The following is a 288,358-nucleotide window of genomic DNA, read 5'->3' as shown; positions in this document are numbered from 1 at the left end:
ACGCTTTCAACCAGCATTAAATATACATGTACGATGAGCTGCTGCTATAGCCATCAATCTCTCCTCTCCTTATTACTTACTTTATCTTCTTATTGTTGACTTGGCTTTTACTCTGGGTAACATATCAGCACTTTTGGTTTGTGTGTTTTTGAAGCAAGAGGCCTCCAGAGCTCAGTATTTGATCTCTTCTTGTGTTTGACTGGCTCCAGCACTGTCACATCAGTGGAAAGCCCAGTTCCTGGCTCCGAAGAGCGCTCTCAGCCCTTCCTGCCTGGCTGCAACTTATCAGCTTCGTTTGCTTTGAGCTTATTTTATTTATTGAGAGTCAGGAGGGAGCAAAAAGATGATAAGATGCAAAAGGAGACACCGTGAACAGGGAAGTTTAGTGTCTATTTAACAAAGACATACAATGCCACTGTGCAGCAACAGACAGCCTCTCCTTGCCTCAAACAGGAGCAAGCAGTTAAAACAGATATAGACTTCAGCAGATTAAGTAATTTTGGTCCTTTTATGGAAAATGATGAATATTACTTTTGATGCATGCTGGAAGGGGTTAGATATAACTAGATGTGTGGAACACCTACTTCTAAAACATAAACTGGTGTTACTGCTATCTGCTTTCCACAGTTATGATAATTTGCTTTGACTCCAACACTACTCCAAAAAATTATTAGGTAGCCACTACCTAATGGTTTCTAATTATCATCAAGAAAGTTTATAATTATTTTTTGTCATGTCAAACTCCCTGGATTCTTTAAAAAAAGTTTTATATTAGACACGTCTGAGCATCCTAGTAACCTATTTTTTGTTTCAAAATTTAAAAGTTCAGTAGTCAAGTTCTCCCTGAAAAAAAAAGAGAACAAACTTTCCAATGAAAGATGAGAATAAATGAGGAATGAACAGATAGTTAATGTAAATTCCTGTCAAGCACAAAAGACAAGATAGGTAAAAGCAGGAGGCAAGGAAAAGCAAAGGTCTGGTATCGCTGGAGACGCGTCAATGGAAGTTGATGTTTTTATCAGTCACTGTCTTCAGGACAGAGACAGTACAACAGAGTCCATTCCTACTGCAGATTTGGCATTACCAAATTTGTCTATAGGGATGCCTTGCAAGTATACACACAAAAATATGCATTAATATCTGCTTTAATATTAAATAACCAAATTGCAAAGACTTATGTCTGAAACACATTACGCTAACAGAGCACACCCCTGCAATACGGCAGCAAATGTCAGAGCACATTCTCAAACAGTTCATAATCCACCTCTGCACTCCTCAATAGAGACGAAAGCCAGAAAATATAAACTGTTCTGCAAGAATTAGAAACCAGAGGGCTATCTCTTTTTTTTAAAAATCATATTATTAGGAATATTTTCATTTTTTTAATTTCATGCTACTAATCATATCAGGTGATGGACACACTGACAACTCCTTTTGATGAATTTAATTAATACAGTTAAAGAAGGAATAATATATAGCTATCATCATACTTCTATGGTGTATTGTTATTTCTCAGAGAGCAACTGAAAAAAATAACATACTGTAGTCCTGGGTTATTGCACAGAGACTTAAAAAATAAGTCTTCACTCCACATAAGCACTTAACAAACATGCTGTATCTTAACTCTAAAGATTTAGCCTAAGTTAAAGTGCTTATTATTTTTATTTTCTTGCATTTTTTTCATTTATTTGTATATACTGAATGTGTCTGGATGTTTCGTGGGGCTACAAACATTTTGCAATAGTTTTATGCAGCACATACCTCATGCTACCAAAGACTAAAGAGCAATTCTTTGAAATAGATGACCAATTCCTGCTTGGGATCAGAGTGTCAGGGTTCAGCATGGCCAAAAGCAGAACACCAACTCCTCAGAGAAGCCCAAATTAATATTCTTCGGAAAGGGGCCTTTTTAAGCATCGTGTCCCATTCAGAAAATTGAGCTAGAGCCTCAGCAAATGTGGACTAATTTTGTAACAGTCAGTAATACAGGATCTTCAGATCTAGCATCAGATGTCCCAAACAGCCTGTATTTGTTATTAAGATGATTAATTAGAGCAATTTTCCCCAAGGTTTTCTAAGGAATTCCTTGCTTTTCAAATTACATTTGCTACTACAATTTGCAAATAGATGTGTGAGAAATAGTTCTTACCTTTGTGGCAAAAAAATTCCTCAAGCTGTAATGCTTTCACCTTTTCTTTTGAAAATATTTACCTACAATTTACCAAACTTCAGTGTTTTGCAAATAATTATTTACAGTTTGGAAGAAGAACAAAATTCTTAATTATGACTGAATACCTAGAAAAACAGGGTCAAAGTCACACAACCAGGAGGGTAAAACTTCTTGATTCAATTTTTCTCTATGTGTCATCTGTGCAAAGGATTCCATTCCCACCAGAACATCAAAGGTATCCAGTTCCCAAAGGTGTTCGATGATATTGGTCGGGTGGTTGCCTAGAAAGCTATCTGTACGGTTGGAGGAATTTGAACAGGGAACCCTTGATGACAGAAGGTGGATGATGAATATTTACTTCTTGCTTGAGACTTATTAGTCTTCTGCTCTTGATTTCATACTACCCTTACTGCTTCTGCTTAGATGTTCGCTCTGTGCAACACCTCAGGAGGAACCTGTCTCCAGTACTTCCAGGGTACCACAATGTGTAGGTTAAGGCAAGTACCTATTGATGTCTTACACGTCATGAGCCTTCCAAAGGCCCCCATGTCATGGGAAACACACGATGTTTTGAAGAGGTAAGAAAAGAGCTGGAAGAGGGCTGGAGTCCGGAGATGGAGACCTTAGTTTTGCTTCAGAGACAACTGCATTATGTGGCCCTGGAAAACAGAGGTACTGGACACGTCTGAGAAATTATACTGTTTTTTAACCTCAGGGAAAATATCAGAAACTGATACATATTGGAAAGGAGAAAAATCCATTATTTAGCTAGAGAGAGCACTACTAAACCCATACATGAGACTATTGTGTAACTAAAGAGAAAAGATCCTATTAGCATTTCCCTTAACATATGAAAAGCTGAACACTCCTCTGCAGAGATAAGATGTCAAATTATTAAATCAAATTTTAACACTACCTGTGTTTCAAGTGTGGACTTCTCTTCATTCTCCTAGTTTTTCCTTAACCCGAAGAATGCCCATCATTCTTTTTGATAGTCCGGTATTTGCTGGACATGGATGAAAAATGTAAGACCTTTTTCCAGACAATCAGGTATAACCTGAATTCTGCATCCTGTGCTTACAGTCCTAAAATCTGGCATCTCTGCAGTTGCAGTGAGGACACTGGTAACAGTAATAAGTTTTCAGGAGCTGCACCGAGTGAGTTGTTTTGTCCAGACTTGCCTATTGCATGGGATAAGCTCAGTTCTACAAAAGTCAAGTCATTACTGGAACTCCAGGAGTCGGGAGTACTGTGGCAGACTGCTAATTAATTTTGCCTCTGAGACTTTCACTAATAATTGGATCGGAGAGCGACACATGCATTGAAAAGCAAACGTATCCTTGTAAAGCTGTTTGGCCTAAGAATTTTCTTAATATATTAATAGGAATTGGTTTTATTTTGGGAAGGCAGGATAACTCATGTGTTCATGTCCTTTTTTAGACAAAATACAGGCTTTTTTTTTTTAACAAATTGGTTTTTCTACTGCCACCTAAGAAGAAGCTTTTACATTTGATGGCCTAGCTGAACTGTATCAAAATGTGATATTCATGATTGTAAGAGCCATTCCTCTTGGAAAGCACACTGCCACTCCAACCAGCAAAATGAAGGTAACAAAAGGGGAAAAAATAAGAAAGCTGTGGAGAGAAAAAGATAGGAAATGAAAAATAAATTGATCAAAAGAGGTATTGGTAGTTGCTTTCCATACAACAAAACCTGTTCAATTATTGGACTTTCTTCAGAAGCAAACTGAAAAACTTAAAGTACATCTATTTGTTGGCTGTTATGAATGAGACTATATGTTCTATTTTCACCATGATAGCACCCTCAAGTTTCAGTGAATACAAAGTCTCATTGCTTAAATGTAATACGTGTAATAAAAAGCATCCTCAGGTCTCCCGTTCCTTCCTCTACTCTAGTTAAAAAGAGAAGGAAAAAAAAAACCCTTATGGAATAACACTGGCTCAGGGAAATACAGAAAATCCACAGGGCAAGTTTGCAAGTGAAAGCCAATATTTGTCTTTCCAAAGTATACTCTTATTCACCCAATTACATGAGAAGCCTTCAAGATAAACAATTAGTAGATCTCAGGTCACTTTGTAGTGGAACCAACCCTATATTGTTCATGCCCATGCATAGAAAATGTCCACCCCTGCTTACCTGTCACACATCCCCTTCCTATTTCTGTATTTTGCTCAGCATCTTCTTACCAAGCCCTTCCATGATTGCACAGCTTTCAAAGAGGGCTAACAGAGCTTGCAGAGAATATGATAAATTTAGCAGCTCCAAGAAACCCAGTATATAGATAGTTTCAGTAACCTAACTGCACTGCAGAAGAGCCCTAATTTCATCTTCTCTCTCATGCATATAGCTCAGCACTGCTTTTTTTGTACCGTTGACCCAGCAAAGCCTGATACAGACTCGGTAACTGTAAGCCAGGGTCCTCAATGTGCAGTCTTAGTTATCAGCCTCTTCTGATTTACAGGATAGGATTCTCTACTAGAAATCTATTTGAAATCTATGCCCGCTATAGCCTTAATTCCCTAGCAGGCAATGTGAACAGTTATCAGGAAAGCGCAGCTTTTGAAAAGTCCTGGGAACTCCCATATTAGCCTCCAGTTCATGTGTGGATAAAGGACACAAAACATGGGGAAAAAATTAGCTGTCTCCTGTGACTCAAGAGCACAGGTCACATTTGAACTCAAGGCCACCTGACCTTTCATTGCATGCCAGACTCAAGCCTTCAGGCTGGGACACAAAGCCACATCCATGACAAGCCCCAAGCAGCCTGCACGGCACTTTTTAATGTTTCCGTAACGCAGAACGCAGCCCTTTCAGGGAACTTCCCTCTGATCAGCACAGCAGTTCTGAGCCCCACAGTTCTGTTCATTTGCCTTTTTCAAAAATGCTTTTGGTCTCCAAGGGCAGGAGAAAAGGAAGATCAAAGTCAAGCCCCGCTACATAGATCCCAGAAGAGAATTTGCTATAATCCCATGTTCTATCTTTTACCTTGAAGCACAGAGCAAATCAGAAAGGAAAGAAAATTATGGCTTAATAGTGTGTGCAATTAGCAAACAGAGGGAACTAATCCAATAAATTTTTTCCAGGTATCATATAACTTTTTGGAAGACACAGTTAACCCTCTCTACTTCAATCTGCTCATTTGAGACATAGTATTTAATTACTTCTTAAAGCCTTGATGGCAATACATTTCGACAGCTTTGTACCCAGAAGGAGAGTTTCCCTCACGCTCATCCATAAAATCACCACACAGTTCTGAAACTTCTTGCTGGCATATACAAGAGCAGGAGAAATATTTGGGGAGTAATGGGATCAGCAGGTCTGATACTCTCCATTATTTCCCAGATCTCTGCACTATGTTTTGTTGAGTAAAGGGGGCTGTAGTTACTCTTTGTATATCTGAACTCCAGACCAAGAAGAAAGCTTGCTGCAGCACATGATCAATCACAATTATGATTCCCATACAGTCCAAGTTACAGTCTAAGCTTCAGTGTCAATGGAGTAATGCTGACTTGCCGTGTATTTTAGAAGAAAAAAAAAATTTTAAAAGAAGAGGAGTCCAATACTTGAATTTGAAAAGCCTAGATATTTTTGTGCATGCTTTATTCCTCTTCTGTCAATGCTAGAAATTGTTGAAGAGCTGTATTTTCCATTATAAATCTTTTAACATCAAAACAAAATGACACAAAGTACAGAATTGCCATTTATGGGAGCAAAGAGAAAACCAGTCTGAAACTGTCAAATCACTGCATCTTCTGTTTGCAGGCATACCTGCTAAATCAACAGATCTAGGAAAGCTGTTGAGTAAGGCAGCAAAACATTAGTTTTTTCCCTGTTTTTCACTGCATAAGATTCTGCTGGCTTTGTACTTAGAAGGATGCTAAAAAGAGATGTCAGAATTGCATTCAGCATTTTAACTACGACTGTCTTTCCACTCAAGCAAAAAAATATTAGATTAAACTTATTGAAATTGTAGGTAAAAAGTACAAAATTCTTCTTGCCATAGGTCAAGTACAAACAGGAAAAGATTTGAAAGTAAGTCACTATGACGGCTAGAATCATGTTATCTGAGAGAGCCCACACAGAGGAAATGCTGAAATCTAGATGTTCATTTAAATAACAAAAGAAGAAAAGGTTGCAAGTATGACATCAAAATATGCCTGTCATGAACCGGGGTTAATTAGACTGAAGGAAACAGCTTCAGCTCTCCATTGTGCTTGGGCTGACAAAGAGCACAGGCAGCAAAGAGCACCGTAAAAGGAGATGAGTGTGCTCACAGGACAAAAAGGCCTTATATAATGTTTAGGCTGCTGGCAATTTTAAGACAGAGTAGTTCAGAGGAAAGAGAATTTGCTGTGGAAATTTTGAGGCCAGAAGATACTTGCTATTTTAAGACATGGCACTTTATTCCTTTAAAAGTAAGGAGAGAGAGAGAGAGAGAGTGTCAACCATTTGTATTTTCCCCAATATTAATAATAAAAAAATCTAAATTGATACATTTTAAATAAATTATAATAATGTCAGATTAATATGATTTAACCATAATAGTAAGAAAAATAGATCATAGAAATATAGAATCGTTTAGGTTGGAAAAGAACTTTAAGATCATCGAGGCCGACCGTTAACCTAACACTGCCAAGTCCACCACTAAACCATGTCCCTAAGCGTTGTGTCTACACATCTTTCAAATACCTCCAGGGGTGGTGACTCAACCACTTAACTGGGCAGCCTGTTCCTTGACACCCCTTTAGGTAAAAAAAAATTTCCTAATATCCAATCTAAACCTCCCCCAGTGCAACTTGAGGTCATTTCCTCTTGTTGTGTCACTTGTTGCTTGGGAAAAGCGACCAACACTCACCTCACTACAACCTCCTTCCAGGTAGTTGTAGAAAGTGATAAGGTCTCCCCTCAGCCTCCAGTGCTCCAGACTGAACAACCCCAGCTCCCTCAGCTGCTCCTCATAAGACTGGTTCTCTCACCAGCTTCATTTCTCTTCTCTGGACGCACTCCAGCATCTCAACGTCTTTCTTGTTGTGAGGCACCTAAAACTGAACACAATATTCAAGGTGTGGCCCTACCAGTGCTGAGATAAATGTGTATTTACCAACTACAGTTACATTTTTAAACAAAAGTACCATTTTTAATGTTACATTTTCAATGTTACATTTTCACATCACATTTCCATGCATCAAGCTGCAGTCAGAAAAAAAAAGAGTAACCTTTCAGTTATAAAAAAAACTGGCTGAAAGGTCACCCTTTCCCCAAACTGTGGCTAAATAGATTTAATCTCCTCAGTCTAGTACTGCAGCTAGAGTAAAGTGTTTATGATCAATCCAATTAAAATGATAATTTCAGAGGGGCTGGCAGCTCTCCTAAACTGTAAAGAGTTCTAGTTTACTTGAAATCCCATGGCACAAGGTAATAATATGGGATGTTTGCTGTTTTGTCACTGTGGTAATTTTCCATGATATTGCATTGGAACACTTGCACAAATACAACTGCAGATAACACACATAAAAAAATTTTAAATACTAGATTTTAATGTAATTATCACATCCCACTGAAAATACATAACTAAGATCGAAATATCATTGCAGTATAGACCAGTGAGAGCACTGTGTTAATCATAAGGAGCTCTGATTCAAAGCTATTCTCCTTGCCAAACTAAGTGTCTTGTTGGGTCAGACAAGATCACCTAGCCCCTTAGAACAAGTCATTGGAATCACATCATTATTTTTTGCTCTTACAGAGTTTGATAGTGTAGCAGACCCTGAAGCAAAGCTTTGCCTCTAGTTGTAATTATATAAACTTTGCAGCTTTTACCACAAGTCCTCCTGAATGGTTTTGTGATAAGCCATAAGCATAAACCGGTAAGCAATTGTTGTTACAGAGATCTATTAATAGATATTTCTCTTAATAAAAAATAAAAAAGAAAGAAAGAAAGAAAATACTATTCGCATTCAGCACTGATGCACAGGGCATTTTAAGTGATTTTAAAGGCAAACTGTCAACTTGAAATTTCATTTTCTTCTGATTACTTCAGACATACCCAGAAGCTAACAAAAGGGATGAAGATCTGGGGTTTTTTACCATTCCTTCCTCTCCTCAAACTTTCTCTATTCGGCTGGTGAATCTACTTTGCGAATTGGATCATCTTTGCTCAGTTCCATGTTTTGTTGATGGCAAACACCACATCATGGAGCCCTCTGAGGCTGGACACTCCCACAGACACTTTCCCTGGCTATGCAAAAAGCAGCAGAGCAATGGAAGAGTTCAAAGAGATGTCAGTCAGAAAACAAACAGGCATGTACTCAAAGAAAGAGTAAGATGGTAAATGTCATCTTGTTTGTTATTGTTGCTCAAGGTCCACCAAACAAACCTTTCAGAAGTATTACTAAATAAGTGGGAAAGCCTCCCAAAAGACATTAAGAATTTTTCAACATCTTCTTCCAAGTAATAAATGCCGTTTAGAGGTTACTGCATTTGGACTTTAGTGAACTAAAGAAGTAACTGGTTTTGCACTTAATCCTGAAGGTGGTCAAATGACATAACCGCAAATTCATGAACATCCTTTTTAAAGTTAAATCTCTGTTCTGCTTACACCATAGTTTCTGCTGAGTCTGAAGCTTGGCTAGATCTACCTGTCTCAGCCTTCAGCTAAGTAGCTGAGAGCAGTATTGCTGCAAGAAAAAAAAAAACCTCTCAATCTGGACTGCAAAACCCTTCTGAAAAGCAGAGAAAACATTTAGATTGCTGGCTTGCACTGAAATCAGCACTGCTATGGCTGAAACTGCCCAAGCCAACTCAGTGTGATTACACACTCAAAGCTCTCAGCAATATAGTGTTCACGTACCATGGGTCTTGAAATACCTACAAACAGTAGTGACTGCAGAGCTCACTCAATCAGATGGGGGAAAAAAAAAAGGAAAAAAAAAAAAAAGGTAAAGAAATCTGTGCCAATTTGCTGACTGAAGTTGTATGCAGCCAGCACAGCAAGGAAATCACAGAACCTTACATTTTTAATGGCACCAGATATAGAGGTAGTTAAAAAAAGGCTTTTATTTTCTTTTAAAGCTCTTGGAAATCTAACCAAGCAGTTAGTGATGTAAAAGTACAAGGCCCAAAACTAACGGAAGTTACTGTCTGAATCCTTTGTTAAATCCAGTAGGTCTTAAAGTAGGCTCTCATCGGTGACACATTACATTTCACAAATCCTTCAGCTGCTTTGTTTAGCAATGACCTGTTCGAATGTTCAAGAATTGCCTGAGATGTTGTATATGCTCTTGAGTTACAGACATACAGATGGCACCCTGAGTGATACACAAAGTAGAACAAAAGAAAGAATTATTGTTCTGGTAATATACCCAGTCCTTAGTTTAGGACAGATACATTAGGAATACACCTCCTAAAAACACTGCTCTCAGCTTTCAGGAGCCATTTGGCTCAAAAGGTCTCCAAAGGGACTCCAATGTAAGAAACCAACTGCTTCCGATTCTTAGCATTGTTATTTTTTAAGATGCAGGTGCTGGGGAAACTGAAAGAAACACAATCTTTACAAAATATACACCAAAGAATGGGCAACAGCAAAAGGAACAGAGGAAAACTGTGCAAATGGAACAATGTCTTCAGGAAGTCTGAAATATTCTGGAAGTAGTAGTGTAGGCATATTCTTATTTAAACACACCCAAAGCAGCAAATCTACATTCAGCATCTGTCTGAGCAATGACAAGAAAGGAACACTGGAGATGAGACTGTCTGGGGGACAGAAACAAGATGACCATATTTGTTTTGGCACCGAAATTTGGGACATTATGTAGCTAAAGAAACTCAATGTGTTGATGTGACATTTTGTTGGCTGTACTAGTTTCACGGTGATTTGCCTTCATTGTAAATATACATATATATTTTTTTTTAAAGTACCCCTCTCAACTCTCAAAGCAATTAAATGACCACAAAAAGATTTCTGCACATTTATGTCTCTTCATTACAGCAGATCTGCTGCTGTTTCTATTAATACAAATCCTGTATGCTGGTGAGAACACATGGGCTAGCTTCTAATCAGCTGAAAAATTACAGGAGGAAGCAAGATATTCTTAGGCAGATAATAAAATTTAAAGGCTCATGTGGGAGATCTTTTTAATGTATTTTTTTTCTTGCAAAGAAAAAAATTACCCTCTCTTCTGTGCAGCAGGAAGATACAGCTGTAGTTAAAAGCAGGAAGTTAAGAATATCTTGGGGTTTAGACTGGATTTTTTTTTTGGCATTTAAAGAATTTTATCTTTTTTTTTTTTTCCTCCTGAGGTTTCTTTGCTTATTTTTTTTTATTCTAGAATTTATAATTCCTTGAGTTACCATACTTTCAAGTGCTATGCTGGGTATAAGGATAATTATTCTTGTGGCTATTTGGAGTCAAGTGTTCATAAAGCTTTGACTGCTTTGAAATACAATCCATTTCTAATAATGATACATCTTTGCATATCCTTGTTGAAGTGCAATATTTTCCACACAGAAGCATAGAGCCTGAAAATATAATTTCTGAGATTGTTCCCTGTTTTAAAAATACATAAACACCATCATCGTGCCTGTCTTCAGTATAAACCCAGGATTTAGAATGTTTGCCAGCTGGAAGACAGGAAAATACAGGAGTGGAAATGTATTGAAAGGAACTGTGAAGAAAGCTTTGCGAAGATTACCCAGAGAGCTTCCTCAAATCCCAAAGAATCTCAGGAAAAAAAATGAAAACCCAGGCAAAAAAAAAAAATAAAAAATGGTTCATTGGAGTCATGCGGATTTGAGGGATAAGATCCAACTAGCCAACTTGAATGGAGACCAGAATTATCAGAAAAAGTGTTGTCATTGAGTTGAGGACCAAAGACTGCAGTCAGTTCTGCTGGCAGACAAGCAGGAGATAAGAAGATAACCATGAGAAATGAGGGTCAAGGAAGAGAGACAGAAAGATACACTGCCGGCACCAAAACCTATAGAAGGCAGCTACCATTCACCACACTGGTGTGGCTCTGACCTTATAACATGAGAACCAAGAGACTGAAGAGGTATTAAGTGACTTTTTATGGTGTAGGTGGGTTTCTACCAATGATATTCAAAGCCATCAATAAAAATTTAAGAATCAGTGCTTATTTTTTGTTAACAGCAGGCTCAAACCATCTGTAGATAAAACATTTGAGTGAAATAACAAATGAAAAATTTCAGGAGCTACATTTCTGAACCACAGATCATTTATAACTAACCTAGCAACATTATTGTCTCAAGGCAGGCAAAAGGACATCTTTATAAAATATATGGCCAAATACCCGAAAGCTCCTTCAGTTTTATTTCATGCATATGGCCTTTCAGCACTATAATTTATATCTCTACTGCTCACTTGCCCAGATGGGCTTTTACAGTATCCTTCTCATAGCTCTCCAGGTGTTGCAAATAAATAAACCACTTTATTTCAGGGAAATGAGAATAGAGTAGGTACCAGTGAAATTTGCCAACACATGTATTTTAGCAACAGCCATTACAAAAATGTGTTGCAATATTATTATTAAGCATGCCAAGTGATTCTGTATATTTTTCAAATGTCGTGGATGACAAGTAAACCACAAAAAACACTTTCCGTAAACTACTGAAATCAACAGTTGACTGCAGTTAATGATTCTGTCACTGTGTCAAATCCAATAAGGAAACTTTTGGAGTATTAACATTAGAATGATAACTTACCCAGCATGCCCTGTGAGATATACTGTGCCACAACCAAAAAGAAGTACAAAAGATTCAGTGAATTTTTAGAGCAGTAAATGGCCATCCCTTTGTAGAGATTCTGGAAGCAGAAGAGAGTCTAAGTTTGTTGCATGAATTATTTGTTGCAAATAATTTATGACCTCTAGTCTACAGTATATTAATTATTCACACAACTTGTTCAGAATGAAAAAGGATGGAGCAGGTGAGAAATGATCCTGAATCCTCAGCAGTCTGACACAAAGCGAGCTCTGCCCACAATCACAAATTCTTCCAGATTACTGGGAGAATATTAAACACTCCTGTCTTACTATTTGAGACAAAGCACACTTTTAATGTAGGGGCTATTCTGATTACTTGAATGTACTTCTTCATACATGACACTCTTTTTGTCCAAAAGGCCCAAATCCACAGGAATTATTTCAGAGATGCCTAAATCTCCTTGTACATATGCCCCGAGTAACTAAATGAGTTGGTGCTCTTCAAGTTCTTTAGTCCATACTGTAGTTAATAAAATAAATCCATTAGTATTATTCAGATCTGCATGTCCATAGAAATAATTCATTACCATTTTTTGACAGAAAAGGCTTAGCAGTATATTAGCAGGGAGAAACGTAGATCAGAGATGCAACAAAAAATTTAAAATGTTTCACATAAAGCCTACTACGCGTACGGCAATAAAACCAGCCATGGCACCTCAGATCTGTAGATCTCAAATGACTGATCCTGCACATTCAATTAGTTGTTGATAAAAGTGTGGGTTTGGACAGAAACACAAACTTTGAAAGGTTTAGGTAAAATTAATAAATTACACAGAACTGTAAACTTGATCAAAAATTAAAATGTTCAAAAGAAACTCAGAGTGTTCAGAACTATAGGAAGAAAGCAAAAAGATGAGATTCAGCCTTAAAATATGTGACAACATAATTTGCAATGATTAATCTAACACTTACATGCATTGCCATTAGAGACCATAAACAAGGCTAACTGACTTCTGTAATAGACTGGGTCGAATGTTTGCCTCAACATTGTCGAAACATCAAACCACCACTTAAGCAATGGAACATCAGTTCAACCATAGGCCCGTTATCTTGCAAGCCAACTCCTGATCTCTTGCAAGCCAGTCAAACCACAGGACTAGAGACTTCCTGTTTTAAGGACAATGAATATGCAACGAGACAATGATAAAAGGACAGAAACAACCAACATCAGAAAAGGAAACCATCATCAAAAGAACCGTCATCGACGGAACCATCATCGAAGCAACATAGGAACCACCGTTGACGGAACCAACGTTGGAACCAACATTGTATGGAACGTTCTCCCACCAAGTGAACTGGACTGTGGGGACGCTGCAACTCCATGGTGGTAGCTATTGCAATGAAACTCTTTTCCCTCGTTCCTTTCTTTCTCTCTTTCTCTTGCATTTGCAAACTTGTTGTTGGGCAAATAAAGTTACCTGGCGCTTGACTCCATTTTGAGTCTTAATGCTGTTCCTGAGAATACGAGCAAAACCACGCTCCGGTGTGTGTGAGATTGGTCTAGCCACCACTAGCCTCCCAGACTCGTCTGAGGTCGGCTAGAAAGCAAGGGGGCCTTCCTCTCATCCAAAATCGGAGCGTGACACCTTCAAATTCTATCCCTCCATCCTTTTGGAAAGAAAAGTCAAAAACTTAAATGTAAAATGAAATTAGGCATATTCTTTCCTAAATAGGCAGATAATGTTTGGACAGAAAAAGTCAAAGCTGTGAAATGACATTCAAATGTTGAAACTTGAATAAAGCCAAGGTCACCTGAGAAGGTTAATCCCGTACACTGTTCAGGAGTTATTCCTGAGGTTGCACACCCTTGTCATTTATAAAATTATTAATATATCTATTAATACACATCTGTAGGTATATGCTTAAACATAGCGATACAGAGCTACCCATGCCCTCGAATCTTAGGGCTAGATTAGACCTAGCCTCAAACTTGCTGAAGAGCAGCCTTCACGTTCTAAACCTCTGAGAGCAAGTCGGAAGAGAAACTTCAACACAGAATTTTATATCTGAACTCTCTTCTAAAGAGGAGTACCATTATTATTTATATTTCTACAGTGTGAGAAGTGGCAGGGGGTGGTGGTGTTTGGGTTTTTTTTTTTTACATAAAAGCAGAGAAGACTGAAAATAAGCCCTTAGAGACATTATAATCTAAAAGCTCATGGAACAGGGCTTTTTTTTTTTTTTTTTTTTTTTATGGTAGTATGAGAGAACCCGTGTCTTTTTTTTTTTTTTAAGAAAAATAATACTTCTTTTAAGCAATACTAATGCTTAACATCAGGCCAAATGAATATGTGTTTGAATTTAGTGAGTACTCAGTTAATTGTATCATACAATAAAGTGGAGTCTTCTACATTATTATTATCACGCTTGCCATTGTACTTTTACATAACATGTAAACACAAAGAGCTGGCTTAAAAGAAACACATTTTTCCTCCATATAAATGAGCATACATACCAAGATTTTTGAATTTCGACCAAATTAAGAATTATCATCACTATAATTCCTCTATTCTAGTGCCAAAAAACCCCATCACACAATGGTTAGCATAGCAATGTGTCTTAAAATATTACATCTTTTTTTTTTCCCCTTTGTTCTATTTTGCATTCCTGAAAAGAAGTCTGCCCCTGTAGGGTGCTGGTGTATTTGAAAAGAAATGGTAATTCGAGAAGATCGGAAATGAATAGATGATTCAGCAAAGATACCTCCTCACCTCTTTTGCCCATATTACACACTTAATATTCCTTAAAAGAAAAAAAAATAGCCCTGTACTTACAGATGTAACACTGCTGTCTACCAGAATGGAAGTTTCCCCACAGTCTAACAATGACACTACAATTAGGCTACAGCATTTTCTTAAACAAGGTTGTAATTAAATCTGAATGCCTCTAACATCCACTCCTTTTAAAATATACTTAGATACTGTCTATAATTACAAGCAGGTATCCAGCATTTCTCAACTTGTCACAGAGGGCACACAACAAAACTGTGTCTTAATGCATTTAATTTTATCACATCAGCTTGCTACTTTCAAGCCACCTGGTGTTCTGAAAAGATTTCTATGGTTTGGTAGGGAGTCTTTACAAACTCAACACTTGCAAATTGGCCCATTGCTGAAAATACTCTCAGTGATTTAGAGATCATTGCTTAGTTTCAGAGGATGAGAATGGGAAAAGAAATACAGTTATGCTTTCAGAACAGGGATACTTCAATAATTTCTAGCAAATTAGGAATATAATGTATTTAATGTATTTGCACAAGTCCATGGGTCCTGATGAGATCCATCCTCGGGTCCTGAGGGAACTGGCGGATGAAGTTGCCAAGCCACTGGCCATCATATTTGAGAAGTCGTGGCGGTCTGGTGAGGTCCCCGATGACTGGAAGAGGGGGAACATAACCCCAATTTTTAAAAAGGGGAATAAGGAAGACCCAGGTAACTACAGGCCGGTCAGCCTCACCTCTGTGCCTGGCAAGGTCATGGAGCAGATTCTCCTGGAAACCATGCTAAGGCACATGGAGAGCAAGGAGGTGGTTGGTGACAGCCAACGTGGCTTCACCAAGGGCAGATCGTGCCTGACCAATTTGGTGGCCTTCTATGATGGGGTGACGGCATCGGTGGACAAGGGATGAGCAACTGACATCATCTACCTGGACTTGTACAAAGCTTTTGACACTGTCCCTCACGACATCCTTCTCTCTAAACTAGAGAGACATGGGTTTGATGGACGGACCACTCGGTGGATAAGGAGTTGGCTGGATGGCCACACTCAGAGAGTGGTGGTCAATGGCTCAATGTCCATGTGGAGACCGGTCACGAGTGGCGTCCCTCAGGGGTCCGTGCTGGGCCCGGCCCTGTTCAACATCTTTGTCGGCGACATGGACAGTGGGATAGAGTGCACCCTCAGCAAGTTCGCCGACGACACCAAGTTGTGTGGTGCCGTCGACACGCTGGAAGGGAGGGATGCCATCCAGAGGGACCTTGACAGGCTGGAGAGGTGGGCCCGTGCCAACCTCATGAAGTTCAACCAGGCCAAGTGCAAGGTCCTGCACCTGGGTCATGGCAATCCCAGGCACAAATACAGGCTGGACGGGGAATGGATTGAGAGCAGCCCTGAGGAGAAGGACTTGGGAGTGCTGGTGGATGAGAAGCTTAACATGAGCAGGCAATGCGCCCTTGCGGCCCAGAAGGCCAACCACATCCTGGGCTGCATCAAGGGAAGCGTGGCCAGCAGGTCGAGGGAGGTGATTCTCCCCCTCTACTCTGCCCTGGTGAGACCCCACCTGGAGTACTGTGTCCAGTTCTGGAGCCCCCAACACAAGAAGGACATGGACCAGTTGGAGAAGGTCCAGAAGAGGGCCACGAAGATGATAAAAGGGCTGGAGCACCTCTCTTATGAGGACAGGTTGAGAGAGCTGGGGCTGTTCAGCCTGCAGAAGAGGAGGCTCCGGGGAGACCTGATAGCGGTCTTCTAGTACCTCAAGGGGGCCTACAAGAAAGATGGGGAAAGGCTGTTTAGTAGGGCTTGTTGCGATAGGACGAGAGGTAATGGTTTTAAAATAGAGGGGGGTAGATTTAGATTGGAAATTAGGAAAAAATTTTTTACGATGCGAATTATAGAGCACTGGAACAGGTTGCCCAGAAAGGTGGTGGATGCCCCATCCCTGGAAACGTTCAAGGCCAGGCTGGATGAGGCTCTGAGCAACCTGACCTAGTCAGGAATGTCCCTGCTCCTTGCAGGGGGGTTGGACTAGACGACCTTTGAAGGTCCCTTCCAACTCTAACCATTCTATGATTCTATGATTCTATAATTGTTATGGTGCAGTATTGTTCTCATGGAAAGGATGACAACAATATTCAAGCCATCCTAGCTTTGCAAAGCATAAAATAGTCTAATCGCTACCGTTTGGCATAATATCCATTACAACAGTGTTTGTTCACAGTGGAAAGGCAAAATTTTACAGAATCATTTAGGAACGTGACTTCTATTGATTCTCTTAAGTGTCAACGGTCTTTTCACACAAATCCATACTCTCACTCTTTCTGTTAAGCATCCAGATAAGAGAAGTTCACACAAATGATATCACCACAATATGGGCATCCATTGTGAGCTCCCCTTCTTTTTCTATTGAAGGCACTGGTACCAGAAATAAGAGTCAGTGGGCATGCAGAATGAGAACAACTCCTCAGGGGCTGCTGGACGCACTGCATAAGTGCACATGGCCGTGCAGCTGGGCACTGAACTTGATGTAGTCACTGTACGTAAGTGGCATCTTCTCCAGAGCTTCAGGAAAGGTTGTGGGTACACTGCTCCAAAAAGCTTGGGCCAGAACCATGCCAGAAATTAAAGACTTCTGTACTTTCATGAGTATCTCATGCTGTCCTGGTTCTGGCCCAAAGCAATTACTGTGTAGAATACGACAGTGAAAATTATAGACGAACTCTGCACCCTCCCAATAAACCTTACAGTAGGAAGTATTCAAGGAACCATGCTGTGGTGGTTTAGCCTGGATCACCACACAGTTTCTTGCTCACCCTCCCCCTACCCAGCAGGATGGGGGAGAGAAATTGGGAAGAAAGGAAAACTCGCGGGTTGAGATAAAAACAGTTTACTAAAATACTAAAAACTACAAAGCTAACAGAATATAAGGATATTAATATATACAAAATATACAAAATGAACAATGTACAATTTCTCACCACCTGATGACCGAATGACTGACGCAGCCCATCCTGAGCAGCGATCACAGGAACAACACCAAGCAGCAAGCAAAGGGGGGAGAGCAAGCTAGCAAGGTAGAGGGAACGATGCCAGCAAGCAAGAGAGAAAAAAAGGATGCCAAGGGTGCCTGTACAGATACCCGAATTGAATGGATGCCAGAGAAGAATGCCCCCTCCCATGGGCAACCCCCACTTATATACTGAGCATGACGTTTATGGCATGGAATACTCTCTTTGGCCAGTTTGGATCAATTATTCTGTCTGTCTTTCACCCAGCTTCCCACATCTGCACGTTAACGAGACTTTAACGAGACTTGGAAGGCCAGTGTCCTTGGTCTCATTAACAACAACTCGTATCATCACGGTGTTTTTATCAACATTCTTCACACACAAAATCCAAAACACACTGGCTACTGAGAAGAAAATTAACTCCATCCCTGCTGAAACCAGCACACATGCTTTAGGCAAGGCCTGTCTGGTGAAGGCAAGAAAATAGTTTTAACATTTTCTAAATGTCCCTTTCTCTTTTCTAAGTTGTTGTTTCTCCTTGAGACTTACCCAGTCCCAGGGACAGCTTCAGAGTCTTCTTCTACGCTATGTTTATTCAACACAGACACAGTTGCAGCATTGTGTGACTTATCACAATGAAGCCACAAGACTTGCATGTTAAATATTGAGTACCAAATAATCACAACAAGCCATTCATCTGGAAAAGAGTGAAATAAGTAGGAAAAAAAAAACCCACTCAAAAACCAACTGTTAAGCTGTGTGAAAGCATTATCTCATCTCAAAGGACCATCCATAAATAGAAAACTAAATTCATCACTTGTTCCCTGAATTAGTGGCTCAGCTCCAAGAGATAAATTAATCAAATTATTCTGGAAACAAAATAAGAAGAGTCATCTCAAAATTCAGACAGAGGTTCAAGAGACAGTTATGGATTCTCATCTTTACCTCGTTTCCCAGTAATTTCCTGAGTTAAAACTCACGGAAGACAAAGGAAAGAGCCTCTTATTTAAATTAGCCTTGAGACATACTATAAACTTAATATCCAATCTTACGACCAGTTAGCTTCTCATTTCTTTTTATCTTTGTACATCACTGACGCTAATGGTGTTTGAGTGGTATAAAAAAAGGTGCTCAGTGAAATGAGGCTGAGGCTTGAAAGACCATGGCTGGCGTGAGAAGCTGACTGCTAAGCCAGGCATTGGAAGCTGAAGGGAAGACACACATTTGCTAATTAGGCTCAAAATCCATTTAAACACTCACTAGTGCTATGACACCCATAGGAAATGGAAAAGTTTTAGTAAATGGACAAAATGTAACTTTTTTTTTTTTTTAAAGCTCTATTTTTACTCTTTCATCAGAATGTAGCTAACCACAGTTTCAAGTTTACTTGAGCTTGAAAAAAACCATCTTAAACCATCCTTTTCTCCAGGGACAACCCCCTTCCCCACTAGTTATGTTCAATCTTCTCGTTTTACTGTATTGGGGATAAATAGTGGATAAATTGTTTTACAGAAAAATTTGGTTTGGTAGGGAGCTTTGTTTTTTAACCAGTCACTCCACTGGAGGTTAGGAAACTACAGAATACTATCAAGAAAGAGAAGGAAACTAGAATTATCCTGAGTAGAAATATCCCTTTTTAATTATCTCATGTTTCAAACAATAGCATATTTCCATGAACACAAGAAAGCATTCAGACAAAAACAAAAGGAAGGAAATGATTCTCTTCAAGTTACCGTTCATGTAAAGTCATTGATGGCACTGGAGACATAAAAATATAAAACTCAACACCATTGTAGGAGGATTGGTCTGGAAGCTGGCAAACTGAAGGAAACCCTGAATGTTTGGTGCATGTTTTAAGGAAATGCACAGTGCTGAAAAATAAGTGTGATTCTGTCAGGTATGTGATTTGTAGTCACAAAAATAGGAGCTTTGACAGAAGTCTTAGAGGCATTGTTGTTGTTACCATTAGAAGGGATTTCACTCTAAAGGTTAAAAATAACCTGTATACAATAACCAGTTTCCAAAGTAAGTCTCACCAGCACCACATTGTTTTGCAACTTCCTCCCCAAATTTTGTTATTCCAAATGCATACATACATGCAATTCCCCTCTCTATACTACGTGATACCAGCCAGCAACCAAGCAGGGAACAAAAGACGGACTTCTTCCTTCCCTTTCCTCTCCATGTAGATCTCCTGAATAAACTGGCACTTTCACCAGCAGAGCCACTACCATCCACGTTACCCCAAAGGAAGACACGGTGTGTATCCCTGTTTCATGTATACTTCAAGTTTCTTAGTGCAGATGGAGCGGAGCAGCTGGGAGTGTGTGATTCTCTAATCCATCCACCTTAGCTGGTGGCTACATTTTTCTTCCTGAGCATTAAACTGACTTATTTTGGTCTGTCAAGAAAAAAATCTTAGTAATGTACAACATGTGTGTTGAGTCACAACACAGAGCAGCTCTGCATGCTACTGATGGTTATCCAGCGACCTGCTCCTGTCCGTGCCTTTGAAAATTTTTTCGAATGAAACTTCTCTTAAGCAATCACTCTGCCAAATACAAGTTGCCTAGAAGAGCTTGGTTTTTAAAAAAAGGTCAAACAAAATTGCAATGAAACCCCTTGGGACACTTGCAAAAGGTCACTTAAGACAAAGGGGATTCCCAGCTGAATACCGGTTTCGCCAGTGTGTATATCTTGTGCGCTACCTTTTCAGAGAAAAGATTTAATTCATAGCCAAAATTAATGCTTATAATTTTCTGTGCACAATCATCCGTGCACACTATAAAAGAAACAGTCACATCTCACTGTGTGATTTACAGGCTGTTACCCAGGCCTCCACTCTATTCCACAACTGCATTACTTATGATGGCAAATAAAGTTTCAGCGTGATAATGCTTACAGAACTGTTTATATGAAGACCTGGACTCAAAAAAAAAATGTATTTTCAGTTCTGTGCTTCCTGAGTTGGATGAGCGTTTCACAGTGAATAACTTATTTGATTAATTTGGGGCCATCACTGGTTTACAAAATCCCTTTGTGCTAACTTCTGTGGCCACTTTGTTCATTATTTGAAGTTACAGAACAGATGGTTTGTTCACATATATTTTTGCCTAATGATTGCTCATAAACTCTCTGTCCTGGATAGTGCTTTGAATACTTGCTATGCAGGCTCTGTGACTGGATTTTTAACTCGCATAGTGCACGGACCAGATTCCCAACTCACTTGTTTTTTGTGCAAGCTAGCTAAATATTTTCCCAAACCACAGAACATCTCCAAGAAAGTGAGGGTGTAAGTGTCTGGTTTAAAACAAAACAGCTTAAAGATATGTGCAGTTTTCAGTTTCTGAATAGTCTAACTGAAGCTATGAAAATTCAGACATTTATGTATAGATGCTTAAGTACTTGATTGTCTCGAAGCCTATATACAAAGGAACTAATGAAACTGCCTACCAAGCCAAACGAGACTCAACAAAACATTTAGAAAAAGCAAGTAAATGGAATAAAAGATGATCATGAAGTAGGTATATACTGTTTTGTTTCTGCTCACAAAAATTTTACTATGTTTGCCAGGAGAGGAACAAAGCTGGCCCAACAGGATGCCACACTTTTAACTGGAACCATGACAGTTCCCCTAAATGAAGAGGAGACCTTGGAATGAATGGCTCTGTTTAAACCAGGCTAGAATTTGGCCAATTTGGCTGTTGCTGAACCATTTACAAAACCGCTGTAAAAAAAAAACCTATCAAGAATGATTCCTCAATAAGTCCGTATAAGAACAAACAACAGTGATCCAATCAGGCTCACATTTTACTACTAATGATGTGTTTATAGATATTTACCTCTGCAGCAGTTTCAGAGACTGTATCTTGAATTGCTATTAATGCCTTTCTTCACTGATTAATAAAGAGTGCAGCTACTGAGACGTACGGTTTCCACTTGGTTTTATACCAGTGTAACATTGCCATCTACAGGACTCACAGCACAGAAGCTCTGCATTACTTGAAGATAAATTTTGCAATCAAGGAACAGGAACCACTGAACTTAAAAATGTAAGTGTCCAAAATGATCCCTGTTTGATCAGCCTGACAAACTGCTATTTCGAAAATTATCCAGTAATAGTATGGCCCATCAACAAGAGCAGTATGTTAAACTACTGTCTAGCAAGTTATAAAGCTAAGAGATTTCCTTTAATCTAGTTGAATTATGCAGTAGGATGAAAAGAAACAATTATTTAGTACAAAGGGCTTCTGATTTAGTTGCTCATCAGAAATTGACATGTTATGTTTTCATACTGTCATCAAAAATTTTATAATTTTCTATTTCATAGATGATTCACAGGAGGCTTTCTCAGCATTTGTCTTCTCAGCTTTGAACAAGGATTTACGCAACACAGATCGCTATTCACCACACTAGCCCGTGGACATCCCTTCACAAGTACTAGATGCACTGTGCAGAGAGCCAAAAATGCACATATGCAAGTGCTTAATTTTAGGCACCTGCTTAATTTTAACTCTGTTGTTTAATCTCCATGCTAAAGACATAAAATTTGTGATTTTCAAGATGGCATTGATTCATTTAGAGAACTTGATCTCCCACAGTTAACTCTGAAGCTAGTTTCACAACATTTAGCATTCTTCAAATGAAATAAAATGTTTTCATGGCCCAAATGCTGTGTTAGCACCCCAAGAAACACCACAAACAGGGGTGATATGTTATTGAAGAGTACTGAATTAGAGCTGCACTGAAATCTCTTTTAGTGCGACAAGGAAGAAAAACAGAATTAAACAGTGATCAATAAGTACTGGGGAAAATCTAGAGAGGTCATAAGAGGCAACTTGAATGAAATAATCTGATTGAAAGTGCGATCTCGGATGTCAGAAAAAGTGGTTATTGACTTTAATTCAAGGAAGACAGAACGCTGCAAAACATTTTCATTTTTGAGAATCAAAGAAAAGAGTAAATCAGAGGGGAACAGAATCAGCAGCAATAACACAGATAAGAGATCTCAAATTTGAGATGAACACTTTGTCTGTGTGCAGAAGAGTCATAAACTAGAACGTTAGTGCACGAAGATAGCTCTCTAGTTGTAGGGAACCACTAGATGGATTTTTCCTCCTTAATTTGTATCTAAAAAAAAAAAAAAAAAAACCCAGAGCAAGTTGAAAGAAAAAAAAAAATCCCATTGACCCAAGCTGAACATATTTCATTTTTCAGTTCAGTGATCAAACTAGAAAATCAATTACACTCACAACTCTATCTAGACATTCTTAGTCCAGGAGACACATTTCTGGAGCAGAACAAGGAGGAAGGGGTAATTCTGCTGCATGCAGAGGCACATCCCAGTTTCACGTTTCTCTTCTGGCAGCTTCACACTGGTCTAGTTGAGACAAATAGATGACAAAAAAAAAAAAAGCTGATTTATTTCCATTTCAAAACTGACAGTCCCTCACGCTTTAAGGATAGTAACAAGGCTGTTAGCAGGGGGTTGTCAGCATTAAGATGTTAAGACTGTTAAGAGACTTTCCAGATTGAGCTGGTGTCGGTTCATACTTGAAGCCAGCAGCCAAGGTGTGAACAGAAAGCATCTATAACAATGCTGAAGATGATGAGGAGGGCATGAATTTATATGATATCCTGCCACTTATTTTGCCCCTCCTGACTCTGTACTCTTGCAAGCAGCTCGTATAACACTATAGGTTTCAGAGAATGATGCAGAAGAAACTGATCTCTGCTACAGCCAAGAATTGGCAGGCATGTTTGGAGAACATGCCTCTGAACGGTGGAGTCCTGGGAGTTACAGCAAGGATGAGATTCGTCACTACAGCAGCTTTGAGCAGGAGACTGTCAGCAACCACCTTAGTACTGACTGAGAAAGAAGCAAGTGGCTATCAAGACATGAATGATCAGATAACCATGATGGTAGCAGCCTTATTCATCAAGTCTAGAGGATATAGTGCTGGCAGTGTTGTTCTTCCTTGGTGAGGCTCTGCTGTTACTAAACTAAAAATAGAAAAAAAATTTTTGCACTGAAGGTGGTGGAACACTGGCCCAGGTTGCCCAGAGAGGTGGTGGATGCCCCATCCCTGGAAGCATTCAAGGCCAGGTTGGATGAGGCTCTGAGCAACCTGATCTGGTTGGCGATGTCCCTGCTCCTTGCAGGATTTGGACTAGATGACCTTTAAAGGTCCTTTCCAACCCTAACTATTCTATGATTCTAAAAATAGTCACAAATCAGTGCTTTGAGAATGCTTATGGAGTGTTTTCAGGGCCATTTTATTGCCCTGCGTAAAACCTCAAGCCCTTATTACCAGGAATGTTGATAGAAAACAAATTTTATTTTCAAGTTCATGTTGATTATAATACTTAGAACTTACATGCTGCTTAAGAATTACCAGTTGCCTAAAAATTATTTGTGAATGAACTTTCCTCTCAGAGTATATTTCTTGTGGATGATATGTATCAGAATTTTTAAGTTATTTGCAGAATAAAACAAATTTAAAAGTTAATAAATTTGCAACTCTATGCCATTGTTTCATTCTTGCAACATTTTTCATTATGCTATAGAAGCATTAATTATATGCTAAAGGAGGGTTAATAGCCTCTAGTCTTTGGTTTGCACTGTTGTAGGCAGATAAAAATACATACTCAGAGACAGCCTCCTCCTCTGCCTCACCAAAATCTCCCACTTGGAGGAGGTGATTCTCACTGTGCCCTTATGTGGGATGGACATGCACGCTGAAGGGATGCTCAGAGGAACAGGCTCTACACCACACCAGTCCCTACAGCGATGCCCAGGAGTGTGGTTGAAGTCTTCCCTCACACCTTCCCCAAGCTGCCTTCCCTCTTTTGTAATTTTTATAAATGTTTCCAATCTTAATTTTTCAAATGCTACTGAAGGACCATACACTCACACATTCTAGATGCCAAAATGCTTTACAGAAGTTAAGGCAGTGTATGAAGTCAACAGATACAACACAGAGAGGGGGCAGGAAATTCAGAGCTATAAAAAAAAGGCAACTAAGATATTTACACCTTCAAGTCCCTAAGGAAGTTACTAAGGTGGAAAGATGGCCAGAGGTCACACCTGGTAACTGGCACCGGGTTGGTGTTTGTTTGGTGCGCTGGATTTATTTTACACAGCCTTCCTGATGTGCGATGTCCTAAGCACTAGGTACCCATGACCAGTTCAATCCAGCATGTAAGAGGAACTTTTTACCGAAAATCTGTCTTCTCTGACTGTTACTTTATTATCTACCCAACAGATATATTAAGCTACTCAATTAAAACTATCTGTCCTATTGAGGCTAACTGCCATGATTTAGTATAGACTGGATGTTATAAAGTCCATGGAGCTCATGCAATTCTGGTGAATTAGAGGCAGTGAGATGTTCTTGCCAATCTATCGCTGCCTCTGCCCTGATCCCAATTCCATTGCTTGTAAGTTACCACGAGGAAGCAGAATAATGCTTTGACCACTGTAACCTTGGGCAGTTAGGCTGCAATATGGTAAAATTACAGTAGTCAAGGCTGTGATAAATGCCTCTTCTTGAGCAGGCAATGAATAACTCTGCATTACAACTGTGAAATATGTGATATTTTTACAGTTTATATTTTACATAAGCTATGAACTTCTACTGGGCCTTTGGGAAAAACCTGCAAAAGCTTGGTTAGCATTCACACTGCTAATCCCAGAGACAGATTGGACACCATTAAATAGAACAAATATGTTACTGAATAAATAGTTAAGGCTAATGGCTTTCTATGCCAGAGAGGAAATAAATTATACAACATGAGATGTTGTATTAACCATATCACAGAATTGTTAAATAAAATAAGGGACTCAAAAAACTGGTCTAGGAAAATGAGGTAGTATCTAACTGCGTTCATGAAAAGAGAGAGAGGCTAATTAGAAAGAGAAAAAATGTGTTTAAAAGCATTATTTCTATTACAGGGATCAAAGAGACCCTCAGTGACGAGCAAAAGGGCAGCCCTAAAGAGAAACTCTAGGGAGCCTAAAAGCAGGGAGCCAAAGGGAACCTTTATTTTGGTGCCTGTGGGGAGCAGAACCTGCTCTGTAACAGATGGTTCCTTGCCTGCCTTCTGACATCTTTAGCAGTATTAATCTGAGGCATGTTTGAGCTCAACTTTTTTTTATTCTCTGCCTGAGGACCACAATACAACCACATATAAACAGCTTCCATTGGAATAAAGGTTCATCCACACAGACATCCAGGTACACTTTTCTAGCCAGCACACAAGAAACTATCCCGGCATGGGTAAAACACTTGATTTACACCCATTCGGAGACGGTACAGTTTGATAAACAGAATGACAGCTAATGCTCATGCAGGCTGTTTGGATACTCACATGGTCCTACCTTATCATGAACGAACAAGATGTGGTCCTATCACTGAAGGAAACTGGAGCAGCAGATGGGACAGTGGAACAGGTACAACTACAGCTGGAAGGAAGGTGCTACAGCAAAGCCCTATACACTACAGTCTGAAAAATGCACTTTCTTCATTTTGGAAGGCTTATCCATTTTTTCTCTGATAGCAATACATTGTACAACTGCAGAGTTTTCTGTCTAACCAATGTCAATTCTTGACAAATGTTAGTCCCCTCAGCAGTCTTCGTGGTGGGCAATTTCACAATTTTACGTGTAGGAAGTGTGATTCCAGAGACAAAAAAGAGCCATTGTTTCTCTGTGCCAGACAGGAAGAGCTATGCTCAGCCTTAGGCAGGTCTTGTAAGGAAAATTTCCAGAGTTCTTACTACAATCCATCTTCTTCACAACACAGCAACATCTATATTTACAGGACTAATAGTCTGAGAACTTCTCTGGGTACCTGGAGCTGCGACCTGAACTCATCCTGTGGAACAAACAGCCCAGCGTCACTGCTACGGGCCGCTGTGCCAGATATCAGGCTCCACCTGCATTCCCTTGCTCTGCTGCAAATTGCGATCAATGAGAAATTATTCTGAGGTCATATTTCATATTTATGATTTCCTATCCTGCCTCTGAGCTACTTAAGATGAAGTTTATCTAACTAGTTCTACCTCCCTCCTGCTTGATGAGAGTTTAAAATCCATGGCTCAGGAAAGCTCTTAATACTGTCTTACAGCTAACTCACACTCAGCAACAGCTGCACATACCAGGCATTTCAATTAAAGATTCTCATATTTTAATCTCTGAAAACTAACAGCTAACACCCTTTTTGAATAAAAGAGGAAAAAAAAAACTGAACCCTTAGAGGGCCTCCTTAATCCCTGCTGTAACTTGATGCACTTCACATTACATCAGGAAACACACCTGACCTCCGATGATATTATCCGGTACCAAAGTGACTCTGAAGGACCAGCCTTGTTTTGCCAGCCGTTTATGTGACACTGCAAAAAGCCCTTCAATTGCCACGTGTCCTCATCTCAATACAGGGACAATGTCAAGGGCTAAATTTCCAATATGCCAGCACTCTGAGTTGACCAGCTCTATAATATCATATGCGTGAAGGTCAGCAGCAGCTGTCACCTCAGATGTGTATTTTGCACAGAGTTATTTTCTTAGCCAAGAAGAAATTCATTGGAGTATGTTACTAAACTGAGAAAAATAACATGAGAGAATGGGGAGAGGTCATGTAAAAAATGAGGCAATCAGGCCAGAAACCCCGGTTCATTTTGACTGCATTGGCAAGCTTGAGCCAACTTTCAAAACAGCCTTAACGGAGAAGCATTCTTCCTGTTTGAATTGCATGAAGAAGTGGAATTAGCTTTATAAATATAAATCAGTTAAGTATAATGCAATATTTATGCCATGGTATCTGATTTTTTCCCCTTTAGGATTCCATTTAAAAGGGAAATAACAAGAAAACTTAGTGCTCTCAGAAAGAGAATGGGTTTACAATTTGTGCTAATTAATTTTCCTATTGACACAAAACTAAACCCTGCATTTTATTTGATTGCAGCAAGTTTAAAAAAACCAGGCAGATTAAATCAAATAGATTTTTTTCCCTGCAACTGGTAATGCCATAAGGAAAAATCTCTATTTTTTACCAAACATGTCAATTCTCATTCACTCATTCTTCTGCTGCCCAGCATGCACGCCACTGTGCCCAAACCGGTCCTTACTCCCTATCCCAATTCCCCAGACACAAGCGCAAAGGTATATGCAAGAAAAATACTTCCATTTATTTGAAGCTGTGAAAGGCTCCAATCAAGATCAAGAACCCATTATTCTAGGCACTATATAAAAAGAGCAATAGCCTATCCCTGACCTGAAAAGAGGTTCAAAATTTTCCATTAAATCAAATAACATAATGGAAAGTCAGAAGAAAAAAGTTCTATTGCTAGCAAAGTTAGAGAAAAAAATCACCATCCTGTTAATAAGAATGCTACTTGGAATTTGCAAAAAACTCTACCGGCTGGCTAATTCCATATATATTCTTTGAAGAGTCTGTGCCAAACTCATCATTGTTCTAACTTGCTGGGCTTCACTGGTGCTACATCAAAAAGAAAACTGGGTCCACTGAGGTCTATTTTCTATCAGAATTATTCATCAAGGATCTGCAAGGCTGACCTGAAATTTTCTTCCAACTTCAGCTGAATCAAACTCTTTTTGGTGTTCAAACAGATTCATTTTTCTTTTCCCATTTCCCATACGTATGCCCCATCTCATTCGGGCAATAGTGAAAGGTTCTATACTGCTAGAAGTGATGTGCAGCATTATGTCTCTGATTATTTTAGGGAGGAATAGAAAGCTGAAAAGCAGTAACTCCACTTCACTGACCAACCTAGGCTCTGTCAGCTTTCTCCCTTTCCACAAAATATTTATTCTTCTTTGCCGTAATTTAATTATTCAGTCAGGTTTTTTGTATTGTTAATAGAATTTGCCCATCATATTGATTAGCTTACTTAGTTCAGCTGGATTCACAGTGTAAATAAGATTCCTTTGCAATTTAAAAATCCCTTTGCTCCAGTGACTCCATTTCAGTTGTTTTTTTTTTCTCCCCTAATTTTAATAGAAGCAGCAGCACTAATTACCTGCCCTTATGTCAATGTTTCCTCAGCAGCATCCTCCAGTATTGAATTGCTGGTTTCCTTATAGCTGCTGTCATTAGCACTGAAGTATTCTTATGAGGCAAATTTCATTCAGCCAGCCTGAGGTTCTTACTTCTGCAAGAGGAAAAGAATAATTTCTTATTTAGAATCAGGATGCTGTCTATCCTTAATGAGACACCAGCATGATTAGAAATTGTTATATTTTCCATTTCTCATCCACATTCATTTTAATCCACATTTCTCTGAAGTAAATGCAGGCTTTTCCTGAGATACATGTTGTGCTTATTCACAAAAAAAAAAACAACAAAACCAAACAACCAAAAAAAAAACCAAACAAAACCAAACCAGAAGTGAATTCTTTATCTCAGGTTTGCAGCTTTCTCAGACATCATAAAATCCTAATTCAGTTTTCCTTATTTTAATGGATTTTCCCAGTATAGTTTTCCATAGACATGGAAGCTACATTTATTCATGCCTGGCAATAGTGTGATGTCATGGTCCTTAGCTAAACATGCTGTGTCTGAACTATACTGTGCAGAGATATCTACAGGATTACCAAAAAGGAGAGGGTTATAGTTCAACGTATGATAGCAAATCCCTCAGCTTAAAATCTATCTCCCTCATCTTATCTCATCATAAGAACATACTGGATTATTTTTTTAATTTACCAGGATAGCTGTTTAAAAATTTTATTTGATTGAGATAGAAAGCAGCTCTATTCCACTGCTTTTCTATTTTAAATGTTTACTTTACTCACTGTGTTGTCTTACACCTTTCCCATTAGTTAAGTCATCTCAAATATTTACAGATAGTTGACTTTGCTAATCCTTATACAATCTTTTTAAGAATAGCTGCCAAATGACTTGAGATGGGAAGGCTATGAAATATATTTGGAACCAATTTATTACTGAGGAGGGCAATTTTATGAAGTTAAGTAGCAAAGGGAAAGACTAAGTCTTCCTCCAGGGACAGGTGACACATTGAAGAAGGTGACACAAAGCAGAATGACATGCAAGGAGGTGAAAGGCAAGGGAATTTTACCTATTGGAGGATGAGGATGACAAATTCAGAAGGCATAAAACAACACCAGAATTTGGTTTTCTCCTATATAAAGCATTTCTGTAGACAATAAACTCAGAAAGAGGTACTGCAGAGGCATTTATCAGGTTAGACAGACTAAATTGCCAAATTGAAGTACCCTTGAGGTTTTGTGGAGGGACTGAAACCTAATTTAAACCCAAGCAGATGTGTGCTACAGGTTGCCCATAGCTGGCAAGTGCAGCAGATTGCTCAGCACTGGCACAGGGTGGTTTAGGATGGCTCAGCGAAACCAGGGCTTTATTCTAGCTGCCTCACAAAGCCCATCCTAGGAGGTGAGCTTCACGCTCTTCTCTGGCCTACCAGGCAAAGTCTTGTATGGTTTGAAACCTTAACACAGAGGTAGAGAGAAGCTTGTCTAAGAACTGAGTGTCATCCTCACTGTTGTTTAGCGTGTTGCAGCTGCATGCATTGAAATGGTGGCAAACGTCACCGATAAAACCCCGCAATGATTCGTTACTGGTCAGTATGTAGGTAAATGCTTTCATCTGAATATATACACAGAATTCACAATTAGTGACAAAAGTGTTCAAACTTCCCAAATACCACCCTGTTATTAATGCTATTAATGCTAGAATGTCCATATGAATGCTATATAAAGGGTGTCCTCTCTTAAGTTTGTCAGCATGGGACTAAAAGGGTTAATCTGAATGAACTTCTGAAGTGGTTTAGCTAAATTGCATTAAACTATTATTCAGACACTTGTATTAAGAATTAAAAATGCCTTGACTCATTTTTCTTTACCAGACCTCCAAAGCAATTTAAGTTAAAAATCAAATTAAAGACATTTTGTTTCTGAATACGGACATGTGCACAGAATTTAACACCGTTTAACCACATCTCCTCAGAAATGACTGAGGCAGAGAAAGAAGCCTCAACAATTGCCACAGCCTCCAAAAGCAATCAAGCCTACTCTCTCTAACAGTACTCCATTTCTTCAGATATTTAAAATCTATCTTGTGCACTTAAGGAGGGATAGGAGGGATGTGGAAATGTATATGCCTCACACAATAAGGTTATATAATGCCATCCAATATCAGAGGCAAACACTGGACTATTTAGTCTCATCCCATATGGTGAGACAAATGCTCTCCCAGTTTATTATTAATAGCACTGTGACAACACTGTGACTCAGCATCAGAAATAACAATTTTAAATATCTTCCACCAGAACTGTCTTTTTTCCACAGAAGGTTGGTTCTGAATAAAATGTTCCACCCAACGCTGAGATCAGCACCGTAATGCAACAACCTGGTGATCCACTGCCACATTAAAATAAATGTGTGTCCTAACCTTTGAGGAGTTGATATAGCATTTTAAATTATAGATCAAGGAGAAAAAGTTAATGGATAAATGTTAAAATCATTAAAGTAGCTTTTTGCTGCAAATAAAGAGTGAATGACTCATCTCAAGCCAGCTATCAGATGTAGCAGTTTAGGTTTTTCCTCCCAAAGTATGCACAAATCTCTTCAGTCTCATCTCTTGTCATCTTCTTGTCAGAAGAAATTTCACATAACTTCCCCCATCATTACTCCCTCGGCTTCTGGAAACAGTCCACTTTAAAACTTTATCACAGAGCACTTTTTTTTTCCCTTCTAGATTTTATGGAGGGTTATGCTGTGAAATGCATAGAAGAAGATTATATTAAAAAAAAAAAACAAAACCCTTAGTACAGTTACTAGGAAAAAAAAAAAAGAATAAAAATCACAGAATGACTGAACAACCTTGAAATTTTCCCTCTCTGAATCTATCTTCTTTTCATTTCCAAAGTCCAAGTGAAGCTACAGAGTTTGATGGGCATTTGCCCTCATTAAAGTGTATGTGACGCTCTTAGAGGAGAAAATAGATGGATCTGTCACCCAGGCAGACTCCCAGCGACTGCTTCCTGGTGACATTTCTTCCTCAGCCACGAACATCTCCTTCATTAGTTCACAACAACTATGGTGAGTATCTTAAGGCTGGGGAAAAAAAAAAAAGTCACCAAATGACAGACATCCATTTTAAAAGACTTGATATTTTCAGTTATTTGTGTTTCTCCACCTAATTTTCTGCATAAGCTAACACACACATTGCTGCAATAAGCAGGTTGGTGGTGAGATCAAGAGTATCTGAGCTTTATAAACGCACATGAGTAGGAGCTGACAGCACAAGGAACATTCTCTACATTTATTACAGCAAGCATGAGGCACATGCAGAAGACAGATAAATGCAACCAACATCTTCCCTTCAGCGCCTGTAGTTGTTAAATCCCATTGGAAGATTATTTCCTAGTACAGATACAGCCATACGAACTCCAGCAGATGCGACGTCCTCTCCGCACAACTGCATCCACACGTAAGGAGCCAGTACTTCTACTGGGCAAGGTAACAGAGAAATGGAATAAGCATCTTCTAGTGTGTTTCAGCAGAAATTGAGTTTTAAGGGATAAGATCTTGGGTAATATATTGTCTGTCATTTGCAAATTGTATAAAGTGTTAGAAAAAGGCCAAAAAAAAAACCCCAAACCAGGAAAAAATAACATAACAATTTGCTCACAATATTATTCTAATATCCATATAAAGACAAACATTAATTTGGCACTCTGTAACTTTTTTCATGCTTCGTTCTGCAGCTTCAATGATCCTATAATATTTTTCTAGGATTTTTTTTTTTTTTAAATCTTTGGAAGTAACTCTTAAAAGGGGATAAGACACAAACTTTGGTTTTGGATGTCACAGATACTTGCAGACAAAAAAAAAAAACAACAAACTTGGTTTCCTTGAGCTCCCTCAAAGCTTTGGAAGGACTCTTTTGTGCCTCACTTTTCATGTCTGCATTTTCCTTGTCCTCATTTCCTCTCCTTAGGATTTTCAACCCTATCTCACATGCCATTATCAAATAATATTAATTTCCACCATCACATCCTCTTTAGATATATTCCTCCTCTTTAATTGTCTTCACATCCCAACTATCATCCCAGGGTTTCTGCCCACAGCCCCAACCTAGTCCCTCATTTCCCTCTTTGGCTCAGACGGTTTCAAATTCCCTCTCCTCAAGCCTTTACCAGATCAGTACCTGTCCTCTTACCCTTTGCCTCCTTATTTTCTCTCTTTTCCCCTAATCTTTCATCTGATCTCAATGCAACGCTAAAGAACTGGCTTCTCATTTCTCCCTCTCCTCTCGCTCCAGCATCAGATCACCTCCATATCCACTCCCGCCCGAGAGCTCCCCAGCTACCATGCTCCCTTTTCCTCTGTCCTGGCCCCCACCCTCTCCTTTTGAATTTCAGTGAGATGACTCCCTCCCCACACTGCCTGTCCTGTGGGACAGGAGGAGGCTTGTTGTGGAAAGGAATCCCATTTTGATCATGTTTTGTCACTGGGTAAATATAGCCAAGGAAGTTTCATTGCTTTTCTGTTCTTCTTGAATTTTTTGTGACACTGATTTTAAGACAATTTTAGGAGCAGGTGTATCATACATCCTCTTCAGCACACAAGGGCTTCTGGCTTCAATCCAGCAGAAACCTCCCACATCTCGCAGGTGGTTTGTGAGCTGCAGGTGGAGAACTTTTGTGTAGAAAATTTAAAAAAAAAAAAAAGTAATACAGCCTTATTTGTTCTTTAATTACACTTGGTTTTCACCACTTCCTTGTATTTTCTGCCTTTCTGAATGCTACAGAACTGCATTCAACTTAAACAAAAGTTTTAAAAAATAATAAGCTCTCTTATTTTGTTTCATTAACTTACGTCTTTCCTATTCTCCTTCATGCTGTTGCAGAGAAACTTGGTCCTTGGCTGGAAAAAGGCAGACATACCAAATATTGACCCAAAAGGGCTTCTGTGAAGAGAAACGTAGTTTGCCGGTAACAGATCAGAAGAGCAGGGGAAAAGGTGTGAATGAAGAAACCAATCTTCAACAGCTTAATTGGACACCAACTCAGCAATTTTCACAACATAATTATGCAATGTGTTTCACAAGCCATTAAGCTGCCAGTTTTCCCTGCCTAGGTTGAATTTTCCCTGGCCATGGTTCTTCCTCAAGGAACACTTCTCCAACAGACAAGTCCCCTTGCAACACCAGTTTTAAGCTTTTGATCCTGCCACCCAGTGGGCTGCTCTGCCAGATTCCTGCTTCCAAATACTGCATTAAAGGAAAAGCTGCTGAAAAGCACAAAACCTGTCATCTAATAAAGATTAATATCACTGCCTGAAATGACAATTAAATAGATAAAATGTACTCCTCACTGCACTGGGGAAGAGCATGCCTGGGGTTTACAAAGTCATGAACACCGTTAATAATGTGAATGCCGAACCTTTATTCACCAAAGCCCTCAACAGTAGAATGAGAAGCACTAAGACTAGCATGAGATACACAGATAAAGGTGGGTACTTTTTTACACAGCTGTTAGCGAACTACTGGAATTTGTTGACACAAGCTTATCAAAGCAAACAGTAACAGCAGGTTTAAAAATGGATTAGACAAGTTCATGGACAATAAATCAAAATGCAGATACTAAAAAGAGCATCCTTGACCCAACAGTTGTGGATGTTGAGGACGTACAAGGGGAACAGACTGTGGAAAGTGGCTGGGCTTACACGTTTACTTCAAATAATAGTTTTTGTTGCCTGCTCTGAAGCCAGATACTGAGCTACATCAACCCCAAGGATACATGACCTGGCAGGCTCCAGAGTTCTTACTGGGCAGTTCAATATGAAAGACAAATGGACAGTCTGGAGGGAGACAGGAGAGAGAGTTTTACCTGTCCAAGTAAAGCTGGAATAATGGTCTAAATACTCTAAGAATAGCTATTTCCCCTCCTTCGTGGCCTGCCTACAACTCGGTAATGAGAGAATTATTACAAAGAAGAACTTTGTTCTGACATGGTTTACTGCACAGTTCTGCCATTCAACACTGCACAAAGAGTCGAGGCAAGAACTCAAGGTTTGAGCTGTGACCCTGCAAGCTTTCCACGCGTCACTTGTCACCGCACAGCGGGCAACAGTGATATTGCTGCTGTGCTCAGAGGTTATGAGCCCTGGTCCTCTTCACTCTCTGACATAAATTAGAGATAACTTCCATGAGAGACAACGTACTTAAGCTGCTCTAAAGAGTGATGAGACTAGAATCAAGTCCTTAATGTTTATTTCTAAAAGTTGGTGGATATTAATCAGGAATAACTGTTTATTTCCGGATAATCCCTGCTGAAGTTGGAGGTGGTTTACTCTTTCCTATTAGGAATACTTCTCTGATGCATTATTTACCACGACGCATTCTGGTTATCAAGTTACAGTACGCCTAGAAGACAGTGCCTCAAGACTTACCTATCTTAAGATTTCTTTTCCTAATAAAAAAAGCAATATCCTTTTTACTTTCCAGCATAAACTAAGCATTTTATAAAAAAAAATAGCAAAAAAAAAAATAGCTCACTGTTTTTCCAGCCAAAATTAAAGGTAAGAAGAAAAGGCTGTTTATCTTTAAACTGATTTTTCAAATTTGCTTCTAATCAACTAGGAACTTTGTTGGTTGCCTTAAAAAAAAGAGCTAAGTTGACAGGAGAATAAAAATGTATTTCAGGTCCTATTGCTTTTGTTCATTTTCATCAGACTCTAGTACTTAAACCCTCAAAAGGGCATAAAATAGTGAAAATGGTATGCATGACAGATCAAACAATGCACCCATTGCAATTATTTTATAATTAAGCACTGACAGTGTAGCACTTAGTAAAGGTCACTCTATCAGGTTGAAATAGAACTCTACAAACAGAGTCAGGTTTGCAAGTGTCCAACTTTTACTGCTAGTGAAGGAGAAATCAAAAGAATAGAATGTAGAAATTCTATCTGTCTGTACCTTGGATATTTCTCCTTGGCGACAGCATGTGCCCCAAGAGCTTAGAGAAATGGGTATGCAACTACTAGGAAGATAAATGCACACAGGTGCTTGTTTCTTTGGTTTCAGGGTCCAGCAATGTTCTAAGACTACTTGCAAGTATACCACTTACTACTTCCCACTGGACCAGTATTTGCATCCATATCATTCTATACTGCCTAGATAACAACTAAAACATAGGGTATGGTCTGCGCATGGCACAAGGAAATTAAAGGAAGAACAAGATCATTTAACCTGAACCCTTTCCATGCAGCTATAACCTCAGCAACTGCAGACTAGTTAAGATTTGAATTGTCACTGTGTCCATGATACTTGACAGGTTGCAAATTCACTGACTGATCCCAGCCTTCCTGACTGTCAATAAATAAAAAATTTCAACAAAAAGAAGATCCCACTACGGGTAAAGCAAAACCACCCATGTAAAGATCTAGAAGTTACTATCAGCTGTCACTGAGAGGTAACTCAAAATGGTGTCAAACAAAGTTCAAAACAAAATAGATAATGGTGGTAGCACAGTCTATATCTTCAAAGAAGCTCTAGAGATGGAGCTCTCAAATGGAGAAGTTTAAAGTACACATTTTCACATATTTTGTATACGTTGTCTTAAAAAAAAAAAAAAAATCCATCCACAGGTAACTGCCTGGGATACTAACTTGATATTCTCTGTACTTTTATTGGGAGATGTGAACTTTTGACTCACCAGGTTCTTCGCTCAGAGGCCATAGATTTAAATAGTCTGATATGCAAACAGAGAGCAAGTTCACTTTGCATCCTCCTCATATACATGAAATAATTGATGCAATGAGAATCTCAGCAAATTGATCCAGTTTTGAAGAGTTTAGTTATCATTTCAGTTACATGCAGAGCTCACCTGGGCCCTCTGTATAGGGAAAATCCCTTTATAATGCAAAAATATGGCAAAAATTATTTTCAATCCGATTCTAATTTGTCTTGCCACACAAAAATAGCATGCAGCACAATTAATATGCATAAAACATAAACCCATTAGTGGACTGCATTTAGGTGAGCTAAAAGAAGTGAACCAAGATCATCTTAAATCTTACATGCTTTTTGCTGGTACCATGACAGCTAGAAATTAAACATGCAAGGAACTTTTATTGAACTGTCCAGATCCTGTTTATATTCAATCAAAGTAGCCCACTTTATCATGCCGCTCTTGACATTGCTGCAAAATAGATAACAGCTAAATCAGAGATTGTCAAACTGAAGTAACTGTCAGGAATTAAATGGTACTGCTGAATAAAAGCCATAATTGAAATGCACAAAAAACCTTCTAAAACGGTGTGGGAAACTTTAGATGACATTGCAGTGACACCAAAAGTCCCTGATACAGCAATAGAATTGAGCAGATTGTTTGGGCAAAATGTCATCAGTTGAGCTTTCTTGTGCCTTATTACACACAGACATCATTTGGGACTCTGCAGAGTACTGAATTACTATTTACAGCGTTTTGACCTTGAACATTGCAGTTGCATTAATAGAGTATATTCAGTGGAACAGACAGGTAGTTACGAGGTCAGTGAAAATGTATAGCAGATTTTTGTGTTCAAAGAGGAAAAAACAAATTTGTGACTTGCGTAGATCCTAAAAGGAAGCATCTGTTCATAAAACACCTGGACTAACAAAGGGCAATCTTTTCTGCATAACAGTTAAGATGCAATATATTATTGATCAAGCATTGTAAGAGATTTAGCACCCTTTCAAAGCTCTTATGATACTCTAATTATGTGATGTAAATTAGAATTTCTAAAACCTGTACGTTTCTTGAAGATGAAATTTAGTCACCCTCAAGCATGCCTTATTAACTAAGTGACAAAGAATTGTTAGCAGGAGTTTAAAATTCAGTATTCATTCAAAAGAAACTAATTTGAGAATTTCAAATACTCCACTAACAGCAAGAGACTAGCAATATATAGCCTGATTATTTCACATCCTAAAGCTTTTTTCACCCCTACATTTCCAGTGACATCTGCAAGTGTTAATAGAGTTCTCTCTAGGATGGGGATCATTAAGTCAAAGTACTCGAGCACAATGGGCAATGAAAGATTGAATTTGTTTATGCTCATAACAATTGACAATGATGCTAATATACACGAGTACTTCATTGAATTTGTGCAGCATAGTCAACATCTGGAGACTCTTTCCTGGGTATCTGTGCAATCAGTATAAAACTTTAAATAAATACTTAGTAACATAGACATTTCAAATACATATCCATAATCTGCTTTTCATTGTCTGGAATTGTCCATAAAGAACTTGGGGAATGAATAGCAGAAGAGGATATTCAGTATTTTTCTTACTATGGGCAGTCAAAAACCCAGCACAGTGAAGTTTGCTGTTCCTACATCTGATACCACCAACATGTCCATTTGAGACTTGCTTCAACACCACTACCATCAATGGGAGCTTGGCACTGATTTCTAATGAGTTCAAGAGCTCACTGCTTGAAGTATTATCATTAGAGAGGTGAGAACCAAGGAGGAAAAACCCCCTCACTCTTTCGGTGTTTAATCACACTCAAAAAAAAAAAAAAAAAAAAAAGCACCAAAGGATTTCAAGTGGAGAACAAGAATGAAGGTTCATCTAGCACCCTACATCTGACAGGAGCCTGCAGCAGAGACTCAGGGAACCAGCAAGGTCCAGCGCACCATTACATCTGTTCACAATGGGAAACGGCACCCTGCATCAAGAGAATACATAGAAGGTTTGGGATGCAGAATTCATTGTATGTTAATTCCACTAACAAAACGCAAATAACACTACAAAAGGACTACCAAAAGCCTTCGTGTTAAAACAAAGCTCTTCTATCCATCTTGAGATCCGAAAGACACAGACTGCTCGGTTTTTCTCAACCCTGAGGAAATTATATCTTTGACTATAGATTCACATACTGTTATAAATGTCCCTCATACCTATTTGCCTTCAAAAGGCAAAAATAAAACCAAAACCAAAACCAGGTCGAACTGCAGGAACTGTATGTCAAATTCTCTTTTGAGCTAGAGGTTACGGTTCTTTTACAAATCTACACACATGGAACTGATAATTTTCTTGCACAATCACATTATATTGATTTTTTTTTAAAAAAGGAGCTTTATAATGAATTTGTATCTTGAATAGATTACTGAGTGTGAATGTATTTTCTCACTCACATGCACAGGAAGTTTTGGGATATACAGTGTTATGCACAAAGCTGAGTATAAAGAGATGGTATGGTTCTGCTTCTTCGCAACATCTATTTGTACTGCTCACAGTAAGTAATACAAGTATATTCCAAAATACTTACTGAAGAAAAATGCTGACCTACACCGCTCATAATAATTTTCTTTATATAAAATCTGAGTATAATTTCATTGATATAAAAAACATTTAATCAATGCAAATAACATAAAAGAGTGGTTTATGGCTTACCCTTGTATAAAGCCGCTCATGTTTTATTTGTTTTTAAAATTGCAGAACATAAAAGTATTTTATAATAAAGAATTTATTTATCAGCCTTTCATACAGTCTTACCTCATTTGTCAGTAAGAAACAACTGCAGTAGAATTGGACACCTCAAAAGCCGTAGTACAGGTTTTATGGCATATGGCAACAGATCCATGTGTGTTAAGAACAAATAAAATTATAACGTACTCCATGATGATTTTTCACAAGTTGTGAAATTATGCATTTCTTTTCAATTCCGCAAAAACTTGTACCGTTTCTGCTCCATATATTCTTGTCTTTCAAGATCAGCAGTTATTCTTTTCACAACGTGACGGATGTTGCACTGGATTACACAATGCAACTACATCTGTTCTCTCATTTTCTAGATATTAAATTCATTATATTTCACAGCACGAACTCACTATCAAGATTCTGAATATTGCTCCATGATAAATATCTCAGATGAAAAAAGGGTCCAGTGCCAACATTTTCATGGTGCTGGCACATCTCCTGAGCAATGCCTCTTACTGCTCATCACTCTACTTGGTAGTAAACACTATTGCAGTTTCAAAAAAAACTCCAGGCACTACTATAGCATTCAGCTGGAAAGTAATTTTTACAAGTATTTTAATACACTTGGGTTTTTTTCCCTTCAGCAACTCTTTCTAGAAATCAATAATACTCTTTCCTTCCTGGAACATTTGTAGAAGCCGGAGTTGATCCTGTCAATACTTACACCAGTGAGCAAGTTTAGCTGTGTTACTGCCCCATTATATTCTGCAGGATTACGCAGAGTGAAATTCTGGCAAGACTCGTAGCCTTGATATATCAACTCAGCTCTTCACTGAAATACAACCATCTCTGGGGTAAAGCATGATAAATATTCAACAGCACAGGGAAACACTACATTGCAGATTTAAGGCTCAATCTGGCAAATACTTACACAAGAGTATATTTTCTTCACACTGCTAAAGAAAAATACTTACATACATAAACATTCATAGGCAAAAGATTGCAAGTACGGGACCCAAGAGAGGAAGGAGAATGGAGGAGGAGGAGAGAGGCTTTTCAGTGCACCCCAGGGCCTTTAGCGTGTATCGAATCTCTCGCCAACACACAGAGAGGTGACAAGGTGATCAACGTGGCAGCAGCTGGAACCAAATCTATTCAGGAATGCCCTGTGCCAAGAACAGAGACGCCAGCCCAGCACTGCCAATGTCCAGTGAACCAATGATAGCAAACTAGGTTGTTGAAACCTCTGTGCACGAAGATGGAAGATAACAGGCAGTAGCAAAGGCTCTTTTCTGACACGCGGTTGCAGGATCTATCTTGACCACATGCCCCTTTCAGTTTTACCTCTCTCCCAAAGGTTGGTAAGATTTTTCAAATAATCCAAAGTGCCTGACACTCTTCAGAAAGCTCTGCTTATGTACATTTCCATAAATTAGATAATATTCTGTGTGTATAGATGTCTTTGGACATCTAACCAAGTATATTTCCCATTTTTTCCATAGGAAACTGTAAATTCTTCTCCAATCTAGCTTCATTTCAGCACTACACAAAGGAGCCAGACGAAAAACCTATCTGGTACAACTTCCCGAAGAAACGTTTCCTTATTTCACTCTTCATAAAGGACTGCAATAAAGAGATACCTGTAAGCTATCTTTTCTAAAACTGTATTTTCCATTTAATAACTCATACAGAATCAGAATGCAAGAAATGGGTGAATGGATTCCTTTTTTAATTGCCTAGACTTAATTCAGCCTCTTCAGTGCACAGAAATAGATAATTTTTCATTCTCTCCCATATGTTTATGTGGCTTATTGAAGTATAAGATACTCTCTTCAATCTGGAGAATGTCACTGACATGAAAAGACAGATGTACAGTATTTGGTGACCATATCATTGTGTACTTGCACAGGCAGATATTCAGCAATAACACGCTGAAGTCATTTGAACCAGTCTGAAAAGGCTGCTTATGTTCTTTACATATGAACAGTGATGTCCTTTACTATACCATTAACAACAAGTTTATCTAAAATCACAAGTTTCCTTACTTTCACCCTTCTGATTCTCTTCCCTATCCAACTGTGTACAAGGGGAGAGGGTGAGTGAGTGGCTGTGAGGTATTTAGTTGCCAACCAGGGTTAAGCCTCAACATAATGTCTCAGCTGCAGCAGTTCTAATTTACTCTCTAGTAGGTTTTTTGTTGTTGTTGTTTGGTTGCATTTGTTCATTTGTTTTGTTTGGGGTTGTTTTTTGTTGCTGCTGTTGTTTTTTTCATGTGGGAAGCTGAGGTTCTTATTTCTCTATTATTTGAGACAAGACTTTTTCCATAAAAGGACCAGTATTTCACATAGCTGAAGTTTTAAAGAAAGTAGATGTCAATTGAAATTGTCTTTTCAACACATACCAATTGAGCAAGTCTCATTTTTCTGCTGATGGAAGCCACTTGGTCCTCTGGCAAACTGAGAATAGAAGACAACTGATATTTCCAAAGATGTAGGAAGGCTGTAGGCATACAATTTCCATTTTATTCTTGATGTACTTGAAGCCACAGACATGTGAATAGGTGAAAACCTACAGCAAACTGCAGTATATGCCCACCTATGAGAAGACCTTCTACTGAAACATATCTGTTCTAAGAATGTAAGAAATGTAAGAATTTGTAAGATCAAGCAAGCTCTGATTCATTCTGTTGTAAATATCTTGCTATCAACATGGTGTTAAATTATTTTGGGGCTATGTCACATGCTTGAATCTTGAGAAATGCAAGGCTACTACTAGGCAACAAAATTTCTGTTCCTTGAAAGATAAATACATGGAAGCTTTCTATACTTCATATATAATTACAGTCAAACTACTATAGTATTTTGGTTGGAAACTAAAAGGAAACAGCAAAAATCAACATATGATCAAAAGGCTAGTTCATTATTTTTATGTCAGTCATCCTCAGTAATGACAAGGAGACCTTATCATAACTATCTAACTGTTAACCAGTGAGATGGAGGACACAATGGGGACAAGATACCTACCTCAGAGACAAATTACACACTAGCTTGTCACAACCCATAATGTAGTATTTGCATTCATTCTGTACAGCCATGCTACACTTTTTCTAGGCTTTGCACAGTCCTTTTGCTTTAGTTAAATTGTTAACAAATTAAATTTCTCACTTTATCTCTAAGAAATTTTTCTGCACTTGTCAAATGGAATTCTGTAGTGGTTGATAAATCACCACAGAGATTTACTGGAGAAGCCAGAAACCATACTCATAGGAACACCTCACTCCTTGTCTTTTTTCTATTATTTTTTCCTTTGAAATGTTTTAACTTCTGCACCTATCCTCTCCTGTTTTATCTTTTTTTTTCATTTCTCATGTCTAAAATTCTTCTCTAGACCACCAGCTCCTTAATAATTCCACTAATTATTTATATTGCTAGAGAAGGTTTCTAGGACAGCTCTCTCTCTCTCCCGTCTTTTTGCTTGTATAAAGAAAATGAAACAATGAAATTGCAAGAGAGTCAAGACTTCGAAAAGCACAAGTGAAGGAGGAGACCTCAAAAGATCATACGAACTTTCTATTCACAATCTAATGTATCTGGACAAGTCCAAATTGAATAAAACCTCTGAAATTTTAGACATATATGCATTGAGTGCACTGAATGCATTCATTCTATATTTTTAAGCACTTTTAAAAACATTAAGACATTTATAATTTTAAAAATGAATATACACTTCAGTTTGGTTTTTATAATACTGAGAAATTGGATTGTCGAGCATTTCCCCTAAAATTGTCTAATGTGTTTCTTCAGCCAATATTCTATAGATACATCATAATCACCTACCATTAAAGTGACAATACTTGCATTATGCAGTAAAATAATGGGGATATAGGAAAATCTACCTCCCGAAAATGTTTGAAACTGGCTCAGTAACTCGTAGATCTCCTGGGGCTCAACTTACCTTTATTTTTGTGCGTTTGGGCCACTTATTTAGGAATTTCTTCTGAGAAGAACAAATATTAAAACTAATTGTGCCTCCTTTACTTTCGGAAGTAAAAACTGTAAAAGGCAAACCCAAAACTGTTTAAGATATATGTTATGTAGTACAACACATTCAATAAAGGGAGTATTGTCTGCTTCTAACAGGTTTTGCCAAAGAAAAGACTTGGTTAGATAGAATAGTCACTTGTCAGCACATTTTCAATCGAACATTACTTTAGCGTTTCATTGCCCCTTTGGTTCCAAGTTGATGCAATGGCTTTACAGCATTAAATTAAATGCAAACTCTCCAAAGGTCATAAACCATTGGTCCAAGGGAGCCCAAATTAATCAATGTATAAAGATCTCTCAGTACACTGAAAGACAATATTCCTGAGCTGTTAAATTTCAGGAAAGCCTCATGGGTAAGGGTGTAGCTTCTGTCGGGGTGCTTGAAACACTGAAGATACAGATTTTCAGCCACCCACATTCCAGAAGAGTCACAAAGCTATCTGGTGGCATGCTGCTCCCATCAAAGCCTTCAGCAGAGTTATCGTATCTTTGCAGCTTCTTTAGATTTTCTGCTAAGATCAGATGGTGAAGAGAAGTTTGGGAAGAGGTATTACGTACAGGTATCAAAAAAAAAAGAAAGAGATACTTCTAGTGTCCATACACATTGAAAGATACAAGTCACTAAATGAATTGCTGTGCTAAAACTTAAGGAAATGAGGCTACAGATTATGTAAATACTTGCATGTCTAAATGCAAATCCTAGACAACTTTCATCAGTGAGCAGCTATCCCATATGCATTCCATGCTCGGCCCTTTTCTCTAAAAAAATTCTCTGTAAGGTTACATCCCTATTAAACACTACTAGGTAGACTGCGTTGTTGAGGCACTCATCCCTGCTGCTCATGTAGGCACAGGGATAGTAGCAAAACTGCAATTACATAAGTGTGCCTTATTTTAGTCAAAGTTTGAAGGATCTGTTACACCAAGGTATGTCGTATCTGTTCCAAGAGGACTTTGCTGGTTTGAAATACTCACATACATGTTTTTCTTGTAAAGTGCTCCTTGTTAGAGTAGCTTTTACAAAAAAGAATAGCAGCGAACAATGAGGTGGATCTAAGGCAATAATAACTCTCAAGCTGATGATAGGTTTTATCTTTGTATTTTCCAGGTAAATCATTTTCCTCACACTAGGAAGGAGTGGTGTAATCTGCCAGGAACACACTTCTGTAGAATAGGACTACACTTAGGTTTCGGGTTCGGTTTTTTTGTTTTTTTTTTTTTTTAAATCCTCTATTTTTCAGGTGTTCCATTTATATGTTCAAGATTGCACCTGCAGGATGAAGCTTCATATGCTTCCAGCCCACGGCAGGAACCTTTACCTCCTTCTCCTGTTCCACATAAGAATTTAAATAACATCCACTGCTTTCACTTAGTACATTTTTGTTAGCTGAAGAAGTAGAAAATATTTTTAGCCAGTAAGTTCTACTTATGTAGGTTAAACTCCTACTTTTCAGAAAAAGTCATGGAAAGGTTTGCCATATGGGTACCATAGCTTCCCCTTTCACATTATTGCACCCTTTCTTTATTTCTTGCAGGAAATTTTGTTCAAGTAACATTTCAGGACTACTTTCCATGTGTAGCTCACGTCTGAACTATGTTGAATCTTGCTACACTGTTCTTATATAATACTTCTGTCCAAAAAAATAACAAACAGAAATAAAGTAATCTTAATTACATCTCTAAGGAGCAAGTTGAGAAGTTGACACATAAAATCTCAGCATTAAGATTTAGCCTCTTACCTGAATTTTAATCAGTTTCTGTCTATGTTGCCTGACAAATGCAAAATAAAGAAGTTTATAATTATAGTGTAATTGCATTTCTTAGGAGGGAGAGTTTGCATCTTACCTATTCATTTCCAAGAATGAATCCAGAAAGATTTTCATCCAGGTATTGTTCAGATGCATGAGAGGGTAGTATGGAGAAGGAGTGGAGGGAATGACTCTCTGCTGGTGCCTGCTTTTTTTTTCCCCATATTTATTCTCAAAAAAAATAATTTACACATTAAAAAGCCTTTTTCTTCATGTCTTTGCCATTTGTGTGCCATAGTATAATAGTCTATTTCTTGTGCTACAATTGATTACACTATATAGAGTAAGAAGAGAAAGTTGAAAGCCTCTGATAATGGAAATACTCGTCTAAAAACATGTTCATTGGAAGTCCATCATCTAAACACTAGATATTATTTTCTAGCAAAAGCTGGATTCATCCTTATATTATAGTAAGAGGAAAAAGATTATGTGAATGGGACCTGTAGTCTAATTAAATGAATATATTAAAAGTTTCTGGTTTTGACAGGTAAGAAGTAGCTGTCATTCTTTCCAGCACTTTGTGAATTAAGCTGCTGTCCTTCATTATTGCAAAAGATTATTATTGCTCTGTTTCTTGTGAGTGCAGTGAGCCAGAACAGTAGAGATAATAGGTTATTATAGGAAAATTCAGCTTTGACATTTATATGATAAATCTGAAGTCAATTAGAGGAAAAATACTCCATTAGATAAAGTGAGTGTACCAATTACTGCACTGAATTGCTATTGCTAATAGTATAATTGAAATTTATAGAGTGGTGGTCCCAGCACTGTAGAATTAGATTGTATAAGTGATGGCAGTAACAGGCATGTAAACATTTTAGTTCCCAGCCATTTGCTGGCTGAGGATAAAGGTATTTTTTTTATTAGGAATCTATTTCCATTCTGATGTTAAAATCCACTCCAGAATTACCGGGAAAGGGCTTATATGAGACACCTTTCTCCATAAGTTCTAGCAAAAGAAAATAAATAGCCCTTCTTAGTAAAATATATGTGCATTTTTCAAGGAAATGAAATCTATGTTTAAGAAACTATTAAAAGAGCATAAAAATAAAATTTCCCTCAGCAGGGGAAATTTTTCAGTGCTGAGAGAATTAATCAAATGTATAACTTAATATGAACACAGAGTTACAGGAGAAACTTAGAAAAGTATTTTGGTAAAATTTAAGTAGAGGAGTGGAGAAAAGGAAAGAACTGTCTTAGAAGACTATGAAATAGCCTTGTGAAGGAACTACATAAAATCCAATTTATAGCAGTTCAAAACTAGTTGGAGACACATGCTGGAAGATAAATAATACAGAAAATTATGTTAGATTAGATCAAATGGACAGGTTATTAGGAATATGATTCCTTGTCACTCATGCTTTTAAAAACTCTGTGTTTTCTAAAAGCTTTAAGACAAACACAACAGTCAGGAAAACAGTATGAAGAGGGAATGTACTTCAATCACTATTTATGATACGCTGTTTTTCTTTTTGTGTCCTTATGCTCACATCCAACTGCTCTCCCTTGTCTTACCTCCTCTCAGACCTTCCCTCCCCGCTGACGAAGGACCAAGCACCCCACGGTTGCGTTGCGCGGCCGCAGCTCTTGCTGATACACATCAAAGGTTCATGAAAGAGGCGGGCACTCAGCCAGGGAGCCACAGGCATACCAGACACTGCTTCTTGATGAAACAGAATTTCACGCTTCTCCTGCAACTCACGGGGGTTTTGTGGCAGAATTTAGCAAATGTGATGGTGCAAAGGCCAAGAGGAGCTCTACGTTCATCATTCCATACCTCTGCAGGTTCAGCCCTAAATCAGCTGCAGAGCAAAAGCTAAAATAGGAGCCTATGTGCTTTTCAGCGCCATGGCAGGGCACAGCTATACGAAATGAGAACTATCAGCACGGGGCCTGAAGGGAAGGGCACACAGTGCATGTTTTTAACCTCTGTTGCCATCAAGTTAGACTACCAAAGCCACACTTCGATAGAAATAGGACCCACATTTCAAATATGCTGATCATCTCCACTGACTTGGGCAGAATTTGGATTTTCACATTCCCAAAAAGTCAGTTCACTACGCGCCAAAATAAGAGTTAAGGCTTAAATCGAAGCTAACTCAAGACCCTTAGCTTTGATCATTTCGGCTAAAAAGTATTAACCTGAAAAAATTTGGTGCACCTGCAGAGTTGGATCAGTAGCCCTACGCTGGGCTCTGGTGAAATCTGAAGGAGCCCACTCTATTTTTACCTACTCCATAGGAGAAACAAACTGCCAAAGGTCTACTCTGGGGTGTTATCCCACAAATTGATGTTCCTTGAGCAGCAGAACCCATAAACCTGGTTCCCTATAGATTTGTGTCTCTTCTCTGACCCCCCTACTCCCTGTTAGTAACAACTCCCTTCCTCCTTCCTTCCCCTTCACTCCTCCTCTGCCCCCAGGTACAAGCTCTGCAGGTAAGAGGTAATCTCTGCTGAAACCAGTCCAGAGGCAAATGTGCTTCCCAGCAAATGACTCCCACAGAATAAGCACACGATGCTGGAATTCAGTCTGTCTTTTCCGAGGGGAATAATCTGGGTTTCTCCTTCTCAATCTGATGCCAATTTTTACAATTAGCTTATGGAAACATAATTTTCCTTCTATCTCTAATTCAAAAGTTGCCAGCTGGTAACTGGAGAGGAAAATGACCCAGCAATCACATATGTATTGTTTCTTTCAGGAACTAGCTTAAAAATAAATTTAAGAGACACTATTTTTCGCTAATGTAGATGAAATAAAATAGCAGACATATATTATGGGAGCACAAATATGTGCTGAAGACAAGGTTGCTTCATTGCTTCCATTATGAACTCCATTCCCTGAGCTGTCATCACTTCCTCACTGAAATTTTGCCGCCTACTGAGATTTCTCTGGTTGGAAATAAGGGAAGCAATACTCCCTGCACGACTTACTGCAGGGGAAGGGATGAGACAGCTGCCAAAATCATTTCCGGCTGGCCTGCTAATTCCTTCTTCGCTTATCCCACTTATGGTACCCCATGTCACCCTTGCAGCTACTGCAGCCCGAATAGCAGCTTTGACTTCATTGACATTTCTTCTCTGTTTTCAAAAGCTGACTATACATACTTTCAGATACAAAATATTAGCAGTTATTTAGCTCTACACACAAAACCCATTACTTCCAAAATGCTTTCTCACAAATCCAGCTGTTATTCCTCCTCAATCAAGTTTCTACTCAATTTAGCCTATCAAAAGAAATTTTCCAGTTTGTCTTCTGCAAGCATCACTTCCCGACTCCCATCCTCTTTCTGCATCTCCTGCCAGTCTTGACAGCCAATTCACATATCCCTGAGAAAAAGCCATCCCTTCCCCCTAACAATCCTTACCTTTTCAGTCTCTGCCAGGGACACAACAGTTACAGAACAAAACCACTAATATAAATCTGGTGATTTGAGATTTCCTTATGCATCCCCAATGGCTGCAGCTAAGTGATGGAAAATTCCCAGGAGCTGCTTTGAAATAATTGTGCCACATTACCTGCTATGCTCTTGCGAGGCATTTTTTACCTTGCTTCCCTCAATACTGCTCTGCAGTCACTAATGTGCTAGTCCAAAGCATGAGTGTATGCACACGGAGCAATACTTTTATTTCTGGTTTATGTTTAATGAATGAAGCACACTGAAGTGGCACTGGGATTCAATCTATCCAAACAGCTTGTTCTAAGGATGCTAGTCTGAGCTTCAGCCCCTTATGCTTAATGTTATACAAGGGACTACTTGTAGAAATACAATGAAGATTGCCTCTTAATTGTGACTTATTTTCCTTTCACATACAACATTGCCATTTGAGAATGCTAGTGTGGTTCCTTCCTTTATTTCCCTCCCAAAATATGCAACTAAAATTTCACCAGGTTAAAAGGCTTTTATGCATTGTTTTTTGTTTGCCTTTTTGTTCTTTGTTTTAAAAACTGTGTGTTTCTCTATGAAATTCATCCTGTCAGCAGGAAGATGCTTAAAGGATGGGCAGAGTTTTAAAAGCTTCAAGGCTAGAACTGGAATTACAGCAGGGAATATTATTCATGCTAAATATTGCTGACTCTATTTGGTCTCTTAGCCAAGACCGATCCAGCTCAGTTCACTACTTCCAGGACTCCTGCCAAAGCAGAGCTTGCTTTTGTTTAACATGCCCAGTATATTTTTATTATCACGTTGGTACTGTATCCTTAGCTTTACCGGAGAGCTGTATTTCAGTACCAGCTTGTTATTTCCTATGATCTGCTGAAGGTGGAAACCAGTTATTTTTTGCTTAACCATACGGGACAGTAAAATCAAAGGACAACTTGCTCTTTCTTTGCCCCATAGCTCTTACTACAGTAGTTGAATAACGAGTTTCAGGGTCGAAAGAGCTGGGCATTTGTTAATTTATTGATAAATGCTTTGGTTGACCAGTAACATGATTTTTGGCTACAAGCCCGTGTTACCAGCTGACACAAACACTATAGCCCAAATTCTCTTTCCTTTGCTGTAAATCAAGAACAACAAAAGTAAAAGCAGCAGATTAGCACCAAAAGTGACACCAGAACTGAGGTCTATTTCCAACACAGTAAAATGAGAATAAACCCATCCATCCCATTTTATCTCAGTCCAAATGACCCCAGTGAAAATTTACCCAGTTCTTTAAACTCACGTAAGTCTGCAAGCAGCATTCTCTCCATTTCACTTTTCTTCCCCAAATATCAATTCTAAACAGCACATGCCAGATACGTACATTGAATAAGGTACACAATTACCTTCTATTCAGAGCTACTCCCTGTATGCAAGCACTCTGGACATCTTTGGACTAAAATTATAAACTAGCATTGATGAAACAATTTACTTTATCTTTTATGTTCGCACTCAAGGATGGATCAAAATAATCTCTAATGGTCACATTTCAAAATAAGTTGATGTGAGAGCTCCCACTGGGAACAATGACAGCAACTAAACATGCAGTTCTTAGAAAAATCCAGGCTGATGATACCCAGCATTGTGTATTATTCAGAACAGTGTATTTTTTTCTTTTTCCTTCCTTTAAAACTACATAAGCCTGTGTTTACTAGCCTCTTTACAGCTTCCTCTACAATGTACTGTGTTGCCTTCCATCCAACATCCATGTAATCATTAGATGAACTACCTAAGCATAGAAGTGACTATAGAACAGATGCTCCTTCTTAAAAAGATTAAAAAAAAAAAACAAAACACTTTCTTACAGTAACGTAATACACTTTCTTTGTATATCTGTTATTTTTGTAAATACTGCTGGAACAATAATCTTGTGTTTGCAGTGCTGCTTCTTCTTCTAAAGAAGCAAAAGAAACTTTTTAAAAAGGTATTGAAACCTATTTCTCTAATGGCTAAAATGCTTTTAATACCTAGGATGGAGGAGGTCAAAATAACACAGAGTATTCAGACTGTAAATAAAGAAAATACGAAAGGTAAACTTTTCAAAAGTTTTTGAGGGGACTTAGGAGTTGATGGCCCCATTTTCAGTGCACCTTTGGCTCGATGATTCTAAAGGGACTGATGAGCAATAGGAACCTACAATCTGCTGGTCCTCCATGAGAATTGGGCCTTTATAGTTATTATTTTTTTACAAAGTATGTTTTTGTGCCGGATCCAGTTTGCAATAATCATTGCTGATGAGAAAGCTGTGTTTAACTTGCTTTGAAGATGACGACAACAACACTTAACAACAAAACCAAGCATCTCCTCCATCATTTCCATTTCCTGCACCTTCTTTTGGTCACTGTTTGGGAAATCTCCCTGCTTGCTGGTCCTGAAATGTTTTCTTCAAAACATGTAGTGTTTAATATCTGGGGACCTCATGTTTTTCCCTGTTTTACATGATCCATGTAAAGCAGTAATCACCAAAAGCAAAGAAACCCTCCCTCTCTCTTTCTTTTTCCATTTGTTCTTGATGGCTACACTATTGTAGACAAGAAATGGTGATATTAGCTGTTAAATCTTGCTGAAATTATTTTGATGACATGTAATTCACAGTTGACATTTTTAGAGGTTATGTCCTTGCTCACTTGCTGAAGCTGGTTGGTTTTTACCTGGAAAGATTACTAGGATCTGGCTGCAAGTGGCTTCCAACAACATTGTGTAATTTTGTTTCATTTTCACTTTTTGCAAAGTGCTTTTAAAAAGTCAGTTTAACAAGAAATTTCATTGTCTAATGGGCCGTGACTGTTCAAGATAGGATTTCATTTTAAATTCAGTTCATTGTGCTGTCATTAGGGAAGATATGACTTGTCTTATTGCAGCTTATCATTTACCATGAGTTTTATGTCCATTATTAGTTTGGATTTTCAAAGTAAGATATTCACTCTGCACCTGATTAAATGCACAGCAGAAGTCAAAGAGGAAGATGGATTACCTTGTGGCAACAAAGCAATGAACAAATCTGGTCATTTTCCAACTCTGCCCCATTCTTACTCTGGACATGTTGTTTTACCCTTCATGGTAAAGCTCCTTGTCAAATGGGAAGACAAACACTGCATTAGTCCCACCTTTTAGCTGATTGTTTGAGACTGTAAATTCTTCAGGGAATAATCTCTCATCCTGCATCACACACAACACGCAGTGCGGTAGAAATGCAGCCTTGTTCAGCCTCTTGATGCTGTTCTAACTCAGAAAGATCAAAAGCAGTGACCAGCTTTGTATTCCTTTACAATTTGGTCACGCTCACACTTTACCTGCTCTTCACAGACCATCCACTTCAGCATTACTTCTTTATTTCTCTCAGAACGGTACAAAATACAAAATTTGAGCTTTATGGACTGCCTTTGCTGCCTACGTCAGCCATCACTATAGCCTCTGACCATCCTTTCCTACTGAGTCCACTGCAGTACCATGGTCAACTGCACTTCTTCTAAGCAAGTAAATGCCCCTTAAAAAAAAAAAAAGGGTACTGTCACAGCATCAAGACAACCAATAGTGTTTCAAATACACAATGTTAAATCTAAAGAGATCATAAGATCACAGAATAGTTTGGGTTGGAAGGGACCTTCAAAGGTCATCTTAGTCAAACACCCCTGCAAGAAGCAGGGACATCTCCAACCAGATCAGGTTGCTCACAGCCCCGTCCAACCTGGCCTTGAATGTTTCCAGGGATGGGGCATCCACCACCTCTCTGGGCAACCTGTGCCAGGGTTCCACCACCCTCAGTGTAAAAAAAATTCTTCCTTACGTTCAGTCTGAACTTGCTTCCTTCTATTTTAAAACCTTTACCCCTCATCCTTTCACAACAGACCCTGCTAAAATGTTTGTCCCCATCTTTCCTGTACGCTCACTTTAAGTACTGAAAAGTGATAATAAGCTTTCTCTTCTCCAGGCTGAACAGCCCCAACTCTTTCGGTCTGTCCTCATAGGAGAGGTGCTCCAGCCTTCTGATCATCTTCGTGGCCTCCTCTGGACTTGCTCCAACAGGTCCATGTCCTTCTTATGTCGGGGCCTCCAGAGCTGGATGCAGTACTCCAGGTGGGGTCTCACCAGAGCGGAGCAGAGGGGAAGAATCCTAAGGAGAAATTCAGCTTCTTTTTCCATTGCACTATATTTAGAACAGAGATGCAGCTAGATGCCATTCAGTTAGATTTGTAGCTGTGCTCAAACCACAAAAAAAGAAATAACATGAACGGACAATTTAGGAAAGATGTTTCACAGATCTTTAAGTTTCATTTTTTTTTGGCAATGTCCTCTTAAAGCTGACCAATGTTTATTTCCTTGTGGCTGGAAATGCAACTCATTCACTCATATTTTGGGTAAGATTTTAAAAGTAATGAGACATTAAAGATTCTATGATCCCTCTCTTAACAGGACAGTAACAGCAACACTTACCCGTCTCCCACTGGCTCTGCCACCGCTCTTCAAAGTGAAGGTCGGTATTAACAAGAAGTTAATTTATCTCCAAATGGTAATTCAATACAGCTAGCTAAAAGTACTTGCAAAATCTGATCAAAATTAAAAATAATTTCTGTCAGAAAAAGTGGATTTAAAAAAAAAATTGAGAATTGGATTTTTCAGTTTTTAAGTAGCATTTTTCTTTGTAAAATGGCTTTTCTCTAATGTTTAAACAAAACTAAACTAAACCTCCATGAAATTCAAGTAATTTAATTTGCATTGAAGAAAATGTTTCAGATTAATCAAAGCAAAGTTTATCCAAGCCTGGCCACTACTTCTTCATACATTGCAATACTAATGGCTCAAGCACCTTGCTTTGATCCAAATTGAGTTTTTTCCCTTCAGTTTTTATTTTGACCAAAACACTGAAAAAAACCCTCCACATTTGCCAAGCTCTGTTCAAACACAAAGGATACAGCTGAGTGGTCTGGAAACCTCTCTAGGGCTCTGGAAGAGGAGAAGCGCTCCAGTACATTTATTTGTACAAGCTGTAATAGAATTTGTGGACACCACATTTTAGCACCACATATGTTTAGGATACTAAGGATGTTCTCCAACAGTTGCTTAAGCTTGTTGTGGCTTTTAAAGTATGGGAAGCTTTTTTTTCATCAGGTTTTCTTGTATTAGGATTGAAGTATCAGAGCTAGGCAAGATGGAGATTTGTTCAATGCTGAACTCCTTCAAAAAATATGATCCACATTTCTCAGACGACAAGCTGATGCAGCAGAAATTCTCTGCGTACCAGCAGCTTCAAACGCCGTCTCGCACAAAGTGGCAGATCACATCAGTATGCACTTTTAGATCTATCACAGCAATATCAGCAGCCTTTGATTTCTCAAAACGGTGTTATTTGTGCAGGTAGAGCAAGCTGTCACCATTTGACAGGTTTAGGTGATTTCACGGGGGACACCCCACCGCAAGGCGCAGGCAGTAATTGATTCATTTTTCCCCACACACAAGGCTCACCAAACTGCCATCGCACAAGCTCAGCGTCTCACTCACTGCAGAACGAAGATCGGTTAGTGCAAAATTAAGAGTTACCATCTTGGTGCAATCTTTATTTACAAGCTATAAATTTAGAAGAAAGCCCTGTTTATTGTTATAGTTTGCATTTTAACTGCCTTACTGTTTTACTGCCAATTAAAAAAATTTTTTTGAGAGTTTTAACATCTAAACAAACCTGTGCTCCTTTATTCCAAGACAATCCTACATATTTTAATAATGTCACATACTGAGCTGACTCTTCACTTGGAGAATCAGTGCGTCAAGGCCAAGCTCAAGCAAGTACTCGATGCAGTTTTGCCCCACAATGATTAATTACCACTTGTGCCTCTCCGCTCCTGTCTGGGAGAACGATGCTGCAGGATTTTGTCGGCTAATAAAGATTTAGAAATTTCAGCACAACGTAACACTTGTAATAATTATTTTCATCCACATTTTTGCCGCATTTAGATATCACTAAATCATAAAAAAAAAATCAATAATGAAAAAATATACGTGCATACTCGTGCACACATACACCTCTGTGTGTGTGTGTTCACAGACCGGTGCATGCCTGATTTACTAGATTTGCCCAGAACATCTATTATCATTTCAATTATGAGACCTGGGTAAGCAATGTTCAGTGATGCTGCTGGCCCTACTCCCAATAACTTCACCTATTGAGGGAAAAGATTTTATGCAGGGTCTTGATCTTCAACCGAACTCTCAAATGAGCTTTGATGATTGCATTCAAAACAAATGGATCATAGCCTTCTAAAAGAACCTTTGAAGATCACAACCTGAAGGTTTGCCTTAAGTGATTTTTCTGGTGTATAGAAAGTTTTCTTTTTCTCTGTGGCTGCATTTGTCTCCTCCACCATCTGCAGTGAGCCTAGTTTTAATTGTTGCTGTACCTCTGTGACTGCAGCTTCCCAATTGCTTTGGGGTCTGGTTTTGATTTTTAGTGTGACTTGTGTCAGGCAGCACAGAGGAAAGAACAGGAAAACTCCTGGGAAAATGAAAGAAATAGGCCTATCTAAAACAACTTTTATTGATTAATTTTATGAAGAAAATGAATAGACTGGTACTCCCAAAGATCCTTTTACTCCTGCATATAATACAGTAAGCAAATGTCATTTCATTTCTCTGACACGAAAAGAGAAAATCAGAAACGTTTTGCACCTATATTTACAAATATCTTTTAAATTCAAAACCCAAAGCATTCGAAGATCAATGAAGAAAAACAATCCATAGTTCTTTAAAGACAAAACCCCAAATTAATAGTTCCTAGATGTAAATAAACCTGACAAAACCTTTCGCCCACATGGAAAATCTGTTTTCTGCCTAACTGCAAGATCTACTGAACGAGGAGGACAACAGACGGAAAAATTATTATCTCACAGCTCAGCTCTCAAGTGCCACCCCTGAGAACGCAAATCTGCTTATCCTCTGACCCAGAACTCCTCCGCAATATTTGGCAAGCGCTCATCTCACATGGTACCACTCCTGGTCGCCAGCTGCCTGCGCTCAGGCACTTGCAGTCAGATTGGTTGGACTTGCTGAGTGCCATCAGTTGCAGCTGAGATCAATTATAGCTGTGTTTTAAATGCTAAGATGTCTTTAAAAAAAAAAAAAAAAAAGAAAAGAGAATTAAAAAAAAAAATCTTTACAGTTCAGCCTAGAAACCCCAGACTGGGTGACATTTCCTACAATTTTAGAATTTTAGACTTGACCTTTCCGGGCTTCAGCTCCCTCGATGTGAAACAGCAACGGCACCTGCTACTCTGAAAAATGTTGCATGTTCATTTATCCTCACAAAACCTTTAGAAATAATATTGAAAGCACTAGAGAAATGCAACAAGTAAGCGACATTTTATTCAATGCAGCGTTTGGATAGTTAGTAAAAAGTCAGTTTTCAAGGCCACAGACTGAATGTGGGGAGTGGAAAGAAATACTGTGTAAATCATCATAGAATGACACAGGAGCAAGTGGAGAAGGCAATAAGTGATAATTTATCAAAGACCAGAGACAGCGCGAGCAAGGAGTTGACCTAAAGGTTCATGAGCATCCTTAATTCTGAGCTTTCTCATCTGAATGTTTGACTTTCCATAAAACGCTCTTTCACTTCTAGTACTAAAAAATCTATTTCAGTCAAGTTGACTGAAACAAAACAACTTGAGAGTAAAAATACTACATTTTGCATGTCAGGGAAATCCAGCCAGTGTGGAGATGATGTATCACCAGTTACTATGGAGATAATTTCTCTGTCATTGAGGTCTCTCTATCAGGAAAAAAAAAAATATTTGTGTCATTAGCAATAATAAATAGAGGATCAAATCCATCAGTGGCCACTTGGAGGCACTTCCAACATCGCACAGGAGTTTAAAGCTCTGACGCCAACAGCTCAGCCTATGATGTTTCTTCAGAAAAAAACACTCAGGCCATGGTCAATAATTCTTTAACTGAGCATAAAAGAAATTCTGGAGCTGATTCTTGGCTACATTAGCAGGGCAGGAAGATGATGTGACATTGAAATACTGGATGCGCTTTGCTCCTTCCTGCCTTTCCCCCAAGGGAACACTCGGCACATCATGAGATATGGTTTCCTCTACAGGTCAGACTACTTGCAGTTCAAGTACATCTCCAATTTCTGCACTGAATAATAACTACAGCCATGACTCTCAGCCAGGCTTTTGGCAAGCACATACCCTCAACCAGTCACACAATCGTACCAGGTGCCCTTGCTGCTTGCATGCTTTTAACATCTGGTTTCTCCCAGCGAAAGTTTACTGAAGATATGCTCCAGCATGGTTGTAACCCCAAACTGTTTATAAAGATCTTGATTTCCTCTCTCCTGATCCCCCACCTAATGTCATTGAGTATGTATCATATACAGCCTTTTCTTTTAGTGGAAACATCCAGAAAAGAAACACAAGTTCCATAACGTATCTAACATTTAATCAAACATAAAAGACAGCAGGAATACTGCTGCATTTCTGCTGTTGCAGGGTGATGTTGCCCTGTCCCTGCACAGCTCTACTCTTTCACTTCATATCTGTGTCCCTCTGAACCCAATGGACCCCAATCTCGACACGAACATGTCATTGCACGTTGGGCCACACAGCAGTATGTGGGGGAAATAGCATAAATTCCCTTACCGTGTCCCAGGAGATCTAAGCTTTTCACCATACTTGGGAAACGGAGTTGGAGTTGCAGGTGGGCAATGAGAGTACAAAATCTTGAGACACTGGAAAGACAAAAGTGGGTCAGAAGAAAGCAAAAACTGCAGATGAAGCATAGAGATAAAAACTAAAGATCAGTTGCTTTGCAGCCTAGATACATTTAATCTGCTTATCATGAGACACAATAAATGCAGAATTTCATTGTGTCTCATTCGCAGACCCACTCTTCCTAATGCAAAAGCACTTCAAAAGAAACTTATACATCATGAAAGCCTGAAGCCTCGATGGCTTCTTACCAAGATAAAGGTAGCTAAATGTCATATGATTTACTACTTTGAAAGAATGGGTTTTGCCTGCCACACTCATTACATCAAATAATGTTTAGCATTGTGGATTCTGGTGAGCGTTTTCACAGTGTGTGGGACCGTTACACAATATCTGAGTAAGGATGACAGTACCTGAGACTTAATTATGCCATGAAATACACTAACTTAACATCATGGTCTTGTTTTCCAATGAGAGCCTTGACTGAAGCTACTCCTGACTAACATGCACACAGGAGATTTCCTTCCCATCAATCTGCCTGGCAAATGTAAACAGGCAGGAATTGCCTGCACAGCTGAAGATAGCTACATATTCTTCATGGTCACTGTTTCATTACAGCCAACTGGCACCAGAGCAAATTACCAGAATTGGTGCCATATGGGCCATATAGTATGTGGGCCATAAAGTAGTCTTTGCTTCCTCTAACATTTCATCACTCTTAAATTTGTGTCGAGCTTTGGCCAAAGTTCCAGAGTACTGGAATTTTATTTTCCTCTGGAAGAAAATTAAACACTTTTGGAGGATTATTTTCTTTATAGCATGGGATAATTTGCTTCAGGAATTTCAAGAAGTGCAAGAATGGCAAGTGCCCAAAGGATATGAAGAGAATGGTCAAGGTAGTAGGGATTTCTTTCTAAAATGTGCTGGCCTGTAATAGTAAGTCCTATTTCTAGTTCTTCAGAAAGCACAAAAATTGTTCTGTAACGTTTTACTTCAGCTGAATGTCCCTTCCATTCCCTGCTCGGATAGCTATTTTAAGAGCAGCCTTGCTGTGATAGTGTCAGATGTTCTGTACCACGCCCACCATGCCCGTATTTCAATTATCATGTTCCACAGGATATCAGCAGTGAACAAGTTTAAGCAGCTTTCTCCAGCACAGTTCTGTGGGCGCACACAGGCACAAACAGCAGTGACATCTTATCCATTCGCACTATTGTTGTGTGTGGTGAGAAACAAAACTCAAGGGGACTCAACATGGGAAGCAAAGGCTTTAATTGTAATCTGCACCCCTCCAAAGAACTGAACGTTCTTGATATAAAAACAGCTCTGACAGAGAAACCCATATTGTTATTATATTCGGTGGTAAAAATCTGACTGCTACTGGCACATTATGGTTTACTATTTAAATCCACTATGCTCAGAAACCTCTTCCTTTCTCATCTCTCTCACTTTATCACTGAATTTCTCTCCCTTCTATCGCTGAAACGCTTTTCGAATATGTTCTTCTAAACAACAAGATGAGGTGACATCCAAACAGTAAGTGTCTGATTACAGGTTCCTTCCTGCATTAACTCTACTCATATTAACTCCTTCCTATTTGCAAGGTGTATCATATGCTCAATTTCTGATCTCACATTATGTCCTCATAAGAAATTAAGCCTGACTTTTTAAACATCTTTTATTATAAAATGCTTTGTACATTGTATTGCCTAGTGTTCCCTTTGCAGTAAAAAGAAACATGATTAAAAAGCTGAACAATAATTTTCCATTGCAACACTTTATGGTCGCAGCCAAAAAGTTTGCGTTCAGAAATAAGCCTGCAGCCCACCTCCCCTTCTCTGGGCTAGCTTTAATTTTCCTTCTTGCACCATGATCACAGACTCTCAGAAAGCAAACGAACATGGATGCTCAGTAGGAAAAGACAGAGATGTGTCTTGGGGCACAAGGACTCAGTCTGAAATCCCAAAGCACCAGTAGAGCCCTTGCAAGTAACTCTTCACTTATCCACCTACCTTTACACCTCCATCCCAGAAGAACCCCATGCTCCTTGACCAAGCTTTTGCTAATGTCATTGCAGCCCCTCTGCCAGACATATTATTTGGCCTAAGGAGACAATAAAGTAGCATGTGACCACTCTGGTCATCACCGCGTGTGACCAGTTCCTATCACTTGCAGATCGCTCCCCAGCCCCTTCCCCAGAGCAGAGCCCCTGCAGGCAGGTAGGACCACAGATGGGCAGCAGTGAGCAGGAAGAAATCCTTCTTTCCAGCAATCATTCCCTGAGCAGTGTCCTGCAGTTTTACTGCTCTGTCTGGCACTCTTTGGAGGTACTGGATTGATCAGTAAAAACTGAATTAACACGGCCTTGAGGAACATGGTCCTTATCCAAATCTATTTATGATTTATCAAGTTATTAAAAGAATCATCTACCCTTTTCCACATCCTGCATCACCACACATAGTGTCCTGTCAACAGCAAAAGGTGAGTCACCAATGACCCTGCCGTTGTCCTCCCAGCCACAGGGATTACCTATCCCGTTGTGTATTGATGGGAAGCACAGCTTTCTAGATTCAGATATTAACTTGTCACCATGCTGTCCAGTATATTCCCAGCACTGCAGATTTGGACCAATTTTTGTCCATACTGGTGCAATTTGTACAGGTTCTTTGGCCAAGAACTAAGCTAAGAAAGCCACGCTTAATGGAAAATCTCCTCATAAAAAAAAAACAGATGAAAAAATTATCAGCAAGTCTACAGGAAATAAAATAAGCAATCATAATAACACTCAAATCATCAGCTCTGAGGTCAGCAACCACTCTGTAACAAGCAAAGCAAACATGGTGTTTGATTGAGTTAACAAAAATAACAGAACTTAAAGCCACAGGTAAGTGGATTAAAAAAATAAATTGTATCACTTTCTAAGAAACTGTGTCTATCAGTTCAATTATGTTCTTATGATTAATAAAAGTAATACAAAAAGGAACAAGATGTAGAGCACTCTATCATAATTCCATGGAGGTAAGAGAAAGGAAGTACTAAACTAATTTAATATTGCAGTTGTAAAATATCTGGGTCTGCAAAGGGATTACCAGGCTCATAGTGATGGAAAAGCAAGAAGTCAGCAGGACATTCGAAAGAGGGGAGACAGTAACATCTTCCTTCCACAGCAGTGCTTTTTGGTTCAAGAGGTGCCACGTTCTAAACTAAATTATTATTTGTGACACTCTGTAGGAAACATTTCACATATAAATGATTTTGCTGAGATAAATCAGCCAAAATGTGGTGCACTGATTTGTATTTTTAGCTACAGATAAAATGATGCCCTGGAAACTCAATACCAATTTAATATGTTTATATAAAGAACAAAAATGCAGTTATTTTGAGGCTGTTGAACTATATTGCTTTTATGTGATGCCCATGTTTTAAGTCCGTTTCACACTCAGCCTATTTGCTTGTCAGGAGACCAAGAGCAGCAAACTCAGTTACAAGAAATTATAAACTGCAAGGAACTGGCGATGTGGGTTTTAGTAAGTTACATCAAACAAGATATTCGCACTTGGGACTAAAGTAGCAACGTGAGCACAAAACAGAGCAACTCCATTTCCACTCTGCCAAGTGTCTTCACGCCTGCAGCTCAGTGGGATGGAAAACATTTGGTCAGGGGCTCGGCTGCCAAGCCAAGCCAAGACTAGCATCTTTTTCCTTCCCTTAAAGTTGTGGATCTTGTGGTCAAGTAGTAGAAAGCAAAACATGAAAGGGAGGATATAGGTACATGCTTGTGTTAAAAAGAAGGTCTTTTGGGGACTAAAATTTCTAAGATATCCAGGGCAGATATCTTGAGTTCATGCAAGTAAAGACATCACTTAGAACAACGAGCAGACACACAGAAGATTAAACTCCCCATAACGATGCAAGCTTTTTCCTTCCTTCCATGTTGCTGTTCGTAAGGATCATTTTATACTGCTTACTCAGAAAACAGTTGAGAAATCATGTGTAATAAATATTTCCTTAAATTGAGCTGGCAGAATCTATTTCTTCTTTTAAAATATATTGTTCCCAGTTTACTTATTACTCTGTCCTGGGACTTGCCTTTTAAAGAGAAATATTACTTGAGGGTCCACTCCTCATTTAAACAAATGCTATTAAGCCGGAGTGTGAAGATAGTGCAGAAACTATTGAAAGGCTTCCCCAGCTGCACTAAATCAAAGCTAATGGCCTGAGATAAAATAAGTGGAGCTGCTCTTCTGTTCTTTGTCAGTATTAATATTTTAAGTTACCTCTTCTCACTAGACTCTCTCTGCTTCTATCTCCTCTTCTCTTGGGTCAGAAATTCCAGAAGGCTTCTCTTACGCATGGCTCACACTTTTATTCCTCAGGTTTGGTCATTGCTTCCAAACAGTCTCGACTGCCTGACATTTACTGAGCTTGGAGTGGTGCTCACACCACATTCAATTTTTCATCTGAATGCCATGTTAATCACAAGTGAGCACCGGGCCAATTGCAAGCACAATTTACCTGGAATATGTGGTCTGATAAACTAATTATGGCAACATGGAGTGCTAATGCCTTACTTCACAGAGGGTAATAACACAAGGAATGAAGAGCTTTCAGGAGCTTTTGCTGTTGAAGTACAAATTATTTCCTGACCTTTAATTATTTTTTTTCGCCTCGCAACAAGCATGGTTTCCATCTCCATAGCCCACATTTCTCTCTCAAATGCACCCCAGAGTTAGGTATTCTCATGACTCTTTTCCACTCTCTTTAACTAGAAAAATCTCTTCAGAGTTTCTTTCCTGAAAGCATTAGATGGCCTTTTTGGCTGTTTCTGAATAAAGGATTTCTCAAAGACCACAGAAACTTTCCCCCATACATTATAGTGCTTCAACCTATAGTTTCCAACAAAGCCATTAGATTTGCGTGAACTTTTTCAGAAAGCAGTAAAACCATTAGAGAGCGTAGCCTTAGGGGCACAGAAATACTCATAAATTCAGTTCCAGTTTAGGGAAAAGATTCTGCCAAATAGAAAGCAAGGAGACATTTTTTAAAAAGTCTGAGCACTAACTTTTTAATGTGTTGGGCACCAGCCACCCACTTTGGCAGCCATCATGAAGCAGTTGCCTAAGACTAGCAGCTCTTGACTCATGGATGGAGGGGAAGGGGAGAATGGAGAAGATGACAGACCATGGATGGACAATGGTCAGGAAATGCCTACGATGTGGCTGAAAAAAACAGCAGCTTCACGTAAATAAGTGCGGGAGAAGGACAAGCCAGGACAGTTTAAAAAAAGCTGGAAAAAAGACAAGTGTTTAGACAGAGAGTGTTTTCTTTTTTTCTTTAGATAAATTATTTTAAGTAGTTAATGTTATAGAGAAGTTACAAAGAGCAAGAACAAGATGAGATATTTATAGTAGAGATCAAAAGACAGTGCATGGACAAAATCAGAGAGATCAAGGTACATGACAAGATCAAACTGCTAAAGCACATGAAGAAATCGCTCTAATGAAACCTTAGGAAGACCAAATAAAATGAATTTGTCAACAATGAACAGAGGAAATCTATCTACAGATGGGAGCCCTGTGATTTCGGTGGCTTTTCTGAATCAACTTTTACTTAAAATGTCACTTCGCAAGTAAATGGACAGCACAATTAGTGCTCTCGAGAAATGAACAAACTTCCAGACAGACAGGGCTTGATCAGCAGTACCGAGGGTGCCAAAATAGCTGGCTGAAGCGATCAAAGAACTATTAGCATTCATTTTTGCGATCCTACAGAGGAGGGGTAAGCTACTGGAAGACTGAAAAAAAATATCAGCATAGCGCAGTTCTTTAAAGAGAGAAAAAAAAGAAGCAGCTGAGAGATTTATAAATCAATCAGATGAACTTCAGTTCCTGCAGAAACAAATCAAACCATTTGTCAGAATCAGGAAGATAACAAGGAGATGAGATGCAGACAGCAGTAGATTGGTTAAGAAGAAGGCATGTCAAAGAAATATATTTTATTTCTACAGCAGGTAACAAACCTGGAGATAAGAAACAGTTGATACCATTGATCTCAAACTAAAGCTTTCAACATTGTTTTACTCACCAGTCTCAGAAACAAACTAAGGAAAAAATCCTAAAATCTGCTTAAAACTTCTTCCATGTGGTAAGTAAGCAGATGGTGCCAGGGTGGCTGTATCCAAAGAGTGATCATCCATAACACAATCTCAGTACCTAAGGATATACTGATGGGTGCTGCAGGGCCTGTCCCAGGTCTCATATTATTCAATATTTTCATTCATTATCAAGGTGATGGAATGTGGAGTGTGCTATTAAATTTTCAGGTGAGGAGAAGCCTGGAAGGACTGTGGTCATACTGAATGACACATCCAGAATTCAAGATGATTTTAAGAAATAGGAAAAATTATCTCTGGTATTCAACCAAGAGACGTACGCTATTCCTTACCTTAGGGAGGAATAATCAACTGCTGAATTCAGCCAGAAATCCTTTAAAGAGATAAAATTAAATGAATCTGAGGGTTGTGGATTACCAGCTGAAGATGGGTCGTGGAAAAGGAAAGCACCCTGTTGGAAGGGTTTAACAGGAGGAGAATCTGCAAACCATACCCCATAATCCTTCCTTCTCAATACCTTGCTCAGCATTAGTAAGGTCTCTGCTAGAGCACTATGTCCATGTTTGTGCCATACGGGTACCAACCAATGAAGGTCAGAGGAAGGCTAGAATGACCAAGAACCTAGAAAAAAACACTCCACAAAGACTGTACTACATGGGTTTTTTTTTTAATTTGAAGAAGAGTCTGCTGTGCTGTGGATAGATCTGGAGGCAACAGATTTAAACCACAGCAAAGGAGATTAACGTTGAATGTTAAAAAGCTCACCAACGGAAAAAATAAATTCCTGAAGTAGACTGCCATGGGAATTGCAGTCTTCATCACTGGATGTCTTTAAGGCTGTCAGGCAAACTCTGTAAGGAGAAGCACTGACTGAGCTGATCTGCCTTAGGACACAGATCATGAACTAATCAACCTGTCCTCTAGATTCATTGGCCACAAACCTATAATTCAGCAGGTTTGCTGTCTGAGCACACTCACACAGTGAGAAGAGAGAAGTAGAACCTCACTTGCATCCTCCGAGCTGTGCGCTGTGGGTGGTGCAGAAATGTGGGGGCCAGGGCTCCAGCTCAGGGCTGCACCCCTCTTTCTCCTTTTACGATACGCAAATCTCCCCTTGTGCTAATTAGACTAATAAAAGGTAATTTTTTTTCAGAAGCTCCTAGCTCAGGCCATAACATGGTGGGTTGTCTTTTGGTTGCTGTCTCCAAGTGTTATGAAATACAGATAGCAGTTATGCCTAAGGCCTTGGGATGTTATCTAGAGACACTGTGTACAGCAGGGAGGATGTCTCACTATCAAGCCTAGCAACAAAGCAACACCCGCTCTGAACGCTGCGAGCACCACATTCATTTTACGGCCTGTGCAGGTTTTGTAGATGATGGCCCCTCACTGTATCTGAAGGCACGGCACCTGCCCCTGCTTTGCGCTAGTGTAATCTGAAAGACTGTAAGAAATTCTAAAGAAAATTTTTTTTTTTTTTCCCTCCTACTGACTTTGGAGCAAATAATTTTTCTCTTTCTCACTTTGTTCCAGTACCAATCGCATCTCCATGTATTTTGTTGCTGTGGTCCCTAAACTCCTCACTTGCAGTGATCTCAGCCTCCTCTCAGGTGGTTGCTACAGCCAAGGACGACTTACCTTTTGGGAGGTGTGTTTACTGTTTACTCCAAATTGATGGAAAATGAATGGCTTGGCTGAAAACTAAAGCAAGCAAAAGATTATTGAAAAAACATTAAAAGAATTTTCAAGAATTCAGAGAATTTGATAATGCTAAGAGTCCAGATACAAACAAACCAACCAGAAGAAGCACAAACTCAAGATGTGACCTGAGTTACCAATGTGTGAAATACACATGGGGTAAAGGAATTACTCCGTTCTGGCTGCTGTTGAAAGCAACTAAGAACTGCCTAAAACCTTATTTCAAGTCTTATTATTCCAAGTCTAGTATAAATCACTAAAGCAGTAGAGCAGCATACTAATCCTCCCTTTTGTATGAACATGGAATAACTCCTGAAAGCAAAGCCAATGGCATAGATTTATCATGGGGATATGTGCTATCCTGTAGGGTAATCATGAACTAAAAGGGATGAGCATCACGTACAGGCCTGTCCTTCCTGGAAAAACCAGGCTTCCCTTCCCTATGAACATGCTCTCTCATATAGAGCAGGTAATGATACCACTTTTTTTCCCCGAGGAAATTTTTAGTCTTTCTTTCTTTTTTTTTTTTTTTTTTTTTTTTAGTACCTTAGGCTTTGCTTTCTGCAGGTAAAGCCACATCAGTGCTGTCCTGGCTGTGGTTTGTGCCAAGGGAGATTTGGTGTGCTTGTAAAAGGCATTTTTGGAACGTGTCCAAACCAGCCTAAGCTTTGAAGTAGAATGGAAGAGAGCATCTTCGCTTCTTTCTGGATCCAGCAATTGCATACGAATGATTTATCTGAGATGCTGAACCCTTTCTGAGTTCAGAGACATCTATGGTTACAGGGTTGCTAACAGAGATTTTCAGGAGCTTGAATGGAAACTTGTGATTTCCAAGTCCCGGTTCAAGCTGTTTTGGCTCTACCCAGGAATGAAAAATTTCTAGAGATGTTTTCACAGCTGCAGTTCCACCATATCTAACTCAAATACAGACCATACTGTTTTCACCGTGAGCGACTGTTCTGGCACTAGCACACACTCGAGTTCTGCTCCACCAGCTGAGACCCCTTCCCCATGCTGCCGTTCCCACCTATTGCTCACAGTTACAGAAAACCTAAAACTTCAGTGCATACGTATTGAAACCAACAATATACCTAAATACAGTTGAATAAAATATCTGTGTGTCTCATAGCTTGACACTGCCTGGCGTTAAGGAATTTATTTTTCGCAGATGCCTGTCTCTGTGAAACGGAGCCACCAGGCTCAGCTGTGCATCACGAACCTTTGCTGCCTCAGCTACCAGAAGTTCTTCTTGATTTAACGTTGGCGGCTTGAGGATTTGAAGCACAAAACTTCAGCTGCTGCCACAGCAAAACTCAAAATGTCAGGGAGCAAACAATATGACCAACGGCAGCAAAATTACCTTATATTTATGATCTGCTGTGCAAAGCAGTAATTCTAACCAAGCACAAGCACTCTTATTTTCCTTTACAGTCTAATCTATACCTTCTTGCACATGAACACCAAGTCAGTAACTAAAAGTTATTTGAAAACAATGACTGTGTATTTAGCTCCAAATGAAGAAATCTCCTTTTTTATTTTTTTTTAATCCCAGTCTCCAGCTTGGGAATTTAGCTGCAAGAAAAATATTTTAAGAGAAGCGACTTCTCATGACAGTACAGTTAATACACTCTTGTGCTGCCTTCTGTTGCCACCTGGAAGACCAGCTCAAAAGGCAGAAAATGCAATGCTTCAGAAGACAGGGCATTGGAAATTATTCCATATTTAGCCTACTTACATTGATGGGAAGGCCTTCACACACATTTGGAAGAGCCCAAAAGAGAAATGCTGTGGGAGGAAACACAGGACTGTAAGCAACATCGAAAGTTGTCCTAAAGCTTTAAAAGAAAATCATTGCCTCAAAACAATATTCTTCTTCCTAACAGGTTTAAGGGAAACGTCATCATTTTATTAAAGTGATCCATCTGTTCCTTCAGGATTGGCTCTGTGGCAGTGCTCAGGATTCAAGCTGATGTACAGTCCCCAATATAAACCTTACAGAACACAGCCACCAAAAATATTTCTCCAGCAGTCTCTGAAAGATGTGTTCGGACGTGATCGTATGGAGGACACTATCAGCTTTGTCTCCAGTCTGCTGGAAAGGTACATCTGTCCGTACAAACAGGATACACTAAGACACACAGCTGAGAAGAAATTGAAAAAATACTTCAAAGAAGTTGCAAAAAAAAGCATCAAATACCAGACAGGCTTTTGGCAATTTCTCACCTTTTATATCACACAAGTCTCAGGAATCTTGGTTGGTAAAAACAGAGCTTTGGAGTAAGATAAACCTACTGGTGTCTTCTCTGGGCCAGAATTCAAAGGAACTTTCTCACCATAGCATCCCACGTATCTAGGCCACTGGTGAGACCTAGCCCTGAGTGTGATGCTTATACGGGAGATGGGCTCTTCTCCAGACCTTGTCTAAAGCACAGGAGCATGCTTGTCCTGACGTGACTGAGATAAAGAGTGACTACAGGTTGCACTGTGATGCTTACTAGACTCTCCGCAATACTGCTAGAGTAAAAATCCATTTAAACTTCAGTCTTCAACTCTTTTAATCCAATAAAACTGAGTATCAACTCTGGTACAAAATTCCTGTGTTGGAACAGAAATTGAAGACAAATTCCTATATCCCTAAATTTAGGCAGGGTATATAAATTAATATTTGCTGAAAATCTGGTCTGGAGATTGGGATATAATCAGCCTCTGAAGAGAACACCATATGTTCAGTCAAACATTATGCATCTCCTTTTCAGAATCTTTAACTTGATGCTGAAATCAGAATTAAACGAGGTGCGACCGGTGCACGTGGCACGCAGGACAGCATACCCCTGCACCCCACAAGCCAGCCTGCAGGTTAAACCAGCATCGTTTTACTGGTCCCAGGAACGAATAACCAGAGACGCCTTCCCTCCACTTTGCTTTCTGACAAGCAGCCTGACTAAGGCAGTGCTAAATAAAGCGCACTCGCAGCTATGACAGCCCTTTCCTCCTTCAGCACAAGAAAGCAGGACGAGGGAGGCTTAATGAATTTAATGACACCTTTCTATTCAAAATGCTGAGTTTGTGTGGAACCTTCTTTAGTGCTTTAGACTTCTCCTTCTCCTCCGCAGCACAATCCCCAGAGGCCTCTTGGTGGTCTTTATAAGTCTTAATATCAGCATAGCAGTTATCTTGTTACACCTGAAGGATAATGCTGTAATAGGGACTTGGGCTTAAAGGAAATTAAATGTGAGTTTTATGTGTGCAAAAGAGACAGGCTTTTGTTTGATAAGATGCACGCTGCACTCAGCATTGTTAGCGAGCAATTATTTCAGAGGCTCTGGCAGCCTCATTTATCCTTGGATGACACAGCTCAGTCAAGTGTTCGGAGCCAGGCTTACATTTAAGAGCGGGACTTTCATTTCTTCCTGCCAAGCTGTTCTCAGCGCTAAAAGCAAGGAGCCCCAGGAAACTCCTAGGGAGAAGAGGTGCCACAACATGCTCCTTCCCACCGGGGAGTTTGCAGGTGCCGAACCCCAGCACTCCCCTCGCGGTACCACAACCAAGACTTGGTTACCCTTGTTACCAAACTGCCCTCATTTGGACCACAGCGATCCCAATCCAACCAGCACATTGCTGTCTCTATCGAGGGATGGGTCTCTCCCTGTTGCAGATGTCTTGTGCAGTTTTTGGCCAGTCATTTAGGGTGATGAGCACACATAGCACAACTGTAAAATAATAAGAATAATACCCTTTTATACAGGATGTTTATCCTCCTAAGATACTCAAAATTATAAGCAGATCAGGTGAACTAAAAAGGATCCCAGTTAAGCAGAATAATTTCATTTTCAATGGTTTCTCCATGAGGGGCCAATTACAGTGAAACGTTGAAGAGCAAGAATTACCTTTTAGTCACACTTTTCTCTCTGTAAATAGCTTTACTATCTATGGTATTTGTTACATAGGAAACCACTATCTTTCTTATTCTGAGATGCAATTAACTTCTGATATTAAAATCACATCAGTGCATACTCCTGTCCTGCGCTCTGCGACTCCTCGTTGCTTCCCAGAGCATGGCTGTCTATAAAACAGTCATTTCCTTCTCACTGTGGCCTTCAGGATAAGAACTATTTTAAATGCTGAAGACTTCAGCTTATTTACAAACAAAGGTTTCTGTGCCAACGCGAACGACTTAGCCAGACTGCTCAAATCCCCTATTCCCATCTCGAGAGGCTTGCGTGTCTTTTATCATCTCTGAAGTGCCAATCTAACGCACCTAAAACTGGCAGGCACTCGCACTTCTGCCTGCCGGCATCCCCTTCCCGCAGGAACCAGGCAAAACGACGTCTGGAGGCAGACAGGGTTTAATAGAACATCCTTGGTGAGCGGCAGGGTACCCAGGGTGATGTTTGCCCCTTGGACTTTCCCGCTGCAAACTGATGCTTCAGTGTGATTTATTTTGCCGTTCTTCCATTTCCCTCCTGGTCGTGAGTACTTGTTTGGTTTCACCAGCAAATGAGTGTTTGGCCTTCGATTTTACTGGGGACCAGAAATTCAGGGCTTGTCCTGACTGGTCAGCTCTGTCATCCAAGTGTTCAGAGAATATTAACCTTTTCCAACTCTCCCGCGAGCGAATCTTCTTGGCAGCAGAACAGCTATGAGTTGATTAATACTAAGCATGGGATGGCTGTGGAAGAAGCATTTATTGTAAGGAAAATCAGCTCTTTCTTGTCAGTAAATGAATGCTAATACTCTTTTCCTATTAAGGCAGAATATCACCTTAAAACTTTTATGTCTTCCATATATCATGTTTTTGGAAGAAAGTTTTGCTATTTAAATAGCTGCCAGAGTGCTATAGGCTTATATGATTGCAATTTACAGTACTTCATAAATCAGCAGATCCAAGATCCATTGGACAGATGAGACTTATAAATTGACGTCCTGGCTTTTTATGAACATTAAAAGGCTTGATCTCATGACATATTTACACAGAAGTATCCCTGCTGCCTCGGCCAAATTGTTCCTAAAGTATAAAGTACTTTACACGGGCGAACGAAATGACGGCAACCTGAAGCTTTGTACATTAAATTACCTAAGTGCTACAGCTAGTCCAGAGGAGTTAGCTCAAGACCAGGAGCAATCTCTGCAGTGCCTGTTGCTCCTACATAAAAGTAGTGGAAATCTGTCTTTTAAATAAGAACCATATGCAGGAATCCCATGGGCAGAGGTGACCTTGCAGATGGGAAAAATACATCCATCTTCACTTAAACAAGAGCTCGCGAAAGGCTGGGCCATCCTACAAACAGGACCAACTTCCAGATCAACACATCTTGCCCTGGCATTATTGCAGTCACTAGATGCAAGCATGTCAAAAACAACGGCGTGCCTGAGTCATGCCTCTCCTCAGCCCCCTGTACAAGATAAAAGAAATCTCATCTCCACTGATGTCCTGGGTGGGTTTTGCCATTGCCTTCAGCAGACCCTCAGCACCACCAGCCTCGCTGAGGCACCATTTGTTTCCCGCACAGCCATGCCTGACTCAGTATTGATGCTATTTTCTTACAGCCAAACTGGAAAATTATGGTAATAGTTTTTTCCCTCCAGAATGGCTAAAGATGACTACAGGAAGACACAGAATTGACAGGATTTTTTTTTTTTAAGATGGAGTGAAAAGGAATATGTAGATATGTTCAGCTGAAAGAAGCTGAATGGTCTAGTACCTCTGACTTGAGAATGAAGACATCAGAAGCAGTGGAATATGCCCCAAAATAAAACACTGACACTGAAAAACAATTTATTATTCTCACCCAAAATGTTTCAAATAGTCAGGCTTGCTTTCCATGATTTCTTTATACTTCTGGAACGCCTGTATGAATGACATTCGTGATGAAAGTTGACCTTGGATGCTGAACCCAGTTCAGGTTTACTCAACTGTTCCATCCTGGGTTATTTTGAATGAAGATGAAGTGATACAATTGCAGGGACATCACAGCAAAAGGAACAAAGTGACTCACGTGATTGAAACAGAGCAGGATCCAACAGGTCTTAGCTATCTCCAAGGGTCAAGTGTATGTGCTCTTTTTCTAATTTACTTGGATCTTCCTGCATCTCTTTGCAATTGAGAAGTGCCTTTTCTGCCTCCAGCTGACAGGATAACCTGTGCAAGCATCCCAGGTAACTGGAAATGCAAAACCCTCTGAAGCTTCAAAGACAACATTTCAGTGCAGAAACAGAACGCAGAGCTGGATGCCATCAATCACCTTTCTAGTAAAGTAAGCAGACTTAGCAGACTTTCTTGTAAAACTTACTATTTTGAGAACATAACTTCAGTCAGTGCTCTGGCCCAAATCCTCCAAATAGGTACACACACAAGTAATTTTATCTAGCTGCAGAGCTCTGTTGAAGAAAATGAGATTACCTACATACACACAGCACTGGAGTTACATACTCTCCATTTTAAGAAATAAGTGTTTTGGAAAAGACAGGAGGCTGACAACCATGGGACAAACTCCCTTGAATCAGAGTATGTCTTGAAGTTCATGGACACAGTAAATTCCCTCCAGGACCACAGTTCATTGCACGCAATTGCTGCAAATCCAATCTTTTTAGGCTTTTGTCTCAAAGCCACTTTATTTGGGCAGCTCTCTTTGCACAGCCAGAGACTGCATGTTTACAAGACTGCAGTTATCTCAGGAGAAAAATAATTTTGAGCCCCTTGGTATTCAATTCACCCACAAACCTACCTGATACATTTCACGAAGAAATCAGAGTTGAGCATTTACACAGCGTTACCTAAGTGGGCTGGCCATCTTTTAATTACTACATATATCCCAGTGAAGCTGGAGCCAGGTATTTCAGAGCATCCAGGGCAACAGTCCCCTCCTCATCATGAAGAAGAATGAGCAAATAAGCCAGGAAAAAAATCATCACATCATTGGAAAAAATCCCAGGAGGTAGACAACTGCCTTAAATGATGCGACTCACATTGGCTGCCTGTGAAATGATACCAAAGAAATTATTTGGTTATTAAAAAGCACCAAGCAAAAGCAACCACCCTCTGGACTTGGTTGCTGGCTCTAATCAAATAAACATTCATGCACATCCCTTATCACTCAGCCACACACTCTAAAAGTCGAAAGAACAAAACTAATCAACATCAATAATAAACTCTAACTTGCTCCTGGTAAACCTCGCTCACTTTTTTAGGTATACTTCCCCACTTAAAAAAGAATTGCTTACAGAAATCATGCCTTCCCTCTCCCCTCCTGCCAACAAGCACTGTTAACAGAAGACGTGTAAAATATTATGGCTATCATTATTGTCCTTGTACAAGCCAGCCATCCTGAATAGCTTCCCTTCCCCGCAGCAACAGAGCGGGATGGTTATGTCCAAGAGCAGAGCGACGAGCGAGCTCTGCTATTAGTTACGCTAGCGCGAATGCCAGCAGAAGCCGAGCCCATCGTTAACATCGGTGGAATTATTGTTACAACCAATTCGTCTCCTTGGCGGGGTGTGGGTTCATTTTTCTGAGCGCCATGGAAAAACCACCTGCTCACGGCCTCTTCACCGACCGCGGTGTGCAGAAGTTGTACAGGGCCACGGTACACTCCAGCCTCAAAACATGGTTGAATCATGGATGAGGGAATTCAGGAGCAGAGGTGCTGGAAGACATTAGGAATCCAAACGTACTCTGAGAAGGAGGCTCTTAAATATGAAGGGATTTAGCTTCTCTGCTTTCATTAGGCAGGTACATCTGCATTGCCTCCACTACACAGGGAAATTATGGTGTAGACAAAAAAATACAATGACTTTAAAGGTATTTTTTACACTTCACTTTGGATCTGCCCTGTCTAGACTCAGGCACCTGACTGAGGCTCTGAAATAGCGGCTATTGGGCAAGCCAAACCCCCTCTGTAGACACCCACCTCCCTCCGTTAATCACAACACTCCGGACCGCAGTCACCTCTGTTACGTGTCAACACCTTGATGGCTGGATTTCACCCCTGACTTCCCCAAACATGGCCGCATCCTCATCACCCTGAGCTCAGCCAAGCGGCTGTGCCAGGACTGGACGGGAGCAGGGTCTGATCCTGCTCCCAGCCACCTGCCCGCCGAAGGGCTCTGCCCCTGCAAATAGCCCACCCGCCAAAACAACACCTGTTTTCTGTCCCTGCTGCTCATTTCCATGGGGTGGCAGGCAACGCAAGATGGCTCACGTCATGTTTCAGCCATTTGGTACTCAGTGAATATAACAATTGCATTCATGTGTTTAAGTAATCTCCAGACAGGGCATTAAATGCACAAACTCTAATGCTGAAGTATGGTTCCAGACACACCTATGTCTTCATGGTCTTGCTCACGTCCCCAGAAAAGCCTTTTTACAAAATTAAACTTGGTACAGGCTTAAAAGGACCTTCCTTTCTATAAATACGAGTCTGACAGCAAACATAAGGAAATATAATAAATTTCATAACAAACATAGACCATAAGAAACTGTATAATCAGTGCACTCAACAGGTATTTTGGATAATTTTGCTACAGAAGTAGCAAACAGAACAGAAAAAAAAAAGTGAGAATACCAGTGCAGTTTCTCCCAGTTCCAATACAGAGACTTAGCAAGGCAGTCAGTGCACATGGTTTTTGTATTTAGCACTAATTAGCAAGGTTAATCCAAGATCTATCTTGATTTTCCCAACTGCTGTGAAGTACCTTCATTGACTGTGTAACAGTTTACAAAGCACTGCCAATTTCCCATTATCAAAATCTCGATTGCAGTTGCCCCAGCATCATGGAGCAGCCTTTAAAATCACAAAGTTAAAAAAAAATAAATCAATAAATAATAACAGCATTTAACAATCACTTGTGGATGATGTTTGCTTTTCTGGGTAGGAACTTACTTCTGATCTTTGAAGTGCAGGGTCGTATTTGCTTAATGTTTTAAACTTTTCTCTGGCTCAGGAAGATGAGAGCCTAACCTTTTCTTTTCTTTTTTTTTAGCAAAAGCTGAGATTTGCCTAAAATAATGTGATTATACCAACCAGACTAGTTTTTATTGTTGGGGTATTTTTAGTTGCTAGACTATTTTTTCTACTAAACGCACTGTACTCACACCCAGAAGCGGCCAGGCTCAGGTTAGCTCTCCAGCCACAGCCACAGAGCATCTACTTAAGCCCAGCATCGCGTCCAGGTCTAAGCCAGGTCCGAGCCGGCTCCCAGCCAGGCAGATCAGAATTTGGGCAGCATTGCCTTGCATCAGCACACCCAAAACCACGCTTACTGAGGAGCAGGGACTCCTGCCAGACAAACTGCCACTGCCGCTGGCATACACAGCAGCAAACCCTCAGCACGCTCCGCTCGCCTAGGTGCGAGCCAAGCTCTGTTCACGGAAGGGCCAGGCACACAAACAAGTGCCAGCAAAATGTGTTTCAGCGTTACTGTGGGAATATTTTGTCCAGCTTCTCAAGAGACTCCGCGTCCCTTGTTCCCAGGGCCGTGCTCCATGTGTGCAACCTGCTGGGCTGTGACCACTGAGCCTGCACGTCACGTTCTGATTGTGGCACCACTTCAACTGGAAGTATCTTGCTCTGATCTTTGGAGGCCTCTCTCATGGAAATGAAATCTTGAGGCCAGGAAAGCAAATATTTCCAGGACATTCCTCTCTAGAGCTGTCCTGAGGAGGTTCTGGGAGGGATGCAGGGAAGTTGAACTTCCCTCAGGAAAGCCAAAGGATGGTTTTCTCCTTCAAGCCAGCCCTGAGGGAAAAATGGTGACCAGTGGGGTCCTCACCCCAGCACCACCAGCCCTTACACCTTGTTTCTCATCAATGCAAAGATAAGGGAGGGCAGGATGCTACACAACAGAGAAGTCCTGGAGAAAGCAGAGTTATTCATATATACATTGCCATGAAAAATATTCACACCAAGCGCACGCACTCACAAGCAAACTCTCAAGAACACTTTCCTGAGCTCTGTTTTCCTCTTCCTCCCCACACTCAAAGTTTTTGTCCTTCTGGCAATCAGAAAACGAAAACCTTTTATCATTCCAGTGCAAACTTTACAAAATTAAGTAGTTTACATAGCTACAGCCAAAGGTTAAATTCACATATTTTCCTGCTGACTTCACTAGTTTTAACCTTTGAAGTTTGGTTGTGAAAATCCCTAGTCCATCCACATAAAACAGAAAAACTCAGGGAGCAGTACTATTTGGGGTTACTCAGGGATGTTTGAGGGGGTATTACCTTCGCCTCTCTCAAAGCGCTGCAAAAAATTATTTGCCTCCCTGTAAAAAACCAAACCAAGAGTTCAGAGCCAGGACTACAAATACATCTGCATCTGTTCCTCTTTTGTCACGAGTGTCACCTTGTGCTTCCTGAGGGTCCGATCCCGTTTTTGATGCACGAGCATCAGCGAGAGCTGCATGCACACAGCAAGGAGAGAACGAGTCCCCGTGAGCGATATCACTCAGCTTTGCTGGAGCACATCTCGGGCTGATGACAGTGCTTTCGACAAGGGAAGAGATGCAGAAGCACATCCGTAGATGCAGTAGATAGCATATGTCAACATCAGTGCTTCTCACGTTTATGAAGAATTTGATTGAATAACGGGCCCAGCAATAAACTACATTAACGATTCCAGACTGCAGCACACACATCCATCACATGCCTTTTCTCCCTCAGAGTATTAAGTTTCACCATATTGGTGACACATGTTAAATGCCACAGACGGCTGACCACCCACGCAGAGCAGTGGTTCCCTCGCTGCTCCCTGCAGCGCCTTCCCGAGAATGGAGATTCCTTCGGGTTCCCCAAAAACACCACATTTCATGTAGGTATGTTCCTCCTGTAGCTGAAGTGCTAAACAATGTTCACCTTTTCTCCATAGGGCAGCAGGCTAGAGCAGAAACGAAGGCATGCCACAGAGGGCAGTTGGCCAGGCGCGCAGCCCCGTGCTCCAGTCAGGACAGCAGGTCCTGCACTGGGACACTGAGTGTGGTGCTGGAGTCCCTCAGCCACTGCTTGCGATGGTCATTCACAACCGCCAGAAAGAGAAAAAAAAGTGGGGTTTGGGGATTCATTTTTGTCACAGCCATTAAGTGTTTTACATGGCTGTTCTACAGTTTTCTGTGCAGTTTCTCCTTAGCCCTCAGTTGTCAGGAGGGGTGCAGAATAATACGGCTATAATGAGTGACAGGAGGTCTCAGCTGCAATTTTGATGTGCAGCATCCCATTTTACCTGCTTAACTCTACCTCCTGGGAAATGATAGAGATGGGCTTGGAAATATCACACAAACAGGCCAGGGATCCTTCTTCCCCTCTTTTAGAAAATTTCTGGGTAAAGTCTGCTTCTTCCAGTCGAGATAAATACTGTGGAAAGAGTCCTTCATTGTGAAGCAGCACTCAGAAAGGTTTCCTAAGGGTCACAGTCTGGGACTGAGAATTTGAGCGCCTGAGATTTACACTTAGCTCTTATGCTGAACTGTTCTGTGCTTTGGTCTCCCTTGTCCCTGGTGTACTGGGACGCGAGAGAACCGCAGGGCTGGAGATGCCAGCACGTCCAGCTCGCCCGTCCCCTGTCCAACTGCAGCTGCAGTGCGAGGTATCACCACACAGCCCTGGGACAATGGGCTTGCAAGGGAGGAACAGCATGGCCCCTGGTAGTTTGGATGGGGAGACTGTTCCTCAGGGAGGGCTCTCAGGGGTGGCACTGCCCCATATCTAGCCAGTCTCCCATGCGATGCCTTGTCCTGGCTCTGTACCCAGGAGATCACCCAGAAGATGAGAAGTATTGTTGACAGCAGAAAGTGCTGGATTTGGGACAAAGAAACATCAAGATATCCCGTATCTTGGCAGATCTACCTCTTCTCCTAACAGGAGAAGTTTCCCCTTTCCACCTTTTGTTCCCAGGAGCAACTCCCTAGGGGCACCAGAAACCTTAGCAGTGAGGTGATGCACGTCCTCTTTGCTCACTAAGGCAATGTTGTATTTTTGGCCACAGGCATTTCCTAGCTGTGCCTGTCACAAAAAAAAAAAAAAAAAAAAAAAGTGAGTTTTACTCAACATCATTACCATTCCTCCTGGCTCCCCTGGGATCCCCGCAGGGCACGGAGATCCAGGGCCAAAACCGAGACCCAGAGACCATGGCAGAGCGTCAGGAGTCGCATACCAACCATTGCGGCTTCACTAGGGATAACGCTTTAGAGGCCAAGGCACTGCCTTACAAGAGCCCAGCTGCTCTTAGGGAACCTGCAGCCCCTCTCCCCAATTCAGCACAGCTTAACACGAGCGACCGCTCCAGTGTCCCTGCCTGGGGCTTTCGTGCCAGGCAGGTATTCCATGGATTTGCAAAGAAACCCCCAAACCAAGGCTCCCTCGTGAATATTAATTTCCAAAGAGCTCCTTGGCTGCACCATAAAAGGGTTTCCAGGTTTTTTACATTCCTCCCCGCAATCCAGTGGCAGCGCTGGCAGGAAGACAAATACGGATCTCCGCAGTGCGTGGCCCTCATGTATTAACAACTGAGAAATAAGTGCGAGCCGCCTGCACCTTCAAACAACCTCGGCGGTGACAAGGGGCATCCATCAGGGACAGGGCTACACACCCCGCACCCCGGCCCCGCGTGACGGCTCAATCGCGGAGCCGCGCCGCGAAAGCCAATCTTTCCCCGGAACCTCGCGGAATTAGGTCGGTAGTTAACAGGGAAGTGCTTGGCACCGCCCCGAAGGCCAGCGAGCATCCCGCTCCGCACCTGCGGGGTGGTATTTTGGAGAGGGGTGCGGGGAAATCCAGGGGCTGCGCTACCGGTAGCGCGCAGCGGGGGCGCGGAGGGGGCGTGCGTGGGGCGCGGGCGCCACCTGGCGGCGGCTGCAGCGCGGGGCGCTCCGCAGCGCCTGCCGTCAGCGCCCATCTTGAAGCCCCGGTTTGGGGAAAATTAAGGGGAGATCGGTGCCCGCCCACCGCTGGGAAGCTGGGGGCCTGCCAGCGTGCCGCTCGGACCCTCCTCCGCCAGCTTTACCTGGCAAAAAAGGGCCGGAGACCCTACAACAGGAGGTTTTTGGCAACACAGCACCGTGGCATGGGGCAGTCTGCAGCTTTGCTGAGGTGCCAGGGCGGCCAGCAGCCACCTACCCACCACCCTGTGTAATAATTTGTGTTTTTATAAATAATATTAAGTGATCAAATTCTTCGAGACAGCTTCTTGCCTTTCACAGCTGCTCAGGCCAGGAATGTCCCCATGGCACCCAAAGCACCTCTGGAGCGAGGCCAGTTCCACTGTCAGCTTTGGCAAGCGGGATTTCGCTCCCGAGATGGACGCCCCGACACCTGGAAGAGCCGAGGCCGCATGCGTGTAAGGTGCTTTGCTCTGTGGCGGAGTCGCTTGCCTGACACAGGGCTGTGCTCTGGGACCAGCTCCTTCAGCCCCATCAGCCACAGGTGGGTAGATCCAGACATAGGGATGATTTTGGGTGTTGGGGCATGAACATCTCCTCTGGAGAACCAGCTGCAAGCCAAGGTGATAAGTGGGAGTGAGCTGTGCGATGCCCATTCCTAGTTCCCAGCTCTTCCAGCAATTAAAGGGAGTGAGCAGTATCCTGGATAGTGTGAACATTTGCAACCAGTAATTACAGATATCGCTTCCCCATCTGAGCTGCTGCCATCTGATAACCTCTCCACTTTTGCACTTCGCAAAATGTTTGTGGTTTTCTTTTTTTTTTAATCACAACCCACCATCTGAGACACGCCGGACTGTATCAGTGTTTAAATCATGTCAGTAAAGATGGTGTGAAAGATACTGGCTTAAGCCACTCACGTACCATGGTGTCGTCCAATTCCACAGGCTACAGGACTTCAGAATATGTCTTCGATCCTCAGCTGAAGTCTCTTGACTATGCAGCATTATTGGATTTTGAGGTGAGAAGAGCTGGAATGTAAAAATGGAAACTTTTATTTAATTCTCAGCCATTCACCAAGGCTCTCATGGCTGATGTCAGAGACCCTCCCTAGTACCACAGCCTGGTGGTAAGTGAGCTGATCTGCAGGGTCTGGAGTATTTGTGATTTTGGGTGAGTTACCCTATGGCTCAGTTTCCTAACCATGTCATGGGAAGACAGATGACTGCTGCAGAGGCTTGTGTGAGGCTCTGATACATGTATTAAGCCAGTCACAAATTTTTCCCTTCCACTCCTGACCCACCCCAGGGAACAAACATGACACCACAGCTCCTCACTGCCAGCCCAGGAGAGCAGAGAGAAGATGCAGGATATGCCCAGCAGCAGCCTGCTCCCCATATTGACACAAGCTGGCTTGAAGTTGGAAAGCTATCAACTGGTTTTTTTTTCAGATGCGTTGTACAAACATTTACAGTTCTCTGCAGAGCCCATTTGTATTTGTCTAGATATTTATGCCTTTCTGTTGTAGCCAGTTGGGAGGGAAGAGGGTGATCCCAAACCACACAGTGAGGTGCCATTAATACTCCAAGCTCACAACCCGAAGGAGGATTGCAACTAGTGTGGGGTTGGGGTATTCAGCATCAACAGGGACTAAGGAGAGCATCAAGCCACAGGATTCAGCACTGTGTAAAGGTCAATGCTGTACATTTGAACAGTGTCTTACCTCAGAATTTGGGGGTAGTACATCCCACCAGCAAACTGCACACCAGCAGTTACATCCAGGAATTCCCAGGCCCTAAATCTGGCTTTTATACTAGCTGCTTTCCACCAGGAAGGGTGATTTAATGGTTGAAACCTCACCGAATGGGAGTGACAGAGGGTTTTCCCAGTATAGGAAAGTTTTCATCTGATATAAAATGAAGTCTTTCCAGAAAGCTGGATTTCAGGGGAAATACTGGCAGCTCAAAATTTATTTTAATCACTAGTAAAAGAAAAGCAAGCTCTTCCAGAGATAAAGTAACAAAGTGGTTCTGTTTCCATAATGTGGAACCATTTCATTTCGATAATGTCAAAACATCCTAAAATATTGCCTTATACAAAATAGTAAACAGATTGACCATTTTAATAAGGCAAAAGGAAATTAATTTACACAAGCACATCAGAATGATTTGTTTTTACTACCTCCTTTAAAAAATGTCAAATTGCTGGAAACCTGAGATTTCAACACTAACTACACTGCCTTTTGTACAAGGTGACTCTTCCAGCCTGTGTTTTAGAGCAGCTCTTCACATAACAGCCGGACTGACCTCAGCCCCAGCAACACCCATTGCTTTGTTCATACATGGTCCAAATCCTACTGTTCCGGAGCTCCGGGAAGGGAGACCAGGCCCGTGGTGACAGCTGACCACAATTACAGTGTGTGCGACACCTGTGCTGTATGCTTGGGGCTGCCTTTGCTTTGTCTTCTGTTGGTCCCAGGGACTGAACAGCTAAAACTCAAGAAACTGGCACCCAAGTGATAGCTAAAAAAAAAAAATATAAAAATAAAATAAAATATAGCCATCAGAAGTAAGAGCCCAAAAAATAATCATTATCATCTCTGTGGAATCACCAAACGCGCATAAGGCTGAGCTCTGTCACTTCAATCTCTACGTCTACAGCTGTACCACACCACTCAGACTGTAGTAATTTGTAATTACGAGTTGGTGATTTATTGCACATTGAAAGCCTTGTAAGTCAAGGTGAAAAACTTGGCTTGTCAGAAGCTGTCTGTTAGCATATCCATTTCTTTCTATGCTTACTGCTACCGAAGAAAGTTCAGACTGTGCTATTCCAGGTCCCAATTTTCTTTCACACATCACTTTCAAGTATTTCAGCTCCTATGAAAGGGCTGAAAAATCCAGGTTTTGATGCTGTGGGTCATGGCCCAAAATATTCCCCTGAAGTCTTTTCCTATAGAGAACACAAAAAATCTTTCCCCATTTACCAGAGTTCATGTCCCGCATTTCAGAAATGCACAAAACTTCAAATACACTCGGAGATGAGCTGGTTACAGCTCCCAAAACTTGAAACACACGCAGAGACGAGCTGCTTACAGCTCCCAAAAGCAGCGAGGGCAATGCTATGATGCAACGCAGACTCAGAAAAATGAGAAAGAATTTTAATTTCCACAAACCCACTTGCCAGTCTGTCTTGCAGGCAGCCAGGCTCCCTACACACCACACGAGTTCCCCGCCCGCCGCTGCAGTCCATTTTGACGAGGGAAGGATCCTCTCCCTGACACTTTGCTTTCCGTCTCCCCCTGGCTGTGGTTTCCCCAGGGTGCAAGCCATCGCACGCACCACAGCCCCCGTCTGAACTCACCGCTTCGGCGTTAGGAGGTGTGTCCGTCTGTCTTACTGAAAAACTGCAAAAGAGAGATCCGTAAAACATGCAGTTAGTATATTTATACCAGGTAACTACTCCTGCCAGCCGGTCTGGTCACCCTGGGGTGGTCGTAGGAAGAACCACAAAGGTCCAGGCACATTTTCCCCATTGCCCAGCCTGCCCTGTGAGGAGCGGTGTGGCCTTTTCCCAGTTCAACACTGTGTTTTACATTTTGGGAAGTTTCCTCCTGACCCCATCAAGTTGTGCCCTGAAACATGAAAATAGATGAATATAGAGATGACAATTTTATTTCAAACCGTATTTTTTTTGTTTTCATTAATGCCTCCTGTTTAAGGTTCTTGGCTGTTTGCATACTAAACAGCGTGCCTTGTTTTCACGTTGCCACGTCTTTGTATTGTATTATTTTTTACAACTGACAAGCACCGTCAGACAGCGGGAACACTGTTGTGTCAAAAGCAGATTGAATTTGCTGATTACTGGAGTTCTTTGTGCTGCTTGCACAAAATTTCTTTCCCCTATAATACATCTGTTGTTTGTATATTTGATAAAGTTAATATCTGTGAAATCAGTCATTTCCCCTAGCTCTAAATTATACCGCAACAGACAGAAGATTGACTTCATTGTACTGACAAGAGAGAACTCTCAATGCTTATTATTTGTGGGGACTTGGAGAGATTACAAAAGCACACAGAATGGCTTTATCAGGGGAGTATATTTCTATAAAAGCTGATAAGGTGATGCATGCACATTAACAGTGGGAATAGTTAGTTTTTGACAAACTTCAACTTTTCTAGTATTTTAGTGAGGAAGAACTAAAGAAATAGCATAAATCAGTGTATTATTGCCTTTCTCTTTTCATGCCAGTATCCTGTTTAATACTGATCTCATGTGCAATATTTATGTCTATATAAATAATTCAGGAACTAATTAATCCAATTCTTTTATAATTACCTCTTATAATGGCATACAGCCCAAATCCCAGCAGCTTAATTGCTACTTAATGGAGGTATTTATGACACCAACACTAGTAAAGAATATAGGCACTCTCACTTATTTCAATTAGAAATGAAGCTTAAGCTACTGAACTCCTGATTTGGATTTCAGACACCTTGGAAGTTTTGGCATTTGAGGACACGCGGGTTTTTCACTTCAGAGCAAGAGATTTCAACTCTCCCCAGTCAAATGTGACCGTATATCAGGGCACAAGAGTCAGCACTCATTTACTGCATGACGACAATACCGCAGTACGGTTTCTCTGATGCTTTGACTCTCGCAGTAGGGCTGTACTGGATTTTGGTCCAGTGTTGCTAGATACAACCAGGTTTGCCCAGGTTGGCTTAACACATCATGGAACCAGAGCACAGATCACCCTGAGCTCAATCCATCAGCCTTGCTCAGTACATGGGAGCAGCCTGAACATTAAGGGCATCTCAGATGGGAACAGAACCATGAATCTTGTCTTAATGAGCCAGCTCAAGGACTAAATTAGATGCTTAGCTGAAGAACATCACTCAAGCAGGTGACAGCAGAAATATACTGTGTAGATCTGGGAATGTTAGAATCAGGTGAAGATTTCTTGTATACTACTCACCCCAGGCAGACAGCAAGATATGAGGGAAATCTCCAGCTTTCCTAGTCTCCCCACCAGCACCCTTATGCAGGTTCAGGAGTTCATTATTCACCCTCTGCGGGCAGCATCGTAGTGACCCAGCACGCCAGAAACCTGATCAACACAGATAACATATGCTGCTCGACACAGCTGCCGACGCTGGTCCCCGGTTATATGTTCACAAATGTGGAAGGAAAGTGTAACGTGGTCAATAAGGGCATGCTCAGACACATTCCTGCAGCTCTCATGGAATGGCCAAAGCCACGGCACAGCTGGCAATGAGAAGCCCTGGCCACTGAGCGCTCAGTGCAGGTCAGCAGCATGCAGCGGGACGCTCCTGCAGAGATGGGAGCTCCCTGCCCAGCAGTGCCATGCTGCCCTGGCTCGTCCTGCTGAAAGGAGGAGGGAGGTCTGGGTTTTTGCTAAGTTGGAATGGTTTGAGGATTGGTTTTGCTTATTTTCCACATGCAAATACAAAGTTCAGTAACAGCACAACCTTGCAGTAGGTGCAGGTAGCAGCTTAGCGAGTATTTATGACAGTTACCTGCCAGGACTGGATAAGCAGCTTTGTCAGTTAACAGTAGATTAGAAAACACTTGGAAAAATAAATAGCTTATAAAGGGATCCTTTCAGGGTACAGCCCTGTGGAGCTTTTGTGTAGTCATATCCGTCGACATTTTGATGTCTAATTTATTTTATGGGGTCAGGTTAATAAGGGAATTAAGATCACAAGCAGAGTCATGAATAATCAGATGTCACTGGTCACATCCTCTTCTTCTGTCGTTTATGTCTCAATAGGGGAAAACTGCCTTGATTTAGAACTGAAGGAAGGTTAGCTCTCCCTGCTTCGGCTTAGCAGACCTGTGATTTTCCCATTATGCTTCAGAGGAAAAAGAAAGAAACCTTGCAAAAGGAACAAATGTTTAGTGGGCTACGCAATTTGGTGGTCATACTCTTAAACATGGCTTTGTCTGCATTGGGTTGTTGCATCAATCTGGTTTTCTTCAGGCTCAGAAACAGGAAAGTTCAGGCAGTACAGGGAGCTCTAGGGATGTGTGCATTTGGGATTCAAAGCACTGCGTTTAGTTCAACTTGAATGCATTCTCGATTGATTCAAATTAAGGGAAAATAAACAGTTCTTAAATGAAAAATGAACACCCACAGATTGGCTGGCACAGGTTTAACTGTACTCACAGAAAAATCGCTCCCTATACCAGTCCAATTTCCCCATCATGAAGAAGTTCTAAAATGTTAATGGCTTTCAGCTTGCAAAAACACACCACTCTGAAACTTTGCCCTGTTACGTGTGAAGTGTGCTGTACCAAAAAGTACTTGATAATTAGAGGGAATGTGCTGGTGTGAATATAGAAATCTCATTTTGAAGCATTTAAAAGCTTAAGAATACTGCTTCAAACTGAGAGTCACTTAGTTTTTAGGATTGCTTTTATCTTTACTAGCTGCTAAAGACATCTTCTGAAGTCTTAAACTAGTCCTAATCAAAAGTTTTAGTCAGTGTATTTTCATGAGACCTGGCAAATTTATTCCATTATGCTGCTATTAACTGGTGGATATTTATGCATTAGGATGCAAAGGAGCGACTCCTACAACTAACATTTCACTAAGGAAGGTTTGGTAATTACACCAAGAGATTGGGAATTAGGATTCCTGGGTTTCTCCTGAGCTGTGGGACAGACATGATGTGCTGTCCCCAAAGTGAGCCACTTGGATTCCTTTGTCCACCAAATGCACAATAATGTTGGTAAGAAATTATTGTGAAGTGTGTCAAGATGTGTTCAATAAAAGAGGGACTTTTGTGACATTTAATCTCCTCACCTGCATGCTCACTCTAGGGCATTTCACTGCTGGAAAGGTTCTTTGAGATTCTTAGGTGAAATGCACTGTTAAGAATACTTTTGTTGGTGTGTATGAGAGGTTAATGAATTAATCCCTTTCTCTGTGACATAAGTCACAAAAACGGGAGGCTGAATTTAAACCAACAGCGCTGGATAAGAGGTAGAATAGAGATGTTTATAAGGATGTTAAAGAGAAATTAAGTAGTTACTAAAAGTGTTTTCAAATAAGCCCTTTTTGTTTGGGAAGAGGATTACATTTTTTTCTGGAACTATCCAACTTTTTAGAAAGAAACGGGAACCACTCCCACTCCAAGACCCAAAGACTGAAAACCTCTCAATTTCTAATAAAATCTTCCAGCTTTGTTTTTTCAATTAAAGAAAAAAAAAAAAAAAGCTGACCTTCTGTGTATGTGCTCCTAGATCCTTCGCTTCCAGCACTTGATGAACCGACAGGGCAGACAAGCACTAGCAATCACCTGGAGAAGCACCACACAGCAGTCAGCAGAGGTCTCAGAGGGACACCTCTTCAGTTGTTTTGCAGAAATCCCAAAGGGTGGCTTGGAGGGAGCTGGAGGGAGCATCAGGTTTCCTCTCCCATACCTGCAGAAAGCTGAGCAGACAACTCTTGCCAGATACTATGCTAATCTCAGCCTCTTCTTCTTCTTCTATTTCTAATAAACTTGTCCCCAAGGACAAGGATATGAACAAGCCCCTTGGAGAGTCCCATATTTTGTAGCATTACAAGCCTTGCTCGTTACTCTTATGAGAGCTTATCACCAGTGACTGTACTGTACCAGTGCAGTCTTGGGGGGGGGCAGTGCTGATCTCCAGTGTCCTTGAGTGTCCTGGGGACCAAGTAAGCACTATGAAAATTCAAGATATGGGAACAAAACTGAGTTCTGTCAAAATGTTTCATGAAATATAGGAAGAATCCCACGCTTTCATGCCAAGATAGGTTTCTGTTGTCCTCACTGCAGTCTGCCACGTGCCAGACGGGCAACCTAACCTTTGGCCGCTGCGTGTGCCAGTGCAGCCTTGAATGCAAGAAATGGTTGGGTTGAAATTCCCCATTGAAACAGCTCTATCTGGCTGAAATGTTCAGCAAAACACTTTCTAGAGAAAGATATTTTATCCAGAAGAATGTCTTGAGTTTAGTATCTCCACTGACTCAGGTGGAAGAAGCCTCCATTCTGAACTGATGGCGATTTATCTTCTCTACTAAACCCAATGACAAAGCGCACGGTGCTTTCAATGGGACCAGAAAAGCGACTGACTGTGAAAGGCAATGGATGGAGGCTTCATCTTAGTTATTCTGATTTAAATGCAGAGAAACTCTTGTGACTTCTTTTGTGTTGTTTCAGCTCTAAAGGAATGAAATGGAGAGCAGAGCTGGGCCAATGAACAGCAGCACCATGATTGCCTAGGCTGAAAACAGCAAGTAGCTTAAGTAAAAATATTTTCTTTTATCATGAAATTCCCAAGTGTATTTGGGAAATGACTGGTTCATTTCTCAGAAGTAACATAAGTTATTTTCATTTAATGAAAATAAAAACAACAAATGAAAAAACACATGAAATCCTTTGCCATTTCTCACTTATTTTAAGAATATACTCACCTGGATGTGTATCTTTTATTTCCACATTTCTCTCAAAGTACAATTCAGTTAACAATAAATACCGCTATCTTATCCCCTGTATTTAACAAATAAAATTCTATGGTAATTTCACAATCAACAATGCCTGGCGTTAGGGATTTCATCATTAAATCTGATTGAATATGATTAAATATGGCTCATGCTTTCCAAAATGGGTTGCATGATAGATTTAAATGAACTCATTAGTGGTTAATGCAGCAAAGCGCTTTCTAAATGCTAATGTTTGGCTGCCTTTGGCTCGTTAATTAATTTGAAGATTGTGTAATTATCAGAGCTTTCGATTAGCATACGTCTACTTCTTATTCCCGAACGACAGTTGTTTGCATGTAACTATTGGAAATTCAATTATATTTATAATAAAAATAGGACATCAGACTGCCCAAACAAGCACAGTCTGCATGGGAACAGCATCTTTTCCTTTGAAGTCTTTTTTTTTTATTACTGTTATTTTTTGAAAAGAGCATAGGCTCAGCAGCTTTCTCCCAGCACAGAGAAGGGATAGCAAAGTACATGGCTTTGCCAGATAATTACATACCTCTGAAGAGCTGTGCAAGATGCGTGAGGTCTGAATAGGGCTTGGAAAGAAGCAGCAGCAGAGCCTGGCTGGTTTTCTCTCTCTTTTTTTTTCCTCTTTAAAAAAAAAAAAAAAAAAAGAACCATAAACATCATAAACTCTTCCTAACCATAAGCTCTTCATAAACATCAGTGTGGCCTCACGAGAGATGCCACAGGGATAACTTGTGTCCAAGGTTCCTGGAGCTGTAAGGCTCACAAGTGGAAGGATGTAAAAGAACTTTATCTCCTGCAGGCATTTTGAATGACAACAACTAAAAAAAAAATTAAATCAACTGCCTGGATCATTTCTCTTGTGCTTTTTAAAGGCATGTCTGATTTCTCTGACAAGTTTCCATGGCTGTCTTCACAGCACAAGCTGAATTCACATCAGTCCTTACGGCTTTTAGCAGGGAACTTGTTTGTCATCAACAGATTTTTTTTTCCACTAGACATGGGATTCTCTGCTGTAGTTATCTGGGGCCACAAACAGCTGGAGCAGCATCACAAGTGTAAAAGCCAGAAAAGCAAACCTTGGGGTTCATCAGCATGTGTGCCAAGGAGCCCTTCTCTGCCAGCAGCTGCCAGAGCAACAATGCATTAACATATGGAATAATTAAGCCCAGTAAGTAACTATTACATTTTCTAGTGAAACCAAACAACTTCATTTTCTCAAACAGTCAACTTCTATCTCAAAAACATCTAACATGCATCACTTCTTAGATAAATCATCTGATGAGTTTGGTTTTTAAATTGCTGTTAATCATGGATGTTCATCCTATGTACTTTTATATGTGTATTTATTATTCAAAAATAAGTAAGGTTAGGTGTGATTAAGTAGACAGCACTTCCTACCCCCAAAACCCCAACCCTCCCATTCATTCAAGGGAAAAAGGCAAGGAATTATTATAAAGCTGTCGTGGTTTTGTTAGTGAGGGGGGGCCTAAGGTGGTAGCTTCTGTAGGAAACTGCTAGAAGTCGCTCCCCTTTGTTCAGTGGACTCGGCCGGGCCTAGGGCGGACCTGCTGCTGGCCAAGGCCGAGCCAATTGGTAGCAAAATGTTCTGTGATAACGCCTCTGCGATAACGTATTTAAGAAGGGGAAAACAGAAAAAAAAAAAAAAGAGAAGAGAAGATGTGAAGAAGCTGAGCAGGGGCAGAGGCGCAGAGGGGGAGGCGCAGGCCTCATGGGCCTTGCAGGCCTCACCCTCTGGCCTCTCGCCAGGCAGCCGACTGGGCCCGACTCGGTCCAGCCCGGCTGCAAGAAATGGAAAGGAGATGAGAAGTGAATAAGATGTAAAAAAGATCCTGAGAGACATCTACCAGCCTGTTGTGAGGAACGGCTGCAGACGCCAAGGTCAGTTCAGAAGGAGGGGGAGGAGTAACGCGGCTCCTGGCCAAGATTCCTCTGCAGCCTGTGGTGACGACCATGGTGGAGCAGGTTGTCCCCCTGCAGCCCATGGAGGTCCACGGAGGGGCAGAGATCCTCTTGGAGCCCATGAAGGACCCTGTACCGGGGGAGGTGGATGCCTGAAGGCAGCTGTGGCCCGTGGAGGGCCCGCTGGGACAGCTGTTCTGGAGAGACTGCACCCGTGGAAGAGATGACCCACGCCGGAGCAGTTCCACAAAGGACTGTGGCCCGTGGGAGGGACCCCACAATGGAGCAGAGGAGGAATGTGAGGAGTTCTTCCCCCGACCATGAAGCAGCGGTGTGAAACAACGTATGATGAACTGACTGCAACCCCCATTCCCTCTTCCCCCCTGTGCCGCTCGGGAGGGGAAGGTGGTAGAGATAATGTTAAGCTTGGGAAGAGGGAGGGGTGGGGGGAGGTTATCTTGTTCTCTGTCTCATTCTCCTGCTGTTTGTAGTAATAAATGAATAGTTTTCCCCAAGTCGAGTCTGTTTTGCCCGTGACGGTAACTTTAAGGATTTCTCCCCGTCCTTATCTCAAACCTCGAGCCGTTTTTCCTTATATTTTCTCTCCCTGTTCTCTCAGAGGGTGGGGGGAGTGAGAGAGAGACTGCGTAGTCTGGTCCTGATTGGGGCTGAACTACGACAAAAGCAAAATGTATCACCCTTAACTTCTGAGTCTTTGCTTGTTTCAATGCAAAAAAATTGTTAGTTCTTTGGTTTTTCACTGAAGTAGCTGCCTTGCTATGCAATTCCTATTTCAGATGAAGTCTACCTCAATCAGTAGCAAGGGGATTAAATAAGATATGGCTTGGTTCCATCAATAATTGACTGTGAAGCAGGGATGTAGAGATGGGTATCTTAGAGAAAAATTGCACTTCCAGCCGACGCAAAGCCCTGTCGCCAGCTTTACTCTCATACGGGAACACAGGTGTGTCGCTGCACAGGTTACCCAGCGCTCGGCCAGTTTGATGCCTGCAAATCCCCTCAGCACCTGCTCCCCGCCTCTAAAACAGGCAAAGCCAGCTCTTTGCAGCGTGTCCTAGACGATGGCAGTGACGCCCAGCAGCAGCTTGCTGTTGGGGTTTGCTGCACGGGCAAAGCCACTCCCTTCCCTCAGCCGCCACCACGCTTTGAGGGAAAGCAAACACAGGCAGACCAAGGCAAAACCTCACCCAGGAGCGGAATACACGAGACCTGTGCTGCTGCTTCCCAGAAGAGCATCCCTTGTCCATTGGACTGCCAGAGAGCCACGGTGCTGCGAAGAGTTTCTAACGACATTGCAACCATCCCCATTTTAAGGCTCCAACCACCTCCATGGAAGCAGCGTGTTGCTCTTTTCAGGCACAAGATTAAGAATTCAGATAGTCTTGGAGATGAACTGATGTACGGAAATGTCAGCTCTCAAGGCAGCTGGAAAAGAGAATCGCTGACTCAGCAGCTGTCCAAAACCAGCAAAAGATGCAGGAATATAAATGGACCTGTCAATGAAACAGGCCAGTGAAGAATATTATTGCTGAAGGGCGTGGGGACAGGCAACAACAGACAGAAAAATCAACAGAGCTTTTGCCACAGCCTCTGACAGGGAAGGCAGGGAGTGAGGAGGAAGGAACTGGGCTCCAAGGCAGATCCTGGCATCTGTGTAGAGGCTCCTGGGCTGATGAAAAGTAGATGAAACAACACTTAAACCGTGCTGTTAATAATGGTGTTGGCTGCCGGGAAAAGTGCAGCACAGTTTAGGAGGACATCACTGAAAAATGACAGGAAAACAATAGATTTTAACGAAGAATTGCAACCGCTGTCTGAGGCACAGCTCACACCAAATGCCTATAATGAATTTTTAAAGCCAACGGCACAGAGACAGGGATGAAAGTTTTGTTGTGCTGAAGTTCCCAGACATTTGGCTACTTAATTTGATGGAGCCAGCAGTCAACCACCCTAGAAATAATGCCAAAAGGGAAAACACCTTCCACTCTCCTGGGGTACAACATGTATGGAGGAGAAGGGCAAAAAGTGGCATTGTTCAAATGCCCCTCCCTGTTGTTGGTTAGGAGACTGCCCCAGATACCAGCCATACAGACATCACTTTAAATCCTGCATTTAATGCTAACGGCCGTGGGCTATGCCAGGGGAGCTGGAACAGTGGGAACAGGCAGCGTTCCTCCAGGACGAACTAAACCAAGGAAACGAGAGGAAGGTCTAAGTGCACAGTAGCTGACCCCAGTCTCCAAAGACAACTGTGCCTGTGGAAGTTTCCCTGTCGTGCTGCAAAGCTGACAGCCAGGCACTCTTCATGAAGCCCTAACCTTTCTTTCCTTCCCCCTGTACCTCCACACACACACACGCATGTGCCCGCTGCAGACTTCACGTCGGAAGGGCGAAGGGTGCCGCGTCCACCCATCAGCTGGAAGGACTGCGGTGCCAGCGCATCATCTGTTGTCTCTGCCTTTTAATCTCCTTTTTTTCCGTACTTGAGGCATACTCTCGCATCTTCGCTTCTGTGGATAGCGATGGCCTGTACGCTATCATTCGTTCAGCGGACGATGAATCTGACAGTCTAATCTTAACTTCTTAACAGCTGTGTTTATTTACTAAAGTAGTAAATTGTTTCCTCTAAAGCACAGCGGGGTTGGTTTGAACAAACTAACATCTCTGCAATTTGGTGAGATTTGGTACTCACACGTGCTTTCTCTTGAAACTATACATTTTTCTATCACTGAAGTATCTGAATTACAGGCAATCTTGGGATCCAATCTTTGTTTTAATGACTCCCCTGGCTGCTGTTTTGTATAGAGAAGAAGGAAGGCTGGAAGTACAGCAAATCGGCTTACAGGAAATGGGAAATAATAACACCACGTACGTTCTGAATCTTACTGACTACATTTGCTCCTGTTCCAAGACACTTTTGCATTTCCTATTTGCAGTTTAGTTCAGAAAACACAAATCGTTGCAACGGCACATTGCGCATTTAGCCTGTCTCCACACACTGGGCAGCACCTCAGAAGGGGCGTTAGTCAACTTTAATGAGTTACGCCTCTGCACCCTGAAACTTAACACCCAGCCCTGTTAGTCCAGACTGAGCTGGGTTTTGAGTTTCTGGAAATAGCCTTCTGTACGAGGCGAGTCTTGACGGGATGCCTGGCAGCAGGGCTGGCTGCTCCTGCTCTTGCAGCTTATCGTGAACCAAGTATAGCATTGCTGCAGCAAGCCCGGCTGGAGTAGCAAGTTTTGGAAAACAGTGGAGATGCAGGAATCTGATGGGAAAATAACACATTCTTCTTGCTCAGCGATAAAATAGTGCTAATAAAACCTCCTCTTGTGGTTTCCACTTGTCCTTGGGGATATGGAAGCAGCTGAGAATACAGCACACACCGACTCCCTCCACCATAGCTGAGACCCTTGGATCCTTAAAAACCCTCTCTCAGTTACAGCTGATAGAGGAGATGACTTTTCTCCTGACTTACCCCTCCCAGCAGCAGCAGTCGTGCTCAGGCCCTTGAGAGGAAGGGTTCAAGTTGCTTCTCACTACAGGCAAGAGCAGAGCAGGTAATAACCCAGAGCTAGAAGTGATCTGCATACCCAAAGTACAGTTTGTGCCTCTTCACCCCTTTTCAGTCATTCCCCACATTCTCGTAGACACAAGAGCCCCCTCAGGTGCCCATTTGCTGGAGAACACATCCGGAAACCTCAGCACACGCCAGCCATTCGATATGGGCGCGGGCAGATGCGGCAGCTGTGCTGGTCTAGCAGCCCACCCTGCTGCTGGCCATCCGCTGCCTCCGCCTCTGCTCTTCCACCCTGGAAAGGGAAAAAAAAATATAAACCCAAACCCGTCAGTGTTTTTCTGCTAGGTCAGTGAGCTGAAGCAGCTCAGAGAGAGGAATGGTGCCTCTCCTTTTGGAAGCTTTTAAAGGTTCCTGTATCCAGGAACACGTGCTGGATGCTGGAGGCTGTCTTACCTAGGATGGGTAGACACCAGGCAAGGAACAGGCCTGGGGCAGGGATGCTCTGGTGGCCTTTCAAGGGCTGATTCACAGCCGACTGGGCTGCAGCCACCTGCGACCGCCACACTTGAGAAAAGTTTCAGAGATTTGATTTTTACAACTTAGAGTTTTTCCCCTCAAAATCCCCGTTTGAATTGAAATTACTTATATGCAGTCTCAGTTGAGAGATGATGTCTCTGTTTGCAGGCGTTTGGGTTCTCCAGTTCTAAAAAGCAGTATGTGTTTACAGCTTTTTCTTTGCAATAGATTCGGTTGGTTTTGAAGCCTTGTGACATTGGTCTATTTAAAATAAGCTCTTTGTGAGACAAATAGAAATGTGTGGTCAGAAATGTAGGTCTCTGTAAGACAGAAGCGGCCTTGACTGAAATATATGTTTATCACATTAAAAAACATTTACTGCCTGAAAGCATGTTTAATATAAAGCAGCAAAAATTCTCTCTCAGTACTCTGACCAAGTGTATTAGCATATCACTGGAGCATTTGATGAATTCACTTTTCTGTTTTGTTTCAGCACAGGCATCACAATCAGCAGTTCCCAGGGTGCCCTTCCCCATTCTCACCATTTCTGAAATATTTCTGTAGCGGTGTTGGTTTGGGAGGATGGTCCCATGTGGAAGGCATGGGCAGATACAGCCCTCAGCCAAGGAGAAATGGGAGAGATGCCTTCGGAGTAGAGAATTTTTAGTTTTATTCCTAACTTTGCCATAGGTCTGCTGGGCAACTCTGGACAAAACCTGTCACTAGCTGAAAACCAGGAATGGGGATCAGGGCAAACGAAGGCTTGTAGAAGAGAAAAAAAAAGATGTTTATGTAAAACTTTCAAGAACAATGGGGTCACATCTTTGCTGGGACATCAGTAATGCAAACCCATAAATTACTGAGCCATTGTTCATATTTATTATAACAGAATTGCAAAACTGGGTGTCCTGTTTCATTTTCAGTTCACCCCCAGTTCCTCACTCGTGCCAGAGACTCTATTTCTTATAAACAAGATTCTTATTTCAGTATTCATTAGATTGTTTGTCAAGACGAGCAGCTGGTGCTGATGAATCGATTTAGATGCACTGAGGACGGTTCAGCCCGAAGAAGAAAAGACAAAACAGATTTCAAATATGTAAAAGGCTGCTGTGAACAATGCAGAAACAGCTTTTTCTTTCCCCCTCCACATTCAGAGTGGACGGAGTAGTAAGTTTTTAATTTCAACAAAGCAGATTGGGATTGTTTAACAGCCAGGCTGTCACGGGGTTGGAGATGGCTCCGGAGAGCCTTTGGGAGCAGCCTGGCAGCCGTCTGCCGGGAACAGGCGCGTGCAGCCCGCCCAGCTCCTCCAGACCTACCCCCGCAGCCACGTCCCCTTGCCTTCCTCCTTTTGTGATGACCCCGTTAGTTTCAAACAGAACCTCCAAAAGCAAAACTATTCAGTTTGATCCTATTTATTTTTAAAAATCCTCCTAAGTACAGTGGAATAAAATGGCTATAAAGCTGGAGAGATAGAAAACTCTGCATTCCTGTATCCATGAATACAAAAAGTCATTCAGGCACAAAAAACACAAAGCCACGTAATGGGCTGATGTTCAAACTAACAGAGCACTATGGGCACAGATTTCTCATCCTTATAATTTCTTATTTCTTGACCAATTCAGAGGCAAAACTTACCTGCAACAAGAGAAGCATCCGATGGAAACAGAGTTGATTTATCCACCCAGCCAAGCAAACAGTAATAAATCAATAAACACATCAGCAAGTATTGTGCACTTCAGTGCTCTAGGTAAGAAATCATACACCTAAACCCCAAACTCGGAGGCACGCCCGCTGCCCAGGCAACAGCAGCAAACTACACCTCTATTTAACTGACATTTCATACAGGTACCCAACAGGACATTTCCCCGCTGTAAAAACAGAGTGCAAGGTTATAATTTGTTCTCTCTAAAAGCCATATTGAATCATTTCCTGTAAAATCAGCTGCAGGAACAGAAGTGAAATAGAATATTTAATGGACTAAAATAATAGACTATTTAATTCAGCACACGCAGCAAGATTTACTGATTTGAGCATGAGATGGTGAACAACGCAACTGCAACAAACTGCACACCCTCCTACTGCTTTGCCTTGGGAACTGGCTTTGGGCTTCAGCTTCAGCTTCCTTACTGCCAGAAAGCCGTCTGCTCCTGTCCACCTAACCAGCATCCGACCGCCGCAATGTTCAGGCACACTGAACATAGATGAGATGTGGCAATAGCAAGTGAAATAACTGCAAAATTTTCAAATAACTTAAAAAGTAAACTTAAGCATCAGCAACTGCAATTTTTCACTATTTTCCTGCAGCAGGAATTTCCTACCTTGCAGAATTACTCACTCACAAGAAATTAAGGGATGTAGGTCAGAATCTACTGCCACTCCCAGTTTAAGTATTAGGAATGCACGGTTATTGTATCATAAAGAAGTCTTTTTCCATATTTATAAAGCGTAAAGCCACAACGCAGTTCAAGTGTAACAGCGAGCAGACATTATGCTCCTAGCAGCTTTTACAATTGCAAATGATGCAGCACTGCAACTCTGTGGGGAAGAGCGGGATTGTGGAGACCCAGTTTTGGAGAACCAAAGGCCACGTTCAGATGGCTGACACCTGACCTGCATGCCTGTGCCTGGTATTTACTAAGGGTCGACCCTACACCTTCAGATCTTCTTGTCAACAGAAGACAATGGAAGCAGGCACAAAGGTAGAAATTAAACTAAATGAAGCCTGCAGATGGAATTTTTTCTATCAAGGCTGAGATGACATGCGAGAAGAGGCAATGGTGCCTTGGATTTGTTATGTGCACTTCAATGTAGTGGAATGGGAAACACTGTCATTAAGAAGTGAATTTTTGTCAGGGAAAAAAAAAAACTTAATCTGCCAAAATTTCTTTTCAGAAGTGCTGCCCTAGCTCTGCTTGCACTGAAGTCACTGGAAACTTCCCCTCAGCATCGCTGTGAGCAGGGACCTTTCATTCTCTAACAGGGAAGGCAGAACACTCAATCCAAGATGTTGCCAGTCCAGTGAAGTAGTCTTGAAATGTTCAAGAACATGTAATTCAGAAAGCTCAAAATGCAGCTCTCTCAAGGTAAAAATTAGGGTTCTCAGCATCTAGAGTAAGTCAGAAAATCTCTGTGGAAATAAGAAAACAGTCTGTTGAAAAGTACTTGACCTCTATTGAGATTTATTGACATCTTCTTGAGACCAAAATCCTGACTTGATATCTGAAGATATCAGGAGATGAACATTTTCACATTACGTCTATTAATAAAACCTGTGTCTCTTTTCATCCTTCAAAGAATCCTTTATGGTACCAATTTTCAGTTAGTCAGATAAATAACAAAGCCTCTGCACTGCAGATCTCCTGGGCCAGCTTTCCTTAAGGACAAATTGTACTAACTGGGGCATCATCATTCTCTACAGAATCGTCGATAAATTCCGCCTAAATTATTATCTGTTACAACTGCCCTGTGCTGACATCAGGGATCCAGAGATGTTGCTTAGACTTCCATTAATCATTTCCCTACGAGGTAAGGAACATGGACTTTATGAATACCTGAGATCACAAGTTCCTACAGAATTAAAAAAACTGGATTGTTTCGGCATGAGGATAACTAAACTTCAAAGAGAAGATTTGGCCAGTAATGGCATAACCACCTACCTGGAATACTGTCTCCTTCCTCCTCACAGAACAGAGGTGGGCATCACCACCACGCAAGCGGAACACCTACATACTGCAACACCACTCTGGTTCCTCCATCTCAGGGCGGCCGTACCCTAGAGGGGAGCATTTGTGCTACAAAAATTTCAAGACACACAAACTTTCTGTATTGTAACATCAGTTAGTACAAACAGTCTGTCTCAAAATCATGAAATTGTTTCAGTATTGCGCTCTCAAAATTCAAACGACAGAGAAATCCTGACGTGCACTCAGAGTCCACATGAAGGGAATCCATGACCGGTTTTACACTTGTAAAATACAGCCCCTCCTCTGCTTTCAACCCAGTACGGATGCGTTTCACCAGCAAGTTTGAACATATTAAAATAAATTGATAACATTACTGAAATAAGAAAGCTATTACTTTTGAACATATTCTAGCAAATAAACAGTCTAGAAGAAAAAGCAGTAATTTCACCATAAAGACACAGAAAATAAACCATCTGGGTTCCTTCTTTTGGATTATGACACTGTCCAAAATTCTAAAGGAATTAAAGCATCATTATGTATAGCTGGATGCATGTTATTTCATGTGTAAATCCAAATGGTTTCAAATATCCGAAATACAGTTAACGCAAGTAACACTCCTTTGCATAATCAAACGGAACCCCTCCGTAAGAGCGGACCCCTCCAAGGCGGGACTGCACTACCACGCAGGAGCCTGCTCCCACGCCTCCAAAGCCTTCTGAACAGCCGGGGTGTAGCTGTGAGTGTCACGAGACGCCGTTTCTCTTTCACAAGTGTCTGGGTAAGGAGAAGGTGCGACACATAAAACGCACACGTGAGAAACCAGTTCACCTGACTCAAACGCAGAGCGGTAAATGGCGGCAGAGGATGCTTCACCGTTTTCAGACGATCTACTGTGTGTTCATAAAGAGTAGGTGGCTGCACGACGTGTTGCCTCCCATTGCTTCTTACTTACTGTCTTATGTGAAAATGTGCCCAAACAAATATTAAAAACAGTGTTTCAGTCTATCGCTCCCCCAACTTAATAATCTGTAAATCTTCGGTACCAAGCATTGAAAATTACTGGTATACAACATTCAGCCAAGGTAATATCAAAATATATTTTATTCTGGACCTCTTTCAGATCTGATTCAAATTACAGTTGTCAAAGCAATACAATGCAAAGGGAAACTGCAACAGAAAATGTGCCTAGAAGGGATATAAGGGCCTTGGGGACAAATCATTGTGATGGAGAACCAAAATACATCATAAAGTGTAATTAACATGGTCCAGGACAGTATAGAACATCTATATCAGTCTTCTTTAGACAATAATCATGAAAACTGAACAATAAAAGTCCTTTAAACAAGTACAAAAAACTGTCATGGGCTGGTTTACACTTTTACAACAGTTGTAATTTAACTGGATAACTGAAGAAATGATGCAGACATTTTAATCCAGTGCTATAGGTAGGCTCACAGAATTAGACCCAAAGGATTTGTAACTCCAAATGAAACCATTACAACTACAATGTCAATGTCAGGAGAGAGAGAAAATTACTTCTGTATTCTAGAATTACTGTTCTGCACACTGCAGTCTGTTGAGGACAAGATTGCAAAGTACACTGGACTAGCAACAACATGCAGACTGGTTTCTTGTATTTACCCACAAATGTCAAAAACCATTATGAAGTAAAAATGAATGACTAGTTAAAAAAAAAAACAAAAACAAAACCAAAAGAAAACAAAAACATGCCTCAAGTTATTGTCAAGCTTCAAACTTAAAGGCAGAGAAAGCGAATTATGTACTCAAAACTACTGATCTGAAGCACTATTAACACTACATCTGCAACCCGCAAGAAGCGGCAGATTTTCCTGGTTTGCCCGCTTTCCGTCAGGCTGACGGAGAAGACAGCCACACTTTCACAGAACGTGGTATTTCAGAGCTTTCTCTGGAGGGGGACGTGAAGACTGCTCCACAGCCCTCTCCCTACAGAAAATGTCAGGGATCTTGACGGAGATTTACTGCTGTCTCCCGAAGCCATATTTGCTTCGAACATGCCACAATGTTGCTTCTGCTTTCTTCAGACTTCTGGAGAGTGTGAAGCCGATCCCACCAGGGAACGGCTCTACAGGACTTTGTGAAGGGAGAAGCTATCACGCTTGTCAACAGAAGAGGAACACCGGGCTAAATCCGGCAGGCCCTGCTCAGGCAAAACCCCCAGCGAGGCCGAGGGGAGGCCTGGCTCGCGTGAGATGTGGCTCCGTCCACCTACGTGGCACGCTGCACGGCATCGCGCAGACCCACCTCCTCCCATGCTTATTCTGGCAAGGTGTCCTCATGAAGTGAAAGACAATGGGATTTCTGGTCAAGGAAAGATTGGAAAAAATCGGGTCCCAAGGCTCCTCTTCGCTAAACAGACAAAACACACACAACCTTTTATTTACAAGCTGAAAAAATCCAGTTTGCCATTTTAATGCAATTCCTTCATTCAGCAGAACGAAACGCATCGGCTGCCGAGATCGCTCCGTAGGCAAACTGGCACAGCCGCCCTATGCCACCTACGATTCCTCCTAAACACAACAAACATTTCAAAGGTACAACGTCCCATTAAATACCCTAGCATGAGGTAAGCAGTGTAAGGAAAAAGGAGTGCTTTTTTAAAAATGAAAATTAATTAAAATTGGTAGAAATCTTTGGCCTTTCTCTCAAGATGCATTAAAGTGTCACGAAATCAAGAAACATGCTTCAAAATGCCATGTCATTCTGACTCTGGTAACTATTACCTCCCTCCACCCAACCCAGAAAAAGAGGCACTTTTAGTGTTTCATATAAGATTTCCAATCATCTAGTAGACACGCTAAATAACCCTGCACAATTGTAGTCCCAGAATAAACTGAGTTTATCAACATTACAAAGAGTCTAAAAAAGCTTTTATGAGGACCTAGATATTCTCTTAACTACACTAAAAAGTCCACTGGTTGGGAATCTTTACATCAATTTAAAAATGCAGAAAAAGGTAAAGTAAAAATAGAAAAAGAAGAACTCTACAGAAATCTGGACCTAATTATGCAGAAACGAGAAACAGGAATCTGAGATGGATGCATAGAAAGACAGTGAACTCAAGAGCGGTTCGTCTCTTATTCCACCATTCATCCTGAGCCTAGTTTTTCCCCTTCCTTTTATTCTCTATTCAGATATTTCCCCATTAACGCGTTGAACTGGAAAAAGTAGGAACTGTAATGTATGCAATGGCTTATGCACACGTTTGCCTTCACGCTTGGAAAACGGGCGCGACGTGCATCCTTTGTACAAAGTCAGGGTCTCGCTGACATTTGGCATATTCAATTTTAAGGAACAATTTGGATAGTCTACCTCACTGCTGAAAACGAGGTCTTTGTGCTATAAAAGATAATCATTAATGTCATGGTTCTCTTTTTTTTTTTTTTTCTTTTTGCTTCACATAATCACAGAACCTAGCACACCTTGCGATGCATGCGTTTAACAGTGTAGAAAACAAGAGGCGAGAAGAGGTGTGAGCAGGAGCAGCACTGTGGCATGCTGGTAAAGGACAACAATAAAATATCTACGGGCCAGATCTTTTGCTGGTGGAAACCGGCACCATCCCACTCCAGCGGGGCACTGCTGATCAACACCAGGTTGGGGCTCTCAGCCTGCGCGTCCAGAGCGCTCCAGTCGACAGATCTGACGTTCCTGCTGGAGTGTGCTCCGAGCACCTGAAAACCCTGGAGCTGTGGTACTGAAGCTCTGTTTTCTCCGTTTCTGAGTATGTGATACTATGCTTAAGCAACTAGAATTACAACCAAAACAGCTGATGATCGAGAAAGAGGAAAATGGCAACACCCTAAAACATGGCTGTGTGATTTTGCAGCTATGTCACAGAATTCCACCACAAGTGTTTAGATTGGCTGAAAGAATCATCCAATACCGTTTATGAAAATGAATAAACTGTCCATATTAAAATACAAAAGTACTATCAAGAATCACTTCTGACTTTCAGATTTAAATTCAGTGCAATTGACAAATGCATTGCTAAACGAAAAATGCAGCTTAAACATACTCAAAACATTTGTGTCTATTCCTGGGAGCACAGTTTTAAATTATTGCACAGAATTTTTTTTTTATTTTTATTTTTTTTTTTTCATTAAATGACAGAGGTCAGCCACAGTCATGGACCTCCAGCAATAAAAGTAATATTTCAAGTGCCAGACACTCAATATGTTAGATTTCCTACATATTGTAACTCACAGGGTAATTGCTCTAAACATTTGTAATATGTTCTAAAACCCTAAAATAGCTGGCACCGAACCACCGCAGATGACTGTCCTTATGGATATGACTTTTTGTTGGTTTTAAACGCTGTGTATGATAGCAGTATATTCCTGGGGTACATATAGACAATGTATTGTTGACTTCTCTTTACCACTGGCAAATTGCTACCCTACCTTAGCCAAACTCAGACTTGCTTCAAGTCGTGTTTATTCCATGGAAATAGCAGAAATCAATGCCTAAAGAACAACGGTTAAAATGTCAAAGCTGCATTATCTCAATTCAATCAATTTATACCTATCTTGGAGGGGGAAAAACCAAAACCAAAACAAAACAAAAAATAGGTTAGAGACTAGCAATCATAAGCCACAAAATTAGTTGTGATTGAAATAGTGTTATAAAATTGATAACTTTGCAAAGCTCTGTAATATAAACCATCCCTTAAGTAAAATGCCTGTGACATAAATTTGACAACCTCTCTTTTTATAAATTTACACTCTTGGAATCTTATGCAAGACATGATGCAACCTTTTTGACTACACATACGCATAAACACCACCTCATGCTATCATTTACAAATAAAATCACTATCAGGATACTGTTAATCACATGAGCAGAAAAAGGTTTGCCATATACATCTGTCATTGTAAGAAAAATACTTGATACTGTAAACAGAGTAAAAGACACTATATAGTAGTGATTATTAAAAAAATAGCAGCTTACATCTACCCTATATTTGGAAAAAAATGTAGTCACAAGATACAATAAACTGCAGGACTGGAGCAGCAGGGGAATTAGTGCAAGTATTCATCTTTTAAATAAGCTGAATCACTGCTATTAAAATAAACTTGAAGCAAGTCCTCCGTTTAAGATTTTTTTTTAAATCTAAGGTAGTAAACATTTTGCCACTTAATGGCAGTGTTATCAAATATATGCCAAAGATTTTATTTTAATAAAGAAAAATTACATGAGATACTTTTAATACTGGAGTTTGGTTACAATTAGACATCTAAGCTCCTACAAATAATGATGGGCAACTCTCAGAGAAGCTGTGGCATGAACCCTTGTCCAGAAATCTCTTAACCTCTTAAGAATGATCCCCCAGCTACACTTTGCTCCTTTTCATAATAGTGCACAATTTAACCATATTTTCACTATGGTCTTAAAGCAACAGAAGATGCATTTTTTTTCCTCTTTTTTTTTTTTTTTTTTGCATCCCTGTATTTTTATTTTCTATATTTTTTGTGCCCTTCTGTTCTTAAGTTCTGCAGAATTATGTCCCAAATAAGAAACTACTGCATTTCAGCCAAATAAAACATAGCATTATACCCATTACTGTCATACTTTGTAGATGAGCAGGACGTGAAATACCACGCCTCGAAGAAGGACTTTTTTTTCTTCTCTCTCCACAATCCCTTTTCCACCCTCTCTCTGTTCACAAAATTGTGCTCTGGGAGCCACAAAATGTACCAAACGTTATCAGGTTCACTCTACCTCTTCAACAAATGCATTAAAATATGTTTCAAAGAAACTTTTTTTTTTCCAAGGTGAAAAAATGATAATCAAAAAACTAATTCACTCCCTTACTTCATGCATCCGTAAACTCAACCAAAACAAAACAGAAAACCAAATGTTTAAAAGCAAAGAAAAAAACTACTGCTGCAGATTTCTGTAAGTCCATTTTCTCTGTACACACAAACTGCTCAACTACTGAGAAGGAAAACAAAAAGACCCCACAATCCATTGTCATAATGGATTTACAGGGGAGAAGGGGTAATGAAGGCTGCCATTAGTATCTTCTGAATTTGGTATGTATATGGGTCTGCTCTTGTATACGGTATATTTCTCTCTCTCTCGCTCTCTCTTCTGTTTTTCATATCCAACACCTTTAAATGTTATTTTGGGGCACAGCAGATTCCAGCACTTGGTGAACAGGATTCACAAGCTGTGACAAAACTCTGTCATCCTCTTCAGGGTGTAATTTTTTTTCCTTTTTTTTTTTTTTGGTTTTTTTTTTTTTTCTTTTGTGGGTTTTTTTTTGTATATACAGTATATGTATATATTTCTTTTATGTTTGGCTGTAGTGGACTGGCCATGGTTCAATTGGGACTATAGCAGTACATGGGTCAGGGACAGTCATTTTGGCTATGTACACATTCATAGTCGGTCCATGGCTTCCAACTAGTAGCGCTATTTCCGTAGGTCTAATACACAAACCTGTAAGAAAAAGAAACACATATACAGAAACTGCTCATTTCACAATATTCCACATGCACACAATTCTGTGTGAAATATCTGAGCAAAACCTATGAAGGAGATTGTGCAAGCTTCATCTTGAATCTCTTAACAACAGACTGGGGAGGAAATCACCAGGTGAGCACTTTAGTTCTCAGGGCCCAGCCAGACCTGCTAAGGGTACTGCTGCCTCATGAATTACTGTCAGAACACTAACAACTGTTCTAATTCCACTTCTAGTTCTGTCAGACATACAAAGCTACTAGTAAAATATAATAGCATAAAAGCTATGCTTTTAGTCACACAGGTCACATGTGCCTCTGTTTGCTCAGTTACTATAAGTTGTATTTAAAATTGAGGGGATGAGGAAGGCTTTCACTAGCAAACAATATAAAACAAAATAAATGCAGCATTTTTAAAAGAGCAAAAACTAAATGAAAACTAATCTGTTTCAAGTACTATCAGCCTCTTGGGACAAATTAACTAGAAGACTAAAAAGGTTACATCGCGTGTAACCATCCATCTAGGGTGGAAAGATAATTAATTTCTACTCAGGATGTGCCTTGAGGTTTTGTCCCTTTTATGATATTGTCTATATATATATAAGACTAAAATGATACAAAAGACCAATCAAAATTAATTCTCTAGAATTTAAAATTAAAATTTATGATTCAGAACTTCCCATATTCTGTTCTGAACTCTAACAAAGCCATCTCATCAGCACAGAGCATGCAGGGCAGGAGAACGCTTTGGCACATGTGTTATGGTATCACCTGAGACTCTGCACGACAAAGCCACCAGGACTGCTTTTTACTGAATTTGTTACTTGAAGCTACACCACTTCAAAATACAATTCCTTTATCGCTCTTATTTTATTCTAATTTTGCTTTGCCTTAGGTTCCCTTCTCCTCTCTTTTAAAACCGTGCCAAAAGAGAGGCAAGCAAAAAGAACTATTATATTTGTTATGAAGAACTGCGTGCCAGTATTCTGCTGCAGTATTTGCAGGACAATGTCAGAAGACCCAGGAGGCGATGCTACAATATACCATGATGAGATGACAGAGGGTACATTCCTGATTAGTTAAACATATAATTTTATTCTCTGCTTCTTCTAAGCAATAGAAGCAGACCAGTATTTACATATAGCTGTCATTTTTAGAAACTTTTTAATTATGAGTATTCAGAAATTTGTACATTTTTGCTGCTCTTTCTGTTGAATGCAATGCAGAAGATATTTCATTCCTACCATGCATTACAGTATCACCTACTCTGAACATTTTCACTCAAAAAGGCCAAAGAGGCAAAAATGCACTTGTTTCCAGACCATAATGAAAACACCAGCCGCAACAAACACATTTCCATGGTAAGCCCCAGTAGCGACAGAAAATTTAAATTAGAGACATCTTCACCTCCTGAGATTTTTGGAGGGTTTAAAACAATAATGGAAGCTGGAATAAAGTTCCAGTTAAGCTGGAATAAAGACATATTCTCCTTTCAAGATTACAGCACGCTTATATGCAAAAATCTACATATGAGCTGGCTGTATTAAACTTCAGCTTCAGAAAGAATTTTTGTCTCCAGTGTTAGTCAAAAGATTTCCAAAAGATATTTGGTGTTAGAATATCAAACAAGTCAAGCTGCACTTACTGAACCATCTGAAGCACTTGCTCCAACTTTGTCTCCTGCTGCATTCCAGCAAACCTCAAAAATCCCTCCTGTTCCCCGATAACTGTGAACTAGGGCACCTGTCTAAAAAGGGATAAAACACGTAATTAATCTAACAAAATCCAAGTGAACAAGTAAAATTTGCACAACATGTAAATCTTCCCCACTGCTTGTAAAAACTGAAATTCTCAGAGGAGATGGTCCAGATGAGACTTGTGGATAATCTCAGCACGGTGTTAAAGGACATGACAAACACAATTACTGCATTGTGTGTTTGACAGGCAAAACTGGGGATGGTCATGACTACTTCCAATTACTAAAATGAGCCTTTCAAAAATTAATATCCAATTCCCAGCAGCCAGAGATCACATCTTGCATCACAACAAGGTCTTTAGACTTTAATTTGCAATCAGCCCATTTTTGTCTTCTCTCACTTTACGTTCTCTTGTTTTTCACAGAAATTCAATGAAATAGCTATCAGATCTGTATGTCTACACACCGTCATCATTTTTCAGAGCAAACTTGTTTTATCAGGAGTTTAAATTTCAGAATTAACAATCTTTGGATGCAATATGTTATTGGAGACACTTTGTTGAATACATTGTTTTGTTGGTTTTTTTGGTTGGAGTTTTTTGGCGGTGGTGGTGTTTGGTTTTTTTTTTGCTAAGTAAAGACAATGTAAAGACAATTATTACTTCACCACAGGCAAGCACACAAAAAGAGAAATTAAATGTACATTCACTAACAGAAGTAACCTTAGCATGAAAAAAAAAAAAAAAAAAAAAAAAGAGAAAGTGAATCGGCGTGTTAGCAAGGGTAAAGCTCTCTGTGGCCGAAACACAATGGAGCAACAAAGGTTGGAAGGGTGCTGATGGAAAAGACCAAAACACAAACTTCTAAACATCCAGAAGAGTTGTACCTGAGTATTCCAGATGTGTACACATTTATCAAAGGAGCCGCTGGCCAGGTACCTGCCATCAGGACTGAAAGCTACACTGTACACAGGTTCTTGATGTTTTGTCAGAGTATGAATACAAATTCCTCTGTCTACATCCCATAACCTAACAGTAGAATCAAAGGATGCACTGCGAAAGAAAAAACACATCTCAATTTGACAAGTTTTTGTTCCTAATATAAACACAATATCATAAAGTATCCTACACGCTTCAAAGCATTCTATGAACCTACATATATAAAAAGTGAAGTAAAAATAATGCTTAACGGGCATTTAAAACCAGGATTAAATAGTACCTTGCTAACATGAGATTGGCATTTGGATTATTTGTTCCTGGTCCTGTAGGACTCCATTTGATAGTATAAATTTCTTTGTTGTGTGCTTGTAAATCATGGACACAACTGTCTTGTTTCATACTCCAGATCTATGATAAAAATGGAAGAAAATACAAAGGCATTTAGCACAATATTGTACTAAAACACATTTTACATCTTTCTTTATCATTTGCAGTCTGACTGCCACCTCTTAGGCCACTCAAGACATTTGCTATGACTGCTGAGTTTCTAGAATAATTTTGACAAGTATTATCCCATTCTTTGAGTTGTAAGAACCTGATGGAGTTAGTAAGTACTAAAGGTACTGTCTGTCTACAGAAACCAATCTGCATGTCCTAACTACAAGCCCCTAGAAAAGAGCAGGGATGGCAACAGATGCTAAAATGAGAACAGCAATATGTGTATGTTCATGCCTGAGTTGACAAAATATCACAGTCTTATTTTTAAATGAACTTCTTGCTACACAGATTGAGTGAAATAAAGGGAGAGCAGAGAAATTTTCTGTTTTCGTATAAAGTTGTAGATACATACTGCAAAAAAAACCACTACGGCGTTCTCCTGGCTTGTTAGGGTTTGCACTGCCAGGTGTTTGTTCAGTACTTCATACAAAGGAGGAGCTCCTTAGGACTCCAATTCCTGCATGATAAGCTTCAACAAACAAAATAGCTTTATTCTATTGAGAGTTTGCACTGCATACAGACGGGGCTTTGGAAGGCTTTTATACCTTTTCCTAGATATGAAACTTGATATAGTAGTTAATCACTTGAATGTTTTTTTTTAATGATATCTGGATTAGTAGTGCTTTTAGCTCACCTCTTGTTAGAAAAAGCTAATAGGAGCATATTTGAGCTCAACTGTACTTGAGATGCAATCAGAGTGTATGTTTAAATGAATGATGCTTTTCAGAACTGGTGCCTCACTAAAGGGGAAATTGATTTTCAATGGGCAGACAGAATTAAAACTGTATTTCCAGTTTAAATTGACGGGGTCAAAAATCTAGCTTCTCTTCCCAAAACTAGTATAGATGAAAAGATTCCACATTAGTTGCCCTAGAGAACATCAAGTTGGCATCACAAGGGAGAAAAATAAATCAATAAATCCATCACTAGGCATCTTGTATATGCTTCAAAACTTGACATTCATTCCTACTGCCATTGAAAAGTAAGTGATCCACAAGTGACTAGTGATGTGTAGACTTATCTACAAGTAACTGGTCTTCCAGTTAATCCTGAATAAAATTATAGAATTCTTTCCAGGCTGGGCAGAATTCAAAATAGCAACCAGTAAGTTAATTGTCTGAATGGCCTGAGCCTACAGACAGTGACATGTTCCCAGTTGTCACCTCTGTACTCACTGGAACGCAGCAGCACCAGCTTGAGCTCTACGTTGGAATTCATCGCACCTGAGTTTCAAGTGTCTAAGAATTAAATATCTAGCTTAAGCTGCCTATTTTGACTCCATCCGTTGACAATGAAGAATGACTGATGCTCCCAGGGGTTTACTCATCACACTTCACTTAGACACTTAACTTAAGAAAGGATGAATTGCTTTTCAGTGGTGCTACACACTGGTGATGTCTAGACATCTAGCTTTAGAGTGGAGGCTTAATGCTTAAATGTTTATATTTAGGTAAGGTGATTTCCATTGCAAGTGCCTGATTGTGTGCCAGCACAGGAGGGGATATCTGGCTACTCCTTCAGCCACTCCCTGTCTCTGATTAAACAAGGTGAGCTAGATGGAAATTACTGTCCCAAAGGCTACTAGTAGGACAGGACTGTCAGCATCAATAAAGCAAATCCTGAAACTCTACCAAACGTAGTGCTAGAGCACCCACTAAATATAAAGCACTACGGGAGTAACAGAAGAGCATCTGTAACATGGAAACAGCACAGGCCTGTCAGGCATGAACAACCTCATTTCTTTTAGTGCACCTAACCTACAAAAATAGCGGTATTTTTGTTTGGATCCCTAGTTACCTTGAAGTCATACATATAAGTTACACTATCCTCTGCATTCACAAGTTTGCCCCAGTTCTACAAGAAAGCATGTTGCTATGAATTATTTGGAGGAAAAATGTAGGTGCAATTGAAAACTGCAGAATGACTCCTGATGAATTGGAAAAACCAAGGAGTACGCACAGTCTCTTAAGAAACAATATGCTAAGGATTTTAACTAGAAAGAATGGGAAAACAGAAGAAAAATCAGGAAAGGAGCTAGTCACCCATTATTGTATGTGTTACATGACATGCATTCCAACTCGTCCTTTTAACCAAAAGCAACCATCAAGCGTGACAGCTTAATGATTAATGACCTGATTCTGTAAACAGTTAAAAGCACCTAATAAATCACGCTCCAAGTCTCAGGATGGCACCCTGTAACAAGTTCTCTGGACCAAAGCTTGGCTCTGATTAACAAGGATTTGTTAGGATTGCCTAATCATGTTATATCAAAAAAGAACAAATATTAGATGACACAGCAAGTGCAGTGATGCTGCTGGATTGCTTGACCTAATGGTGCACGTTCCAGAGTCCTACAAAGACAAAAGCCAGTACCAGAACTCCCATTACCTTTAGAGTCATATCATCAGAGCAGGATGCCAGAAGATTACCAGTTGGATCCCATTTGATTGCGTTTACTTCATTCTAAAATTGAACAGTGAGAGTAAGTTGGAGTCTTCACTTCCATTACAAATGACAGCTTACAAAAGATAAAGTTGGACAGCACTTATGAGTATTTGTATAATTGTCAGTATTTTAGCATTTAACTTTCATTCCTAGCTTTGCCTTCACTAACAACTTTTTGCTACCTGTTCATCACATTCTCCAATGCACGCTCTTACACAACACAGGCTGTGCACAGCAAAGACTTAAAGTTACCGTGTTTCTTCTTCTAAAGTTCACTTTTGCTATCTCATCTTGAAACTGGTAAAAAAAGCTGCACTTGGGAATGAGAATTGTTCTAACATAATGATAGAGTCTACAGTTACCATATGACCTTGACTACAACTACCTGTGTATGTTTATCTATTGCCCGTTGCCAAAGACCAACCATTACACACATGATGTATACTGGCAAGTATACTGGGCCCCCAGTCTCTCATTAACAAAAATATTGTATAGACACGCCCCATTTTCCAGTACTTACTGTGTGACCCTGGAAGGTTTTGATGGGCCTATCTTGTCCTAGTTTACAGACATGAATACACATGTCTGTACTGCAAGAGGCAAATGTGTTGTTACTCTGCCAATCAACATCTAATGCTGGTGCTAAAATAAAAAGAAAGATATTTAAAGCTATGGTATGTATTCTGCAGGACTTTTATTTGCAAATTTAGCATGCACCACCTTAGAACAATGCCAACAGGAAGCAACTATTAATTTTATAGCAGTTCTAAAGATAATCAAACACTATGAACAGTGAGAAATGGAGCCAAAAATCAGTCTTACACAAAGAAATGAAATGAAATTTAATAGAAGTCATTAAAACATGGAACATTTCTGAAATGAAACAGTTATAAAGGAGACAGTGCAGCTGGACAACAAGCTGTAGTTAACTCATCTATAGATAAATCTCAAAAGTCAGCATGAGGACCAGGTTCCCACAACTTAACACATCGTCATGCATGAGCTCATCTCCACTAACAGTCCGTGCTTGTGCTGACAGATGGCAGCCAGCAAAAGGTAATGATTTATTTCCTGTCTTTAATTCCAGCATTATAAGGTGTGGTAACGTGAAGCTTAATTATGGGCGACATATTCCATTTGGTCAGGCCAAGATATTTATGGCAGACAGCGCACAGAATTGCTTGGAGTAAATCTAGAATTGATGTTTTTGATTGTTGTCATGCCACTGAAAACACAGTGTGAGCAGAATAAAAAGTGGAAATGGGACACATTTCTTAAAGGCCCTTCAATGACACGTTCGTCATCCTCCCTTTTCTATTTTCCAGCTGATTCTGGCAGGCTTGCTCAGCACGCAGCCACAAAGCAATCTGTCTGACCTCCTGAGAGGCTGCGCTCTCATCCCAGCTGGCCAGTGAACCAGCTGGGTTGTGGCCAAACAAACTGGGGACAGCACAGCAGGCAGCGCAGAACAATGGGATGCGGAGCTGCGATTACTGTAGCAGAAGATGACAAATGCAATCCTTAGTCAATACACACAAATCCTTCGTGGCCCACCCACTTGATTTGTCTGCCACTGTACTATAGAAAGTCAGTAATATTTCGATTATCTCTTACGACTTTCACAGAACTGCAGTAAAATTGGGAGTTATAAAGTTATAAAATCAGAATAATTCTGTCTTTGTTTACATTTTCAAAATTAATAACACTACAAATATAGGAGTCAGTATCCAAAGACTGCCTGTAAGACTTTAAAATGGTGTAAATAAGCTTCATAAACTTCAGATTTATTTATCAAAATAATTAACACTTTTTTGTCTTTTCAGATGACAATCCTGAATGATCAAAATCATCCTTACCAGAATGAAAAGGAAACTGCTGCTTCGCTTCGCCAGTGTGGGCATCCCAAATAATTGTGGTCTGTATTAAACAGATAAATAAACAATAAACAAACTTGTACAAATTGTCAATTTCTCCACGACTACCACCATTCACAAGTATCAGACTACCCAGCCTACTCTCCATTGCCCTAACCTGATCTCAATTATATATTTCTAGTGTTTTACCCGGGACTAACGGAAATGATGGTAGATGTACAGACAACAGTAGAAAACCTTAATATGTTGCATATGAGAAAGGTGTTTAATCACAACATTTTGGGTTCTGGCGGGAAGAAGGGTGTTGTGAGCTTTTTTTTTTTTTAATAATCTAAAATTAAATAGATTTATCTCCTCAGTTCTATTTATATTCTTCTAATCCACTCCACACACCTATTTTAATTTCAAATACTTGCATCTTCAAATTGTGATTTCAAATACTCATTAGTCCCTAAGGAGATCTTTATATAAACAATTAGTCTCATACCTAAGAATCTGAAAGATATGATTTAAGGGCATAATTCTGTTCTGCTAGTTCTCTGCCAATGCTTCTGGTATCTTTCTGATGAAAAAAGTCTTAAGTGACAAAATCAGTATTTTGTAATCACTGTATCAAATGCCAATATTCCTGACCTACCTCAACATGAATGAAAATTTTGACACTGAATTCAGTGGAAGCATGAACTGACCACACAAATTATTTATGGAAATTAAGCATAAGGTTGGGTCAATCTTTCAGCTAATGCAGAATATTTTTTCAAAGCATAATCTCAGTTGCTTTGACCAAGAAGTTTTATTGACTGAAATGAGGCTTCTATCTCCTTCAGAAGATTTTTCTACATATTAAAGCTGTACCTCCACAAAGATTTAAAAACTGGCATAAGCCACCACAGCTGCCAAAAGAAGAAACCCATCCTTTCCATGCTTTGAGACATTTACTTTTCCTCCATTTGTGCCAGCACAAGCATTTACAAAGCTGGGCACTAAAGCAAACTGGGTTGAATGCATGCAGGAAGAAAATAATAAAGGAGAAAATCTCCTATACAGTGACACTGCCAGTTTTAAGTATTGTGGGCCTGTGGTCTTACTGAGCATGCAGTTTGCTGGTCTCACTAAAAGAAAGTCTGTGTTTACTTCTGCACCTTGAATCAGAGAGGAAAAACTAAGCTGCTCTTACTCTTTCAGTAATTCTATTCTATTCTTTAAATTCATCTTAAATCTATTCTTCATCTATGTGCCCTTCCCACCATTCACGAAATCTCTGACACTAACAACAGCTTGGAATTTAAAGACCTTGTGAGTTTGTTTAGAGATGTGAAATAAAACACAGTTAAACAATGAGTTTCATGGCATTACGCTACTGGCACCTCCCCAGTCAGATATATTGACTTGTCTTATGTTCCAGCTCTAACTTTTTTAATCATTCTTAAGCTTGACTGACACCCAAATCAGCCTGAACCTAATTTCCTCCAGTATGATTTTTTTTTCTGAGGCTCTGCATAAAGTGCCTCACTGAATTTTAGATGATTCAGTGTTACAAAGGTTTAAGGTTCCTGTGTTCAATGCACGCACTTTCCAACTTACACTAACCTAATCGGGAAGAGATCCAAGGACACTGAAATCTAATAAATTAAAGTATCTCAATCAACTACTATAAAACACAAGGAAATATAGCTGGTGTAACAAGTTCTTTGTAAGTACATATTTACGTCCCATGTCTTTATTTAATTTACTTACTTTCTATAGCTTTGCTATTACACTTACAATTAGATTGTAATTGTGAAGGAAAGAATTTTAATTTTATCAAAGATTATCTCACCTTGTCCACTCCTGCACTTAAAATGAAGTTTCCTTTCTTGTTCCATTTTAACGCAAATATAGGACCTTTATGTTGCCCTAAGGTGCTGGCAAGATTACCTGAAAATTTATATTGATATGAATACATTAAAAAAAATAAAAAACTATGCTGTGAGCCACAATATAGGAAAATATACTGGAAATTAAAAGTATTTCACTTACCATCCTTAGTCCATATCCTTGCAAAGCCATCATAAGACCCAGTTGCTAGAAGTGTACCTTCACTCTGCCAGCAAAAAGGTTATTGAATTTATTTCTTTTTATACTATAACTCATAGCTAAAGAACACAAAGCACATTTCAGGTAAAGGACATCTGCATAAGATTTATTATGTTTATTCCATTGCCTACAACTTATTAAAAAGAAGTTCCCAAAGGACAAAACAAGGAGTTACCATTCACCTCAAAAATAGAAATATTTCAGGAGCTGTAGCAGAGGATGTACAGTTGCTGTCACTTAAAATTTGACTATGCAAAATTCTAGGCACAATTTTCTTGTAGTATTTTGAGCACTGCCATTTCTACTTACGTTCCAATCCAGCGATGTCACATCTTTGTTGCTGGGTACATCCTGCCCTCCTTCTCGTATACAGTGTCGAAGTACCAGCTGCGTTGAGCCGCTCGTGCTGTTTTCACTGAGGTTCCATATCCGTGCTGTCGAATCTCCAGATCTACAAAACAGTTAAGGAGAATATAACTCTTCCTCCCAGTTAACTCCATTTAAAGAAGTATTCTTTTCCAAACAGCTAACTTTGTGGCAGTGGATGTAGAGGGCATTGGGGCAGGTATTATTTTAACTTGTTACCATCAGCATACAGAGGTATGCCAAAGAACAGACGTGGTGAACGCACGTACCCTGAGGCCAGGAGATCACTAACAGGATTCCAGGCACAGATGAATACTTCAGATTCATGGCCACGCAACACCACTGCCTTGTTGGGAGGGATTTCAACATCTCCATCTACTTCCATCATATCTGTGTGATTATCTGCATTATGGGAAACAACAGTAGAGAGAGGAGGATTTTAATATTTTGGGACAATACATTGTAACTACTGTATGGCTCATACTCTTCTGGGATGAGCATAACAATTCCCAATTTACATGGAACAGAATTTGACAAAGCTGTAGTCTTCCTTTATTTTTCCAGTTCCAATTTATGAGGTACTACAAACAGATGGGGAGTTTCAAAAATGTGAGAAAGCTCTTAGCCCTTCTAAACCTCAGCATCCAAAGGGATTTAATTCTGAAACTTCAAAATTAAAGCCAAAGGTTAATTTTTTACTATGTTATAAAATAAATGCTGATGTTAAAAGAACCCACAGTTTTTCAGCCACTACACTGCATAGTACAATATGTTACCAGTCTATCTTGTGCTTCAGAAATATGTTTATGACACATTTGTTTGCAAAAATCTCTCTTTTCACCAATTGCAGTCAAACAGGTTTTAATTCTACATCTCAGACACTTCATTTACAAAATGGCTTTAATTAATACAATAACATTTGGTGATATGGTAAACTGATAACAGAGCTTTTTAAACTGCGTCAGCAATTACCATGGAATTGTGGCAATACATCGCTTTCTGTGTGGAAGCGATGCCGAATCCATATTGTTCTGTAAAACATACTGGGGATAATTCAACTGACAAAACAATTTTCTTGGCAGCTACCATCAATCATTTTCTATTATTAAAAAAAAAATTCACACTGAGTGTAAATGCAGAATATAAAAAATGCTAAACAGTTCACCTTCTCCATGTTTACCCACTGTAGTTAAACAAACTAATTCACATCTGTTGCTTAATTTAACATTAAGGGTTTCTGTCGCTGTTTGTATGTGTGAGAAAACAGAAAAAGCTATTAGAACATGCGTAATTTTAAGAAAGAACACTGCATAAAACACTGCTGCAATTAAAGAGAATCAAGGCCAGTATAATTTGGCGCAGCAGCCAGTAGGGGTTGCTGGTATATCACATTTAACGGTGGCAGAGATCTGAAGTTTACGCTTATTCTATCCAGCTCACAGTTAACAAGTAAATATTATCTTCCGATTTTTAAATTAAAACATCAAAGCAGAGGGCTTATTTGTTTAAGCCAAAGACTATATTTCAAAGTTTATTTATCACATATAATAGTGAAAATACTAGCAAAGTACAGCTGTAAAAGGCAAAACTTTGTACAGAGTTTGAGATTAACATTCTGTCAAAAATGTCTTTTCTCCAGGTGCTTTTACAACAAGAGCTGTAACTCCTGCTCTGAACTGTGTAATTCAGGCTTTCAGAACAGTATTTTCAAAACGACATTTTAATGTCTGACCTGAACTTTTCTATACTAAGCCTGATTGTAAGTTATGTTCCTTTGACCAGTGATGACAAATAAAACTCACTTGTTTCACCAGTCTAAACTGGACCAATGAACGGACCAGACCTACGCGCAGGTAATCAAACAATTCTGATTAGCAAATCACGAACACTGATACTGGTAAAGGAGACAAATGGCACAGAATTTGTCTTGGCAACCGTGATGATCTCAGCATGACAAGGAAGTGTTACAGAGAGCCCGTTACAGCTCTCCGATTCATGAAGCTAGTGGAATCTGTCAAAAGTAGTCTGTGGAGCATCACAAGCTGTGCTCAGTTTTAACCAGCTGCAGATTAGCAGACTCCTCTCCTTGTTCCTTGTACAGGGGCCAAAGCTGAGGAGATGAAATATTTAAAGAGTTGTCTCCATTTTTTTTTTCCCCCTCTTTCTGCAAGAGCTCTCAGAGTGTCCTCTGAAAAACCTTCAGATGATGGGAAAGGAATAGTACTGGAAGTGAGAACGGCCAATGGAATATTGTGAATTAATTAATTCAGAAGTTTGCATCTCCTCCTGCAATTCCAAATATCAAACTGGGGACAGTCAAAGGTGAGACACCATCTGTAGAAGGATCACCTATGACGAAGGTATTCTCTGAGAGCTGAAGGGTTACCAGTACCTCTACCCATTTACATTATCACCTACTAGCTCATACGACAGTAAATGACAACGAAACATAGGTTAACATAGTTTGAGGTCATTTCTGTCTCAACTTACTTGCTATAGTATGTGCTCCGTTCTCTTCTCCATTTGCAGTATTTTCTCCATTTTTCGCTGATCCCTGTTGGTTAGTGGCGGCCGCAGCTGCGGCAGCTGCTGCCTGCTGTTGTGCAAGTTTGTCTCTGTAGGCCTGTTGTCTTGTCTGTACCACATCAGGCATTACTGCATCTATCAGTGAGAGAGACTCTATCGGCCTACCATCAAACAAGGTACCATCCTAAATTGCAGCAGAGGGAGAAAACAAAAAAAAAAAAGACAACACCAAATATAAATTAACATTATGGGCAAAAATTCCAAGGAAAACTAAAGCAAAAGTTTTGATTTACTATAATAAAACAGTTTACGAATGGTGCTGGAAGTGATATTTCACCTTTGTTGTGGTTAGGATTGGAATTTTAATCTAAAGCTAAGTGGCCACCATAAATAAGCAAAAAAAAAAAGCCACTGCAGGTCTCTGGCAGAGCTTCTGGAATCACAACTTTTATGCTTTGAGTTTGCTAAATCGTCTGCTAAAGCAAAAAATAGTGTAAGCCATCTATGAATATGATTTCAAACATGAGTGGCTGCAACAAAACCTAATGGTTTGTTTGAAGAGCTGCAGACATTGCAAGTCAGGTCACTGGCCTGTGAAGTTATTCTATCTTATTAGACTAATACTTTCCATAAACATATTATCTGGAAAGTTGACCAGTTTTCTTCCTTTTTTTAAACAGTGCTGGCATGCTTTCAAACAACAAGGAAGAATTTTATCCTGAAATGGACAAGACCCAGTTAAAAATACCCTTATACATACGCTAGGGCTTTGTAAGGATCTATTTTTAGGAGCTAGAAGGATTCCTTGTGATAAATATAGGGTTTCCTTCTTCTATTCCAATCACTTGCTTTATTTCTCTGAGGCTTCCTAAGGGAAAAGATTTGCTTCATTGGGACTATGAAAACTACACAGAAACAGAAGACACAAAGGAGACTGGAAAGAGAGAAGAATTAGCGAAAAAAATAATTTCCCTCTGTAATATAACTGACATATACAAAGGCTGCTAATGTTCCAGGCATAAATGAGAATGGAAATTGGGGGTGAGTATCTGCAGCATCAGGCAGGAAGATACATAGCTCTCTGTACTGCTGGAATAACACTTGAAACATCAAATTTAATAGATCCCACTCAAGATGAATTAGCCAGCAGAGGCAAAAAGCAAACTGGCATATAACTTCATCCTTCCTGCCACAAACTGAAACCCTCTCTCTATTTGGAAACCTTGCCTCTGGGCTCTCATTACTTCATCATAACAACACATCACCCAAATGAGAGCTGCATAGTGCTCTCCCATCTCCCTAGTGCAAGTCTACGAAAATAAAAATTAAGATGTTACTTGTCTCAATTATTATCTTATCGCACTCGTCTGGATTTACTACAACATTATATTAGGGTAAAAACTCTACAGACAACGGACCTTTAAGCAATGAGCCAGAACACCATGCCTGGTGTTGTGTGGCTGCACTGGGCAGAACCCCCACCCAGTTATGTCACTCCATTCTGGTTCCACCACTGGAGTCATGGTGAACACCAGCAGTAAGGAATCTGAAGTAAAAGTAGATAAATAGGATACAAGAAAGTTAAGAAAAAAACACTAACATTCAAATTTACTGCAAGCAAGGACATAATGCTCCTCTAGGCAAAGCCTCCTTACCTCGTTAATACTGACTTCTGCCTCTACATACTGCAGACCTTTCTGGATGATGGAAATCAAAGCAGCTGGTGGCACCAGAGCACCGTTTATATTAGACTGGCTGATATGGCTCTCTATACCAAAGGTAAATGCTGAATGGGAAAACCCTAAAGACAAGGCAAAAACATCAGAAGTGATTTACAGACAGTCAATGCTACTTGCCATATGACTGAGGATCTTCTGTTTACAAACCTAAGCAAATTATACAAAGTTATAGCACGCTTACAAACTACAAAAAACTCATCAAAACACCTCATGTTTCCCTCGTATGTTTCTAGTTTAAATGCACAAAAAAAAGGCAAAAATGAAGTTTATTTATAAAACACAACAATTATTAATTATCATTGGCAAAAGCATTTGTGCATTAGTAAATATGAAAATATAAAATACACAATATATATTGCTATTGCAAATTGTATCATATATAGCATTTAATAAAATACGTATCTCCAATACACCAAGACTCACTTGTTATTTTTATTCACCAGTTTGTTATCCATGAAGGTAAAGTGGATCTGTATGTAGAACAGAATCCACTTACTGGTACAGTGCTGCCATAATTGCGTATTTTTTGGCACTTAGAACTACATCAGTATCACACACTGATTAAAAAGTGGCAAGCATGTTATGGTGCACTGGTAGTTGCTTGCTGTTTATTTGATTGCCCTGAAAAGGTGAATTTATCCTAGAGAGAAAAAGTTGTTTCAGCAAATTACTGTCACAGAATTTCTTTCGTAAACAATTTTTTTTTTTTTTTTCCTGTCAGGTAACTAAGAAGCTGCCTGCAAACCTTCAAATGAAGATAAAGCAATTTTGTAAGTTTGGCATCTGTGACAAAAGCAATCTGCAACTGGAATAAGAACATATAATAGTTTTCAGTAAATTCAGGTGGAACAATGAGTTTCTGCTTTATTCTGACAAGCAAAGACTGAAAAAAAAACTCTGCTATCCACCACTGCTTCTGGTGCTTCTTTGTCTCAATTTGAGAAGTCCATGAGCAGTGGACAGATGTTACGTCAGTCAAATGCATTTTCCAGAAGTCTGAAGCCACCCGTGAGCAATCACTAAACAAAACTAAGAATCAGTAGATGTTGAAACAGTAAGATAATATACACATTAAAGCTGATCCCTTGCACTGTTACCTTAAGACTGGAGTTTATTTTTGCTTTAATATGCAGACTTATTATGTATTGCAAAGATTATATTCCCTCTTGCCAGCTGACTATCATCGCTTCTTCATTTACTGGGGCATGCCTTGATTTCCAGTCAAATCTACCTGTTCTAGATCTACGCTGCTTTATGCAATCAGTATCATAGCTGTGAGTAAAAGAAAATATTGTCTCTTACATAGCTTAAAGAATAACCACCACCACAAAACCCTCTGCAGCAATATAGCCACATGTAGAAGCCCAAACATGCAACACAAACTGTTGATCCGACTGAATTTGGGAAGTTTGGGGGTGGTTTTTTTTGCTTATATTTTAAAGACACAGTCAGTTTGCATGAATAAGACAGGAAAAAAAAGTTTAAGTTTGACAATATGCATCTGACTTTTGCTCTTACTCCTAAGAAGTAGGAGGTTTTGGCTAGCCTGACATTGAAGGAGAAAACCCTCCAAGAAAGTGTCCTGCACGAAGAGAGGCTTTTGAGAACCCAAGAGTCATTCCTGTAAAAAATCGGTTCATCTGTGTTCAGATTCCATTGAGACGAGTCACATGGTCACAGTTGCCACTTCTTCCTTTGAAATACAGCAACATCTGCCCTTCCGTGGTCACACTCAGGCGAGGAATTCGGCCACACAAGACCAGCTCGCAGGAGCACCATCCTGAGTACTCCAAGACAGAACAGGAAAAAAACCAGAATTTTGGTGGTCATCCTTTTTTCTTCTTCAAGTAACCGCAAAGAAAACAGTGCAAAGTGTCATCATCATCCTGTAGGTAAAAGTGATCTCCAGGAAAATGCATTTCTAGCGATCCAGTGAGTCCTTAGCTGGTTGACTGCCACCTGAAAATTCCAAATGACTAAATCTAATTAAGTTACAGAAGGTAACTTGGCAGGAATTTGTTCTCTTGTTGAGAACAAGCACCAAGAAACAGTTCAGACTGAAGCACATGCCTACCAGCAAAAAAAATTAAATGAGTGTTTTTGCTAAAGCCAGTTGCAGATGAATACCAAATGAATGAGACATTGTTTAACAACCAGAACTGTAAAAACTCACCTGACTCTTGTAAGTATCTATATACCAAGAAGTTAACCTCATCACTGCTTATACTCATCTTTATTCCCAGTTAAACCATGAGGTCACAACAAAGGACACAACCCTGAAAATAAAAAAAAAAGTAGGTCAATTAAATATTTTTAGTACCTAATACGTATTTCTCAACAAATGCTATATTTATAAAGTAAGTAGCTCCTGGGCAGCACTGACAATGGTTTTATTTTATAAAGCAAATAAGTGTAGTGTAGTCATTAAAAAGTAATTTGTCTCACCACAACATAAAGGTCAGTAAATTAAATATTGAAGGGACAGATTCTCAAATGATGCAAATTGGTATGGACTGGGGAAATATGCCACTTAATACCAGTATTAAAAAGGCCTAACTTCACAAGTTTTTAAAAAACAATCAAGTGAGTTCCATCTAATCAACATTATCCACATTTTGAAAAAATGTGTTCCATAGGAATTTCTCTTTGCCTGGCTAATAAAGACTGAGAATTTGGTTTCACATTGGTATCCAGGCAAGTTCTCACTTTTACTTTCTAATCTAGTTCAATTTTCAGGTACTCCTGGCTTTAGAAAGAAGGTGCAATATGGGCTACAACACTGTATCTGTTCAAAGAAAGTCCAGCTATTTCCACTAAAAATCAGAAGATCTCTTAGACATATTTTCATGCTTTGCAAAATGAAGTCTTGAGATTTGAGACAAACTTTAAACTGAGCATTTTTAGTAAGATTTGTCTAGACTTTTGCTCAATGCTTTAAAATATCAATGGCTGTATATACACAACTTTCCCTTTGTTTTATTAATGGTAAATATTTAGAAAGACAAAAAACATATCAGACATATATATACTTTTGATGACAAATTTTGAAAATATGAAGCAGCAAGATTCTTCAAAAAATGAAGATGAAGAGGCAGAATACAGTAATTTTTCTAACTTTAAGCCTCATTTTTGAGAGCATTCTCATGACTTCTGAATGTCTGAAAATCCTGATTCTTTGCATCACATCTAGTAAAAAAGTAAAAATATCAGCTCCCAGAACAAAGTATGAAATAAGGTCCACCCCCTGCTCCTCGTATCCACTCAGCACTTTTCACCAGCAGACCTTCAAGGTTTTTACCCAGCCACCCACCACCATTGTTTTCTTCTATAGAACTGGAGTCTGAGAAGGTAAGTGACTTTCCTATTGTTATTTGACAAAGTTTGACCTAAACTCAACGTAAAAAAGGACTAGAGAACAGGTTTTCTTGTAGTGTTCAAAATAGAAAGCTTTTCCTGTTAGCGATTAGTGACACGGCTGCATGGTGAGACCATTCGCCACTCTTACTCCAAGTGGGAAAGCGGTGAACGCAACAGTAAGCAACAACTAAAAGGTTATGATCAGCTGCCAAATAGTCAAAAGCAAGATTTACCAAGGAAATAGGGCAAAGTGACAACGCTCTCTTTTTTGTCATCTAACTTTTGAATTTTACCATCAATTGCAACCAAATTTGATAGCAGAAAGAGCTCTCCAAGATGTGCCTTTCCTACAAGTCCCGTAGTGCTGTAGAGGAAAGACCCAAATCAGCTCCTCGAGAAGATGAGAGGCTGCAGGATGGACTCAGTCAAAAGGAGTGTGTTTGCCCAAAACCACACGTGAACCCTGTCGAGTCGATGAGCACATGGCCACCCTCAAACCCACCACAGCTGCGCGGCTGCAGGAAGGAGGGCAGCACCCACTGCCTGCTCGGTTTGGAGAGGGCACAGGAAAAATGACGCAGTCCAAGAGCGGCATGGAGAGGGCTCAGACCCAGCTGGGGCCCGTGGGACAGCTGGGGTTATCCCACATGGGAAACGCGGGGCTGTACGCGATGCTGGACACATCCACAGAAACCCAGGTATCGTGCTTATAGAGCAGCTTGAGCATATTGCATTGCCAAAGGAGGGAGAGGCTTTTCATTTTTTAAGGGAATAAATAAAAATGCAGAGCTACTTAAATCCTTCTCATTTCTAAAGGAAAAAAATAATTGCTCCGGTGCGATAACTTCTAGCGAGTGCAACACAACTTGTACAGGTACACTGACACTAACCCTACCCCGCCCCATCCACAGCCCCCAGCGATGCTGGACATACCAGGTACGCCTGCCTAACTACAATGTACTTTGAAGGCTTGTTTGCTGAGCACTGTGTGAAATGAATGTCATTTTTAGCCATTTCATGCGTTAGCAACCAATTCCACCATGTGCAGGATCAAACATTTTATTCAGCTATGTTTTGTTGTTATACCTGGCACAAGTCATCTTTATTAAGGCTGCTTGTTACACAGAAGTTCTGTAGGAAGAGGAACAATATTCTCCTTAAGAAGAAAATGTCATTCAATTTTAAAAGACTTGTAAAGAAGCCTTTTTACGTTACAAACACAACCGGTAGTATTCGTTTCATGGGTCTCTGATTTTTAAAGTCTTGCTGCATCATCCAAAAAGACAGATCAAAACGCAGAGATCAGATGCCAGGGCTATCTGCTGCACGGAGATGACCTGCATTATTGATATAAAGAGGGCTCCTCATTCAGAGCTGTGGAGATGCCATATAAATTCAAGTGTTATGTAGCCGGATAGCCAAAGAAAAACAGCTAATGTTCAGCTGGTCTGTTAAAAATGTTATTCACCCTGTCCATGTCATGTGAGACTCATTTTTCAGGGCTGGTTCAAAGCATTTTCCAGGAGATGCTTTGGGAAGGCCAGGAGGAGCGTGGCCCCGGCTGGCCTGCCCAGCTGTCGGGAGGTGGCACTGCAACACCACCTTTTGTGTCCTGAAAACTAGAAAAATAAAAATGTCTTCTATAAATACACCGCTTGCTTGATGAGGACACAAAATTGGAAAAGGTGCAAAAGGTTCCCATTTTTTACCAAGATATTGCTTCATCCACTGTTTCGGTGCTTATTTAAAATTTTCTGAAAACTCCTTTCTGTATTTAGCCCCCATCACAGCCCCACCTGCCCAGGAGACAGCCGTTGCCGGGCTATCACGCAGCCACGGGCAGTGAGGAACTGTGAGAAGAAAAAGCAAAACCAAACCACCCTCCTTCCCATCCCAAAAGCAAGCTATCACATTAAACAGAAAATACAGCAAAATACAGCAAAATTTTAAATCGATACCTAGCTTGGCTCTGGCTGACAGGCTTATGCCGTCCACCCTCAAAACCAGGGGCAAAGCCAGACACCCCCGGCAAAGGGCTCTGCAGCGTGGCCAGCCCCAGCCTCGGCAGAAGACTTTGCAGAGAACTGAAGAAGCAGGTCAGGGCTGCATGAACCCACTGCACGTGACGCAAGTGTCGGGATGATGGCAAAAGGGACCAGAGGTGGGACGGAGAGGGGAACCGGTGACCCCAAAACCACCAGTCACGTTGTTCTCAGCGCTCAACACTCACGGACACCTCTTCACTTCACGCTGAAGGTACAACTTGACAAGGATGTCCAACAAAGTAAAACAGAAACAGGGAAAAAAAACCAAACAAACAAACAAAAAAAAACCAAATCAAACCCGCTAACCTACAAATCACATGAACTCCATTTTCCCTAATGCCCCAACAAGGCCCCAGGGCTTGTTTGGGAGGCAATGGGGAAGATTTCTTAGAAGTGGCCTCCTGTGAATGGAAAGAGAAACATGAATACAGATAGAAAGACCGAAAAGAAGAAAATTAGAAGGAAAAAAAAAATTATCTTTATGTACGCACCCAGGCATGTACACGCATACCCCACATACTAGCAGATCTACTTCATCAATGCTAGTTTATTTCCCCAAAATTTGTCACTCCCGTGTGCAACTGACTACTTATTTGGGGCATTTAATAGATATTAATATTGCTCTTTAGTTTACATAAAGCAATTAAATAACAGAAAAGACACCAAAAAATGATCCAAAAATAAGATATGAGACATAATTCCTACCAGTCTTAGATTTCTAGCCTAATTTGCAAAGGGCCCATGAAAAAATATTTCAATATATTTGCACTTGTATGTCCCAAATCCATTCTGAAAATAAAACAGAATCCTTAAGGCCCTTTTTGCTGGCCCTTATAAAAATTCCAAGTCTTCCTCAAAATATTCCATGGATTTACAGGAAATACAGCAAAGTACAGTGCACCCACATGCCTGTCTGAGTCCCTAGCGCGCTTTTAAAGGGAATCTCTCACTTGCTGCTACTTTTGTTTTGCACCTTGGAGCAGTCGCAGGGCATGTGAAAGACTCCTTACAGATAAAACTAGGATTAAAAAACAACAGGTAAAAAACCGATGTGCACAAGGGCTTCCTGACCATACCCAAGTCCCTGGGAGCAGACCAGGATCGATATCCACTGCTTAAATCCAAGTTCACTTCAGCAGGCCTCCTCTCAGGCTGTCAGCCCACACACATCCCTGCAATGCTTGACAATGCTGTAGCGCCAACGAAACCGTGTTACAGCGTTGGTAACCCATCATCCTGCTCTCCCTCGATCATCTGAAACCACCGGACCACAGGCACTGGTTATCTGCAGGATTATCTTCCTGGAGGATGAGCCGGTGGTTTGCAACACCACTGTTCAATTAGAATCAGCATGGTATCAAGATATCCCAGGCAATTTTTAATGTCGCTATAAGAAGTCCCTGAACTCCCAAAATTTATCAGGTGGAAAACATATCAGTCATAACATAAAAGTCAACTGTCTATAGAGATGCTGGCCTCAAGACCTACTCCAGAGCTGGGTGTGCCACAGGCCAGGAGGAGACAAGACGCATGTCTGTGGTTTGGACAGACTGACCCACTCATTCCAACTGCAAATCCATGTCAGAAATCACACACACCCACAAAAAAAAAAAAAAAAAAAAAAAATCATTCAGAAACAACTTTTTTCAAAGGAAATGAAGTTTCTTGTCCCAGAGCCAACACACCAGCCTGACTTAGCTTCCACTGAATGGAATGTGCCTGAATTTCTGTCACAGGCCTACCGTAACTCAGACACACCAGCACGCGGGGTCTCACGTGGGCTTCTCCGCCCCTTGAGGACCATTCACACACTTTCACACTTTGGGTAAAATTTACGAGTAAAACCCGTTACAACGAGATCAAGTTCCGCTATCACAAACGCTAATGGATGCCCAACGGTACAAATCTGATTGCATTTCTGACAAATTATTATTCTACTCCACGTGTTTACGCTAGCTTTGTACTCTTCTTCCAGGTTCATGCCAAATGCTAGAGAACAGATGCCGCCCGATATGGCTCCTGGCCTAATAGCTTTCTTGGTTGTTTTGTTTTTTTTTTAACTAACCTTACCTGGCAGAGAAAGTTTATACAGCAGATTAGCAGTTTGTATCTCTTAATCGCAGTTTTATAACATATAGTAGATTTACTTGAGTTAGATTTATTGTATTATCAAACAACAGCCTAAGAAAGTAATATTTCTGCAGTTTAGGTGGGCTCCAACACATCCTAATTAGGTAGGATAACAGCAAAACCTGGCAGGCTGCTGTGAATAATAATTCCCCCAAAACATACCAATCATCAGTTTGATAGCAAATATGATATGTTAGAGGGAACAGCTAATGCTCTGGGTAGCTCTGAAAAATGTTTAATGTTCAGATATAAACAGACTGCCACATTTATCCACAGAAAACAGAAGTCTGGCTGCAGAAACAATAAATCTCCTACAACAGAAATATCGTCACTAGTCCTTTTATTTTTTCCTGTTTCAGAAGAAATCTGGACAAATATTTTGCCAGCATGTGTGCACACAGACAGTGATACCATTCCTTTTAATTGCTGCTTGTCTTCCTTTTTTTAATGACCACAGTTTAAAAAAAAAAAAAAAAAAAAAAAGCAAATTATATAATCCAACCTGGGAATGTGTAGTGTTTTAATTCCACCCAAAAAACCTGAAGGTGTGTACAAGTCCTTTGGAAGGTTTTATTACAATCCTGCTTTACATCTGTATTACTTTTCTTAAAAATAAAAATGAATTTCTGCATGTCATGTACAATTTCTCTCCGTTATGCTTTGCAATTAACACTAAGAGTCCCCCAGGCTGCAAACATACCTGCTGAACTCGACAGCTACGCGATTGCTGTCCCAGTGGCTCGGGGGACAGACAATACCCAGAGCCCAGGACAGTGCCGAAAGACTGAACTCTACTTCTTGTCCAACTGCATCCAGGTTGGCTAAGACACTGAGCCACCAGTGCCACCGAGGCTGCTTTGACTTACCGACTCAGAGGTGCTGAGGAAAGTGAAAAGGGTGCTACTTAAATGCAGCCACTCATACCAGGCAAGCTCCTGGATTTGTGAGGTTTCAGCAGGACTTCATTTCAGATGCCAAATCTGCACTGTGAGTAGCTTGCGGAACTGGAGTTTTAATCCGGGGCTCCACAAAATGCTGTTGCTAGTGGCTACAGTTCTACTAAAGCATCTCCAAAGGCTCTTCCCCAATATGTGGTGGGTCTACGCTAAATGGCTGAACTCTGCAAGACTACCTCCCTAGAAGAGTTATGTATAGACCTTTAGAAATTATTTATAATGGAAAACTCATACAATAAGTTAGTGGTTCCTGTATGCCAAGCATGTAGTGTATGACCAATGTTGTACACCCTTAACATTCTATACACATCAATTTCAATCAAAATGAACATTTTCTCATACTTCAAAAAAAAAAAAAAGAAAGAAAAAAAAAGTACAGTCGTCTTAAACTGTATCAACAAATTGCTCTAAACACTCCTATTTGCTCTTTCACATCTTCATTTGAAAGACAGGGTCCAATATTGTACTGGGCACAATACAAATGAGCCCTTATTAAAGTTCTACTATCTGACAATCTGCAATTAGGAGTTCTTTCTAACCTTCCGAATTTAAAGGAAAACATTTCTTAAATAATATGCATAGGCTTTGTTATAATATATTTCAAAATGAAAGTTATCTCATTTTCTGCATTTTTACCTGTGTCTCTAAATTGCTATTATTTAAATGTGCCCTTTTTTATTTTAAGATTTAATAATCTTTGTTAAACGTGAACTTGTATAAGAAATTATCCGTAATTCTACTTAATGACTCTTCTTACTGATTTCCCATTTGATCAAGCTTTGGTAGTTTTCTTTCTAGCAATTTAAAACGAGATGGTTCTCATGTTCATCTTTTAACTCTACTGCTTTGCTTTTAATCTCAATAATACAGCTTCTTTTCTGAATATTAAAAAAAAATAATTTTTCCTTTCCTTATCTGAATTGTTCTCCTTAGCTCAGGCGATAAATATTTGTATTCTGTACTTCAGCTTTAGTGACCTAATTTATGGCAACAGCCTCTGTCTTTCTGTGCCAATTTGAGAGTATGAAGTATACAAGATGACAAAGCCAGTTTGAAATTTTCTGAAGAAAAAAGAATTAGAATCCTTAAAGGGAAGCGAGGGGGGACGAAACAAAACAACCCAACCAACAAAAACCAACAAAACCACCCAAAACCTTAGCTTAAAATAACAGTTACTGTCTACTTATCTGAGTACTCAAGTCTCCAGAAATGCCAAGCACAGCCCTGAGTACTATTACAAAATAAGCTGCAGATGAAGCCCATTTGTTGGTTTTGCCTAGAGCAAAGTAGTATTTAATTACTGAACTACGAATCTCCTCCCCAAAGTCATACCCTGTGTGACCCAGGAGACTGGGATTCCGGATGTTACAGTGGAGAGACAAGTGACAGTACATTTAGTATTGTGTTTCCAGGGCTATGGCTACAAAGCTGCAACTTCTATGCTTTCCAGAGTTAAAAATACATCTTCCTGGACAGCTACAGAGCATCTTGCAGTGATTCTTGGCAGCCATATTTTGTAAATTCCCAGACTGACTAAAGAAACAGGGATGTTTACAGTACTGACACTTTATTTAATACTCTTTAGGTTCTTAAACCTCTTTTTTCCTTGTAACACTGCAATGTAAGAAGAAATGATGTGTCTGAGGGAGATTTTTCTCCTTATTTCCTGTATCAGAATAGCAAAAAGGAATCATATATTACTATTTTAAAGACTTTTCATCTGCTTGGGGTACAATGAATATAGACATTTGTATCCAGGCACAGCTTCTCTGCATGATAATTACAACCTGGTTGAAATGGAGGTAGTTTGATACATCTTTCTTCAGGAGCAAATATGTTATTCCTTCAAAACTTAAAAGCCAAACCCAGCTGCTCAGAACATGCGTCCACACACCAGTAAAACCACTAGCAGAAAGTCTTGCCTCAACTTTGACCACTTCATGAAAGCCACCCCTCCTCAACTCCCTGCAGGATCCCAAGCCCAAGCATCCCGCGTATCGCCCCCCTGAAGGAAACCAAGGAGAGGGCATTTAGTCACAGAGCTTGAGTCCACTGATGCAAGCAAACTAGGTTTCAATGAGAACTGCCCAGTAGTGGTAGTTAAAAAGTTAAATCACTGCCCTCTTTCAGTACTTAAATAAATTTCAAAGCATACCAGGAAATATAAACAAACATTATGAAATTCCCCTTGATCAAACACCTAATCCAGACCAAAGGCATTTTTCAGGAGAGGAACGAGCAGCTTGATGGGACGTCCTTCAGGGTTCGACTGTTCTATCTGCCCACAAGATGGGGAGATGCCTACGGCAGCACAGTTGGAATTGCAGTATTTCTAAAATTGATTAGAAACAGTTACCTTCTGATTGATCACTAGAATTAGCACATTCACCTGGGGAGGCAGGCTTGGCCCGTATGGATTACTTCAGAAGATGACCTGCAAAATCCACCTTCTAGGCTCTGTGTGCTAACCTGTCTATTCTCTAACGGAGAGGGAAGTACCAGACAAAGGCTTGTCGTTACTCCAAGGAGAGACATCTGGCCCCAAAATGGGAAAGTTTTCTTACTGGAGGTGCCACCACATCAAGCAAGCTGTAGAGCTCCCATTCTTAGGCCATTAGAAGGATGTCCCTTTAGGCAGAGTTACAGTTCCTCAGGAATACCTAATTTAAATAAATTACGGCTTTTGCAATCAAACATATAGACTGTCAAGAAGGCTTTGTAAAATTGTTAAATGGCTTTACAAAGCGCTAAAATAACGGCCTACTAATGTTCTCTAGATTGACACCGAATAGCGATAGGTTGCTGGAATCAAGTGCTAGAAAGATGATAACTGGAAGAAGCGTTACCCACTATCCCGTTTAAAATCCCATGCAATATACCTCTTCAGCAGGCACCCAGTTTTAAGGATGCAACTATACAACTGCTAATCTCCTGTGGTGCTTTAAAGCCTTAGCAAAAAATTAATTATGGATTAATACAGGAGCACACCCACTAATCCTCGCTTGGATCAAATGGTGTAAAAATTTCAGAGAAAATAACTGATCGAGAAGAGCTCTTGAATGAGTCAAAATGAGCCCTATTAACAGCTTCTGCTGAGGCGAAGGGAGGGACAACATCCAAAACAATGTCTTCTATTTGTGACCATCCATCATTGAAAACAAGCACAAGGACTATGGTCCAAACTTTTTCATCAAGAACATGTAGAGATTAAACAGTTAAATGGAGTTAAAGATCTCCATACTGTGCTAAGTTTCTGTTCTCAGCTGATTTATTCTCATTTTCACCACTGGAAAATCCACCAAATAACATGGCCTGTAAACCTGATCAAAAACATTCAATTTTTTTCCAATATGTTGTTCCTGATGTTCCCACAATAGATCATTCAGGGCTCTAAGGGACTGTGTCAATTGAATTGAATGATGCGGTCGCCTGCTGATACATAAATGCAAAGGCAAAGCTGAGGGGGTTTACTTTCAAAACAGGAGGCATTGATCCTCTGACAATGTTCCATTACCCAGACTTTACTTCTATTAGAGACAGTGATTACATCTACATCAACCGCTTGAGCTGATGGATATTGGAGCTCTAACAGTGACACAGTTTTTCACTATGCTGCTACTGATGACCTGCATACTGATGGCTTACAAAAAAAGATTCATTCTGAGCTTGGACTAATGCTACTTATTCATCAATGAAAAACTACAAAGTGCAGGCAGACTTTCACAATTGGTTTTCAACTGTCTGTGGTTTGGGTTTTTTTTTTGGTTCTGGAGACTTTATTGTGGAATGGTGATTAGTGACCAGGTAGCCTGGCACAGACTGCCACAGCATCCCTATTCTGACTGGGGATTTCTTCATACAGCTGTATGGACTCCTCTTCCATTTCCCCATACCATCACCCTTTTACAGTTTCAATCCCCTGTACTTGCTATCTTTCCCAAGCTGGTGATCCATCTTTTGGCTTTCATCTCTTGCTTTGACATACGATCTTGAGCCTGTGGTCATGCATTTGCCCTGCTTTTCACCTCTTCACCAGGCACTGCCTACATGTCCTCTGCTCTCCTGAATTCATCTCTCCAACCGCTTTCAAGAGCAACAACTTCATCTGTACTTCCTTCAGTAATTTCTTTTTCTACGTTCTTCTTTCACTGCCAACATGTAAGTTGACAACACTTTGCACAAATAAAACTCTGACAGTTGAATAAAATTCAATTCATCTTCAACAACAGTGATTTCTACTCCAGCTAAGCCCTGTTCATTTTATTCATCCTTGTTTGTTTAGCCTCGTGCCCTGAGCCACATCCTGAAGTGCCTGCAGAAGAAAGGCCTTTGTCTGACTCGCTTAAGTGTACTTACCGCAGTGGGTTCCCTCATTCTTGATTAGGAAGTTTCTTTAATGCTGCCATAACAACAACAAATTGAAGTGATTTGGAGTTATACCTACGCAGAGTAACAAAGCGCAGCAGAGGTCGGCGTTAGCAGCATCTGAACGAGCGCAGAAACCAGGACAACAGCACGCCTGCCAGAGCCAGCCGGCATCTTCTCACGGCAGCCCTCTGCCCCATGCTGACATCTGCAACTCATGCTGGCATAACGCTGGGCACCTCCTTGCTGAAGCCCATTCAATACTGCACACCCATAATTTTTCCATAGCCAAAACAAAAGCAAAAAGCCTGGTACTTGTGAGGCTGGGCCTGTAGGGACCCAAGCAGGCCTTGCCCAGGGTATCCAACAGCACCGGCAGCACCACAATGCATTTTAGAATCATAGAATCATAGAATGGTTAGGGTTGGAAGGGACCTTCAAAGGTCATCTAGTCCAACCCCCCTGCAAGGAGCAGGGACATCCCTGACTAGATCAGGTTGCTCAGACCCTCATCCAGCCTGGCCTTGAACCTTTCCAGGGATGGGGCCTCCACCACCTTTCTGGGCAACCTGTGCCAGTGTTCTATAACTCGCATCGTAAAAAAAATTTTCCTAGTTTCCAATCTAAATCTACCCCCCTCTATTTTAAAACCATTACCCCTCGTCCTATTGCAACAGGCCCTACTAAACAGCCTCTCCCCATCTTTCTTGTAGGCCCCCTTGAGGTACTAGAAGACCGCTGTAAGGTCTCCCCGGAGCCTCCTCTTCTCCAGGCTGAACAGCCCCAACTCTCTCAGCCTGTCCTCATAAGAGAGGTGCTCCAGCCCTTTTATCATCTTCGTGGCCCTCCTCTGGACCTTCTCCAACTGGTCCATGTCTTTCTTGTGTTGGGGGCTCCAGAACTGGACACAGTACTCCAGGTGGGGTCTCACCAGAGCAGAGAGGGAGAATCACCTCCCTCGACCTGCTGGCCACGCTTCTCTTGATGCAGCCCAGGATGCGGTTGGCTTTCTGGGCTGCAAGGGCGCATTGCCAGCTCATGTTGAGCTTCTTGTCCACCAGCACTCCCAAGTCCTTCTCCTCAGGGCTGCTCTCAATCCATTCCCCGTCCAGCCTGTATTTGTGCCTGGGAGTCTAAGTTTTGAAACACCCATGAGAGGCCACCGCTGCCTCACGATTTTGCATTGGGTCTTTCTTGTGAAATGCTAGGTTTTTATGTTTTATTAAGGTTGCTGTCATGACTCAGGTAAGTATCCCAAGTTCCTGGACGTCTTTGGGGCCTGGTTCATCTTTCCCAGTGAACAACGAAGGACAAACTCAAACCAAACACCTACATCACTCTGGACACTGACAGCTACACGAACAAGACATTTTCCAACAAAGAATCCACTTGTTTTCCCTGTCCTTAGTGTATGAGCTTGAATGTTCTCACCTCAGCTTTTTTAGCACCTACAAAGCTAATATCAAGTGCAGCTTTTATTTTCAACACAGAAGTTGGCAGAACTACCCTATAAATAATACTGGCCACATAAACGGAGCAAGAAAAGCATTTTCTGTACTGGAAGACCCAGGAGAAGGGACGCTCTATGAACCTGGCTGGAGTAAAGCATTTACAACGCTAAGCACCTTCCCCAACTCCTATATTACTTTTTAAAAGATCTTGGATTATCAGGCATAGCACATAACTTCTACAGTGCCAGGAATATAAACATGCAATTTGATTAGGGGGGAAGAGAGACAGTAACAAAGTGTTCTGTTCACAGAGCAGGTGAAGAGAGTTTGATCTATTTAAACCCAAATAAACCCGGCTTCTTTCCCCATTGTTAAGCCTACTTTTATATGCCTTTCCCATGAGAAAAGAAGTTTTGGAATTATATAGTCTGGCAGCATCTGGTTTGGGGATAACAAATAATTTTTCTGAAATTCCTTTGTGAATGCGTGAAAGCTGCCAATTTTTTCCTGAGGCAGATGTTTTGTTGAATACTAACAGCTCTGAGTCCAATGTTTCTGAAAAATGAAGGGTGAAATGTAAAACCCCTGTGAGAAAATACTATAATGAGGTGAAAAAAAAAGAAACACACACCTTAACAACCTCACAGGATGCAGAGAAGATCCTTCAGTTACAATTTATTACAAGTTCAAGTCAGGAAAATGTAAACTGTTAACAAGTAAAGATATAATCTCCAACTTCAGTGGCCATTAATCAAGAGCAACTACATTAGAACCTGCTACCAACTGAAGAGAAGGCCAGATATTTCTTATTATTTTTTTTAAACTGAGATGAAGACAGGGAAAACAATGAATTAATGATTTTAAGAATGCACGGGTTTTGCTTTGTTTTGGTTTTTTATAATGGCTTCTGACTACTTGGGACAAGGACAGTATTACTCATGAGTTGTGGACTGATGGCCAGCAGGTACACTGGTACTTACTTATGTTAATAGTAGAAGTACACTGTGCTTTAGACATGTTTCTCTCTATTAACCCAGATATTAAACATGTTGAGAATCTAACTGTAGTTGGACAGCAGAATTTGTTCCTGAAAACATGTGCCGACATTCACCATACTTAGTGTTCAAAGTTCTCTCCAGCCATGAAACATATCCCAAAGCCTGGAATAAATTAAATGTAAACTGACAAGTTATTTTTAGCCCCAAAATGTTCACCTAAAAGATTTCAAGACATATAACTCACGATGGACTGCAGCATTATGCATGAATGGAGAGTCTGAAGAAGGCTTAAGAAAGTTTACCCTCAGATTTAAAAACTCAACGCTGTTTCCGTTACCCAAGCATTTTCACATCCAACCCTGTTTACTAAAGCAGCCTGAAAAGAGCCTGTGGGAAAATGCAGGTAAATAACCATCATGAGTTCAGGACCTTAAAAAATGAGAAAACAAAAACAACCACCTTTCACAAAACCAAAAATAATTGACAACATGCTTCTGCAATTGGCCATATAAATGTAAAAAAAGACCAGTGTGTGAATCTATGTTAGATACATCTACTCCCACTACCTCCACCGTATTAGATTGCTGATCTGCAAAACAAGACATCCCTTCCTCATAGCCACTCCACTAATATCACCTACAACAACACTTTCTTTCATTACCAAATAAAAGTCTAATGAAACCAAATGCAACAACAGTATTAAAAGGTGCAAACCACAGCTCTGAGTCCTTAAAAGCTGTCTTAGAACAACAACACATTTTTGTTCAAGAATAATCAAATTGCAGTGTTTGAGCTTAAACGACTGAAATCAGTTACCAACGCAAACAAGATCAAGTCCAATAGGGCAACATGAAACCACCTTCACCTAGGCACATTTTTTTTTCTTTAACTAAAGATTAATTCTTTAATTAGCAGGAAAAAAAAAATTAAATCAGACCATTCCTCAGAAAAGGGAGCTGTACTAATTAAAATGAATTTAACATTTACAAATTTACTTCAGAAAAAGGACCATTAAAGTGGATCAGAAACCAACCATACTTATTTTTACACCTCAAGATTTAACTTCAGGTGGACTTTTAAATTAGGTAGCTAAATTTTCCAGAAGCACCTAAATCACTTAGAAGCCTTACTGGAATTGACTTCTAATGAAAAACAGGATGTGAAGTACTTGCCTTTTGGGGACTTCCTAAGACCAACTAGGCACGTCTCTCAAAACCCATGGAATAAATTAAGAAACAAACACTGACAAACATTATCTTTTGGTATTCAGAGTCAAAACTCTTCTTATCTGTTAAATTTGAATCAAATACTACAGTGAGAGTTTAATATCCATGATCTCAGCCCTCCTAAGGAGACTGGGCATGGCCACACACGAACACGACCGACTGCAGCCGCAGACAGCACACAATGATTCATTTGTGTTAGGCTGGGACACAGCATGATCAACGTCGTTGTCCTATTTTCTGTTTACAATCTGAAATAACAAAAACGTGAGACCAAAGTAGCATTCTCATGTCTTCTTTTACTGCACTATATACCCATCTGCAATATCAATGCAAGCTATGTCAACAGACATTCAGCTCCTGCATCTCTACATCCTGCTCTATACCACATCTCAAATTTTGACAGTGTATGTTGTCATGAGCAAAATCAACACTATCTAGGCATTACTGCTACGTATTTTGGCAGAAAATGTCTCCATCTGTATTAGCTATACCTAAATTTCCCTATGAAATAGTATTGATTTTTCCCTTCAAGTACATACATTTAATGAAAAACTCACTCATGCTTCCAAAGGTTGTCTGGCCATTAATTCAGTTCCCCTTCCTGCCTTTAGCATCTGCTTATTTTTTCTCTAAACGAAGCTGTATCAAGGGTCTTTTGGCAGAATATTAAGAACAGCGTATATGTCGACGTGATGTGCCTATAATACATAGAAAAGTCATGCAACACAGTCATCCTTCACCAGATTTTCCATACCCTGCAGTATATCCTTTTTTTAACTGGGAGCTGTGCCAATAGCTGAATCATCAGGAGCAGTCTTTTATTTTGCAAAATGCCCTGAAAAAATGAAACCAGGCTTCTTTCCTTGTCTGTCAAAAATGGAATATTTTACCTAACTCAAACTATCCTAGACTAAGGGCAACTTTGAATGAGAGCCAAGTTCTGATACTCCACTGGTGTTTAAGTCTGGAGGCATATTTATGCTACTGTGAAGGAAAAATTCCCAGAGATCGGATGAACACGCCTGCCATAACACAGCCCCAGATGGCTCCTACACATTGTAAAGTCACCTGTATCTGTACAAGCCATTCCACTGTTGTTCTTAGAAGATTAAAGGAATGTAACAAATGTTCTTCTTGCTAATTTGGCACTGTACAGGGGGTCTAACTAGTAAAGGGATCTGAACACAACTGTAGAGGGATATGCAATGAGTTTCAACAAAATACTAAAAGATAGTTTAAAAGAATGCTATTTTTGCTTCTCTGCACAGCACACAGGATATTAATTTTTTGTTTTGTGAGAGAAGCATCCTTCAAAGCTGTATGCAAATGCTTGCATGGGTGTCTATACCCACATAAAAACCTTACGATTTAAAACTGTTGGCTTTGTACAGCAGAAGCAGGAGAATCTATCAAAGAGACTTATCAAATGGACTGGAAGTCACAAAGGATCCAATTAAGACAAAAAGTTCAAACCCAGGACACCACTTCTTCTTTCTGACTGCCTAGGCCAACGTCAGACATCTGTTCTCACAAAATTTAGAATTAATCTCCTTTGAAGCAAACTCTTCAAAACCTGATAATCATCATCTGTCCGGTAAGGATGCCCACTCTATTAGAAGGCACTATTTTGAATTAAACGGTCTCCTCTACTGCTGCAGTTGGAAAGAAGATCAGAGTTTGATGCTTTGTGTAGAGAAAACAGTTTTGCTTAGTCAAGTTAAAACACCAGCAGAGATGGCAATACACCATGTCTTATAACTGCAGGCTACGATTACACAGGCAGCTGCACCGAAATTGTCCCACAGATGACCTCTACTCTGTCATTTGGAGAATTAAGCAATCACAGTAACTACTTCTGCTAGTTCAGATTTAAACAAATCAGGCTTTTCAAAAAAAGAAACCCATCACGTTAGGTTATCTTTACCTTACCTCAAACACTGGAATAACTGGTTCCACACATGAAAATTCTGCTCACTCATTTCCAGAATTGGGAGCATTATTTAAAAAAAAAGAAACCAAAACAAACAAAAAAAACCCCTTATATAATAGAGAGGAAGAAGTCCATGACTTCTCCAGATCATAATATCACATTATACTTTAATAAGTACTGCACAAATTGCTCACAACATTTTGAAAAATTCTCAGTATTTCTCAGACTCCAAAGAGATTCCATCGTCTTTCTTTTCTTACAATATTTATAAAGCTGTGATGTCTTTACTTTGCAGAATGGCTGTTTAATATTCTTGAGTAATGCTACTCAAAACTTCACAATGCCATTTCTCTCATAGAGATCTGAAAGCTTATTTTCTTCCACTCTGAGATTTAGAAACTCTAATGCAAGTCTACGTCCATTATTTGTGTGTACTCAAGGTATTGTCTGTCTAGGGTTGGAAACCATACGAGAATAGTACCATGCCCATGGATTTTAGATTGGCCAATCTAATGCGATGACAGTAGGGAAAATGGCTTCAGTCTTTACACCAATTCACTTCTATCTTCAAATAGCATCCTTTTGTTTCCCTAATTTATCAGCCTCCAGAGCCTCCTCGAGCAAAACCCTCCCCTCCGTATCTCCAGCACAGAAAGACCAACTACTTGTTTCTTAGGTTGACTGGAGAACCCCATTAAGAAGTTCTTGTGTACCGCATCTTGGTTTTAGAAAATAAAGAGAGCTTGTGAAAGTATACCTAGATATGAATCAATCCAGAAGAATAATTTAACCATATTCGAGTCCCACTGACTTCAATTGCTTAAGTGATTTGTTGGAGCAGAGCCAGTCCAACAGCTCCCTGCAAGAGCAAGGCCATAAAAAATGTCAGCAACATCCTTCTCTGCCTTGTGGGGGTCTGCCTGCAAGACACGGTTTGTTCAAACTCCCTCTGCCTTTGAGTGCCCTCTATAGACCTAAGACAGGACAAAAATAGAGCTTGATGAACACTTCAAGTGATTGCGACTTTAAACAGAAAAAAAAAGAATCTGCTATATCCACAAGATATTTGTTAAATTATAGCACATCTTAAAAATTCTACAGATATAAATGTGGTATCAGTTATCTATTGCTGAAAGAACAAATACTCAATTGTGCTCTTGCACAATACATAAGCACTGCTGTTGGTAGACTGGTTCAGAGTGAATTTTCCCTTTATTAGAAAAAGTAAGGTAATCTCGTCTCCCTTGTAACTGTAGCCATGGAGAAGAGATAAGAAAATGCATTTAAGGAAAGTACGTGAAGTCAAAAGGAATGATAAAGGGATTGCAGTTACATACATTTAAAGAAAACAATTGCAAAATCGTGACTGTACATTAAATTTAAGAAGAGACTAGTAACAGCACATGGTCTGGGTATTTGCCTTCTGAACCACATATTCATACTTTCCTTTAGGAAGCCAAGACTTCAGTACTTGAAAAAAAACAACCGTATGATCAAAACAATTTTTCTCCCTTTTTTTAAAGCTGATACGCACTAAAGGCAATAGTGGCTCCACACTTCAAGTAGACAGCGCAGTTTTTACAAAGTGTTTTGTCCAAAGGTGTATTTATTAATATTTCCATGCTATGAATTGATGTGTTATAACAACTCTCAATGAAATGAATTCAGATTTACACACGAGACAGTAGCAGCTCCAAAAGGAGCTGCTGAAGACCATTGAATAAAAGAACACTTCATGTAAAGATTCAGCGGACTGTGGAAACCAATACCTAACAAATACTGTAAATGCACATAACTGCAATTACTAATACTAAATCGTACCACACTATCAGTCCACTTTTATGACAAATAAATAGATAAATCATTGAGTGTCCTTACCAGAACTACTCTCTGAAACCCCACAAAATTGTGATGTGGCAGCAGTACAGCCTTTGGTATTACACCACCTGTAACACAAACCATATTATGATAGTTTCTATCAATATTTATTTTAAAGGATGAGAAAAGGATAAAAGCTATTTTTCTACCAGTCTTTTACTGAAAGCATTAAAACAACATTGCTTCCTACTGATTACAACGTATGTTTAGATAAGAAAACAAACAAAAATTAAAGACCATCTTTTGATTACTTACATGGAATATGTTTAAAAAAATTATAGGCAGAGAATAGAGCATTAGCTTTAATGGAATTTCTGTTCTTTTTGGCTGCTTATATTGACAAAAGGGAACTTTAATCTGGATTTTCATGAAGTTTACAAATGGCAAAGTATCGATGCAGTAGCTTATTTTAGTGTTAGCTAAAACGTACAACTGAAATGACTCAACAGTAAAATTAAAAAATAGGAAACACAATGCCATGATCAAACTAGATGATGTTTTCAAAATTAACCACTTTGGATCTGAATTTGACACCAACAAATTAAAAAGAATATGTTAAAATACCTTCATGAAGTAAACTTCCACAAGCAACGTCAAGACTTAAACACTCCCTAGGAGTTAAGTACATGATGCACCTGTGATCAGAACAATTACTGACCCCGCATTTGTGTAACAGAATGGTTCCTACACCAATATTCATTACAGAGTAATCTTGTGCACACTAAGGGATTAAAGAGAAAGGTTGGAAGGTAAGAGTGCAGGAACACTGGGCACTGCAAGAAAAGAATCCACATACCAAAAAAACGCTGGTCGAAGCAGGACATACTTAATAGAAAAACACATAACCCTGTCCCAAATGGAAGGGTATTAGTTTGCTCTTTTCCTATCTTCTAAACACTAAACTCCAGCCACAAAGGCTCACAATATACACCACCAATAAACACTGAAACTTCCCAAAGACCTCCTTAAAACAAGCACTAAAACCAACGAAGGCAACACATTCCTTAAACAGCATGTGGCATTTACGACTTTCCATCATCTTAAAAATAATCACTGACCTCTAAGAAACCCTCCATTATTTAGTCTGTTACTAAGCTGAGTAAGACTTGAAAATGTTGGGTTTTTTTTCCCTTGTTTTGAATGAGGAACTACAGAATATTTTGGTTAGCAAGCATTTTCCTTATTTAAATTCCCAAGAGATTCAAGATGCTCCTTCCCTCCTTCCTGACAGCTGGGTGGACACAGTCTTCAAATCTACAGGAAAAGCCCTGGGTGAGAGAAGGGGGAATGCCACAAACGCTGGTGCCTCTACACTTCACATATGTGGAAACTGCAGCATTTGTTTAATTAATATTTAACTCATATTTACATATTAATAGTTCTCCTGTTCAGAATGAGAACTTATAAATACCATGACCTAGAGGTGTGAGAAGCAAACGCTACAAAGCGTCGCTTGGAATACTGAGACCACCAGCTTCCTCAGAATAAAAGTCAGTTTATTCATTACTACGTTTCTAAGAAAAACACTCCAGTACCACCACCCTGGGCTTGTCCTTCTCTGGAACAACACTTACCGACAGTAGCTCACACGATAAGTGAAAAGGTCCTGACCCCATATAAATGTAATTTTAATTCTCTGCTAGGCTATTATGTACTGCCTTGATGAGTTCTGCAAACCCAACTGTATAGCTACAATAGAATTAAAAAAAAAAAAAAAAAAATCTGAAGCAAAGTTTAAACGCTTATAAAATATTCACTCCAAGATGAATGATAGTGCTAAAGGTCATTAAAGGAGGATGCTGCTCCTGCTGGTTAAACAAACAACAGGGAGCAATAAGTTTCAACATTTACATGCTTTGAACTTTGTGCATTTTGCATTAAGTATTCTTCATTCATTTAGAGTAAATTCCTTTTCAAGCAGCTAATTGATGCAAAGCAGGAGAACCAGGAGGCTTTACATGAGCTCAGTGTATCACCACACCCTCAACAGAAGATATTTTAAGAGGAATTCCTTTCCTCTCCACAATTCCTGGCAGAGCATTCCCAAAAACACAACATACACTGGACACTAGAAATTCAGCACTGCACTGGCCTCCCTACAACACAACAGGATACCTGTTTACAGTTACCTCATTTGCTATGGGATGGAGAGGGCTAAGAGGGGCACCGCAAGAATTCAATGCACGCCCCAACTTAACAGGTCTTTGAAGAACGACTAAGTGACAAGAGTAGTTTTTCAGATGAATCTTAACAGCTAGCTGTGTCTGCAGTCACCTGCGGCACATAACGTGACCATCAGAGAATCCTCTAAACTATATTTATGCTGGAAACACTTTCATCTGCAAAATCCCCCCCCATATCTTGGGGGATTTTTTTTAAATGTAAGTTAGCAACAAAAACAGAATTTGTAGCATGTAGGATAAAAACTTCACATTTAGTTATATTCCTACCGAGCGATGCGATGAAATGAAGCACATCAGAGGATGCTCACCTATATTCACAAAGTAGAATTTCCCTTGCTATAGCCTTTCCTCAAACTTTCATTCTGTGGTAATGCTGCGGATTGCTTCATAGTTACATGTTTAGTCTTTTATTTTTCTTTCTTACAAGATGCCTGTCTACGTGTATTTCAGAGAATCTGAAAAGAATCAAACCGCAAACTTACAGTTTCATTAAAAAAAAAAAAAGAACTGGGGAGGAGGGGTAGAGCTAAAGAGATTTACCAGCCGCAGGAAGAGGTCAAGAACAGAAAACACTGCACAAATGCGGACGATTTTGAGAACTCAACATTTGACGTGACACTAATTGCCAACCTTAACGACTGTATCTGTTACTAAAACGCTCACACTCCATAAGAATTTGTGCATCATGAGCATGAAATTTTTCCTCTGCAGTTTAAAATATCTATGCATTTAAAAACAGTATACAGAAATACACATTATTTCCCCATTTCAACATTCATTAGAGTAGGAATTTTATCACACAACCACCAACACATGTGATGATTCCACATGTAAACATATTGCACTTGTTTTGGCCCTGAACAGCAACAGAAACGGTAAATTTAAACAGATTCTGTGAAAATGGCACTCTCTCTCTTGAAGTAGTTGATTAACTGGGGAAGCTGGAGGCCGGGGTACCCGAGAAGGCCAGGCTGGTTTCACCTGTCCCTAGGCCGGGCTCCTGGACCCGTGCCGAATCCTAGTTACCCATTTCATGGGTGGGTTTTTTCTCCACAACCTTCTTCACTTTGCTAACTGAAAGAAATACATGGAGAAGCGGGTCTTGTACTTCTCTAAATTAAAGGAATACAGCTATCCAAAACAGAGTGACTTAATCTCCTAAAATGACAGCTTTGTTTGTAACCCTCCCAAGCTTTAGGCAGCCATGTCCATTACGGATTCTTCTCTGCCTCCACTTGTAACTGAAATCCTTACTGCTATTAGATTGGGACTTCATAAGTCAACGCAATTTGTTTAAAAACAATAAATATTAGACTTTTTAACAAACAAGTAGCATTTCTTTTTTGAATGACTGTCTAGGAGTTTACTTGTTTTGGTATTAAATCACGTATAGTTAGGGGAAAAAACAGACAAAAAAAAGTAAATTATGTGCTCATAAAAAGTACTGACGTGCATTTTATAAATTGAATGTGGCCCATCGGGGAGAAAGAAATGATCTGCTTTTAGGAAGTATTGTTTACTGCTGTCTCCCCCTATACCACCTGTACATAGTATCTGATGTTGTTTTCTCTCCGTGTGACTATAGCAAAGACTGCCACTGAGGCGACGAAATGCATATGCACAGAAGAATTCCATATGAACTGACATTAAATAAAAATGGAAGTCTCCCTCTTCAACCTAAAGCAACGTATGCATTTGGATCTTAAGAGAGCTCAAGGCATGAATAAGGCCTTATTTTTAGTCTGTCCTATGAGCATAGCGTAATTCTTGGTCTGCTTCACCCTCCATTTGCATAAACCCAAATGTTACCACTGAGATCCTTGATCTGCTTGCTACCCCTTATTCCCTCTAATCCCTCTGTTTCAAAGACCATCCAACCAACAAATGTCACCAGCAGAGAAACTGAAATCCAAGTAATACGTTAACAAAACAAGGGTTGGTTCATCTACAAAAACAAAATTTGCTTTTCCATTTTGTCTCTGCAAACAGCACCACAGATCCCTTTTTGCCACACCTGAGAAAAAAAATAACAATTAAGAGGAGAAGTAGCTTAGAGGAAACTGAAGTCTTGGGTTGAAAAATTCACATCGGCCTCTTAGCATCGCTCCACGAAACATAAGCAAATCAGTTTAATCTTCAAGTAGGATTGCACTGATTGCTAAATATTTTCTCGTAATTCAGAAGCACAACCAAACACAGCATCAGAAGTCAAACTGACAATAAATCACTTATCACACATAAAGTTTAAGATCACAATTCACTGAATAATATTTACGATCACAAAGTAAACATGATAAAAGTGGTATTTCCTTGATAACCGTAAACATAGTAATTCCGGGCAAAAACAGAAACACTCATCGCAGAGTAAGACTCCAAGACCGCTAACAGCCCTAATCCTGACAAAAGGGACTCCGAGCGAGACTACTCTGATACTAAAAAATGCATGCAGGGAAGTTTGAGCATTACAAAAGTTTAGAAGTCTTTGGGTCATAACCATACTGAACTAAAAAACCCCCAGGAAAATTCTATCCCGCAAGCTTACAGCCCAGACAACTAACTTTATTTTCCATAAAGCTCCCCAGGCAGATGACAACCAGACACAGATTAAAATGCTACAGACAAGGAAAGCTTCAGCAGCATTGCATCTCCAAGTATAACTGTACTACTAAACACTACTTGTTAGCAAAACAGTTATTCCAGGTGCTGAAATTCAAACTAAGAACTTTAAGATCTTTATCTGTAAAACACTGATGTTCTGCTTTGACTACCTCAAGGCAACGTCCCAAGTGAACGCACAGCTTTTCTTCTCTTCCTTATCCACTGTCACTTCTTTGAACAATTTCAGAAGTCGTACATTACCAGTGCAGAGGTTATTTTCAGAGTCTACTGATGGCACTCAAAGTCTTCTATTTGACTAGCTGCTGAGGACACACCAAGGAAGCAGTATGAACATCTCTATGAGCTTTGACTGGCCCATATATTGAGCAGACAGGTTTTTGCGTTTTATTGTGTTGTGCATTCTTCAGATGAGATACGTCTTTCAAATACTAAATGAAAACAACCCAAGAATTAATGAACTTGAGTAAAGTGACTTGCATTTCCTGTGGCTCAATACTCTTCATACATAGAAGCCAGGCTTTTTTGCTTCCTTTTTTTTTTTTTCCTTTAGAATTTTGTCACATATCTCCAAGGAGCTGATGAGTATTGCTTTTTTCTTCCATAGGACTGCTTATGTACTGTCTATCACAGATGCTACTTGCATATATTTCTATAAAGTTACTTAATGAGATTATTTTGGAAACAAGACACTGAAATTCACATTCTTTGTTTTTCAGAGTTATTTCAATTCCTTGGCCTAATAGTAATTAAAACTATTTGGCTTAAAGCCTTCAAGTTTTATATGTATATTCTCAGTGAAAAATCAATCATGGGAATGATTTTTCCAAAGCATATAGCAGAGGAATTTCATTTTTTAAAGGCTGCCTCCACTTACATTGCTTCATGACTGGTCTTGCAAATGCTACAGGAGTTACTGCACATACTCATTAAAAATGATCTCTGGAGCTTGCATCTCTTTCCCCCCCCAAAAAAAACCCCCAGCCTTCAAAACAAAAAGCAATCAAAAGCACTGTAAAGCTGATCTTCTTTCTCATTCCTGAAAAGTCTCTATTTTGCCATTTTTAAAAGGAGTATAGAAATATCTTTTTTTTTTTTTCCCCCTCCCCTCACCATTCTGCTCATGATCTCTAGCAACTTATCTTATGGTTGCAACCCTCAGCACGATCCCTATCCCAGAGCAGAAGGCTGCTATGTGCTTCACGCCTGCAAATACAGAAAACGAGCAGCCTTCATCTCTCCAGTTACCCGCATTAAGTCACTGCCACCACGCCAGGCAGTAACCGTGTCTTGCAGGAGCCTCAGTTCCCTTTGAAGAAAAAAAATCAAGTGGCACTCCTGGGATGGAGCACACACCTCAAACTGGGCTTTAATTTGCTTGAGTATCCATGGAAATAGTGCGACTTGGTCCTAAATTGGACCGAAAGCAGGTTATATCATAATTATGTCACATCTAATTAAAGTCCATATCACTAAAATAGAGACTCGCCAACGTAGATACAAGCGTCATTTGGCAGCCACAGCGGTTCTCAAACCTGCAACTGGAACAAAAGCATAATAATGCTACTGACTGAATAGCCTGATTTCTAGAATTTAGGTAGATTTTCCTTTATTTTATAACACTGTAGTAACACACTGCTAGAGGGAAAGACAGGTTCTTGGATTTCAGAGTTGCAATTCAATACATATGGAGTTGCAACATAGATAGCTCCTGCACTCTCTCAGGAGACTCAAATTAAATTCTTGGCTCAGGTCTGCAGTGAAAATAAACAGGCAGCATTAATCTAGTCACCATTAATTCATAAATCACTTCCAAAAAAACCTTCAAACCTTGGTTTACTAAATGGCAGGCATCTGTCAGGAGTAACAGCAAAAAGAAGGTGCCTGACAAAGTCTTTCAAGCAGCTCTTGCAATCTGTGCATCATCTACTCACGGAGACAGCATCATCTCAGGACAGACAGATTCACAAAGTCAACTGAACAATTAACACCAGGCTTACCAACATCCACGGTCCTGCTCTACAGAAAAGATTTTTGACAACAAAACAGAGTTTATTTTTCTCCAATTTTGGAAGCATTGCAGCTGTGTATTGCTTAACAATTCAGTTTATTAAAGGCAACCACTGTCAAAAACTACAGAAACTAATTTGTTGTGCAGCAATTTTACATTATTGGAATCAGAGTAATGCATGCCGTCGCTTTCTAACCATGCCTATAATTGGTTTCTTGGCTCTTCAGGCCTAAAGACAGTAATCCAAAACATTTTCCAATTACACCGAAAAATATGCATGTTTGTGGAAAGTTACATTACTTAATTTTCAAACTCAATAGGCCTTCAATAATTTGAGATTAAAAAAAAAATGTTTGCAAAAGGACACTCATTTTTGGTGCTATTCAGAAAGCTACATGCTTGTGTCGTGGTACATGCTACCACCTCCAGACATGTAAGCGCCGAAGAAGCACTTACTGAGATACTTATGGAACACAAGACAAATTCAAGAAAAGGTCAAAAATTCATTTAGATGGAAGAATATGTTCCAAGTCTACACATCTAAGCCAAACAAGAAATCCACCCATTCAAAAGCCTCGTACCTCAAAACTTACAGAGGTGGGACAGTTACTCATGAACTTAACTTGTTTACTTTCAGCGCACGCAACTGTACTGCCCTTGCCTGCAATCCTTCACGAGGCATTTGAAGTTCCCTGAATTTGTTGGTAGATTGGCAGCAGTTCAAAACACAAGAACTTCGTACAGGAATTGTTGCTTAATATTCCCGAAGCAGGGTATCTGACAGACGCTTTCATTGCCGTACCAGGATCGGCATATAGGTAATTTTTAAGATGCTTCAAGTGTTGCGGTCTGCTGTATTAGTATTTTGACAAATAAAGTTTATTACTTTTGATAGAAAAGATTAGTAAGTAAATAGTACAAGGACAAGCAGGGTTTCCCAGATGCAGAAATGCTTCTTAGCAGAGGAGAAAACATTGAAGTTGCCACTTGAAACACAAGAGATTTTTTCTAAATTTTTAACATATTAGAGATTTTACACCATCCTAATCTGCCAAGATTTACAGACAAATTTTAAGTGTGCACCTTGTAATGGATTCTCATCATTACAGTGAAATAACAGGACTACGTTACGTATATGCAATAAGCACACACATAGATACCATATTCCCTGAGTCACGTAGATCTGAAAATAAAAAAAAGTACTGTCATGCCAAAAGAGTCAGAAAAACATAGAGACAAAAAACTGCAAAACAAACCATTGACAGTCACTCCCACCATGCCTCAAACTGACCGTGAAACAAGAGAAATGATGCTTGAAGCGTCCTGCAGCGTTTAAACGTGGGCCTCATTACCTGCCTGTGTATACAACTCTCATCAAGGGCGCAGGCGAGTGCTTCAGCGGTGTCAGTTATTCCTCAGACCGCTGTGAACTAGACAAATACTGGGAGCTGCATTTTATCAATGGAGAATAGCTGAACCTTAAGCACTTACTGAAATGGCCTGGATCCCAAGCGATGCCTGAAACACCGATCTCTCCAGCTCAGCTCGCTGTACCAGTAACACAAGTTGGTTTGGGTTGGTTCTCTGCCCAGAGCAGAGAACTCTGCACAGTAAAGAACAGGAGAGCCAAAAAAAAAAAAAAAAAAAATAAAATAAAATAAAATAAACCTACAACCTTAAAATTGAAATATTTGGATATCTGCAAGGAAATGGAAGCACAAAGCTTGCTGCAGTGAGTCTGTCTATCCTTAATTGTTTCTTTCACAACTCTGATGCTATGAACGACGCTGAAACACATGCAGAGAGACAGCTTTGAGGAGAGAAAAAATACAAAGAGCTCATCCCCTTTCAAAGGACACTGGCAGTTGCCAGGAGGGCTGTGACAGCTCCAAGCCCTGCACTGTGCTTCCTCCACTGTCGATAACCGTGCCCTCCAAGGAGCAAACAGCTGTGGCACCGCACCCTCCAAAGGACAGGGGATTAAAAGGTAGGGAAGTTCCTCCACTCACTGTTAGATGTTTGGCACTAAAACAGGTTTTTCACCACACTTGCATCAAACGCGGAGAAGACCTTAATGCAGAAAGATACAGTGTGTGGTCAAAGGTACCGCTGACGCTTCCACTGACCGTCCTGGCTTCAGCATATTTCGGTATATTTTACTATCCTTATATTTTGTTATTACTGTCATTTTCCTTTGCTATTCTGGTAAACTGCCTTCATCTCAGTCCACAAGTTTTTCTTTCTTCCCAGTTCTCTCCCCGATCCCGCTGGGGAGGGTGAGGGAGAGCAAGCGACTGCGTGGTGACCAGGGCTAAGCCACAACACGAACAGGGCAGTTCACAGATAACAGCCAGCCAGCGTTTCAACCCAACAACAGCAAACGCTTTCTAGGACACAGCTTACACCTCCTAGGACAGCTAGCTAAATTAATTATGTAAATTCTATAAAATAGAGGGGAAATAATTTTTGTTCCACGTGAGCTGAGCACTCACAGCAAAGTTACTTGCCCAAGAGGGACGGGATGCAAAGACGCACACGAATTCTGCCGTCAGCAGTCGCAGCCCCGGGTATCGCAGCACTGCTCAATCAAGTTTAGGGCATTTAAAATTGTTTGGATACGTGACAAAACAGATCCAAAAATATCAAGCACATGCAAAGTATAATGCATCTCTCACGTAATCTTCTGCTTTATTATAACTTCATTTAAGAATTCATTAAAAGAACAAGTATCACACGCGCTTTTTAACTTACAGATGAGTGTAAGTGGGAGGGAGAAGGCAGAAGGCAAGAACAGGTAGAAGAGACACAAACCTAAGTTCTTCCCATCAGAACAAACCAGAACATAATTTCTCTTTCGTACAGCAACACACATGCTGTGAGAAGTGACGTGCACTTGACTGCACATTTTACTCTGATCCCAAAGGATCAAGCTTCTTGTGAGATGTCCCTTCTTTTATTCCTCTTCAGTTTGTCTATGAGCTACCCACTTCCATGAATGCCTAAAACCTGCCCTATGTTTTACTCTACACACAGGAAAAACATACCACAGAGGCCAATTTAGGACTCACAAATTATGGTGAGGTGTAGGCAACGCATATTGGCTTCCCTCTTAGGCCTTAGTTCAAGAGGGAGGCTTTTCTTAAAATAGTTTAAGTGCCCTTACTCTGAAATCATCACCCTGAGAAAGTGGTGCTGAGAGGTACAACCAACTTTGCTTTCAAGCTTTTGATTGCAAAGGCAGATAAGTGTGAATGTTACTGATGTAAAAGTTTCAGAATTAAACGTATATGCAAAGAAGGATATACAGCATGGATGAATAATATATGCCTATAAATAAGCAGAAAAATAGACTTAAAATATCCCCATAACTATTAATTAGTTATTAATATTAGATCTCTGGTCTATTTCCCTTCAAATTAGCAATTAACCACCCACTAGCAAAATGTCAACTGCAAAACAAGAGCCTGTATTTATAGTACAACCTACTTTGGGTTTTGAGAGACATGTCAGCCACTGCTAAATTACAATACCCCTATTGTGTGCCTTCCCAAATTAACACCCCATTTTCATTATAGGCAACTATACGAACAAAAGTCATATTAGATTTGAACAGTCTTTATTACATCACATGAGCTTGTGCAAATATTTTTCCATTTTTAAATTTACGCAAAGAAAATGAAAAAAAAAAAAAAAGTAGCATCAAGTAATTAATTGGTATGAAGCTGGGTCAAACACTGGCACAGACACATCTTAAAAGGTCCTGTGCAGCACTGAGGCTGGGAGGAGTGAATGTCCAGGAGACGGTACTAAATTCTTGGATCTGAGTTTATTATTTCCCATCCAGAGACCAGCTTTGACTGCTAGTACTACAAGCAACGCACCGTGAAATGCAATACAACATACCACTTGATCTTTAGACTGTATCCACATGGAAGAGTGGCCCACAAAGGGGAAACAAGCTCTCTAACAATGTAACTTATCCATCAACAGGGAAGGTGGATGCACCTGCCTAAGATCCCCTGCACAAAAGCACGCTAGGTCCAGAACAAGTCCCACGGTGATTGCCTGCTCCCCGAGATGGAAGACGCACTTTACACGCGGTTACCCACTGAAATGCAGAGGTCCCTCTATGGCCTCTGCAGCTTCTCATCTTTCATGGAAAAAACAAGTAAAGAACAACCAACACGGGATGCTGCTTCTCAGCAGGTTTTGCAGAACGAGGTAATTCAGGCCTTCTCCGGCAAAGCTAGACCCTGTTGTGGATTTCAGAGGAGGTCAAAAGTCACTGTGGTGACATTTTTAAGAATATGGCCTATTCCGCCGAGTCTTCCTCTGGTTTAAGTTTTGTGATTTGCCTTGAAAACAGTTCTCCCCTTTTCACTCCATGTATTATGCATACCAAAGTATTTGTACAAAGAAACCAATTGTAGCTGCAACACATTGTGCATGTTGCTGATTCATCTTTAAATCCATGGAGAGTGACAAGAATCCTGAATTATTAAAATCATCATTTGCTATCTGGAAACAGGACTGTCTATGGTTTTTCCATTTCCTAAATTTTCCTTTTAGCTTGAAGTTCATTTTAACACTATTAAGAACTAGAGGAGTCAAAACTGAGAAAAGGAAACAAGACTTGCACGAAGAAACAAAATACAAAGCCAGCAAATGTCATTCAAACAACGGCTGTGGGGATCCACATATCTCACAGCTACAAATAAAAACTGGAGCCCAGCTATCGATAAGCAAATTTGCCTCTGTAGCTGTAACACTGCAGTCAATCTCACATCGCCTGTTTTGTTGTCTAACCAGCACCAAGTCAAGACCTAGTTCGTATCTTTTGATTTCTCTCCCATTCCAAACCAGTTTACTGCAACAGCTTATCTTAAAGCATGGAAACACCACCAGCAGAACAAAAGTATTTTTTTCACTTTAAAATTATTTTTATTTGCACATATCCTAGGCAAAAACTGGCATTACAGGGGGATGGAGATTTGACAGGAATTTTATATTTTAATTAATCTTAATAGAAATACAGATAGAACTTAGAGGTTTGGGTCTGTTACGGAGATGAAGGCAAGTGGTTTTCTGGGAAGTCCTGGCTCATACAGACCACTCAAAAAATCCACAACAAAAACTTCTTCAAACCGCAGAAAAAGAACAAGCCAATAACAGACACTTAAACCCTGCTGCTGGTAAATGAACAGACATTTCTAAGTATTGTGTCTTCACACGATTATTGCATATCCCACGGGTTCCCTGACACTGTTGAGGGCTGCTTCCCACGAGGCAAACCAGACTCCACGGTAGATCTGGGTGCATCTCCTGGTAAGAGCATCCTTCTCAAGGACACCAGTGAAGCTTCCTTTCCATGGACTTTAACTGAATTAATTCCGTTATTAACTGAACTGTAATTATTGTCACTGAATAGTCTCTTATATAACCACAGAAACAACAAATCCTTTGCCATCGTATCCTTCACCTGAACTGCAGTTAAGAGCCAAATCCAATGACCCCGTTCAGTACAGCAGGAAAAGCAGACAGGCTATTCACTCAGACAACCTCTGTGGATAAAAACGAGGGCAAAAGCATGGTTTCGGCTATGGAAGGCAGTCAGAGGCAGAAGAATGAGGCAGCACTGTCAAGAGATCATGGACTTTATAACTTCAGCTCCTAAATCTGCTAGACTCTTACAAATGTTATTCAAAAATACATTTTAAAACATTATTTTCTGCCTCAGGTGAAGCAAAGTTGTCTGTCTGTTCAGAATAGAAACACTCAGATGACAGAGGGGTTCACTGTAGATGCCACAACTTATATTACTGAAAAGATAGCTCATTTTGTCAAGAAAAAAATTGAGAGCAGTTGCAAGGAGGAAAAGGTTTATAGGGCTTTCTAGACCTATTGTACTTTACATTTATAAACACACACTGTATTTTTATAAGTACTAGAAAAAGACAATAGCAGATCCATTTCTGTTCCCTTTTATATTGAGAAGCAAACTATTTGAGCGCTAACTACCCCTGACAACGCAATTAAAACCTGACCCAATTTCTAGACTCAAACGAGCTGTGCTTTTCACGTAACAGTGACATGTAACCAAGTTCATCCCTATTTACCCTGCCCCTCAATTCCGTTTGTAACCCTGAAACCTGAGAAAAAAGACAAGGCTGCTCCAAATCAGTGCCTTGGAGGCAAATGAGCAGGTATGCATGGAGAGGAGCCCACGCAGGTGGGCTTCCATCACTTGTGGATAAGGAAAAGCCAAACGAGTGTGTGTGCAGAGTTTGTATCACTTACCTGCACTGCAAAACAGACAGCGAGTGAATTACAAGGCTGCAAGGCCAGGATTATATAAAATAAAAAACCTCTGGTAGTCATCACCTTTACTATCAGAATATAAACCCCACTGTGCATTGATACAAACCCTTGTAAAAACTCTGATGCGATCATACACACTTGAATAAAATGGAGCTGTACAAAAAGACGAACAAAACACACACTGACAATTAAAATAGCTACACACGCAACGGATCAAAAGGATTTTATTCACTGCACTGACATTTTTCTGTTCTATTTCAGGCACCTCTCTTTTTGCTCAAGAAACCTTCACAACAATTAAAACCAGACATTATGAGCAACAGTACGACCACTGTTTACTGGAACAGGGTAGCATCCAAAAGACCCTTTTTCAAGATGGGGCACCTATTGTGCTAACATTGCGTAAACACGTAAGGCTTTGTTCCCGTCCTGAAGAGATGGTAATCTAACCAGTCAAGGTTGATAAACAACATAAAAGCAAAACTTCAACAAACAAACAAAAAAAATCTCCTCTGCTGGACTTTTTTTTGGTTTGTTCTAGTATATTTTCCTTAGACCATCTGCTACTCTTTCTTGCCGACCAAGGTGCTCCAGCTAGTCTGCATATCACTGTGGCTGCCAATTCTGTCCTCCTAGCACATCCCATGGAAGAAAAAAAAAAAAAAAAAAACCCACATTAAAAAAAGAATCAAGAAATTCCTCTTCTGTGGGAGGCAAAAAACATTGAAGATTCTTCAAAGGTAATGAAGTGCTGAGATGTAACATCGCTTTTCTAGCCATTCCTGAAAGTGCAAGTTGTTTCTAAGTTAGGACAAATACAACGCTGAATATTGCCATCTTCACCTAAATTCAGTAACTTCTCTGTGAAGAGAAGTGAAATGAAATATTTGTAGTACTGAACGGGGATTAAATGCTAGCCCTTGGTTTATGTACAAAAAAATCAAACAAACAAACAAACAAACAAAAAAAACCAAGATAAAAGAGCTATATAACAAGTCTATCTTGTGTTCGGAAGAAGCAATCCATCTACAACTAGTAGCAAGAGAAAGCAATTTCTCTTATTTTAAACCAGCCACACAGCAAACAGCCTCCTACAGACAGGCCCTTCCTCAGCCCCACGGCCCGACGAACGCAGCAGGAACGCGAGCGCCGAGCTACATCAGTGAGCAGGAAAGTGTTTTGAGGGAAGAGGTTGAGAGAGGAAGGGAAAAAGCATCTAAGAACAGGCACTTTTTCTGTTCTCAGCTCTGGCTGTTGGGCTGAAGCTCCAGAAATTTGCAGCCATTATCCCAGTGTGAGGCAAAGTGTTACATGTGCACTTCTGCCTGCCGTGGATTCTTTCTTCATTCAGCAAATATTTCATAGATTTAAGATTCCCGAAACGAATGGTTTGTCTAGGTGTTACTAGAAAATCCGTACAGCTCGCCTAGATTTGGTGAGGAGCGAGAAACAGATGCGCTTCCTACAGCAAAGTCCACGCTTTGCAGATCCTGCAGTCTTATTGCAACTTAGTGTAGGAGAAAGCAAGCGAAAAACTCCTGTTCAAGATGCTCAATTTTGGAAGACTTTTTCCCATTCATCTTCTACTACGGAAACAATTGCCCCTTTTCTTTTTTCAGCATATTCCTGCTCTTGACAGCATTGCTCTTCTCATTTAACCCAAGACATCTACCACGAAATTCTTCTAGGAATACCCAGCAAGCCAGGGAATGCTTTACCTATTGACAAATTCCCTATGCTTAAGGAACGCAAGTGTTTCCCCCACCCAATTCTTCAGCTAAGCTTCCTAATTACAGCTCTCTTATCACGGGATTTCAACGTAGATAGCAGAGGCGCTGCGCAGCACACCGAATTTGAAGTCAAGATAGCCACGAAATTGCTCCTCAGGCACTAAAGCCATGCACACGGGAACGGCGGACACTCGTTTCTCAACCCTGACACGCTGCAGCAAGCTGCTTGCGTAAACGAGGCGCAGCGCTATCTTCCAACATGTCCTGGGTGACACTGGGCTCCCACAAACCACCCAGCGAAGGCTATAAACACCTCTCACCCGGCAGTCACGCTTCACCCGCTTCTGCTCCCAAACAGGCCCTTCTAGCTGACCTCTAGGCAATTTCCATGGGTGTAGCCACCACAGAGATGTGAGGCAGGGCTGGATTTTTTTTTATATTTATATATTTGTATTTTTACATATCTCTCTCTCTCTGTGTATATATATATCTCTCTCTCTCTGTGTATATATATATATATATATCTCTCTCTATCTCTACTCATTTTCCAGTGGAAGGTCCCCAGGGAGGTAGCACCGTTCCAAACACAAACGACACGCTGCCAGGGCAAGAGAAGGAAGCAGGGCAGGGAAATAAGGAAGCAAACATGTTTTTCTGTGACCCAGATCTCCAGCTCCTTTCCCTACCCAGAGCACTGTGCCTACAAACCACTGTAGACTTTCCACCGGATGAGTTACAAGTCACAAAAATATGTGGAACAATTAATTTCACTTAAGCTGCAATGTTTTTTCTTCAAAAGCAAGCTCTGGGGTTCCTAACTTATGAGTCTTGCATAGCTGGGATCTTTTTCAGTAGATGTCACCCACCGCAGCTGTAACTTGGCACTTCTAGTAACGCTCTGCTCAAGCTTTGCCTTTGCTGGTGATTCTCCACTCCGGCATTACGCAAAAAGTCCCAGGTCAATTTTGGGGTAACAACAGAAGCTTAGGAAGCCCAAACAAATATTTTTTCCATAGGTTTGCTATGCGTAGATGCTGTGAGTTCTCTTTGTAAGGCTTCAGAATTTACGTACATAACATTCCTTTTCAAAGCATGCATTTAAAGCCATTTACATAACAGATTAATGTAAACTGTTTTCCAAATTAAACAGAAAAAAAAAAGTGAGTACAAGACCTGGTACGTGCTTCTGAATTTGCTGAACTATAATATTCATACTCATTATATTGTTTTCTCCCCGGCAGCAGTTTTTGTCCCGTGTCCCTAACAGAAGGACATGATTTACCTCCATTCACGTCAGACTTGCTAATCTGGCAAAATAGAACACGGCTGAAAGATTGCTGATGTTCCCTCCGGGTCACACAAAAATTAAGCTTTCTTATCTTTCAAAGACGAAATCTGTTATTCCGCAAACAAACTGCACAGGTTAGGAAGACCACTGGGCTCCACCCTTGAGCCCAGTTTGTATTAATGAGTGTCCATCTCAAAACTAGTGAGGCTATTTTGCCTCTCATTATACTACTGGAAGATTATCCCAAAATCTTCCCCTGACAGATGAGATCCGTTTTCTAGTTTCCAGCCTGAATATGCTCCTTGCCAAGATATATGCATTTCTTCTTGTCCCAGTGCTGTCTTCCATGTAACATAAAAACCAGTTGTACTCACTCCAGTCTTTATCAACCCCTCACGAACTTAGAGAAACCAATGATATCCCCTCAGACTTCGCTTTACTGGGATAAACCAACCAACCTCACAGTGTCCTCCTGCGAGACAGACTCAGCTCTCTCTCCACCATTTCCCAGTCCTCTTCTGCATCTGCTCTACTTTCTGTCCATCTTTATTGAACGTGTTCTACTGGAGTTGTTCAGTGAAACACACAGGGATTTAGCAGTGCTGCCTTGCACACAAGCAGCATTAACACTTTCTTATTTCTACCACTAAGTACCTCTTCACCTTGCAGACCTCAGGAGAACATTTTTCAGAGCTGCAGGGTACTAACGAAAAAGATATCCTTTGGTTTCACTGGCTAATATACTCAAGTCTTTCCATTCCTCTGCCATTTTCAAGAGATCACCGCCCAGATTAGGGCAAAATCCACATCTCTCCAGAAGTGCACAACCATTCACCATGTGCTACAAAATTTCAGCCCACTTTTACCACTCAAGTCCTAAAGATCATCCAGCTCTTCTGTAGGACATTCTGTTCCTCATCTACACTGACAGTACCTCCCAACTTCATGTCACTTTATTGCACACTCCTACTTTCGGTGCCAAGCTCATTAGTGAACACAGTAAAGTCAGCCCAAGATCAATTCTGAAGACAATCAACTTCCTTTAGGCACAGCACATCCCCTGCGAGCACAAAATGATGTGACCTCCCTTTAACACGCTTCTTATTTGCCTCAATTCTTCTACAACATTTCATCAGTATTTTAATGAATAATTTCCAACATATTGCTGGAGCGAGCATTATACTACAGTCTAGAAAGATTAGCTCTAGTGCGTTCCTTCGTCTAAAACCAAAAATGAAAAACTTTATGAAAGAAAGACAGCACAGATCACATTACAGGTGCCCATGAAGCCCACATACTTAAGCCTTGTCTATTGTGATTATAAATACATATATATATACACACACACACACAAACACACACAATACAGAGCAGCAACTCTTCCTTACTTCTCTCCCAACACAGAGCCAGAGCTCCCGTGACCTCCAGACACTGGGACGTTAGGACCAAGATATTTCAGTGGATGGCAGTGATGCTGTGCCATATAACATGAATATTTCTTCCAAATATTCTACAACACACATCTGACTGCGGATGACTAAAAAGCAGTCCGATGGAAATGAGAAGCCGTATCAGTGCAAGCGGCACTGGCAACTGCAACGGGGCGATCCGTGCAACTGCCACAACACGATCATATTGCAAGACAAAAATTGGTGTTTAGTTTGTGTTAGGAGAAAAAGGAAATTCAATTGAAATGCATGGACCACCATACAGACAACCACAGCATGCGTGAATTAAAAAAAAAAAAAAACCCACAAAAAAAACCCAAACCAAAACAAAACAAAAAGAAAGGCAGTGCTTGTTCCCGTAGGTTTGGAGGAGGTAGATACGCTGAGAAACTTCCGTCAGCTTTGGCAAAGAGAATGGTGGAACAAAACCGGGCAGGTGAACGAAAGCGACTTCACTCCAGAGCAGCCTATTCACCGGGGCGTTCAGCTTGAGCCAAAAACCAGGACACACGCAGAGTCTGCCCGCTGACTGCGGTGGACTCTGAACCAGGAATCTAGTAAACCGCAGCAGCATAGAAAATACCTTAGCCGTAACCGAAACTGAAGGATTCAGCACAAAAGGATTTTTTTTTTCCTTTTACAAAAAGTTAAATATAAAAGAAACTGTGAAATCAGGCTAGTGGAAAGGTATGCCAACGATCTGTTCTAAGCTGCATCCACATTCACAAACTCATAAGCAAATTAGTTGCTTGTTGCATAAAGCATGAAATCTGCAGGAGAAAAGGGAGTAATGATGTTGCCTGGAGAGCAGCAACGTTTGCAGTGTCTGTAATTAACAGTCACCTCCTCGCAGTGCTTCCCTGGCTTCAAATACCCTTCCTGCTCTCAGGTTACTTCCCGTTTCCCAGATGGCCAGTCTCCAGAAAACACCTTCTGCACCCCAGCCACTTCTGGGTTAAATCCATTTTGACGGCTCATTAGTAGAATAATTTATCAACTGTTGCAGAAATAGCTGTTATAAATTTGCTTTCTATGTAAATCAGGTTCCATGCAACTAGGATGGAATTCCAGTCTTTTCAATGCATTTTAATGTGAAATGCTGACATCAAGTCTTACGTTCATTTGATTATTTTTTTCTGTTTACGTTATTAGTAATCAGTTTTTCTGGCACTCTTTTCTGTTCCAGTTCAATCGCTCCGTTGAATTACTTGAACTCCTGGTGAACTGCACCAAAAAAAAAAGAAAATTAACTAATGCCTCATTTGATCTTGTGACCATAAAACTTGTGTTTTCATTCCCTCTTTAACCTTTGACCATCTATTTTTCCTCTTAATTTGTGTGCTATGTACCTGATAGTTTTAAATTTGTTTCTTTTATTCATGAAAAAAGAACGCGCTCTGACGGCTGATCTGCCCTCTGTTCATTTTAACCAACGCTGACTTTATTCTAGATCCTCATGAATAAGCACACACATAAAATCACTTCCTCACAGTCCATCATACACGCACGTTATTTGACTTGCTGTACTACATGCACGACTGTTCTCACTAAGCGGTGACTACGCTAACAGAGAAAACAAGCTTACAAAAGAGTGAAATGGCTGCTTTTCTAAAAGCTCAATTGCCAGTTCATTAATTCAATAAAGTCTCCTCTTTTTCATATTGTTATGATGGACCTGAACTTAATTTATGCTACTGAGTTATTTTTTTTTTTAATATAGGTCAAACACCTTTAAATGTTTTAAAAAACCATACATGGACCATAATAAAATATGGTCCATATACAGCCCAAAGACATTAAATGTAATTGGAAAATTTCATTAGTATCATTAATGAGGACAAGTATTCCAACTATGGCTCACATTTGACATCAGTACTCTCCACTTGTACAAATATTGAATTCATGGATGTTGATCCTACATACGCTCAATATCAACTGCAGGAGGATTCAGATCCCTTGTCTTGAGTAGCTTTTTATATATGTTTTTATATATATATATATATGTATATATGTTTATGTATGTTCAAATACAGGTGCACTAACCCAGTGACTACAATCTTTATTTCTATTCACACAGTGAGCTAGAGACTTAGCATTAAGTACGGGCTTCTAGATCTGGTATCCATGTTGACGGCCACACAGATGTAGGGTCCCTGCTCGTCTGGGGCCAGCAGGTCCCAGTTTCTCCTGAGTAAATAGCAGTCGGTGTATTCAGCATCCTTCCCCGCAGCCTATAGACTTCCTGTTGTTCTGCAGCAATATTCATGATCGCACAGCATCGGCACCACTGAAACTACGGGCAGCTTTTACTTTTGTTGACTTGAAGCAATACCAACTTTCTGTTAACAAGAAGGAAACCAGGATCAAGACCTGATGAGACAAGTGACACATTAATGTGGTCTGTCTTCTCCGGATGGTAACGCTCACGTGCTCGGGCGCAAAAGAGCCTGTCCTTTGGCTTTCTCTACAACGTTAGGATGTTGTGGTGCACTTCACGTACAAGAACATTTAACACTGTATTTCTAATTCTTTCATACAGTAGAGTGGGAAAAGGGTCATTTCAGGTTACGCAACTTCACCATGGGCATATGGCAGTGAACCCACAGCAGGAACATAAAATCTCCCTCTCCTCTAAACAAGGTGGCATGCTGATCAAGTAAGACATAATCTAACGGTAGCTACACATCTACTGCTGCTATTAAAAACTGAACCAAAACCAGTATAAGGGGGTAAAGACAGAAAAACCCAAGGCAGGGGAAGTGAAGGAGGAGGAAAATGACAAAGAAAAAAATACAAAAAGGCTGTAATAGAAGTCAGCTTATTGTAGCAGAAACAGCCTCTTTTTAGGTACGTTTAAGATTTAAAAGCTAGCAATGGCAATAGGCAAGGAACAGCCACAGCCCTCATCCTGTTTTAAACGACATTCCCCTGGTTTGAGAAACTGGCCCAGTTCCCTTTGCTCTGGTGATTGCGCTGCACTGGGAACCTGCCAGGGGCTACATATCCCGGCTGCTTGGATAATTACATATTTATGATTCTGCCGAGAATTCTTAGTCAAAGCTTATTTCTGAACTGTAAAATGCTTAGAGAATCAGCAGAAAAGAAGTTCTCTGACAAGAGCTACTTCAAAATAGAGCCACCACTTCTTAAAATTTTTAAGGCAGTAGTTTCCCTTTCAGTTGATTCATTCAGTAGCGAACCTGAACTAATGGGAGAAAAAGGAGGCAAGAGGTGTTTTCCCTCTGAATCAGAAAGGGATCTTACTAGTGTGTTTAACTTGCTTTCTGTAAAAAAAACCCAGAAAATTAAAAAACTCTTCCAAAAATGGACCAGAATGCAAGAGTACCTAAAATTTTCAATGCTTATCACAGTATGCACCTTACCACACCACAAAATTTTTCTTCTATCTCACATTATTAGCACTTCCCCTTCAACACATATACCATCAGACCAGCTAATTCATGCTGATCCAATAAATAGAATTTATGGAGGAACACTAAAATATAATTGTTCACCTGTAACCAATTATCAGACAAAATACACTTCACGTTCCCTCACTGATAATAGCATCCATTGATTTTAGAAGGAGCAGAACAGTCCAAAATTTCTTGTTGTCACTTAGTTTAGAATATTTCAGAAACAGTTAGAAATACTTTTTTTTTTCCTTTTAAAGCTGTACTCCACAAACTGTACAACCAACAGCCTCAACAATAAATTTCACAAACACTTTTAGGCCATTCCGTTGCAAACGCTTTCGAGCTTGGTTAGCTTCACGCACACAAGCATTCCTTACTTATATCTCAAAAGAACTATCCCTATACTTGAAGTTACATGTACACACACGCCTGCGTAAGTGAAGAGTAAGGGCGTTAGTCTCGCAGGCTTATTTATTTTGAAGCAACTATTCACATCTCTTGGAGCCAACATCATAAGTACTGCCAAGTTTCATAAACTCTTGGAAGCAGAGGTCCCTGCTCTCAGTGTAATGAAAACCAACCTTCAGCTCCACCATCTTTCAAAGGTCTACCCACCCGCAGACATTCTTGCAAATATACTTAGAGTCGTGAGGCGACATTCAGTTCCTGTTGAAACAAAGTCTGTTTTGCAATTCCAGCACATACTCTGGAGCTAGTGGTCCTTGGCAGGCACCGGAGAGGCAGGGCTTCCATGCCAGAGCCAGCTCCTCTAGTTCTGGCTGCAGGCTCCTGCCCTCTTCTTGATTGTCTTCCTCTGCAGAAAACCATTTTAACATCATGAACTGGCAGAAGATTAACCTGGCAGATAGATCAGCACTTCGAAGGGGTTAGCTGCTGTGGAACCACGGACTAATAGTTATATTCATTTATTCCTTCAGCTGTCTTCTACAGGGTGGTAAGGTCACAGGACAGCACTACGGAAGGCACCACAAAGGGGTTTGAAGAAAAAGTCTTGCTGCAGTCTTGGGGAAGCTTTTGCAGAGATCTTCCAATCCCTCCACTGAATGCCCTTTTCTTTGGAATAACTTATTCACCCTCCCCAGCTCTTCTAACCACTCCTGCCATTTCTGGGCTAAATTTGCTGGGTAGATAATCGTGTTGAAGTGTGGCTCTCATGGAGTTCCCTGGACCAAGAGATGTAGCGCCTGCAGAGTTGTTCTCCTAGAACAAGTCTCTTCCATGTAAGAGCAGTTGATGTAACACATAATGGGTGTGCTACACCTTCCAAACAAAGCATGATATATTCACCTAAAAGCAGACAGCATTGAAAAGAATAGATTTAAAACACCTGCTTTGTGTTCCCCTCAAGAGACCATGAGACACGACTTGGCTGATGACGACTAAGTGCTCACTGCTTATCCTTAGACTTCGGCTGTGTCAGCTTGTAATAAATGAGAACATCCTCTGTTCTCTTCTGCAGGAGACCTTTCTAACTGATCAGTGCGTTCATCTTTGTCAAACTAACCATGCAGCAGGAGATGGAGCCACAAACGCAGGCACAGCATTTGTCAGGATGCCTCTCAGAAGGCCACCATGTTGCCTTTCTTACTCAGTTCTTCCATAACCATTTTTGGTCACTTCCTGAAAAATTAAATCCATCACAGCAAGCTGTTGTATGATAATCAGAAATGGATATGGATACTTCCCAGCTTTCTGCAAGTTCCTGTTTTTTGCACACTCCTTTTTATATACGTAGATATACGTATAGATATGTGTACGGATACTTGCACACACAAGCACACCCACGTACAGCCACACATATTTATGCACGCACACACAAATGTGGCCTGCTTCCATGACTTGTAGAAGACAGAAAGGCAGACTTTTTCCTTCTAAAACTTGCAAGAGAAGCCTTGCAAGGTATGATGGAAAAATCTCTCTCAGGTAAGCTACCTGTTCCATCACATAACAAAAAAAATATTTGCTAGAGCCTTTGCGGAAAACCTGACGCGATCTTTTGCCTAGGCCAAAGGTCCAGGACTTTCAAATTTTATTCCCAACACAGCCGTTAATCCTCCTGACCATGGATTAAGCACCCAGTTATCAGCCCCTAGATAAACCTTTGAAATCCTAGAAAAAGTAGCATTACACACTAATTTTCCTTCACTTAACAGGCGTTTTTTGTTAAGCCTTTGCATCTTTCCTTTGAGACTTGGAGGAACGTTACAGTTGACTGGAAGAACGGGAAGGAGAACTTACACCATCTGGAAACTGCCATACTCTCTTTTACTAGGCTATATCACAGTATAAATATTTTATTTAAAAAAAAAAATTGTCAACAATTACAGTATGTTTTTAAGGAGTAACCCGTTTTACCCTATTTAGTCATCAGTTAACATACTATCCATGATGCAAAAAAGAGCATATTTTAATTACCTTTAAAATAGAAAAAGAAAGAAAAAACAAAGTATGTGTAACTTCTGTGTTCTACTAAGAAATGGAACTGACAATCGTGATTTAAAAATTTATAAAAAATGCTAGTGTCATTTCACAAGGGAATCTGAAATTAATTTCCCATTCAAATATATGTATTGAACATTTGTAGCCAAGTTAAACCAAGTCTCGTTTGGGAGAAGAATATAAACAGCTTTTTTCAGTTCAACCTCTGGCCCATACTTAGTCTATAAAGATCAGAGAGAAAAACAACAGAATAAAAACTTATAAAAGTCTTTTTCACCATAAACTAGATTAAGTTATGATTATTTTTGGGATGATGAAGAATGTGTCAAGCTTGTCTCTTAAATCTAACATTCAGACTGTTTCAAAGTTAATTAAGAGATGAGTAATTGTTTAGAAATCTCTAGAATAATAAAATATAACAACTTAAAGCACAAAAGCAGCCCTTAAAGAAAAGAGTGAGGAGTATTTCACTTCACTCCAAGTAACAGCTGAGTATGTTTTATGATCCCTGTAACAACTAGCACACCCTCGAGACTGTGCAATTCTGAATCTCTAATATAATTTGTAAGGGGAAAATTAGGACAAAATGCAGCAACATTTCAAGTACAGTCTCTCAATATTTTAAAATTTTATGAAGTATAAGGACGAGGTTAATATGGAATGAGTAATGTTTTTAAAAGAAGCAGTAATAAAGACATGTATTTTAAATCATAACTAAAACCATGCTCAACTAATATAAAATAAAAAGAAGTCAGAGCAGATTTTTGTTGGAAAATGGTCAACAACAACACTGAAAATTTGGCAATAAAAGAAAAAGCGGAGAGCACTGCTAGTTTCAGTTTTGGAAAGTTAAAACACCAGGCTAAGTGACCAGGTAAGAACAATGCCTTCTCGCTCAAGAAATCCATTTCCACCAGCTGAAATTCATCCCAAATCAATATAAATTTTACACATATCAACTCTGAGCCTAAACATCAGGTCACTAAATGACATAAACACTCGGTACAGGCCTTCTGATTTCAGAGTTATATTTGCTCTACTTAGTACCAAATATACGCTGCATTACATGTCACTCCACGGTGTCTTCGAGAGCCAACAGATTGAACTTACTACGTTCTCGAGTAAAGCTGTTACATCCATCTCTTGAAGTATCATTTTGCTCACAGGGCAAAGGTAGTGGAGTTGCAAAAGTACAAGTGAGGCTATAATTTATTTACATATTCTTTAGATTCACGCCCACACACAAACCAAAGGAACCCAGGTCAGCTCTCAGATCCCAACCTGAGTTTTCAAAGCTAGTGTTTAGAAACAGCATCCCTTTAATTTCTGTACTGAGCACAATGATCTAGAGATGCTTGAACTAGAAAACTCAGACTGCGTTATGCATTTATTTCCTAAGGCTAATGCTGCAATTACCATTCTTGTACACCTCAACCGGACAACACAAAGATACCAAAACTGCTTATTTGACCAAAGCTGGAGCAGTGAGTTCCAGTCCTCCTCTGCAGACATAACCTCTGCCTTCCAAATGCACAACTATCAGAAAGCATAAGTAAACCATAAAGACAGTCCGCAAATAGAAACTTGCGATAGTCGGTAACATTGAGTAATATTCCAGAGATGGAATAAAACCACATGAACCAAGCCCCTTCATATAGGATCTAAGATTTTAACTTCTCTAGTCTTATGCTGTCAAATGTGCTGAAGCAAAATACACCTGACACTGCAGATTTTTTTATTTTAAATAGGAGAAGCTGTTAGTACTGAAACAAACTGCAGAGAGCACCCAAGCGAGGGCAATAGAGCACACAGCTCTGCTACAGCTTGCCCCAACAGGCTTTTGGCCAAAAGAGGAAGCAAAACCAGTTACCAACAGGATGAGCTGTGTTATTGTCAAGTCATGCTTCACGCTTCAAAGTTAACATGCTGCCCTACTTTCCACAGGATAAAAATCTAGACACAATTTTAATATTTTTGTCAAACAGAATAATGGTCTAGATGTTTCTTAAAAATTTAAAATAATCTACTTGTGTACTAAAAAGTAGTTATTCTAAAGATACTCTTTGCAAGACAAGCCGGCTTACGGTCTGTGTGCAGGAAAGAACCACAGCACCTCGACTCAGTTCAGAAGGTACTTACCATTGGCAGCGCATTGATCTGCGGACGTTTTCCTTTCAGGTGCCTCTTGCCACAGAAGGGTGATGCTGCCAAGGAAATGAGGAGATAAAATAGGAAACATTAATATTTATTATTTTGAAAACGGTGATGTTCACACAATAAAATATTATCAAGCATGGGCCTTCACAGCTCTCGCAGCCTACTGTGTCGGAGGAGCGGCGCGATTACCGCAGCCCGGAGCAGCGGCGATCCGGCGCAGAAGGGCACGCAGCGCTGGGGTTTTGCATACATCCTGTCGCTGCCCACATCACACAGACTGCTGCTGGAACGGGCCTTTGAACAAATAAGCCTGCTGAATGAACCCTTCTGCCATCGGAGCTCTAGACAGTCGCGCCCATTCAGCGGGAGCGGACACAAACAAAACAACCTGGGTATAAAAGTCCTGATGTCTGGATCGTGCCTCAGCTCTCCAGAAAAGGCTTTGGGAAGTCAACCAGGCCAAGCAGGCAGCTTACAGAATCTCCTGCCCATGCCAAATTTCCTCTGGAAATAAACCTCAGCCACCGACTTCTAAACACTCTGAAAAGCTCCAAACAAGTCAACATTCCAGTGGTTTGACTTCCAAAACGGTTACATCCACTGAAAAGCAGTTAAAAAACAAAACAAAACAAAAAAAAAAAACCAAAAAACCACAACCAACCAAAAAAACAAAAAAACCCCAAACCAACAACCAAACCAAAAAAACCCTGGTTTTCCTAACACGTACTGTGCTAAATAACTCCATTTACGCACACAGATGTGCCCATATCTGTGTATGTTACCAGCTCCTGCAGTGACCTAGTCATTAAAAAAAACCGAAGCAGCTCATACTAGTTGCCCGCTGCATTTGATAACATGTACACAATAGAAACCTTTCTAGTGCAATATTCAAGAGAACTCTTTCCCATCTTGAAAAACCAAATGAAACCATAAATAGAAAAAAAAAAAAAATCCATGCACTCCTAAGTTTTATTAATTTTCTTTACCTATAAATAATAATATTATGCATCTAACAATAAATCAGTTGAGGCCAACACATGTTGATGTCCAACTCCATGCACAGTAATATCAATTCTTATTCATTAATGACAAACTTTTTTTTTTTCATTTTATTTATTATTTCTGAGTGGCTGCTCTCCATAAAAATACTTGCCAGACTACTGTTCTTGTTAGGAAATAATCTAATCGCCCACTCAGAGAGCAGGAAGGGGGACAGATGGACATGAGTGACTAATAAAGCACTCTCTGACTATTTTTAGATTACACTATTTGCAAAGCATCTGTAAACTGTGTTCAAAAGCTTTTACTAAGAGTAAAGAATAACTACAGTTCTCAGAGCTCATGATCAACACAAAGTCCTTGTGTGCAGTTTTCAAGCTCAACCAGTAGGAAATGGTTTCTTATAAAGCCATTTTTTGACCTGGCCAAATAAATAAATAAATAAATAAATAAAACTGCAGCAGTCGAGTTTATTTTATTCTTAGAAGATCCCACTGCACCACCAAGGCAGGCAGAACCGTAACCTTCACAGCGTGAGCTAGAGGCGCTGCAGAGGATGCTGAAGAATGCAGGAATGCTGGGAATTGAAAGAATTTGCAAACACGCTCTTGTTCCCCTGCTTAGTTGTTCTGCTGCCACAGAAATTATGTAAATAGGCTGAGGAAAACTCCACTCCTCAAGTGTCAGAGCTTCCTATGCAGAGCTACTCAGAACGTTTGTTTTTTTCCACAGCCGGAGTTGCAGAACAGCAGAGAAGAGAAAGTTTTATCACCTCGCTCTGCAGATGTCATACACAAACGTTACTTGCTTATAACAAAAGCCTTCCTTAAAAACAGAAGAGCACACCAGCCACCCAACATTTGTGCTCTTCTTTCGAGAGCAGACTACACCATTATAAAAACTGTGTGCGGAGAAAGGCAGAGGAGGGCTCTGCTGCTCCGTTCCCAGTGCGCCACTTGGTTTGGGTTATTTAATTTGGGAAGGAGCATGGCAAACATAAATAAAAGGATGATTGCACAAACATAAACCATTTTCTGCAATGAAAAAAAGGCTTTCTTCAGCATACACTGCCCAAACTGTCTCCTTCCAACACCCCTTTGGCCTTGTGCAATCTTCCGAGTGCTGTACTTATCGTCAAAGCCAGCGAGGGAAACCTTTCCGTCTGATCCGTGGAAGAGGCTGCTTGTCCTTCGCTTTAGATATAAACAGGGCAGTGACACGGAAAGAAGCTGGAAGCAAAGACTTAAGAGAGTGGAGAATGAGAAAATAAAGGGTTCACTGACTCCACTTCATTCCTCACTCATGTTAATTGGATGTAGGCTCCAGTTTTAAACAAGAGCGCCTGAAATGACACGTAAACATTCAGAAAACTCTGCAATGTCCTTCTTCAGAACCAAGTACGAAGCTTTTTTCTTTCCAAATTTATTCTATTGGATTTTGTCATTTTGGCATGTACCTTGAAGCAGCACAGGTGACAGCTATAATGTATTGATTTTTAGACTATCTCGCCTTTACGTACCGACCTGTTATGGCGATTTAAACCACTGACCAGGTGTAGTAACAGCTATGCTACCTAACAATCAAAAATAATCCTCCAGAAGCCCTTGAAGTTGATAAAGCCTGGGGGATGCACAATAGCTTATGGGTTTGAATCCCTCATCTCAGAGGGGCTGGAGGGTCCACCACCAGCTGATGACAAAGGCCTTCAACATCAACTGAATGCTCCTCCCCTCGACGTAAAAAGAAGTCATATCAGGCTTCATCGAGCGGTGCACAGAGCCTGGAGCCATCAACTCTTGAGAGCTGCTTGCACGCAGAGGTGGCAAAAAGGTCCAGGCAAACAGGCTGCACCAGGCAGGCAACTCCATCCACAGCGCCAGAACTAACAGGCCAAACCAGCTACCAGAAACTTAGACTGAGCCGCCGTTATCGATCGAGTAATAATCACGTGGTAGAAAGAGAAAACCACAGATAAAAACAACTGTGGCACTGCACAGCGACAAATCTGGTCATAAACGCAGAGCGCTGATGTTATTCCTTACCCGTGTCCAAACACAATCAGTTCAAAGCAAGGATTTCTCTAAAAGCTATTTGCAAAAATGTTTAACCATTTTCTCTAGAAATGCCGTCATTTCCACTGTTTTCTCCTACCCATCCATTACACAAGGAACTACACGAGGTTCATGCTACGGCTAAAACAACGTTTTCTGCGGCAGCTTTGAATCGCTTCCGTTCCTCCTGTGAACTTGTGTGCTCGTGTTTTTCTTCTAATCCTCTTAGGATCACAGTGTTTATACTACTTTCTGAGATTTCGGTGCTATTTGAGCTCTAACAACAAATTTAGTCATTAGATGTTGTGCTTTGTGAATTACAAAAGCCTCCTAAGGACACAGTATCTTTTCTTCTAAATTCTCCTTGACTATCCTGCCTTTATCCGGATTCAGTATCTGGAAAGAGTGTCCCAATCAAAACGGAATTAAAAATAACTAAATCCTGGATATTCCCCTCAGTAACTAGGCTGCAAAAAGCATCATACAATAGTTTTAAAAGCCTAAATTGAAAACTAATCACTCCATTGAATCCTGCCTTTCATTTGGTTAATAGGCATACACAAGACTAGCGGTGATTCCACCACTGTCGCGTTTGGAACATAAATGGAGAAAATCAAAGTTATTTCTTTTAATCACAGTTCCACGGCGACGTATGGCTTTTTTTTAAAAAAACAATTCAGCACTTTTACATTAACATCTGCTTTTCAGATCTAACAGAGAAGCTGAACTGAGACAAATATCAACTCAAAAAATTCAAGCGAAACAAATATACGAGTGGGGCAGAAAGAAAAAGCAAGTCAGGACCACACACAAGACGGGACTAAAAACTGTGGTTACCTGGAGCCAGCTGGTAGCAGCGGGGCTCCCAGTGACAGTCACACACGTAGAGTGCCCAGCGCTCCGCTCACGGAGCACGGCAGCGGCACAGCCTGCGGTAAGCGCGGACAGCGCGGGGATCGCTGAGGGTGTTTTACAAGAAGCCTCAGCAGGGAACACTCCAAGTATCCGAGACCTGCCCAAGACATGGCCACCTACTTCCTAAACCCCATCTGAAACGGCTTTTCTCTGTCAATGGAGAGATGTTTATTTCCTGATCTTTGTTCTGTCTTTAGGCCTTTATTATGTCAGAAATATGGAAAAAACAGACACAAGCTAACTTTCTGGATGTTTAACAGAAGAAATGCTTAACATGTATATTCATATCACATAACAGTCCCACAACTTTCCATATTTCAGAAGTTCTCTTTGATACACCAAACACCCGCATGTCTACAGACGTATGTGAACCAACTATTAGAAGAGGGTATCTGAGGGGATAAAGAATAAGAACCAGATGAGCAGACACCACTGTTCTGGAGAAGAGATCAGCTGGATACAGGAACCCCTTCAACAGCGCACAGGATCAGGGCTCACGGTGCGATGGGAAACACTGGAAAAGGCAGACCCGTGCAGAAGGACGTTGTAGCAGCTCTGTGGAAGTTTAAACACCGATTTCTATAAAAGCCAGAATTGAGGCAATTACAGAAGATAGCTTACAGCCCACTGAAAGGGAAGGAAGCTAAATTGCTGGAGAGGAAACCATCTTAGCCAGCTCTATTAAAAACACATAACGCACCACAGCCATCCCATCAATACCAATTAGCTTGTACCACTGGTGAGGGCGGGAGGGCGAGCCGCGCGGCAGCACCACTTCTCTCGCAAGGCATTTAAAGGAAACTCATTCGTAACTAACCCGATTCACATGAACCAAAAGTTAAAAGGTTCTAAAGAATGAAGTTAAATCCAGTCTAGACGGGGAAAGAGTATGAATAGTTATCACTCAGAGCACTGAGTGTTACATGGAGGGACCATGTCCTCTAGAGCAGCCACAAAATCCCACCCTCACAGACCGTTACACAGAGGATGGGGGACCACCTATGTAAATTCCAAGTAGTTTCTAATTTGCATTGCTTGTTTGTTTTATGAAAATACTGGATGTGATGACTAGTGACATATTAATAATAATGGTAGCATATTGATAAATAATTTTTTTTGTGGTTTTATTCTAGAAATGAGTTTTTAAATTTAAAGTCATCACTGCAAGATTCAGTGAACGGATTGAGAATAGCAGCCTATCAAACTGGGTGCTCTCAGCAGACTCACCTCAAATCAGAAATAGCGAAAAAAAAAATTTCCTTGTTTAAAAAAAAAAAAAAAATCTGATGTGTAGCATTTAGGGGTCACTCTTATTCTTAGTAAGTTTATTACAAATTTCAAATACATACCTAAAAACTGAATGAAGACACAGACAAAATACACCACCAAAAAAAAAAAAAAAAAAAAAAAAGAATAAATCAGAGTATTTGTTTTCATTCCCTTTCCTCAAGGTAGGAAGAGCACTAACTCAGCCTGCTCCCACTTGCCCCATCAACTCAGGCGTGCTGCTCAGCGACCAGGCAGAGCCCGGGGACTCAGATGAGGCTTCACAGCTGGACGGAGGCAGGCGCCCACTTTTGTCAACACGGCCACGTGTTTGTAGGGAACTGATAGCTGCAAGGTTACCAGGACTTTTCAACTGGTCTCCAACTGGGAGAGATGGAACAAAGCTCAAACCGCTTCCCTGGGAAAAACACCTTCTTCCCTTTCCCTGCTTTTGCTCACAGCGCCTGCCTTGTCTGTGTTTGCAGATATTCAGGACAAGATATTCTTCTGCTTTGGGATGAATGGTGGCCTTGCAGAAGAAGCAGGCTAGATTATGGCAAGCATCAGAAATCATTACAGTGGGGCAAAAGTACAACTGTTTCTTAAAGAGCCTAATTTATTGAATTTATTAAAATTCTGTCTCAAACGTGCCATGCTTTGGGAGGTGGGATACCTGGGTGTTTCAAGTAGACATCACATTTGGAACTGAGCTCGAAATGTTTAAATAAGGAAATTGCAGAAATAAGATGAGCACATGACAACACTGTATTATTTTCAACTCTAATTAATGTAACCACTATTCAAATCCTCTCTCTGTTTCCCTCATGATCAGCACCACTATCACCCTTACTTTTCCGGGCAACCAGAAGTCAAATGATGTATTCTTTCAGCCTGATCTACATTTTTGTCTCGCCAAGCTAACGAGGTGCAGAGGACATTTAGATGACGCAGCGGGACTTGGGTTCTGCTACAAGACGCGGCGTTTGCAGACAATTTGACGTCAACAGGCTCGCGAAGCCTGGCTGTGGCCGCTGACCCTGAATACCAAGTACACCCAGTGTTGTTGAAGCTGTGGCTCTCTTCCCATCTGAGAACACGTTAGGAAGGCTGGTTGCCTTCCGTGGGAGTGCCTTGCAGGATATTTGCCCTCACAGCAAAGTATCAGGTTTAAAAACAGATGTATACCAAAATATTCTAAAAATCCACATTACTTGCCGTGTTGGGCATGTAAAAGTAATAGCACAGTCTGAAGAACTGAGATCCAAAAATTCTTTTAATATAGCCCTCCAAATTATGAGTTACTTTTAATACTCAAAAGCACTTAAAAATCTATAGGTATGAAAATATTTTTCTGAAAACTTTAAAGTCATACCAGAGGTCAAAAATAAAGTTTGTGGTGGAGCCTGGGCTCATATACTCCAGATGTTCCTGGGATGCAGCTCCCCAAAAATAAGGTGTTTATAATGAATTCCAGATTCTTCCTAAAATTATTATTACTATTTCATGCAAAGCCAGAGAAAAACATAAGCCTCTCATGCTGCCCTGAAATCATCCATTAAAAATATCAAGGAATAATTAAGTATTCTTTCCAAAATTACTGCTCATTAAAAACTGCTGCACTTCTGCTTACAGTTCCCTCTCATTTCCCCAGGAATTTTTCAAAACTGAGTGACATTTGGTGCATAACGTACTTGTCCGGCAGCACCGCCTTTCTACAAAAATTCTGTGTCTTGGTCATATTTTCACACAAATATCCTGCAGACTGAGCTCCTTCTATACCAGGTAAACCCTATGATTAAGCAGCAGTTCAGATTGCCCAAGACCAAGCAACACACAAGGAATTTTTCCCTTTTTCAAAGGGAAAACCCTACCACTAGTAGACCAGTAGACAATATCATCTTTCTTACAAACCCTCCTGCCTCTGCCCTTCCCACGCTCCCATCGTATCTCTCACAGAGTAATTTGCAGCGTTGTACAACAGCTCTGACTCTCAAGGAGTTAAAATCCACCCGGAGAGGGCTGCCTGTTTGTGCACTGGTTGTCCAGCCATCCCTGCTAAAAGGACAACTCATTCTAACACAGCAGCTACTGAACTGTGACAAATTGCCGGCTAGGGCATAGGAAAACAGACTGTGCCTCTCTCCTAACGTGGCCAGGCAAGCTTTCCAGCTTCACAAGGAGGTAAAGCCACCCTTGCAGCGGGGGCAGAGGGACAGCACACGCGTTCCCAAATAAGCTGCCTCTTGTCTGGAAGGCTCAGAGGGGTTAGCTCACCTGAGAGTTTAGCGTCATTCTCCAGTCACATCCTAGCCAACACCTACCTGCCATGGCGTGGGGAAACCTCGGTACCCCATCCGCCCACTCCCAGCTGGGTGCTCTTGCCACTCCTTTTCCCCTAAAAAAGGGAATTAATTGTTTTCTGCCACTCAGCTCCTGAAGCATCCCGCCGCAGGGTCAGAAAAGGACAGAACCGGCTGAAGAGAGGAAGGTGGAACAGAGCCCTGAAAGGGAAGAAATGCAGGAACAGCACTGCCCTATAGCTCCGTTGTCAAAATACACCTCCGTTTCCAAGCGATGCCTGGTGCCTTGGATGGCGATGGGGATCCCAGCGCAAAAACCTCACAGCAAACACCAAATGATGTAGTAAGTAAGCGTGAGTCCTACCAGCAATAATACAGACACTGACTGCATGAGCAATACTCTGTTGTCTTTTCAAACCATTTAGATGCCAGAGCTGAGAACCTACATTTGTCTGTCACACTGATGGAGCAGGGAAATACTTGCATGGATATTAGAGGGACACCGAAACCTGTTCCAAAGAATAAGCAGCCTACAGCATAGATAAACATAGCAAAATATTTACTTTAGCAGTATGGTCATGGAGAACAGCATTTATTAAATAAGTGGGTTAAAGTTATTAATCAATAGCAGCATTAGACTAAACTAATCATGCCAGTTGCTCTTCACCCCTCTGCCCTCCCCCCTTTTTTTTTTTTTAACAACAGGACCTAAGCACAATCAAGGTAAACAAATATATTTGATTCATCAGTGACAGCATATTCAAAAGATCTGATGAGCATCAGGAAATGAAGCCACAGCAGAAAGGCCTCATACGAAGATCGTCACTGAGCTATGATTAATTGATAACAACCTAGCAGTGCCCTTATTCAAGTTCGTCCTAAGTACTAAAGTGGGGCTTATCTACATGTACTCAGTGAAACTATTAAACTGTGTACCTCCAGCCCTAGGTGGTCTATTCTGACATAAAAAAAAAAAAAGCTTTTCTCAAAAATGCTGTTCATTACACTAATTACCATTTCAGTTACATTGGGCTTTCCTACTGCAGGAAAATGTTTTTCCGTATCGCAAATAGGTAAAAAAAAACCAACCAACAAACCAACCAAAAAAAAAACCAAAAAAACCACCAACAACAACAAAAAAACCCACCACACAAAGAAAACTTAATTTTTTACCAAAATAAGTGAAGTCAGTATTTTTGTTTCACTGCAAATATTTTCCATTTAATTTGCTATGGTCACTGCAGACATATAGCTCTTGGAACCCATGTGTTACCTGTACAGAGCAACACACAGCAGGTGTTTATCACACAAACAGGTGGACGTGTGATCAGATAACCTATTATGCCACGTTGCAAACTGTTAAAAAAGTGAAAAGACTTGCTAATGTTACTTGTCCAGCACTTTCTATTTTCCTTTATACAAGATAAAAGGTTTTACCCACACAAAACTGCCAGAGACCTGAATGAGACCTGAAGCATGGCCACACCAGATCAGTCCAAAGGGCTCCCCAGCCCATCACCCTCTCTCCAGTGTGACCCAGAAGCAGATCCCCAAGGGAAGAGTGACAACAGCACCGACATGATCTAGTCCCCTAAACAATCTCCTAGCCTCCAGCTATTTTCAACTCAGATGACTTTTCAGAGCACAACTTGTTCGGTTTCTGTGTATTTAGTAACCTCAAAGGAATTACCTGCCATTAACATTTTCAGTTCCATAAACATTTAGCATCTACCTCTTCTGGTAAGCAGTTTTACAGGCCTGCTCCCTGCTTGGAAAAAGAGCAGCTTGTGTCTTTCTTTACACTTTTCTCTATCTGCCTCTTATTAGCTTAATTTGACATTCCTGTAAGAGAAAAGGAACCTCTGACCCCTGTTCACCCTCGCCACGGCTCTCGTGACTTCACAGACGTCAGCACACCCATCTCCCATGCTGTAACTCTTCCCCAACCAGCTGCTCCATGGAACAGCTACCCGGTCTATATATTACATCTTGATATGACAACCACACGCTTTGCATGGGATTAACTGAAGTCTCCCATGGCATTTCCAAAAAGCCTGCCCTGTCTGATCTTTCTAGCGTTACCATCGCAATAGAGGTTGGTAATACAGATCCACTTCTATGGAGCACTCGTGTACCACCCCCAAAAAAGGGCAGTTAACACATTGTCATTGAAGGTGTTTATCTACAAAAGTGTTCATCAAGGAATATGAAATGGGGACTTGAGCATCTAACATGGTAAGTGTTAAAATAATGCCATTAAATTTCGAGACTATTTTTCAAAGAGCATCGGCCAATATGTGCTCATCGGCATAAACTCACACCTACAAAAGAACTCTCTTTCTTTCATATTAGTTTTTAATTGAGGAAGTTATTAACTTCTAAATCTTACCTCCACAGTAATCTGACTAATACTCTTCTCAGCGTCTCACCTTTCCACTCCTATTTTCTCTTCTGTACTTCAGCAGAGCTCCCTGTAAACAGGGTTAATAGCATCCTGCTCTCTCTGTATTGGCTATGTCCTAACAGTCACTCTAAAGGATGTGTCAGTGCTATCAAGAATGACTTTAATTTAAGCTTTCTTCAGCTTTTCTGGAGAATTGACACTGAATTCACCATCTTCAAAAGTATCCCAGAAAAAAAGCGTTTTGTCAAGCATGTTATTTATCATTTTCAAAATGAATACGAACATGGAACTAGTTATTACCCTCTGCATTAAATGTCTTCTGAGCCTCAGTGAAAGCCTACCTGATAACTCAGAAAGCCGTTAATGGATCAGGTCTCAGGTACAGGTAAGTAACATCTCCAGCCAGGAGAAGAGATGCAGCAATTTAACAGGAGCAAACATCCAGGGCAAGAAAAGATCTAGTTTTTAAGATAAATCTACTGGAGATGGTGTAGCTGGAAACACATTTTAAATATCCAAAGAAACCTTCCCCAAAACAAAATCATGCAGCTGAAGAATAGTTACGAGAAACAGCCCCTGTTATTTTAAGCAGGAGCGGTAAGGACTCTGGAAGGAGTCATTCTGCCTGAGGAGACATCCAGTGCACAGCGTTCGATCTAGCAGGGCTTTTCCCTTTTACTTTTTGATTCTCATCTCGATTGATTCCCACCAGGAATTTGAAATTGGCTGAGCTGAGCATCCGGCAGATCTTGCTGTTCACACTAGAATAGACTGAAGATAGGATTTCACCATTCGGGAATTTCATTTACAGAATTCTGCCTCTGCGATTGCTTGCAGAATTCTCTGCAACCATTGTCAGGGCTTTGTGAAAAGGGGGGGCTTGGGTTTTTCTGTTGTGTTGGTTTGGTTTGGTTTTTTCCCAAAAAAAAAAAAAAAAAAAAATTAAAAAAATAAAATCAATTCACATTTATCAATATGATCTACTGGACTGATTACAGAAAGTACTAAAGACTCAAGTCCTCCAGTTTTGGTCTTTGGGGGAAAAAAAAAAAAAAACAAAGAAAAAAACAAAAAAACTTTCTTTACTCTTCCCAACTTGTGAAAGATAAATTATTTACCCACATCTTAACTTTAAGATATGCTAGATAGCTACCATCACTGAAATTACTTACTTCTTGCATGTTTTTGCTGCTCTGACACAGATTTACTACAGCATCCAGACTAGCCTAGTTTTCATTTTTAGAGTGATATATGCCTATAAATGGAAAAAAAAAAAAAGTTAAGAAGAGCTATGCCTCTCTTTTCAGTCTGAATATACAGATATTTAATTCTTCCCACTGATGAAGAGCAAATTGGAGGCCTGTTCATTTCCTGCTGTCTTCTGCAATCACGCTGACACACACTCGTTAACCAAGGAAGCGACTGACAAATGCTCGGGTGAGGAATATCAAACACACACGTTCTCAAAAATACTCCATCTAGCAAAAGTATTTCCCCTCAGTGTGAGAGGTGTCAAATACTGGGGTCTGGGTCATCTCCACACAGAACATTGTAGATGTTATTTTAGTCACACGTAGTCAAGGGTTTGTCGTTTTTTTTTTTTGGTTTTTTTTTTTTAAGTATGCTTTTTTGCCATGCCTTTCAAAGTCAGCAGCAGGATTTTAAAAGGGAACAATATGATGTATTTAGCACGATCTAATAGATACCCAGAACCTATAGAGCGCTATGTAATAAATGCCCAGAACTTGACAGCCCAATAATGATGCATCCTCCATCAGCCCACAAGCAATAACAGCCGCGGTTTACAAGCTGCTGCACTTCAGAAGAGACTGTTTACCAGACCAGATAAAATCAAGGTTCAATATATATATATTGTTGGATGACACTGTACAGCTGCTATCATTTATCAGACTTTTTCTTGTGTCTTATTGTGCTTATCACTGCCTAAGGAACAAGCAAAATCTTGGAATTACTACAATGTCTCAAACACTAGCGCTTCTGTCCCATTTAACACATAACAATTTTTTTTACACCAGCTTTATCCAGAAATAAATCCACTTGCCCTGTTCTCACAGGAACACTGCTACTAGACTGCTTTTGACTCCCTTTCCGACAAGTTTCATTTGACCCTCTTGGACCGCACGGGTAGCAGCCTGCGTGCACAGCACAGACTCACTGACTCTCCCCCGCCACGAAAACAAAAGGGATGCTATTTTGCTAGCGACACTTGTAGACTAAATAAGCTAAGTTGAAGAGCAATTAGCACTATGTGGTCTTTTGTGAAGATAATTTCCTTGCGGCATTTTTAACTAAATAATCTGTTAATACAATGATTCAGAAAACATTTCTAGTTTTCTCTTTTTTCTCCTAATAACATCCATGAAACTACATTCATTTATTTTAGCCCGCATATGAAGAGTTAATTTTTATTCCTTCAGTGTGTAAGGACTTTACTAGAAGACTCTTAAGCGGTGTGGACTATTGCCAGTCCTCAAAATGACATGCCAAGTGCTCTTACCAAATTTTGAAGATATGGGCTGCACGGACCAGCCACAGAGCACCCATGGCCTCACAGGGCAAAGATGAGCGTGGGTGAAGGCACGCAGCCACAGTGAAGCGCAAATATTTCACCCCGGAGAAGCAACAACAGCGTAAAGTGTTAGTAAGACACATACGCAAGTGATCTACAAAGCCTCCTCTCACTGCGCGAAGCTCCCCTGTCCCATCACATGCTGTAGAGTCACAAATGGTCAGAGAAGGAAACGGACGTGAGCCCTGGCAACGGGGCGTGAGGAAACGATGCACACGTATGATGGGAAATGTAAACAGAGAGAGGTTTACTTGGCGGGGATTCAGTTTACGGCTTTTGTTAGCACACAACAAAATTGCCAACCGGGGAATTGGATTTCACATGTAACTCTCCATGTAAAAATCTCTCACGTGGCATATTTAGAAAGAGAGATGTATTTGCAAAATATTAAAGGCAACGTTTGCATTTCTCTTGGCTAACAAACCAGAAAGATCCTACCGAGGGTCCAAACAGCCTGCTCACCCTTAGTTCCCAGAATACGTGACCTGGTGAGGTCATTTCACCAGTCATATCTGAGGCGCTCCACCCAAACCCTCCTCTGGGCTTTTTTGGTTTTTAAATTAACCGTTTCTCACCGCTAACAATTACATAAATCAAGTTTAGAGCAGAGGCATTTCCTAAGTCTTCCAGCAGCCAGCTGCAGAGCCTTGCCATTGCCCCATCAGCTGAAAAAAATCACCAAGATTCAGATGGACTTCACCATGGCTGCTCACAGCCTGGATGTGCACGGGAGCATTCCCACCATTCTTGCAAAGCAAAGGCCTGGGCACTGCCTGAGATAAGCAGCTTCTTCACGGGGAGAGAGCCCCAAATAGCCAGAACTGAGGTATGGTGATGCAGTGAGCTTAATTCTGGTCAGGACGCAGAGCATCGACAAGATTATGACATCAATATTAACTGTGTTCAGAATTAACAAAGACTGAAATGTAGCCCTCCAGATACCACACGATAAATTTTAAACCTCGCTGCTTATTATTTTAACCACCTAGAACAAAACAAAAATAAATAACAGTGCCTAAAGAAAAGTGGAGCACAGCAGCTTTGGCTCGGGTGCAGACAGGCTCCCCACAGCTGGGCTGCGGCTCCTGCCCAGTACCACTGCCCCACCAGAACCACGTCACGAGGGGAGCAGAAAAGAGGAGGAGGCAAGACCACAGCAGCATTTGTTTGTTCTTTTTAAAGGGTAATTTCTTTCTCTTTGCCAAAAATTTGTATTTTTTTTTTAAATCTTTAGTTACTTCTTAATTAAAATTCTTCACTGTGTTTTGGAACAAGAGAACCCCACTGCAGCATCCTTGGTATGTGTGTAAACTACTATTCTCTTAAGAAAACAAAGCTTTTGCAATGGTACAGTTTGTCTTGATTATATATTTTTTAAGTTGAGATTAAAAGACACCAATTCAGATCAACCAGATCTGAGAGAGAGAAATCCAGAAATCTCACCGATGACCTAAAAACGCTGGCTGAGTTGGACAGAGAGGGTGCACGCACTGCAGTACACGCCATATTTCCTGTAAAAGCTCCTTAAGAGAAAGGCTGCATCGAGTTACATGGGAGATCCTTCAAGCACAGGAAAACCTTCCAAACTCAGGCACGCAACACCAATTTGCAGGAATCCACGCATCACTATTTCCACTTTCCAGAGAGTAACTTATGGATTGCTAGAGACAAGCAGGCAAAAATAATTCGCAGTCCTCTCTCTCATGTCTTTGAAAAGTAACGATGATCAGAGTCAAATATCAAACTGTTTTCAGCTTTAGAAGTTAAAACTGGTATTTCAGCCTGACCCAAAACCACACAGCACACTCGGGAAAGCGCTACTTCATGCTCTCCGCAGTGCCCTGCACGGGACCGCTGACCACACGCTAGCTCAAGGCTGGACCACAGGGCTGGCAGAGCTGAGCGTGGGGCAAGGGGACAGCACCACCCAGGGCAAGGTGCTTTCCAAAGATGTACCAGCAAGCTTGACTTCAAATTTAAATTCAAAATCAATTTAAGATTTTGGCAACCTGTATCAAAAATCTGATTTAAGCCACTATCCGCTACAGTAATTTCAGACAAATGAAATATTCAAGTAATACGTAAAGTTTTAAAGAAAGAAAAACCATGGATGGAACTGCCGGAAATCATAGACATAGGGTTCACAAAGAGCATTTATTAAAAGTGTTCAATGATAAGCTTTTATAGTGGCATAGAAATTACTTTTAATACCCTAACTAGTTTGTATTCAACTAGCTTCAGTACTCTGTACATTCAAGGATGAGAAGTTTATCCACCAATTATAAGAGGGCAAACGCCCACTGATACTGAAATCCCAAAGAACAAAATCAGTTCATTTCACTACTTACAAAACAGTACTTTTTCCTAGTTTTAAATGCAAAAGTTTTCATAAACAGTCCCTCTTTATCCAGTACACTGCAACGGTAAAAATAAGTGAAGATTTTGTGCATTTGATACCCACTTTCACCTGAACAGAGTTTGACACAGTAAATAAGAAACATGCCATTCATCAACTTGCAACTTCATGAAGAGTCATGAAAACTTAAATAATCAGCATAAACAAAGGCTAAGAAGTTATGTGCTTTAACAAAAGCAGAGCAAAGCAGTAAATCTGCCTGATTAGCAACAGAAATACCAGTTTTACTACAACAACTCAACACCAGTAGCAAATCAAACATTTTAATGGATTGCAGCACAGTTACTTTCTCGGCGAAGTCTGACTTCTATAAATCCAAAACTAAATTACAATCAATCACTTCAAACAAGGGCTTCTGCGTGCTGATTAAACTGTTTTCACTTTGATCCACCCTGGGCCTAGCAGACGTTTCTTCTGATATTAAGTAGTCAAAGGTGTAAATTAAGGCTTGAAAGACCTCCTTAAAGCAACGGCTATAATAAGCCCTGATATTCAAAGAGCAGTCCAATACTTTCCGAAGAAAAAGATTTTAAGCAGGGTTGGAAAGGCACGCAGCAATAGGTAGTCTCTCTGTTTCTGGATGGAAGTCATGGAGAACCGATCCAAGGGAAACCCCAGCAGGACGTGCCCACATCCTGAGGTGGCTGGTGCTCCTGCAGAGGGAAAACTGCCAGCGCCAAACACACCATTAAGGAAGTTTCGCTGCTCTGTTCCAACAGCCGAGTGACAGATCAGGAGCTCTTAGTGATGGTATTCCAGAAAACTGCAACTTCTACGTTGCTGAACAGAAGAGTTATCATTTACATAGTGACAGCACCTGTTATAATTATTTGTACTGTGATGGCACTGGGGTCCCAACTGTGACTAGAAGCCCCAATGTGCTAAGCAAAGACATAATATACCTGTAGTTTAAGGATAAAGGCAAATTCTGCAGAGAGCAAAACACAAGGAGCACAGAATCACCCCAGCAAAAGGGAACATGGCAGCAATGCACACACCGCGCACCAATGAATGCTCGGAAACCACACGCGGAGCAAGGCTGCTTCTGCTCCTCAGCTCAGCCTGAACCTCTCCAAGCTGCCAGTGCTGAGCAGGTTTAAGCTCTTTGATGCAGGGACAGCCTATCTCTGAGCATCCAGCACAGCAGGCAGGTCCAGAGGCTCTGCAGAACCAAAAGTAGAGGGGTCCTCACCGAGGGCATCGCTGCCCTCCTGCCAGGTGATGGCAAGGCTGCGTGCCACGAGTCTATTGATGCTGCAATGACAGGGCTCCCACTGGGATTTACACTGAAAGACAGAGAGATTTGTAACGTCCTCTACACATTCTTTACACTCTGAGAAACTAAATCACCGCTTCAAGAAAAAGAGCAGGCACTGAACAACATATAGTACCTGCAAACTGCATTGATTCTCAGGTGTTGGAATTGTTCTTTCTCCTGTCCTGCTAAGACAGGCTTAGCAGAAAGTACTGCTTTCTAAATGCATTTTAACATGCATCAGATTGTCAAATATACACAGTTTATAAGCCCGATTTATTTTGCAACAGTCAATTTTGCAGCCTTATTTCCAGCAATTTATATTAACACACCACAGATCACAAACGTAGAAATACAGAGGCCAATATTTAGGCACCGCCAATAATTAGAAAAAGCAGTCTTATCTTTTCAGGTTTTGGTTTGGTTTTTTAAGTTTAGCTTTCTCATTTAATTCTAATCCAGCAATCATTCAATATTTAAATACAACACAAAATTGTATCCAGACTACAGTAATCTTCAAGCAGTTACACTGAGAAAGAAGGAGAGAATAAGAGGGCAATTGCCACATGAAGTCACCTATCTTAATCGTACCTGCAATTATTTTTGTATTCATTACGCATTCAAAATTAATCCTTTTGTACTTCACTTCTATAATTCACATGCAGCAGTGCCACACTTGCTCTCACTTTTGCAGACAAGCGTTCCCCAAAAGTTCACTTTGGATATCATAAAATCTCAAGTCATTGACCATTGTCTTGGACATCTCATCCAGAAGCTTGCCTGCCACGGGAAGAGGGCAGCACCCTCTGATCAGCAGGTGCAACCCTTTCACTGATTTTGGAAGGTTTTTACTTACATGAACTTTAAAAATCTTTAGATCGTAGCACCAAAGTCTCCTTTCAGATCGTTCCTGGTTTGGAGACGTTGAGGTTTCACATTCTGCCAAGTCATTCTTTCTGTGAAGTACCTGAGCTCAAACACTGGAGTCCTTCAACAGAACGTGCATAAAAGGATCCAGCAAGACGGGACTGGCATCTAATTGCCACTCTGGCTCCATCAACTTGCTGTCAGATTCACTTTTATTCAGTTCATTGCTTGAGAAATTTCCAAACAAGGCAGAATGAACCTGCCAAACCCTGATGTACATCCACACCAGAAGGACACTTACTGGACAGTCTCGAAGAACAGGACATCATTTGGGCACGCTAAGAAAACAACTCATTAGAGCACGAGAAGAAAATCCTTTTCTCCTAGGACACTGCCGTGCCATGTAATAGAAAATGCTATTAAACAAAAGTGATTGAATGCAAACACACACAGATAATTTACTGAAGAAAAATTATCTTGCAGTTAAGAGACAATATAAATTACCGTATGCGGACAATGAGTATGCCGAAAGGGCAGGGCGCTCGCTGCCCCACAAAAAAATAAAGCAGCAAATGCAGAAAGACAGTTACTGACTGTGTTTTGATTTCAGCAATAGAAATTTAACATAATCCAAGATTGAGGATCTAATTGCCAAAAGGATGAAACAAACAACACAGAAAAAGAACAATCAAAACTGGAGAGAAGGAGATTATCAAAGGTACCTGCTTTCACAAGAATAGAAATGAGATCTTTGGAAGCCCTGAAGGACTCCTGATGGAAAAGAAACAAGAACAGCTATAAAAAACCCAAGAAAGTGATCATTACTGATTCAATCACTTTGGCAGACAGAGACGTACTAGAGATGGCAGAGAATGCCAAAGGGAACAAAAAAGGTGAGGGATGTGGAGGGGGGAGATCTCCTCCCTGTGCCATGCCAGACACATTCCCGTCCCGCATCCAGAGCCCTGCAACCTGTTGTTCCGCGGCAGCTGCATCACTGTCATGCTTCACAGCAACGCTGCTCCGGGAAAACAAAGACGCCGGGGTGTAAACACCTCTGTAAGAACAACGCAGCATCTTCCTAAAGAGTTGCGCCGACTGCGCTGCTGACGGCTCCAGCCCCAGGTCAGCACTGTTTCGTTATTCAGAGCAGAAAGCGCACAGGGACAAAACAATACACGGGTGTCACTGGGCTCTTCCGCTCTGAGCAGAGCGCTGTCTATGCCACCCCACCACAGAGCACCTGGCTGCCTCTCTAAAAGATTACGTTCCCAGAATACGGGTTGATGAAACAAACTGGATGCGCTACTGGCTTCCACAAATTAAACAAGTATCTCTAAAACCTAACCGTTTCTATAGCCATTTTACTTACAGAACTTAAAACTCCCACAGAAGGAGGACCCTGTTTGATGTCTGAATGCGCTACTGTAGGTATCCGAGATATAATGTAAATATTATTTTAAAACAAATAGAATTTCTATACATTTCTACTCGTTTGCAAGAGCGGAGTTTAATTTTGTGCATCCTTGAGTACATGCAGGAACTCCCAAAGCCTTCGGAAAAACCAGAGGAGCCCGCTACGTAGGGATGGAGAGAGCTCACATTATTTAATAACCAGAAACTACGTATGAGAGACCTTTCTGGTTTTATTTTTAGCACCACATATCTGTTGGTAGAAAGATTGTGTTTTAGCACTGAGAGGAATGTAAAAGGAAATTTATTTTAAGCATATAGTTCCAGCAAGCCATAAAGATTGTATCATTATCCTCCTTGGACAGTAATTGGCAATAAGACTACGTACTCTTCTCTCAGTTTTTGTTTCATTGATGAATTGTGAGGAAAGACAAATGCCGTTTATTTAATATTCAGCTTTCTTGAACTCTTTTTCTTATGCAAAGTACAAATGCTGATGATCAATTATTTTAGCAATCATAATTCAAGCTGAAATTTTACACTCTGTAAACACATTATCGTGACCACTACATTAGGCGTTTGAAAAATTCCAGTGGCAGCAACCCATAAAAACGGACACGCTGCATTAGGCTTGCAGTAAAATTCTGTTCTGCCTCAACATACAAGGGTTTTTTTCATAACAGTAAAATGAATGAAGCACACATATATGCAGAGTATTTTTCTATGCGGTGTAGAAATGCAGATATTCATACACTAAAACACTCATGCACTTGCTTTAAATATTAAATGAAAATTTAAAAATAGTCCTATTTATCTCCAATGAGAAGTTACCTCAAATATTAGGTTTTATGTTTTAAAAATTAAATTATCAGATAAGATAGAGAAATCAAAGGAGAGCTACTGTCATTTTTGTAGGAAAATTTCCTGCAAACTTCATCAGGTTGACGATAAGAACCAGGTTTTCTGAAGCAACTGGCAGAACTTTGGGAGCACTCTAGAACGCCCTCACACTTAGTGGGTGGCGTAATACATCTCGAAATGTAAGTCTATAATTAAATAAAAATTTTCAAAATTCAGTTTAGACTTTTTATGAGAAGACTTAATGCACATATAATTGGGGTGTAACGCATATACTGCATTACATTTCACTGATAAACCATAACTGTTCAAATCAACGTTTCAAGAAAATGCTTAGCAAATAGTTTGACATTTAATGCTGCAAATAATAGTAAAATAGGGAAAAAGTGGGCCTGTTGCTGAAGGAGGTGGATGATTTAGCAACAGCAGATGGAGATAAAGCCAAGGGTCATCTCGGGGATTACTTCATACAACCTGACCCACGGGACTGAGGGGCTGCGTCCAAGGGCGCAGAAAGCCAATGCCACAGCAAGGTCATCATCGTGTTAGAAACCTCGGGGAGACTGAGGTCCTTGATGACTGCAGAAAGGCAGATCTTGCACCATCTTCGGAAAAAGGGAGAGCAGTAGGGACTTCACCCCCAGCTTGACACCGCCTGCCACAATATCCACACGTCCAGTCTAGGATGTCGGCATCTGGATGAGAGACCACCAGATGGGTAGAAACAAGACGGCTGGATGGTTGGTCTCTGTGGGCAGTGTTAATGGGTTCTTCAGTTACTGACCCAGAGACCAGTAACAGGTGGGATACTGGAGCCACCCACCCTGGGACCTGCCCATTCACCATCTCCATCAATGACTTGGAGAAAGCCAGGGAGCGCACTCTCATCAAGCTCACAGACGATACCGCTTTGGGGAGAAATAGGAGCTACGTTTGAGGGCAGAGCCGCCATCCAGAAGGACGAGGACCGCAGGGTGACTCAGCAAGGACAAGCCCGGAGTGCTGCTCCGGGGAGGGAAGAGCCCTTGCATGGCCCCAGGCTGGGACGGGTGGTCAGGGAGCAGCTCGGAGCTGGCGGGTGTGAGCAGGCAGCAAGCTGAGCACCAGCACGCAGTGTTCCGTACTTGCTGGCCTTCTTGATCTTAAAATGGTTTACTCTGTCTATTCACTGCCTTTGGAGTGTTTGACTTTGAAACCTTAATAACATTATTTCGGCAGTTCTTTTATAAAATAAAGCAGCCCTGGTGGAAACAGTGATGCCTGCACATCCGTGCGCAGCATTTACTGCTAGCTGTGGATTTTTTGTTTCCAAAATGTGCGCTCTGTCTTCAGAAAGAGCCAGTGCAGAGCCGTCAGCAAAATAACTGAAAATTGTGATTCCTGTGTCTATAATTAAGCCACGATTGGCACTTTAAGGGGCACATTCTACAGTGCATGCTGCAAAAGTAAATGCTATGTGCATGAAAAAGTGCCACGTGGTGACTGCAACGAGCATTTTACACTGAGGGTGGTGGAACCCTGGCCCAGGTTGCCCAAAGACATGGTGGATGCCCCATCCCTGGAAACATTCAAGGGCAGGCTGGACGGGGCTCTGAGCAACCTGATCTGGTTGGGGATGTCCCTGCTCCTTGCAGGGGGGTTGGAATGGATGGGCTTTAAAGGTCCCTTCCAACCCAAACCATTCTGTGATTTGCCAAGGAGTTCCTTGAATTTGTATTTAATTCTGATACCTTATCAATCATGTTAAAAATCAAGAAATTGCAAAGTCCCATAAATATAAGTCACTATTTGAATTTTCATTAATACAGTACTTAACATGCAAAAAACAAATTAACTTATTTCCACATGCAAAAATCTGAATGCGTTGGAGATACAGCGCATGCTCACACAGGTTTGGAACTGAGCAAACTGTTACAAATTTACGGGAAAAATTGCATACTGGGCATATGTAATAGGCAATTTGTGAACACATAATTGCTATTTCTAACTCAAACCAAAACAAATCTATCCAAGAAACATGTTCATATAAACACATTATTTTATATATATTTATATACGCATACACACACACACTTAAATATTTTATATAGAAGCACATTTTGAGAGCGTGAAAAACAAAGCATAGTGGGGACATAAAGAGCCCTGCTTCATTTCCCATGGATGCCGGGCAAGTTAAATGTGTGTCCACACCATAACCAATGCTCCCCCCTCCCCAAATTATCTTCTGCTGGGAAACAGAACAGCAGTTGCACATGGAGAACATTAAGAGGTTCAACCATGAGCATCCAGAGGGAAGAAAGAGGCAGAAACTTTAACATAAACGTCTGCCCAAGCTGGAACAGCAGCCCTACCTTCAACCCAACCCCTGGCTGGTATTCCAAGGTATGATATAACATTCATCACACAAGCACACCGAACTGACGTACTTTAATTGTACGAGCACGAGGCTTCTTTATCTAGATAAAAATCAAGTTCAGAGTTGTTAAAAGGAATTCCCTTAAAAACTAAGGTTTAAGCCATAACCTGAGGTTAAAGTGGATTTAATTTGGCAGGGTGATGTTTACAGTGTTCCTAGAATTTTAAAATACCTCCAAAATTCCTCTTTCTCTTCAGCTAAATATCTGCTTACTGTAAAATTTTTTCCCACAGAAAAACACAAAAAAATGAAACTGTATCATAAACATTCATAAATTAAGTATTCAAAAACGAACCTATGACGTGTACCTGAGTAATACTCGACAGTTCACAACACACTCTCATATAACGATCACTTTGGAAGAAAAAAAGGTTAATTAAAGCATATACTTGGAATATTAGCTGAAAGGCTGACATATACCATCGTTTCATTTCCACTGCTCTTCAACAGAAATCCTCTTAACTAAGCCTGTGCAATCAGAACATCTACTCCTTATGTAATCAGTAAGAAAAGTGAAACTATTTTACTTCTTGAAGTCTCAGTGTACATTCCAGGCTCCTTACACTTTAAGCAAATGGCAATAAAAAAAAAATGATGGTATTCTTATTTTGAAAGTGTTTTCATAGGCTTAGAGACTGCGACTGTACATCTTCAAAATGCTCAAGTCCATACATACACAAGATGCAAAACATCAGTGCACCTCATTAAAAAAGCCACACTTTTTTACCAGTCTATATGCCTCTATCTTTATACAGACTACAGATTTAACTAGGTTACACGTAAGTTTTGCAATTCTTTCTGCACAGCACTTCTAAAACATGGCCTATTCTGTCCATCCGTACAACTGAAGTTCTTATCCAGACTTTAATTATCTCATGCCTGAGCCTACGCTGGTCCAGGCAAAAGGAAGCTTTTACCCCGCTCAGATCCACTTAGGATCCCTCTCAAAAGATCACTACCCTTTGTCTTGCCACATCTCTTTGTACTCCTTCACCAGCTTCACTTTCTAATACCTCAAACGTAACACACTTACCAGGCTTCTCTTTTAATAGCCAAGAAGGGCCTTTGCACTTTGCTTATGGCTGATTTTGTACCAAAGAGCTAACTTCAGCTGCCTCCAAACGGCTAATGATGCACTTGATAGATTTTCAGATGAGCGTCAGCATGCTTTCTCACATAGTGCTCATTACCAGAGGTGCTCCCAAATTTACAAGTCTCCTTTGAATACCTTTTCAAAAGTCACCTTTTCTATGTCAGCTACATAAAAAAAACCCGCGTGTTCAGTAGCTCCGGGTGAATTTTTCTTCCATGAATATATAAAACGGCTTTCTGAATTTTAGTATTACCATGTTCCGAGGCAAAGAACTCTGCAGGAATGTTCTAGGAAAAATACCTAACTGTGTTTATTTTGGACATTACTTTCTAGATTTATTTGATGCCTTTAGCCTTTGCATTAGAGTAACAAAAATCACTCCCTGATTACCTTCACCATAATGCTCTCGGTTTTACAAACCTCTCCCATCACCTCGCTCAGCTGTTGCTGGGTTCCTCCCACCCAAACTGGAGACTACTGGTCTGTTTAATGAAACTCTTCCACTGCTGATTCTGACTGCAGAGACGACCTTGTGAACTCGAGCAGACACTTCACTAAGTTTCTAGTGAAGACTTAAAAAGAGGTAACCTTGTTCTCATTAGCAGAACAGGCTTCTGGAATTGTTCTACCTCAAGGACATAAGATGCTGAGTCCAGTGTACAAAGAAAAGTGTCAGCACTACTAACTTCTGCTGCCAGGAAGAGAGAGATGCTCCGTATCGCCCATGGCAGCAGAAGGGAAAGGACAGTGAGGGATATGAAGATTGTCAAATCCTTCCTCAGCTGCTATGGTTATTCAGTCTGCACCCCTTGTCTCACTACCGTGAAAAAAGAATTATATTTTCTCTCAAGGGTCAAACTTGACTGAGGATGACAAGGTAGCTGTGACGAACCAGAAACCTGAAGGGAAGCCACAAACCTGGTTCCTGTGCACTTCAGTAGCAGCCCTAATGCAACTGTTGTTGGAGCCTAATCTGCCTCCTGGGTCCTGTTCCTTATTCTGCAAAAGCAGGAAAAACACAATCAAGTTCCTGCTACAGGCAGCAGAAGGGAACGGCTGTGTAAGGAAGTTCAACACGCATGCCTCCATTAATCCACTAGATTAACAACTTCTCCATCATACCCTCAGCACACCAGTTACACCCTAATAAATTTATACTTCTAAGTCAGAAAATCCATTTTCGGCACAGATTTGAAGTTGACCGAGACACAAATTAATGATATTCTATAGTATTGGTTTTCTTTCCTTGGAGTATGAACCCGTTAAGAAATTTGGTAAACACACTGAAAGGTTTTATGGTTCCGCTGCTCTATGGTTAAATAATTTTATATCCATCTCCGAGATGTCTCACATCTGTTTAAAGAACTACTGTCTACTGAGTCACAGATATTTCCAAAGCCCTAGCCAAACTCAACCACTGTTATTTTTCAGTCTCCAAAAGAAGCAAGATAATCATTAACTATAGCACCAGGGAAAATAAAACCCATGCTGCCTCACTAAGTTAACATTGCACAGCCAATAAAAACAATCACTTCAAAAATTAGAAAATCATTAAAATTTTATCTTTGTCATTTCCCATAGTTTCTCCTACTAGACTTAGCCATTTTTTTCATGTTTCTCTTAACAAGGCTTGCATGAGATGACCTAGTTTATTTGTAAACTGTGAAGTAGAATGTGTTAACATAAACCAAATGGTCCCAGTCATTTTGAAACAAGCTTCTCTGCCAACTACTCACCCTCTGCCACCTCTGTCTACTGCCTTGACACTTTCCAGCCATTTTTCCTCCCAGGCCTTTGCTGCCATCTTCTCATCCTCAGATCTTGCCACCCCAAATGCCCGATACCTCCCCTGCTTGTTTTCCTGGGCCAGTGCCACTTCATCCTCAGTCACAGGCCAAACTTTGCAGCCCTGGGCAGTTGGGTTCCACCTTATAACCAGTCGTTCCTCACCTCTAATTGTCACCAAACATTGCCACACGGGAATCAGTAGCTCAAGCTCCCGTGAAGCCAAGTGCTGCTCATCGTGGTGGCTGGCTTTGCCAAAGGCAGTTTGCTTCTCAGCCATGCAACCAGCCAGCCAGCACAGCCCAGCAGACTCCATCACTTAACACCACCACTCATCATCAGGGCATGGGAGAGAGCCCAGCCTGGATCTAATGCTAAAACACAGAGGAGACTTCAACATCCCACCTACCCCGCTGCTCACCAGGAGAGTCAGAGCTGCGTATACCGATCCAGTGAAGGTAAGTGCCAGTGCCATCCCTGGCACGTGGTATTACTCAGGTTACTATTTTCATCTTCGCTAAAGCAGTAGCTATGGTAAGACAACAGCCCAAAAATTGCATAATACAACATGAGGGGAGAGGAAAAAAGGAAAAAAAAAAAAGAAGAAACAAGTAACAGCAGTGAGGAAAAGGCTTTTAGAACTTTTGAGCTACTGTGGCTTTGCTCTGCTATTCAGAAAAAAAAAATAATAATAATAATAAACAACCTTGCAATAAGCTGCCTGAAGCAAGCTATTTTTGAGTTTCCTCTGGTTTAATGACTGCCCATTTCCTCACTCCAGAGGCACACCTGTGAGTGACACAGGCCATACAGGAGCAAACAAGCACCCGTGGTACTCAGGAGGAGAATTGGTAGCGAGCACTCGCGCATTAAGTGCAAGGCTGAAGGACAGATTGCAAATTGCCAACGGGGGATTCAAGGAGCAAATCATACAGAGACGTGAGAGTCCACCATTCACACAAAATAACTTCCATTTCTTCAAAATTACCTTAACTGCGCACTCTCGTGTCAGAAGTTCCTATCCAGAAAATGTCATACAGTTCGTTTCTATATTAAGCAAACTCTCCTCTCACTTATCCTCAAGTTTAACAGAAGTTGTTTTTCAGCTGTTGTGAAGTTTCAGAGGATGCCAAATAAAACTGCCGGAGCCTGGAGTCTCAGAGCCAGGACCATGGACTACCATCATGCTAAGAACACAAAGAAACTCTGTCTAGTGTACATGAGCCTTGTACATGAGCGCATCTCACCCAGCAGCCTCACGGGTCACACATCAAATCCACAGCAGTAGATTAGTCCGCCGTAGAAGGTCTGCAAGGACAGACGCCAACACGCTTTTTCCTTTTACGTCCAAAGCCTGAACAGCTTGAGAAGGCCACTAGAGAAATATGATGCCTTATTCCAGTACTGGCTACCAGAGATGGCTTCTCCTCACACTTTGCGCTGCAATAATTTGAAATTCTTACAATGACAAAAATGGATCATTTGTATTGCAAGGTTTTTTTGCCTCAAATGTGAGCCTTTGCCCATTCTCTCTGCAAGCACACCGAGGACTCCAGCTGAACGAGGTAAATGGATCTTTCAGCTGAACACGGAACACCACAGCAACCACTACACGAGACAAAGTGAGGAGCTGGTATAAAATTATGTTGCCAGATTGAATTTGGGAAGAAAAAAAAAAAAAACAAAACCAAAAACAAAACCAAAAGGAGCAGCTGTGATCTGGCACATACCAGGTTTGATCAGGCACTACCTCTCCTCCAAAGGCAGCACACTGGTCACATCACGCCGCTGCCAGTTCCCTAGAAATAAGACAGTCAAAAGCGCACTGCCAACTTATCCATGAGCATGAACATGGAGCCCTGGCCTAAGTCTGGTTTTCTTTAGGTTTTCAGGCAGTTCAGGTAACTTACCTAGTCTTCATATCAGACTAAAGACTGGACAGACACTGCAGAGGGGACTGTCTCGTTCAGTTTGGCCGTGTACTACGGGTAAATGTTGCAGGACGCTTGAACTGTGGTGCAGAGATTTGGGGTTCTTCAATACCTGCCCTCTGAAACTGTACGCCTGCCTACAGTTGTTGCTCAATTTAACTAGAAAAAGTACCAAAATCTCCTACTGACACTCACAGCTTACCACTTCCAGGAACACACAGCACAAATACAACAGAAAGTCATCGCTGATCAAGAATGCATCCTGCCTCGTATCCAACCATGCGCTGCTGCACAAGGCAGCCCGGAAACAGAAGTCACAAGCAAGGAAAACTAATTCAACCGCCTTCGCACAAAGACAACGCTTCAAGCGCTGGACAGAGAAGTTCAAAGATTCAGAGTCTCTCTCGGTTACCGCACTTCTCCACCTGGTACTCAATTCTTAATTCTTTGGGTAAACTGGCACACACTCCTCCCCCTAAGCCATAATTGAAAATTATCATTAACAAGATGATGATATAGGAGAAGTTGGTCTCAGTCCATATCAAATTTTTGTGTTCTTGCTTGTTGAGAAAGGAAGGTAAATTTCATTCTCAATTTTGCACAAATAACTGCAGCCATTCAGCATGGCCTCCTGAGATTGTGCTTTCACTAACATGACAAAAAACTGCATTTCCTAAATGAAATAAAACATAAAGGAACATTCTAATGAACGGGAGCCCCAGCTGCCGCAGCCGGTAACCAGGATAACACAGGATCACGTTGCAGGCTCTGAATCTGCACTGACTTCCATGCAGCTTTTTCCCCCTTTTTTAGGGGAAGACCGCCTCAAGCCGCCGGCCTTTGCGCTGAAATCCAACTCTGACCACGCGTTCTGCAAAGGATCACAACTGTAACGTGCCTAGGTCTGAAACTGCACATATGAATGAAAAATAAGCTATGACGAATGTACGTATCGAATACAGAGCACCAGAAATTCTCTCCCACAAACACACACACTAATTTTTATCTCAAGTAAATTGAAGTGTGGCACTGCAATCATCAATACTATTGTTTAACTGGTTGGAGGCTGCTGTTGAATAATGCCACGCATTAGCTCCCAAACAGGATTACATTTTTTTGGCCTTAAAATGTGACTGTTTTGTCCAGCTGAACAAGGATGAGGACAATGAGAAAGTCTCCAAAATACCAAACAAAAACTGCCACCTCAACTTGCTGTCTCCAGAACACATGCCAGAAATAGACTCCTCTACGAGAGCAACTTTGTCTTACAGATTGTCTGAAGTTCTGACAAATGGGCAACGGATCTTCCACGCTGCCACTCAGATGTGGAACACCACTCTCTAAAAATCCACGAGTACACGCCTAACAGTGAAACTACAATGTACCCTGTGTGCCCATGTTACCCAATGTCATCTAGAAATTAAAGTGAATTAATTTAAGCAATATTCCCCCAGCTCTAAACAGTTTTCAATGAAACCATTAAATGTTCTTCTCAGCTGAGTCCACTGCGAGCAAACACGTGCTGAGAGCTTACCTTCCCCTTCCTACTCTGAAACCTGTGCACTGTGTGTTACTTAAGCCCTGGACCATTCATTCCCAACTAAAAAACCCTGAAACGTGCTATTTAACAGACACACCCACTGCACTCCAAAAGGACAAAAAGTAATTTCCTTCAATTGTGGTGTAGAGATAAGGTGCGGATAAGAAAACACTCAAATACAGTTTAATTTAATGAAAGTAAAATGTTTCACATATCTTCCAGCAACAACCCCCAAAAGATCAACCTTCATAGCCTTTATTTGGGTAATTTCTCACTTCAGGGCCATTCCCAAAGTCAATCCAACTCTTTCCATGAGCTATTTTCCCTTCAGTGATACCTTCCCTCTCCATGCCTACAATCTATGTCAACTTGTATTTCTGTCAGTTCCAGCCTGACCTGCTCATGAAACATAAGAAACTGTCTCTTATCAGATCTGTCCGCAAGCCACCCAAACCGTTACAAGATTTTCTCCCAGTAAAGGCTGGGATCAAAGCCAACCGTGGTGTTAGCATGAACCCGGACACGGAGGAAGTCAATACGAGATGGGACTTCTCAAGCCATGAAGTGCGTCTCATCACCACAACCGACAAACGAAAACAGAAGTCCTCTCTCCTCTGGGAGCCACTTATTTTCATAAGAAGTGAAGTCTGATTTTAAAAGATCAATTGTTCTGGGTCACAGTCAGATCTACACTTCAACACATGTAAGACGATTAATATCAGTTGAGGACCAGACATTATTTTGAGCTTCAGAAAACACAGTGATGTGAGGAAACTGTGTTATCTGGAGATAACAGGGAAAGGCACAGATCTGGCTATAGTTTCATGTTTCACCTACGAGCAGGGTCAGAGTTTGATACACAGAGGAGTAAGAGGTCGCTGCACAACTCAAACTCCACCTCAACGCTCTGATTTTGGATTCCTCCTCGCTGAGCAGCCCTGTCCGACACCGAACAGGAGTCAGTCAGCTTTCCGAGTTACAGATGTAAACCACCCAAGGTCTTAAACCTAGGCAGCAACAAGACCAGCATTCTCTTCTCCAGGTACTTCTAAAATCCTGACGGTGACATCTCTAGAAAGACAGCCTGGGTCGCATTTCTAACGCGAAGTGTCACTCCGTCTGCTTGACCCACGTTGCCGCTAAACTTCAGACCGAACAGCGTGAAAGCAGGACACAGGCAAACGCAGCCGAAAAACACCGCTACAAGGACCCCGCTTCGGCACCGCGCTGGTGAGAGTCCAGGCGTTTTAATTACACCACGCTTGTATTGCCATACAATTTGAATAATTATTTGCATATAATTTATTTCAATTATTTGCATGCCTATCACAGGAGTTGGGACATTTTATTAAAAGGTAAAATAAATAGTATTTCACACAAAGCAATTTTATAGGAAACTTGCAGTGAATTAATTATAAGTTACTATAACGAACTACATAATCAAAATTACCCCATAAATAATGAAGTCCCTCAGTCTTCCCAGGCCACCCCCATTCCAGTAATCATACTGGCTCATTAAATACCAGAATAATTTCCACCATTCAAATTAAACAGAATGCAATTATTCCATTTACGCACACGAATCAGCATCTGTGTCCACAGAACATCAAAGCAGACATCCAGCCTGCAGTCAGAAAGTCACTGAGTTTTCCGGTTTGGACAGCATTCAAAATGTTATAATTTTTCCACCTCAAAATATACATTGTAAAAATGTATGTCTTGAAAAAAAAAGTTCAAGCTAGAATAATTTAGACATTAAAAAAAAAAAATCTGGCACTGCTCAAATTGTTCACAATCAATTTTTATTACAAAATTTCGAACAATAACCTTAAAATTAAAAAACCAAACCACCACTCACTACAGTCAGAACGTAGTAACTGGTGGATGCTCCACAGAGCATCTGGTTTGATACTGGACTTTGATAAAGCTGAACGGGTTGTGGGAGCTGGTTGTTAAACTGGAAATGGATGAAGAATGGGTTTTTATTGAGGAAAGCCAACGTGAGAGGGGGAAGGGACAGGTGTTGAGTTAACATCACTACCATCAAAACCAATTTTGCTCAGGCAGTAAGGAGGGGTTTGAATGGAAAACAGCGCAGGATTATTTCATGGGTTTTGCTAAGCAAGCAAAAAAATCCTGAATATAAATTCATGAGATGAGAGACAGGTGGCGGTCAGGGTAACTTGCAAATTTCAAGAGACAAATACAGCAGATAAATATCTAGTGATACAAACTGAGGACAAGACACGTGAAGCTACTGAAGAAAATGTTAGGTAAAAGTAAAAAAAAACACAAAACAAAACAAAAAAAACCCAAAGCAGTGATAAGAACCCTATCAAACTGGTCTGAAGTATACCTGGTATAATTTCTAAGTCTCTCAATTTCAACCAACTTTAAGATTAAAAAGAGAAATACCGGCATCTATTTGTGGAACTACACTATGTAGCATGTGCACCTTCCATTTTTCTCTCGCTTCAGTTGGTAAAACCATGAATCCTGCAAGAAGAAGTGCTCGGTTCGGTCCCACAGGAATCACGGTTGCCTTGTTTAGGCCACCAGTGACTGATTTTGACAGAAGAGATCTCTGCCTATGTTTTCCAGTGAAAGTAGATTTGTAACATTCTTCCATATATTAGGATTTTATTTGCTCACGATTAACAGCTTGACAGCATAGACAGGTAATAAATTACTCTCTTCTGGATTTAAATCTAGACTATGACTCAGTTCCCCACTACACAGAAAGAGTGTCTTCTCTTTTTTCTTTCAAGAATTTTACTGAGATGCATTCACTGTTTAAAAAAAAATAACAAACAAACAAAACCAAACCCAAACAAACAAAAAACCCACCAAAAAATCCAACTTCTACTGTATCACAAGCATTAATGGTTTGTCAAGACCGAATTCTGCAAAGTGTACGGAGATCCACCAGTCCCAATACGCTCACTACCTAAAGGAAAAGCTCAATTAACGGCCCGATGCAAGGATTTCAGCAGTCGGGTTTATTCTGTCATGGCCTTTCAACAAGCATAAGTAGATAAAACCCTAAACCACTGGATATTGTTATACAACTACCTCCTTACAAAAATACATTTGAAAAACTCTCCCATCATTTGACTTCTATTGCTCATTTCATTTGCCTTGCTTCTACCCATCATCCCACTACCTTCCTTCCCAGCTCTGGGATTTACTACCTTGAGTAAAAGTGATTTCAGTATTTCTACCAAAGTAATACACAGCAGATGTCTAGCATCTATATTTATACAACTCCAGAACTGGTAATAAACATGATTTTTGTATCGCCACACTACATTTTTTAATGAGACATCATTCCTGGTCTCTGTTTACCAAGAATTACGTTGGCCACAACTGAGTCCTTATCCCAGATTATTACACCACATAACAAGAGTTTGGCAAGCTGAATGGAAACTTCTCGTTATATATGAAGGAACGCTCAAAGGCCAAGGATTGGCACTGTTCTCCCCGCGCCTGCGGACAGCGGGGCTCCTCAGGCCCATGCAGGAGGGGATCTAAAGGGAGGGAGATGCCTGAGAAGGCATCAGGTGTAAACACTCAGCCTGTAGAGCTTATTTCCAGCCAGATCCCAACCAGAGTGACTTTCACAGGCTTGTGCCAAAGACATTTGTCCAAGACCGAGTGTGCGGTTCCTAGGTGACGTCAGATGTCCGGGCAGCCAGCCAGCTTCCTATGGAAGCGATTTCAATATTGCTGAAGTTCAATCTAATTGTATTTATCATATCATAACTTATATAAGGAGCCAGCAGCTTGCACAGGTAGCCTGTATTTTCTAATCTAATAAAATAAAATATGTTTTGAAAATACAAAGAAAGAGACAGATAGAGGCAAACAGAAATCATATTTAAATGTAATGCCTTCCTCTAAAGCCACTTATTCCAGAAAGGAACAGATGTTAGCCAAGACAAATTCCATCCTTGCTCAGCTGGGACTTAGATAGCCTCCGATAGAAAGCAGAGCATTTTCTCACCTGCAAATTTACAATTGTTCCATACTCATAATTATACCCTAAATATAAAACCTTGCTCTTTCTTGCTTTTCTCAACGTGTGCTATGATTCTATGATTCTACTTGTGCTTCACAGTAGGTTCTCACTGCCCCAAGGCTTTTCACAAAATGCCTTTGTTTTTTCTCTTTGAGCCCTTTCTCTTAAAACTTATCTGTGACGTACAAAAAACTCCATCCATCCAACCAAAAAAATGAATTAATTTGAAGACAGTTACGCTACAGGTTACCGAAATGATCATTCCTCTTCCCAGACAATATAAATGTACTTCCACACACACTTTCATCCCTCTGTATCCATTCACCTACTGCCTTATCTTTTTACTGAAGTTATACCCACACATGACCAAGCACAACTAAGCCTTGTTGTGTGACCAGAACACTCATCGATCCCTGTCCCCGAAATAGGAAGCTGGTGAAGCTCCTACCACGTTAAACCCGGGCACTGAACTTAATGCATTCACGTAATCAGCATTCAGAGATTAATATGCTCAGAGATGTGCTTTGAAAGAGAAGAGAAAGAAACAAAACTAACGCAACTCCTCCCCTTCCCCTATCCTCCTTCAGCCCCACTCTCCTCTCCCAGTCCTCAAAAAGGAAATACGCATTTGCAACGCCCCAGTTCAGATTTCAGACTCTGGCAGAGTGTTTCCAAGGTCTTTGCTGTCCTTTCTGATCATCCCTCTCTCCTAAATAACAGCTCAGAAGCTCAGCGGCCAACAACAACAGCAGCGGGACAGCAGAAAAGGCTCTGTCCTTCAGCAGTGCCGTCAGGATTCACTGTACGTCTGAAGGACCATACGAAGCATACAATTGTTTCCATAAATTAGATTTGGACTGTTCTCTAAAAATGTAAATACAGCAGACAAAAAATAATTTTTTTTTTTTTAAAAAAAAAAACCAAAACATAACACAAAAAACACGCCAAAATCGTTTCCTCTGTGGTATTTTTTGTGCAGGACAGACCTGCAGTAGTGCTAATCATTGATCACTATGAAGTATACTGTGCTTCATAGCACAAATTCTGAAATTTTGGAGGAAATGAATGGGAAGTGTCCACCCAGTTAAGCAATATATTAAGTTACAGTTCTTTATCATACCAGTCACTGTTTAAGAATCTCAACCATTTAATTTTTATTTTAAAAAGTGTTTCGTCATAATGTTATGTATGTCATAAATGTTAGATGAATATTAACATTGTATTTCAAAGCTTACTCTGCTACCTTTACACTTTTGCTTGTGTACCAGTTAGTGTTATTCTGCCATTTACAATTTTTAAAATAATATTACACACAACCTCTCTACAGTAAGCGATTCACTAGCCTGAACAGCCTGTTGTATTAGAAATGCAAAAATTAAGGTTGCCCATGCCAAACTTACGTTTTACAGAATAGCCTCACCCAACACAAAGAAACACCCAAAACAAAACCAAAAATATCCCCACCGCTGACAGAAAGGTCACATCTTTGCCAAATTTCAAGCATATGTTCTTAAACAGGAAATACAGCTTTTCAAGAAACTTTTTAATGGGTAAAAAACACTCAACTTACTAGTTTTCCTTGCTGTTGTTGTTATCACAACAGCTGACCTACTCCAGCTAATTTGGCAAGAAAAGGCAGTCTAGTCAATACAAACCTTATCATGAAATATTTCAGCCTACTTATAAAACATAAATGTGATCCAAATTCCCAAGCTTAGTTGTTTTTATAAAGCTTTTCCCCATTGCAACCACATTTCCATTGGGATCGTAACCCTAAGCAATCACATAAACAACGGACTTTCTGCGAGGGCCATGACCTCACTTGCAGCTTCCTTCCCGCCATACCGAGTCACCACCTCTCACTAGGAAAGCCCTGCGACAAGGGCAGAGGGATGGACAACCCTACGGTTGTCCTACGCGCAGGAGATCCTGCCATTGTTGATTTAAAACACCAAGGAGCAAAGAGTATTTTCAAGTGTTGTCAATGACTGCTGAGATTAGGCCCAAATCAAAGTCCCAGACAAAATCAAATCAAAAAGAGTAGGAATCAAGATCACCAACTCCAGACTGGCTTTTAACCACGGAAAATGCAAGTCTGACAAGTCCTATTTTGGCAAATTCTAACACAAACAACCACCTCTAGGTGAGCCCCTCTTCAGTCACTTGCAGGGATTCCGGTGTTGCCAATGCCCATGCATGGAGTGGCTCACACACATATTTACCGTGTGATTCTCCTAGTAAATTCCTGTAAGTCATCTCTACATAGTGGAACCATCTTTTCTAGTAAGTATCAATAAACAGGGTCTTACAGGATACCACAGTGACCCAGGAGAAGGCAGGCTACACCATGTTCTGTGAGGTTTTTCCCCCCTCATTTCATTTCCACAATGGTCCAGCACTTATTTTGCAGACTTTTCATACCATCTCCTCTCTAAGGTATGTAAATAATTTAGTCAATAGTAATGCATTATGCAATTTATTTTCAGCCAACAGCACAGCACTCGTTAGGTGCAATTCATGGGAAGAAGCAGTTAATTATGGTAATTCATCTGCAGACCTAGGTGAGCAATTTCGCCGTTATTCTGCTATCCTGCTTAACATGCATACGCTGTATAAGAGCAGTTAAATGGCAACTTTCACAACTGACATCCCGAGCCCCGATTCTGTAATGAGCTCTGAACCCGGGCTTTGAGGCAGAGCTACAGTAAACACCGCTTCTGGGAGGGAAAGGAGTTGATTCACACAAACCAACGTGCAAGATCAGGGTTTAAGGCAGTCTACTGAACAGACCTCTACAAGATCCTAGAAATAATTCTACACAATATACATTGCACTATTTGTGGAACGGTATGTGATCATATAATTAGAGATCATATAGTACATTCACAGGAAGAACACTCTAGGGCTTGTCGGGAGGGGGGGGAAGCGCTTTTAAAAAAGAGAATTACATTATCTAGAAATTCCAAGCTAATCTCAACAACTCAAACGCTACCAGAGAGCTTTTCCTTCACAAACTTTAGAGGAACACATTTCAGGTCTGATTGTTGCCTGAGGAAGAATTAATTCCAAACAAAACCAGCTGAGGTTTTCAGTCATTAAGATGTTAAAAGTCTAAACATTATATTTAGGAGAATAACCTGAAATATGTGTCAATATTAAAAAAAAAAAAAAGTAATTTCTAAATTGCAGCTCTGTGATTGCAATGACGGGGAGCAAAGACAGCATTTGGTTCAGAACCAACGCTTCTTTCAAAGCACTCGGGACAGGTGCAAGATAAATACCATGGGTTTGGTAGCTAAATCAGAGGAGAGGAGTAAATGATGGGCAGGTCCCAACTCAATGCAGGAGCATGGCAGGCTCCTGGAGAACCACTGTGCCCAAGCACGTTCTGGTTAACTCCTCCGTCCGGGAGAAGGCCCCAGCCTCTTCTCCCAGTAAGCGTGTCCAAAGGCCGTCCGGACTGTCCTCCCTGTGACACCTCCTTGGGGAAGCTCACGCAGCCGCAGCACCAGCAGCCTCCCCGGGCACCTGGGCGTGTGCCTTCCGGCAGCCTTGGAAGAAGAGTCCTCAATCTTGGGGCTCTTCTTCACTGCTCCTTGCCTCCACTCCTCTGTAGCCTGCCTGCAGACTTCAGAAACCAAGTGCTAAATGATCCAGCTTGCGCGGCTTTGAAGAACACAGGACCACCAAAGGGCAGCCTTCTGCCAAATCTCTCCCCTCCGGAGTGAAGCACACCAGATAGCACAAAATCACCAAAGTCCCACGTGCTCCGGAGAACAGGCAGCCATTTCGGCTAGCTGCGTACGTGCCGCGCTGGTGTTCAGCCATGAACCAAGCCTAGAAACCCGCAAACCACTCCTCAGTTAAAAGCCTGTAGTCGTAACAACTTTTGAGAGTCATTGCTTTAACGATAGAAGGCACTGAATTTTTACACAAGTGTCTTGAAGGTCTCAGTGGAGTACAGGTCCAAAATGCAGATACACAGACAGAGGTCCAGACAGTTTTAATTTTAACCTTACGAGCTTTGATAGAGCCTCAGGACTGAAACATTAGTGCTCTGGAACTTGTTTATGACTGACTACACATGGTAGAATGTGTTTTGCCAAAACTCATAGCTAAAATAAAAGCCACTGCTTAAAGAGCACAAAACTTCATAAACCAAATAAACAACACATTGCAAATATTGAAGTCTTCCAAGCAAAGGCTACTTCCGTTAATTTCAATATTTAAACTGGCAACAAAGCTTTTCAGACACTGGAACAAATGACTGGCTAAAAACGTTACCCCCATCATCATCATCATTGTAAACGGCTCATTTTTCTATTCTCCCGAAACACGCACGGCACTCAAATCACAGCTGAACAAATGTATATATCCCTAGCTATTTAGAAACAACAAAAAAAATTGCAAACATTAACTTTAAATCTTCTTGCTTAACCCAAGACCAGAAAACTGTCAGCCCCGAAAATTAGCTTCACAGAGCCTTAATGCATCTGAAAACGACTTACTTGCTAAACATGACAAGCAAATTCTGAAATAAAGGGAAACCCTTTTCCTCAACACACACACTAATATTTTTCTTTCCTGAAGGTTGGATCATTTCCAGAGAACCTGAGCTGACTTCAACGGAGCGATAATATATTTCTTAGGAAGAACATGCAGATTGCCTCAGAGTACAAGAAAATGATTCAACTAAGAAATAGCTTCACTCAGCTTTTAAAAATACCCAACAATCACACTTAAAAGTGGGTTGGTTTTTTTTTGTTGTTTGTTTGTTTGTTTGTTAACAATTAGGGCTTGACTATACCAACAGCTGTATCTGCTGATATACAGATACGTATTACACTAAACAGGAATGAGACACTTTCTTAATGGAGTCATTACAAAAAAAAAACAAAAAAAAAACAAAAAACCACACTGCAAATTCACACTTCCAACTTCAAGCCATGCTACCTAGCGAGTATAAATACTTGTAAAGTTTAAGGGATTTATTAAAGTGTTAGCAGGATTTTCTTTTTAAATTAACCAGAGGATACTTCTCAGCGTAGCATGTGGTGACAATAAGAAAAGTCACAATAGAAAAGCATGATTTACAATAGCAAAACCCAAATGTATACAACTTAGAAGTACTATTCCCAAACTGAAGAGATTTCCCAAAATTAAAATGCCCCCTAAAATTTCATTTTCCAGTCAATGAAAAATTTCCAAACAACATCGGAAACCAAGACAACGTAACAGAAAGCATGTGCTCATCAGTATCAAAGCACAACTGTGCTCGCCAGGACCGCCATGTGCTGTCCGAGACACCTATCCTTCTGGGGAAAACTCTCACCAGAAAGCAGCGTCCTACGGTAGGACAGCACATCTTGCAGAACCATTTCTCACGATGAGATCTGCAATGCTCCATCTGCCCGGGGCACACAGCTCTGACGGGCAAAGAAAATACCACTGGTTCTTCGTAAAGGGGATAAAAAAAAACATTTTGATACAAGTCTGTAAATTTGCGTAACTATAAATTTATAAACAAGATTCACGTAGGAAGTTACTAAGGAAGACCTGCCCAAGTAGAAGTGAAAGCACATGTCAAAGACCATGTCACAGCTTACGCCTACTTTGTAGATGGGCAAATCCAAGCGGTCATGACAGCATGAGTAACGCAATCACCACACGCAGAAAGGCTGGTGTCAAACTGGCTTAGCTGTCAGCTGGCCCACTGCAGTTGGCGAAGATTTTGTCTGATGTAAGGTGTTCATGGCCCACCCTTGTTACAGGCTCACTCCTATGGATAAGCTGTGGTTTACCGCCGCCCTCCTGGTAACGACACAGGCATTTGCGGAGCCATGCTGTAAACGGGTTCGGCAAAACCACTCAGACTTTAATGCCCTCCCCAAATAGCAGTAGTTTTTAACGGAATCCTTCCAGAAATTATATTTGTAGGACCAACAAACCACTATGTCGGCATGGTGGAGCAGAAGATACAAACTTTGGCAGAAGATACAAAGTTTCTAGAAAAAGCGCAGGAATCTTAAAACTTCATATAAGGTCGCATTTCCAGGTTACTAAAAACAAACGTGCCTAACTTTATGAACCAAGTAGCCTGATTTCAACATGATTTTTGGTCATGCATGGGCACTATCAGCAAATACTTCCAATGTGAAGGGCCATGTTTTGTCCAACGTAAAAGAAAAACTAGAAGATAAGCACAAAGCCTATAAACACAAAAGGAGCAGTTGCCCAAACTAAACACTCCAAGTAAGCACAGGCTGAACTATAAAGCAAAAGCCGCTTTGCATGGCTACGCAGCCTTTCACCAGAAGATCTCAGGGCACTGAACTGGTCTGAAAAAACTCCTGGTAAGTATTAAATCATTGGTGCATGAGTAAATTTGTTAATCCATGTGCTAAGGTCACACAGTGGCAGAAATAGCAGATAATCCTGACATCAGCTTTCTGTACTAATCATTATGTGGACAGAAAATCTTCAGTGATGTAAACCAAAACTGAAGTAAATACAGTTATCTGTAACATACGGGTATACTAAGCCAACCCAGAAAAGCAAAATTGTGGGTGTGGGGAGCGGAGGCATGTCTCTGGGGATCCACCGCAGATCTAGACAAGCGGGTGAAAACTTTGAGAGAGAATTTATAACCAGAAAATAATTCCATTACTTCCTCTATTCAGGCAGTCCCTATGAAGGGATTGTGTAGACAAACTGCAGCTGTGCTCAAAAAAGTCCAAAAACCTAGAACAGTATCTCACAGGATATATCCCATCACTGCATAGTACCCTCGTTAGGACACCAAAAGCTTGCCATTCATTCTGCACTTAAATTAAAGCAGTATTTTATAGATTGCCTGTAAGCCACTGAAACTGGGGAAGTTTTCTAATATCAGAGGGCAGACAGACACACAGCTGACAACGTCGACACACAACCAAGAGAGCTACGACAATTTTTACCAGCTTTAGTGCCATTATACATTACAGCATCCTAGTAATACCCGCTGTGGAGCTCTGACGATTCAAGAGCATTTTGGTGAACGCTCTTGGTATAAAATACACTGCAAGCAGCAGTTTCTGAGACAGAAAAAGCTGACAAAAAGAGAAAAGCTTCTTTTCCAAATTAAAAATACTGAACCAGACAACGAGCTACATTGGTATTATTAAGATGTACTAAAAACAACATAGTAAAATCGCTGTAGGCAGGGAAGACCAAACTTTCTGTTCTTCCTTAGGCAAAACTCACAGCAATTTCAGCGGGATTCTCCCCCAGATACGGCTGGATGACTACATCGACAGCCTCTATGTTTGCTCCTGCAGCCAGCCTCTATTGCATCCATCTTAGTCATGCTACACCTATCCCGATTATAGGAATTTATAAACAGCAAGAGTAACTTAGAGGTGACCCACAAAACTGTGACTTCAGTAGAGATGAGGTTCGCTACTACCGTCTCAAGTGTCAACAGTTTTGCGGTAAAGGATTTCTATTTGAAAGACTTTCAAGCAAAAATCTTTTACTGACTTTCTCAAAAGCACATCTTGCATTCTCTCTGTCCCAAGCACATCTATTTCAGAGACAGAATACAAGCCTGCTATCCACAGGTTTCGCTGGGCAACAAGGTACGAGAGAGTTTATGATCCATTAATCTCTTCCATTTATTTTCTTAGCTTCTGGACAACAAGGCACCAAATAACAATGCTGCTTAAATACCAAGCAACAAGGATATTTCATATATTACCAAATTTCTAGATGTGAACTCTTTAAAGACGATCTTTCAACTCTGAAGTTGCAATTCCACACGCTCCTGTGCAGCACAGGACAAAGGCGCCTGTGCGCACGTAGCAGCTCACGGTCTCAAAGCGGTGTTTGTTCGCCCAGAACAATGGGGCATGTGACTTGTCAACACTACCCACCATAAAAACAAAAAGATAAGGCTGCCACTGATTTCACCATGACTGACATTGGTTTTGTTAATTTTAAGTCACAGTGTCAATAAAAATTTATTGCACGAAATCCCTTATTTTAAACAGCCCAAAGCTTACCTCACAGCGCACGGAGGCTTTCAAAACTTCCTCTGCTTCTTGCATTCGTACTAAACTCTCACACCCTCCCCCCCCAGAGCCTTCCTCTGACTTTATCAAGAGTTGGATCAACATTTTACGTCTAAAGCCAAGATTATTTTTACCAAATCCAGGCACTGCCAAAATTTGTCCTCTCCGCTTCCTGCCCCATGTGCCTGTCCCAGCCAGCCCCCTGCCCGCAGTCAGGCCCCTCGCTCCTCTCTGCTCCCTGCAAAATAAAATAAAACTTCCTCAGCAGCCCCGCAGGTTTCACTCCTTCACGGGCCAGGGCTACACCGTCCAAACCCATCTAACCCCTCTGGTTCAAGAGGGCTACATAGGATCAATTCCCATCTGTAAAGTCAACTAAAGTTGGGAGAAAGAGGAAGAAAGCAGAGCAAACCCGGAGAAGAGAAACACAAAAGCACCGATTTGGTTTAAAGAATTGACAGATAGCAAGAATGCAAAAGAAAGTCCAAGATGACAAAGAAGAGAGAAAGCCCATTGTGGGGGGGAGGGGAAGCCTTAGGAAGGAGTAATAATTAAATGATGCAAACTGTCAGGACTGAGACAAAACACGCCAGTACATCACATTAATTTGCCACATTCACGCTACAGCACGGACAAGGAGCGGAGCCAAGGAGAGGAGAGGGCACGACCATACTGACCATTGGAAGGGCTCAATTTTAGAAAGAAAACAGCAGCACAATCCTGCACCACTTGTGTTGTAATTACGCAGAGGAGGGCCCAGGGGGTTATTTTAATCACACCGAACAGCAGCAGGCCCAACAGCACCAGACTAACAAATACAAGTAGGCAGCAACAGGCACACAGAAGTGCGTTACAGTTCCAAGCTTTCACTGCTTACCATAACGTTACTGCAAATAAAATCTGACTAGTCTGATCTCTGAACATGTGTTTTTAAAAACAGTGTATTTCTTTCTTTTCACCTTGAAAAAAAACTCCATTCCACAAGCGGGTAGCTACAAACCACAGCTGAGAAAGTGGGAGGCACATAAAGCATGCAAATAAGATTTTACATATTCTAACCCCATCAATGCAGCTTTCTGGAGCTCTTCAGCCATGTCCAACATACACAAGCCTTGCTGCTGGCACAGCAGAGACTCTCAGCCCACATAATGGACGTCCTCTTAGCCGGAGTCTGACACTGCACCTCACATACCCTCCGAGTCTCCCGTACGAAGTCAGCCATAGCGTCAAAGAGCAAGTCACAACACACCAAAAGTGTTTTCCCTGGCTTCCTCTGAAAGTTTCCATCCCTTTATCCTTCATACAATTTTTAAAATTCTTCCTAGCATTTCTGTTAATACACTTTGATCTTTAAAACTCCAGTTTTGTTCTCCAGTACATACATCCAACCAGTATCTCTCTAACACGGGACCACAGCTGCAGGGAGCCCAGGCACCGGGACAAGGAGAGGAGATGGACGGGAATGTTCCGTTTGCTGCTTCCGCCACCAGCCCGTAGAACCACACTGTTCATTTTTAAGACATAAGTCATGCCCATCTGTTTTACCAGAAAGAAATATATCTGGAAGGGCTCTGGTGACCAGGCATCCCAATGGGATGACTGAATGGTCAAGGATGTTTTTTGTTTGTTTTTAATGGAACAGACTCTTACAATTTAATTTCTAAGGTATATAGTGTGTACTAATGCACAGTAAGAAAGACTCTTACAAAGGGCCTTGATGAACTAAAATAGATAATCCATACCAAAATAACCTTGCACCCATAGACAGTAGAGGAACCAAGTAACATGGACTTTGCCAACAGCAAGACAAAGCACACTGATATTTCTAATGTACTCAACAGCCGTTCAGAATCTGCCCTGGAAGACAGTCACAGAAATACAAAGCATTTTTCTTACAAGTCAAACAATGGTGACAAATATTTACTATAATGATGAAAGCTGTTTAAAAAGAAAAAAAAAAAAAAGTTGGTTTCTATTAATCAGCAACATTTAGATATCCGTTCTGGCTATCAGATTAAGCTCACCAAAACTGCTTAGTAGGCTGTTTCACTGCATTTTTATCACCATTCAACATATTGATGCCTCATACTCCTGACTTTTTTCATCTTACACAGTGCTAGAAATTTACAGTCTAAACAAGACACAACAGATTGTGGAATTTAGTTGTACATTTGAAATAAAGTGAAAAATCAGGTACCATGTCTGCATCCACAAAACATTCATGTTTTACAGTGAGTACAGACCCCGCTTCTCTAAACCACAGGTCTCGTACATTAGCCATGGGAAACCCATCCCTACACAAGATATGTTTCTAGCACAATTTTTTTCATGTCAACATTACGGTTTGATAATGCTGTTCCTCATTTTCCTCCATCCACATCTGTGCTAACTTTGCTTTAAAAGTACATTTTAAAGTATTAAATCTGAACAAACGTAACCCCAAAGTAAATATGTTACAGATTCACAAATATGATCGTGGCAAAAATCCATATTTTTACAAAGCACTTCCTAATTAAAATTTATCTCTAAGAGTCCGTATTTAGGAACGCATGTTTGTATTAATAACCAGGCAAAAATTTCTGCACTAGAGAAGAATGTTGACATCCGTACAAAAATCAGCTGTGATTCATTGTTTAACAGTTGTCTTCCCTTTACAGAACACCGCAGACTAAAGGACATATTGCCAAACTGAAAGCACCAATACTTCCTTTCACCTAATACAGGACAAACAAATACACTTCAACAGCTTCTAAATCTTACACGTCCTACTTTTTTGACCCAGATCTCTTGTTACTTCCCCCATAGGTCTATGCAATATCAAAACTATTTTTTTTTCCCCACAAATTTAGACTTAACCTAAAAGAGGAAAAGTCCTCATAATTTCTGGGAGCTAAACAGACCTGGAAGCGGAGGGGAGGGTCAGACAGACTTGTCTCCGCTGAGATCAATTGGTATTTTAAGGTAACATTTTTCAGCCACACTTAACGCTCTCCCAGCTGCTGAAACCAATGGCAAATATTCTCATTTATTCCAACAGAACTGTAAGTTAGACCAATATCAATGATAAATGAAAAATAATGAAATATTTTTATTACTATTTTTACAAGGCAAAAATGTATTTTCAGAAGTCCTGCTGACACTCCAGCATTCATCAGCCTGTCCAAAAAACACAAAAGGCCTATAAAACTTGTTATTCCTCTCCTCGGCCAGCCTGGACACTTCTTCCAGGAAACCAAACCGCCTCTTCTTTGCCTGGTACTTTTAGGGAACCATCAGGGGATCAAAATTCACCTTGCGTGCGCTCACAATCAGGCAAATTCCCAGCTCAGGGGTCGCCAGCGATAGGTCGCTCACGTGAAGAGCCTGAACCTTCAACACCGTTAACGTCATATGGATGCAACTTTCAGGATAGGTTATATCTGGGGCTCTAAACCTTGACAATTTCTGCGGTTCTGGCACTGGGCACAGTATTTAGCACTATGTTTTCATGAATAGTAAATATTCGACCCTTAACTCATAACCTTGGACAAACGCTCCATGGACAGGCCGTACAGAGATCTTTTCTGTATGCTCTGCACTCACTGCCAGCAGGCACATAGCTGCGTACAGAACAGGACAGTTTCCAGAATCACTTTCACAGTCCTAATTCATAAAAATCTACCATCGGCCTGCCGTTCGTGGGGTTCGGCGGGAGATCTGCACGCCGCTGGGGAAGCGGCTGGATCATTCCCCAAAGCCACCGACGGGTTAAAGGCAGCACTAGTGTTAGCTGCAGAGACAGCTGCCTGCCCGCCCTGCCAGGCTGGCGGAACTCTTACCCCACCGTGGGGGAAAGGGAAAGCCCACTGCTCACACCACACCAGCTAGAATTCCTGGTAACGCACCCCCAGCCAGCCGAAATAACACTCATGTGTGCACATGGCACGTGGCTGTAGAGTGCACCGGTAACACACACTTACATTGAAGAGAGATCGAACCCGATCTCAGATCACAAAAGAAAGAAAAAACAACTTTTTTCTCTCTGCATGATTCTGATTTTTTACTGCTAGACACTACTAATAAACAAGATTGCTCCTTTGCAACATGGAGACTTAAGAATTACAACAATAAAGACAAGTCAGGGTACACAGCATAGCCTTTTACTGATACTGCTCCCAGAAACTGAAACTACACCCCAACGGGAGTTCGCAAAAGCCAGCAAACCACGCGCAAGACTTCATTTGCAGAAATGCTAAGCACACACGAGACCGCCAATGTCACATACAACTGTGGGGACTCAGCATCTTCCAAAACTCGACTGTATTAATATCTTGCTTTATCCAGGGGCCCGCTGTCCACTCCCACTGCACCGTGCGACTCTGCGGGAGCCGTGCGGGGCGTGCACAGCACCACGAAGGGCCGCCAGCAGGCTCCGAACCTGCCCCAGTGCGACCGGGTTGACGCCCAGGCTGCTCGCGTTACTCATCCTGAAAAAAAGGACCTATTCTTCTGACAGCACACCCAGGTGCGTTGCTTCTGGTAGTCCAGCTAACTTGTTCAGAAGGACGGTAGTATCACCACGTACCACTGAATGACACCACATACACTTCCATTCAAAGACCAAGAGGGGAGCCTTTGAAAGATGCCATGTACGTTGGCTGAGACAGCTCTGTAAAACTCCTCCTCATCACTCTGGAGGTTCCTTCAGCAGGTTTTTCAGAAAGCTACACCAATTCACCAAGCCTTTTTATTATTATTTCTACAGGTAAGAAAATATTCTCAGAAGTCTTTCTAGCAATCAGCCCATCCAAGAAACAAGCGAGCAGGGTTAAGCTGCAAACACCGGTGGTTTCGCTCCTTGGCTAGCAAAGCCAGCTAGATCCCACGCACCCGAGCGGTGCGTGCATTCCCCCTATGGTTACACATCCTCTGGCTTGGAATGACCACTTATTTCTTATCAAGGAGGAATTATTTTTAAGGCGCCTTAGCGATATACAAAGGAGAGTCCAAAGGACGTCACAGAAGACTACGCGGTAAACCATTAAAAATAAACGTTTCGGAGAGTAACTCGAGTTACAGTTCTATAGATCCTGCAGAGCCAAAGGAAAACTCAACTTGAGCTCAAACACCACCACTAAGACTCCAGGGTATTTCGTATAAACAATTTCAGCCTTGTTTTCGTTACGAGAAGAAAGAAAAGGGCCTTCTCATCTTGAATTAGATACCACAAGACAGAACCCTAACGAGCAGAAGTCGTTCACAGCTTTCACACAAACTGGCAGAGTGATTTCTAGACCAGACTTCCCTACGTTTTCACTCAACCTATCAACTCCCATGAAGGGACAGCTATGCTGCCTCGCCGTCACTACTTCTTACCTCAAGTTGGCTAATTCAATTTTGCGAAATTAAAAGAAAGCCAATATACTCCCCTACAATTTCACACGAAAAGATATTTCTTATTTCTCATTTCATTGTCATCCTTTATCTCAGAGGAAACCAATTATGAGATGAATAAAGCGGTCTCCATCTACTCTGCTTGGGATCACGGGATGAACCTTTTTCTACTAAAGTCACTCTTTTCATTAAGCTACGTTACAGAAATTAAGACCATCTGACTTCGTACTGCAGTGCTTAGAAAGCTGCACATATTTGGGACAGGGGTAGCTAAATCAATAACAGGAACATAGGAACGGTTTCTTCATCACCAGTTAATTTGAAGGTACTACATTAATGCTGCAATACAACTCAAAAACACTGAAAAGAGCTGTCAATCATAGCTCCTATTGGAAAATTTCTGACACTTCTTCACCTAACGCAAACACTTGAATTTATACTTAAAAATGAGCATGCAATGAGTATATTCTCACAGTAGTCACTTCTTGTAGGAGCCAAACAGGCATAATTACAGAGTATGCATACACACTTTCACTTCTCTCCCAACCTGCAGCTACTTGCATGAGCTGATGTTCAGGGCTTTAAATACCGTCATTATTACACCCTGCACGCTGGGCTTGGACACATGCGCAAACACACACACACACTGGGGATGGTCAGTACACGTAACAGCACCACAGTTCTCAATATAAACGACACGAATTAGTTTTAAAATGAGCTGTACTTCAGAATGATACATTTCAGTATCGCAATACGGTGGTATCGACACAACACAGTCCTGCAGTACACCCTGTCCTTGCCCTCCTCTCTGCACCGGACACCGGACCACTTAGGAGCTCCCTGTCCCCGGTTCAGAGGGCGAAGAGCTGACAGCAGGTTTGTGTCTGTCTCCTCTCCAGCCAGGTGTCAGAATTCACGCGGGCACCACAATCCTGCGGGTCCAGGGTGGAGGGAAGAGACAGGCAAAGCAAGCAAAAAAACTGGGGAGGTGGCTATCTCTTGGGACTCCAGATGAGCAGAGCAAGAAGAGGTTTAGTGAAGGAAAGGTGCCACGCGTGCCACTGCCTCAGCTTTCCCCAAAACGCTTCATAGCGCTGTGATACCAAAAAACTATCAGTGTCATGAAAGATTCCCATTGCCCACCGCTAATACAAAACACGCTTAGCTTGTGTGAGCAACTTCACAGACACCTGCAGAGCTTATTCCACCGAACCAGACCGCTCATGTTCACAACGTTGTGTGTGTTTCTTTACAGGACTTCCTGGCTTCCGCACGATTATATCCTTGTAGGACGTGGACCTTCACTGCCACTACAAAATTTGTAACAGCAAACACATTCTGGCTCAAATGCAAAGTCCACGTTAAATTAAATTCCAGAACCAAAATCAAGTTAGGTGAAATAACTCAGTTTGCTTTACATTATTCAGATCTGTTCTTCCTAACTAAAAAATATTACCTGGAAACAACATTATAAGCAATTTTGACCATTTCCCCTAATCCATCCAGAGCCTCTTTATGCTCAGGGCTGTAGAACTTCTTAGCATCGAACCCTTTCATGATGGGAAAATGACTATGAAGTACTGCTGGTGGGTACTTAGCACTTACACCATGCCTTACAACTTCAAAGTGTTACGCAAACATCAGTAATTACCATATATAGAGTAAAACTGAAAGAAGTATTTGTATTTAAAAAAAAAAAACACAGAAAAAAATCATAACTACCTGTTTGAAGGGCAAAAAAGCTTAAGCAACAGACTCTCCTGTAATTATTGCATTATTTATGCTATGCACATGATGGCTGTGCACGTTTAAGAGAACAAAAATCATAAACTCCTGCAGAGTCTTAAAAAAAAAAAAAAAAAAGTAAAAAGCCCAAAAGCCAAACCCCAACTCCTTTCATGCATTTAAATTACACTTCCTTCCCCTTTCCTGGTGGAGTGAGAATGAGGTCTTTTCCAGGTGTTCTCAGTAACAGCCTGAGAGGCATGCCCCCACGTTCCCAAGACACGCACCACACGAACCCTGTTCTCATGGAGACAAACCCACCTTCGCCTAAGAAAACTTAAGACAGCGACAGCGTACAGGCTCAGGTGAACTTAGGTAAACGATACGACACATTGCTATTCCGTTAGATCTTAATCAAAAGAAAGAGGAAAAATCACTACAAGAAACCACAGAAGGTTTGCTATGACCATTTACAGGGCACCACCTGCACCCTAAGCGCCACCAGCGTAACAGTGCAGCCATTTTTTTTAATGGCTAAGAGGAAAAAATACCCCTTCACACACTCATCCATGAACACCAACCCACTTGCTTAAATTCAAGGACACACACGGGAGTTTGCAGGATCAGTCCTCACCTGAAACACGCTCCGAGAAGGCGGTTAACATTCACGAACCCAACCGCAGGCCTCAAATCCAGCACGAGCCTCCCGCGGACGAGCCTTCAGGTCGCGCAGTGCAAGATGAGGGCCCAAAACCGCCCGGTACGCCCAAAAGCTTGGGTATAACTCCAAACCCAAACATCAATTTTGCAAATGGTGCCCTCTCTCTCTCTCCAAGGGGCACAAACCAGAGCCCCAGTGAACACCCAAAGGTAGAGACCACCAACACCAAAGGACCCTGTTAATATACTCAGTGTCCTCATTTATTTTAGTGCCGCAGGACAGGAGAGTCAGACAAGCCCAGAAACACGTATTTATTTTTTTTTTTACGCAACAAAGACTTGGTTGTCCTGACCATGCCTCTCATCCTTTAACAACAAAGAAGGCATATGTTTTGTGATCGCCCCCCGTAAATCAGTTACGAATTTGATTTACGCAGACAAGGAAAACGAGGAAGTCGAGCACACTGGAGAGTAGTAAAAACTTCGCCAGCAAACTTCACTTTCCTACGCAGCGACCTACAAACCAAACTTTCCTCCAGACTCACGTGTCATCCGCAGCAACAAGCCTCTGCCATAAAGCACACACAAAGTTTGCTGTTCCGGAGGATAAAGCCAAAGACAAGCGAGGGGAGACTTTTATTCTCCCAGGCTGCCTTAAAAGGAAATTCGGTGATGAAAGATTAAATTCACCTGGAACAACACGATAAGTTTAACCCTTTCGGGGGCACGACAAGAAGAACAAGCCACATGTTGTGCTGCCGCCAGACCTATATCCTCTTCCAACAAAATACGTACATTGCCTCAGCCCTGCACGCCTGCCTACGGGATGCAATGCACAGTTTGCACCAGGGGTTCGGACACGGATAAGCCCGGGAAGAGAGGGTCCCTGTGAAAAAAAAATAACCAAAAAGCTTGGGTTTTGGTTTTTTCTCCCTCAAACCGGGCCTGCTCCCTGCCACAGCGGGCTGTTCCACGTTTGCCCTCAACTTTTGCAGGGAACCGATCAATAACTTGGCTGCTTCGCCCTGGGGCGGGGGGGGCAAGCACCGGGTACGGCCCCTGTGCGTCCCCCCAAAACGGAGAGGCCAGGCTGGGGGCGAGCTCTGCCGAGTGGAGGAGGGGCGGCCGCCCCTCCCCCACCCCGCTTTTCCCCCATTCCCCTCCCCCTCTCAAGTAAATATGCGGGGAGGGGGAGGGGAGGGCGCTTCTCCGCACAAATCGGGCTAAAAATAGGCTGCTCGCCATGGCTCCCGTGTGCCATTCGCTGCCGAGGCCGGTTCCCCCCCTCATTAAATCATTAAAAAAAAAAAAAATTTAAAAAAAAAAATCAAACGGAGTGGGGGAGGGGAGGGCAGCGGCGCGGAGAGGGGGAGGGGAAGCGAGGTGCCGTTTGCTTTAAAAAAAAAGAAACACAACACCCACCCCCCTCCGCAACCCGGACCCACGGGAGCCCCCCCCCCCCACGCACCTCACAAGCATTAATTTAAAATAAAATACAGAGAAGCGGTGTAGGAGGGGGGAGGCACGACAGGCGTTAGGCGGGCGCCCATCCCCCGCCCGCCTCCGACCGCCACAGAGACAAACAGGGCCCGGGCCCCCACCCCCCCGAACCCCCAGCCCCCGGCCCGGCCCGGCCCCGGCCCCTTCCCGCCCCGGGCCCGGCGGCGGAGCGGCCCGGTCCGTCCTTACCTTGCGAGCGGCGGCGGGGCGGCTGCTCCCCCCTTCCCTGGGAACGGAGGCACGAGAAATTCACCCTTGTTGGTCTCTCCTCCTCGTTTGGTTTTTTTTTTTTTGTTGTTGTTTTTTTTTTTTTTTATACAGCCATATATATACACATACACATCTGTGTCTCTGTGTGTGTGTACACACGTAAATGTATCGATATTTTTTTTTTTTAGCTGAGGTGTCCACACCAAGAGGAGGAGGAAAAAAAAAAAAAAAAAAAAACCAGGAAAAAAAAAAACACACCACCACACACACACACTGGAGGAAGAAAAAAAAAAAATAACCAGCGAGTAGTGCTGTGATATTCAATTATATCCCGAGCCAGGGGGAGGGGGAGGGTGGGGAGAGAAGGGGGGGGGTTAGAGATTAAGTCCTGAGGAAGGAGGAGGAGGGGGGGAAGTAATATCAGTGTGTGTGTGATTTAGATTGAGGAGGAATCGAGGCAGAATGTGGGAGCTGTTACTGAGGGAAGGAGCCAAGCGGCTCGGAGCAGCCAGCGGCCTCAGACACTCCGCGCGGGGAGCGGGTGGCCAGCCGCACGGAAATGGGCGCCGGAGACAGCGCCGCCGCCGAGGGAAGGGAGGGAAGAGAAGGGAAGGAGCCGGGAGGCGAGGCCAGGCGAGGAGGAGCGGGGCCGGCCTGCTGCGGCCGCCCGCCACAGCAACCCCGCCGCCCTGGCAGCGCGGGGGTCGGCGGTTGGGGTGGGGAGGACGGGGGACACCCACACCCCACCCGCGCTCTGCGGAGGCCCCCGCCGCCGTGGCGGGAAGGGGAGGCTGCCCGCGGCCTGCGCCCGGTGACCGGACCCTGTGGGAGCGAGCCGGGCGGCGTGGGGCGGCCCTGGGAGTTTTTCGAGGAAAAGCCATTGATTGCCCTCAGCTGCTGGAAGCGCTCAGGGGAACGGGGGATTTAACGTGGTGGGTTTAGTTCTTTGGGGCGCAACGGCGATGGCAGCCGGCCCTGGGGACCCATTCCGGCGCGGGCGGCGGGGCACGGCGCAGCTCGACGCTCACGCCTGGGCCCGTTACTGCAGCCGCCCTGTCATTTCACTTAATTAAAATAATCCCCTGCAGTAACAATGTGGCATCCTACCTGGGCGCTGTTCATTTTTGGAGCTGAAGTGCTATGTATTGTTTATATCACAGGTTGGTTTATTTTTTAAACTGAATATTTGTTATTTGTTAATCACAACCACACTCATCACTAAGCAGTCCTTTCCATCTTAAAACATTTTTGCAATAGCATTTCACACTCTTGGGCATGGGTCCAACACGCTCATGTCCGGACTTTGGCACAGTGACAGCCCTGGTGACCACAAACCATGCACAGATCCGACGGCAACATCGGACGTCATTCCTGCTTCTGCCAAAGGCTCTCCGCACCCGTACGCCCCGGTCTGGTGCCGCCCAAAATCGGGCCTCCACATCACCGTGCTTCTGCAGAACTGGCTTTTACTGCAGCTGGCAAAATGGGAAAGTAGAGAGACGGGCCACAAACGTAACTCTGACTTTTTTTTTTTTTTTTTTGGTGAACAGAGCTTGGCATTGCTGGAGAATGATGCTAGTCCTGCAGTTAAGAGTGGATTTGTCGATTTTACTTTCAGCCTAACAAATGGGATGTACCATACTGGATTTCACCTACCTGAGCTTCATCGCACAAGCAGATGGGACCTCTCAACTCCACAAAGCCTTGGTGAAAGCAGATGGGTGGGTCTCTGCATTGTAGGATCACCTCACAGTGCTCATTTTGTTTCAGGGTCAGGCTCATGTGCTTTTTCTTCTTTTATAAAGAATAATATTAAAATACTCGTAGAAAACAGATTTTTTTTTTTTTGCATTACAAAATTATGTAATTCTGAGAAAGCCCTGGGCCTTCAATATATTTGCTTGAAGAGGCCCAAGTTATAAGAGGAAACCGAAGTCTCTGTAAAAAGCCAGGCAGCACATTTGTAATTGCCAAACCACTTGGTGTTCAGCATTTATCTCTGTAATGATTCTGATGGCCCAAGTGGGCAACTTTCTCTCCTCAGTAATGGTGTGTATGTTGTCTGCTTGAGGTATGTAAAGAGGCGATAATTTTTAAAAGATCATATCCAGCCCAGTTCCAAAATCTGACCACTTTGCTGAAAGCTAGGAAATTTAAAATGGGAAAAAAAAAAAAAAAAGAAAAAAAGGCAAGGGACTCATTAACACCTTCCTACGGTATAATCTCTGCCTGTGCTTCTAAAGGAGTTTAACCTCTTGATATTCTGAAGGATTTATTTTCCGAGTAAGAAATGCTAAGCATAGCAGTGGGCAGAGGAAGGGGAATGGGAGTATGCACGCAGCCTAAGGCAAGAAGATAAGCGACCTCTTACAGGGGGCTGCGGGACACCAGGGGCCTGAAGAGGGGTACGGGAGGAGCTGTGAGAAGCCCATGAAATAGGAACAAGAGGTGTAACGTTCAGAAAGCTTGTGTGAGAAACGGAGGAGGGAAAACCCCTTAAGTGTGCGTCGTTTGGCCCACAGGAACGACAAACACTGTCTTCCCATCCATCTGCTGAGCAGTGACAACGTGCTGAACTGAAGTAATCTGGCTGAAGGTTCCCGTGGTCTAGTGTTCTCCAAATGTTCCGTCACGACAGCGGGGTGCCAGGCTTTTGTTTTTAACGCGATGATGTACTCAACTGGGTGACTGCCCGAGTATACGTTCTGCTCTGCAGAATCTACAAAGTGCATCCTGGCAGATTTATGCTTTAATAATTTTACCCCATCCATTCTGTTCTGGTTTCTCTTTCTTTACAAAGGCGAACACGTCACAGGACTGCACAAAGGCCTTACTTTCCGTGATGAGCTTTAGACTTTGTAGCTCTGTTCCCCAAATACGCTGCTGGGCTCAGTCACCGGGGCCATTTCCAGAGCGTACGGCAGGGAGGTTCTCACTTTCAGAGGTTTCCAAGAACGGATGTTGAGTAACACAGGGCAGTTGAGCAGGTTATGTTTTACGGCGGGTTGTTCAGCGAGGGAGCCGAGCTTAGGGAGTTGGCTTTGCCTTGAGCTGGGAGAGAGAGGCACTTTTAAACAATAACTGTTGTTATGTTTCCTTTCCCAAACTCTCCTTGTAACGAGAAAGACGGGGCCAAACCCTAACCTTTGGATGTAGACCTGGACCTGCCTGAGGTCTTGGTTCATCCATGTGTTTGAATAAAAGCCTGCCTTCAAAGTGCTTCAGTAACACGGCTGCTCACCTCCCGTGGCTCTGTCATCCCAACTACTGGAAAGTCTTCTCCTGGCCATATTTGTCAGGCGCATCGTTAAAATAGTTGAAATTACTTGTAGCAGCGAGTGCTCGGCCTACTAAGCACATATAAGCAAATATTTGCAGTAACTGGACCAGTGTTTGCACAGCACCAAGCACGCTGCCCGGACTCCATAAATAATAATACTTGGCACTCATAGAGTGGTTTCCATTTTCAAAGCACTTTAGTCGTAACCCCTGACACCTATATGGCCATCTTTACAAGAATTAATTAATCCTCGCAGTGTCCTGTGAGATAGGTACGCACTGCAATAATAACAATAACAACAATTAATAATTCATGCATTCTACTAAAAAATCACTTCAGGGATTAAAATGCATCTGTAATACTTGGGTTTTATTAATATTTTCCAGCAAATAATAAAAGCCACGGTATTGTGTTAAGGCTATATAATATCTGCTCATAAATCTTTTGCAGATTGGGGCGAGGCTGAAGGCCCAGTGAGGTACCAGTGCATCGCTAGGAACTGGATGACTGACTTCAGAAAAGCAAGTTCAAGCCCAGTCCACCGCGCAGTCTACGTGCCAGAATGAAACTTGCCATGCATGGCAGCGCATAAATAAATACCAGCAAACCAGGAAGGCGCTTTGTTCATTTTTAGCTCTTGTTTATGCAAAGGCTCCCCCCGTTGTGGGACCCCATCCTACACAAACATAGCACCCAGAAAACGCGAGCTCCTACGGGGTGAGAAATGGCAGTGACTCAGCACCGCCTTGTGCAACAGGGAGAGCAGGGACAAGTCTGGCCAACACTGGGGCAAACCCTTTCCCTCATAAAAATTACTATACTGGCTTAGATATGCAGGCAAGCCCCAGTTAAACCTGATATTTAAACAAGCGGGACTTAAACCTTGTTGACTTAAACAGAAGAACGGGCAGGCTCCCAGCAGGGGAGCGCCCCGGCTCCGGGCTTGCCGGGGCAGAGGAAGGATGAAGTGCTGGTGTCGGGCTCCCCGAATGGACGGTCAGTTTGCGTCCCAACGTGGATTAATGTAAACCACAAAGGCTCCCATGCCAGAAAAGAGTGGGAAAGAGGAGAGAGAGAGGTACACCCACACCCTAGCGATTTCTCCATGACTTCCCTGTGTCTGCAAACACTAAATCTGGAGCACTGAACAGTTAAGGCCAGTGGCTTTCATACTCTTAAGACTTATTTTTTCCTTTAATGTGAGGAAGATAGCCACATTTTGTAAAAAAAAATATGTATAAATTATTTGTCGTTGTGTAGTACCTACCAAGAAAGTCCCAGTTTGAAGGGACTGGCTCTCTTCTTTTTGCAGCTGCTGACAATGACTGTTTGCAGGAGAGGACATGCTGGGAAAGGGACTCGTTTCTGAGTAGGAAGCATCTGCCACTGCCTTGGTGTACAAAAAGATCAGTAATTGATCGGTGGATACATGGTAAAAAATGTCTTAACATGTTGGTGATTAACATGCCTGTACCACTACTTTTTATTTTAATCAGTTGCTTTAAAGTATACACGGACAGATACGTTGTAGATCTCCATAAGGCAGAGGGTTCCCAAAACAATCATTGCATTGATACACTTACCCAGATCCATCTCCCAGGCTTTTGCTTCCCAGAATAAACAGTAGGAGGGGAGGAACAGCGTGGCCAGGTCCCTCATTCACAGACATTTGATGAACTGTGTGATCCAAAGCCATCAAGTGGCTCTGTCAGAAATTTCAGGACACAGGTTACGCTGCTCAGAGCACGTTTAGCGCTGCCGTAATTCAGTGGTGTTCAGACACATGAGGCAGTTAGCATCTCCCTGGTACAGAGAGCTTCAGCGGAGCACAGGCTGCTCATCCCAGCCCTTCTGCACAGGGGCAATTTCATGTTTCTATTTTTAAAAGCTACCAACAGGCCCCCCAAAAGAGCATAGCCTCCAGACGACAAAGTTAAGAATGGCTGCTGCAGGGACTGGGATATTTACCAAACAAAGCCATCGGCCTCATTGTCTCATTGCTGCTGACCTCCTCCCCAGAGACCCAGCATACCCGAAAGGCTTTAAGAGGAGTGCAAATGCGCGTGTGAATGTGCTACACCAAGGAGAGCTTCCGAATCAGTGCCAGGGGAACACATACTTAAAGGAAAAGTGAGAGAAACAGGAGAAGAGATGCCAGCTGCTTCAGCCCCCTTCCAGCGAGGGCTCCTGCACCTTGTCTTCCTGCAGGAATGGCCACTCCCAACTTTTTTTTTTTTTTTTTGAGAGAAGAAAAACAATGGGTTTTGTTGCCACTGTCTCTGGGCCTCCCTGCCCACAGAGGGCTGCCATTGTGGGCAGAGGATGCCACCGTCCCCTTGGGCTCCCCAAAGTGGTTCCTGGCACAAGAGGGAGGATGAAGTGAAAGCTGTCCCGGGGCCACCAGCCAGTGCGATCAGCATCGTGTTGAAAGCCCTCAGTACCCTCCCTTGCTACCCAGAATCTGGCCCCAGGATAGGCCACAATTGTGGAGAAGAGGAGAAAAATGAGCGAACAACACGGAAAGATGCTGACGCAGAGCTGACTCTGGAAAGCAGCACGGGCTGAGCCCCGGCGGGTTTAGTTACTGCAGGTGCAGAGCTGTAGTTGCAACGTGAACTGAGGTTGTTTCCGTCAGAGGCGATGCTCTGACAGCGGGTACCACGGCGGCAGGCAGGCTGTTGTTCAACAACCTCTCCGCGAGCATACCCGTCAGACCGCCTCCCAGTTCCTACAGTAATTAGTTTAGACCTGGGAACAAATTTATTTTTTGGCTTTAATCGCTCTCTAAGGATTGTTTTAACTTTTTTTTACTTTTTTTTTTGCAGTTGGGTGTGTAAATATCCACATTTCTTAAAACTGAAAAAAAAAATGTTACTTCTCTAATAGAAATACTGAGGAGGGCCCTGTTAACTCCATGGTTATGGCAAAGCTCCCTTCGCAGCAGGGTTGTAACTCAGATGTTACGTCCTACAATGGCTAAGCAAATCCAAACTTGCTTTATTTTAATGAGGTTACGAAAAAGGGTGTGTACCAGCAGCTCTCGCACACCTCTGAAGTTTCAAGCAAGACGTCTCTGGCTCACGTAGGAGATCAAAACGGATTATCGCACAGGGCCAGGATGTGGTTGCAAAAATTCAGTATTGTAAGTGTCATCGTGATTCATAATACAATCTACGTTACTCAGTATAATTACTGCAGAGTAAATCAAGTACAAAAGGTAGAATATTTACTAGATATTTCCCTTTATCTCTGTCAAATACTATTTTAATATTTCCTGGAAGCCCAGGAATCCAGCCAACTTGAAGAGGATTCCTTTTTCTTCCTGATACTTAAAGCTCCTCTTTTCTTTCATTATACGTACATTGCTCTGGTTCTTTATGTCCCTGGAGGACGGATCCAGGACTGTTTGCTCCCTCGTCAGAGTCCTGAAAGACTCCTCATGCGGCCCTCAGCAGGCTGTTTATTATCGGGGCATGAGCTCCCATCTATAAAGAGAGGACTAACACTGCTACCACTGACGACGATATTATCGTCAACACATAATCACCTATCTCACAAGAAAATTGGGAGGGTAAATTAGTGTTAATAAAGTATTTTAAAGATGATAGTATTATTTATGAGGGCTATACTTTATGTCCTGAGGACAGCAATTGTTGAGAAACATCTTCTAATTAGTTTTTGCTAATGATAGTGTCAAAAAGGTTTAAAAAAAAAATATCAATAGGTACGCTTTCTTCTTACTGTATTATTGCTTGTAGCTGCCTTCCTGGAGATTGATATTCTATATGCACATCTACAAGACATTAAGCATTATTTTCTGCCATATTAAACGCAAAACGAATGAAGCACATGGTAGTGCCAAGGCACACCCTGCAGTACGTTATTAGACGACTTGCCCTTGAAGTCAGAGGTTTTGCAGTTGTTTGGGTTTGCTTTTTCTTTTTTTTTTTTTTTTTTTTTCACCCCACCACCCTATGGCTAGGATTTCATCCTGGATCTCCAGCCGTGTCTTTCACTGCACATCACTGATGTGCTCAATGCTCAATCAGAGCACAGCCCGGCACAGCCCAGGATTTGTTTTATACAGTCGCATGGTTCAGGATTTGTTTTATACAGTCCCTTGGCTGTGAAAGGGCGACTGGAGGTTCTCATCAGAAGAAGCTGACTGCAGCGCAAGCCCAGCCAGAAGGACGATTTTGCTGAGGCCTCCTGCATTTCCCCATTTTTTTGGTCAATTATCTACATTTCATTGAGCATCCATTTCTTTCAGTTTTATTCTTGGGGACTTCAGATAAGGTACCAAACTTCCCTGAGCCCGCTGTAATCTTCACCCCCTCCGACGCGCACCGCAACAACATTAACTGTGGATGGCTGCAATAGATTAAGCAGCGTATTTCCACAAAACATTTCCAATAGGAGACCAAATTTTATGAGCTGTGTGAGCATCCTGTGTAACATTTCTAGCAGGTACATAAAACACTTTGGGGTATAGACAGAGAGAGACGTTTGTCTGGGCAGATCGGTGCTGTGTGCATTAGAAACAGCTCTCAGGTTTCCACGGTGCTAGATGTGTGCCATAACATGAGACCAAAAGACACACACACACATAATAAAATAAAGAGGGACAGAAGAAAACCCAAAGCACACGGTAGAGGAATGAACTGAGAATTATTTCCTCAGCTGAGCCAATATTTCCTACAACACTGCTTTCTGTGAGTCAGCCTTTTTGTGCCACAGAACTGAAAATAGCAAAAGTGAGATAACGGTAGGCTTGTTGGAAATAGAAATTTTCAAGGGACACAAAAAAAGGAAAAAGAACAACTTTGGGACTGAGACAGCAGTGATGACCATGGCAGCGATCTGCTGGTAATAGATGACTGTAACAATATAGCAAATAATCCTAAAAAAGGTGCCATTTATCTGAGATTGCAAGACATGGTAAATCCTCACTATGCGGGAAGCCCGCAGCCGGGGATTTCGGCCTCTCCCCGTCCCTCTTGCAGCAGAAAAGAAAGCGCAGCGCCCAACTCCTCTCCTCTTCCCTCTCTGATAAGCAGGAGCGGTTTCCTCCCAGTCCCAGCACCTCCTTTAATTTTGCTTACGCTGCGGAGAAGCCCTGGGCTGGTGATAGCGGAGGGGAACCTCAGGCAAATTCCACACTGATTTCACACAGTTCAGGACAGGGCTTAATAAACATATGTAGAGGAAGAGAGGGAATATTTCTAGAGGCAGAGCGAAGGAGGGGATGGGCTAGCAATTATGCAGACTTGTTGGCCCCATCCCAGCCTTCGGTGGTTTCTCAAGGGCTGTGCCTGCCAGAAATGCGTTTAAAGCCTGGATTAAATGCATCTCCCACCAAACGCATCAGCTTCTCCATTTGCTCGCACGATGTGCAGCACGCCCAGGTAGGAGGGCTCCCGCTGAGAGCAAAGATCACGCGCTGGCTCGTAATTCTGCGCTGTCAATTATGGGCAATCAGCAGGCCAAAGGGGTGGAGCCCTACCGTGGCCTGTATAAAAATTAAGATCATTATTAAAATGGACCCCAAAACGAAAAAGGCACCCCATGCACCCTGGCTTTCAGAACAGCTGGGGTTGTCTCTTCCATTACTGGCTTAATTAAGTCTCCTCTGTCCACCTTAGGTCTGTATGGGCAATTCCCTCCATTCCCCTATATTTAAGATCAAAATCTAAAATTTGCTAACTTAATTGGGTGGAGATAGGGCATTTTGCAGAGAAGTGGCCCCACACAGATACATGGCATATATCTTATTTTTCATTTCTTCCCATCAAACGCAGATCCCGTTCTGCAAGGCACTGGGCAGAGACAGCTGCACCAGATGTGTAACGTAAGCAAAGCCGAGGCATGGACACTGCTCAGCTTTCCACAGCAGGTTATTTTTAAAGCTAAGAGCAAAACTTCTGTCTCCTGAGCCTCATTGAGGGGAGGCTCGCTGCATCTCCGCATTCGAACCCAGGCGTTTCTGTGCGAACGCCTTCTCTCCCTCCCTTCCTCAGGAATTTTTATTTTAAAAACTCTACAAGGACATAAAAAAAACCCCTTTTCGTTTCCCACATCCTGTCATTAAGCAGCTGTGCTCCGAACAATGAATGATGACAAACCAAAGCAACAGTTTTAACTGAAGCAGGATTACGCTTGGCATCGCTATTTGTTATGTGGCTTACTGGACAGCAAGACAAATGCATGTTTCTGCTACCCCTTCCCGCTGCCAGCTCTGTCCCCCCATTAATACACAACGGCACGATTGGAGGGAGCACCGTAGCCAAAGCACTGTGGGATGAGACCCCAAAAATCAAATGACATCTGGGCCAGCAAGAGCTGGGGGTCTGCAGTCTCGGACGAGACCCTTGGCTTCTCTGGGCTGGGTTCTCACCTCCGTCACTGACCCGGCAGTACCTGGTGCTTCAGCAGGAAGAAAAGGACCCGCGCAAGGCTTCCGGGCCGCGGTGCGCTCGTATCCATACACGGAGGCAGCTGTCCTGACCTGGGGGGATCCGCTCCCCAGAGAATTTTAACCAAAAACCTGCTCCGTTGCATTGCGGTGTTCACTACCAAGTAAGGTGAAAACATAACCAACCTACGCCTGATTAATGACCACACCGTGCTTGCAGGGGTTTAAGTAAGATCACACTTCGCTTGTGCATCCTCTAAAGCCTCCCTGGTAATGATGATGCATTGCTGTTAGCAGTCATGCCATTTAGAAACTGGAGGTACAAAAATATTCACCGAGGAAGCTGCCAGCTTCACACAAATGGATGTGAATGCATAATCGCGTTACTCTGCGCCGACGTGGTCCTCACGCACCGAGAGGCTCCAGCGCCAGGCAGTCGGGCAGCCAGCCCCCGTCCAGGCAGGAGGCTGCCACGGATGGCAGTGCCCGCACAGCGAGCGTGGTCCCCGTTGAGAGGCTGGGTCCAGCCTACGGGTGGGATCCTGCTCACACCACCTCCTCCTCCCCGAGCACAGTCTCAGGCATCCACAGCGGCACCCAGGACCCTCGCGTCCCCAGCCCTCACCCCCAGCCCAATTCACGGCTGGGAGGACATGCTCTGCATGTACAAAGCTACATTTAGCAATGCCTGCTTGGAAACATTCTCGGTTCCTTCTGGACCATCTTTCCATGCAAACACAAGGCCCATTCAGCCCAGGTTGCATCCGCAGGCGATCAAGAGTCAATGGGATCATTCATGTTCCGAAAACTGCGCGCCCACTCGAGTTGTTCCCAGGCTGACACTGCTGTGTGCTTCCAGCCCCGATCATTTCAGCGTTTGCACGTATTCCACCTCCCATGAGGCCCACAGGACCTCTGTGAACATAAATAACGGCAACATTAAGGCCCTGTTTCAAGTCCAAGATTGCAAATGGTATTTCTATTTACTATTGAGCACCTATTTATTCATCAAATGCATTAGAAAATCCATTAAAGAGGAAATTAAGGACCTGATGACCTGTACCATCATTCGAACCCGGTGTTTCACAGACAGGCATCGCATATAGTGCAGCGCTCGCCTCTCATCCTGTGCGATGACTCACTGGCGGTGGGAAGTGGCACGATGAGACAGCCTCAGCCACCCTCCACCCCAGTAACCGGCTGGCGGAGAACACCGCTGCGGAGCCGAGCGCAGCTGCCTGGCGGGCGGGAGAGGCAGCAGGGCAGGGTGAGGGCAGGGATGGCGTGGTCTGCTGCGGCACGTGTACGTATAGAACGCATACATTGAGAACTGCAGCAGATCTGACTCGTAGGGTCCTGTAGATGCAGCAGGGACAGCGCGTTACCCTCCAGCTCTGCAAGGAGTCACGCCTCAATGACAGCAAGTGACACTTTGCTGGGGCCAGACCTGAGGTTTAAGCAGCAACTGACCCTCAATCTTCCACAGCAGCTATGAGTCGGGGTGTCCCCAGCTCCTTCACGTTCTGCCATCGCAGCACAGCAGCAAGGGCATTTTTGCTGATAGGCCTTTCCATCCCAAATCTCCCTCAAACAGCCAGCAGCAGCCAGGCTTCCTCATCTTATGGTCTGCAGTGAGCTCTGTATACTGTTTGAGTGCCAGTGTTGTTGTATATGTAAATCTATACGTGAACCGTGTCTTTGTGCTGCTCCATTGCATTAAACAAGCTGAATAGTTCAGTAGCTGGTTTTATGCCTCCAGGCACTTGGGTCATCTCTGATTTTCACTCATCTCACAGTTCATGCTTGCAATGAATGGGTTTCTCTCCCTGGCAGGACAACAAGATAAAGTAAACCGTAAAATCTTCCCAGCAGCAAGGAGGAGGGAAGGGGCAGGGCTGGGGCGTCCCCAGCATCACACCCTCCCTTTTGCCAGCGTCTGCACCCAGGGAGTGCTGCACCATCCCCAAATCTCCACCTTTAGTTCAGCCTGACGGCAGAAGCCAGGCCAGAATTTAGCCCCTCCGACACCGCTACATCCTCCATTCCCCTTCCAGGACAGTAACACAGCAAAGTCCTTTTCTTCCTTGGCTACACCGCAGCAGTGGTGTTTGCTTTCTCCACACCCCAACACGAGAGATTTTGTAGCCTTTAAATGAATAGAAAAGACCTTGACCAGAAGCTCAGTTCAGCAGCTATGGGCCTCTCAAACATCAAACCCCCATCACTTCCAACAGGGCCTGCAATAGTTCTGCAAGCGACTAACACGGAGCTGCAACAGATTTAAAGCTTTCTAATAAACGCCGTGCCCCCCCTTCACTGCACGCAAACACAAACTGCGTTATTCTAATTCTCTGCTAAGCTTTCTCACTCCTTACATCATACGATATAATCGGCCATTTGGCCCTGAGTCAGTGTTTCCGTGAAGCGGAGTCAGGGTAAAAAGCTTTCAAGGCACTGGGATTGTTTTTGCTTATGTAACGCTTTAAAAATGCTCTATCTCGGGAGTGAAGAATATTCAGTAAAAACACAGCGTTTCTGGACGCCTTTCAGTTCTCGCATCAGAAATGCTGGCGCGGAGAATAAAATTGTTCCCATATTTGAGCTCGGTACCAAAACATCAACATGGAGTTTTTGTCTGTGAGGGTTATGAAAACAAACGTCTATAGACATGAACACATCAATCACGGCGAAACAGGAGCAGCTGATAGGGCTGTCCAGCACCCTTTGTACTTTCTATAAATGATCACAGGTCGCTGTTTACCAGCCACCAGCCAGATGAAAGCAATTAAAACCATTCACATGTGTATTCTGGGCTCAAAGCAGTATCTGTGCGTGGCCGTATACCGACCAGCGCTGGCTTTGTATGCAGCCAGCCGTTGCAGTCAGAAGCGGGCCCAGGTACCCTACACCGAGGCTACACCTGGGTGAGCGTCCATACACGCAAGGTACCTGCCCGAGAGCTGCTGGTTTCACGTCACGCCACGAGTCGCTGCTGCCCTCCGCCTCCTCCCTGTGCAGAACCACCCCTGGGCCGGATCGGCTTTGAGAACCCTTTCAGGGATCTTTCAGTACTTAAAGGGGGCTTTATAAGAAAGATGGAGACAGACTTATTGGCAGGGTCTATTGCAACAGGCAAGGGATAATGGTTTTAAACTAAAAGAGGGTACATCTAGATTAGATATATGAGAAATTTTTTACACTGAGGGTGGTGGAACACAGGTACAGGTTGCCCAGAGAGGCGGTGGATGCCCCATCCCTGGAAACTTTCAAGGCCAGATTGGACGGGGCTCTGAGCAACCTGATCTGGTTGGAGATGTCCCTGCCCCTTGCAGGGGAGTTGGACAGGATGTCCTTTAATGGTTCCTTCAACCCAAACCATTCTGTGATCCCATTCCAGCTGGTCTACAGGGATGAACTCCGACTCCTTGGCAGACACATCCCAGCACCCTCTCTTTATCCTTAGCAATACTTATGTGACACCAAATGTGGTGTAGGGACAGGGGTGACACATTGTCCATGTTGTTTGATCGCTGATAAATGTTATTTGTCATCCCTGCTTATTGCACATTATTACTCATCGCTGCCTGGGTTTATTTTGTTTTCCAAGAGGAGGAGAGGTGGAAACGCTGTCAGACCAGCAACAAGGAAAAGCAGCACGCAGGCATTTCAGTGTATTTGTGTCCATTCTTAGCCATCCTCTTTCTTCTCCTGTTTTTAGAAGCCATCACGAAGCAAGAGAGCAATTTTTGCATTGGTTACAAAGATTACACGACACCAGTCGTAACCACTGACAGCTTTAAATGTCATCCGAGAGAAGGAGCGGCGAGAAAGGCTGCGCTGTGAATTTTAATGGGGAGCAGGAGCTGGTCGGATGTCACTGGTTTGGGGCACTCCTGGGGAAGGACCAGAAGCTCTCTCTGCTCCAAAGCGAAGCACGTAGCCAGCGGAAACGTTTTCTGGCAAAATGGGATTTCTGTAACTGAAACCTTTAGATAGACAGGCATGCTTTCATATGGAAAATAGTATTTTTTGGCTAATAAGAAATGCCTCCCTCATAGGGAGAGCTCCCAAGCCCAACCTCATCCTCAGTGAGGCACCATGACTGGGAACATCTTCATTCCCATTTGAAAGGGCATCACGGGATGACACGGGACATACAGCCTGGCCAACAAAAACCCTATGAGAAACTCCCGTTGGGGAAATTCCAATCAGAAATTTGAGCTTTGAATTGAAAGGATTTTCCCCAAAATCTTTAAGTTTCAACTTTTCAGTAAGAGCTCTACATTCTTTGGGTTGTTTTTTTTTGTTTGCTTGGTTTGGTTTTTGTTAAGTCCAGTAGAAAGGACTGATAATCATTTCCCTTTCTTGGGGTAGAGGTGAGTGACGTGTCATCTCCAGAAACCCAAATAATAGCCCCCCAGCTTACATCTAAAAAAGAGACACTCTAAACTTTTTTTGCTGGTAAACCGTAAGTTTTATCTGTCACTTACCATCTCGGTACTAAGGGGGAAGTTGAAGAGTTTTCTAAGAACTTTTTAAACTGCCAGAGAAAACTGCATCAGAGATAAACTACGGTATCTGAAAATCAGAAAACAGCTTCTCTCCAGCTCTGTGCTGCTATTTGATAACACAGCTATGAAGTGCACTTATTGTGCAGTGACTGGAGAAAAAGTTTGGGGAGAGCACTGGGAAGCATGAGGTGTGTTTTGGGTACCCATTCATGTGCACAGTCTCCATCGGAGAAAGGGAAAAAAAAAAGTAAAATCCCTAAGCTGTATCAGAATTTCACTAGATTACCAGAATTTAAAGTTGGAAGAGATTAAAAAAGGTGGGTTTTTTTCTCTCCTTATTTTACATAAATGCCTATCAGAGTCCATGGGTGACCACTTGGCTGCTTCCAGGGGAAGAGCGCGACCAGCCATGGTCCCTCCACCTAAGGGCGGGTCAGCCCCATGGCCATCGAGAGCAGTGCAGTAACCTGTATTTTCCCTGATGGTTTCCCCACATATATCCCACTAGAGGCCGAGTCCTCCATCCGACACCGTTGCCTTTGCGCACATGGGTGAGCCACGACGCCGTCCGTCCCCCAGCTCCCCACGCCCATGGCCCTTGCCCGTGGGGCTGTGATGGTTTCCAGCCACCGTGGCCCCTGTCCAGCTGGCAGAGGTTTCCTCACCCTCAGCTTGGCTGCTGGCCCGCTGCTTCCCTGGCCCTCAGCATCGTCTTCAATATTCACAGCCCTCTTACTCTCCTCTTGCAGGTTTTCAGACCTTCTAGGGCTCTTCCCAAGCTTAGCCCTGCTCTTTTGAGCCCCTCTCCTTTTCCTGTGCAGGCAGGACCTGTACCTCCAAATTTAGCACCCAGTTCCCCAGATAATGACCGAAACTGCAGAACACATTGCTCAGATATGGAAGTTATATATGGCCACCCCAATTTTGGCATTGACTTCCCAGCATGTGTGGCTGGAGATCAGTCCCATCCCATGCGTTTGGTTGCTTTTCACAGCTGCACCTCATCGCTGTGGCCATCTCCAACCAAAACATTATTTTTTAAAAATAAAATTAAATTTAAAAAAAAAATCTATGCTCATGGGGAACCTGATATAGAATTGAAATTTCCAATCCAACAGCTTTGACTAGCAGATGTCAACTCTATTAACAGTAAGAACACGGATTTGTTTGTTTGTTTTTAAACCAGACTTGCTTTTTTGCCTTTCAGTATTTTTCTGTTCGTTTTTCCCATAAGCTACCGAAAACAAGCTCGGGAAGGATAAACATTGGACACTATGGATAAACCCCAATTCAGCACTAACCGGGCACACGTTGTGTCTGGCAAATGAGAAGTGAAGTTCTCGTGCAGAGAAGCGAGTTAAAGATCCAGCCTGACTCTGCTGACAAATCAGGGGGAGTCACTCTGCTTCTGAAAACCTCACCTTCCTGCAGCTCACCAGAGCGGACCGGTCCAGCTTTGGAGACAAAGAAACGAAGGGACCTCACGGACCTTTAAAAGCTGTTTCCAGACTGGGCAGTTCAGACAAAGACAAAAAGTTCAAGCACCAGATTGAAGAGCAGCCTGAGCCCAGGCCCACCTCGTCTTTTGGAGGGAGGCTGAACTAAAGCAGCGAAGGAACGCCAACCTGCGTCACCAGCAGCACAGAGCAAGGCGATGGCTCCGACCCAGCCGTCCTTTCTTCTCCAGCTAGGTCAAGAGCAGGGGTCTAAAGCAAGGCTCAGTCTGAAGGCACAGCAAGATGCCAGAAGCATTCTCTTGCAGCAGCCTGAGGTTTAGCACCAGGGTGGAAGGCGTAGCCAAGGACCGTGGCAAGGGCTTTTTGGAAAACACTGGTGAGAGAGAAGCTGTATTTCCTTTGGTGGAGTCAGTTTGGATCTACAGTAGGATAAATGAGACTGAGATCTAGTTTAGCTGCTAAAGCAAACATATCTGACATGGACTTCAGACTAATCCCAGATTTATATTACACTGAATCTAGAGCCCGTGAATACACAGTGCGGTGATGATTATACAAAACAATATAGAAAAACAATCACCATATTAAGAGAAACAAATAGATCCTGGAAGAGTGCCCTGTTTTTAAACTGGGCTACAGTGACTTGGGCTGGTCGGTGCCTGTTAGATCATCCTCATGTCCAGGCATTGGTTGTCTGTATCTTATTGAGTTGAGAAGCTCAGGCAGAAGAAAGAAAAAGCAATTAGCTTGCTCTTAACAGAACAGTGCATTTAAATAATAATTTTAAAATGCCAGGCCATAAGAGCCACAGCAAAAGCAAGGGAAAGGCAGATTCAATCTGACATAATGTTCTCAGCCTTTCAGAGAGCATTTTCTCCTGCACTCTGGACCTCCCTCCTCCAGTTTCCCCAGTCCGCACAAAGCGGGAAGTTAAAGGTAAACATCTGTTTCTGCTTGCAAACATTTCTGTGTTTCCTTAGGAGGCTCTTACTGCCGACAAGGGCACTGCACATATTTCACTCCGAAAGATCAAGTGAGGATAAAGGGAGCGGTTTCCTGCTCCGACAAGCAGCCCGTGCCAGCGTGGTAATGCTGTTTAAGCACGGCTCTTCGTCATCGCCAGCATGAATGAAAAGCCAAGACAGCCCTGGGACACAGCAAGCAAGATCTTTGATAAATCACGACAGCGAGCTGACCTCCAGCCCCGACATCGCCAAGCCACCATTTTTGGCCTGTTTGTCATTGCTCGGTCCCCTGGGCATCATCTCTGTGAGCCATGGCACAGAGAAGGGGTGGGGAAAGAAGGAATTCCCCTGAGGAAGTGTCCTCGCCCCACACGCATGGACACGGCGTCTCCCCGGCCCAGCTGCATCCCTCCTGCCCGCTGCGGCCCCTCGCCCGCTGGCTCCAGCGCTGCCCACTCCGAGCTGCTCCCCAGGCCCCGCGCCTGCCTGGTTACGCAATGCCAAGTGACATTTTATTTAGACCGTTTCAGAGGAGCAGAAAGAAAAGACACAATTTTATGCTTTCCAAACGCCCTCAAGTCATACCCTTTCCAGACGTATTTTTCATCTCCAGCCGCGGAGCGCGGCAACAAGTACCCCGGCTCCCTGCAGCCTCTCTCTGCCCATCAGCTCCTGCAGACCCCGCGCCTCCACCTCATCGCCCTCCTTCCGCGGCCGGGGCATCTGCTGCTGACCCGGCACACCCCTCACCCTCCGAAACGTTGGGAGGGATGAGATCATCCAGAGCAGCTCGTAAGACAAACATCCTGACAGCTCTCACTAACATTTTCCACAGGTTTCTCCTGCTCCATTAGCTCTTGCCAGACCGTATCGCAAAGTGGTCGCCGTAATTAATGGCTTGTGTACTTTTTTCACACACAGGTTCTTATAATCCCTCTGCTCCTTTCTAAACAGAGTCAAAATCACTGGTCCAAAGCGGCAAACATGCTCAGTAAATCCATTGTCTTGGCAATCACTTATAACCTGTTCTTTTGACAAACTTTTCTCTGTTCCTCCCACCTGCATGTATTTCTGAGAAAAAAAAAAATGTGGCCATCTCCCTTGTAAGGGGCAGGGACATACACTGAAGTAATAACTCAAATCTTTCAGCTCAAAAATTTACCTACAAGGCTTGGGCACCAAGAAAAGCGGACCCAAGTTTTCTTGCCTGGATGGAACCTTTAGCTACAGCCATGACAAGAGAGAAGCAACGGATGCGAGATCCTACGCAGACAGGGCTGGAAAGCGAAAGAGAAAAATGCAAGCTGTAAAGGAGTCTTTCCGAGCAGGAGAAGCTCCTTGCTGCGAGGTCTGATGGAGAGGAAAGTCTCCCGAGAGGAGTGGTGGAAACACTTTCAGAGGCACAGAGGAGAGAGGGCCCTCACCGCAGCTTGGGCAGGGCGGCTTCTCCTCCAGCTTTGACCTCTGGAGAGCTCAAGTCAAAGCCTCGCTTCATTTGGAGTCACAGGAAGTTTCCCTGCCAAGCCCAACAGATCCACAGTTTCCTGTGCAATCATGGAAGGGTTCAGGCTGGGAAGAGACGCCCGAGCACCCTCCGGTCCAGCCCTGTCAGAGCCGGGCCGTTCACATCACTGCTTCTGCCAAAGGACACCCAGGCACCGCGCCGCCAACGAGGCTTCCCAAAACTTCCCTCTGGAGCGCTGCGCCCAGGCAAGGCAACCCGAGGGGTGAGCCTGTCTGTTGCGGGCGACAGCTGGATGGCTTCCATGGGGACCAGGAGGGAGGGTTGTTCTGGTCAAAAGTTACACAAACTATGAAAGTCAGCTTAACAGCACGCCCAGCATCTCGGCCAGCGCTCCATCCTGGCCACACCACGCTCAGAAGCGGACGCAGAGCCACGCATTTGCTCCATCTGCGTCCCAAAACGAGCAGTGCCACCTCCTCAGGAGACAACTCCTGTTCTGCTACAAGGCACGCTGCGGCCGTGTCCTTTTCCTAAACAGGACTTTCATTTCAACACTTTCAGACATCCCCCAGACACTTTCTCCCAGAGAAGGTCACTAAGAGCCACCAGACCTTTCCATTCCCCCAGGCGAGGGCCAGCACCTCTCCCTGCCCCACAGCAGCATCCGACCACAGCCCCAGCACCTGCTTACATTCCCAGGGGTAATGAAACATCATCGCAGTGGGATGTTAACGGGCACATAAATAGTGCCAACAGAGTCGTTATTACCGGTGCCACAGTTCAGGCAGGCATCACCAATATTTACAGTGGGGTATGGTGGTGGTTTTAAGCAGTATTTGGGTTTAAGAGCCATTATTTTGAAATATGGACACTGTTGGTGGATGCTTAAAGCTCAGCTACACTGTGGCATAAACTTAGTATTAATTTTGGCTCCGTAGAGGAAATTGAAAATGGTGCCCTCGAAGTCATTATGCTGAGTGAAATTCAGCAATAGGGGAAGAGACAGCCTGGAGGGAAATAAGAGAAAAATTACTTCAGGCAGCTGAAAGTCCCTGTGGGATTCGCTCAGCCCAGGCCCAGGGACTCGGAGGATGTCGGGGGCAGCACAATGGGATGCAGGGGGCTCTGGCAGAGGGGCTGTGGTCCCCTGCAGCCGTCCCTGCCAGCACCGGGGCCCCACACCACAGCTGCACCTTCCTTGGTCCCAGCTGGTAAAACCTTGTGGGCTCCCGGGGATGACTTTCTACCTGTGCAGTATTGTTTGCTCCAGTTTTATCCCTATTTATGTGACCTCTCTGATGGGGGTAAGGTGCAAGGTTCCTGGAGGGACTGCACTGAGGACAGAGCCTGTACCCGCACCCCTAGAGCGGTACTCAGATCTGCCAGGGTCCTCCTGCCCTTCAGGATACAGGCAGTGCCTGAAAGGCTGCTACCCAGGTCTTACGGGCTGTATCCTGACAAGGGGTAGGGATGATGAATTCAACCATTTTGTCCAGTCAGCCAATACCCCAACTTGCCAAACCACCATCACTTACGGTGCCTGACACAGGAAGGTCTGTGCCTCACTCTCTGCAAATCCAAAGAACGTTGCACAACAAGCTTCTCCTGCCAGTAAGAGATGTATGGATGGCAAAACTGAGTGGGCCTGCTTTAAAAAAAAAGAAAAAAAAAAATCTATAAAAATAAAGAGGCCCACTTCAGCTGCCACCTCAAAAATATTTCCCCTGCTGACTCTGCATGTCCTGACCTCTCCAAAGAGAGCTGCGCAGAGCCTGAATGACCAGCCCTGGTCTGCAGGCACAAAGGATTCACAGTCTATTTGAATGAGCATCAGAAATAAGTGGGGTTTATTGAACTGCGATAAACTCCTGGATCTCATCCACATAGAAAGGAAATACTCAGAATTCATCTGAGAATTGACTGGGATCTGCCCTTTCAACCTCATATCCTGACATCATAACCTACCTATATAAAAATAATATTAATAATAATAATAAAAAAAAATCTCAAATCTCTACTGGGGTTTCAGCAAGTAGCAAAACTGAGCCCAGAGAAAGAGGGGAAAAAACCCAAACCCTTTGAATAGCTCCGTGGGAACAACTGCTGGAGTGTGCTCTCCTCTTTCTCCAGCTTAGGAGAGCAAAACCCTGCAGCTGGAGCAGAAGCAAGGACCCGTTTCTACCTGGGTCCCACTGGGACTGCACGTCAGAGGCCTGAGCCAGGCGATGACAGAGGGAGCAGCTGTTCCCGCTCCCCCGCAGCCCACGCCGAGCTGCAGGGATGGCTCCACCGCAGCAGCATCCCCGATCCTCCCAGCTCATCCCCACAGCTGTCAGGGTGCAGCCCATGGAGCTACGGCAGCCAGGACAGGGGCTCCTGCTGCTGCGGGGAGGGTCTGCCTTGCAAGTCCCCATCAGCTTTTGCAGGAAAGCAGCAAGCAATCCGTGGATTTTCTTGTTCTCTACAAGGATTTGCAGGAACAGAGGCTTGGTATGGCTCAGATTAGCTTTCATATGTATAAAATTGTGCTGGCAACACAGCTGCCCTTTATTTAATGCAGATTGCGTGTACGCCCCACTCCCAGTCTGAGCAGAGCAAGCATTACCTCACCCACTGGATATAATTTCTCAGCTCCCTGACTTCAATAAAAATTCTAACACCTGCAAACTTTTTCAACAAATCATGTATATTAGAGCAGAAAACCCCCCACATGTTCTCCCAAACTAGCAGCCATGCGTCTTGAAACCAAATCCTCCAGAAGACATCTGGTGGATGCTGGTGTCGTTATTACATGGCTCCCCTGCGGCACCGGTGGCAAAGAGCCCAGGGACCTGCTCCACAAAGGCCACTCTGTAGCCGGGGCTCCCTCTGCCATACTGAGCTGCCTGGGAATCTCATGGATGGCTTTCAAGAGTGTCTTAAAAAAAAAAAAAATTTCAAAAATAAAAATCTCTGTTTGTGTAAAATCAAACAGTAGAAAGCAAAGGGCGAATCCTCAATTTGCTTCTGCAGGTGCTGAAGCAGTGTTAGAAGCTGAAGCCCACCTTCTATCACAGATCTGTGCACAGGGGTACCAGGAAATGTCCTGGCTGCAGAGATCCTGGGGCAGGGGAGGGGTCTCCAGCTTACATTCTGGTACAATCCTCTGTAAGCTGCTTTCCCTCCCCACCCCAGCAATAAAAAAAGTGTATGCTCCAGCTCGAGTGGCTGCTAACTAGAAGCCGAGCGCTGGGTGGGTTGAGAGCAACATGTTTTCACCAGACCCAGAATTGCTTAATTCAGGTGTGTGCAAACAGATTTGCTAGAGCAGGTTCCAAGAAAAGGCTCATTAATCTAAAAATACCTTTGTTTTCTTCCCCCAGACCTTCACAGCACAATTCCCTTCCCAACCATAACGTGAAAGGATGAGAAAAGACGCTGCAAACCCCCACCTCCCTCCAAAGCCCCGTGCAGCAGAAAGGCCCACGTGCAAATCTCATGAGCAACCTTTGTTCTGGTGACATTTCCAGCCCAGTCACTAGGTCAAAGAGAGCACGGACAAGTTTAATTAAACATCCAGACTGTCTGGTGTTGCTTTATTATCACCTGAACCTTCCCACTGCTTCTCAAGTGAGACCTGAGGCACGTAATCCTGACAGCGAGTTAACAAGTTTATCTTGGTTGATTGACCCAGACTTTGGAGCCATAGGAAAAAGAACAAGGGCTTGAAGTTCAGCGGAGCTGGGTGCCAAGCGTGACTCCTGAACGACACCCCGGAGCTGAGCAGGAGCAGTTTGACTTTTCTTACCAACGTCCTGTCACCAGCAGCCTGTGCAAACCATGCAAACGCTGCAATTAGTATCAGGGATAAACCAAACCCATTAGTGGATGGAAAGGGAACTCAATCTGTTTTACAAATGGAAATGAAGTAGCAGCCTCAATTATAGGATTTTTTAAAACATGCAATTTAGCAAAATGTTGATTTCCTTTTCGTTTACTTCGTTCTTTGTCTTTTAGATACTTCAGCTCAAGTAGCAGGCAGTATATTAACCGACCAGATTTTGGCAATGTATTTACTAATCAAGCTCAAATAAGTGCTCTTAGGAAATAATTTTATTTACAGTTCAGCTGGGGAAGAATATTAAAGCTTGAGTATTTGGGTAAAATGTATTTTGAAGGCATTTGGGCTGCAGAACAGTAGTGCTGGTGAGTCAGAGCATAGCACTTGACCTGTCAGAAAATTCATCATTTATTTGGGATGTAGAGCAGGATTTGCCCTCCAGCTTCACCCAGCCAGCGTGGGCAGTCACCACCAGTGACTGATTTTTAGTACCTCCCTCACCCCCCCTGTCCCCTGAGCCCCGCAGGAAAGTTTGGGGGTTCCTGGCAAGCAGAATCGCTCCTAACCCACCAGACTCCCTCCTCACATAGCTGCTTTAGGTGTAGATAGACAGATTTTACCATTCTGCAGCAAGACTGGAGTTTGGGAACACTGCATGAAGATATTTTAGCGTGTACATGCCTGTATAGCAACTTTTTTTTTTTTTAATTGGTCCAGCCCACGTTACTGTTTAAATAATTGAAGGTGCTCAGCATTAAACATATTTTGCCGTGCTTTCCCCATGGCACCTTTCCCACTCCAAACAGTTTGGAATCCGAACAGAAACTAAGCATTAACTAATTAAATTTCTCAAAACAAAGGTTAATTAGTGTGTTTATTTTGGTTTATGTATATATTGAATTATTAAACACTATATGGTACTGTAAAAAAAAAAAAGAAAAAAAAAAAAGAGAAGGAAAAAAAGGCAAGATGAAAGGAAGAAACATCCCTAAGCCCAAGGAACAGCTTCTCTGGCTGCCATGCAGCCACATTAACCATTTGTTCACGACTTCAGTGCAGCGCTTCTCCAGCAACCACCATGTGGGGAGGTCTGAAGACTACAAGCATAAACCTTCCCAATCCAAAAGGAAGGTCCAGCAGCCCTGAACTACTACTATAGCAGACTCAGGTCATTTTAGGATGATGGGTGGGGAGCTGCAGAGAACTCCCATTTGGTTCATGACGACTTTATACCAAAGGCCTCATCCAACACGCGCGCGTTCCTTTTCCCATCCCATTTGCTGGGCCAGATGCAGCAGCCACTGAGAACGGGAGGTCCCTCACAGGGCCCCTGGGACAGAGATGTTCCTCTCTTCCCTCCAACCCTCCTCTTTCCTTTTTGGCCTCAAGGTGGAAAGTTCACAACACACAGCCTATGTTCTGAACACTTCAATTACACAATTATCTACAGACCAAGCTAATGACTAGAGTCCAAGAGCCAGACCACACTAAATGAATCAAGCTGGTAAAGATTCACCCAGGTTGTAGTTTTCACCCATACGTTGACCCTGTAATGGTAGCACCAAACCACACAGGATACACAGAAAAACCTCGTGCAACACATAAGGGGTAGGAAGAGACAAGCTGATCAGACACATTGTAATTACCTGACAGCATGCAAATATACAGATCTGCCCGGAAATGAGGGCGCATAGGGCAATGTTTTAAAAGAACAAAGCACTCTAAAAAGCTCCCATTCTTCCTCAACCTTATTGTGTAGAGCAATATTTCATACATGTTTGGCCTACAGCAATGAGAGCAGTGTCAGATTTATCTGCTCCATGCATTTCCAGCATGCCTATCGTGGTGGCATTTAAGATCCATTTTATCTGAAGAGTCTTACGACAGCTGATATAAGATCCTTTCTTCATCACCAGAATAAGTCAGCATTCAATTCATCCTCTATACAAACAGAAGTCCTGAGTCAGTTACAAAACACACCTCTTATTTCAAAGCATCCTCCGTTGCTTCAGTGAACAATAACCAGCTTGATAGCCCAAACAGCAACAGAAAAGAAAATAAAAGTAAACTCACATGCATTCCTCTGACGGGAGACTGTCGCTGAGTTGTGCTTATCCAGAACCCAACCAACACCTGTAGAAGTTTCTCTCCTACCGACCCACATCAGTATAACAAACCTCTATAAAATATTAGAGATGCAGTTTCTGAGGACGCTGTCAGATGAGCTCTGCTGGCACTTGCGAAGGGTCCGAAAAGGCCAGTTCAACGAGGACGGGTGTCAGGAGCAAAAATGGCTTAGCTCCTGCTTTATCACCTTGTGATTGTTGCAGCACGGGAGGAGCAATCAGAGCTGCACCTGACACCTTCAGAGGCAGAAGCAGCATCAGCTGCTGCTTCTCACCCTGACGTCCTGGTCCTATCCCTCGAGGTCAGAATTCCTCCTCAGTCATGAATCTCTACCTAGACCGCCAGTTATTTGGCAGCAGACTTTGTTGGATTCATTACCTGATCAGGAGATCAGAATGGATAAACTCATTTTACAGCCATTGCTTATGAAGGAATGAAAGTAAAACTGTCTCTCTGATTATTTTTTTCTCTACTTAACATTTCTTCAGATGCATTTTATTATGGAAATATTCTTTCTGCAGATCTAGGAAGGCAAACCTAATTAAAGTTATTTTATTGAGGGACCTTATACCAACATTTGCTTTAAAGAAGCAAGTTGTTAAAGGAAAAACTCCTTTTTTTTTAAACTCAAATATTTTTGTCCTTCTGTAGAAAAGAAAATGCATCTTTGAATGATGGGTATCTCAGAAATTTGATTTTATTCCCCTTTTCTCCTCTCCTGATGATCTTATGTTTCACATTCACACCCTTGGGAAAATTGCCTGGGAAACTTTTCTGATGATTCGTTGAAGGTCATCTACAGTAAATGTGATACAAAGTGAACCCAGATCTCAGGCTTTGCAAATGTTCATTATGTAAATTACAGGAGCTGTGAAGATGGAAATGAGGCATACAGATGCTGTTATGCACGAAAAAGCAGAGGGGAAACTTCAGCTTTCCCTTCACTACAGAGGCAGTTGGTGTCTACAGGCACTCTCTTCCCTGAGTTATTTCTAGCATGAAAAGGTCTCAGATTCTCTATGGGTGTTACTTCAGAAATTACTAGTTCTGTGGTCTTCAGTGTAGGTCAAGGACTGGGTTAGGTCTTGAAATTCATCACACATCTGGGGAGAATCGAGGGTCAGATGCAGCTGCAATCTGGACAGAAGGAAATGGGGAGGGCATCTGTGCAGGGCAGTTGCTCACCATCATGTCATTTGGAGCGTGGATGCTTCCCAGGGACCACTCCTTCCCGTCCGCCCCGTGAATGCCTGTCCAGTATCCTTATTTCTAGGATTAGTCTTGTTGATTGCCATTAGTCAAGACTAGTCCTGAGGAGGAATGTATCTGCGTTGGGAATTGCAGTGCAGAGAGGCACAAGGGGGGAAGATAAAGATTCAGCACCTGATTTCATGCATCCTTGGGCATATCACTTGGAGGTCAGATTTTAAAAGATGCTTGAGCTCAAAGGATGAAGAAAGATAACCAGGTTCATTTTCAGATCTATTCCTGGGCAGGTATTTCCTGCACATTGCAATAGGAAATGGGCACCCTTGTGCTTTTTTTTTTTTTTTTCAATTACTAAATGCCTTTGGGTAGCTTGTTTCTTCATGAGGAGCCAACGTGCACTTAAACAGCAGATCTTAACCTGCACTTTATTTCAGTTTCCCACCTGAAGAGAAAGGAATGTGAATCTCCCTTTCTTCAGTTTCAGGTCTTGCTCAGGTTTGAAGCACAATTCTACTCTAAGCAATAGATACCATTAAGAGATATTCTAGGCCTGATTTAAAGAAGTGATGAGTACTCAGCAATTAATGGGAGCTACTGGTGTTCAGCAGTGTTGAAACTCAGCTGCAGTGTCTCAAGTTCAGTTCCTCAAAAATGAAGGAATCAAAAACTCGAGACTGATGTGGGTATTTTGGGCTTAAAAGCTCATTAGGGAAGCTGGGATGCAGACATTGATGATGGGGTGGAAGGACAACGCCGAGTCAGGTGCTCTCCCATCATGGGACTGGCACTATCCAGGGCAAAGCAAATGGGAGAGCAGGGCTGAGCCTTCCCCCACCATCGGCTCTGACCTGCAGCAAAAAAAAAAAAAAAAGAAAGATAAAAAGGAGAGGAGCAGTAAGACAACACTGGAAGGGAAATTCCAACTCCCTGACCCTGGGACAACCTCACCCTTCATGTTAACAGAGAAACAAACAGAGGAAGAGTGATGAAATTGCCTCAAAATGAAAAAAAGAAACAAAGAAAAAGATTTGTTGAGTCATCCAACAGTGTTCACATGAAGATACTTTGTTAGCAACTGTGCTAAAAGAGTAAATGTAACACATTCTGGTTTGGCTCTTCCTTCAACAGCGTGATTGATTTGCATTCACACATGGAAATCTGGTTTACAACAAGGTTTTCGCCTGCCCCTTCCTTTCTTTCATTGTTTCCATCATGTATCTTGGCTAGAAAATCTGCTCTCATGAAAAAAACACACCAGACAAACCTGGGGCAGACCATTCCCCACCACGCACATGTTTTCTTCAAGAGGTTTTTTTTTTTTTTCTGAGAGACCATTTTGAGAAGCAGGAAGGTTTTGTCCTTGGCCCCAGCGAGGTCCTGCACTGCCTGCTACGCTGGGTGAGGGGAGCCTCGCTCCCTGAGGAGGAACTTGTCCTCCACCAGCCCCGGGTTTCGCAACAAGTGTAGGAAACATCTTGCGCTGCCCTTGATTTATGCAGAAATGTTAGCTAATCTCTTTTATGTAATCACCGATAGCTGTTTCTAAAGGCTAAGTCCCCAAAATGGAAGGCATGAATTAAAAGAGACAGATGCAGCTTGGCTGACTCTTTGTTTCTGATTACAGCCTCAGAAATAACCTACTTAGTTCGTGCCGATTTATGCAGGGGTTCAAATACGTCGCACACCCACCCAGACAGGAAGATACAGGTTATTTGCTCTTCAGCCCAGTTTCAAAGGCTGATCCTGCTCACACCAAAGCCACTGGAATTGCTCCAGGTTTATTTTGCTGAAATGCGATCAAAGTCCGGTCAAAAGTCGCGTAAGACTGAGTTTTCATTGACCCTGGATCCCCTTGCTTGGCACCACTGCAGGCTTTGGGAGCTAAAGGCATGCCTTTCCCGTCCAGAGCTGCTTGCCTTTGGCCACCCAGAATGAATCAGGGAAGGCAAAGTCTCTGAAGTGCCTTCTGCAGCATCTCCAGAGCGCAGGTCAAAAGCCAACCTGCAGCTCAGCAACACACTTGGCTGTCGGGGTTACAAGTTTCCCCAGTACGTGTGCGTAACGGCACCTGAAGGAGTGATGTTCCCAGCACCTCCGAACGCCTCTGATGCACAGACCAGTCAATCAAACACGCATCTGGGGGTGGGCAGGGTGCAAACCAGCCTGGCAAGAGACTCAAAATCCTGCTTCTGGGGGAGAAGAAGATACAGCGTCTGCTCAGCCATCACACCTTCCCTGCTTAGAACTAAAAACGCCTCTTGTTTTAGGGACGGAGCTATTGCCTGGCTCATGCACACTGATGAAAGACCCTCCTCTTTAGTTTTTCCCCATGGAAAAATATTGCCAAATAGGGCTGCGTTTAGGTTCCCATTCTCCACCAAAGGCTCCCCTGCCGTTACTGACTTCAGGGGCAGCTGGAGCAGTCCCACAAGCCTTGGAGAATATTTTCTCATTTTATGTAAACTGAGCACCGGCTCTATAAAGAGGAAAAGATTTACGCTTGGCAAACATTTCCAAGGAGCCAGTATTTCCCCCTTACTTACTCATGGCTTGTGAATGCAAACCTCACACAGCTGGTACCGCTGCTAATGATCCCATTACAATATGTATTGAGCTGATACTCTGTGATATCTCATTGAGGTATTCATCCATGTCGGAACGGATTTGTCCATAAAAACATCTCCTCTCATACCATCATAGGATGCTGCACTCATTCCTGCTTCCTCTGTCATCTGATGTTGCCTAATCCCACTCAGTGACATCAATCACAGGGGGAAAATAAGACAATTAACTGGCAATTAATTAAATTATAAACTGTAAGGAAGCACAGAATATTTGTAAACCTTAATAGCCTTATTAACATGCACATTACAAGCTACTTGCACAATCTTATGGCTATGGATGTCTTTATACATACATGACATCACACAGACTTCAATCACGGGGCAACCATTGCTCAAAGGGCTGCACAGCCGTTGAAGGAACCAGCCAGCCCAAAGCTGTGACGGCACAGCTGCCCTACACCTCCCCTCCTGCGGAAAGCTGGAGTAAAGGATCACCGGAGCACGTGCCATGCTGCAGCACGTTTCCAGCTGCAGCTCTGGCAGTGTCCATGTCGGAAAACCCACCGGTGACAGTAACAACGTATTATTATATCTATTGTATATGCAATGAGGTTTTGGTTAAAGCGATTCCTGTAGGACCAAAGGAAAGTAAGTCGGAAGAAGACAACAGCTCGGGTAAGGCACCCTCTGCAAAATTGTAATGGCTGTTATAAGGCCATGGCAGAGGCTCCGTCAATGAGGAACTGGGCTCAGAGATTAATGCATCCAGTAATGGTGCTTGACCTCTGTTCAAAAGTTATGAGAGAGGAGAAAAAAAATAACCCAAACCAACCAACCCATGAGTGAGAACATGAAGCCACAGCCAGCCCTAATGAGGTACCAGGACCTACAGCACTGCAGTGGTCAAGTCACCACAGTATCACTACATAGTCCTCAGGTCCCCCATGAATAACCTTCACACAAAACCCTCAGGGTACTCTCTCTCTCTTTATCATGCTATTTCTGTAATATTTTTGTCTTGGAAAGGTGACTGAATCAGTCCATCTAATATACATAAAAACCTTGACTTTGTCCTTGTTCCAAAAGAAGTACCTTGTGAGTGGAGTGGGAGCGTGACCTACTAAAGCAGGGAAATTAGAGTGCAGAAGATGGATTGAGCTGTAAATCAGGTTTGCCTCCGACAGCAGACACAGCCTAACTAGGCTCTGCCATCCTCCCTCTCTCAAAATCAGCTGCATCCCAAATCTCAGCTGTGTTAACTCTGGTTCCAGTCCAGTGTTATTTCTGTAACACGTGAACTGGGATGACATGCACCCAGCCCATTCGTTTATTTGTGGAGCGCGGACTGCTGACCGATAGCCAAGTGCTAATAAAAGCAGCGCTCTCCCTCCTGTGCCGTTCTGCGCTATGCACCCGAGGCAGGCCGGTCCTTCGGGCACACGGTGCTCGCCGTGAGCAGCCCGGGGTCATCCACCAGCAGCGGTTTAAGATTTTCATTCTTAATTTTGATGGAGCTGCACTACCACATTGTTTTTTCTCCCAGCTGAGCTCTATATTTAGCCAGGGATTCTGTCCTCGGCTTATTTTTTCGGGCGAGGTTGGTAGCTAAAGCCGCTCTGCTGTCGGCACGCCTGCCTCCCTTGTCAATGCGCAGGCTGTTCTTGGGATGCATGAGGCAGTCAGATGTGACAGAAGCTGAGAGGTTTCTTTCACAGCTAGGGAGGGAGAGGAAGGAGCCAAGCATTTCCATACCCACTCCAGGAGCTCCGGTCCCCGGGGAGGGCTGGAATCCAATGCCGACTGGTGCTGGGAACACCCACGTTCAGCTAACCTGACTGCAGCGTTGACTGCAGGATAATTGGCTCTGAGGAGGCATTACAGCAAGAAAAAAATAATCAAACAAGATGGGACATCAGACATTTTAAAAATAACCCAGGGTGAAGCTCCAAGAAACTGTGATGCCCAGGGGCCAGATCCAGCTTCCCTATCCCAGCTCACGTCTGGGGTAATTCTGACCTCGGTGGAGTCGCCGGGGCTGGCGCCGAGGCCAGTGAGATCAGAATCTGGCCCAAGTCACTTGGCCTCCTGCTGCACCCCATGTTGTAACTATCCATGATGTTGACACATTCAACTTGCCACTCGTTTGTGGGACTAATTAAACATTCGCATTTGTCTGCACTTGCTCGGCTCCTAGCAACTGCAGTCACAGTCCTAATTAAAATAATAGACTGAGATTGGTAACATTACTGATTTAACAGGAAATTAGAAGACTTACGTTCGCAGAGCTTAGGTAATTGACACTAACAGCACTTTTCTTGTAATGTGCATTCTGTGATTGATTTTGTTCCCCAGTCAGACCTAAAAGCAGCTTGGGAGCACACCCCACCATCAGATTACAGTAGAGAGGAATTAAACGACTATTACACCCCTGCCTGCTCTGGAGCTGGCAGCTGTGGGCTGGAGCACGGCTTTGAGCTTCCAAACCAAACATTAGACCTGAAATTATAAGCCTAATGTAAAACAAAACATGTTCAGCACAACATGTTCAGTTCCCCTTTTAAGCACTTCCCTGCAAGGCGCTCATCCGACAGCGCTCCGGCCCGGGAACAGGGCTGCAGTGGAGACAGAGCTTGTGCGTCCTTGGTTGCCTCAAATACTGACTCCCTTAAAACAGGGCATGGCCTAAAGATGCCACAGGTTCCCGTAGGCAGATGGAAAGGCTCTGTGCACATCACCGACTGTGCAATGCGCAGGGACACTGCGCTCATACAGTGGTGGGGCTGAGAGCAGACCGGGATGCGGTTGCTCACAGCGTGTAAGAAGAGTTCATCATCGTGTTGAAGAGAGAAGGCTCTGCTGTGCTAAAGCCATCCTGCAGCTCACTCCACAGGAAGAAGTTCTGTGTGTGGATAATATTGCAAGGCAGCAATATTCCCCTTTTTATGGAAGGGGAATCAGATTTCTGGAGATGGCCTTGCTTGTTCTCACAGTGGCGTAAGTCAAAATGGGTCCATGCTAGCCTGTTAAAGATGAACCAGTCTTTGTTGAGGAAGCTTCTGACTCTACAGTCTTCATATATGTAACTCACGGAATGGACCCTGGCATTTTCAACAAAACAGCTTGTCAGGAGTACAGCAGAGTAGTTGTCTCAAAAGTGAGGTGAAGTGGCTGGGTGTCAGTAGGTGCAAGTGCGGCGGATACCTCGCTATCCCCTCTCTCCCCGGAGCTTGGGGTTGCAAGAGCAGATGGGTTTCTAATCCGACCTCCTGAATGTCCCATCTCCTTCAATTCCCTCCAGTTACAGTGTAGTGTTGTCCAGTAAGTTCCCTGCACTGTGCTGCGCTGGGCAGTCACTTCCTTACGGAAAGGCACATACAGCCTCCTTTGAAGGCCCCAAAATGGAGAACCCATCTCTGCCCTTGGGTCAGCTGACGGCCAAAAATGTTCTGGTCAACTCACATGCTTCTCTGCACTCTTATTAAGTGGCATCTACAAACAGATGTTCCTAAAGATCACAGTCCTAAAAAATAAGGAGGGTTTTTCACAATGCCACTGCTGCACGGAGGGGTGATGCCTTATTAGACACACTCCCATGGCAGGGCAACCTGCAACACATTTTGGGTGACAGAAAACCATTCACTGGGTTCAGCAAGTGACTTTCTGCATAATGTTGCATGCGATACTGACTAACAGCTTTTATATACCAAGAAATATTTATATCTGTTCATCTGTAGATTAAGACACTGGCTTTGTAAGCGTACATAACTGCTGCCTGCTTCTGAAGAAGTGCATATACTTCTGAAGAAGTAAATTATTGTGAAAACTGTGTATGAAATCCCAAAATTGCATCAAGTTGCAAGAATATTAGTTACTTAATAGTTGTATGTTCCTGTGGGCTCCTTTCTATTTGTGGACTCAGAAATGTGCTGAGAAGAACAAAGTACACATGGTCTGGACTTTCTTGTCTGATATTAATCCCAGCACAGCAGGGCTATAAAATGTTTTCATGAACATATATGTCTTCTACAGAGACCTTCATGGAATAATACTGCTGAGAGAGCTGCAACGTAGGAAATACCCAGCCATGGTTTATAAATCCTATCCATCCTGGCACATCGCAGGGAGTGTTATCAGGGCCCGGGAGAGCTACTGCAAACGCTATTCTTGCAGCTTGCATAGATAATTGTCTACAAAAGTCTTCCTTTCCTTCTGCTGTGCCTGTGAATGATTATATCCAGAAGGCATTTGTTGTGTCCGTCTCGTTTGGCTCCGGCAGCTCCCGGAGGCATTGCACATGGGATGCTCCGGTAAAGCCCCTGCCTTCCTGTTGGGCATGGACACAGGGATTCGGCTACGCTGCAGATAATTCTCCCGGTGCTTTATCCTGCGAAAGCCAGCTTTCAGGTCGTAAATGACGGTCTGGGCTTTAATCACTCTATGCGTGCACCGAAATGAATACTGAGGCGTTCGCTTCTGGAGTGTTTCCGTATCCTGCAATTTAAACCTCCCTGCTGTTAGCAGGTATTTGATCCCATAAATATTGGCCAAATGCTCAGAATGGATGCCTGCTGTTCGCAATGACAGCATTGAGCTAGCCTAAAAATTAAGTGCCATCATCTTCTCCCCGTGTCCCTCGTTGAACTGCGCCGCCACCCGTTACATCCCACCAACCGGGCAAATTCCTGTCAGTGCAGGCGATTCCCACCACGGCGAGGGCAGGCACCCTGCGGGCAGTCCTGCCTCACATGGAGTCAGTGGGGAAGCTCCGAGTGATTTGAATAGCCCAAGAAATTTATATACTGTTGGTCTGGGTTGGGGGAGAAGCCTCAGCTCCAGACATTGAGATCCACCCATGCCTGACAAAGCCACAGCACTGCTCGCAGCTCCTGTTACCAACCATGGCTTGCTGGGCAGGAAAAATACCACTAGTAGTGACCAAGCGCTACAAGCAGAGAATATTTCTTGCTTAATCTTTTGCTTTGATCCAAGCTGAGCAGTGGAACATGCTCCACACCCTTTCCATGCCTCTCTCCCAAATAACAAACATAACTCCTCATCTCAGGGAGCTTCCAACCTAGCTACAAGTCTTGAGGCAATGCATGGGAAGAGGCAGATGGAAAATGTGATGAGGCAACGCTGCCGAGCAGGGCACGCAGCACACCAGCAGCCTCCCCGCTGCAATAAACTGCAAGCCTCATGGCAAAGCCGAGTTGGAAACACATGAGGAAGTTTAAAATGGCTAGTCTGAACACTGAAGAAGTAGGTGATAGATGCTGTTTGATCCTGAATGAGAGACCGTGCAGGCACAGCGCAACTGGAAACTGAGAACAGGACACGTACGTCTGCTGTGATAAAGCAGGCGAAGTGGCCCAGGGTGATGCAGTCAATGGGACCAGGCTGAGGAAGGGGATCTGGCAGCTGCGTTCTGGACGGAGCGGAGCAGAGCAGAGCTGGCTGTCACGGTGAAGGAACACGGATATTGCAAGAAGTGGGCTGCCGGGAAGACACTGACTGCCTGGGCAGGGATACGAAAGAGGCCATACTGTAGAGACGCTATCCACAAAAAAAAAAACCAACTTGCATGTCATAGACATACCCTGGAGATTTAGGATAACGTAAGGACATTTATAGATCGCTGATAATGGTGTGATGCCAGCCGAAGTCCTACTGCGTGACCAACAGCATCGCTGACAAGCGGAGCCGGGCGCACGCAGGCAGTTTTGGGTCCGGCCCCCTCACGCCCGCAGGACCTCAGCATTTTGCCCCAGGCCACCGAGGAGGCCGCGGAGCTCTACACCGGGTTTCCACCCGCCGGCAGCCTTTCCCCACCCCGCGTTTCCGCTGCCCACCGCTGGGAACAAGGCCCCGGCCGGCCCGGCAGCGTACAGGCCCAGGCCGCCCTTCCCGCCCTCCGCCATTTCACGGCGCCTCCCGCCAGCGCCCGGGCCCAGCCCCTCCCCCTTTCGCGCGCCGCGGCGGCGGCAGCGACGGCGGCGGCGGCGGCAGCAGCGCGCCCCTCCCCCGCCCCGGCCCGCGCGCCCATTTCCGCCTGGCCGGGCGCCGCGCGGCGCGGCCTCCCCGCCCCCACCTCCCCCCTCCCCCGTTGCTCAGTCATTCAGGCCGGGAGAGTCAATAACGCGGTGACGTCACCAGCGGCGCGCGGGCACGGCGCGGGGCTGCCGGCGGGGGCCCGCCGCGCGGGGGGGGGGGGCGGGGGAGGGGCAACGCCCCCTCTCTCCTCGGGGCTGCCCGCGGCGGAGGGGGCGGAGGGGAAATGGCGGCGGGGGGACCCGCGAGGGGACGTGGCCGAGGTGAAGGGCACTGAGGGGAGACCCGAGGGGACACCGTTGAGGAGGGGAAATGGCTGCAGGGGAGAGCCCTAGGGGCAAATGGCTGAGGGGAGAGCCCTGGGGAAGCATGGCGCAGCGGGAATGGCGGCGGGAGGGTGCCGAGGGGAAGCCCCTGAGGGGAGGCGGCTTAGCGCCGCTGCTCCTGTCCCTGGGTGTCCAAAGCCTCTTGTTGTGCGGCCTCCGGCGTGCACAGCCCTTCCTCTGCTCCTCCACTGCACACCCCCCACACCACCAGCCTCCCCAAAAATTCAGCCAAGGGAAGGAGGCAGGAGTCCCCCACCGAGGGGGTCCTGGGCCCAGGGCAGCCCCCAGCAATCCGAATAAACCCCTGAGGTACGCTCCTGTGACTAACGGGAGGGAGTCTGCGCTGGCACCTCTATGACATCAATCATTTTCCCTAAATATGCAGAGTCCGTGTTGCGACTTGCATTGTCTGCTCTGCCCAAGCCCAGAGAGGGAGAGGAGGGAGATAGGAAGGCATCACCAGGCTGTGCCTTCCCATTCCTGTACCAAAGATAGAGAATATTATAAATTTAATAGGTCTTCTTCATAATTCATAGCTTGCTTGTGGAAAAAAAAATCATAATAGCTTGGTGTGATATGTCAGGCATCTATAATTCATGGCGCTGAGATCACACAACCGCCATACAGTGGGAGTTCACAGAATGAGATGTTTGTAATTAATCTGTGAAAAGAGAAACAAAGGCAATAAACTAGGAAGGACAATAAATGAGGGACAGATCCCGCCACCCGCACTGACATGGAATAGTACTCAGCCGGAAAGCTTGAATAATCCCTGGCTAAAATCAATAAAATTAGCCGAGAAGTGGCGTAAATAGTAAATTTATCACTAACTGGTTCATTACAACACAGTTGGATGGGTGCAGACCGTGCTGCCCTTTTGGGCAACGAGGTGGTGAAAGAAGTGGGGTGGCCGATGCTTAAGCTGAGCTTGGCTCAAAGTACGAGGAGACGAGGTCCTGCGGCCATGGAGGTGCGGGGAGGGAGTACCTGGGCTGCGGTGGGGACCGGGGGACTCCCTCTGCCCTGCCTGTCCTGCAGGGAGATGCGGATTTGGGGAAGGCTGAGAAGCTTGTGATCCACTTGGAGCGTTTGTGTCAACCTCGTTGACTTCATCAGGGCTGGGGCACACGCTGAAGTGCTTTGCTGAACAGGGAAGTTTCCTTGAATCAGAGCCTGAGAGAGGCTTCGAACAATTTGTGCTACTAACGAAGACTGGCTGCAGTGGTGGAATGAGCCGAAGTTGCTTCCTAATTGGAAACAGTGAGCTGGAGATCTTCAGGATCCCCTTCCTCTTGCTGTTGTCTATTTTCATCCCGGTGAAGCTAAAGCTGGTAACTGCGATGCGATGGCTTAAAAACTCCCTGTGGTTTCTCACAATAGACCAACTGTCTATGCTGGTTTTCAAACGATGCAGGGAAATCTTGTAAGACTGCATGGCCAATCAAGGAGAGGGGGAGAAATTAATTTCTTCTAAAGTGGATGCTACAAGGAAAATGGAAAAAGAAATCCTCATCCTTCTGGGATTTTGTCTAGCGTATGGTTTTAACAAAAAAAAATAGTGGCAGGCCCATGTGTCACAATTAAATAATTTTAATCTGAGATAGCAAGCCACAGGGCAGAAGGGCATCACGGTGAGGCAGGAGTGACTCCAAAAGGAAGCCCAGGCCTTGCTCCCAGGGAGTTATGATAGTGTCAGTGCATGGATGCTGGAGGCAGGGCATTCATTGTTTTGTTTGCTCATTTGTGACTCCCTCAAAAAATAATTGGTTTTCTTTTGTTGCTTGTTTGTTTGTTTGGCTGTTTGCATTCTTTGGATTAAATTTCTCCTGCAATATGGCCTTAATTTTCATTGCAAGGATCCGTGTTTATTTATGCATTTATTTTGTTCATTTATTTTATTTTTATTTTTATTACTCCTAGGCTGCTGGCCCTGCAGAAGGACAATGGCTGTGTGGTGATGAGGAGAATCAGGAGGTGCAGCCCCAATCTCCACTGCCTGTGGAACTCCACAGTTCCTGTCCCAACCCTGACGCCTGCACGATCTTGGTTGTTGCTGCTCTTTGCAGGCAGCTCTGAGCCTGAGGCACAAAAGGAGCTTGCAGAGTTAACAGTGAAATGCACAAAATTCCCCTGTTTTTTGTCCCTACGGTGTTCTTGGCCTAACCCGAGCCGAGTTTGGGCTCTGTGAGTCTCAGCGATGTTCTCTGGTGACATGGACCCACAGGAGCCACTGGCAGCGGTCCCATGGGTCCTCCTCCTGTGACAGGAACAGTCATACAGAAGGGTGCTTTTCCTGCTGTGTAGGTCCTCAAGGGAAAGTGAGTAGAAATTAGGAATTTTATCAGGTTCTCCAGCTTCTTGACTCGACCTGCTGGTCACTTTCCACCACGCAAGTTCCTGCAGAATCCTGGTGTTTTTCAGCACCTGGGAAGTAGCTTAAGGGAATGCCTGAGCGTGTGCTGCTTTACACAGATGTTGTGGGCAGTCAGGAAAAGGGCCCCGCGACCCTTTAGAGGTCGTTAGAGGTAGGTTAGCTACTCTGATGAGCTGATCCAGTTATCACACAGAACACACTGGAATTGATGATTTTGACCTTAATTGACTCTAACCTAGCCATCCAAAAAGTGAGTGATTGTGCTAATCTGCCCCAAAGGAGCATTGTGGGGCCTGATGCATTGTTGTGGGTACGACCCTGAGAGCTCCTGGCACAAAAGACTTTGTGCAAGTGCAAAATATTTTCCTCTACATTTTATTTGTTTTGCCTAGGAGCCTCCTGTGTCAGAAAAGAGCAGCCTGGTTACCTAATCCACATCTAACAATGGGACCGGGGCAGTGTTAAACTTCAGTGTGCTGCTATTTCTCCTGTGGTGTTTGCATGATAGTGCTCTGTAATGGAAATGATACGGAAACCCCTGCTATAAAAGGAAGGGTAGGCTCATGGGTAGAAGAAGAGGACTCTGTCTCAAACACAACACAGGCTTGGATTGAATTACCCCAAAACATCACATGCAAGCCTGCCCTGGATGTAATGACTGGGATCCACGTTGCCTGCACAGATCAGATCTAAAGGCGGATGGCAAGAAACATGGAGCAGCAGACATGCTGGTCCAATCCAAACCCGACGAGTAACATCTACATCTCTCCACCCAGGTTTCTCAGCACGTGCAATCTCAAAAGTGTACCTTTAAGCCTTAACAAAAGGTTTCATTTTCCAACCTCAGCCCTTAAACCCTTGAGAAAAGCCCAGATGCTATGCTGCTTTGCCCTGGCTGGACTGCCTGGCGTCTCTGTGTCCACGGTCCTCCTGTTCATGCCCAGTCTTCCACTCACACCACATCCTGGTGTGAGGATGCTGCCTCGCTCGGCTTCGACATGTTAGTGTGTTTTGGAGGTTTCGGTGGGAACAGTGGGGGCTGCAGAAGAAAATGCCCTTGGTTGCATCCAGGCAAAGGCAGAGACAACAGCTTCAAAAAAGATATTTTGAATTTTCACAAGCCTCTCCTTTAAATAAAAGGAAATAGGCAGGCAGAGAAAGCCAATCTGGGTGTATAAATAACCAGGAAATGGCAGGGTGTTCACCCTTCCCACACTGTGGATTACCTAACGCATCGCACCGCTCGCTACAGCTCGACACGGGGGAGCTGCCAGCAGAGCAGTGCCGTGCCTGATAACCAGAACAGCCCGCAGAATTGCAAGCCAGCATTCATGCTCTGAAATGTAAACAAGGCAGAGCCTCCTCCGCCGCTTCGAATGCAGCCACCCCGTGTCCCGGGGGGCTGGAACAACCCACCACGTCAGATTATCCAGGCCAAATCAAAGAAAAGCAGACGTGTCGGAGAGGAGTTATGGAAACACAAACAAAAATGGTCCAAGCTTCCACATTTTCTCAGGAATCGGATACATAAAAAGCTCGGGGATCTTCTCCCTTCTCCAGGCAGTCAGCGCAGTGCAAGAAAGGCCATGGCAGGGGGCTGCAAGCCCCAGCTTGGCTTTTTGTGGGGTCACAGGACACAGAGCTCACACCGCCCCTCGCTCATCAGGCCTCCTGGTACACATCTGCTCCCAGCCTCTTTTTCCGAGCTCAGAACCTCCCCATGTGTCTGCCTTCCCAGTCGGGCAGCGCGTTAGGAGAGAGCAGCAAATCGCCGCAATCAATAACGGTAATAACAGCACCTTTTGTCCAACGGTCTCAAAGAGCTTGGCAAAAAACGCAGCGGCTGATACGCCCTCCAGCCACCCTGGTGAGAGAAGTGAGCAGCGTTACACGTTGCGTAGTGGGCGAGCGAGTCCCGAGACGGGGGACTGCACCTGCGTGGTGGTGACACAGTGGCAGACAGCAAACAGCATGGCAGCCAAAGCCTGGGCAGCATCGGCTTATAATCACTTAACATTCTGAGTTGGCCTCTGCGTTCAAATCAGTTGCCAGGTTTTTGATACTGCGATTCTTTAAATAGAAATAGGATGAAGGCAGGCATCCTTTTTTTTTTGTACCTGTCCCCTTCCTGCTCTGGACTCATACCCAAACTTCTCGGTTTAACCTTGTCTTTATGGTGTGTTGAAATCAAAACACTCATGCGAACATCCTGAAGCACTGGGGATTTTCAGCTCAGATCTGAACTTGAAACTGTTCTCCCAGGCTTTGCTGCATTTGCTATTTTTAGCTGCATGTCAAAAAGTTGAAGCAGCACGTGGTAAGATGTTATGACTCTTAAAATTACTGTAAGAATGTTCCAGGGAATGGTACCAATTCATCAAAAGTGAGTTCGTTGCGTGAGATAACTCTGTGACCTTTGGTGTTGTATTGAATTTGTGGGTCACTGGCTATTAACGTCGCTGCCGTTTCTTTAGCAATAACCCAGTGATTACGGAAGGGGAAGTAGCTATTAATATGGTAAAAGGCACACCTAAGCGAGGATGTTTACTCATGTAGACTGAGAGGGGGAGGGCTAGACACCCTTCAAGATGTTTTCTGCAGCTCTTTTTTTTTATGATACTAAAGATAAAGACCTGTTCTCCCTTCCCCCAAGACCTGTCAGAGTATTGCAGTTGGAAAACAGTGCCCTGGCACTTGAAGTGAAGGATGCAAAGGCAGACAGCAGGCAAAAAGAGACGTCTTTGTTGGTCACAAAGCCAAGACAATCTGCTTACAACAGCCATGGAGGCTGCAGGTTGACCCCTCTTTAACACCCGGACCTGTCAGGTCTGAGTCGTGCTCCTGAGGCCCTCCCAGGAGTGTCCTGTAAGGAATCGGAGATGGTTTTGTGGCCTAGGGTGGCAGTGGCCACAGGAAGCTGAGGATGAGGGACCCCTCTCTGCATGCCATCTGGTCTCACCCACCGGTCCTTACCACATGCAGAGATGTCTGTAGGCCCATTACCTGCTTAATTACCAGTGCTGGGACTTTTATCAGTCAGTTCATCCCGTGGTTTTGACACTGGGATACCCCAGGTGAGATCCCTGATGCTGTTGATGTAAGCAAGAAGCACCGTGCACTGCAGGGACGGGGAGATTACCAGAAAGAAAACCAAAGAGAGGGAATTACCCTATGATGGATGGATGGGGAGAAGAATATAAGCTCAGAAGTGTCTTTCACAGCACCAAACAGAGGTGCACGTCTTTTCAGTGAGAGTCTCATCCTCCCAAACCTGTGGACAGTGATAACAGTAGCCAGCCACATGCAGCGTAAGTTTAGGCAGACCACACTTTTAATGCTTTATTTTTGCAGGAAAGCCTTCTGCTCTGTATTTGCTGCCCCAGTGAAAAGCTGCTGCATTTAACAAGCCCCTAATTCTGCAGAATAGACTGCTCAGAGGAGCACTGCAAAACACAGGCAGGGACAAAGATCTGGACATGAGGGGGGAAAGCAGAGGGGTTTTAGCGGCCCAGCCACACCACTGATGGGAAGGAAGAGCCACGGCTCTTCCTGATAGAGGAGGAGCTCAGGCGTTCGCTGGCATGGGTTACCACAAAACCCTACCAGTCTCAAGCTGGTTAGGAAATTGTAGTGCTACCTACACTCCATTATCAGCAGGGTGGGCTGATTTATAGTCCCACATGCAGTTATAGCTTAATAATAACACTAAAGACAGTTCTCAGGCATTCCAGCCCGCTACGCCCACATCACCTTCTTGCCTTTGCTCAATTTGCTTCTGATTTACGCTCTCATAAGCGAGATTAAAATCAGTCACCTCCGTTTCCAGATGTTCTGGAGCTAATGAAAGGGAAAAAAAGCAGAGGAGAGTTTCCAAAAATGGCCTGGGTTTATCTCTGCCTGCTTTCAGAAGCCTCTATTTTAGCCCTGCCCTGGTCGGGCTAGCTGTAAGTACAGCTGTCCCCATGGCTTTGTTGATAAACACTGAACTCCTGACATCCCGCCTGGCCAGTTTTGTGAAGTTTTGCTGATGTAAGGCTTCTCAGTTTATTTTGTGCTGTGTAATCAGCCAGGTTTCTGGGACTATTCCCTGCAGGAGCACCCTTCTGCTCTTACTCTCATGTCTCTCACAATGTATTGCGTAGTTTCTTCAGTCCTTTGCTCATCAACACTTTCCTTCCAAGATGTTGAACCTCAGCCATTTTCTTCACATTTAGTTCACAGGAGAATTGAATCCTGCTAACAGCCATGCAGTAATTAGCTATCCTCAGCTATATTTTTCACCTAGTTTGGATGCTGCTCCCGTCCACCTTGCAGGGCTTCCTTCACCTACCCAGACCGATGTGGAGAAAGCTGTGAAGCAGTTACAGCTCTGTAACCTCCTGGCATGTCTGTGGGGCAGCCTGACCTCACAGAGCATGACTTGGCTGCATTTTCTCTGTCCCCTTGGCGTGGTCCCCAGCCTACTTACTCACCAGCAGACCTGTCTGTATGCCACGCCGTTAAAACAAGCCCCTTAAAGGCTTAGGGCAGGTGGCAGAACAACGTGGGCAGACTTTGGGCGACCCAGGGCTCTCAGCAGCCTAAAGTTAGCTCCTTACGCTTCATCTTGCTGTGGGGACACAGCTTTAGGTGGTCACCAGCATTAGTCATCCCCTGGTACTTGGTGTCAAGGGGAGGGGGGACTTTGGTGCTCCCATGAAGCCCACCCTGGAGTGATGGAGGGGCTCTGAAGCCCCATGCAGGGTAGGTTGAGTGGACTGCAAGTTTCTTGTGAATGCTCCACCCAGGGCTGCTAAGTGGGAGTTTTCAGGGGAAGGGAAAGGGACAGTGGCCTGCCTTTGGGTTGCTGTTCCTCCTTGCGATGCCTCTGCTCGCTGCTGCTGGCATTAGCGGGGGGAGCTCTTGGCCCCCAACCAGCAGTACAGCTGGAGCAGGAGATCTAGATGTGCTAGTAAACATTTTGAAGACAGAAAATAAATCCATCCATCTCTGTAAGAAATGCTGCCCCCAAGAGAAATTTCTGATCATAGGCGAGGCTAAGTGCACAGGCACCAGCGAATTCACCACCGGCATTGATTATTTCATTATAAATTGCTCACTTGCTTTTTTACATTCGCTTCTGAACAGAAATGAAGCACCGGCTACTGAAAATAACAACAGCTAATACACAACCAAAAACCTGACTTGCATATGAAAACGCTGGATTTTCCACAGGGGCTTTCCCACTGTTTAAGCTCCTTTAAACTTTAAAGTACGAGCTCTATTAAGATTATAAAAATGCACTGCCTTAGCTGCTGGATTTTTCACTGTGCTGAAAGGAAGACAGCTGCTCAGAGGCTGGTGGAGAAGAGCCATCTCAATATTAACAAACAGTCCCACGCCGACCTTGTTGACTGATGTCAGAGATGAGGATGTAGATGGAGGAATCGGGGACTTTCCAAACTGTAAAATGGGGAAAAGAAACCAGACTGCTCTGCCAGGGCTGGAGCTACGCAAGTCAGGCGCCTCAGGATACCCAGCAATGGCCTCTTCAGTGACGCTGAAGTTGTGAGTGGCCTCCTCCTTGTTTTGGAACAGTTATTTAGTGGAAAATATTGTGAAGGATCATTTCCCAAGAGTCTTTTGCACAAAACACATGTCCCCCTATCTACGTGGCAGTAGCTAACACCACTAGAGATGATTTTCCTTCCTGGGGCTGAAAGGAGAATGGGGAAAGGCAGGTGGGTGCTGAGTGAGGAATGTGAGTGGAAAACAAAAAGCAGAGCAGAGAAGGCACATTCATCCGTGATCCCGGGAGATAAGATGGCCTTGGCAGCAGTGCTCCTTTTTTTGTCTCCTACCTGATGGCCTCAACAGTGGCTGAAGGCCATCAGAAGACTTCCAGTGCCATGGTACAAGGTGCAGGAGACAGGACTGATCCTGGAAGAGCTGTAGAGCTCTGTGGCGTTCCACGAGGGGAATCTGACCTTCTTCACCCTCGTGGAGTGAGTAGAGAGAAAGATATTTAGCATATCTGACTTTTTCTCAGTATGGGACTATTTGGTTTCTGAGGTCTTCTCTGGTCTATGAAGGAAGTTTCTCCAGGAGACCATAATTTGGCCCATTAGTGTTTTTAATTTTCCTACCTCCCGAGCCGGAGCTAACTGGAAGAAAAAAGTTGTGTAGTACCGTATGACTAACAGCAGTCTTTGCACTGAAGCCGAGCCAGGAAACTCTAATGGTACAGAAAAGACACTCCCACCTAGGTAGGACATTTTTCTATTTACTGTCCCACGGCCTCTTCCCCATGTGATGAGCCCTGTGCAATTGCTGACAGCGCATCTGGTGCGGGGCTGGATTTACACCATCTCATTCTCTGTTTATAGGGGTGATTCATCTTCGGAAACACTGGCTACTGGATGCCGTTAGGGGAATATTGCCCACGATGGCATGCTCTGCGGTTCATTCTAACCTTTGATTTTCTGGGTGACATCAAATGATGGGAGTGGTTTTTTATGATCACCTCTATTTGTAGAGGCAAGTCCAAGGATGGGCAGGTAGATGGGAAAAAACCAACCTGTGTCTCATTCTGTAGAGAGGAAGAAAACAACTCCATGAAAAAAGAAACTAGGAGATAAAAAGGTAAATATTTCCTTTCTTCCTAAGGCACAGTCAAGAAAAGCCATAATCATTTTGCTCAGACACTGGTATAACCTCATGTTTCCTACAAAACATATTTCCCCGAGATCGGTTCGCACGTATCAGGTTTTGCCCATGAATACTCATGAGACACAAATCAGTCCCTTTAATCCATGATCAGTGTGTCACCCCACGCGCAGCGGTTGCATCATGATTTGGTGTTATTGTCGAACGGATGCTGTGCTATTTAATTGTTTCTTGCTTAGTGATCTCTTCGCTCTGTTAATATTTAATTCTCTTTTTCCATCCCTCTTTCTACCCCCAAAAGGCCTGAAGAATGGGAAAACATCTTTCATTTTCTCAGGCTTCACGTGCTATTGTAAGAAAACACCTATTCATAATCTACTGCAGGTGATAATGATGATATACAGTCATAATGCTGGAATTCTTAAGTGGTTGCCACTGCTGCTTTATAGCTGAGAAAAAAAAAATTGCCCTGATTTGAAATAAAGCAGGTTAGTATGCTTTATTTGCCTTTTCCAATGATTTGGATAATGAACAAATTGTCATCTTTACATATCCTCTGTTAGATTCTGAGCTGAATGCTGCACGCCAGCCAGAATGACAGTAAACAATGTGCTGCCTGGTGCCTTGCGTGCTCTGCAGAGGTGAATTCACGGGAACAAATTAGACCTTTGATTGATCCTTCAAACAAAAAGAAAGGAAAACAGTAACATTAATTTATACGAGCTCTAGCTTCATTGCCTTTTTTATAGTGATCAATATTCCAGGCATTGTAAACAGCAGCTTTACATAATAAATAGCTGCATTATGTAATGCTAGTTAAATTTAGAAATGGTTATTTTATTACCTTTTAGTGCACATAAAATAGAGAGTGATAGAGCTGGAGCCCAAGAGCTGCTGTTGTCTGAGGATGGAGGGAACAGCTGGGCCTGGCTGTGCTCAGTGACAATAAAGCCCGAAGCCCGATAAAGCCGCTCGGCTTGGGCTGGATGCTCTGGGTCGCCGTCAAGCATTTCAGTGGGGGTGGCGGGGGCGAGCCCCGCTCCGAAACGTGGACCGCTCAGGAGCAAAACATCTCTGCACAATAAAGATGAAAGATTTATTATGAAGGAATGAAATGTGCTACTTTTGTTCTCCCTGGTGTCCCTATAAAGCTTTTGTTTGACAGGCTCGTTTGGGCTCTGGTCTGCCACGGTCTCCTCTGTGCAGCTACTGACTGCTCTGAGACCGGTTGTGTGCAGACTGTAGATCAATTATCTTCCTGCGAGGGATAAACAGTGTTTTCCTTTTTACTCTTCAGCAGCGTTCGCTATTATCCTGGAGTACAGGAGCCCTTTCTTTTCCTTCCCAGCCAAACACACAGATGTGTTACTGGAGGGAGGGGATGGAAGAATTCAAATTTGTTGCATTAATCTTAATAGCCTGATCCTCTTGCAGCCTGCTGCTTCTAACAGCGTTCAGCGTGCTGCCCATTTACAATAGGCTGGAAGGATGAACCCTTTTGTTATAAACAATTATGAGACATCTCAATCCAATAAACGCACTGAAATGAGAGCCTCTGAAAATGTGAGTTTGGAAAAAAATACAGCTGAAGAAGGAAAGTCCCGTCGTGAAATCTTTAGCTAAGCAGAAACACTGGTGTTTGGATGTTTCATAACGCACAGGGAGTGCGGGAAATGAGGGGACTTTAATTAGGACATCAGAGCTTAGACGTTTCCTCTGCGTACTGTGGTTGGCACCCATTTATGGGGGCCGAGGTGCTCTCGGAGGGGGCTGTAGCTGGAGCCAAACTGCTGATGGAGCTAAGTGCTCTCTGTGGCCTGCACTCTGCACTGGAATTATAGGGCTCTGACTTAAAAGTTAATCTAAAGCAGCATCAAAGTTGAATAAAATTCAGATGTAGGTCATCATTTTACAAGGACAGCCTGTAGATTCTTAATGAACTGAACAAAAACCCTGATTCTGAAAAGCATCCAGCTTTTTAAAAGTACAGATTTGGACTGACAGCAGGAATGTCTCTAATAATTACATGTATTTGATTTTTCTCAACTACTGTTCACGGCTTCAGTACAAATAAGAATCCTGCCCAGCATCTGTTGCGCCTGGAAGTTTTCAGACTGCTGAGCAGCACGTAGCCGCTTCAGAGAAATCATTAAAAATTATTTAGCTGAGCCGGTGTGAGAGACAAAGAGTTAAAGCTAAATCCCATTTGAAAGTAAACTTTGCAAAAGCAGTGAATTTTCTCAAAGGCTGACTGCTCTTGATTTACAGGGATGTTCCCAGTCCTGATTTCAATTAAAGAGAAATCCTCAGGCATTTCTGCAGTTCATTCTTTATTCCACATTGTTATATACTGAGTAATAAACAAAACAAACAAAGACTGTATTCTGCAATGAACTACATCCGTCCTGTGCGATCCCGGGGAAATCAATAGGTCAGAGTCTGGCCTTGGGTTGCCTCAGTATCAGCTGTCAATAATTCCCCCAGCTTTACTGGAGTTTACATCTGCATAAGTGAAAAATGAATGTGGAGATCCAAGTCTGCCTGTATATTCCCCTAAAAAAAGAGAGAGAGAAAAAAAATAACACCGTAGACTCCATTCCTTTATAAAGAAGGAGAAATAAATAAATAGGTGGCTGGCATTGTAAACTCTGATTTATTTGCCAGGCCTCCCAAAATCATAAGAGTACATTTCAAAGAAAGCCTGTTAAGCCAAGCTTTGGGATCTTTTCCCTTGCTTCCTGCTTGTTGCCTCTCTGGCTCCTGGTTCTCTCGCTGGGGTTTGCAGTTCAGGGACCAAGAGCTGGTTTGTACCGTGGTGGCTGAGTCTCACATAGCAGGGTGACAGTGAGCGCTAGGTCTTTAAGTAGTGGTGGTGATAATGATGATAATGATAAAATAACCACTGTTGACAATTTGGTTTTCTTTGCAAGCGTTGAATTACCAATTTCCTTCATCCTGCTCCTGGTAATGTTTTAGTAACTGTGATTTTTCCACCGCAGCAGGCAGTGCTGTTCAGTGCCGAGGCTGAGCTGGGCACTAGCAGGGATGAATTGGGTCCGTGTTTCCTCCCAATTGCCTCCTGCCCCACTGGCCCCAGTACTGGCGGTTACGCTCAGCACGGAGCAGGTCCTGCTGGCACTGAGCTCTTTGGATGTGGATGCAGCTTTCCAGGTTACACGCCCGGGCTTTGCGTCTTTCTCATGCAGGAACGGATCGCATGGACTTTGTGCTTGAAGGGAGGATTTGTTTTCCATCTTTTAATTAACACAAAGGAAAAGGAAGGGAAACTCCTCTTGGTCCGAGGCTTTATCAGCCTGTAAGGTCAAAGGGACAAAAACCCCATGGGGTCCCCTACCTTGGGAGGGGAAGGAGGCAGAGGGCGGTGGTGAAAGCGTCTCAGCAATGGCTGTGGTTTCCCCGCAGCCCCACGGTAACTCTGTGACAGAGTGAGGAGGAGTGGAATGGGCTCGAGGTGCCAGGGCTGTGTCCCCATGCCAGCCATCCTCCCGGCCCGGGGAGAAACAGGCAGCCTCCGGCTGGGCTGGCTGCGTCTGAGCCTCTGGCTTAACACTTTTCCTAAAATATTCAGATAGGAGACATTTTAATGTCTCCCTCTATTCCTGTTGTAACCGAATCTTGTTTTTAAATAGATGAGATTTTCATCCCCATTTAAGCCAGCATAAATCAGGAGTTAACCCAAGCACAGTCACCCAGCTCTGCTGAAGCCTGTGGAAATGCATGAGATGGCAATCAGGCCTTGTGCTCACAGAAAATGCTCCCCACACCGGGGGAGCAAAACTCTGCCCCAGAGCCATCAATACCATCACTCACCTTTCGACATGGGCTCCTCAGATCTCCCATCCTCTCTTGCAGCCTGGCCGGAGCTTGCCCAGCGCGTTCATGAGGCTCCACATGCCCTTTAATCCTCCCCACATGCTCCTTCGTAAGTCTTCATTTGTATGCACACGCTTGGTAATCACTCATTCTGGCCATAAAACCTACAGGATTTTAAATTGAACTGAAGTCCCAAATGCTTTAAAAGAATTTATGTTGCATAATTGTACTGGTTTGCCTGAAAACAAACAATGATGTATGGCTAAATTATTCTCTCGGGGAGATGACTCAGATCCTTCCTTGTGGCTTAGACCTTGCTTGGCTGCTGATGGTGCAACTTGTACTCTCTCCTCTAGATGCAGGGCAAGGGATGGCAAACAAGAGAGTAATGCACGGAGCAGGAGGCGTAAGATGAGTAAATAGAAGATATTTGAAGCTTTTGGAGACGCACAACACTTTCATGTGTTCTGAATCGAGGCTACAATGGAGACGATGGAAGAGTATCAGTGTTACACATCAGGCCATCTGCGTTGCGGGTGGAGGGTTGTGGCTGGTTTTGTGCTGACTGCCAAAGCGGCTGCGTGCCCGGTGGCTCTCCCCGACGCGGGCAGCCCGCAGACAGCACGGGACACGGCTGTACAAGCGGCGTACGTGGAGCTGGGGTGGGAGGGTTTCCCACCCCAGGGTGCCCTGCAATGATGCAGCTTCCCAAAGTGCCACCACTTTGGCTTGGCCTCATGAATGGGCAGGTTTCAGGGTTTTGTAGTCCACGAAGGTTGCGGGGAAGTCCCTCGTGCCTGGATGTCTCATTGCCGAGGGCTGTGCAGCTGGGCTGCTTCGTCTGTACCGTAAAAATGGTTTTGCCACCGCGTCAGCAGTTCTTGTGCTTTTTGCTGCCACTGTTCTCACTTAAAAAAATCTTCCTGTACTTTGCTTTCTGTAATCATGCTTTAAGGACACAATCTGACCGTTGGTAATTAAGTTAATTTTTCAACCAAGGCTCCCAAAGATACATGAAAGCTCTACTTCACGGAAGTGACATTCAAACGCTGCTTAAATGTCCTCCAGCCATGGTGGCCAGCCGTCGGGAGCAGGACCCTAAACGGATGTGGGAAGGATCAAAGAGACCTCACTTAATGTGTTTCTGAATATCTACGTTTGCTTGGCACATATATAAAACACTTTGCAGAGGTGGCTTTGCAGATTTGGGGATTTTGCTGTTTTTCTGCCATTTGCAGATTTGGGGATTTCCGTGCGGAGCACGCACCCAAACCATGGCTGCCGCTGTGTGTGCGCGGGCGTTTTCAGGATGTTGGCCCCAAGCGGGTCGATCCCTTCCTTCCCACCATTAGCAGCTGGGCAGAGGACGTCGAAGGGTCTGTAGCTCCCTGTTATCGCTGGAAGCGCAGTGCGCGCTGCGGTGTAACTTGATGCGCTTACAGCTCTGCAGCCCTGCGAGCGCCCTCCACCCTTTTCTTTTTCTAAAACAAAAATATCAGGTATGAAATTACCATTTCAGAGCGTACTCAAGTAGCGTGTCTGCCTTCCATTCCAAGCAAAGCGGAGCAGTCTAATACCATCAGTTTGCAATGAAGGAATATTAAAAATAGTAAAAAGGAAAAAAAAAAGGTTAACTTTGTGGCAAAGAATAAAATAAGAAACTTTCCTTTTTGTTGCAGGCAGCACCAAGCATCAACAGGGAACACATCAATTCATAACAGCTGTGGGTAGCTATTTCTGTCTCAGACTTCAATGGTTTAATTGGAGAAGCCTGGTAAAAGTTAACAGATCTGTGTCCAGCAAGGTTAATTCTGAGGTTAACAGATCATGATGCAAAGAAAATCAACCGATGTTTTTCTCTCTCGCTATGAATAGCGTAATTGCATTATTGCTACCGGAAGGGTAGTCATCTCTTCTCAATCTGTGGTTTCCCACTGTGGAGGGAGTAACCTGTGAAAAATCAGTTTCCTTTACAAACAAACCCTTCTACATTTCTCATTCAGTGCCTACGTAACCATAATGTTGAAGGGCTGCTTGTTAATATCACAACTGCTTGTGATCCTGTTTTGCGAGAGTCGTTCTTTTCTGTAAGTCCAACGAGTAATTTTTGTGCTGTTTAATTTTTTTTTAAAGATGTTAAAAACCGAAAGAGTTGTTAAAATCCTTTCAAGCAGCGTTTCTGCAAAAATGCTTGTGATTTTTGCTTCCACCTTATCACATCTCCTGTTCCCAAATGATTTGCACAGCTCTTCCACCCTGTAGCATCAGTGGCAATGGCAGCATTGCAATTTAAATCTTTCCAGCTCAGCTTTAAACAGATTGATCTAGAACAGGACTAACGATCTACTTTCATAACATGCTTTGAGAAACTCTGGTTAAGATACTTCAATAAGTGCTAAGCGCTATTAGCAGAGCTGATAGGATAAGTTGGAAACTCTTTGCCAATTAAATACCTACTTCCATCAAAATGCTCTTGAAATCATCTGTGTTCCCCCAAAGGGTTACCTGGTTAAAAAAAAAGAAACCAGAAAGCACTGTGAATTTTTTTTTTTCACTCTGGAATGTCTTGTCAGTTTTATTGTTTGTTATATATTATAATAATAGAAAATACAGGAGTTTCAGTAAAAACGAAATGCTTTGATCTATCCAGAACACTCTTCCCTTTGGCTCTGAGGACAGTTTCAGAAATTTTCTTCTGAATCAAAATGAAGCCAGACTTGAAGATGTCAGGCTCTGCAGTGAGCAGGAAGAGGCACCCCAGGCCCAGACCTGCCCTACAAGTGGTGTGTGTGCAGATCCCCGGGGATCTGCTCCGTTGCTCCAGCGCTGAAAGGAGAGGTTGTCCCCAGCCTTGCATTCACAGCGCGAGTCTGACTCCAGCTGCTGTGTGGTTGCTACAAGGAGTATGGACACTGGTTCATGAACTTAAAATAAGGCTGTTAGGTACTCTCAAGCTATATATAAACTGCCTGGAGGATTCATGTTGCAGCCTGCTCCAGCAGGATCTTGGTCTCCTAAGCGTCCAGGGAAGGGAATGGGAGCTCCCTGCCGGGCTGCACACCACCGTCTTCCTGTGGAACCAGGGATGGCAAAACTGGGGTGCAGCCAGGCCACAGACCTTGTATGTTCGGGACCCTTGCTGCATCCCGTGGTTGCAATACAGCCTGGGATGTCAGCGCTGAGCTGTCATCTGCATCCAAGGAAGAAGGAGGAGCGGGGAGCCTTGGTTATCCTGCCTTCACGTAGTGCAAAGGCAGGGAGCGGGGAAGAGCATTTCTAAAGTCCTTCTTCTCTGACCATGGAAATGCAGTTTCCGTTCTCCAGCTGTCACCGATTAAACAACATCTTCCCCAGAGCAGGGGGGGAACAAGGATCCGACTCATAACTCAGCCACATCCCCATGCCTGGCATCCTTCAAGGGGAACGCTGCTCTTTCCTCAGGGCATCTCAGTCCAAAGGCATGAAAATAGCAGAATTTTAGGGTTACTGGCCTTAAAACGGACCTTCAAAATTAGTTTCCTCAGTTATTACCTTGAGCAACTTCTGTGTGTATTCTTGCCAACAAGCTCTTGTTAGAATATTTGTGGAAAATAAACTCCAGAGAGCCACGAGCACAGCCAAGCAGATTAATTTAAGACAAGCAAATATTTGTGGGAAAGTTTATGTTTGTTTGTGCTAACCACCCAACACTATCATACAGCATTTTTCCACGAGTACATAATTTTGCTGAGGTACCTTTTGATCAGAGAGACAGATCAATTATCATCTATTCATTTCCCTGTTTTTCAGCTCTGAGGCTCCAGTAGAAATTTTGATATTTCCTCCAAGAAGAATTTGGTTTTGGCTCTGATCTTCACTTGAAGAGTTAACATTTCTGGAGCCATGACCTCAAAACCACAAATAGAAAGAAAAATAATGTAAGATAGATGAGCACGAAGTTCTGGAAGCCCTAAAGAGTGAAAAACAAATTTCAGTATGTTTTGTAACCATCCTCTTGAGTTAGGGGAAAAAGGACATTTTAATAAAACTGCACCCTAGAGCCCACGGAGATTTGCTAGCTAAATCACAACCACACAACTGAATGTGGGATGAAGGTTGCTTCTGTGGTCCTATGGCTCTGGAAAGATCTACCCAACCATCTGAGCAAGAAAGCTGGTGTTGGCCGCTAGCTAAGTGGCCTGGACTGGTTGCTGGACTCTGCCAGCCCTCATTCCCATGAGCAATTCAGCAAGGCTTGAAGCCCAACGGTATTTTTCTCATTGAAAATTACCCAAAGAAAAAGGAAATTTCTGCCAGATCAACATATTTGGTTTGTGAAAAAGATCCAAGCGCACGACTCTAACCTCCGGCTCTAGGTTAATATCCCTGTCCTGCCGGCCCCTCTTGCGGCACCTCGTGAATCAGACCAGTGGTCCAGCCACCACGGGTGCTCATGGAAGACTATGACTTTCATTTTTTTTTCCCCTATTCTGGGTAAAAATTGATGTCAAAATATGGGATGTAGCTACTGACTGGCTATGCCAGCTTGCAGCTCTCTCTTCTGCTTTGTACTGTACTTTTTTCAGGATCTAAAGATTTCATACCATGCAAACAAAGCCACCAAAAGATTCAAAGACCTTCGTACGTCCTGCCCTGCAGAAAGCGCAGATGAGGAGGGACGTGCTGCCTGAGTCTCACACGTGTAGCTTATCTTTCACCTGTGGGCATGGACAGGTATATTTATCATATTCTTTTGCCGGAGCAGCTCAATCCACTTCTCAGAGGGCAGATCTTATCAGATCCATCGATTTACAGCAGGTGACAGTGTGCTCTGAATTTCCACAGCACATATTTTTATGCAGCATTCAACAAACACATCACATACCGGAGCCCAAGCAAGCCTCCCTTGACTCCCATAGGTTTTATTTAATGTAGATCCCTCTGTTTTGTAGTGAATACATTGTGCAAATCACTGAAAAGCTGAAAATCCTCCCACACCTCTTTGCAAACCCTCCCTGAGATAAGCACCACAGGTAAATCCTTCCGTCGGCTGTGGGGAGATGCTGGGATCATTTCAGGGGTGAGCTTTGGAGCCCGATGGACCACGGTGTCAATGGGGACACAAAGACTTTGCAGAAATCAGTCTTAAAGAGAGCAACATGTCATGGTTTCTGTTCTCCCTTCCATACCTCCAATACCTCACTGAAGTGGAAATGTTCATCCCTCCTCCTGTTACTCTGTCCATTGCTTTTCAGGCCATTTTCTCAGACTGTCCTCCTCCTGCTCACGAGGTTTCATTCTGGGCTGATGTCCCTTTGTCATTTCCCGTGAATTCGCTGTGGTGAGAGGCCATTATTTGGCTGTACCCAAATAAAAGGACAGAAGAAACTGAAATTAGATCAGTAATTCCATGTTTGCAAAATGCCACACAAACACTTCCAAGTTTTTCCACGTCAGAAAAGAGAAGGGGAAAAATCAAGCAGCTATGAAAATCAGGCCTGATTTTCACAAGCTGCAGCAGATATCCCAGCGTGGGAATCCCTAAACTCGTGTGAAGAGCTTTGAGTTATTGATTTGATTATCTCAGGAGAAGGGCTTAGAGCTCAGATTGAGATGCTGCTTCTGTTTGCAGCTCTGTAATGGAAAAAAAGGAGAATTATTCAACAAACCAGTTCTTATGGCACATGCTGGCTCCTGTTTCTCTACCTCTTGAACGAGGGTGGTCGAAGATGAATACAGCAGGTGGAAATGTGAGGGATGCACAAGCAACACCAAGCGAAAAAAAAAAAAAAGTGAGAAGCATACGATGCTTTACATGAACGCTGTTGCGTGCTCTGCTCGGGGCTGATGGGGCTTGTGGTATCCGGTTGCAATTGGGTGAAAGCGAGGGAAGAGACAAAAATAGCCCTGCAGCCCATGCTCCCACCCACGGAAAAGCATAAGTCACCCAGGAGCAGTTGCTTGCTACATCAGCGGCTGCTGGAGCAGTGTTTGCTGCAGCTGCAACCTGCCAGCGCCCTGGGACGGGGACCAAGGGACCGGTCCCAGGGCACCGGCAGGTTGCAGCTGTGCTTGGGGACAAGGCGTATCTTTTCCCTGCGTGCTCCCAGCTTTGAGTGAGGAGATGTGAGATTAACCACCCGCTTTTCCCCAGGGCACGTGCTGCCCTTCTTCCCCCGTGGTTTCTTATGGGGTTTCCGAGCAGGAGAGGTCTGTCACCCCACTCCCGAGCCAAATTTTGGGGGCTTTGGTTGTCATCGCCATCACATCAAACCCTCAGGGGAAGTTTCTTAGAATAGAAAAGATGATGCTGAGACTGAAACAGCAGCAGCCACTTGTGTTTCTCCATCCTGCATGCAAAACCTCAGCAAAGGCTGAAATTGATTTGCAAAACAAGGCGAGCTGCCTCTCCTAAACCCCAGACTTGAGTCCTCAAAGGCGACACCATCCTGGCCTCAGCATCTTGTTCAGACATCAAACTGGGGGACAAAGCCCCGCCAAATTGCAGGCAGAGTTGGATGGAGTTAGGAAAGGGATAGCATCACACACATCTGACACCTGGGATCAAATTCAGGGGCCTGGGAGGATGCACCAGGACCTGTTTGTCTTTGGGTGCAAGTCCCGTGTCTCAAATGTCACCAGGTTTTGTGGTTTCTCTCTGGTGATCCTCAGTGGCTCCCAGAATGGCATCCCGAGGTCATCATCCTCCGAGTGCCACAATCCCACTCTCATCCTCTTCTCCATGCTGTGGTCCTGCTTACTGAAAGGAGAAGCTGTTGCTTGGATTACCCCGGCTCTGTTACTCCTTGTGTAAGCACTGTGGATATTTTTGACTGTCCTTTTCAATTCCAGCTGAAGTCCGTGCCACAGGCAGCTCTCTTAGTAGATTGCTTTTGTGATTTATGCAAGTCCAGAAGAGTCCAAGGATCATTTATCTTCAAACCAGGAGTGAGATGAAAGAGTCATGGTAGTAAAATTTCCTGCGGAGCTAGATCTGAGCATCAAAGAGGGGAAAATGTCATTGTTTTACTGAGACAAGACGACGTGAGACAGGTTTTAATGCTGGGGGATTTTTTTAACTGAATAATTTACCTTAAAAAGAAAAAGAAGTTTTGGGAAATGAAAGGAGGGCAAGCGAGCTTAGTGGGCACTGCTGGGAAGGTCTCTTTGGGGAGGGGGAGAAAAAGCCGGGTGGATGCAGAGCCTGAGGTGCCGGCGCTCCTCACGGGATGGGGAGGCAGCACCAGGCCGGGCCAGGCTGTAGCTGGTGGATGTCCCCATCAGGAGAGGGCAGGCGGTACTCTGTGCGGCCACGATGCCTGAGTGCAGATGAGTCTGGGAAAGGTGTCCGTCCTGGTTTGAACTGGGATGGAACTAGTTTTCTTCCCAGTAGCTGCCGTGTTTTGGATTTAGTACGGGGTTTGTTATGCGAAGATTGTTGACACTACACTGACATTACAAGTTGTTGCTAAAGAGACCAAGGACTTTTTCCAGCTTCCCAGATTTTGCTAGTGTGCAGGTGCAGGAAGCTGGGACAGGTATAGCCAGTACAGTTGACCTGAATTGGCCAAAGGAGGTGTTCCATCCCAGGAATGTCATGCCGGGTATGTAAGAGGGGCTTGGCCGGTGGGCAGCTTTCTCACTCTTTCTCTTGCTGCTTGGGATTGTTCTGAGACTGCTTTCGATTTCATTCCATGATAGCTACTCTGAACAGGATGTATCGGTCATCAGGTTGTTGGGTCATGAGAAATTGTGCATCCATTGTTCATTTTGTATACTTTATTATCCCTATATTTTATTATTATCATTATTCCTTTGCTGTCTTAGTTAACTGTTTTAATCTCAACCCATGAGTACTGCCTTCCTCCCAATTCTCTCCCCCACCCCCCGGGGGAGCGGAAGGGTGAGCGAGCAGCTGTGTGGTATTAGATTGCTGACTGGGGTTTAACCACAACAGTGTGCCATCAGCCCTGTCCCACGATGCATGCACAAAGCGATGTGCTTGCACGACACGAGGCTCTGCCTGAAATCATGATGGGCTCTGCACAGCAGCGTGAGTGTGTGTAGCATAGAGAAAAAAAAATAAAGTACCTAATCTCAGTGAATCCGACTGCAAATATGAGAAATGTCATCCGGCCGCACACCTCTTCCTGTTCAACCCAAGCCAGTGCATCTCCTCGACCAGCTCCCGGGCAGCGGGTTTGATGGAGCATCACCCAGCCACAGCAACAGGTCCTGCGGGGCTGGGGAGCATCTCCTGCCCTTGCTCTGCCTCAGGGCTTGCAACTGAAGCACAAATCTTGGGAAATTCAATCACATCAGAGGCCTGGAAGGAAACAGAAGGAAGGAGAGGGCTGGGAACGGGTCCGTTTACATTTGCAGCAGATGCTATCTAGAGGAGGAAAATACTTTTATTTCCCCTGTGGACTGCCGGTTGATTTTCTTGCGGCAGGCACTAATGGAAAATAATAAAACCCATTTTAGTCAGACTGTATCCAGAACACTTACAGGTCAAGCCAGTACTCAAAACAGACCGTTATGGAACATAACACATTAGTTTGTCACCAGCGTCTACAATGTCCAGGGGATTTTTACCATTTGAAATTGAATTTTATAGGTCAAGGCCTTTCGTGGGTCTTGAAAAACAGCGCGTCTCCTTAAAGTTAGCATGAACGTGGAGGCAATTACTAAGTGTAAAGATACGCAGCCTTTGTGTTTGTTAACGGTGCAAAGAACCAAAGGAGACCAGTGGTGGGAACTGTGATACGGCTGTAAACCCCAGAACATAATCATTAATTGTTATGGACTCCAATATTTCAGTATCGTCTTCCTGCTGCTAAATCAAACCCACAAAATGCACAGGAGGCATCTTTCACTGAAAATTACGTCCTCTCGGTTTAGAAGTTAAAATTCACTGATGACTGTAAAGGAAGCTCGGTCATAGGAGCCCAAGTTTCTTAGAAATGAGTCAGAAGTAGATCATTTGTTTAGGAGAGATTAACTTATTTCAACATTCAGATAACCTCAAACATCTTCCGTGTGGTTTTATACTTAACAAAATAAATACAGCAGGGACGTGAGGTGGTGCCTGAACTGCCGCACACACGCACACACACATGTGCACACACACTGGTGTCTCTGTTTTCCTCTCCATCCCCTCCCCTCGCACAGCCCCATCCCCACGCCTCTGTGTGCCCCAAAGCCCAGCATCCTCCATGGTGCTCCTGCTAAGCAGCTGCCTGGCACTGACAGCTTTATTACGACCCCAAATCCCCGTGCCAGGCGGCTCTGGTGCCGGGTGTCCCAGGCAGCTGTCCCCGCACTGCTCTTGGGACTGGTAGGACCGCTGGGGTCATCTCCTGGGTGGGAGAGGAAGCCTTGTCACTGGACTTGTTTACAGGACATATTGCCTCACCTGCCAGTCCCGCTGGCTCATGTACCATGTTGGCGCAAGCCTCCCCTCTCAGCTGAGCAGACCCTCGCACGAGCAGCCAGCGGGGTGAGGCCGTTTGCTCGCTCAGGGCAGGCGTGGTGCGGGCATCCTCCCTTCATCTCGAGCATGGAGGAGTGCAGTAACATATCCCCATCTTCCAGCGAAGGTGCTTAACGTGAGGCCTTGGCACCGTGCTCCCTACAGGCCTTGTAGGTCAGAACTGCATTTTATTAGTCCTTCTCTGAACCGCGCTTTGCTTTGCTCGTACTCCCCATTGTATTTTCTCCTTTGCCTTGCTGAGCAGCATCTTCCAGGAGGAGGGGGCAAAGCCACAGCCGCTTGGCCCGGGGCTGAACGGATTGACCCTGCTGCTTCGCTTCCCTTACCGAGTCAGCAAGTGTGCCAATCAGCTACACACAAATAATCACCACCCTTTTCTTTCCTTCCTTCTTTTATTTTTAACCCAAAGCTAAGTGTGCGTCTCAGCGTGTTGTGTTGGTGGCAACTGATGGTAGGTGGGAAGTCCAAACGGCCACTCTCTTTCCCAGTAATATTCGCTAAAGTCTGGAATCACTATAATTTCTATGGGTTTTTCCTGTAATTCAGCTTGGTAAAACCCCCTCTCGGCGAGGAATTAATAGCATGCCATGGCTGTGCTAAATATTGATTGACTTCTTAATCTTTATATGGAAAGCCGCACAGGCTGTCGGACAAGAATCCGAGAACAACAAATATTAAATCTGCTAATGTTTAGATAATGACGAAGATCTCCAGTTCCTCATGCTCATAATGAAAACGCCTCTTTGGTGCTGTGTGAGGCACAGTGATGGGTGGTAAGTGCCTCTGTGGAGAGGGGGGCAGCGTCAGCCCCTCCATGTGGGTGGAAGCAGAAGTGATGGAGGAAGATGTCTCAGGGCAGAGCAGCATTGGAGCTGGCACTTATATCTCCAAATTGCTCTTGTACCTGAAAACCCCATCACTTTTGTTTTTTTTTTCTCAACGCTTTTATTATCTTAAGGCTTCTAAAAACCTTCCTTGTCCATGGAGAGGAAAGATTACCAAGTAAAATTCAAGGATATAAAACTTGGGGCAAGTGAAAAAAAAGAGATCAGTTTAAAGAGTATATGAAAATAAGGAATAATAAAGTTCATGTCTGTAGGCTGCTTTTGCTGCCTTTGGCGAATGCACACTCATTTCAGGGACCTGTGGTTTCCTACGGGTCTGCCGAGCGCTCGGCAGCACTGCCAGACCATGTTCTGCGGCTCTACCTGCAAGCAGCATTTTGATCTTCCCGTTTTCAGATGACAGAAATAATCAAATGGGTTATTCAGACCCAGGTCTCCTGCTGATGGTGGTTTTTACGTTGAACCAAGCGCCAAGCTCTGCGTTTTGGATGAGCTCGCTGTCACGCCCGGCCGATCCTCTGGCGAGCAGACGACATGAGCTGCTGTTGGCATGAAGGGCTCGGAGGAAGGACCCCAACGCTCACATCCGTTTGGCCGCTCCCTCATGGTGTTGGTGCCCACGTTGTAGCCATGGAAAACTACTGAAGGAAAAAGTCCTCTGGGAGATGCGAAGGGTTATTGTGCACTGGCAAGGAGAGATGAGCTATCGCATGGAGGAGGGTGAATTTTAGGCAGAAGGGAGTGAATCTTCTCTAAAATGCAGACTACAGATGTCTCTGCATACCAGCCCACACCTCAAGTGTGGGAACCACCTTGGGTGCAACTCTTCACCCAGTTGGCAATTTCACCAGGGGTGCAAGGTATCCAGCACAGGGATTTGCTCCTGTGGAAGTTAAACTTACGCAAGAGCTTCAGGATCAGACACACTGGTTTTTCCTGTGCTGCTATGAGCTGGTTGCATGACCACACGCCTTCAGTGCAGAGCACGGATCTCCACTTTCTGTGCAGCTCCTGGCCCCCACGGGTTGTTCCTGCCCCTCATGGTCCCACTCCAGGAGCTTTCCCATCCACGGTCCCCTCTGCAGCAGAGGTGTAGGCAGCCCTGTCAGGTGATTTAAATGTTAGATTGGCTGAACTGCCCCGGGGAATTGCCTCTTTCTCTCTTCCCTGACAGTACACAGTGCAGCAGGACAGTTCAGGTGCCGAAGATGGAGTGGCCGGGTCCCCCCGAAATGGGCTGTCCCGTGCAGGACGGCGTGCAGGGCAGGCTGGCACGCAGCGCTCAGATCCCACTGCCATTCCCAGCTCAGGTATTTTGCAGCCATCTGATCCCCTTCATCGTTAGCCGTTGTTTTTTTTTTTTAAAGGCTCTGCTATTGCTGACTCCACAAAGGTCTCTGCAACATAATGAGAGAACTTTTCTAATGACTCAGAGATTTCTAAATTAAATGTAAAATGTTTATTGCAGAGATGCACAGCCATACATTATGCATTACTGTTTCAATACAATAACGCAATTCTGGTAGAAATTATCCATGTGAGCTGCAATCAATTTCAGCTACTACTCTGCGTGCTTGACAATCTGGTCATTCGGCTGTGGAAAAGTGCTTTTACTTGATTACTTACACTGTTGATAATCGCTGTGGCTTTTGGCAGGACCAGGATGTTATTTTGCTCCCTGAAATTGCCAATGCTATTTGCGGAGGGACCAGGCGTAGCTGCAGCTGCTCTGCCAAACCCCTGTGGGTTCACCCAACCCCGAGGAATGCGCAGACTCCAGCACAACCCTTGAAGACTCGTTTCAACGGCGTGGGCTTTCATGGGCTGCCACCAGTCCGCCTTGCAAGGCCTGATGACCAACAGCATCCTCCATCTGGCTTCTGGATCGCCTCTTGCAACAGCCCACAGCCCTGGCTCCCTGATTGGACTGGTGGCAATTGCTATTTTACTGATGCACCCCGAAAATCCTATACATTCATAGAATCAGAGAATGGTTTGTGTTGGAAGGGAGCTTAAAGATCATCAGTTACACCCCCCAGCCCCTGGGCAGCGACACCTTCCACCAGACCAGGTCACTCACAGCCCTGTCCAACCTGGCCTTGGGCACTGCCAGGGATGGGGCATCTGCAGCTTCTCTGGGCAGCCTGTGCCAGTGCCTCAGTGCCCTCACAGTAAAGAATTTCTTCCTTATATTTAATCTAAATCTTCCCTCCTTCAGTTTAAAGCCATTACCCTTTGTCCTGTTACTACATATCCTTGTCAAAAGTCCTTCCTCAGTTTTCTTGTAGGCCTCCTTTAGGTGGGCTGTGTCAAGTTCACTCATGTCCTCTGGGTTTTGCTTTGTCTCCAAAGTGAATGTGCCAGGGCAGAGACGGGTGGAGGTGTGTGCTGTGCACTCTTCACAGGAGCCTTCCTCACACAAACACAGCATGTGGAAACTCCGACCAAGGGCCAGCAGCCTGGAGATGCCAGGTAGAGCATCAGCCTGACAAAAGGCTTGTTCCTGCCCCCCAAGAGCTTACAGACCATCCTGGCCATAGCCCACAGAGGCGGCAGGCCCCCACACTCACCCGTGATGCCACCCTGCTCTCGGAGCGCCTCTGACGTTAACGTGATGTGTGGACCATGTCGGCGAGAGGGGAAGGTTTCTGCCGGCGTTAGGCCACCACTGACTTTAGCGTAAGGACGGATAAATCAGTCTGTACGCTCGTAGCTACCAGCTCTGGGCTGCATTGGGCTGATTTATTTTGCGTAGGAGCAGCAGTAGCAGTTTACGCCTCCCAGTGCAGATTACAAGATAAATCTGGCTTTCAATGAGACCCACTGGTGACTGACACTGACAGAGCCCTTAAATCACCGCGGCTGCCTGCATATCGCCATGGGCCACATTTGGTCCTGCAGGTCAGGTCTCTTTTTGGCTGGTGTAAATCAGCACAGCTTGGATTGAGATGTGGTGTCAGGTTTGAGTGCCGGTCTCATTTTTATTTAAGTGTCTGCATAGTAATTCCAGCTCAGAGGGACACCTGAGGGCTGTGGTCCTTCTCTACTTGAACTGCCAGCTTTTGCCACGGAGGATCAACCTTTAGCTGTGAAAGATTTAAGTAGCGACCAAAAGTCTCCTTGAGGGTGCCACATGGATGCTCCTTTTAAGACGCACCTCACACTGCCGAGGTCCATCCATAAGAAGATGAGTATCCTCCTCAGCACTCATTTCAATTATTCACATGCTCCAAAAACTTTTCCACTGACTTTAACACTGCAGACAGTTTGTCAGCTGGTAAAAGCTGGCCTGGGCTCCCTGAAATTGCAAATGCTGTTTGCTCCAGGAGATAATCTGGTTTTGCCTGGATAAACTTTCCAGCATTAAGGTAGAGGGAACTCCCAAACAGGAGATGGAAGTCCTCACTGTGCTCTGACAGGCGCTGATCTCCTCTGACGTACGTCCTGCTGCCAGCAGCAGGTTTGGCATTGCTGCAGATGTGTGCTGCCGTGATGGCCAGGGACTATCCTTGTGCTCTCGTTGGTGGGACTGATTTCACCTTCTCATGAACATGCACCCAGAGCAGGATCAGGCCTGCAGAGTGGGCAGGGACACTCGTCTGCTCCATCCCTGGAGCTGGTCCAGGGCTAAACGTCACTGTTTGACATCGCGTGAGCGTACATGTATCCTCTATCAGCATCATACTCAGACCATAAGGTCATTTCTAGATGGGTGTTATCTGGACAAATGACACCATAAATGGAATAACCTCTCCAAGGTACAGTATGTCATAAAAACAACCTCTTTTGAAATTGATTGTATTTTGCTTTTCTTAGCTTTTTACATGGTCCAGGACACACCGGACTGTGTGGCAACGGTTCACAGTCCAGGCTGGGGAGGAAAAGGAAGACTCCAGCTCATTCCCCTGCCTCTCGCAGCCGCTGCTTGTTGTGCCAAGAGCCTGATGCAAGCAGCCCCGACTGTGCTCCCTCAGCTTCTCTTTCCATTTTTGCATGTTTCACGTGGCCGATCAGCTGCCATAATTCTCAGTTCCACACAGTGATGGTTCCATCTGAGTTTCCCAGGGGAAGACACGTGTTTGCTGTATCACTTGGTATGCACCCGCTTCCCAGCCTGCCACCAGCCTGGCAAGACATATACTTGGCCGTGGCGTGACCATACATCATGGGCGCAGTCATCATAGATGATCAGTAAAGTCACTACCAGTAAAATGGGTCCATATAATTTTGAAGACTACTGTATTTTCTATAAAAGTCCAGCAGTCCTGAAGACAGCTGACAATCAGGGGTCAGAGAACTCCAGTACTGCCATCGTGGATGTGGCGAGAAACCCAAGACAATTAGGCAGCAAAGGAGATGTTGTTTCACAGCTTCTTTACTTCATGAAACAAAAGCTAAAGCCAAAAAGTGCTGTTGTTTGTTCCTGGCGATGTTCAGAGGCTGGTGATACTGAAGTGCCTTTACAAATGGAAGGAAACATTCTGTGGGTTGGGATGGATGTATTTATTTATTTAGACTTAATTCTGAAGAATTAACTTTGCAGCGCTTTAGATAAACATCCATTTGAAGCAGAGTTTTCTACTGTTGTGAATTATCTTCGTGGCTTTCGTTACCACCCTGATTAGACCCCTGAGGGCAGAGCATCAGCTGGTGCAACAGGACATCGCGCCACTGATGGGCTTTACGGCAATTAACGCTAGCTGCACATTTATCTCTTCATGTAACTTAGTAGCTAGATGGCACTGAAGGTATTTTGTGGCATCTGCTGTCTCAGGTATGGCAAAGAGATGACTGATTTGCCTGTGAGTGGTAAATAACTGCAGAAATTAGTATTATTCATTTTTATTGCTGTTGGACCAAATTTTGGCTGCTGCTATCGCTGTCTCATGTAGGTGTTGTGACTACAATAACATCTCCATGTGATAAGCAATTCAGACTGCTCACCATCCAACCTGTCACATCCCAGCTCCACCGACACCCAGGGGGAGAAACGGTGCTAAGACGCGCTGGTCACCTATTGCAGATGGGCTGAAGGCAGCTAGAGGCTCCACGTAGATTGGAGAGAAGGCAAACATGAGTTGTGAAGAGTAAGAGATGGGAAAGAGAAGATTGAAAAAGGCTGGGGGTAGAAGAATTCGCCGTTTCTGGGACTGTTTATAATTTGTGACTGACTTGGCATGGGGCTTTCATTCCTCACCACAGAAGGGAGTTGCCAAACTTGGGAGCAGCTCTGGATTTCAGAGTCTCATGATTTAATCTCCTTGGCTGCTGGTATGAAACCATGGTGCTCCAGCACCCTTATTTATTTTATGATTCAGGCAGAAAGTTCTCAGTCAGAATCACAAAATCATTACAGCTCGAACAACATGTTCAGTGATTCAAGATAATTTCTCACCCACGTTAGCGCTTCCCGTGCTGCTCCACTGACTCCACCACGGTTCTCCACAGGGTTCGCCCGGCTTCAGAATTACCTTCTGGCACCGCTCCTGGTGAATGAAAATAGGAAGCTGGGTTGCTTCACTAATAATCTTATTTCCAGTTTGTTTCAATTATGCTTCTTTTCCAGTGGGTGTCAAGCGGTTGTTAAGTGGTTGTTTTGGTCTCGCTGGTTCAAGGCGTGTAAAACATGTGTATCAGTTTCTGTATAAGGTGGTTCTGCATAGAGAGAGGAGCCGGTGCCCTGCTCACTGTGGACATGTCTGTGCCAATTAACCTGGCACTGATTTGGGAAAGGAGAATGCACCCCGACACTGGCAGCGCTGGGAGGCTGCAGGTCTCCAGTGCTGATGGTTGAGGGGTTCCTGGAGGCCACCACACCGGCTCCTCGCCGTGTCTGTGACGTCTCTTGCAAACACAGCCCATGGCAAAACCCTGTACAGAAGGCGAGTGCAACTCATTTTTAGAAATTATTATTTAGAAATAAGACCGAGCTTTACAGGGGTGCTTTGGTCGCCCCCTTCATCAGTCCCTACCTGAGAGCCCGTGTCCCCCCCGGACCCATGCTCAGACTGGTGCCCAGAGAGACAGCAGTGCGAGGAGGGGACAGGGATGCCTTTTCCTGAATTCCTGCTGTTTTGGAGTGTATTTTGCAGCTATCTCAGTGGACCCAGCTGCCTGACAGGAGATATTCCTGACCTACTTGACTGTACTGAGAAGCAGTGGGAAGGAGAAAGAGGGTTACGTTGCTGCATAAAAGGAGCTGTGCATCTGATTGACCTAATTTTGGTCTTTCTTGCGCTCCCTTAAGTCCGCTGGCTTCAGCAGAGGAGTGCTGATTTACACCAGAAGCAGCTGACCCCGTTTCCATGGCCTGCTCGCCGTGCACTGGGGCTGTGGTGACGTCGCTGTCATCCACCACCCGTTTTCCCTCTGTTCAGGTTTCTGCAGGAGCACCGGACCGCGGGAGCACGCCGGGTACAGACATGGATGCAGCCGAACTGGGGCACGGGGCAGTGGGAGCCAGGCAGCCCCCAGGGCTGGACATGCGTTTTGCAGATGAGTTACTCGAACCCAAATTTTCCTTAAAAGTTCAGAGAATCCCCACTGGGAGTTATCAGGGTGAGCTTGGCTGGGTGGGTGGGGGGTGCCCAGCCCCAGCCTGCTGTGGGTCTGTCCACTCCTGGCACTGAGACCACCACCCCGGCTGCTGGTCCTGTATCCGGATGCTGTATCTCCACGATGGTGAAGAACCTGGAGACATGAATGTCCCCGTACACGGCAATCACTGTCCCCTCCCTCCTGCACAGCAGCTTTGAAACCCTGTGAGAGCTGCAGCAGAGGAGACTTGGTGCTGAAGTTTGTTAATTAATCTGCTACAGTTAACGGTGTTGAAAGCTTTCCTCAGATCAGGTGAAACGGCTCCTCGCGTTTCCCTTTGAGCGAAGGCAGCGAGGCTGTCGTCCGTGGGCACTGGCAGCGTGGCAGGGTTGAACGTAGCGGAGTGGGCACCGCGAATGTCTCCCTGCCTTTGCTTCCATATAAAAACTGCCTAGTCAGATCAGTTAATTTGGGTTGGCTTCATTGGACATGAATGAAAACACCTGAATGTTAATAGTTTGAAACAATCAGAGGTCATCACAATAAAGCAGAAAGGAAAACAAAATCCTTGAAAGAAGGTGTTCCAAGTAACTGGAAAAATCAAATGAGGAGCACTAAAAGCCATTAGTTTTGCACTGCTCCATCTCAGCTCTGGCTCTCTGCTTTCCGAAGTCCCCAGCCTCTCAGTCAGCTCAACAAACAGAAATTTTTTACCCTGTCCCAGCATTAAACTCCTCGTGCCAGTTTGATCTTGGCTGGGATGGTGATGGAGCTGGCAATGGTCGAGAAAGGACACAGGATCCAGTGTTTCGTGATTAAATGGAGGTTTCGCTGTCTCAGGGTCATCGAGGCCTGAGCAAATCGGGCTGTTGGGGATGAGGTTTCTGGCTTGGGCAGCCTCGTCTTACAGCTCCTGGTGTTGTTCTCCATTTGCAAAGCAAGTGAGCTTCACCGTCTCCATTCTACGTGATCGGTCTGACCTCCAGCTGGCAATGCAGCCACTCGTCAACTACATGGGTGGAGAAATCGAGAGCAGAGTTTGGTGCCAGTCCAGCATGCTCATGTCTATGATGTTTCTCTACATGTCCATGCAGGTATCATGAACGCCTGGGGTCAGACACTTCCAGGACATAAATGTCCAGTTTTAGGGGTTTGAGCGTGGGAGGAGAAATCTGCTCTACCCCTGCTTCAGCCCCAGCCTTACACCATCTCCATTTGCCTCTTGCAGAAACACAGACAAATGCAAAACTTTTACCAGCGCTGTCCTGTGCTGTCAAATCTCAGGTAAAAGGAAAATTCAGGTAAAACAGGTCAGGAATGAGAAATGCCTCTGCTTTCTGAGCCCCGCGCCTCGAGGAGACCAGGCTGGCTTGTGTGGTGCAGAGAAGCAGATGCTGCGGCACCGCAGTACTGGCTTGCCTGGCATCCCTGCGTTCCCTGGCCACCTCTGCTTCTTCTTGTTGAGGAAGGCAGAGTTTTAAGTGCTTTGTCTAATATAGCAATGCAATGACAACCGGGGATCTCAAAACACCGTTGTCCCCCAAAGAAACCCCGAGGAGTGCAGAAAACCACACTCATGCCGGTCCCCGAGGGAAACGGCGATGAAATTAAGATTTAACAACAGCCCTGAATTGTTGAGTTTCTGCGCAGACCCTGTCATTGGAAGTGAAAATAAACAAAGGGAATTTCTGCCCTCCGCACCTCACCCAAATGAAACAGAGGGCTAGGGCTGGGGCTGGGCGGACGCAGAGATCGGATCGCGGGAGTTTATTACTGCTGGCAACAGCATTGTCAGCCCCGGAGTCTGCAAATACCTTAAATTATCTGCTTGGGGTTTCTGGAGGAGCTATGCATCCTTTTGGGGTTGGGTGAATTTTATAGCTATAATCAGATGCCTCCATTACTCATTTCTGCTCTTTCTACCCAAAATGTCTGACAAGTTCCGCTGCTAAAGGCATTCTGTAAAAACCAGGGCCTGAACTATCAGATCGCCCAAGCACTGCCTCGTCTCCTGCCTCGTCGCTAATGAGAGATGGGGTTGTGCTGGCAGACGCCGACTGGCCAGGGAGGAGAGGGAAAGGAGAGCTGAAGTGATAAACTCCTCAATTTAAAGTGACGTTTTCTGTGTTACCCTCTGCTCTGGTTCTGACAGCCTTTGCAGAGTTAAAAGAAACACTGGGAGGGGAAGAGAAAATAAAAATCCCCCCCCCGCCTGATTTTCAGATGTGTGGTCTGTATGATTTATTTATTTTTAATACTATTGTGACATGGTTTAATGTTCTGCTGATTTAATTAAACTGCTGCATCAACCTCCTAGCTCTCACGTTGTGACGTGGGAGGGGTGAAGTGGGAATGAAAATTTGCCGTGATTGTGAGATGAAGTATTTGAGTTGACCTGAAGTAGTCATCCTCTCCTGTATGTAATTTCACAGGGAATTTCGCAGGAATTCCTCAGGAAATTAGGGAATGGAAAACTTCCGTCAGTAGTAGGGGAAGAAAAAAAAAAGATTTGGTTCCTACAAAGATTGAATTTTAGTATTACTTTGAAGAAGCAGCATCTGGCTCCCTGCAGCCCAGATGATGGGTGTTTCAGGAGGTCAGACTCTACCTAACCATGGTGGGTTTATCCCAAAGGACCCCCTGGATGGGAGAGGTCAAAACCCTGGTTCCCATGGGGCATCTCCAACCCCTCAATGTTGGCAGCACCGCAGAACTGAGACTGCCCAGGTCCTTCAGAGCTGGGGTACGCGGACCCGTCAGGCACGTCCAGCAAGAGCTGTATCTGTATCTCCACTGATTAAGACAAAACTGGTCTCCAGGGAGGCCAGACAGGCCTATTTCATAAGCACTAAATCAATGCGCTGGAAGCTCCTGCAGGACTGGCTCTATGGGAAAATACAGCCATTGCATAAGTCATTTTACTAATATAATTAAAAAATCAAACACTGCACAAAAATGACAGACGATCTACAAATAAATAACCTCTCAATATAAACACAGCAAGAAAAAAATCATTAAATGCCTTTTAAAAGCATCGGATTTGACTTAGCAGATCTTTTTCAGGTGTTCCTCTCAAGCAAACCTAAACATCAAATAATAATTGTGTAAAGGCAAGTACTACAATAACAACAACGCTGAAAACACATTACGCGTCTTTTCCTTTGATAAAGGTCTCTGCGCTTTTATGAAATGTTCATTATCAGTACTTTCCTCCTATATCTGATGAAAAGAAACCAGCTCTGTAGAGTCTGAACACTTCAGCGCGCGTGGCAGAGAACAGAGACGATGGGGCATTATTTCTGATCGACTGCTGTTATAAAACTACCCTTCATATTCCCGGAAAAATTCTTTCTGTTATTTATTTGAAATTAAAAGCAACTCGTAAAAAATTTCCCTTTTTATAACAGATTCAGCTAATGTTCTGTTTTCTTGTAATTTATATTAATAATGGTCGCTCTAATCTTTTAATGTATTTCAACAGTTTCAGTAGGTTTATGGGGGAAGATTGCTATTATTTACTTCAGTGACTGGTTTTATGGAATAACTGCAGCTTTCCGTGGAGGCAGATCAAATGCTGAAATGAAGGAAAATAAAATATAACACTGATTCTCACCACTCACGTAAGAAGCAAAAAATAAAACCAGAAGGCAAAAAGGACAGGATATATATCTAAAGCGTTAACACTACCGGCCATTTTATTTAGACTGACTGAGGTAGAGCATTTTTCTGTTATTTATAATGGATCTGGACAAAACACGAAGGAGGTCACAGCAGGGAGCAATCCGGCATTGGTGTCCCAAGACAGGGCCCTTCTCTCCTCTCTCTCTGCCTCCCCACACTGGGATTTTGAGGATACTCTGGGATTTTTAGCTCTCATGCCGCTGAATACAAATGTGCCTCCTGGCTGGAGCTGCCCAAAGCCCCCTCAGAGACTGGAAAACAGTACAACAACCTTTTATGCTATGGGACAACATTAAAAAAAACAACCCAACAACCCTTACAAAGGCGTTGCAATCAGCGGGGCTGGCAGAACGGTGCCAGGGACGACCCTCCCATCCCAGGCACAACGCGGATGGAGCCACGGGTACCAGCCCCTGCGCGAACCGCCGCGGCGCTGGAGCTTCAGAAACAGCCAGGGATCCCATCCAAAGTCCCATGAAGTCAAGGGGCTCCTCTTAGCTTCAAAGCCAGGAAATACATTCTTAAAAGCTGAAGCCAGTTTTATAAACACTTAGGCCTAAATCTGGAAACCTCTAAAAATGTTTGGTTTTTTTTATTTTTCTTATATGATAATTGGAAACATGTGTGCCCAGCTCCCACTGCGTTTTGGAAGCATCTGCCCTAAGAGGAACAAGCCCTGCCGCTTGCCGGGCTAGAAACTCCCCAGATCTCCACAAACATGCAAAAGCGAAGCCTAAGAGCCGGGAGGGTGAACATCGAGGGTTTCACGAGCAGTGGGCCCCGGTTTATGACTTTAAGGATGACAACTGCAAAGGCTTTCTAACACCGAAGGATCTGGCAATGGGATTACCATAGCAATTAACGACACACAAAGAAACAATCAGAGGAATGTGATCTCTCCTTATTTGAAGATTTTCTGTGGGCAAAACATGATAGCTTTATTTATTCTCTGTCAGAGAAGAATTCAATTTTTTTTCTTGCAATAAAAAGATGTGCAATGATTTTTCAGATTATTTCAGATATAGGAGATGAGTTATGACGGGTCCAATACATCACATAACACTTGTCCTTCCTGAAGAGCAGAATGGACGAGCACTGCAAAGCACAGGCCACAGAAGAACATGTTTGAACTTCTAAACGTTATTGAGATTTTAGATTTGAAACATTATATTGGGAAAATGTGGAATAAACCAGGCAATTTTCCTCCCAAACAATGACCCTCATTTTTAAGACAACTTCAAAGCTGGTTGAAATTACTCAAAGTCTCAATTCAGAGGAAAAAATTCAGTGCTTCCTTTGCTCCTACCAGAAATATTTGTCTTGGTGCACCAAAATGCAGAAGTATAAATGGAAATCAAATACACAAAGAATTCATTGAAAGAGCAAGCTGTGTGCTTACCCAACACAGTTGCAATCGTTTCCTGTGTTATCCTCGCAAAATTAAGAAATGCTCAGTGCTAACCCTTTTGAGGGATTGCTACAGACACCACAAAGGAAATTTAACAGTAAGTTGGAATTTTTTTTTGTTTATGTTATTCCTTAGACACTTTTTAAAAAAAAGAATTGTTTTTTTCTTTTAAAGAAGCACTGTGACAAAGACGGGATGCGAATGATTTTGCATTCAGATGACTGCTGTCATTTCCCTTCACACAGCTGTAAGATTTGTGCCTTTGGCACCTATTACCCTTGATAACCATGCATTTCTGATGCTGTTTTTCAGCAGCAAGCGTACTGTCTTCAAAATTAGTCATTGCGGAAAAATCCACGTAGTGGCAGGGATAAAGTCGTGATGAGCGTGGACAGAAAACCTAACAGCCTGAATTCAGGTCGAGAGCAGCACTGATTATTTTGAAAGAAGTCCTGTATTTATAAATCCTTAGCAGTGCCATCAACTCATTTTATATCAGACAGTGAAATTAGGATTTTCTCTTAGATGAAACCCTGATCCTGAAGAAAAAAGCAGGTCTGTAGCACATGTACATGCAATGCTTCTGTGCATGCCTGTTGTAACTCAAGTGACCATTTGCAAAATTGGCTTTTCCTGCCCCTGCTCAGCAAAACCTGGCTGCTGGTTATATCACTGCCCGCCCTGAGCCCTGCAAGATGAGTTACTTTGATGTGATCAGAAAAATCAGAAGAGCCTGGGGTACAAGGCTGAGATGAGCCAGCTCTCACCAGAGTTCTATTTCGCCATGGGGCACGTCCTCCCGGGGCCGCCTGCGGGCTCCGGCCAGCCTTGGTATCATTGACACAAACTGAGAGGTTTCCAGCACTTCCCCCAAGAGGGAAAGTTTCACAAGGGGTTGTTTGGAATTTAGAGTGAGGAAAGGTTTCCTGGTGTGCTGCCACGATGGCTTTTGCCTCACTCAACAGAAGCCGCCTCTGTCCGACCATCTGCCCCTGCTTGCCCCTCGGGCGTTTCGCTCCCCAATGCAGTCATGAAGCCCTTGGCACCACTTCCCACGCCCCTCTGCCCAAGCACTTCATCATTTTTCTTGCTCTTCCCTCATGCTGTCCAGTTTGTCTGCAATTCTGAGCTCATGAGCTGCTCAGAAATACAAGGTTGATATTGTCAAAACTGTCCAGAGGAATTGGATACCTCACTTCTTTTGGTTTTTTGGGGTTTTTTTTTTTTGGTTTTTTTTTTTTTTTTGGTAGTTGACATTAACATCTCCAAGACAACTCTGAAAGCCTCAGCCTGTGGGTTTAGGGGAGAGGGAGATGGGTGGAGGAAGCTCCCAGCCCACGCGAGGAAGCGGGCCGGCCCGTGCTGGGCCATGTGGGAAATGTTCCCCCAGGGCTACGCTCAGATCCCCACACTCCTGGGGATGAAAGCCAGAGAACAGAAGGCATCACCACGCTGATGTCGCATGCTGTGCTCACATCAGCCCTTCCCATTATCACACTGTGTGTGTGACAATTTTTTGCAAGTATTTACTGGTAGTAAAGGGGGACAGAAAGCACAAAAAATATCTTAAACCTAAGAGTTAACTTTGCTTGAAAAGATAGTGACAAATCACGTTTCTCCACACAAATCTGAGCAGAGCCAGAATCCTCCCCTGCGTAATTTCTGACTTCAATAGGCGAGGGCTGGTTGCGAGCCGTAATTAGAGCTGGCCAGGGAACAACGGGCTTGTTTTATGGCAGCTTCTGAGGTTTCAAAATCTGTTTATGTTCTGCAGAGGAAACGAAATCAAAACATTTCTAATGTGGGATGGGAGCCTGTCGAACTGTCCATTTTCTGAGCAGCGAGATCCTCGTTTTGCTGTGGGTCTTCCCCTGCCCTCTTCACTGCGGTCGGGGTGCGGGGCGTGTGTGCAGCTGGGGGCAGTTCCAAGGTGGATACGCCTAGGTGCCCAATGCGTTGGTGCTCAAAGCAACCCGTGTGTTTTGATAAAAATAGGTGAGGTTGAAAACACTGTGACCGCTCTTGCCTGAAACATTCGTCTTGTTTGGGATCACGCTGACCCGGTAATGCATCGCGCCAGCACCCTGGTGGGGCAGAGGCCAACCTAAATGGACACACTGGTCTTCTGTTGGGTACGTCTGTCTAGAAAGACCTTAAAAATCTGATTCTTTTCTAAGGTCTAGCAAAGACTTTAAAAATATCTGCTCTGCGGGGATATTAAAGGCCCGATGGCATACTTGGCAGGAGTGGACGTCTGCCCGGGAATCGCTGGCATTTCCTCTCCTGCCCCACGTGTTTACCGACTGTTTGTGCCTCTGCTGCTCTCCATCTCAATGCAGCTCTGTGCAGATGCATGTTCAGTGTCGAGCTCACAAAGTGCTTTGCGATCCTTTCCGTGGAAGCTGCTAATCAGTTCTAGCTGGATGGTTTAGTCCTAACATCATCGTGTTGAAGTATTCTTTGATACCAAAAGAAGACCTGAACTAGCAGATACTGGTAGTCCTTGACCTTGGAGCTGTTTGAGGAATAGCACCTCTATTGCTATGGATGCAGGGAGACTTATCAAAACCCCTGTAAGACCAAAGGACTGGGGTTTTCGTGCTGGGGTCTATGCAGCTAGAGTGATGCACAAGGGAGAGTGTGCCAGCCAAAATTTTTCTCCAGTTGAGCAATACAATTTTATAAAATTTGCAATTATGTAAAAGCTTTGAACAAATTTTTGATCTTCCAGATCAGTAAAACTTAAAAGCCTTTGAGACAGCCATTATATTGACATAAGAGGAGACCACCTTTGGGATACCCACCTGGATGTCAACAACTCCCTGCCCAGCCTCCTACCCCCAAGGAAATTCCCACTGTGACCTTGGGTAGCACGAGCCATTGCCTTGAGTGAACAAGAACATGGTTTCAAATGGAGCCCCACTTTCATGTACCAGCCCCTCACTTGTGTTACTGATTGATGAAAATCAATGAGGCAACGAGGCCGACTTCTTCTCTGTCATCTCCCAGACCCCGTGAACGGCAGTAAAAGAAACGCAGCGGCACATGGAGAAGGACTTTCCTGGCATTGAAATCTGCAACCTGGGCCCTTACAGCACTGCTAAGTCAGGAGAAGTGGAGCTGCTGTCTGGGGGCGAGACACAGTATAATGTGCAACATAATATGTGCCCCGAAAGTTCAGCTTATTTCTAAATAACACAGCCCCTTGCTTTGCAGTGAGGCGGCCAGGAAGTTTACAAGAAAGAACAGAAACTGTTTTCCTCTACCAGATTCACCATCACCACATGCTTAACTTCTTTGGCACGCGAAAGGAACCCGAGGGCTGCCTTTCCCATGCGAGAATACTTGGGTTCATTAAGAGACTCCAAAATACACAGGAAATGGGGAAATCGCGGCGCAGTGAGATTAAACTACGGCTTCCAGCTCTGCAGATGGTGACTGCTGTGGAGTGAGAGCTGCAGCCTGCTTCGGAGCCCGAACCTCAGCTTCCTGCTGAGCCGGGCCAGATTTCGTTCAAGGAAAAGAAAAAGCACCCAGCCTACCCCTCCGTGGCCCTGGTCTCCAGATCTGCCTGCAGACAGCACCTGGCCACCGCAGCAGGTGACACAGGGCTGTGGGTGGCCAGGTGGCCCTGGGAGCGGGCTGAGGGGTGCAGTTGTTTGGGACAGGTTTTTGGGGGGCCCTTGCGAAAATGGCACATCCCCTCCAAAGGCCTTTCTCCAGGCAATATTTTCAAAGGGAAACGTTCAAAGGTGGTGTTGGAAATGCCACCTCCTGATTTTTCCACCCCAGCCTCACTGAGTCAAGGAGTAGCCCTGGCTGATGTCCCATGAACTGGCATTTTTGCAAGAGAAACATCCATGCTTCGCAGTGGTTCAGGTCCTCCCTTCATCAGTGATAAAGGACCAACCCTACAAGCAAGGTCTAAAGTCCTTTTAAATCAGAAACCTTGAGTTTCTGAACAAATAGTATCCTCTGACCCTTCAGGAAATAGGATACACAGAGCAACACCAACATGCAAAATTCAGTGATGATATTTGAGTGTGAACTGCATGCCGTTGCAGCGTGCAAACTGGTGTGTCCTTGGAGAGACAGCTAAAACCGTCACGGCTGCTGGGGTGCTTCCATAAAATAAAATCATTCCTTCCACACTTAAAATAGCACAATCTAGATAAGGAAAGTAGGCAAACTTTTCCAAAATGTCATTTGTCTTCTTATCACACCAGTCATCGCTTTTCCCAGGGATGTACAAGAATTAATTCCCTTTATCCAAAATTAGCAATTTTTATGACTAAGGTTCTTTTCTTTTTTTAGAATATTTTGCACCCGAAAAGTTTGTTTAATTAATTTTCACAGAGTGGTGAGCCTGACACCAAAACAAAGGAGCAAAGAGAGGAAGACAGATGTAAAAACATGTTGACCCAGACCGAGATGCTTGGGCAGGACAGGATGCTGGGGCTGCTCCCTGCACGGGTTGGGATGTGAGGGATGGCTGAGGGCACGATACTCTCTGCTCTCTGGCCACGCCGCTCACCTTCTGAGCCAACAGGATTGGCCATCCCCAATCACTGCCCAAACACAGCTCATGGAGGCTTACCTGTGCCCTCCCTCTTCCCCAGGTGCCTCAAAGCCATAGGGAAGGCAGGTGCTGCCATCAGTGATGGGCTGCTGCATCTCAACGCATCAGAAAGTATGGGGAGATACCTGCTCCTCTGTCCCCCTCTTGTCCTCTCCTCTCAGAGGAGTCGATGACCTCCAGCTCCACTGCATCCCTAACATCCCCCAGCAGTCCCACTGACATCAGTGACACTGCTGTGGCAAAATGTGATTCGAGATGAAGAAGGGGCAGAGAACCTGGCTCCGGACTTTGTCCACACTGGCCGTGATTGCAGAGCTAACAGCAGTGGAACAGCCTATTAAGAGAAAGTGGTGTAGTTACTTTAACGAGGGCACTAGCTTCCTAATAGCCTGAGTGCCTGCCTCAGTACACTTCAGACTTAAAAAGCCTTTCCCCAAATAGCTCTCTGCTGGTTATATCACCAGCAGAAAATAGCTTCGAGGGAGGAAGATGGGTTTCTTCTGCGTGCAGACACATGCGTGTATGTATCGCCCCAGGTTTGCCATGCCCTGACTTTCTCTCAGCTGTCGGCCTGACGGGCGCTGGGAGCAGCAGCTATTCCTGGGCACTTCCCCGGGCATCTGCCAAAGCAGAGAGACAAGTCACAGCACGGCAGGGTGGCAAAACGAGGATGATGAGCTGAGTGACTGTGAGCCACAAGGAAAAGGAATGGCTAAGAACGGGAAAATCTCTTCCCCCGAAGTGTATATATGCATCTGACACTAAAGAGCCTGAAAATTTCTCAAAATTCTTCACTTTTTTTCCAGATAGCATGTTTCAACTATGCTAACCCTTAAAAAAAATTATCTGAAGCAAGCCCAGGCCCATAATCTTTGCTTTGCCATGAGCAGGCCATTCTCTTTGAACAGCCTAACACTTATGGACAATACTACCATTTCAGGGAGATAGGTCCCAGCTCTGCTCCTTCACAAGCCCCCCAGAATAAACCACTGTGTGCAGAACTGGGGACCACCCTCCCATAACAACTGTGCACCATCACCGTGCTCCTTCCAGAGACAGGCTGAGCACAAGACCCCATGAGTCCATGAAGGACCTGTGTTTTATTAAAGAAGGGTCAAAACGTTAGCAGTATGCAATGGGTGGAGAGGACACGCAGCGGCCACTGGCTGATGAGACCAGTTGGAATTGTGGGTAAGTCAACTAGAAATGTTGTGCTCATTTCATCTGGTAGCATTTGGTCCATTTATTTTAACTGCAGTTATTGTTGGAGCCGGTAAAACATTTTGTGTGAAGAGGGGGCTGGTCTTCAACCATCCAAGTGAAACCGTTGCCTAAACAATAAAGCTTAAAAGATGAGCAAATTGCTGTTTATGGGCTGTTTCAGCTCCATACCACTCAGGACAAAGCCAGGGTTGAGTACATGAGTAAATTTGCTGCCTAATTTATTAGAAAAATGAGCCTTGTGGAGGATTTGAGCCATTTTAAATCATTCACCCAGAGCAAAGACCAGAGCAGCAGCAGCTGGAGCAATATTACTGGGAGCATTATTGATCCAGATCTGCAAACACTGGTGCAGGCAACACACATGTAAAAAACATAGGTTATTGTAACTGGCTAGTGGTGGCCCCAAAAATAACCCAGATAGCGCTACGTGCTGATCAGCCCACCCCAGGCTGGGGAAGGGGAGTGTTTCCCCATGCACGTTTTGATTCCTAGCCCAGAGTTTGTCACCCTTCTGTGTGCCGAGCAGCTGGACCAGATTTTTACAAACTCAAGCTGGTTTGGGGAATGCAGTGCCTCATTGGCGTGCGGCTATTCAAGCTGGTGCCTATTATGTCACTCGTATTAAAAAGCTATGAAAACAGGCATGGTGCACTGAGAGGCTGAGCAAACCTTGTTATACAGTAATTATGCAATCAGTATATAATCTAATTTCGGTGACTGGGGTAGGGAAGGGAAGTTTTGGTTCCTAGATGCTCGTAGGGGTCTCTACAATGAAATATGCATATAGATGTATTTATAACCAGTGGCAATAAAAATTCTGAGCGATGCTAACTATATTGAGCTTCTGCAACGACGAGAGTGACTTACAAAAGCCCCGCACAGCTGGCTAGATTCAAAAAGACTCTTCTGCTCAATAGTCAGACTTTCTGCAATTGAAATGCTCTACAATTAACAGCCCCTTCTGGAACAGGGCAGGAAAAAGCTTTCAAAACCCATGAAGGGGTTAGTTTGAGGGGGTTTTTTTGACATTTCTGTAGCTCTTCCCTTGAATTTGAGAGGAAGCCAACGCTTTTCAAAGCTTTCATAAAACAAGCAAGCCAAACCAAGTCTCCTCTCCATCCTCCCAGCGAGAGGAACACCCTGGACAAGCAAATCACCCTTTACCAAGATGCTTCCGTGGATGTGAAAGTCCCACGGGCAGAGTGAGAACTGGAATTTGGCTTTCTTGCCTCCCCATTTTTTCACACCCCGGGTGCTCAGCATGGTTTGAACTCAGCTATTTGCTGCGGTGGGGTGCAAATTTTGCTTGGGGGAGAAT

General features: G+C 42.7%; 1 protein-coding gene and 1 long non-coding RNA gene across 4 annotated transcripts; one reads left to right on the top strand and one right to left on the bottom strand.

The window, feature by feature from the left end:
• Nucleotides 1–97,083: 97,083 nt before the first annotated feature.
• Nucleotides 97,084–212,581, bottom strand: TBL1XR1 (TBL1X/Y related 1). 3 transcript variants are annotated; one of them, XM_086754522.1, is made up of 17 exons: nucleotides 212,237–212,581; nucleotides 162,607–162,671; nucleotides 136,998–137,065; nucleotides 118,835–118,937; nucleotides 116,578–116,723; nucleotides 114,887–115,106; nucleotides 112,666–112,798; nucleotides 112,340–112,481; nucleotides 111,974–112,037; nucleotides 111,774–111,871; nucleotides 109,937–109,997; nucleotides 108,601–108,722; nucleotides 108,024–108,098; nucleotides 105,418–105,545; nucleotides 105,086–105,251; nucleotides 104,149–104,250; nucleotides 97,084–102,483 (listed from the first exon to the last, which is right to left on the bottom strand). In XM_086754522.1, exons 4-17 carry the CDS (start codon nucleotides 118,890–118,892, stop codon nucleotides 102,457–102,459), a joined length of 1,542 nt encoding a protein of 513 aa, XP_086610648.1. In that variant the 5' UTR covers nucleotides 118,893–118,937; nucleotides 136,998–137,065; nucleotides 162,607–162,671; nucleotides 212,237–212,581; the 3' UTR covers nucleotides 97,084–102,456. The 3 variants fall into 3 exon arrangements, with proteins under 3 accessions (XP_086610648.1, XP_086610647.1, XP_086610649.1); XM_086754521.1 differs by lacking the exon at nucleotides 136,998–137,065 and having other exon boundaries at nucleotides 212,237–212,580; XM_086754523.1 differs by lacking the exons at nucleotides 118,835–118,937; nucleotides 136,998–137,065; nucleotides 162,607–162,671; nucleotides 212,237–212,581 and having other exon boundaries at nucleotides 114,887–115,057; nucleotides 116,578–116,660.
• A 1,294-nt stretch (nucleotides 212,582–213,875) lies between these two features.
• On the top strand, nucleotides 213,876–216,116 carry LOC147599730 (uncharacterized). Its single transcript, XR_015259340.1, has 3 exons — nucleotides 213,876–213,978; nucleotides 214,780–214,853; nucleotides 215,988–216,116. It is a non-coding gene; the product is annotated as an uncharacterized LOC147599730 (long non-coding RNA).
• Nucleotides 216,117–288,358: the final 72,242 nt, after the last annotated feature.

This window comes from Chlamydotis macqueenii, chromosome 9 (assembly GCF_036417535.1).
Source record: "Chlamydotis macqueenii isolate bChlMac1 chromosome 9, bChlMac1.mat, whole genome shotgun sequence".
Taxonomy (NCBI): Eukaryota; Metazoa; Chordata; class Aves; order Otidiformes; family Otididae; genus Chlamydotis; species Chlamydotis macqueenii.
The sequence above is the reverse complement of the archived record's forward strand: the minus strand, read 5'-3'. Positions and strand labels throughout refer to the sequence as shown.

Excerpts from the sequence above, each read along its gene's own strand:
- TBL1XR1 (XM_086754522.1), bottom strand. The coding sequence starts at position 118,892 with ATGAGTATAAGCAGTGATGAGGTTAACTTCTTGGTATATAGATACTTA. Across the intron at positions 112,799-114,886 it reads CGGAGCACATACTATAGCAA|ATAATCACACAGATATGATG; the intron begins GTAAGTTGAGAC and ends CCCATAATGCAG. Across the intron at positions 105,252-105,417 it reads GCCAATCTCATGTTAGCAAG|TGCATCCTTTGATTCTACTG; the intron begins GTACTATTTAAT and ends TTTCTTTCGCAG.